We start from the raw sequence: 219,730 nt of genomic DNA, 5'->3' as shown, positions 1-219,730 counted from the left end.
CCATCCTTTGTAACCAGATGTCCTTCCTCATTCTTTATGGGGTCAATATGGTCTGTCCTCCCTTTTTTACTGTTTATGTACTTAAAGAATTTCTTGGGATTTGTTTTGCTCTCCTCCGCTATGTGTCTTTCATGTTCTATCTTAGCCGTTCTAATTGCACCCTTACATTTCTTGTTGCATTCTTTATAAAGTCTGAATGCTGAGGATGATCCCTCAACCTTGTATTTTTTGAAGGCCTTCTCCTTTGCTTTTATATGCATTTTTACATTGGAGTTACGCCATCCAGGATTTTTGTTCGCTCTTTTAAATTTATTACCCAATGGGATACATTGGCTTATGCCCTTATTTAATATGCTCTTAAAGCAAACCCATCTCTCCTCCGTATTCTTTGTTCCTAATATTTTATCCTAATTTATGCCTTTTAGCAAGGTTTGTAGTTTAGGGAAGTTGGCTCTTTTGAAATTCAGTGTCTTTGTATTCCCTTTATGTTTCCAATTTGTGTGATTTATACTGAAACTAATTGACCTGTGATCGCTGTTACCTAAATTGCCCCGTATTTCTACATCCGTGATCAGGTCTGTATTGTTGGTAATCAGTAGATCCAGTAATGTTTTATTTCTAGTTGGTGCGTCTACCATCTGACCCATAAAATTATCCTGCAAGACATTAAGGAACTGGCGAGCCTTAAATGAATGCACGGTTCCCTCCGCCCAGTCTATGTCTGGATAATTAAAATCCCCCATTATGATAACACTTTCCATCCTTGCTGCTAATCCAATTTGTGATAGGAGATCCGTCTCCACTTCCTCCCTCAGGTTAGGGGGCCTATAGCATACTCACAGTATTATTTTCCCCTTAGCTTTATCCCTTTGGAGCTCTACCCATAAGGATTCCACCTCCTCTCTAGCTCCCTCAGTGATGTCATCTCTCACATTCACTTGTACATTATTCTTGATATATAGGCATACCCCTCCCCCTTTTTTACCCTCTCTATCCATGCGGTATAGGGTATACCCTTGAATGTTTGCCAGCCAATCATGAGAGCTGTTGAATTAGGTCTCTGAAATTCCCACAAAATCCAAATCCTCCTCGTACAACAGTATCTCTAGTTCACCCATCTTTTCCGTCATGCTCCTGGCATTGGTGAACATGTCACATAGTTTAGACCGGTCGCATATTGTCCTCGTATTGGGTGTTTCGAGATTGCAACTAGGACTTGCTATTATACTCACCTTGTGTTTTTGTGCTTTGGTTAACCTACCACTAATGCCCCTAATACTACCCTCTGGAATATCTTCCGCGCTGGCTATCTCCGTCTCTGGACCCTCCCCCCCATCGCCTAGTTTAAAAACCCCTCTAACTTTTTGGCCATCTTCATTCCCAGCAGATCTGCACAATCCTCATTTAGGTGCAGTCTGTCCCTTCTATAGTACCGGTTACCGACAGAGAAGTCGGCCCAGTCCTCCAGGAACCCAAACCCCTCCTTACTACACCAGCTCTTCATCCACTTGTTTACTTCCCTAATCTCCCTCTGCCTTTCTGGTGTGGCTCGATGTACCGGTAGTATTCCTGAGACGTCTTTTTCCTCAATTTAGCTCCTAAGTCCCTAAAATCATTCTTTAGGACACTCCATCTGCTTCTGACTTTGTCATTGGTGCCAACGTGCACCATGACAGCCGGGTCTTCCCCAGCCCCTCCCAGTAATCTGTCCACAAGATCCGTGATGTGCCGAACCCGAGCGCCCGGTAGACAACATACTGTTCGGCGCTTCAGGTCTTGGTTACAGATTGCCCTCTCTGTCCTTCTAAGAATTGAGTCCCTTACCACCAGAATCTGTCTTTCCTTTCCCTTTGCTGCCTCCCCACTCTCACTGGAGGAGTTCTTCCCCCAGCAGCTAGGAAAGTCCCTCAGCTCCAGCAGTGCTGATTCCTGACTGGTTTCACCAATGTCACTCAATGGAGCGTACTTATTGGGATGCTCCAGTCCTGGATCGGCCTCCCTGGCACTTCCCCCTCTACCCCTCCTGACTGTCACCCATCTACTCTTTGCTAGTGCCTGCACCTCTTTGTCTCCACCCGCCTCTGTGCTGGCCCCTGCCGGCACCTGCCGTGTACGTTCCTGGCTCTCCTTTAGTATGGAGGGACTTCTCAGTGCTGACAGTTGCTTCCCCAAATTCAGAACCTGGGCTTCCAGGGAAACAATGTGCTTACATTTTGCACAGCAGTATTCGCCCTCGATCGGATGATCAAGGAACGCATACATGCGGCAAGATGTACAAAGAGTCGCCTCTCCACACCCGCCGGGCATCGTACCTATTAAATTTAGTGAGGATTTGGGGATTTTACCCTGTCTAAATTACCTAACAGCTAGCTTCCTGGCACTAATACTCAAGACAATACACAGGTACACAACAAGACAATCCACAGGTACTCACAGACCTACGTGCAATCGCAGAACAGTCACAGACCTACATGCACTCGCAATACTCAAGTATACAGTACACAATACACAAGTACTAATGATCCACACACACTACTCAGAAAACACTCAGGTACTCACACTACACAGGTACTATGACCCCTGTTATAACCTCCTGTTTTAAACTCTGGTTTTTAACTCACCACTTAGACCAGTTCCACTTGGACTAAGTTCCACAGCCTTACACTGAGCAAGCTCAGGATGAGTCCTACACACAGTTATATAGGCACCTGTGAGCAATTAACCACCCCCCTTAATTGATAGCCTGAAGGAACCAGATAAAAAAAAAAAAAAAAAAGCTATTTAAAAAGTGACAGAAAAAGGTGATTGAAAAACTTAAGCAGTGTGACTCTTCAACACATGTGCTGCCGGTTCTTTTTTGGCGTGAAAAAATGACTAAGTATGAAAATTGGCGAAAAAAAGACTAAGTCCCCACCGTCTGTTCGTGAAATACCTTCTAAGTACGAAAATCTTCAAAAAAAAGACTAAGTCCCCACTTTTTTGGGGTGAAAAAATGACTAAGTCCCCACTTTTCCCCCCAAGCTGGCCAACGACTATTAAGCTGGGGGGACTTGCTGCGGGGGGGTGTCTCAGGGTCGGGGGAGACTGTGAAAAAAATTTGGGGGGTGGGGGAGGGGGGGTAGGGGGGTGGGGGGCCCCGCCAGGGAAGGGTTTCTGGTCAGCTTGGCGCGATGAGGGGCCTACTTTGAGCACCTGTATCCGGGGACCCTTACGGTGAAAGCCCCCCAAACTTGGCACAGTTGTGCGGAAGACTGATGGCTACAGGTGGAAGAAATTTCGGGTCCAGGGAACCTAAGGCCGCCCGGTACCGACTCCCCAAAGTGGGCCCCTCGTGTCGGTTTGGCGCCTGGGGAAAAGGGCGCATATAGTGGGGCAACTTTGGCCTCCGGTATCCGGGGATCCACCAAGTCAAATCCCCCCAAACTCGGCACACTTGTAGGGGAGCTCCACGGCTACACGTGGAAGAAATTTCGGGTCAAGGGACCCGAAGGACGGCTGGTACCGGTTCCCCAAAGTAGCCCGCTCGCTTAACATGGAAGTCTATGGGGAAATGAGGCGATTTTGGGGCTCTTTTCACTTATCGCTTAACCATTCGAAGACCGAATGGGCTAGGGGCACCAAACTTGCACCCCTTCTTCCCAGATAGCACAGCTACACCTCCAAAAAATTTGGAGGTTCGGGGGTGCTGTACCGGGGACTTACCGGGGCCACAATGTTGACCGTCTTCCCGGTACCGGTGCTCCCGGACCCTAGGTCACAAAATTACCAAACTTGGGGGTGTTGTAGATTCACTCTCTGGGTACCCCCACACCGATTTGGGGCCCGGTACCCCCACCGGAACCTTCCGGTAACCGGAAAATGCCACTTTGAAACGGTATAGCTCGGGCCCGGTTCACCGGGGAAAGCCCCAGTAGGGTTCAAAAGAATATTTCATCGCTTTCCAGTAGAATGAGACCCCCCTCGACTTTCGGGGGTCAATAACCGCTTCACACACTACCGGCAAAGACGTGCGCGTTGCTCTCCGGAGGTTTGGGGGTGTTTTACCGGGGACTTACCGGGGCCACAATGTTGACCGTCTTCCCGGTACCGGTGCTCCCGGACCCTAGGTCACAAAAAAAAAACACTTCAGGTACTCACTGGCCAAGTTTGGGGTCCAGGGAACCGATAGCGGCCCGCTGGCACCCCGAAAAGTGGAACCGAGAGAAACCGCGATTTAACATTGGAGTCTATGGGAAAGTCACTCAATTTTGGGGTGTTCTGAATCAGCGGCTGTTGGGGTTAGGAACACCAAACTTGGCACACCTGTAGGGGAAGCGATGATCTACATGTGGTCCAAATTTGGGGTTCCTAACCCTTAAGGTTGCCCCGTAACTGTCTTCCAAAGATGGCACCCCTAGCGTCGGTTTGGCGCCTGGGGAAAAGGGCGGATATATTGGGGCAACTTTGGCCTCCGGTTTCCGGGGATCCACCGAGTCAAATCCCCCCAAACTCGGCACACTTGTAGGGGAGCTCCACGGCTACACGTGGAAGAAATTTCGGGTCAAGGGACCCGAAGGACGGCCGGTACCGGTTCCCCAAAGTAGCCCATTCGCTTAACATGGAAGTCTATGGGGAAATGAGGCGATTTTGGGGCTCTTTTCACTTATCGCTTAACCATTCGAAGACCGAATGGGCTAGGGGCACCAAACTTGCACCCCTTCTTCCCAGATAGCACAGCTACACCTCCAAAAAATTTGGAGGTTCGGGGGTGTTTTACCGGGGACTTACCGGGGCCACAATGTTGACCGTCTTCCCGGTACCGGTGCTCCCGGACCCTAGGTCACAAAAAAAAAAACACTTCAGGTACTCACTGGCCAAGTTTGGGGTCCAGGGAACCGATAGCGGCCCGCTGGCACCCCAAAAAGTGGAACCGAGAGAAACCGCGATTTAACATTGGAGTCTATGGGAAAGTCACTCAACTTTGGGGCCTCCTATTTCTTCGGCCGTTGGGGTTGGAAATGCCAAACTGGGCACACTTATAGGGGAGATGGTGCACTACATGTGGTCAAAATTTGGGGTTCCTAGACCCTACGGTTGGGCCGTAACCGTCTTCCAAAGACGGCACCCCTAGGGCGGAAAAACCGGTTCTGCTACCCGAGAATTTCGGACTTAGGCTCTGGCGGGTCCCGGTCGGAGCACTTTGAGGGCTCGTATCTCCGGCCCCCTTGGGTCTACGAACCCCAAATTTGGGGTGCACACTCATGGGATCTAGGTCTATAACATATCCACCCCTAGCTCAAACGGTTCGGAAGTTTACTTTCTTGGAGCCAAAAAATCACTTGAGATTGAAAGTTAGGTTGACACAAAGGCTACAAGGTGATTTCCAGAAAAGTGATTTCGGCCGCCTTTGGTTCCAGCGACCCCAAATTTGGCCTGCACCTAGGGGGGCTCTAGAAACCCCCAAGTACCAAGTTTGAAGTTCCTGTGACCTACGGTCCCGGAGATATTGACCGGTAAACCGAAAAATTCAGGCCGGCCATGGGGCACCAAGGGACCGTTTCCGATCTAGCGGTCACTCGCTACCCCCTCGGCCGCGGTGGCCACCATGGGTCGGTCAACTTTGGAGGACCCTATCTCCCCCATACTTTGAGCTAGAGACCCCAAATTTGGCAGGTCGCTACCGGTGGATTTTAGACACCAGATCCGGGTGGACCGACCCTCCTGCGAGCCACCGTGTGGAAGTTTCTCTCCGATTGAACCCGGAATACCACCCCGGGAAAGAGGGGACTCATCTAAGGTCACTGGGCCCATAACCTGTCGGTAGTGGTTCGGACGAAAATTCGCCTAAGTCCCGCTGGTAACCGCAGCTTAAGTGCTGTGAGTCACCCTAAAAGGAAAAGCCCCAAAAATGCAACCCAGCAAACAAAAAGCAAGACTTGTTCACTCTAACTCTGGTTTTTAACTCACCACTTAGACCAGTTCCACTTGGACTAAGTTCCGCAGCCTCACACTGAGCAGGCTCAGGATGAGTCCTACACACAGTTATATATCCCAATTAATTTTCAGACCTGAAAATTCTCCAAATTGTTCTATCGCGAAGAGTGCATTGCATAGTGAAGGGCCTGAATCTGCTAGATATAATAATGTGTCATCCGCATACATGCTAATCTTTTCAGTCAGAGTGCCCATTTCTAGTCCCTTAATCTCTGGATTTGCTCGAATGGATATTGCCAGGGGTCCTGCCGCCAGGGCATATAACAATGGGGATAGGGGGCAGCCCTGTCTTGTGCCTCTACTGAGGTGAAATAATTGAGATGCCCATCCATTAGCTACTACTTTGGCCCTAGGTGCCTGGTATAATAGCTGGACCCATTTGATGAATTTTGGGCCAAATCCATAACCCTCCAAGCATCTCCATAGGTACCTCCACTCTACCGAGTCGAAGGCTTTCGCTGTATCTAAGGTCACTACAACCCGTGTACCAACTTCCTCATGTGTAGCTTGTAGATTAATGTAGAGTTTCCGTAAGTTGAACGAGGTGTTACGTCCGGGCATAAACCCAGCTTGATCTGCGTGGATCAATGATAATATTACCTGATTGAGCCTGATAGATAGTGCTTTGGCTAATATTTTAATATCAACTTGTAGGAGTGATATTGGACGATAGGATTCTGGTAATCCCAAGTCTTTTCCAGGTTTAGGGATGAGGACTATGGTGGCCTCTGTCATAGATGGGGGCAAAGTTCCAATTTCAAATAGATGATTATATAGCTGTAATAATTTAGGAGCTAATACTTCATTAAATTGGGAATAGAATTCAATTGGGAGTCCATCTGAGCCGGGAGATTTGGATCTAGCAAAGCTAGCTATAGCAGTTAATATTTCGTCTACAGTAAGTGGTGCTTCTAGTAGTTCTATCTGTTCTTTTGTTAGCTGTGGGAAAGTCTCCTTTTCAAGAAAGAGAGACATGAGCGTGTCTCATTGGGGGCTGTCGTTGTATATAAGTCAGCGAAGAAATCCCTAAACATTGATGTTACTGTGGGAGGGTCTGTAATCTCTTGTCCTCCTGGGCCATGTAGTTTAATAACCACCGGGGGTCTATCCTCGCTATGTACTAAATATGCCAACAATTTGCCCGCCTTTTCCCCATGTTCAAACATTTTCTGTTTGGAGAAGAACATCTTTTGTCTGGCTTTTTGGTATTGTAACTGTTTAACCACTCTAGTTTGTAATTTAAGTTGATCTGCATTTACTGATGTCGGGGTGTTGGTGTATGTTTTTTCAGTAGAGGACAAGTCCTCCAGCGCCTTACCGAGGGCACCGGAAGAGTCCATCTTAATTTTATTAATGGCGGTTATCAATGTATGTCTAGCGAATAGCTTAAAAGAATCCCATACTGCAGCTGGAGATGCTGACTCATCATTTTCTACAAAATATGTTTTCCATTTATCCATAAGCTCGTTATCTTCTGGTAGAAGAGAGAGCCAGAATGGGTTTAAACGCCAAGTACGTGGTGGTTTTGCTACTGGAATATTTAACGTAATCCAGTAAGGGCTATGGTCCGATAGTACTCTAGGGCAAAACATTACCTCCGATAGCCTTGGGGCCAATCTGCGTGAGATAAGTATAAAATCTATACGGGACATGGACCCATGAGAGGACGAGAAGCATGAGTATGACCTATCTTGTGGGAACCTGTGCCGCCAAGTATCTATTAAATGGAAGGTGGAGACAAGTTTAGAGAATCTAGTTTAAGTGGGAACATTATGGACATTTGAGGCTTGTTGTAATTTGTCTAAAGACGGGTTTAGAGTGACATTAAAGTCTCCCAACCATATCGCTGCTACATTCGGATGGCGGGTCATAAATGATATACCTTCCTGGACTGTGGAGACATTAAATGGAGGTGGTATATAAAAGGCCATTATGAGCAAAGGTTCACCATATACTTTAGCATGAATAAAGACATAACGGCCTTGTGGATCAGTGTTTAACTCATACAGTTCAAAATGTACCGATTTGGCTATTAATACAGAGACTCCTCTGGAATGGGACGTGTGGGTAGAGTGATACCACCCGACCCATGGCCTACGGAGCGCCATCTGAACACTACCCTCTATATGGGTTTCCACCAGTGCCACTATATCCGCACGCTGCTTCTTTAGGAATGTGAAGACCGCCGCACGCTTAAACTTCTCACGGAGGCCCCTCACATTCCATGTAAGAAATTTCAAAGATGCCATTGGCAAAACTTTTTAATCATTAATAAAGTATTTATATAAAGTAGTTTGCTCTCCATATATAATGTACATGAGTTTCTAACTTTCAAACCCATCCGCCTCAGTCGTTTAACACATATCACATAAGTACATTTCCATAGATCTAACACATGTGATGTTACCTGCTTTCTATCACAAATATGCACAACAGAGTGTAACCTAACCCTAAACCTACGAACTCCCACCCCCCTCCCTGCCCTACACTGACCCAAACTTGTGTGGGCATAATCCCTTAACTGGTTGTGAACTGGGAAACATTCTAACTTCTTATTAAACAATAGAATGTAGAGCAGTTGGTTGAGTCCCTGGAAGCTAAATAGCATGAGTAGTATTAACCATATCACTCGCATTAGGCGTAGTATGATTTTTCGATCTTCTTGCTTCCCTTTGGCTGCGACAACTATGTTCCGAAGAGTGTTCCAACGCTCATGGTGCTGCTTCCCAGAACTATGTGGGGTAGAGTCTCGCTGCACGGTGCATGTTAACTGTAGGACTTTGTCTTCCCCGGAGCCCCGGAAGGTACTTTGACTCTTGCACTGTGGGTATTCAGGATTTATGCTGTGAACTTGAGCCGGCTAGAAACAGTTCCTGGTCACGGCTATATCAAAAGTGAGGTTTAATCAATCAGCTTGTTGAGGATTAGCTCGTCTTTCCAACCAAGAGATCACCTCCTCTGGATCCTCAAAGAAGACCGCACGACCGTCATGCTCCACCCTGAGACGAGCTGGGAAGATCATTGAATACTTGTATTGGAGGTTTCTTAGCTTACGCTTGGCTTCTGTGAAACTCTGGCGACGACGTTGCACCTCTGCGGAGAAATCCGGGAAGATGGCCACTTTCACGTTCCCCACTGGGATATTACCTTTCTCCCTTGCCATTCGTAAAGCAGTGTCCCGATCTTTATAGTTAAGGAGTTTAGCTATAAACGTGCGAGGGGGAGCGCCCAAGTTTTGCTGCCGCTGCTTTTTGTGCTTTAGTTGGTGACATACTGTGAATATCCTGGAAGACTCTCGGATAACTCCCAGCTCAAGATAGCAGACTGACGTGCTTGGTGATCAGAGAGGGTGCAGTCTTAGTTTTAATAAGCACCTGGGTGCCCAGGGACAGGAGCTGATCTGGCTGAGTTGATGTGTGAGGTGTCACCCCTCCCTTCTCAGAGATACTGGCAGTCTGGAGCTGTGCCCTGTAAGATACAGGGGACCGAGTATGTACTTTTTAGAGGGGAATAACAGAGCCACAGACTGTATTCGCAGCACAGGCAGAGGAGGTAGGTGTGCCAAGATGGCCGCCGATCACTACATATAGGCCCAGGCCGCAATCTAGGCCGGTTATGGGCGTCAGTCTCCCTGGGTCTCTGGTGGGTAAATAGGCCAGTAATCAGGGGGATAAGTGCAGTCCAGCCCTCCCAGGAGGTTATCAAGCAGCTGGGTACCTGTGTAGTGCAGCAGGCTTCAGGCAGGGCCGTAGATGAGGAGGACCAAGATGGCCGCGACCTCCGGTGGTATGCCGAAGCCGCGGTCTAAATTTGTTTTTGCCGCCGAGCGGAAGATCGCCGCTCCGCTCGGGCCGCCACGCGTTCCTCCGCCACAGGAACCAGATATTTCTGTCCTAGGTGTCCCAGGGAGACAATCCAGCCAGTTGCTCAGTGCAAATAGTCCAGGATTAATTGTAAAACAGGAGTAATGGACGGAGCTCTGTGTCCACACGTCCTACTCCATGCTGTGTCAGGCCACGCCCCGTTCATTCATATTTTTAAACCTTTTACATATATTTACATGTATCACACTGAAAAAAGCGCAAAATTGAAAAAAAAAAAAACAACTTTACTTTATTTGTATATAACTTTGCAATGCTTTTTAGCAAAATCATAATTTTAGTGTAGTTTTTTTTTTTTGTAATCTTTATTTTTATTTTATATAATAAAAAAAGGAACATACATACATACATTCTATGGTCATTCTTACCACATTACATGGCATTTCTTCCAGTGCAAACCGATATGTTGATACAAATACAAAATGTATAACAAATTATAAAACGTAGGAGTAAGGGAGGGAGGGGAAAGGGGATGAGGGATTAAATCATCTCCAAACTGTATTGCACTGTTGAACAGTCATACTGAGTCCCAAAAGGGGGTCCCGCCGTACCAGCTTAGCCGGACCCATCCCTCTTAGCCCTCCATTTTAGTACCAGAGGGAGGGGCCCCGTTTTTGATTCAAGGCCCCCAGATGCCCACTGGGCGGATTCCCCGGAAGGGGGGCCACAGGCCTCCAACTAACCTTCACCTAGGGGAAGCGCCCCCTGGGCATCCCATTGGGCCAGTGCGGTCACCCAGGTGCCTATGTCACCAGGCGGAGCCCCTGACCAATACGTCTAAACAAATAACATCTCTAATATCTAATAAAGGAGATACAAAACTTGTTTGTAGTCACTAGCAACGCATAGCGTCTCATATGAGCCTTAAACTATAGACCTTGTGAACCATGCATTTAGGAAAGAAAAAGTTTGCACCTTGTGCAATCAATAGGTCGTTGAGACATTCCATTCAGGCACGCACGTCACCACGAACAGGCCTCCTTAGCTTCAAGGAGGGCTCTGCCAACTCCAACAGCGCGACATCCAGGCTAGAGGACACCGGATTAGTGTCGATGGTGAATCTCCTCCACTGAGCCCAAATACCATCAAAGCGCTCACTCCTATCTTTGCACCTCGCCACCCACTCCTCCGCCTCCCTGATATTGTCCACCTTCTGTAGCCATTCTTTTAAGGTAGGAACCTGTGGACGCTTCCAATAGAGAGGTACAAGCCTTTTAGCAGCATTTAATAGATGAGGAAGGGCGCTTTTTTTGTAATGGCTTAGAGGGAGGGTGGGGAGGTGCAAGAGGAAATGTTCAGGGGAGAACGGGATCTCAATCTGCAGGGCATTTTTAATGGTAGTCTGTACTTCCATCCAGAAAGGCCTAATTACTGGGCATTCCCACCATACATGAAGAAGGGTGCCTTTCTGACCACAACCTCGCCAGCAGCGGTCAGAAACCGAGGGGTAGATACGTGCTATGACAGCTGGTACACGGTACCAGCGGGTTAGAAGCTTGTAGTTAGTTTCCTGCGTTCTAGACTCTATGGAGCTAGAGTGTGTTAGTTTATATATGTGTAGACGTTCTGGCGTGAACTCCACCCCTAGGTCTCGTTCCCATTCCCTTATGAAAGCTTACTAGCGGTGGAAACCGAGCCCAGTAGCCTGTATAGCTCAGAAATCAAATGGGGAGTTGGCTCTTCTTCTATGAAAAGACTTTCTAGTGTGGTGATAGTGTCTAGCCCTCTCATCGGGGTCCCCTCTGTTGCAATAAAGTGTTGGAGTTGCTGGTGCCTCCACCAGTCCATAGGGAATCTGCCGTGGCTATTCCGCAAGGCGTCTAGGGGTATCAGCTTGCCCTTATCCACGAATTTGCCGTAACTGTAATTGCCGTCTGTAACCCAAGTACCGAAAAAGGTCCTCTGCTCCCCAGGAGGGAACCACCTATATCCCCCCAGAGGTGCCAATGGGGAGCCCGGGGGCACCAAAGCATACAGGGCATTTGTGCGATCCCAGACCCACAGAATGTGAGTGGTTAGCGGTGAAGACGTCTGTGAGAGTCCTCTGTGTTCACGAGGTAGCCAGGGTGCGTATGACAAGTCCCGGCCTGCTAAGCTCTTCTCCAAGGAGACCCACATTTTTGAACCCCCGTGATGACGCCAGTTAAGAATATGTTGGATCGCAATGGCTCTATAGTATCGTCGTATATCCGGGAGGCCCAAGCCTCCCATTTCCTTGGCCTTCTGTAGTAAAGACACCGCCAGTCTTGGCTTTTTACCATGCCAAATGAAATTAATCATTAGGCTTTGAAGCTGAGCAAAGAAGCTCCTGGGGAGGGTAATTGGCAGCATCTGTAAATAAAAGAGCACCCTAGGAAGGATGTTCATCTTGAGTATGCTAAGTTTGCCTAGCCATGTGAAGGAGGTCTTGGTCCAGTTCTGTAAGTCTCTACGCACCATGCTCAAAAGGGTGGGGAAATTAGCCGAGTAAATAGTATCAAATCGATTTGTAAGTTGGATACCCAAGTACTTAATAGACGTTTTAGCCCAGCTAAATGGGAAGGCTTGTTGTAAGTCAGTAGCCATCTTTATAGGGATGGTAATGGGCAGAATTTCGGATTTCGAAAAGTTTATTTTAAAGTTTGACACATGACCAAAAATTTTTAGTTCCCTCATAAGGTTTGGCAGTGACACTAAGGGCTGGGTCAAGTGAAAGAGCACATCGTTGGCATAGGCCGACAGTTTGTGTTCCGTAGACCCTACCGTTATCCCTCTGATATCAGCGTTTGCCCGTATTGTTCGAAGCAGAGGCTCCATAGCCAGAGCGAACAGTAGGGGGGAGAGGGGACACCCCTGCCTCGTGTCATTCCGTATGGGGAATCCCAGGGATAGATGGCCGTTCACTTTGACCTTCGCGCTGGGGGTCGAGTAAAGCGCCATGATCCATCTAAGCATATGAGGGCCTAGTCCCCAAGCCTCCAGAACCGCCTTAAGGTATGACCAATCTATCCTGTCAAAAGCCTTTTCGGCATCCGTGGACAGAATAAGGTAAGGGGTGGAATTCTTATGGGAACATGCCCATTGTATGAGCTGCATGGCCCGGATGGAATTGTCCCTAGCTTCTCTACCTGAAATAAATCCCGTTTGATCGGGGTGGATAAAGGAGGGCAAGACGTGTTTAAGTCGATTTGCCATAATCTTAGCAAAAATTTTTATATCGACGTTAAGTAGTGATATCGGTCGATAGCTTTGTGGGATAGTGGGGTCCTTGCCCTCCTTCGGCAGCACAGTGATGTGGGCAAGTAAAGCCTCAGGGGGAATCTGGTGGTTTGTGGCTAAAGAGTTGAAATACCTGCACATATGATTTTGTAGCAGGGGAAGAAACTTTGCGTAATACGCTTTGGAGTATCCATCCGGGCCAGGGCTCCTCCCATTAGGTAGGGCCTTCACTGTTGAAATAATCTCCTGAGGGGAGACGGGGGAATCAAGGTCTAGCTGCTGCTCTGGCGTCAAGGAGGGGAGTCCAGCTGCGGCGAGATAGTCGCCAATCGCTTTTAGTTTTGCTGACCGTCCTGTGTGTGAGATATCTTTATCTAGGTGATATAAGTCTGCATAATAATCTCTAAAGATTGAGGCAATCCCGGAGGAGTGTAATGTAGCCGTACCGTCAGGGGACCGGAGCGAGTGTACGTGGGCTGTCAGTCTTCTCTTCCGAAGCGCTCTAGCTAGCATTCTGCCACATTTGTTTCCCTGTTCGTAGTATTTATGTGAAAGGTGGCGTAGTTGTCTGCGCGCGCGACGGTCAAGGAGGCGAGAAAACAACTCCCTCAGTTCAGTCAGCCGTTCGCGGGCGTTAGCATCCCCCTGGCGTTTGTGTTTAAGTTCCTCTTCCTGCAAAGCTGTCAGTACCCTCTTAAAGTCTATCTGTCTTTCCCTTTTGAGTTTGGAACCCAGGGAGATCAATTCACCCCTGAGTACCGCCTTATGGCTTTCCCACACCACTCCGTCTGCCATATCCTCGGACACATTCTCCGCAAAATAATGTGTAATGGTCTCAGAGACCTTAGCTACCACCGAGGCGTCATCCAGGAGGTTTTCGTTGAGCCTCCAAGACCAGGCCCTCCGTGTTTCGTCTGGGACCCGTAACACGGCCCATACTGGCGCATGATCTGAAATAGTGATGTTGCCTATTTCAGCTGACTGCAGCAATTCAAGGGTGTCATGATCCACGCACATAAGGTCTATGCGTGTATAAACGTCATGAACCCCCGAGTAGTAGCTGTAGTCCCTCTCCGATGCATGAAGAGCTCTCCACGTATCTATAAGGAAGCTATTCTGCAGTGACTTGCGAAAATGCTTGAGGAAGGCTTGGGAGTGAGTGGGGCGGCCATGGGATGTGTCAACGAGCGGATCTGGGCTCGCGTTAAAATCCCCTCCAAGAATTAGGTGTCCCTCCCTGAATTCGTTCAACTTATCTAGCACAGAATCAATAAAGGAGAGTTGCTGGGCATTGGGTGCGTAGAGAGTCGCAAATGTAAATTTTTTGTTGGTCAAGACCCCCTTCACAAAGACGTATCTGCCCTGTGAGTCAACCTGACTCTCCGAAAGTTGGAATGGGCATGACTTATGGAATGCAATGGCTGTACCTCGTGATTTGGCCACCGGGGAGTTGCTAAAAAACCATTGGGTGTATAGATGCGTGGGTCTCTTTGGAAGGGACTGTTCCCTGAAGTGAGTCTCCTGCAGGAAAACTACCTGGGCCCCCAGTCTCTTTAGCTCCAGCCATAGCCTGTTGCACTTATGTGGAGAGCAGAGCCCCCTGACATTGTAGGACAGTACCTTTAGTGACGGCGTACCTGACATGGATGATAGCTGATCGTTCACACCTCCTCTGGTTCCCCTGTGCATGGTTCAGTCGGTCAAAAGGCAACCTGAAGATCAAAGCAATAAACGGTTAGCTTTAGAAAGTGATCTAAGACACAAAATAATATCAAGGGGGGAAGTGGGAAGAAGGGGGAGGAGAGGCTAGGGAGGGGTGGGAGGGGGAGGGAAGGGGGGCTTGAGGGGGTTAGGTGGAGAAGTGGAAGGGGTAGGGAGGAAAAAGGCGGGACCGGGATAAGGATAAGAAAAGGAAAACAAAACAACAATAGACTATAGAGCTCGCCCGGGAGGGGGGTATCAACCCAGAAACCACCCGGGTGAAGACTCGGAGTCCCTCAAGGGACTGTCACCCAGTAAGGTGAGGCCTAGGTGGGGTACGTGGGTGACCACCAAGGGGACGATTAGCCCATCCTTCCTTTCAGTCCATTCCAACACATAAACAGGGTGGAAAAAAGATGTGCAAAAAAGAGGGGATAAACAGTGCATCTCAACAAAAGGAAGAAGGAGATTGTGGAACCCGGACTCCCCAAAAGTGCAAAAACAAAAAAGAAGAGGGGAGGACAAGGCGGCCAGGCGAGGAGCTGGACCGCGGACCCCCTAATCCATCATGGTGCCTAATGGTTCTTGTAGTTGAGAAGTAGTGCCCACTGTGAGATGCCTCGCAGGAGGTGGTAGAATGTGACAGCAATGCGTCCGTTAGGCCCAGAGCCCTGGTTGAAATACCAATGATGGAAAGGGGATTCCATCCAAAAAATTAGGAAAAGCGATGAGGGTGGCAGTAGCTTGTTCAGTCACTGGTTGTGGACGTGCCCGGACGTGGGCCCTCCGTATGCCTGTTACGGCCACGGGACCGCCTGTTTCCTGCCGCCTGAATCCATGGTTGAGGTAGCTGGGGTATTGGGATGTCCGGGGTGGTGCGCCAATCCGGGAAATCTACAGGGTTAAGCTCCAAGGTATGTAAGAAGCGGGGGAGGTCATCCTTTGTGCGTAGTATAGCCCAACGGCCATTTTTGGAGGCCTGGAGGCTGAATGGGAAGCCCCAGCGGTATGTGAGGCCTGCCGCTTGGATTTCCGTTAGAAGTGGGCGAAGGGCCCGTCGCTGCATTAGGGTACGCCGTGAGAGGTCCTGGTAAAAGGACAGTTGAGCTCCATCAAAGTCAAAGACTGGTCTGTTACGCATCTTTTGCATTATGCGATCCTTCAATGTAAATTTGTGTAGCTTGCAGATCACATCTCTGGGGTTATCAGGGTCCTCTGATGGGGGCCGAAGTGCCCTGTGAGCTCTGTCTATCTCAATCGGCACCGACGGAGGCAAACTCAGGATTTCACGGAACACTCCCTGCAAGGTGGGAACAATGTCCTTAGGTGCAGTGGCTTCTGGGAGGCCTCGTATGCGAATATTCGCCCGCCTGCTGCGGTTCTCCATGTCGTCTAACTGGCACAATAGAGCCTCAATTTGGTGACTGTGTGTGATGGTCTGTTCTCTGAGCTGGGAGATGGCGGGTATAGAATCATCAAATTTCTGCTCCAAAGTCTCTACCCTGTGACCCAGCTCAGTGGTATCAGTTTGCAGTTGTTCAATATCTTGCCTGAAGGCCCTCTCAATCCTGCTTGTAAAGCGCTCTAGATCTTCTTTAGTAGGGAGAGACCATAAGTGCTGCCTGATGTCTCTGTCCTCAGTCAAATCTGCCAAATGTGTGTCCCTGTCCTGTGATGATGTAGAGTGAGGGGATGCAGGGGGGATGGAGTCGCTTACCAGCCTGGGAGAAGAGATAGGAGACAGAGCTGGAGGCGCTGGCTGAATCTCCTGTTGCTGCAGTGTGGCCGTTCGTTCCGGTGCCATCTTGGATTTCCCCCTCTGGTGACGGGGGGTGTCTAGAAGGAAGGAATCCAGCGATCCCTGACCGTTAGGGTGGGCTTTTTTCGGCTGGGAAGAAGCCCGCCGCCGCTGTGACATACCCTGTGCGGAAATCGGGGGGTGATCACCCCTGTAGCTGCTGATTATGCTGCGGACTGGACGGAGCTCAGGCTCAGCACGTCCTCACTCCTCCATAGCCAGGCCACGCCCCCATTTTTAGTGTAGTTTTAAAAAGGAAAACTTACAGAATAAAATGCACACTTTATGTGCAGGAATGCTATTCATTTTTAACCATATCTTGCCCAGCCTATAGCAGAATGATAGTTCCATTTTTTTCTGACTGGGCGTCATATGATGTCCTTCATGATAAGCCACTCGGGCGCGCCCCACATGGGCACACAGCATGGCGATCAGTAGTGCGCTGTGTCACCCTGACACACCGAATCTCCGATCTCGATAAAGAGCCTATGATGTAGGCTCTTTACCATGTAAACAGCTGTGTCCAATCAAAGCTGATCACATCGTAACCAGGAAGTGACAGTTATCGGCTTTGTTCTATGCGCGCTTGCAGGGCACGTGTAGAGGAGAGCCGATAAGCGGCTCTCCTGACAGGGAGGGGGGGATCTGCGCTGATAATCAGTGCATTGATTATCAGTGCAGACCCATCAATGGCAGACCCATCAATGGTGCCCGCCAGGATGCCAACAAGTGGTTACTTGGAATGCCAATCCATGCCCACCTAGAATGCCAATCAGTTCCCATCAGGGATTCCAATCAGTGGCCATCAGGGATGCCAATCAATGCCCATTAGTAATGCCTGTCATTTCCTCCTCATCAGTGCTGCCTATCGGTGGCATCTATCAGTGCCCATCAGTGCTGCCCATCAGTGCCACCCATCAGTGCCCATCATTGCCGCCTATCAGTCCTCATCATTGCCGCCTATCAGTGCTGCCTATCAGTGCCCGTCAGTGCTGCCTACCAGTTCAGCCTATTAGTGCCACCTATCAGTGCTGCATAACCTTGCGCCTATCATTGTTCATTTCCGCCTATCAGTGCCCATCAATGCCACCTACCAGTGCCCATCTGTGCTGCATATCAGTGCCACTTATCAATGCCCATCAGTGCCGCCTATCAGTGCCCATCAATGCTGCAGATCAGTGCCCATCAGTGCTGCCTCATCAGCATCCATCAGTGAAGGAGAAAACTTACTTATTTACAAAATTTTATAACAGAAATGAAGAAAAAATTTTTTTTTTTTTTAAATTGACAGTCTTTTTTTTTATTTGTTTAGCAAAAAATACCCAGTGGTGGTCAAATACCACCAAAAAAAAAGCTCTATCTGTGGGGAGGGTACAGTGTTGCACGGCCGCGCAATTGTTATTCAAAGTGTGAGAGCGCTGAAAGCTGAAAATTGGCCTGGGCAGGAAGGGGGTGAAAGTGCCCTGTATTGGAGGGGTTAGACTAAATCTGCCCCAAAAAAGAAAAAGCGCCTTTTTTTTTTGTTTTATTACATTTAATTAAATTTAATTAAGTATTAGGGAAAAAAACTCATTGTTCACAAAAAGAAAGCCTTGCTTGTCCTTAAAAAAAACAGAATATGTGTGACATTGCTATCTTATGGAATGACAAAATTATTGCTGAATAAACAGGCTCATAGCAGAAATTTGAAAATGACTCTCGTCCATAAGGGCGTGAGAGCTGAAGTGGATAATAATAATAATAATAATAATAAAATATATTAATAAATATGAATTATTAATAAATAATATATTATAATAAATTCTGCTCAGTGTGTGGCTGTCCTCTCTCAACAAAAGTTGACTGTTTGATTCTGTCTAAAGGACATCATGGAAAACTTTTGTCAATCAGCAGCTGCAACCACCAATCAGTCACCTTGTTTGTGTGGAAGGAGAAAACTGAGCAAAATAACTAACAGTGTACGCTCAGCTTTACACTTGTTCTGCTCTCTGTGTACAAAGAGGAAGTTGGATGCAACTAATGGTGAATTGTGTAAGATGTGCCGTGTTTCCAGGTTTTTATCTTCCAGAATCTTCTGTGATTGGACTCTTCACCTTTCTAGAACTATTTTCAGGTCTCTTCATTGTCGGGTAGAACAAACAATCTGATTGGAGGATGTATGGGCAGATCTAACAAGGTGAGGCCCCACCAATCATTCTACTGACTGCTCTAAACAAAGTGGAGTTCCATATTCTGAGAGCCGGCAGGAAATGGGAACTCCGCTCATTGCTCACAGCACTCTAATTCCACATTGACCTGAAGTCTGTATATTGTATAGGTTCCATATAGATAATGTATAAATGGATGATGTATACTGTATATAGAGAGGAGGAGATTCTATCATTCTATATATCCCTGTGTATAACATCCCTCCACTGATACCATAGATCAGAAGTCTGTATATTGTGTAGTCTCCATAAAGATAATGTATAAATGGATGATGTATACTGTATATAGAGAGGAGAAGAGTGCTGTTTCCGGTGCCCAAGCTGCATGTCTGGATGTGGTTGGATGGAGGGGCTACTGGTAAATTTAGCTGTGCTAGGTGGTAACCAACCTGGCTGATTTATAGTCTTTGTGATCATTTGGGTTTTCTCCTAAGCCTGGTTTAGCTGTGGTTCCTTCCTTCTGTCAATAGGTGGCACTGTTGCCTTTTAGTATGATGAGCTGCAGTGAGACTAAGTGTCTCGGGCCACTGAGGAAGCTGGGAGAGGGTAGTCAGGTGATCGGGGTCCTCCCACCCAGACCTTGGTCTGGTGTAGATGTGTGAGGAACAGCTGCGTTGGGTGAAGCCTGGAGTCTGAGGCCTGGTCATGTGCTCAAGACTCTGTAAGAGAAACCTGTCCGCTGCCTGGGGGCATGGGAGACGTTCTGCCAGAGAGAGAGCTTCTTGTTGCCTTGGGGCATGGGAGACGTTCTTCCAGAGAGAGCTTCTTGTTGCCTGGGGGCATGGGAGATGTTCTTCCAGAGAGAGCTTTGTTGCCTGGGGGTTTGCAGAGAAGGATGGAGTTCTGAAATGAAGTACCAGAGGTTACTCTTCATGAGCTGGGGACTGTGAAGAGGCTGGGAAAGCATCAAGGGGAGCTCATCCAAGGAAACCCGGCACAGTGCTGTGAGTTTTTGTTTGATATAGGAGACAGCTATTGCTAGGTAAGTACAGAACATTGGGTGCAGGCCTATGGCCCTTGTTCTGTATTGTTCTCTACCTGCGCTATTTTGTTTTTGGAGTTACACAGTTAGGTTGAAGAAAGACACAAGTCCATCTAGTTCAAACATAAAAATAAATAGAATAAAAAAAAATCATACAATCCCATATACCCAATTCTATACCCACAGTTGATCCAGAGGAAGGCGAAAAATCCCAGCAGAGCATAATCCCCAGCATGGAGTCTGCTGATCTGTCTGCATATTGTCCTAGGGTGTCCCGTGCCCTAACCCTCTCTCCCTCATTTTTCCTGTTCTGAGCCATAAACTCACTTTTGTTCATCCTAAACGTGACTGGCGCCCATCTTTTTCTGCACTCATCATGCCTAAGAGGTGCCCTGAGGTTAAATGTCAGCCTTCCCTGATGCCGGGGGTCAGGGGGGCACTACAAGTGTATTTGTGTTCCTCTCCTACAGTCCCTGTTTCCCCCTGTTCACTCCACTGTACAGAGCTACTTCTAAGGAAATTTTATCGCCCCAGCCTGGCCCCATAATGTGGCTTCTCAAGCTGCCTTATGGTGGCACCTGCTATGCAAGTTGGTGAAGGAGGAAAGGCAGAGGTCTGACCCGCGTTGGTCTCAGTGCCAACTTTTAATCTTTGCTGTGAAGCGTGTTTCTGGGCAGAATTTAGGCCACGTAGTGCTGACTTCTAATAGAGCAGCATGTCTCCCAGCACACACCGCCGCTGTCACTTGTCAGACACAAAGAAAGATAGAAAAGGGTTTACCACACTTCCTTCTTCTCGCTCACACAACTCCCTAGCTCTGCTGTTTCCTTGCAAAACCACAAGGCAGTTTCATACACAAGTTAGTAGAACATAAAGTGACAATCATATCAGAGTCAGACTACCGGCATCCCTTCAATTTGGTTTAAAATGGTCGTCATCATCAGCCTGAAACCAGATCTGCATTCCCCGGGCAGAGAAAACCTTCAGAAATAAATATTAGTGGGAAAAAAACTTTACTCTCGTTTTTGTCCCCATCAGAGAATTCTCCAACTTGCTTCTGAATTTCTGCAATCCGGGTCAAAGGCGCCAAAAATGTAAAGGGAGTTGTGGATTTTCTCAGAAAATCCCAGAATCAGGATGCAGATGGTCTTCCATCAGAGAAGGCATTATTGTGCACACAGAAGATAAGACGTGGGGAGGTCAAGGAATGAGATCCATCTCCATCCTCTAGGCTTTACACAGCACTTTATATTTTTTTATAATTCAATTTTTATTACATTTTTTTACATTTAGGACAAATCATACAATACTGTACAAAAAGATATGTAAAAACAAAGAAAAAAAAATTAAAGAGTAGACTGTATATATACACTTTTATCTTTGCTCTTCTACCTTAAATCACGTTTCTCAATTATATTGTTTATCTAATAAACCCTTCTATACAGTATTTAGAACCCACCATCCCCACCTCTTCCAAAAAAAAAAACAAACAAACCCCCCCACCCCCAAAAAAAAAAGGAGGAGGAGATGGGAGAGGGAAGGGGATGAAGTGGAGGCAAAAGAGGGGCACAATCTAAAAAAAAAAAACTAAAAACAAATGTATTAAAAAAAATGTGCATGGAACCTACCAACAATGACGGGGGAAGAAAAACAAACCAAAAAAAAACAAAAAACATTTTAAGACCCCTGTAAAAGAGGATGTAATCCCTTCCTAAGTTAGGAGCAATTGTGTAATGCCAATTGTGGCATTACATACCAAAAATGTGCATGAAGCCTACCATCAATGACGGGGTCACAGCCCTTTATATATGGTAGGTACATCCAGATAGGGGATTAGACTGAAATTATCATTGGTCAATTCATCTCCGCATTCTGCCATAAATTATCCAATCACATGACAACTACATATACATTACCCCCTTCACTCTCAGGAGGTTTCCCCCCCCCCCTTCATGATCCAGGCATTCTTTGCTATTCAGCACTGCGCTACTTTACCTTGTAATTGCACGGTCATGTGACACTGTACACAAATCACATTTATATCATTTTTTCACACACATAAAGCTTTCTTTTGATGGTATTTGATCACCTCTGGATTTTTTATTTTTTGCGCTATAAACGAAAAATACCAAAACATTTTGAAAAAAAATGTTTTACTTTCTGTTCTAAAACATATTCAAAAAAAATATTTATAAATTGAGGCCAAAATGTATTCTGCTACATGTCTTTGGTAAAAAAAAATCCCAATAAGTGTATATTGATTGGTTTGTGTGAAAGTTATGTCTACAAATGATGGTATATATAATGGAATTTGTTTTATTTTTTATATTAGTAATGGTGGTAATCAGCGACTTATAATGGGACTGATAGTGCAGTGTGCAATCTGACACTAACTGACACTGGGTGGGAACTGACTAACTGACACTGACATCACCAGTGACAGTAAGGGCTCATTCACACCATACGTGCCTGAAAACTGATGGGAAAACTGCAGATTTCACTTGCAGAGACATCAGTTTACCTCAGTTTTCATGAGAGTTGACATCAGCTTTCATGTCAGTTGACATGTCAGCATTATTCCGTCCCCCTCATCACTGTCCACCATTCTGTTCCCACCATCACTGTCCACCATTCTGTTCGCACCATCACTTCTTACATTCCGTCCCCCTCATCACTTCTGCCATTCCGCTCCCCTCATCACTTCCGCCATTCCGTCCCCCTCATCACTGTCCACCATTCTGTTCCCACCATCACTTCCGCCATTCCGTCCCCTTCATCACTTCCACCATTCCATCCCCCTCATCACTGTCCACCATTCTGTTCCCACCATCACTTCTGCTATTCCGTCCCCCTCATCACTTCCGCCATTCCGTCCCCCTCATCGCTTCCGCCGTTCCGTCCCCCTCATCACGTCCGCAATTCCGTCCCCCTCATCACTGTCCACCATTCTGTTCCCCTCATCACTGTCCACCATTCTGTTCCCACCATCACTGTCCACCATTCTGTTCCCACCATCACTGTCCACCATTCTGTTCCCACCATCACTGTCCACCATTCTGTTCCCACCATCACTGTCCACCATTCTGTTCCCACCATCACTGTCCACCATTCTGTTGCCACCATCACTTCCGCCATTCCGTCCCCCTCATCACTTCCACCATTCCGTCCCCCTCATCACTGTCCACTATTCTGTTCCCATCATCACTGTCCACCATTCTGTTTCCACCATCACTGTCCACCATTCTGTTCCCACCATCACTGTCCACCATTCTGTTCACACCATCACTGTCCACCATTCTGTTGCCACCATCACTTCCGCCATTTCGTCCCTCTCATCACTTCCGCCGTTCTGTCCCCCTCATCACTTCCGCCGTTCCGTCCCCCTCATCACTTCCGCCGTTCCGTCCCCCTCATCACGTCCGCAATTCCGTCCCCCTCATCACTGTCCACCATTCTATTCCCCTCATCACTGTCCACCATTCTGTTCCCCTCATCACTGTCCACCATTCTGTTCCCACCATCACTGTCCACCATTCTGTTCCCACCATCACTGTCCACCATTCTGTTCCCACCATCACTGTCCACCATTCTGTTCCCACCATCACTGTCCACCATTCTGTTCCCACCATCACTGTCCACCATTCTGTTGCCACCATCACTTCCGCCATTCCGTCCCCCTCATCACTTCCACCATTCCGTCCCCCTCATCACTGTCCACTATTCTGTTCCCATCATCACTGTCCACCATTCTGTTTCCACCATCACTGTCCACCATTCTGTTCCCACCATCACTGTCCACCATTCTGTTCACACCATCACTGTCCACCATTCTGTTGCCACCATCACTTCCGCCATTTCGTCCCTCTCATCACTTCCGCCGTTCTGTCCCCCTCATCACTTCCGCCGTTCCGTCCCCCTCATCACTTCCGCCGTTCCGTCCCCCTCATCACGTCCGCAATTCCGTCCCCCTCATCACTGTCCACCATTCTGTTCCCCTCATCACTGTCCACCATTCTGTTCCCCTCATCACTGTCCACCATTCTGTTCCCACCATCACTGTCCACCATTCTGTTGCCACCATCACTTCCGCCATTCCGTCCCCCTCATCACTTCCGCCATTCCATCCCCCTCATCACTGTCCACTATTCTGTTCCCACCATCACTGTCACAGACCTAGCCGGGACAGAGGCTGTTGGAGAGGACTGTATGCAAGCCTGTTGCCTTTTGATTATGGGCCCTGGATTTTCAATGGATTCATTCTGTTGGGACACATCCTGTGAGGAGATGCTGGTGTCATCAACCTGTGTTTATGTTAATTGAATGAGCTAATTATCTAATCCTTTATACAGCCTAGGTGACTGAGACATGACCTTTCGCCCAGACTTGTGGTCACCGAGCTTCATACAGTTAATTAACACAATAGCAGTCGTCCCGTCTCCTACATTGTATAGAGGACAATGTCATTAGCTCAATCAATTAACGTAAACACAGGTTGATGACACCAGCATCTCTTCACAGGATGTGTCCCAACAGAATGAATCCATTGAAAATCCAGGGCCCATAATCAAAAGGCAACAGGCTTGCATACAGTCCTCTCCAACAGCCTCTGTCCCGGCTAGGTCTGTGACATTTCTCCCCTTTCGGCAGGAGACTAACACAGGAGGAGACCCCAGACGGGTTGACTCCGAAGTTAGTCCATAGTTCCAGTCCTCTACTGCCTGTACCCACACAGTACCCCAAATAAATTGTTCCAAACAGAGTATTACTCACCCAGCCAACCTCTGCCTCTCTCAGAGAACATATTTGCCGCTGGGGAGAGGCCTGGACTGGCCCTTCTCCCTGGAATACTTTCGGCCTTCTTGAGAGAAGAGGTAGTCGGCCTTTCCCCCACAACACTGACAGGGACATGTGATTTTCTGCCAGCAGCATCTATGGAGTTAAAACAAACTTCTCCAGCTGAAGATCTGGTAACTGAACAGAGGGTCCAAGACCTCTGTCCCACACTTTTACCAATTCCAGAGACTGGGGATTTAATAGACGTTTCTGTAGAGGAGGAACCACCTGGCAAACCCCCAGCAGAAGTGCTGGCAACCGGACAGAGGGTCCAAAACCTCTGCCCCACACCTGCAGCAATTGTGGAGGCTCAGGCTGAGAAGATGGCAATCACTTCCCAGCAGCAGATACAGGGGGAGAAGGGAGAGGAGGTGTGTGTTGTCCCTCCCCAACAGTTGGCCAGGGTGGAGGAAGTGGGCTTTCCTCCCCAGCAAAGATCCGTGTACCTGGGAGACAGTACCATCGACATGTCGTCCCAGCAGCAAGATGAGGGAATGGAAAAGGAAGCAGCCGGCTCACCTCCCCAATGGCAGCTACACAGTTTGGGAGTGGAGGAAGCCAGCCTCCTGCCCCAACAGTTAGCCGGAGCAGAGGATGCGGAGTCCCCAGCAGAAGTGCTGGCAACAGGGCAGAGTGCTACCAACCTCTGCCCAGCACCGGCAACAACTACAGAGTTCCAGGGAGGCGGGGCAGTCGGCCTCCCTCTCCAACAGTTAGCCGGAACAGATGGTGTGGGGTTTCCAGCAGAAGGGCTGGCAACAGGGCCGAGGACTGCTGGACTCTGCCCTCAACTAACAGAGGATGGATTTCCTGTGAAGGTGGATGGGACTTCAGTCTCCACCTGTATACCCCAGGGATGCTGGGCAGTGGGCCCCGATCCCCAACAGCATGACAGAGTGAGCCCAGACACCCTGTCTTCTCTCCAGCGGCAGAAAGGATTCCAGGGAGAAGGGCCAGTCCAGGCCTCTCCCCAGCGGCAGATATGTTCTCTGAGAGAGGCAGAGGTTGTCTGGGTGAGTAATACTCTGTTTGGAATAATTTATTTGGGGTACTGTGTGGGTACAGGCAGTAGAGGACTGGAACTATGGACTAACTTCGGAGTCAACCCGTCTGGGGTCTCCTCCTGTGTTAGTCTCCTGCCGAAAGGGGAGAAATGTCACAGACCTAGCCGGGACAGAGGCTGTTGGAGAGGACTGTATGCAAGCCTGTTGCCTTTTGATTATGGGCCCTGGATTTTCAATGGATTCATTCTGTTGGAACACATCCTGTGAGGAGATGCTGGTGTCATCAACCTGTGTTTATGTTAATTGAATGAGCTAATGACATTGTCCTCTATACAATGTAGGAGACGGGACGACTGCTATTGTGTTAATTAACTGTATGAAGCTCGGTGCCCACAAGTCCGGGCGAAAGGTCATGTCTCAGTCACCTAGGCTGTATAAAGGATTAGATAATTAGCTCATGTTAATTAAGTTACAGTTGTATTGTTAGAGGAGGTTCCAACGGCATATAAAGTCTTGTAACTTTGATTCATAATAAAAACAGTCCATGTTAGCAGTGAAGCAAGTGTCGCCTTGTTTTCTGCTCAGAGAGGTTGGAATACCTGATATCTGTATACAGACTGGCAGGAAGTGGTATATGACGGAAGCACTCAAGCGGAGTGTGGGACGTTCCGTGACAATCACTGTCCACCATTCTGTTTCCACCATCACTGTCCACCATTCTGTTCCCACCATCACTGTCCACCATTCTGTTCACACCATCACTGTCCACCATTCTATTGCCACCATCACTTCCGCCATTTCGTCCCTCTCATCACTTCCGCCGTTCCGTCCCCCTCATCACTTCGCCGTTCCGTCCCCCTCATCACGTCTGCAATTCCGTCCCCCTCATCACTGTCCACCATTCTGTTCCCCTCATCACTGTCCACCATTCTGTTCCCACCATTACTGTCCACCATTCTGTTCCCACCATCACTGTCCACCATTCTGTTCCCACCATCACTGTCCACCACCATTCTGTTGCCACCATCATTTCCGCCATTCCGTCCCCCTCATCACTTCCGCCATTCCGTCCCCCTCATCACTGTCCACCATTCTGTTCCCACCATCACTGTCCACCATTCTGTTCCCACCATCACTGTCCACCATTCTGTTCCCACCATCACTGTCCACCATTCTGTTGCCACCATCACTTCCGCCATTCCGTCCCCCTCATCACTTCCGCCATTCCGTCCCCCTCATCACTGTCCACCATTCTGTTCCCACCATCACTTCCACCATTCCGTCCCCCTCATCACTGTCCACCATTCTGTTCCCACCATCACTTCCGCCATTCCGTCCCCCTCATCACTTCCGCCATTCCGTCCCCCTCATCACTTCCGCCATTCCGTCCCCCTCATCACTGTCCACCATTCTGTTCCCCTCATCACTGTCCACCATTCTGTTCCCACCATCACTGTCCACCATTCTGTTCCCACCATCACTGTCCACCATTTTGTTCCCACCATCACTGTTCACCATTCTGTTGCCACCATCACTTCCGTCATTCCGTCCCCCTCATCACTTCCGCCATTCCGTCCCCCTCATCACTGTCCACCATTCTGTTCCCACCATCACTGTCCACCATTCTGTTCCCACCATCACTGTCCACCATTCTGTTCCCACCATCACTGTCCACCATTCTGTTCCCACCATCACTGTCCACCATTCTGTTGCCACCATCACTTCCGCCATTCCGTCCCCCTCATCACTTCCGCCATTCCGTCCCCCTCATCACTGTCCACCATTCTGTTCCCACCATCACTTCCACCATTCCGTCCCCCTCATCACTGTCCACCATTCTGTTCCCACCATCACTTCTGCCATTCCGTCCCCCTCATCACTTCCGCCATTCCGTCCCCCTCATCACTTCCGCCATTCCGTCCCCCTCATCACTTCCGCCATTCTGTCCCCCTCATCACTTCCGTCATTCCGTCCCCCTCATCACTGTCCACCATTCTGTTCCCACCATCACTGTCCACCATTCTGTTGCCAACATCACTTCCGCCATTCCGTCCCCCTCATCACTTCCGTCATTCCGTCCCCCTCATCACTGTCCACCATTCTGTTCCCACCATCACTGTCCACCATTCTGTTGCCAACATCACTTCCGCCATTCCGTCCCCCTCATCACTTCCGCCGTTCCGTCCCCCTCATCACTTCTACCATTCTGTCCCCCTCATCACTGTCCACCATTCTGTTCCCACCATCACTGTCCACCATTCCGTCCCCCTCATCACTTCCGCCTTCCGGTAGTAAACTTTGCTAACATTACTACTTTTTAGAGACCCTGAGGTAGGTTATACCATAATGTACAAGTATGCACAGCATATTAGCACATTAGGGTACACTCACCTGTCAGACTGAGCCCTCCAGCGCTGTGCTGTAAACAATCCGGTGGGTCCTTCTGGGTTATGTGGCTTTGGTCACTTGCCTTGGCCGGGATGTTGCTGTCACTCCCGTGCATGCTCATGCACATCCACTCTCTCTCTCTCTCTCTCATCCTCTCTCCCTCTATTTAATTTAATTTTTTATAACAAAAAAATTGTTTGCATTTTTATTTACTTATTTATTTATTTTTATAAAAAGCCCCACCAAAATCCTCAGCACCAGGCCCATGATGTTCTTAATCCGTCCCTGCACAGAGTGACTGGGAAAATGTGCCTTGGATTACTTAAAATGGGACAGTAATAAAACAAGTCTGGCTAAGCCGATCAGCAGGTCCCGGTCATAAATCATTGGCCGGGACCTGCTTATCGACTTGTGCCCTACCTGGAAATGTAAATCACATACATGTACAATGGTTTAGCGCAAATCGGCCACTCTGTCGCTACATGGGGTGGTCTGCAAGTGGATACTTCATCCCTTATGATACATGTGGGATGGTCAGATGTAACAAGACAAGATAAGGAAAAGTCCTTGATGGCTCTAATTGTCCCTATACTAATATTGATGGCACCTGGCAAGGTTCCAACAGGACTGTCCAGTCCACTTTAACCAGTAAAGACAGAAAACCCATCCAGGCATATCCCTACCGATATATCTGTATATGCATACAGAACATCAGACCAGGTTATACATGTATACAGAACATCAGACCAGGTTATATATGTATACAGAACATCAGACCAAGTTATATATGTATACAGAACACCAGATCGGGTTATATATGTATACAGAACACCAGATCGGGTTATATATGTATACAGAACACCAGATCGGGTTATATATGTATACAGAACACCAGACCAGGTTATATATGTATACAGAACATCAGATCAGGTTATATATGTATACAGAACACCAGACCAGGTTATATATGTATACAGAACATCAGACTAAGTTATATATGTATACAGAACACCAGACCAGGTTATATATGTATACAGAACATCAGATCAGGTTATATATGTATACAGAACATTAGACCAGGTTATATATGTATACAGAACACCAGACCAGGTTATATATGTATACAGAACACCAGACTAGGTTATATATGTATACAGAACATTAGACCAGGTTATATATGTATACAGAACACCAGACTACATTATATATGTATACAGAACACCAGACTACATTATACAGAACACCAGACCAGGTTATATATGTATACAGAACACCAGACTACATTATATATTATACAGAACACCAGACCAGGTTATATATGTATACAGAACACCAGACTAGGTTATATATGTATACAGAACATTAGACCAGGTTATATATGTATACAGAACACCAGACTACATTATATATGTATACAGAACACCAGACTACATTATACAGAACACCAGACCAGGTTATATATGTATACAGAACACCAGTCCAGGTTATATATGTATACAGAACACCAGACCAGGTTATATATGTATACAGAACACCAGACCAGGTTATATATGTATACAGAACACCAGACCAGGTTATATGTTAGAAGGCCAGTGTGCTGGCCTGAATTTATGGGAGGAGCCCGGAGGGTATTTAAGCTGACCACTTCCCCTTCCTCTTTGTCAGTTTCAGTGAACGATACTACATGTCACTGTGCTGACTCTTCCCAGCTTACCTTGTGTTCATAAGTCTGTGCGTTCGATTACAAGTGGGTTGCGGCGTCTTCGTCGGCGGTTCTCGCTTGCTGTTGCAGGTAGGGTTCAAACCTTTTTGTTCATATGCAATGTTACCATTGGATATGTTTCCTATACCTGCAAACTTGGATTTGCAGGCTCGCTCTGCCTTGCTTGTCATCCTATCCACAAACATACGATTCGTTCGTAGATCCAAGGCTCTGAGCCAATGTCGGTTGTTCTCTGATATCACTCGATACAGGCTTCATTTTCTCATAGGATTCACTGTCTATGGGGTTGCCATCTCATCCATTTGGAGATCAGCATGTATTATTTGCATGGGTTTTGTGTCTGATTGAGGTGGTAATTAGACCCACATGGGGCCTTGTCTGCACTTTGATTAGCCTGGGGGGCTGGGTGGTTGGAATGTGTTCGATTTTAGAAGTAAGGTGTGGTATACACGCTGCAACCGATTTGTATTGGATTCACTTCATACATCTTACAACCGATTTGTATCAGTGCCATCTCTTTACAACCGATTCATATTGCATACCTGCTACAATCCGATTCGAATCTAGTCGCATCGGCAGCACAACGGTTCGCATCGGATGCATCCCGCTCACTAATTCTAATTAGTCCCTGTTGTACCCCACAAATGGTTCGTTGTTTATGTAATTTTCTACTGACTGTTTCGTATTGCTTTCATGTCATACGAATCAGTCGGATTCAAGCCTAGTCGCCTCGGCGGCACAACAGTTTGCATCGGTCTTATCCTGCACACCAATTTGTAGTGGTTCTTACCATACCCTACGATTCATTATTTATTTTTTGTCCGATTCACATCACCTCAGCAGTTACATGCATCACAGTCCACTCCGAACCTAGTCGCACAAGCGGCACAACGGTTCGCGTCACGAGTATCCCACACACCAATACGTAGCAGTCCCTATAACAAATCTACGATTCGTTACGTATGCCACTTCGCAGTTCCTTCCTACATATACAATTTCTGCTATCCTTTACTTTTTCGCCTACCAGTAGGTGACCTTTCTTGTAATCGCTGCAAGCTACGCATCTCATCATAACTCCTTGCAATCACTGCAAGAACACGCATCTCAACATTTACCCATTTGCAATCGCTGCAACATGCATCTCAGTATAAACTCCTTGCAATCGCTGCAAGAACACGCATCTCAACATTTACCCATTTGCTATCGCTGCAAAAACATGCATCTCAGTATAATCTCCTTGCAATCATTGCAAGATCACGCATCTCAACATTTACCCATTTGCTATCGCTGCAAAAAACATGCATCTCAGTATAATCTCCTTGCAATCATTGCAAGATCACGCATCTCAACATTTACCCATTTTTGCAATTACTGCAACATGCATCTCAGTATAAACTCCTTGCAATCGCTGCAAGATACGCATCTCATGATAACTCCTTGCAATCGCTGCAAAAAACACGCATCTCAGCATATACCCATTTTGCAATCTCTGCAAAACATGCATCTCAGTACAAACTCCTTGCAGTTGCTGCAAATACACGCATCTCAGCATATACCCATTTTGCAATCACTGCAAGAACACGCATCTCATCATAGCTCCTTGCAATCGCTGCAAGACACGCATCCCATCATAGCTCCTTGCAATCAATGCAAGATACGCATCCCATCATAGCTCCTTGCAATTGCTGCAAGATACGCATCTCATCATAGCTCCTTGCAATCGCTGCAAGACACGCATCTCATCATAACTCCTTGCAATCGCTGCAAGACACGCATCTCATCATAACTCCTTGCAATCGCTGCAAGACACGCATCTCATCATAACTCCTTGCAATCGCTGCAAGACACGCATCTCATCATAACTCCTTGCAATCGCTGCAAGACACGCATCTCATCATAACTCCTTGCATTTGCTGCAAAAAACATGCATCTCGGCATATACCCATTTTGCAATCTCTGTAAAATTATGCATCTCAGTACAAACTCCTTGCAATTGCTACAAATACACGCATCTTACCATTTACCCGTATACAATCACTGCAAAACATGCATCTCAGTATAAACTCCTTGCAATTGCTGCAAATACACGCATCTTAGTGTTTACCCACTTGCAATTGCTGCAAAACATGCATCTCAGCATTTACCCATTTTTGCAATCACTGCAAAACACGCATCTAAGTATAAACTCCTTGCAATCGCTACAAAACACGCAGTTCAGCATTTACCCTTTTTTTTTTTTGCAATCACTGCAAAACACGCATCTCAGCATATACCCATTTGCAATCGCTGCAAACATGCATCTCAACATATACTCCTTGCAATCCCTGCAAGCACACTCAGTGGTGCTCATACAGCCCACTTCATTCTTTAGTGGCACTTAATCGGTCACTCGTCTCCAGTGGCATTCATACGAGCCACTCATTGTTTTCGTCTATCTTTTCTCCCTCAGGTCAGTCGAGTTCAGGTTCCATCCTGTACCAGGTTGGAAGTTATTTCCCAGGTAAAAAAAAAAAAAAACAAAACAAAACAAAAACAAACAAAAAAAAAAAAACGCTATGTTTGCATCTTCACCAGGGCCAGTCGCATACAAGGGGGACACATAAAAAAAAAGAGAGAAAAAAAAAGTAAAGAAATCTTGTTGCACTCATGTCACCCCTACTGCAGGTGTTCCGAGTTTCGATCATAACCAGGACCTCGCTACTAGAGCGTCAGTCAGGGTCTAGTTCATGGGCTTTTCTATCACATCATTCTGCAGCACCCTTTCACTATACCGTTACTTCACATACATCATTGGACGTGATCTCCAGGCGTTAGTTCTGTCACATATGTCTATACATGACACTCTGTTTTCGAAGGGCGACCCTTCACCTCGCAGACAAGGTCTCTTAACAGTAGACTTGCTGGCAGGGCAAGTGTTAGCAGGCCAAGCACACGTCACCCCCTACAGACCGCAACATTCCTACGTAGGCCGTACCAGACTTCTACTTCTCGCCCCAGTACGCCCTGGGCTTCTGGTCTTCAGGTTTGTGCTTGCCACAGACAGGCACCCGAGCTATCGGTTATCTGGCCAGTCACCTCCTGGCCCACCTAGGTCGCCACGCACTCTTCTGAGTTTTCTAAATTTCCACTCAACATAAGTTCTGCACAACAGAACTCTGTCAGCTCCTGTCTATGCCTATTATTCCTTTTTCTGTACTTCTTCCTTTTTCCTCCTCTCTGAGTTTTCTCTTTACCACTCCGCTCTCTATCCTATGGCTATGACTCCTCTTAAATATGAGCACCCAGCCCCCTTTTTGTCTTCTGGCAGCGAGGACTTCACACCCGCCCCTCTGTTACCACCCCAAACGGCTCAGAGCGCGGCTGCCTGCAGTCCCTCAGGGGACGGAACATCCCCAAACTCATAGCTGAGTCGCAGGGATATTCCCTTTCCTGCTAATGGCCAGGAAGGCAAAGCTTTTCAGGCTCCTCTTCCTGCCTCCAGCTGCAGCTGGGCCCAACAGGCATCCCTACAATCCATCCACGGGGCCCAGCTGCACTCTTTGGTCTCCCCCTTAGCCGCAACAGTTCGGACCTCCAGACCAGAGTCACACCTTTGAAAGTTCGCCCATCCATGGCCCTCCCGGACCTGGTCATGGTCCCGATGACAGCTTCTCCTTCTGCAGGTACACCAGGCTCTGCACCTATCATCCTCCCCGTTCATCTTGTCCCGACCAGCATCAGGGAGGATATATTGGAGGGAAAAGATGTCATTTGGCATCCCTGCTCATCTCAGTCCATGACTTGGCGGACAACAAATCATACGCCTGGGGGGATGTCTCAGTGGTTGTCAAGTCGAGAGACCCCAGCCTCAGTCGTAAGCTGTCAGCCACTGAGTTCTCCCTGGCCTTCGGGATGTTCAGAGATGTACTTTGTTCAGCCACCCTCAGCAGGAGGGAGGAGCGGGACTTATACCTTCATGCAGTGACAGATCTTGCTTACAAATATGGAGGTTTTGCCGTCTACGACCATCGGCCATTTTTCAGCCAAAGCAGCAGCGAGACTTGCCCAGTTCCAGATAAGCTCTGACTGGAGCCTCACAGACACGGAACTCTTTTGTCGCCACTTTGCTCACAAAGCTGACGGTTTCACCCAATCCCTCACTTGAACCTGTCACACCAGTCCCAATGTCACAGGGTTATCCATAATCCGGACGATTTTCTGCTTATCGAACACCTAGACATACCCCCCCCCCGGTAGATCTAGACAAGCTAAGAGGTCTTCAACAATCTCAATGGACACATAGTGGAAGGCCCAACACATTTCATAAGTTTCTCAGGCATCGTCCTGGATACGCATGCCATGCAGCCTAGCCTACCTTCTGACAAATTAGCTTGTGTTAGGTTGGTCATTCAAGAGTTTACCCGGTCACAGGAATGTACTAAAAGACAGCTGCAGTCCTTGATAGGGATGCTCAATTTCGCTATGAGAACAATTCCTCAGGGGCGGTCGTTCATCTCAAGGCTCTTAGTCTTTCTTGCCCGAGTGCAGGACCCGACCAAGTCCTCAGACTAGACCCAGCAGCAATAGCAGACTTGGCTTTGTGGGACGAGTTCCTCTTCAACTGGAATGACCTATCAATGTTTTTCCCTCAGTATCAGCTCAGTCGCCCCAGGTAGTCACAGATGCTGCAGCGTCCACTGGCTTTGCTGCAATTTTTGGCCATCACTGGTTTTCCAGACCTTGGCCCCCGGAAATCTGCCTGATTCCTGGCTTCCCTCGATCTTTGTCATTGTTCGAGCTGTACCCCATCGTGGCAGCAGCCCAAGTCTGGGGCCACACGTGGACAGATCAGACAGAGCTCTTCACCAGACAACCAGGTTACAGCTGACATCATTAATAAGGGTAGATCCAAGTCGCTCCCCGTCATGTCCTTCCTGCGCAGTCTGCTGCAATTGTCACTACATCACCAAATTTAACAGTTACTGTAAGCATATCCCTGGCAAGTGCAATACCGCAGCCGATGCACTGTCCCGCTCCAATTTTGTCTCATTCTTCCAGCAGGAACCCGGAGCCGACCCATCATCCACTCCTATCCCACCTTGGTCTCAACTAACAATGGATTGATGCCACACCTTGCCAATGCAACCCGGCTCATCAACCACTCACTGTCTAGCAACACACTAAAGGCTTATCTCACGGCCTGGTACACCTACCGTAGGTTCCTTGCCACTTGTCCCGGAACCACAGTAGATGACGTCACTCATGTCCTAGCCTTTATATCTTATTGCCACACACAGCTGGCTCTCCCTCATACCCCTATCAGGCTGTACCTGGCCGGTATCCAAGCCACTATGTCCTTTATCTTACGGAAAACGCAACAAACCGGACCCGGAGTGGATATAAACTTCTTTCGAACCAGCAACGCCTGGTGCCCAGCAACGATCTTTTGACCGTCTGCTCTTTCACCTACCCAGCCAGTCTCCAGCCCGTTACTGCTTTTTCAGGTCAACCCCCTGAGTGGAAATCAGTTTATTAAACATGTTTGGGTCCTACTGGTCGACTTAGGCCTAGACCCCGGGCGGTATTCTGGATATTCCTTTGGATCGGCGCAGCCTCAGCCACATCTCAGCAAGGAGTACCAGACCATGTGACCAAGAAGCTAGGCAGGTGAAAGTCTGCCTGCTTTACCAGATATATATTCCCTCAAGATGGCCCTTTCTCCAAGCTCACTCAATGAGGTTAGAGGCAATAAAGATACTTCCCTACCTGGTTATTTTTGGCCCCTTTTCTTGCCATACCTACCAGACGACCAAAAGCCACACCTCAGGTCTATTTATGTTGTGAGTCTTGTCGCGTGTTTATGTGATCCACATTTGTCTCGGTCTTAGGGCCACGACCATAAGTTAGAAGGCCAGTGTGCTGGCCTGAATTTATGGGAGGAGCCCGGAGGGTATTTAAGCTGACCACTTCCCCTTCCTCTTTGTCAGTTTCAGTGAACGATACCCTCCCTCCCATTCCCCTTTTTACAGCACTTCTCAGCAAATTCTCCTCCACAATCATCCATTACTTATCTTAGGTATGGCCCCTTTTCTTGCCATACCTACCAGACGACCAAAAGCCACACCTCAGGTCTATTTATGTTGTGAGTCTTGTCGCGTGTTTATGTGATCCACATTTGTCTCGGTCTTAGGGCCACGACCATAAATATATATACAGAACATCAGACCAGGTTATATAGGTATACAGAACATCAGATCAGATTATATATGTGTACAGAACAACATTAGACCAGGTTATACATGTATACAGAACACCAGACTAGGTTATATATGTATACAGAACACCAGACTAGGTTATATATGTATACAGAACATCAGACCAGGTTATATATGTATACAGAACATCAGATCAGGTTATATATGTATACAGAACATCAGATCAGATTATATATGTGTACAAACCAACATTAGACCAGGTTATACATGTATACAGAACACCAGACTAGGTTATATATGTATACAGAACACCAGACTAGGTTATATATGTATACAAAACACCAGACCAGGTTATATATGTATACAGAACATCAGACCAGGTTATATATGTATACAGAACATCAGACCAGGTTATATAGGTATACAGAACATCAGATCAGATTATATATGTGTACAGAACAATATTAGACCAGGTTATACATGTATACAGAACATCGGATCAGGTTATATATGTATACAGAACATCAGATCAGGTTATATATGTACACTGTCGTGGAAAAACCCACCATATTCTTTTGCGCTAATAAGCGCCCATTTAGTCTAATGGTATAATCCATCTTACCTAAGCTAATACGCGCCCTTTCAGTATAATGCATCTGAGATCTTAATCCATGTCTCTCACATTTCTTCAGTAGACATAATCACCATCTTAGCTCCATCTCTCCTTCATCTGCCCCTCCTGGGCAGAGGCTCTTGGCTTTTATTCACACACACAAAGGAAGTCACAAACAGGAAGTCCTGGCCCCAACAGCCAATCGCTTCCTACACAGGATATGACCTCGCAGGATATGAATGGCAACACAGGAAATCCTTCCAACAGTATTGGTTATACAACAACCAATGAATAATGACTAGGGGAGTCTTATGGGCGTGTCTGGGCAGGGACAGTGTGTATGTTTTACCTGTAAGCCATGCTGTTCAACTAAACAAAGGAAGTGGCTAACAAACATGAACGCTGTTCCAGACCATAACAGCTCAAAAGCTACCGTTTTTCGTGAATCCTTATTCTGCGTTGTTCAGAGAACAACGCATACCCAGACTATACTACCGTTCCTGTTGATGGGAGATTATCTGCAGGTGTACGCCATGGCACCCCAAATATGTTGATCAGGCATACAGGGGTGACACGAGCGCACATCCCCTAAACCAATAATGTCTTTGCAGAGCGAACACATCCCCCCTAGATTAACGTCTGTGCATCGCTGGCGGACATATCTTCACTCTGCAAACACTTCTCTACAACCACAGGAAGTTTACCACTATCAAACGGATCTCAACCAGTGTCAGTCTGCCCCAGTCAGCTCTATAGAGCGGGCTGCGGGAGTACTAACACTGGGAGACACTATGACAATACATATTAAATACATCTTCATAAAATCTCCACAACAATACAGCACACCAGACCATGTTATTTATGTATACAGAACATCAGAACAGGTTATATATGTATACAGAACACCAGACTAGGTTATATATATGTATGCAGAACATCAGACCAGGTTATATATGTATACAGAACACCAGACTAGGTTATATATATGTATGCAGAACATCAGACCAGGTTATATATGTATACAGAACACCAGACTAGGTTATATATATGTATGCAGAACATCAGACCAGGTTATATATGTATACAGAACACCAGACTAGGTTATATATATGTATGCAGAACATCAGACCAGGTTATATATGTATACAGAATACCAGACCAGGTTATATTAGGGGTGCACTGAATGTTTTTTTTTTTTGGTGCTGAAACCGATGCCAAAAATGAAAAATACACTAGGCCGAAAAACCGAAAATGGCCGATACCAAAACTTAAAAAAAAAAAAAAATGTATACAGGAGATGGTCAGAGACTGCAGACATACTACAGGAGATGGTCAGAGACTGCAGACATACTACAGGAGATGGTCAGAGACTGGGGACATGGTACAGGAGATGGTCAGAGATTGCAGACATGATACAGGAGATGGTCAGAGACTGCGGACATGGTACAGGAGATGGCCAGAGACTGCAGACATGATACAGGAGATGGTCAGAGACTGCAGACATGATACAGGAGATGGTCAGAGACTGCGGACATGGTACAGGAGATGGTCAGAGACTGGGGACATGGTACAGGAGATGGTCAGAGACTGGGGACATGGTACAGGAGATGGTCAGAGACTGGGGACATGGTACAGGAGATGGTCAGAGACTGCGGACATGGTACAGGAGATGGTCAGAGACTGCGGACATGGTACAGGAGATGGTCAGAGACTGCGGACATGGTACAGGAGATGATCAGAGACTGCGGACATGGTACAGGAGATGGTCAGAGACTGGGGACATGGCACAGGAGATGGTGAGAGACTGCAGACATGATACAAGAGATCAATGCGTGTCCCCAGTGCAGCCAGCCTGTGTGTCCCCAGTGCAGCCAGCCTGTGTGTCCCCAGTGCAGCCAGCCTGTGTGTCCCCAGTGCAGCCAGCCTGTGTGTTCCCAATGCAGCCTACCTATGTGTCCCCATGCAGCCAGCCTGTGTGTTCCTAGTGCTGCCAGCCTGTGTGTCCCCAGTGCAGCCAGCCTGTGTCCCCAGTGCAGCCAGCCTGTGTGTCCCCAGTGCAGCCAGCCTGTGTCCCCAGTGCAGCCTACCTATGTGTCCACAGTGCAGCCAGCCTGTGTGTCCCCAGTGCAGCCTACCTGTGCAGGGGAAGAGAGGGAAGGGAAGAGAGAGGAGAGCCTCCGCCGCTGCCAGTTTGATTAGAGCCCCTTGTCCGGGGAACTTTGATAGACAGATCACCTGTCCCAGGGTTGGATGGGTGATCTGTCTATCAAAGTGCCTGGACAAAGAGGAGGGACTGTATGTGACGGCGCGCGGCGGGGAACACAGAGCTATTGAAATGAAAGCTGTGATGTTCCCAGCGCTCTAATCAACCTGGCGGTGGTGGCTCTCCTCTCTCTTCTGCGCTATACGACAGCCCTGTAATGGGCGGCACCAGGGGCGGAGGGCAAAGCCCCGCACAGGCCCCGCCTAATTTTCGGCTCCATTATCGGCCTTTTTTTCTCTTTCGGCAAATTGCCGAAAAGGCCATTTTCGGCCGATATGTTTTGGCGGCCGAAATTTCGGTGCATCCCTAGGTTATGTATGTATACATAATACCAGACCAGGTTATATATGTATACTGAACATCAGACTAGGTTATATATGTATACAGAACATCAGACTAGGTTATATATGTATACAGAACATCAGACTAGGTTATATATGTATACAGAACACCAGACTAGGTTATATCTCCCCTGTGCTCCACTGAATGTAATACAGATCACACTGCATTATATATTTTTTCCCACCCTTGTTTGCTGGGTAAACTGTCACCAGGGACCCGGAAGTGATGTCATACATGTCTCTTCCGGGTCAGGAACAAGAAGGGGAGGAGAGCGGATGTGTGTCCTCTCTCCTCCCTCCCCTCTACCCATCATCACCCGCTATGCTGGTCCCGGGTCCACAGATGGGTAAGAGGAGCCCGGGATACATAGCGGGTGTCTGTTGGGGTGGGGGCACTTTACCGGGGGGGGGTGTGGAAACATTCACTCAGCAACCTGAATGCTTCCATCCAACAAGTAAACCTGCTCCTTACTTGCCCACAGCAGGGCTAAATGTTAAAAAATCTACCTGTCCGCCCCTCAGAACTGCATGTCCCGGGTGTCAGGCGATAGGAATTGTACATCCCTGAGTTCATAAGGAGATCAGAGATCACCAAAGACATGGATGAAGTGTTGTACCGTGTTGTCCATTGAGAGAAATAGAATTACCTTTCATTGTCTGAGTACATTTTGCATACCTCCCAACATTTTGAGATGGGAATGAGGGACACCTACTAACAAACTTATGTAGGCATAGGACATGGCCCCTGCCACACCCCCTTAACCAATTACCGTCCACCGGACGTCATATGACGTCCTTGACTTTGTGCGGGTATATCTGAATGATGGGTGCAGCTACAGGCATCATTCAGATATTGTCTTTTTCATCCGGTGATTCCATACACCATAAGAAAGATTATAGCGGCTGGTCAGCCTCTTGATCATTCTTACGTCTGCTCTCGCTGCCCTCCGGTGCTTCTACCGACTCACCACTACCATCGGTGAGTCGGAATTTTAAGTACAGAAGTTTGGCGCCATTTCATGAGCGTGTGCATTTTTAAAGCGTGACATGTTAGGTATCTATTTACTCACATTAGGCAAAAAAATTGGGCTAACTTGGGCAAATACTGTGCGAGATAAAAAGTTGCAACGGCCGCCATTGTATTCTCTAGGGTCTCTGCTAAAAAAACATATATAATGTTTGGGGGTTGGAGGATGTAGGAGAGAAATGTAAGAATTGGCCTGGTTGGCAAGTGGTTAAGAGAATTTCAAAAAATAGTTAATTACTGTAAATCCACAAAAATAGAGGAATTATTAAGTCCTGTCCTTTACGGGGGGTTCTATTTTTGTGCTCTTGGGATGTGGCGACAAAACACCTGGTTCTGTGGATGGTAGGGTGACCACATTTCCAAACTGCCATTCAGGGACACCACCCTCCCCGGCACCTCCGCATCCATGCCCCCCAAAAAAATCAACGGGGCAGTGCTGCTATACCGCCGGCAAAATGCCCCTGCGGCGGTGTTTTGCAGGCAAATTTAACCCCTTTTCGGGCGCTAGTGGGGGGTTAAAACCGCGCTGCTAGCGACCGAATAGCGCCGCTAAAATGACGGTAAAGCACCGCTTTACCGCTGACACCTGGGGTGGCACAGTGTGAAATGGGTCTAATACCAAGGTGGTCACCCTATTTGGAATAGATAGCCAGACTTTCCGCCACACAGAAATACATATGTGAAAAAAAAAAAAAGAAAAAAAAAAAGGAAGTTTTATTGTTACGAACATACAGTATTAGATTCTAGAAGGAACATTGTTAAAAGCAATATATGATTCATTGCAAGCATGCATGTTCTCATAGAATAGTATTAGTATGTGAGTAGTGTGCAAACCTGGAAGTTTGGCTGGCGGCTCGGGTCGCGGCCCTCATGGGCGGGAGGAGGCTCAGGAGGAGAGAAGTTGGGCTGCTGGCTGCTGGCCTGGCAATGAGCTGCAGGCAGCGGGAGTAGTCGGCCCCGGGACTGGCACTGGGCACAAGCTGCCGTGGTGGATCTGGCTTACCAACAGTGCCAGTGGGATGGACAGGGGGGGCAGTGGGATGGACAGGGGGGGCAGTGGGATGGACAGGGGGGCAGTGGGGTGGACAGGGGGACCGTGGGATGGACAGGGGGACCATGGGGTGGACAGGGGGACCGTGGGATGGACAGGGGGATGGACAGGGGGACAGTGGGATGGACAGTGGGATGGACAGGGGGACAGTGGGATGGACAGTGGGATGGATAGGGGGATGGACAGGGGGACAGTGGGATGGACAGGGGGACCGTGGGATGGACAGGGGGACCGTGGGATGGACAGTGGGATGGACAGGGGGACAGTGGGATGGGACAGGGGGACAGTGGAATGGACAGGGGGACAGGGGGACAGTGGGATGGACAGGGGGACAGTGGGATGGACAGGGGGACAGTGGGATGGACAGTGGGATGGACAGGGGGACAGTGGGATGGACAGGGGGACAGGGGGACAGTGGGATGGACAGGGGGACAGTGGGACAGTGGGATGGACAGGGGGACCGTGGGATGGACAGGGGGACAGTGGGATGGACAGTGGGATGGACAGGGGGACAGTGGGATGGACAGGGGGATAGTGGGATGGACAGGGGGATGGACAGGGGGACCGTGGGATGGCCAGGGGGACAGTGGGATGGACAGAGGGAGGAACAGGGGGACCGTGGGATGGACAGGGGGACAGTGAGATGGACAGGGGGACTGTGGGATGGACAGGGAGACAGTGAGATGGACAGGGAGACAGTGAGATGGACAGGGAGACAGTGAGATGGACAGGGGGACAGTGAGATGGACAGGGGGACAGTGAGATGGACAGGGTGACCATGGGATGGACAAGGGGACAGTGGAATGGACAGGGGTACCGTGGGATGGACAGGACAGTGGGATGGACAGGGGGACTGTGGGATGGACAGGGGGACAGTGAGATGGACAGGGGGACCGTGGGATGGCCAGGGGGACAGTGGGATGGACAGAGGGAGGAACAGGGGGACCGTGGGATGGACAGGGGGACAGTGAGATGGACAGGGGGACTGTGGGATGGACAGGGAGACAGTGAGATGGACAGGGAGACAGTGAGATGGACAGGGAGACAGTGAGATGGACAGGGGGACAGTGAGATGGACAGGGGGACTGTGGGATGGACAGGGAGACAGTGAGATGGACAGGGGGACAGTGGGATGGACAGAGGGACAGTAATGGACTGTACATACCTCTCTCCTGCTGTCCCGTTCTGTAAGCTGTGGGTTGCACTTGCTCCCTGTACACTGGCTGCTCCTTCTGCTGGGCTCCTGCAAGAGCGCTGCATTGACAGGGGCGAGGGGGTCAGGGCGGCCGCTGCTTTGCTCTGCATGCAGAGAGGGACTGAGGGAGCTGGAATTAGGGGGTGGAGCTGAGGTGGATCGAGGATCGGCAAAAGCGTAGTAGACTCGGAGGCGTGCTGCTCAATGCAGGGCAGCACTGGGTAAGCCTCGCTCAGCCGACGTCACTGGTTGCTAGATGCGAGGCGGAGCGGCCCTGGCAACCAGTTAGTTCGGCCGAGCGAGGCAATGTTTATCAGGGTGGCGGACTGCCGGTATGTTTTTTTTTTTAATTCCGGGACACTGTATTGTCCTGGAATGAAGGTGCCCGGGACACTAGTATGTATTAAGGGACAATCCCGGGCAATCGGGGACACGTGGGCACCCTAGTGGATGGTGATATCTTTTTCTAAATAAATCCACAAGGGCTTTTTTTTTTTTACCACTACTATTTCTTTATATTGGCTTTTAAAATGTACAAATGCAGCAATTTAGAATATGGATGAAAGGTTTAGCACTGGGAAACACTTTTTGAAAAATAAAAAGTGCATTTTTTACACAACTATATAGATCAGACCAAAAAGAGGGACAAATGAGGAGGAATGAGGGACAGAGGGACATTGCTCCAAATCAGGGACAGTGCCTCCAAATCAGGGACAGTTGGGAGCTATGCATTTTGTGGTGGAACCTTTCACAAACATTTAGAGGTCTATTAAAAAAAAATAGTTGAACGATTGTGACTGCCATTCACCCAGCTGTGATGAATATTGGCCGTATTTGATTTCATACAGTGATTTCCTTGGCTCCATCTAGTGACCATAATGCGGTATTGTGATATGTTTACTAATGGAGGTATGTCAGGAAAAATACCCCATTATGGTCACTAGATGGAGCTGACAATCATAGGAAATCATTTTGCTATATTATAGCTAGAATTTGTAGTGGCTGGATGAATGTTTGTCACATTCGTACCATGAATTTTCTATAAGTAGACCCCTTAGTTTCCTTCATCAGACATGTCTTCATACTAATACCTGAGATCATGCTCATACACTTAAAATTGCCAAAACAGCACAAAGACACCCCCCCCCCCCCCCCCGAGGTGTATATGCAATGCATATCTCACCCCATGCCTTGTGTCAATGCAGTCTTGATTAAGAGAGAAGATTTCTGTGGATATGGTGATATATGGGGCTCGTCCATCAGTGGTTATTTGTGTCCACATGGATGAGTTGTACCCGTATTACATATCTGAGAGATCATTTCATAGGGCAGGAGACAGACAGCCCATATCTTCAGTAAGACAATTATTTACTGGCATACTTTATCTTTTTCTGTTCACCTCATTTCATGTGGCCAATAGATGGGAGGAGAGACAGATATACCCCCATCTTTTGATACCAGGTGGTGTTGGTGAGTAGACCTTGAATTTACATGTCCTCTATACAGCCTGGAGCCTTATATTAAATTTAGGAGGAGATTATAACCCTCATATTGTCTATATGTATATATCAAGAGAAGTTTCACTATTTAAACTTGGTAGATGTTAATATTACCACATAGAGATAAAACATTGATTCATATATGATGGCATTGACCTCATCCTATAGGTATACCTGATATGGTCATTTACATACCTTTTATGATTTACAATAAAGGTTAAGTTTTATTTAAGTGGCCTTTTGGTGAGCAGGGAAACGCACCCTCATCTAGTTCTAGACCATTATTATTTACAGAAATTGTTTATTGCTCAAGGAACCCCTAGAAACCTTTGGAGGAACCCTGGCTGAGAAAGGCTGGACTAGGCAGTAATATATCTCTATCCCCCTTGGTGGGAGTGGAGATGACCCCATCTATAAGGATATACAGTACATACACACACAGCACAAGGCCGTGTTCACACTATGAGATGTTTTACGGGGCTGCAGTTCCTCTGAGCTCCACAAGGTGGTGATCTCACCTCTACCCAGACAGGAAGTCTCTATGGAATACAGACAGGAAGTCTCTATGGAAGACAGGAAGTGAGTTCAGGAACAGGCAGGAAGTGATGTCAGGTACAGACAAGAAGTTCCGGGCGAAGGGTCAGTCAGGAGGAAGTAGAGAGGAGACATTGCTGGAAGAGAGGAGACGTTAGTGGAAGTGGCAGCAGAGGAGGTAATAAGATCTTATTTTCTATTTACACCCAGTAACCCCCCGTCATGTCCGTCCTCTTCCTCCATAGTCACTGTGATGTCTTTTATCTCCAGCAGATGATGATACACACATATATAGTGTGGAAAACTAGATTTACCCCTTCAGGGTCAGAACATTTCCCCTTATTTTGGAGATGTGTCACCTTTCCCACCAATCACCTTCTCACCTCATCAGTCTATACTAACGGGTTATATGACTTTTATTAGTGATGGGGGGGTATTTAGGGAGGATTGGAATATGTATATTTTTATTTTATAAGATTCGAATAGGAAGAAAGAGGGAAAAAAATTATTTGTAGTAAATGTCCTGAAATAGTCTCTCCATAATGATCCCAGTCTCAGATATTCATCCTAAAATGTGATCAGTAAAGTCTCCGGAGTACACGGAGATCACAGGAATATGATGTGTCCTGGCAAAGCCTAAAGACAACATTTATCTTTTATTTAGGAGAAGTGTGACGCACCCGGGAGAAATTATTCTGTTTACAGATACCTCCCAGAGCGCCCCTCACAGCTCCTTCTACCTATGTCCCTCCAATCCAAGTCAGAGAATCCTATGACATCACACTGACCTCACACCTCCTCCTCCCAATGTCCCTCTCAAAAGCAAGATTGTTGGTCCCAGAATTCCTTGCAACAACCTTTTCACCTACAGAGTGGGGGCCCTGTCTGGGTAAATTATATCCCAGGGGGGTTTTGATAAAAATAGAGTCCTGATTGGTGAGGAGAGGAGGATTCTGGGAATGTCATTTGATTTTACTATATGTGTTCAAATCTAGAGTTTTCCTCCTGTGTAGTCTGGAGATCTTATGATAATCAAATTGCCTCCACCTCCCTCCCTTTCTAAAAGAATAGATAAATAAGAAGATTCTAGAAATCACCAGAGAGATCATCGAGCTGCTGACAGGAGGCGTGAGCGGTGCTGGGAAGGACATCATGATGGACAATCAGCCGCCCCTCACATCACCGGGTAAGAGGAGACTTTATTGTAAAGGAGAGAGCAGTACGGAGGGTCCACCTAGATCCCCCATCATCTGATAAACACATAGAAACAATGTATTCAGTCAGTGTGTGTGTTTCCTACAGATGGATCCAGTAATAGGAACCCACCAGAGAGATGTCCCCGTCCTCTGTATTCCCGGGATTCCACACAGGAAGATCACACCATCCCTCACCATCATCAGGTAGATGAGGAACAATCACTGATAGTATCATTAGGATCTGTACATTATCTGCATTGTTACCATTGATGTCATTTTTATTATATATTCAGAGTGGAAACCTGAGAGATTCTAAAGCTGAGGTTAAAGAAGAGATAAAAGAGGAGGATGATGAGGATGGGGTGATGGAGGAGTCATATTTTCCAAAAGTGCATAAAGATCTGTACCAGGATACCATGGTGGAGTCATCCAGCTACAGAAACCCACCAGAGAGATGTCCCCATCCTCTGTATTCCCGGGATTCCACACAGGAAGGTCACACCATCCCTCACCATCATCAGGTAGATGATTGACAATTATTGGTAGATATGATTTATACTCAACATGTTTGTTACAATGAATTTTTTATTATATATTCAGTGTGCAAACCTCGGGGATTATAATATTGATGTCAAAGAGTATAAAGAGGAGGATGAGGAGTATGGAGTGATGGAGGAGTTATCAGAAGGACACAAGGATATGATGGAGCCACCAAATACCAGGAACCCACCAGAGAGATGTCCCCATCCTCTGTATTCCCGGGATTCCACACAGGAAGATCACACCATCCCTCACTGTTACAAGGTTGGTGGGACGGAGCTTATAAAACACAGATTTATAGAGACAATGTGTGGATTTTTTATGTGATGTCACAATAATAAAGCTTATATTTTACAGATGATATTCTCTCTCTTTTTCTTGATTTAGAGTGGAGATCCAATCGATATAGAATTTGAGGTTAAATCAGAAGAAGAAGAGAGGTATGTGAGGGATGATCAGCAGTCTATGGAGGAGGATGGAATAACGGGGACATTTATAGAGGAGGACACTCCTACAGAGATCAGCACAGGTGGGTCATTAACTCTAAATACATTCCTCCACCCATACTGCTCACTGATTGGTCCAGAGTAGGGAAAGGACTGGGTGATATCAACCTGTAATCCCCTGGTCACTTTCCTGAGCTGTGTTCCCAGTCCTGTATTCCTGTATTTCTCTTGGATAATCTTCCTTCTCTGTGCTGCAGACACAATTTATGTATCTAGACTGGATTTATGGAGATTATGGGGAATCTACTGGCTGTGCCGGGTGGAGGGATATGTCTGTATAGTCACAGACCCAAGTCACTGAGTGCAGTCTCAGATAGGAGGCAGCGGTGTGGGACCTCTGAAACCTGTCTCATGTAAAACATTAATCTACCACTGAATACCAATATTATGAGTCATGATCCTTACACTATATATTCTATATTCTACATTACATACTCCTGACCCCTGCACTATATATACTCTATGTTGTACATTACATCATTCTGATACTATATAGTACTATCTGTGGTATCTTATACAATATGTTGTATATTACATAGTCCTGAATTCTGCTCTTTCCCCTCTACCCACTGCTATATATACACATAATATGTATTGTGTGTTACACCCATTTTCTCCCAGCTGGACATTTTATATCTGATGATTTGATTGGAGCACAGACTTTTACATGTTGATAATAATGTGATAACATCCTCAAATTTTGGAACCTTAAACAGAAAGTGATAATGAGGGAGGAGTCAATAACCCAATGATGGTGGTCTTCAGGATCAGTCCAGTCTTCATCTTGGTTGTTCTCCCCCCATCCTCGCTCTCTGACCTCTGGTGGGGCTCAGCCCCGCTGTTATTCATGACTAAATCATGGACTAAATAAGGAAGTGCAGGACTTCTTGTGTTGGGAAGATGGCAATGAGTGATAGAGGGGGTGGGGACACTCGTCCTATAATCCCCTCATCACTGTCACTCCTATAAAAGACAGTTCTTGTTGTTTCCTCACTCTCTGACTAAGGTCCATGAATAAAGAAATGAACTGGTAGGAGATCAGAGGACCCATTTTTTTATATATAATTCTTTATTCAATATCTCACCTATCATTCTCTTATTTAAAGCAACTGAAGGCAAAAAAAAAAAAAAGCAAATTAATGCAGAATTAAACCTTCTTAAACTGGTAGATGTATGGCGCCTACAACATCCCAATGTTAAAGATTATACTTTTTTTTTTCCCCAGTTTATTCAACATATTCAAGAATCGATTATTTTTTTATCACTCAGAAAGATTTGGACAGAGTTCGAGTCGCCATGATTGAACCAATTATGCTTGCCGATCATGGATCGGTTCAAATGGACATAGATTTAAACATAGTAGCTACAAGGACCTGGTCTTGGAGGCTCAACGACACATTGTTAAAGGACCCTATCACTATGAGTGGGGCCCTTCAGGGTTTAGAAGAATATTTCAGCCAGAACGATCAACCTAACACGTCCCCGACAGTACTGTGGGAGGCGCACAAATGTTTTATAAGAGATATATTTCTTAAACATGGAGCGAGGATAAAGAAATCGAGGTGGTCGGAAATTGCGTTGCTCTTTTTGAAGATCCGCAAACTTGAGGCTATACATAAAAAAAACACTTGCTCTACAGACACAGAAAGAATTACTTACCTTATGTCAGCAGTACAATCAAATCGTAAATACAGAAGTAAAGGAAAAATTATGCCGACATAAACAGTCTATCTATGAATATGGAAATAAACCAGGGGTTCTCCTAGCTTAGGGCATTGAAAGGGACAGAAACAAAACCGCATATTACTCAAATTATATCTGAATCTGGCACCAAGTTGTCAGACCCAGAGTCTATAGCCCAGGAATTCAAAAAATTCTATTGGAAGCTTTATAATCTCCCTAACGCCCAAACCCAGCAAGGTCTATCTCGGGCAGATTTGATATCTACTTTTTTGACATCTTCAGGTATGCCCTCCCTCTCATCAGAGGTAATTGAGGGGGTGGAAGCCCCTACAACAGATAAAGAACTGGCCATGGCAATAGAATCTTCTAAATTAGGGAAGGCCCCTGGCCCAGATGGGCTAAATCTTGCTTACTATAAAACTTTTCAGGATGTTCTCTCTCCATATTTTTTACAAACTTATAACTCTATTTCCACCAACAGTAAGCTAACAGAGGACACTTTGAGGGCTCATATTATGGTCATTCCTAAGCAGGACAAAGACCACACTCAATGTGGGAATTATCGCCCCATCGCACTCTTAAATGCCGATTTAAAACTATTTTCTAAAATCCTAGCGAATAGGCTATTGCCATATATATTCCCCATCTTGTTCACGCAGGCCAGGCAGTCTTTATTCCTCAAAGAGAGGCCAGGGACAATACTGTAAGGGCAATAGATCTGATCCACTCCACCCGATCAGAGGCCCGACCATTTTTGCTCAACAGATGCCAAAAAAGGCCTTCGATCGGGTGGACTGGCAGTTCTTAAGTTTTACCCTTAGACATATTGGCTTGGGGTCACGAATGCAGTCCTGGATTCAGGCATTATACACTGGCCCCACAGCCACTGTGCTGGTGAACGGGGCCCGGTCAAAGTATTTCTCTTTGTCCAATGGGACGAGACAGGGCTGCCCTCTTTCTCCATTAATCTTTGTGTTAACCTTAGAACCCTTTCTCTGGACAGAAGAAGGGAAAATGGGGTTAAAGAACCCCGGGACTTTGAAGGTGCTTATATTCTAGGGTAGGTAGCATAGATAGACATGTACAACTTATCCATAAAAAAGATTTTTATTGCAATTGGTACAAATTACACAACATGATTAAAAAAATGTATCTCAGTATCCACATCCAATATTAGGCAGACAGTGGAAGAAATACCACTTAATAGATACCACTCAACATGTTTCACTCATTTGGAGCTTCCTCAGGAGTTTTGGTATAGACCAGGGATATGCAATTAGCGGACCTTCAGTTGTTGCAGAACTATAAGTCCCATGAGGCATAGCAAGACTCTAACAGCCACAAGCATGACACCCAGAGGCAGAGGCATGATGGGACTTGTAGTTTTGCAACAGCTGGAGGTCCACTAATTGCCTATCCCTGGTATAGATTATGGTATACTAGAAATGATAAGAGAAACACGGATAAGATATCGTATTACATCATAAAATCTACAATCTAGAATATATAAGTGTATATATGGATAACATGTCATATAATACTATGAACAGCTGAAAAAATCAGAAAAAAATCAAACAATAATCAAAAAATCAATCCATCAAAATTAGTAATCTTACCAGGCTGCCAGAGATTAAATACGAATTAGATTGTTAAAGGAGTATTACCGATGAATAGCATCAGAGACTTAAGACATCAAATAGGTCTCTCAAACAAAAGTTCCCGTCCATTATGGCCACAGAAGGACAAAGAATGAATATATCCTTAATGGAAATCTACTATCATACCACCTGTGAAACATTGGTTTACCAGAATAGATGAAATTAGGACAATGGAAAACATGACAACATCATTCCATGGTAGAGAGGAGGAATGTAGGGAAACCTGGCGGCCATGGATGACCTTTACTTGTACACCTCAGTATGTTGATTGCTGTGCTGATTAGTCACCAAGTATTGAGATTTATATGGGTGGGTCTGACTGGGCGGGGTGGCCTGGGGGGGGGGGGTGTTCAAGGCCGAGAAATTATATTTATTTATTTATTTTTCTCTTTTTTTTTTTTTTTTTTGTTGTTTTCTCCAGGGGATGGGGTCGGGGGGGAGGTTTCTTTTATTCTAAAGTAGAGAAGGGAAGGTATAATAAAGGAAGAATTTAAGTAGTGATATGGAAGGAATGTAATCCAGGTTAATAATTGTAGTAATATTAACAGCAATAATTGTAGTAATATTTATTACTAGGCATATTGGGTAGTTTTATAATCCTAATTGTATGAATTTAATAGGTGATACCGCTGGTTTATTTGTTATTATTCTGAGGTCGGATGGTTAGATTTGTTCTCTACTTTAATACAGGTTTATTTATGATTTTTTCTTTTTTTTTTTGTCTGTTATTGTTTTATATTGTTCATATGTTTTGTTATAACTGGATCAGAGGACCCATTTGCTAGTTACATTGAGGGTGGAATTGTAAGATCCTCAGAGACAAAGCTGCCTGATGTGGGCGGAGTCCTGGTTTAGGGGAACCAATCTGCTCATGTCTAGTAATAATCTTTTTATTTCTATTTTAGTACATGGACGGGAGATTAGGAAAACCTCAGAGGATTGTCTCACTTTGTCTCCAGACTGTAAAGTAGAAGATGAGGACATCACACAGTATAGTCCAGGAGAAAACCCGACTACCTCAAATGTCCATCCGGCACCACACAGTGTAGATGGATCATCGTATTCCTCTTATCCTGAGGAACCTCAGATTGTGAGGGACGGTGCCGTCCTTCCAACAGATAAGAGACTTTCCTGTACTGAGTGCGGGAAATGCTTTATACGAAAATCAGCCCTTGTCATACATCAGAGATCTCACACTGGGGAAAAGCCGTATTTCTGTCCTGAGTGCGGGAAATGTTTTTCAGTGAAGTCCCATCTTTACACACATCAGAGAACTCACACGGGTGAGAAGCTGTATTCCTGTCCTGAGTGCGGGAAATGTTTTTCACAGAAGCCCAATCTTTCCACACATCAGAGATCGCACACGGGGGAGAAGCCATATTCCTGTCCTAAGTGCGGAAAATGTTTTTCACAGAAGTCCAGTCTTTCCAAACATCAGAGATCTCATACGGGGGAGAAGCCGTATTCCTGTCCTGAGTGCGGGAAATGCTTTATACAAAAATCAGCCCTTGTCACACATCAGAGATCTCACACGGGGGAAAAGCCGTATTTCTGTCCTGAGTGCGGGAAATGTTTTTCAGTGAAGTCCAGTCTTTACACACATCAGAGATCTCACACAGGGGAGAAGTCATATTCCTGTCCTGAGTGCAGGAAATGTTTTTCCCGTAAATCCAGTCTTTGCAGACATCAGAGATCTCACACTGGGGAAAAGCCGTATTTCTGTGCTGAGTGCGGGAAATGTTTTTCAGTGAAGTCCAATCTTCATACACATCAGAGATCTCACACAGGAGAGAAGTCGTATTCCTGTCCTAAATGCGGGAAATGTTTTTCCCGCAAGTCCAGTCTTTCCAGACATCAGAGCTCTCACACAGGGGAGAAGCCATATTCCTGTCCTGAGTGAGGGAATTGTTCCTCACTGAAGTCCTGTCTTCCTGTACATCAGGAATCCCACACAACCCTCGAGGTGTATTAGTGCCTTGAGTGTGGGAAATGTCTTCTATATGAATGTTGCTGGACATCACAGCTCTCATGTGGGGAAGAAGCACACCCTGATATACACCTCAGATATACTCCATGGCTGATCTTCATCATGTAAGAAACAGTTCATAAGGAGATCAGAGATCACCAAAGACATGGATGAAGTGTTGTACTGTGTTGGCCATTGATAGCAGTAGAAAAATAAAAATGGAGTCATTACCTTTCATTGGCTGAGTACATTCTGTGGTGTAACCTTTCACAAACACTTAAAGGTCTGTTTAAAAAAGTATTTGCCTATCTGTGAGGCATGTTGGTTGTCTTAATTTCATATAGTGATTTCCTATGAATGTTGCATGCATTCCTCCAGCTGTGAGAAATATTGGTCATTTTTTTTGTATTTCCACTAATATTTTATTAGAAAAGAGGTGAAGTTAGATGACCCAAAGGCCTAGGAATACACAAAGGGGCAGTGAATACAATCATCAGTGAAATGATTATAATAAATTCATTATCAGGACTCCATTTTGTTCAGAGCACAGCCATCTTAAAAATGATCTGCCTGGTATAAACTCTGTAAATTTTCTTGTATATCTGTGTTAGGAATGTTTGTATAATAACAAGATGGTCAAGATGTCCTGTTTACCTTTGGCAAGACTTAGGCCCCTTTCACACGATCGGACCGTTCAGGTCCGCCTGTCAGTTTTGACGGTGGACCTGAACGGGCGATCCATGTTAGCCTATGGAGCGTCGGATGTCAGCGGAGACATGTCCGCTGACATCCGACCCCGTCCGCTCCGCTAAAAGCAGATGGATGGCTCTACGTCCAGGTCCGTCACTATCAGATCGGGTGAGATCTGACGAAAACGGACGCGCTGTCCGTTTTCGTCCGATCCCTCCATAGGCGGCAGCGGCGCCTGACAAGCCCCTCCCCGCTCAGTGAGCAGAGAGGGACCTGTCATCCGCCGGCTCAGCGGAGATCAACGGACAGATCTCCCGCTGAGCCGGCGGACCGAGGCGGGCTCCGTAGAAACGGAGTCCGCCTCGTGTGAAAGGGGCCGTAATGACCAGGTGCTCATCTAATTGATTGTAGATAACAAACTTGTTTTGTCCCTAGCTCATGGAGCTTAAACAGCCCCTCCCTTATCTTTTGTCCTGTAGTCCATATATACTGTATTCTTCTCAGTAAAAGCAGACATCATGCGAATGCATAACCTGCCTCTCGTGTCTCGTTAATATGATGTCTCCAGATCATCTGTAAGAGCGCTGTTGGGAGACTTATAAGAAGGATGGTTCGTCCAGAATAACTAATATTTCCTTTCAGATGGGGGCTCATTTGAGATAAGATAATCATCCATGGTAGGTAGACCTTTGTCTATTGACAAATTCTTCCTTACCCTGGTTCTGATAAAGTCTTAGCCTTTTAAATTAAAAGAGAATGGAAGGAAGGACCACGCCTTAATAGACACACTCACGGGAGTATAACATTGTAGGGTCTGTGGGAGACCTGAGTCTTTAACCACTTGACAACTGGGCACTTAAACCCCCCTCGTGACCAGACCCATTTTCAGCTTTCAGTGCTCTCACACTTTGAATGACAATTACTCAGTCATGTAATACTGTACCCAAATGAATTTTTGTCTTTTTTTCATACAAATAGAGCTTTCTTTTGGTGGTATTTGATCACCTCTGGGTTTTTTATTTTTTGCGCTATAAATGAAAAAAAGACTGAAAATTTTGAAAAAAAACGCATTTTTCTTAGTTTCTGTGATAAATTTTTGCAAAATATTAATTTTTCTTCATACATTTTGGCCACAATTTATACTGCTACATATCTTTGGTAAAAATAACCTGAATTAGTGGATATTATTTGGTCTTTGGTGAATGTTATAGATTCTACAAGTTGTGGTGCAAATCATAAAAAATTGATCACATCTGATGTACTGACGGTCTAATTTCTTGCGACCCGAACAAGCCAGGAAAGTACAAATACCCCCCAAATGACCCCTTTTTTGAAAGTAGACATTCCAAGGTATTTAGTAAGATTCATGGTGGGGTTTTTGATGTTGTCATTTTTTTCCCACAATTCTTTGCAAAATGAAGATTCCCCCCCCCCCCCACAAAATTGTCATTGTAATAGCCTATTTCTCTCACATGGCATGTGTATACCACAAATGACACCCCAAAATACATTCTGCTACTCCCCCTGAGTATTACAATACCACATGTGTGGGACTTTTTCACAGCCTGGCCACATAGAGAGGCCCAACATGCAGGGAGCACCATCACGTGTTCTAGGAGCATAAATTACACATCTAACTTGTTAACTACCTATTACACATTTGAAGGCCCTGGAGCACCAGGACAATGACACGTGGCACTGATGACAGATGGCACTGATACGTGACACAGATGGCACGTGACACTGATGTGGCACTGATGAGAGATGGCACTAATACGTGGCACTGATGACACGTGACACTGATGAGAGATGGCACTAATATGTGGCACTGATGACACGTGGCACTGACAGATGGCACTAATATGTGACACTAATATGTGGCACTGATGACAGATGGTACTAATGCGTGGCACTGATGACACTGATGACAGATGGCACCAATACGTGACACTGATGACAGCACTGATACATGGCACAGATGGCATGTGACACTGACAGGTGGCACTGATGACACTGATACGTGGCACTGATGACAGATGGCACTAACATGTGGCACTGATGACACGTGACACTAATACGTGGCACTGATGACAGATGGCACTAATACGTGGCACTGATGACAGATGGCACTAATACGTGGCACTGGGGACAGACGGCACTGACAGGTACTGTGGGCACTTTATTTTCGCTTTTTTTTTTTTCTTTTACTCACGCTGCAGCCGTTCGCTCTCCCTCCTCACACGCGCTCTCTGTGTGAGGAGGGAGAGCTGGCAATGAGAGATGATCTCATATGTTTACATATGAGATCATCTCTCATTGAACACTCAGATTGAGTGCTAAATGGCCGCTGTGATTGGCCATTTAGCACGATCTGTGATTGGCTGTGTCCAAGGGACATGGCCAACACAGAATTTCCCCCATGTGCGCCCGCGGCGGCGCGCAGAGGGGAAATAAACAGGAGGACGTCCAGGGACACCCTCCCGGCAATTGGATTCCGCGCTGTAGCCGTTGCTAAAGTGGGCAGGTGAGAGGGACAGAGTAGGGTACTCATCTGTGTGTGGTGCTAAGAAGATTGAATCATGGATTTAGACAAGGACAAGTTATATTTGAGTGATTCCTCCATTCCTAATCATATATTGTTTAGCACAATACAAAGAGGTACATATCCGTTTGCATAAATCTGCTATTCTGCTTCAAGTGAAAAAGGGGATCAAACCGCTGACCATACCTTCGCCACCGCTTTTGTGCAAAGCATACTGCTATGTATGCATTCCATATTCCGCGAGTCAGAGAGACTTGCTGAGGTGGAGAGTGAATGTTAAAGAAGGATTTAATTTCTAAAGGTTATCTATATAGATTAAAAATACATGTTTATTGTTAAAATGTTGCAACTATTGTCAGTCTATTTATGAAATGTGTTGGGCACATATTAAGCCCATGCCCAATACATAGTTAATTGGAAACATTAAAAGGGGAATGTGACACGTCCCTAATAAATGACATGTATGCACCGGTACCAAATGTTTTTTTTTTTTTTTTTTTTGAGGAATCTGATCAGATACAAATTTTTAAGAGTAGCATTTCAATTTATACATGGGGTATTTTGATTATTTCAGTTAGAATCTGACTTTAAGGACTGTTTTAATTGTGTCATTACCTATCCTTACTTAACTGAAGTTAAAAAGTTTTTTATTTTCAATATCAACAAATGTGCCATAGTTCGGATTGATATAATTCCCCTGGGCTCCGAGGTGTTCAGTAAATGGCATTATAGTTTTGTTGATGCTGAGAGAAAAGAAAATGGGAACTTTGCATTGTATAAGGACATTGCCTGTTACAAAACAAGGGAGTGGTTATTTGTGAAAATAGTTTAATTGTGTTTAGGCTGTGTTGACAATGATTGGGGATTTTAAAATGTTTGATTTTATCTTTTGTTGGTTAAACAAGTTTAGGGCTGGGTTCACACATGTACAGCGTTTCATGTCAGTTTTTGATCAGGATCAGGTAAGGATTTTTATACTGTTCACAAGTGAATGACATGTGTGATTCAGAAGCGTTCCCATAGAAGTCAATGGGCCTGAATTCGCACCTAAGCCGGACCGTACTGCCTAGAAAACTCACACTTTTTTGGGGCAATGAGTGTGAACAAGCCTCTTTCAAATGAATGTATTTTGGAGTGTCCTGCAAATAGGATGCGGTGTAAGCCACATCCGATCCGCATAGGTGTGACCCCAAGAATAAGGAAGTTATGTATTCCAGGCACTACGCCAGAGGAATTGTGGCTGGTAAAGAAAAAGGAAGCAACTTAAGGTTGTCTAATCCTATGCACCAAGGGAAAAAAATATGAGATATGAAAATAAAAAAATGGGTAAAGGTGTTCGAGGGGAAAATATGGAAAACATTTCTAAATGAGGAATGAATGGAATGGCCAAATGAATGTGAATAAAAGGAAAAAGTGGTTGTATTGTATTTAATGAATGCACAGGATATTATTTGATTAGTAAAGTGTTTTAAGTGTTTAAAATGTACACAAAGAGTTGTCTCATATTGTGTTTTCTTGTTCTAGGAGTAGAGGTTATTAGCCCCATGTGCCTGATAATATATATTTCCCTAAAAAAAAAATTGATAATGGGATTTTGATAAAAAAGGGTGAAACTAAAAAGAAAATGTTTGAAGAGTTACTGAAATTAAGTAACCAGGATCTAAATAAATTGCTGCATGTATTGAGTCCATGAAATACTAAAATATTGAGGGGGAAGTATGTTTGAATAACAGTCAGTGACTATTCTGGATATATTTACCTTTTGAATTATGATCAGATATATCTGCAAAGTTGGGAGGCTGACTGGCAGATCCACTTGGGTCCCGGGGATAGAAGAAACTAAAGGTGTTTGTTTTGTTGAAGTCCTGCTGTAATACTGGATTTGAAAAAAATGCTTAGTTAAATATTTGCTGAGAAACATTTTTATTTCTGCATGCTTTACTTATGTTTGAGTTAATGAGGAATATTGTTTTTAAAACCTCCAATGGTTAAGGCCTGAATTGATCAGGTAGATTTTGTATTTATTTATGTTGGATGAGGCCCCAGGCAGCCTGTATTCATCCCTAGCCCCATGCACATGAAGAAATGCCCACCACACTCATACCCTACACCCCATTCATACTCTACCATATACCCTATCCAGGTGAAGAGATGACTACAGCTTTTACATGGAAATCTTTGTTGTTCAAATGCCATGGGAGGTGCTGAGCTGAGTAAAATACTCCTGCTGGAAAATGTTCCTGGGAATGACACCTTGAGGGTTAGCCAAATGACGCACACCCAAGAGAGAGATCCAGATACGCCAGCCCGAAGACCCAAGTCTAGCCCAATGCATCAGTTCCAGTCTGTTTATTGTTCTCTATTTTTACATGCTTACAATAATGATACATTTACGGGAAAGTAGTCAGGTGAATGTCGGGGGCTTCAGGGTTTGTGATTGTCACGTTTGTTACAAAAGAGGGGATTGTAATAGAATGTATAAATAACTGACTCTGTTTTCTTTAAGTAGAAATGAACTTTTGAATGTGTGTGTTTTGACATAACTGAACTGACAGTTTGCAACTTTGCATAAAAACACACCCTGTGAGTCATTGTGGTTAAGCTGATTCACGGAGCAGCCTGTTGTGTCAGCAAAGTCATCAGCTAGTTCTTGTTAACTAAAGTCAGCAGTTTAAATCATGAAAATAAAGTACTGAGGTTGTATAACTTTTGGAAACGTGCACGAAAACGCAGCCCCTCACTTCTTTCTTCTGCATATAAGCCACTGTAGTATTCAGTAAAAGTCAGAGATCTTATGAACACACTCAAATCTGTTCCCCCGTGTCTCTCACGGTTCCGGGGGTCATTGAAGCTCTACCTACATTACCTGGGTGGTTGTATTACCTGTTCCTCTTCACTTGGGAGGAGAGAACTTCCACATAACGGTGACCAGACCATCCACTGGGATTTTACTTTAAGGCCCATTTAAGTTTGAATTAAGGTGAAAGTTCTGGGAGCCCCGAGGTGATCAGCAGAGGGGGAGGGGCACAGTATATTTTTACATTATCCACAGCGGATTGAAGTGTATCACAGAAGTGGAAGATATTTCTAATCACATTCTGACATTTATTTATCACCAGTATATACACAATATATATATACACACAATATTGATGTGGTTTGATGTTCACTTTATTACTGAGATAAGAGTGATGTCATGTGACCTCCCAGAATCCTCCTCACTAGGGATGAGCTTCGAGTTCGAGTCAAACTCATGTTCGACTCGAGCATCGGCTGTTCAGTTCGCCGAACAGCGAACAATTTAAAAAACAAAATTTAAAAAAAAAATAGCATGGGGGTACCCCTAAATTCCACACCAGGCCCTTCTGGTCCAGTATGGATATTAAGGGGAACCCCGCGCCAAAATTTTTAAAAAAATGGCGTGGGGGTCCCCTTCAAAATCCATACCAGACCCTTCAGGTCTGGTATGGATTTTAAGGTGAACCCACGCCAAAATGTAAAAAAAAATGGCGTGGGCTCCCCCCAAAAATCCATACCAGACCCTTATCTGAGCACACAACCTGGCAGGCTGCAGGAAAAGAGGGGGGATGAGAGAGCACCCCCCCTCCTGAACCGTACCAGGCCACATGCCGTCAACATTGGGAGGGTGCTTTGGGGTCCCCCCCAAAGCACCTTGTCCCCATGTTGATGGGGACAAGGGCCTCATCCCCACAACCCTTGCCCGGTGGTTGTGGGGGTCTGCGGGCAGGGGGCTTATTGGAATCTGGAAGCCCCCTTTAACAAGGGGACCTACAGATCCCGGCCCCCCCTGTGAAATGGTAAGGGGGTAAATAAAGGAATTGTCAAAAACTGTCTCTTGTCATTTTTAACATTTTTGACACTTTTTTGTGAAATGGTAGGCTTACCATTTCACATGGGGGGGGCCAGGATCTGGGGGTCCCCTTGTTAAAGGGGGTTTCCAGATTCCGATAAGCCCCCTGCCTGCAGACCCCCACAACCACCGGGCAAGGGTTGTGGGGATGAGGCCCTTGTCCCCATCAACATGGGGACAAGGTGCTTTTGGGGGGACCCCAAAGCACCCTCCCAATGTTGACGGCATGTGGACTGGTACGGTTCAGGAGGGGGGGCGCTCTCTCATCCCCTCTTTTCCTGCGGCCTGCCAGGTTGCGTGCTCGGATAAGGGTCTGGTATGGATTTTTGGGGGGACCCCACACCATTTTTCTTAAAATTTTGGCGCGGGGTTCCCCTGTGGGGAAATCCCATGCCATTTTATCAATTAACTTTTATGTGTATTGTCGGACCGACAATTCATTAATAGCCGCGAGTAGTTTTAAATGTCTTTTTTTCCTTTGAAATGTCATTTTGCTGTCAGACTGTTCTAAACACGGGAAACATGCGCCCCTTTACAGGCATACTATAGACACCCCCCAGGTACGAAACTTAAAGGAATATTACACTTTTATTGTTTAGGACTGTTTAGTGTTTGCTACAATTTGGGGGTTTTGGGACCCTCTTGGCCTGTCGGATCAGAAATTTCCTTTTCTCTGTTGGGTTTGTTTGGTTTCTGAACTGGTTTTGAATAATTTTCTGCAGACAAGGAATGAGAACTATGATCCTTCCTTTGACTTGTTTGCTCTGAGGCAGTGCTGTGAGGTCGATGTAGGGTCATCATGATGTCCAGGAAGGTGAAATTGCTGACTTTTGGCTGGAGTTGCCGGCTAATGAGGATAAATGCCAGAACTTTGGCTGCACGGCTCCAATCTCTGGCAGCCTGCAGACTGACAGGAGTGATGTCACTGTCAATCTCTGCAGTGAGAGAAGAGATTGGATTGGATAGCAGGAGGATGCCGCTGGTGGAGTACAGAACTGTGGGGGAGAAGTGTGTTCTCTTCCCTCCAATGGCAGGCCAGTTTGGATAGGAGGGGTTTGTTCTCTTAGTCTTTGTTTATTTGGCATCCTGCATCATTTTTCTTGATCAGTGAGATGGTAAAATGAAGGCTTGCTTCACTTGCTGGCAGGAGTTTTTTGAGAAGGTCAGAAAATAAGTGCAGGTGGGGTGGGAGGACCATTAGAAACAAAGAGTCTCTATGAGCCCTAAAGCCCCCTCTTACCTCAGAGCCTTGCAACCTGACTACCCCCTCAGAGGCCTCCACAGCCCTTCAGCCCCAATAACCTCTGAGTTGTTCAGCCCTATTACTTCCTAAGAGGCACCCAAAGTCCTTCAGCTACACTTCCTCCTCAGGGGTCCCAGAGTCCTTCAGATGCAGTGAACCCTCACAGGCTCTGAGTCCTTTAGTCCCACTACCTCCTCAGAGACCCCTGAGCTCCTCTACTCCCCTCAGAACCCTCAGTATTTTCCTCCCTCTGACACCAACGATGGAACATTTTTTTCATGGCAGACTGGGGAATGTTTTCTTCCTCCTGACCAGCAATGTAAGGGGCTCTATGCTCCATACTCCTGACCCCTGCACTCCATCATTGTGTTGGCTGCATATTGTAATGATTGTCTATTTTCTGCCTGAGTAGTGTAATAATTGCCCTTTGTAGGCCATGTATGGTCAGGATGGTCATTGTCTTGTCTGTTTATTGTCAGTGCTGTTTGTTTTGAGGACCATATTACTAGAATTTATCTCCAAAATGGAGAGAATGTTCCGGCCCCATAAATGAGGAAATGCTCTGACCCTGAAAGGGTTAATATACAAATAATAAATGTTTAGGCAGCGCTTGCACTATGTTCAAAATATCTGAATCCACAACACGATAGTTCCAATAAAACGTTCTGATATCAGTGTCAGACAACTCCCTGGGGTAACCTGGCAGAACTTACTCAGAAAATCCCGGCTGTAGATGTCTAGGTGTGCTGGGCCCTGTAGTCCCACAGAGTTTGTGGTGCCTGTGAATCAATAGACGTCTCTATAGCGGTAAATGGGAAATACTGGCATAAGGAGCAGAAGAGCCAATCCACTGCCAAAGTCCCAGCTGCAGATAATCCAGTGGATGGCGGGCTGGATATCGCTTAGATGTAACCAGAGAGGGTGCCTCTCCTAATCTGGTCCAGAAGGACTATTGGCAGGTGAGGAGTGTAGTGATATATTATAGTGGGTAGATAATGAATTAAGTAATCTTCCGCAGCAACCCAATTCTTCCAGAGAGATGCACTTTATTGACTTCCAACACAGAACAAAGTCTTGCAACAGATGATAAAATCCAACAGAGTAAATATGACAACGCTAGTAAATATACTAGCCTTCAGAGTCCCATGTTTCCTAGACCTGTGCCTTCATAATCGCAGAGAGAGTGAATAGACTGAACACCATGTTATATTCAACATAGCCCAGAGTCACTATCTGTCCACTTTGATATGTGGAGTATATTTTGTTTGGCCACTTCCCCTTTGATCATCAAGTCCCCTTTGATATGTGTAATTAGATTAACAGATACCACCCTAACACCCATTTGATGTGTAGAATGGACTTGTCCTGGAATGCCTACATCCCTAATCTGTATTCTTGCATATTAACATCAACAAGTCCCCTTTGATATGTTAAAATTAAGTTGGCTTCAGTTGACAACTAAACCATTGTCAACTGAAATCTGGCCTGGTCAATCTTGTACTGTATGTGTGTGTATATATATATATATATATATATATATATATATATATATTAATAATATAAAATCCCACATAAATCCACCTACATATTACAATGTAGTGATATATTATAGTGTGTAGATAATTAATTAGTAGTTATAATCTTCCGCAGCAACCCAATTCTTCCAGAGAGATGCACTTTATTGACTTCCAACACAGAAAAAGTCTTGCAACAGATGATAAAATCCAACGGAGTAAATATGACAACGCTCGTAAATATACTAGCCCTCAGAGTCCCATGTTTCCTAGACCTGTGCCTTCATAATTACAGAGAGAGTGAATAGACTGAATGGCTGAGCAATTTGATTGGCCGTTTCCATTTAAGCCTTTGATCTGCTTCTGTCTTTCAGAGTGACAGACAATGACCCCTAGCCGTAAACAGCTGTAGTCATAAACTGCCCTAATTTGCATATTAATATTATTAATATTAACATAGCCCAGAGTCACTATCTATCCCCTTTGATATGTGGAGTAAATTTTGTTTGGCCACTTCCCCTTTGATCAACAAGTCCCCTTTGATATGGGTAATTGGATTAACAGATACCAACATGGCCTTCACCACCTTAACACCCTTTTGATGTGTAGAATGGACTTGTCCTGGAATTATCAACTGAAATCTGGCCTGGTCAATCTTGTACTGTATGTGTACATTATATATATATATATATATATATATATATATATATATATATATATAAAATCCCACATAAATCTACCAAGGAGGTCTTGAAAAGCGCTCCTTCCCCACCCAGATTCCTTAAAGTGATAGGAAGGCTTCATTTTTAATTTTTTTGAAATAACAAACATATCATACTTACCTCTACTGTACAGTTCATTTTGCACAGACTGGCCCCGATCCTCGACTTCTGAAGTCCCCTGGCAGAGCTGGTAGCTCCTCCCCGCATCGTATAACCCCCTAGAAGAATCGCTCTCCCAGGGGGTTACCTTGCGGGCGTGCTCCCGAGTCCAACATGCCGAATGTAGGACTCGGCCCCGGCGCCCTTGTCATTGGATTTTATTGACAGCATCGGGAGCCAATGGCTGCGCTGCTCTCAATCTATCCAATCAAGAGCTGAGAACCCCAGGTAGAGAGGAAGATTGCGTGTCTATGGGGGGAATACAGGAGTTTTTTAGTGTCAGTGAGTGACAGAAGTTTTTTCACCTTAATGCATGGGATGCATTAAAGTGAAAAAACATGAGGGTTTATAACCCCTTTAAGGCGGAGTTCCACCCAACAGTGGAAGTTCCACTTTAACCAGTTAAGTACCAGCCACCGTTATACTTTTTAGTTATACTGTGGCAGGTTGGCTCCCCTGGATGAACCATCATAGCTGTACGTCACCAGATGGTACAATACTCCCGTAAAATTGCAAAAGATTTATCCTTCCTCTTCGGATTGTTGCTGGAGATGCCAAGAAGACAGGGGAACAATTCTCCATGTCTTCTGGTTATGTCCAAAATTAGAACAGTTCTGGAAGACGATCCAACAAGTAGCTCAAAACTCTACAGAACGTCTTTATCCCGAAAGACCCGGCTATCTTTTTGCTCCATGCATCTAACATTCCAAGCAAAAACCTATAAAAAAATCAATCCTTCGCCATCTTTTCGATACAGCCAAGGCGTGTATTCCTCCATCTATAGGCCTGTGGTTCAAAAAACTAGAGGAAATTTAAAAAATGGAGGATCTTATCCTCACAAAACGCCATCAAAAGGAACGATATACCAAGACATGGACACTTTGGAATATGTTTATCTTTTCTGACGAGGGACGGATCCTGTTTGAAAATGACACGGTAGGTTAATTTAAATGTAACTCCATAGGGTCACATGGCGGACTGCTGTGGAGACACATACTGTAGGTGTGCCCTTCCCTGTGGTGTGAGTCCCGCTCCTCTTTTTGGAAGACATTCAATGCCTGCAAACAAAGAGTACTTGGGTGTAATTAAAACACCTCAGAAGGGAGACCCTTTAATAGGGCTCACCAAGCCCCTATGTAACAATCCTGCTAAGCACATTTAGCCTGCCAAGCAACACGTGACCTGGGTAAGGAAAAATGAACCACTGCAAGTGTTTGTTCAGAGCCTGCTCTGTGTCCCACAGCTGCCTTCTCGAAGCACCACATACTTGGCCTGCACAGCTTAAATAAGTTGGGTGTGCGCCGGAATTTTCCATGCATGCGTGTGCACGCATGTGCGTGGTCCCGGCAAGTGGGTGTGACTGTATTTGCGGACAACGCAAATTTAGCTAGCTTGACTGATTGTTACAATCACTGGGACAACCCACAATAATAAAATAAAGGGGTTTCACTTACCCGTCCAGTCGCAGGGCCACTTAGAAACTAAGGACCCAATCTTCACCCTTCACGGTGGGTTCCTGTCACTTGGACCTTCAAGGACTGGGTACCCTTTCATGTTTAGGGTCCACTCCCTTGGACCTGTACAGCACCCTGCAGGAAATGCCTTAGTGCTGTAGTGTCCAGGATTTCCACTCCGCAAGTTCCAGCGCCCGGATGACGTTACAGGCAAAACCTTGCAGGATCTTGAGTCTTCTTTGCGAGGCTCGGGTATCATTTATCTAAGCATAAAAGCCTGTGTCAAACGGATCTGATCGGTCAATCCCTTGATTCATTTTTGGAACCATTTGTGGGACTAGAGACCTGGAGCTCAAGCAAACCCTGCCATCCACCTTGCAGACACTGGCAAAAAAATAAAGTACTTCCTGTATGGGAGGGGTTATATAGGGGATCACTATCTGTCTGAAGACCTTGGTCTACCAGTGTCCATTCACCTAATGATAAAGTATAACCCAGCAGGTAATGTATATTAGCCTGACTCTGTGTCCCATGATGTATGAAAAAGGAATAATATTGTTTTAATATTTCAGTATAAACATTCTGACAACTGATCACTGTATTGGTGTCACTGGTGATGTCAGTGTCCGTTCCCAGCCGGTGTCATTAGTACAGTGACAGTGTATAGTATTATCACTGATCCCTGTATTGGTGTCACTGGTGATTAAGGATGAGCCAAACACCCCCCCCCCCCCCCCCGGTTCAGTTCGCACCAGAACATCCGAACAGGCCAAAAATTTCGGCAAGAACACACGAACACCGTTAAAGTCTATGGGACATGAACATGAAAAATCAAAAGTGCTCATTTTAAAGGCTTATGTGCAAGTTATTGTCATAAAAAGTGTTTGTGGACCCGGGTCCTGCCCCAGGAGACATGTATCAATGCAAAAAAAAGTTTTAAAAATTGCCCTTTTTTCGGGAGCAGTGATTTTTTCAATGCTTAAAGTGAATCAATAAAAATTAAACATTCCTTTAAATATTGTGCCTTAGTATGCCTGTAAAGTGGCGCAGTTTTCCTGTGCTTAGAAGAGTACCACAGCAAAATGACATTTCTAAAGGAAAAAGTCATTTAAAACTGATCGCGGCTGTAATGAATTGTCGGGTCTCGGCAATATAAATAAAACTCATTGAAAAAAACGCCATGGGGTCCCCCCCCAGTCCATTACCAGGCCCTTTGGGTCTGGTATGAATTTTAAGGGGTTTTATTTTTTAACCCTTTCATGACTAAGCCTATTTCTGACATTTGGTGTTTACAAGTTAAGTTAGTTTACAGTTAGTTTGGTGTTTACAAGTATTTTTTGCTAGAAAATTACTTATAGCCCCCAAACATTATATATATTTTTTTAGCAGAGAATCTAGAGAATAAAATGGCGATTGTTGCAATATTTTATGTCACTGTTTTTGTGTAGCGGTGTTTTAAACGCAACTTCTGGGAAAAGGGACACTTTCATGAATTTAAAAAAAAACGAAACAGTAAAGTTAGCCCAATATTTTGTATAATGTGAAAGATGATGTTACGCCGAGTAAATAAGATACTAAACATGTCATGCTTTATAATTGCACGCACTCGTGGAATAGAGACAAACTACAAAAATCTCCATAGGCGACGCTTTAAATTTTTTTTACGGTTACCAGTTTAGAGTTACAGAGGAGGTCTAGTGCTAGAATTATTGCTCTCGCGTGCGGTGATACCTCACATGTGTGATTTGAACACCGTTCACATATGCGGGCGCGAATTCCGTATGCGTTTTCTTTGCTGCGCGAGCTCGCGGGCGCTTTAAAAAAAAAAAACTCATATTTATTTAACTTGTGTTTAAAAAAAATCAATTTGATCACTTTTGTTGCTGTCACAAGGAATGTAAACATCCCTTGTGACAGAAATAGGAGGTGACAGGTACTCTTTATGGAGGGATCAGGGGTCTAAAAGACCCCAAATGCCTCCTTTGCACTTGAAAGTATTCAGATCACCGTTTTCGGCGATTCTGAATACTGTATATTTTTTTAAAACCAGCGCCATTGGCAGCCAAGTAAACAAGAAGTGACGTTGTGATGTCGCTTCCGTGTTTACAATCAGGAGACTGGTACAAAGCCGTTTCCGGTGTCCCTACCCACCGGAAGTGGCAGATCGTGGATCGGGTCTCCTGGTGGGATGGGAGGCCCGGTCAGAGCAGCGGGAGGGGGGACGTCCCCTCCTGCTCCTCCGGGATAACAATCGAGCGGCTTTTAGCCGCATCGGTTGTTATCCCTGGAAAGCCGATCGACCGCTCTAAGCTGCAGCTGCGGGCATCATCCCGGTATAACCCCCAAAACCCGAGGTCGCATATCTGCGTACGCTCGGCAGGAAGGGGTTAATAAAGGACTTGTCCCAAACTGTGTCTCTTGTCTTTTTTGACACTTTTTTTGTGAAATGGTAGGGACACATTGTACCCCGTTACAAATTCACATGGGGGGCTGGGATCTGGGGGTCCCCTGGTTAAAGGGGTCTTCCAGATTCCAATAAGCCCCCCACCCGCATACCCCCACAACCAACGGGCAAGGGTTGTGGGGATGAGGCCCTTGTCCCCATCAACATGGGGACAAGGTGCTTTGGGGTCAGACCACAAAGCACCCTCCCCATGTTGAGGGCATGTGGCCTGGTACGGTTCAGGAGGGGGGGCGCTCTCTCGTCCACCCCTCTTTTCCTGCAGCCTGCCAGGTTGCGTGCTCAGATAAGGGTCTGGTATGGATTTTGGGACACCATTTTTTTTTAAATTTTGGCGCAGGGTTCCCCTTAAAATCCATATCAAACCTGAAGGGCCTGGTATGGATTTTGGGGGGACCCCCACACAATTTTTTTTTTATATTTTTGTTTTGGGGTTCCCCTTAATATTCATACCAGACCCAAAGGGCCTGGTAATGGACTGGGGGGGACCCCATGCCATTTTTTTCAATGAGCTTTATCTATATTGCCGAGACCCGTCAATACATTACAGCCGCGATCAGTTTTAAATGACTTTTTTCCTTTAGAAATGTCATTTTGCTGTGGTATTGTTCTAAACATGGGAAAACTGCTACTTTACAGGCATACTATAGACACCCCCCAGGCACAATATTTCAATGAATATTTAATTTTTATTGTTTCACTTTAAGCATTAAAAAAATCACTGCTCCAGAAAAAACTGCAGTTTTTTAAAAAAATTTTGCATTGATACATGTTCCCTGTCCACCCAGGTCCTCAAACACTTTTTATGACAATAACTTGCATATAAGCCTTTAAAATTAGCTCTTTTGATATTGTTCACTGTTCGCCCGAACAACCAAAGTTCGGCCCGAACTGTTCGCCCATCCCTACTGGTGATGTCAGTTTCCAGCCGGTGTCATTAGTACAGTGACAGTGTATAGTATTATCACTGATCCCTGTATTGGTGACACTGGTGATGTCAAGTTCCCAGCCGGTGTCATTGGTACAGTGACATTGTATAGTATTATCACTGTATTGGTGTCACTGGTGATGTCAGTGTCAGTTCCTAGCCATGTCATTAGTACAGTGACAGTGTATAGTATTATCACTGATCTCAGATTGCCCAACACACTATTGCAGTCTCATTAGAAGTCGCTGATCACCACCATTAGTAGTATATAAAAATAAAATAAATACAAATTGCAATATATTCCATAGTTTTTAGAAATTATAACTTTCACACAAACCAGTCAATATACACTTATTGGGATTTTTTTTACCAAAGACATGAAGCAGAATACATTTTGGCCAAAATGTATGAAGAAATCTGATTTTTCAATTTTTCTGTTGGATTTTTTTTAGTGGAAAGTATAAAATTATTTTTTTTTGAAGATTTTCGTTTTTTTTGTTTATATAATAAAAAATGCAGAGGTGATCAAAAAACACTAAAAGAAAGCTTTATTTGTGTGGAAACATAATATAAATGTAATTTTTGTACATTGTCACATGACTGAGCAATTACCAGGTAAAGTGGCGCAGTGCTGAATAGCAAACAATGGCCTGGTCATGAAGGGGGAGGGGGTAAAACCTTCCCAACGCTGAACTGGGTAAAAAATATATAAGTCCAACATTACCTCTTCCTGATATGTGGCTGCTGTACCATGTACTGGTATGAAGAGGTCTCCTGTTCTCTTTGTAGTGCTTCCTTTGTGTGACATCCCTGGTGATCCTGCCAGTCCCTCTACTTTATGGTTAAGAACTGACCGCACGAGGCAGGAGAGCACAACATGGTCAGTTTGCTGGCTGTGCTGAGCTTGGACATCAACTTAATCTCCTCCAATCATTAGACTTGTGCTTACAACATCCCCCCCTGCACAGCCATTTACTGGGAAGACCGGTGTGTTGCTGTTTCTCCTATCCCAACTCTTATGCAGCTGAGAACAGAGGGAAATAAAAAAGGGGACAAAAGTACTTATAGTATATTTTATACCTATACACAAATGTTTTGCCTTTCATTTCTATTTTAAACTGAATTAGTTGTATTACAAGGTGAAGCTTACATACACTTTACCTTATATCCCCCAATATCTATCTGCTGTACTGATAAGTGTATGAGTATGATCTCAGGTGTTAGTATGAAATCATGTCTGACAAAGAAAACTAAGGAGTCTACTTATAGAAAATTCATTCAGCTGTTACACATATTGCTATAATTTAACACAGTGATTTCCTATGATTGTCAGCTCCATCTAGTGGCCATAAAACGGTACATTTCATTAAATGCCTCAATCAGTAAAAATATAACAATACTGCTTTATGGCCACTAGATGGAGTCAAGGAAATCAGTGTATGAAATAAAATACATCCAATATTCATCACAGCTGGGTGATTGCTGGTCACATTCATTCAACTATTTTTTTTTTTTTTTTAACAAGATCTCTAACTGTTTGTGAAAGGTTACATCACAAATTGTGCTCAGCCAATGAAAGGTAATGACTCCATTTTTATTTTTCTCCTGCTATCAATGGCCAACACGGTACAACACTTCATCCATGTCTTTGGTGATCTCTGATCTCCTTATGAACTGTTTCTTACATGATGAAGATCAGCCATGGAGTATATCTGAGGTGTATATCAGGGTGTGCTTCTTCCCCACATGAGAGCTGTGATGTCCAGCAACATTCATATAGAAGACATTTCCCACACTCAAGGCACTAATACACCTCAAGGTTTGTGTGGGATCCCTGATGTACAGGAAGATAGGACTTCAGTGAGGAACAATTCCCTCATTTAGGACAGGAAAGTGGCTTCTCCCCTGTGTGCAATCTCTGATGTATGGAAAGACTGGACTTCTGTGAAAAACATTTCCCACACTCAGGACAGGAGTACGGCTTTGTTCCTGTGTGAGACCTCTGATGTTTGACAAGAGCTGATTTTTCTACAAAACATTTCCCACACTCAGAACAGAAATATGGCTTCTCCCCTGTGTGAGATCTCTGATGCATGGAAAGACTGGACTTTTGTGAAAAACATTTCCCGCACTCAGGACAGGAATGTGGCTTTTCCCCAGTGTGAAATCTCTGATGTGTGTAAAGTTGGGACTTCAGTGAAAAACATTTTCCGCACTCAGGACAGGAATGCGGCCTCTCCCCGGTGTGAGATCTCTGATGTGTTTTAAGAGTGGACTTCTGTGAAAAACATTTCCCGCACTCAGGACAGGAATATGGCTTCTCCCCGTGTGAGATCTCTGATGTGTGTAAAGACTGGACTTATCTGAAAAACATTTCCCACACTCAGTACAGGAGTAAGGCTTGTCCCCCATGTGAGATTTCTGATGTGTGTAAAGATAGGACTTTACTGAAAAACATTTCTCGCACTCAGGACAGGAATACGGCTTCTCCCCTGTGTGAGATCTCTGATGTGTGTAAAGATGGCACCTCTGTGAAAAACATTTCCCGCACTCAGTACAGGAATATGGCTTCTCCCCTGTGTGAGATCTCTGATGTATGTCAAGATTGGACTTTACTGAAAAACATTTCCCGCACTCAGTACAGGAATATGGCTTCTCCCCTGTGTGAGATCTCTGATGTGTGTAAAGACAGAACTTCACTGAAAAACATTTCCCACACACAGGACAGGAATATGGCTTCTCCCCCGTGTGAGATCTCTGATGTTTGTAAAGATTGGACTTCTGTGAAAAACATTTCCCGCACTCAGGACAGGAATACGGCTTCTCTCCTGTGTGAGTTCTTTTATGCACAGTAAGATCAGATTTAAAAGTGAAACCCTTCCCGCACTCAGGACAGGAATATGGTTTTTCCCCTGTGTGAGTTCTTTTATGCACATTAAGATAGGATTTAGAACAGAAACACTTCCCGCACTCAGTACAGGAAAAGCTCTTCTCTGTTGGAAGGACAGCACCGTCCCTCACAGTCTGAGGTTCCTCAGGATAAGAGGAATATGATGGTCCATCTACACTGTGTGGTGCCGGATGGACATTTGAGGTAGCCGGGTTTTCTCCTGGACTATACTGTGTGATGTCCTCATCTTCTACTTTACAGTCTGGAGACAAAGTGAGACAATCCTCTGAGGTTTTCCTCATCTCCCGTCCATCTACTAAAATAGAAATAAAAAGATTATTACTAGACATGAGCAGATTGGTTCCCCTAAACCAGGACTCCACCCACATCAGACAGCTTTGTTTCTGGGGATCTTACAATTCCCCCCTCAAGGTAACTAGTAAATGGGTCCTCTGATCCAGTTATAACAAAACATATGAACAATATAAAACAATAACAAAAAAAAAAGAAAAAATCATAAATAAACCTGTAATAAAGTAGAGAACAAATCTAACCATCCGACCAAATAAACCAGCAGTATCACCTATTAGATTCATACAATTAGGAGTATAAACCTACCCAATATGCCTAGTAATAAATATTACTACAATTATTGCTGTTAATATTACTATAATTATTAACCTGGATTACATTCCTTCCATATCACTACTTAAATTCTTCCTTTATTATACCTTTCCTTCTCTACTTTAGAATAAAAGAAATCTCCCCCCTGACCCCATCCCCTGGAGGTCACGAGAGAGACTGTCTATCCCTGTATATTGCGGTCATTCAGGTGCTTATCTAATTTTTTTAGTTTTTTAAAACTATCGATGCTTCCCGCTGAGACCACCGCCTGTGGAAGGGAATTCCACATCCTTGCTGCTCTTACAGTAAAGAACCCTCTACTTAGCCCTCTTTCCTTCTAATTTTAATGAGTGGCCACGTGTCTTGTTAAACTTCATTGCATGAAAAACTTTTATCCCTATTGTGGGGTCACCAGTACGGTATTTCTAAATTGAAATCATATCCCCTCTCAAGCGTCTCTTCTCCAGAGAAAATAACTTCAGTGCTTGCAACCTTTCCCCATAACCAATATCCTCCAGACCCTTTATTAGTTTTGTTGCCCTTCTTTGTACTCGCTAAATTTCCAGTACATCTTTCCTGAGGACTGGTGCCCAGAACTTGGCAGCATACTCCAGGTGCGGCCGGACCAGAGTCTTGTAGAGTAGGAGATTTATCGTTTTATCGCTGGAGGTAATCCCCCTTTTTAATGCATGCCAATATTCTGTTTGCTTTGTTAGCAGCAGCTTGGCATTGCATGCTATTGTTGAGCTTGTCATCTACTAGGACCCCCAGGTTCTTTTCCATCCTAGATTCCCCCAGAGGTTCTCCCCCCAGTGTATAGATTGCATTCATATTTTTGCCACCCACATGCATTATTTTACATTCTTCTACATTGAACTTTATTTGCCATGTAGTTGCCCACCCCATTAATTTGTTCAGATCTTTTTGCAAGGTTTCCACATCCTGCGGAGAAGTTATTGCCCTGCTTAGCTTAGTATCGTCCGCAAATACAGAGATTGAACTGTTTACCCCATCCTCCAGGACATTTATGAACAAATTAAACAGGATTGGTCCAAGTACAGAACTCTGGGGGACCCCACTACCCACCCCTGACCATTCTGAGTACTCCCCATTTATCACCACCCTCTGAACTCGCCCTTGTTGCCAGTTTTCAATCCATGTACTCACCCTATGGTCCATGCCAATAAACCTTATTTTGTACATTAGACATTTATTGGAAACTGTGTCAAATGCTTTTGCAAAATCCAGATACACCACGTCTATGTCTAAGGTTAATAGATTGGTTTGGCAAGAACGATTCTTCATGAATCAATGCTGATTACTGCTAATGATACAATTGTCATTACTAAAATCTTGTATAAAGTCCCTTATCATCCCCTCCAGGAGCGTGCATACTATTGATGTTAGACTAACTGGTCTGTAATTCCCAGGGATGTATTTCGGGCCCTTTTTATATTTTGGTGCTACATTGGCTTTTCTCCAATCAGCTGGTACCATTCCAGTCAGCAGACTGTCATTAAAAATAGGAACAATGGTCTGGCAATTACTTGACTGAGTTCCCTAAGTACCCTCGGGTGCAAGCCATCTGGTCCCGGTGATTTATTAATGTTAAGTTTCCCAAGTCTAATTCTATTCTCTGTTAACCATGGAGGTGCTTCCTGTGTTGTGTCATGAGGATAAACACTGCAGTTTTGGTTACTGAAGCCCCCCGATTTCCTCGTGAAGACTGAGGAGAAGAATAAATTCAATACCTGCGCCATCTCCCCATCCTTTGTAACCAGATGTCCTTCCTCATTCTTTATGGGGCCAATATGGTCTGTCCTCCCTTTTTTACTGTTTATGTACTTAAAGAATTTCTTGGGATTTTTTTTGCTCTCCTCCGCTATGTGTCTTTCGGTTTCTAGCTTAGCCGCCCTAATTGCACCCTTACATTTCTTGTTGCATTCCTTATAAAGTCTGAATGCTGATGATGATCCCTCAACCTTTTATTTTTTGAAGGCCTTCTCCTTTGTTTTTTATGCATTTTTACATTGGAGTTAAGCCATCCAGGACTTTGTTCGCTCTTTTAAATGTATCACCCAATGGAAAACACTGGCTAATGCCCTTATTTAATATGCTCTTAAAGCAAACCCATCTCTCCTCCGTGTTCTTTGTGCCTAAGATTTTATCCCAATTTATATCTTCTAGCAAAGTTTGTAGTTTCGGGAAGTTGGCTCTTTTGAAATTCAGTGTCTTTGTATTCCCCTTATGTTTCCTATTTCTGTGATTTATACTGAAGCCAATTGACCTGTGATCGCTGTTTCCTAAATTGCCCCATATTTCCACATTTGTGATCAGGTCTGTATTGTTGGTAATCAGTAGATCCAGTAACGCTTTATTTTTAGTTGGTGCATCTACCATCTGACCCATAAAATTGTCCTGCAAGACATTTAGGAACTGGCGAGCCTTAGACAAATGCGTGGTTCCCTCCGCCCAGTCTATGTCTGGATAATTAAAATCCCCCATTATGATAACACTTCCCATCCTTACTGTTAATCCAAGTTGTGATAGGAGGTCTGTCTCCCCCGCCTCCCTCAGGTTAGGGGGCCTATATCATACTCCCACTATTTTCCCCTTAGCTTCATCCCTTTGGAGCTCTACCCATAAGGATTCCACTTCATCCCTAGCTCCCTTAGTGATGTCATCTCTAACATTCACGTGTACATTATTCTTAATATATAGGCATACCCCCCTTTTTATACCCTCCCTAACCCTGCGATAGTAATGAGGAGATCATAAGACGAGTATCCCCACCCCCACTATCACTCATTGCCATCTTCCCAACACAACAAGTCCTGCAAATCATCAGATATAAAATGTCCAGCTGGTAGGAAATGGGTGTAAGAAAAGACAATACATATTATGTGTGTATATATATATATATATATATATATATATATATATATATATATATATATATATATATATATATATATATATATATATATATATATATATATATATATAGCAATGGGTAAATAGCAGAAGTCAGGACTATGTAATGTACAACATATTATATAGGATACAACAGATATGACTATATAGTATCAGAATGATGTACTGTACAACATAGAATATATAGTGCAGGGGTCAGGAGTATATAATGTACAATATAGTATAGTGCAGTGGTCAGGAGTATGTAATGTACAACATAGAATATATAGTAGCAGGGGTCAGGATTATGTAATGTACAACATAGAATATATAATGCAAGGGTCAGGAGCAGGGCCGGCGCCAGCATAAGGCAGCCAAGGCAGCTGCCTAAGGGTGCCAGGAGAGGGGGCGCCAAAGTCAGGTGCTAATGCTGGCGCTGGCCCTCCTCTCATCCTTACCCGGCTCAGTAAGCTGACACACGCCAGCAGAACAGCCTCAGGCGCTGTTAACTTCAGGCTACACTGACTCCATGGCTGGAGCTCCTCTCGAGTCCCGGCCCCGCCTACACCTCTCCCCCTCCTCCTCCTCTCTGACACGTGCAGGATAGGAAGAGCAACACAGTCTTCCTCAGAGACCAGAGAGCCCTCGGGGGTCACTATGGCAGCAAAAAGAAATGCCCTCCTCCTCCCTGGGCGGTGGTAGAAAGACACAAACACCTCCAGTCCAGCAACACACTGAGACAATCGCCGCTGAACTGGAGGCCGTGTGAGGCGAGGTGAGAGGGGAGGCTTGGAAGGAGCCGGGTGAGACATGGGGGAGGGTCCAGGGCCCAGCAGTAGGCACAGGAGGAGTGCGAATGTCACAGGACAGATGAAAGGACCTTTGCACCAGAGTCAGCCATCAGATTCTTCAGCGTTTCCCTTTGCATCAGATTCCACAGAGTTCCCTTTTACATCAGATTCCTCAGCGTTCTCCTTTACATCAGATTCCTTAGCGTTCTCCTTTACATCAGATTCCACAGAGTTCCCTTCTACATCAGATTCCTCAGCATTCTTTACATCAGATTTCTCAGCAGTCCCCTTTCCATCAGGGTCCACAGAGTTCTCCTTTACATCAGGGTCCACAGAGTCCCCCCTTACACTGTAAAGGAGAACCCTGTGTTGGGTTATATTAACTTGGCCTTCATGTAAATGGAGAAATATGTTTTTTGCCTTTTCCTATAACTTAACCACTTGCCGACCAGCCACAGTACATATACATCAGATTCCTCAGAGTTCTCCTTTACATCAGATTCCTCAGAGTTCTCCTTTGCATCCGGGTCCACAGAGTTCTCCTTTACATCAGATTCCACAGAGTTCTCCTTTACATCAGATTTCTCAGTGTTCTCCTTTACATCAGATTCCTCAGAGTTCTCCTTTACATCAGATTCCTCAGAGTTCTCCTTTACATCCGGGTCCGCAGAGTCCCCCCTTACACTGTAAAGGAGAACCCTGTGTTAGGTTATATTAACCTGACCTTCATGCACAGTAAATGAAGGAATATGTTTTTTGCCTTTTGTTATAACGTAACCACTTGCCGACCAGCCAAAGTACATATACATCAGATTCCTCAGCGTTCTCCTTTCCATCCGGGTCCACAGATTCCCCCCTTACACTGTAAAGGAGAACCCTGTGTTGTGTTATATTAATTTGGCCTTCATGTAAATGGAGAAATATGTTTTTTGCCTTTTGTTATAACTTAACCACTTGCTGACCAGCCGCAGTACATATACATCAGAATTCTCAGCGTTCTCCTTTACATCAGATTCCACAGAGTTCTCCTTTCCATCAGGGTCCACAGAGTTATCTTTTACATCAGGGTCCACAGAGTTCTCCTTTACATCAGATTTCTCAGTGTTCTCCTTTACATCAGATTCCTCAGAGTTCTCCTTTACATCAGATTCCTCAGAGTTCTCCTTTACATCCGGGTCCATAGAGTCCCCCCTTACACTGTAAAGGAGAACCCTGTGTTGGATTATATTAACCTGACCTTCAAGTAAATGGAGAAATATGTTTTTTGCCTTTTGTTATAACTGAACTACTTGCTGGCCGACATATTGCGGCAGGTTGGCTCTATTGCGTGAAACAACATACCTGTACATTATTCTGTGCAATTTCCAGTAGGGGCACTTGCTCTGATTGGCCACAGGGGGAGCAAGTCAGTGTGTCTGGCAGATGTGATGTCCACCGGCCACCCGGGATCGTTCCCCAGAGAGACAGAATGGCGGTCTGCCAATGTAAACAAGGCAGATTACCATTCTGTCAGGTATGAACAACGTGATCTAGTGTTTCTGCTATGCAGGAACACATATCTCTGTGTTCTACCAGTCAGTCCATCCCCCCACAGTTAGCAAGCACCTCCAAGGGACACGTTTAACCCTTTTGCTCGTTCCTGTTAACCTCCTCCCTGCCAGTTTTATTAGTACAGTGACATATTTAGCACTGATCACTGTATTGGTGTCACTGGTCCCCAAAAAAAGTGTCAGGTGTCTGATTTGTCCGCCGCAATGTCACAGTCCCACTAAAAATCGATGATCGCCCCCTGCTATGTATCCCGGGCTCTGCTTGCCCATAGTGGGTGCTGCCGAGGGAGAAGAACAGACACAGGTCCGCTCTCCTTCCCTTCTTGTTTCTGACCTGGAAGGGACTTTGACAGTTTCCCCAGCCATGAAGGCCGGGAAAGAATGTAATGCAATGCGATGTAAACTGCATTATATTCATGAATGAATGCAAGGCAACATTGATGATGTAACGTCAGGCAAATAAAGTGTATGCCATATGGGAGTGGGGGTTTGCAATGTGGAGGAGAGGGAGGTAGCAGGAGGATGGTGGGGGCACCAAAATGCACCTTCGCCTAAGTAGACAAAAATCCCTGCACCGGCCCTGGTCAGGAGTATATAAGGTACAACATAGATTATATAGTATAAGGGTCAGGAGTATGTAATGTACAACACAGAGTATATAGTGTACTGGTCAGGACTCATAATATTGGCATTCAATAATCAGTGGAAGAATAAATGTTTACATGAAGAGATATATGAGAAGTTGCAGAGATTCCACACCGCTGCCTCCCATCTCCTGAGACTGCACTCAGTGACTTGGGTCTGAGACGATACAGACATATCCCTCCACCCGGCACAGCCAGCAGACAACAGAGCAAGTAACCCTGGGAGAACTGTTCTGTCAGACATCACTCTAGACCTGGGCATGAGACAGAAGACCCAAAGCACATGCCCAAGGTGCCTAGGTCTAGTAACGCCTATGGTAAAAATGAACATTTTGCTGCCAGCTGAACCCCAGAATCTCCATAAATCCAGTCTAGATACATACAGTCAGGTCCATAAATATTGGGACATCGACACAATTCTAATCTTTTTGGCTCTATACACCACCACAATGGATTTGAAATGAAACAAACAAGATGTGCTTTAACTGCAGACTTTCAGCTTTAATTTGAGGGTATTTACATCCAAATCAGGTGAACGGTGTAGGAATTACAACAGTTTTTATACGTGCCTCCCACTTTTTAAGGGAGCAAAAGTAATTGGACAATTGGCTGCCCAGCTGTTCCATGGCCAGGTGTGTGTTATTCCCTCATTATCCCATTTACAAGGCGCAGATAAAAAGGTCCAGAGTTCATTTCAAGTGTGCTATTTGCATTTGGAATCTGTTGCTGTCAACTCTCAATAGGAGATCCAAAGAGCTGTCACTATCAGTGAAGCAAGCCATCATTAGGCTGAAAAAACAAAACAACCCCATCAGAGAGATAGCAAAAACATTAGGTGTGGCCAAATCAACGGTTTGGAACACCCTTAAAAAGAAAGAACGCACCAAGCTCAGCAACACCAAAAGACCCGGAAGACCACGGAAAACAACTGTGGTGGATGACCGAAGAATTCTTTCCCTGGTGAAGAAAACACCCTTCACAACAGTTGGCAGGTCAAGAACACTCTCTAGGAGGTAGGTGTATGTCTATCAAAGTCAACAATCAAGAGAAGACTTCACCAGAGTGAATACAGAGGGTTCACCACAAGATGTAGACCATTGGTGAGCCTCAAAAAACAAGAAGGCCAGATTAGAGTTTGCCAAACAACATCTAAAAAAGCCTTCACAGTTCTGGAACAACATCCTATGGACAGATGAGACCAAGATCAACTTGTACCAGAGTGATGGGAAGAGAAGAGTATGGAGAAGGAAAGGAACTGCTCATGATCCAAAGCATACCACCTCATCAGTGAAGCATGGTGGTGGTAGTGTCATGGCGTGGGCATGTATGGCTGCCAATGGAACTGGTTCTCTTGTATTTATTGATGATGTGACTGCTGACAAAAGCAGCAGGATGAATTCTGAAGTGTTTCGGACAATATTATCTGCTCATATTCAGCAAAATGCTTCAGAACTCATTGGACGGCGCTTCACAGTGCAGATGGACAATGACCCGAAGCATACTGCGAAAGCAATCAAAGAGTTTTTTAAGGGAAAGAAGTGGAATGTTATGCAATGGCCAAGTCAATCACCTGACCTGAATCTGATTGAGCATAAATTTCACTTGCTGAAGACAAAACTGAAGGGAAAATGCCCCAAGAACAAGCAGGAACTGAAGACAGTTGCAGTAGAGGCCTGGCAGAGCATCACCAGGGATGAAACCCAGCGTCTGGTGATGTCTATGCGTTCCAGACTTCAGGCTGTAATTGACTGCAAAGGATTTGCAACCAAGTATTAAAAAGTGAAAGTTTGATGGTGTCCCATTACTTTTGGTCCCTTAAAAAGTGGGAGGCACATATACAAACTGTTGTAATTCCTACACCGTTCACCTGATTTGGATGTAAATACCCTCAAGTTGAAAGTCTGCAGTTAAAGTACATCTTGTTCGTTTCATTTCAAATCCATTGTGGTGGTGTATAGAGCCAAAAAGATTAGAATTGTGTTGATGTCCCAATATTTATGGACCTGACTGTAGATTGTGTCTGAAGCACAGAGAAGGAAGATTATCTCTCAGAAAAACAGGAATACAGGATGGGGAACACAGCTCAGGAAAGTGACCAGGGGATTACAGGCTGATATCACCCAGTCCTTGCCCTACTCTGGACCAATCAGTGAGCAGTATGGGTGGAGGAATGTATTTAGTGTTAATGACCCACCTGTGCTGATCTCTGTAGGAGTGTCCTCCTCTATAAATGTCCCCGTTATTCCATCCTCCTCCATAAACTGCTGATCATCCCTCACATACCTCTCTTCTTCTTCTGCTTTAACCTCAAATTCTATATCGATTGGATCTCCACTCTAAATCAAGAAAATTAGAGAGAATATCATCTGTAAAATATAAGCTTTATTATTGTGACATCACATAAAAAATCTACTATCTAATCTACTAAAGGCAAATCCACTACGCACTACAAGTGCACTTGGAAGTGCAGTTGCTGTAGATCTGAGGGGAAGATCTAAAATGAGGGGAAGCTCTGCTGATTTATATCATCCAATCATGTGCAAGCAAAAATGCTGTTTTTTTTTTTTTCCCTCTATGTTCCCCTCAGAACTACAGCGACTGCACTTCCAAGAGCACAGTCGATTTGCCTTCAGTAAATAAACCCCCCTGTCTCCTCGAGTTCATGTTCTAGATGATCCATCCTACCAACCTTGTAACAGTGAGGGATGGTGTGACCTTCCTGTGTGGAATCCCGGGAATACAGAGGACGGGGACATCTCTCTGGTGGGTTCCTGGTATTAGGTGGCTCCATCATATCCTTGTGTCCTTCGGAAAACTTCTCCTCTTTATACTCTTCTTTAACATCAATATTATCATCCCCGAGGTTTCCACTCTGAATATATAATAAAACATTCATTGTAACAAACATGCTGTGTATAAATCAGAACTACCAATAATTGTCAATCATCTACCTGATGATGATGAGGGATGGTGTGATCTTCCTGTGTGGAATCCCGGGAATACAGAGGACGGGGACATCTCTCTGGTGGGTTTCTGTAGCTGGATGACTCCACCATGGTGTCCTGGTACAGATCTTTGTGTTCTTTTAGAAACTCTGACTCCTCCATCACCCCATCCTCATCATCCTCCTCTTTTATCTCAACTTTAGAATCTCTCAGGTTTCCACTCTGAATATATAATAAAAATGACATCATCTGTAACAATGCAGATAATGTACAGATCCTAATGATACTATCAGTGATTGTTCCTCATCTACCTGATGATGGTGAGGGATGGTGTGACCTTCCTGTGTGGAATCCCGGGAATACAGAGGACGGGGACATCTCTCTGGTGGGTTCCCATTACTGGATCCATCTGTAGGAAACACACACACTGACTGAATACATTGTTTCTATGTGTTTATCAGATGATGGGGGATCTAGGTGGACCCTCCGTACTGCTCTCTCCTTTACAATAAAGTCTCTTCTTACCCGGTGATGTGAGGGGCGGCTGATTGTCCATCATGACGTCCTTGTAGAGATCCTTGTGTCCTTCTAAATAATCCCACTCCTCCATGGAGAAATAGACAGTGACATCCTGACACCTTATAGGAACCTGACACACACAATGATACAGTCACCATCCAGACACATCCCTTGTCTGTTACTGGATAATGTCCCAGAATTCCCAGCACCGCTCACCTCTCCTGTCAGCAGCTCCATCATCTTCTTGGTGATTTCTAGAATCTTCTCCATGTTGTGTCTCTCAGGTTTTAGGGGGTCACATGGAGGCACTGTGATGTTCACAGGAAATCTCTGTATTGAGGAACCAATAGGAATATCATGTTAGAATCCCAGAATCCTCCTCACCTCTCCGGTCAGGTCTGGGTATTATTATCAGAGATAAGAGTGAGGTCATGTGACCTCCCAGAATCCTCCTCAACTCTCTGTGTTTTAATAAAAGAGAAGTATGGTTTTTTTTTAATGAGATTCATACTTACCTAGGTGGATGCTGCACCTGTCCCTTGCCGCCTCTGCACTGAGAACCGAGTGATCGAACATCACCGATGGCTCGGTTCTCACTGCTCCCAGAGCGGAGAGCTGCTGCCTGTCAGTCAGCAGCTCTCCTCCTCCACACTCACTGGAGTGCTGAGCTGTGGAGGAGCGGGGAGCGCCCGCCTCAGCGGTTCGCTGTGAGGCTGAGACTGCCATCAGTCCAGGCACCTAAGTTGGGACAATCCAGTGAATGGACTGATCTTGGTGACGTCAGCAGAGAGTGGACTTCAGCTCTCTGCTGAAAACGGGTCACAGGAGTGCAAAACAAATTGCACTCCTGTGAGCCGTAGGAGAAGCTCAGCCAAACAAGGCTGGACTTCTCCTTTAATAGAGATAAGAGTGATGTCATGTGACCTCCAAGAATCCTCCTCACCTCTCCGGTCAGGTCTGTGTTTTATTAATAGAGATAAGAGTGATGTCATGTGACCTCCCAGAATCCTCCTCACCTCTCCGGTCAGCAGGTAGATGATCTCCAGGGTGAGGTTTAATATCTTCTCAGTCATGTGACTCCGGTCCTCCTCCATCCTCATTGGTGCCGTCATTTGATCTGTACAGATTTCCTTGTAGACAGATAACTTTGGGAAATGAAAGTAAAAATTATTTGGATAGTATTGGTCACACAAAAATAGGATGTGGATGTGAGGGGGGTAATAGGAGAGTTGCTGTACATTTAAGAGCATCTGCCCCCCATGGGAACACATTTATTCTGGACAGTTTATTGGTTTACTACAATTTTGAGGTCCCTGGACCCTCTTGGCCTGCCGGATCAGAAATTCTGTAGGGTTTGTTTGGTTTCTGAACTGGATTTGATTTGTTTTAGATCTGCAGACAAGGAATGATAAATACGATCCTCCCTTTCCTCCCAGTGCTGTGAGGTCAATGATGTCCAGAAAGGGGAACTTGCTGATGTTTGGCTGGAGTTGTCGGCTAATCAGGATAATTACCAGAACTCCGGCTGCAAGGCTCCAATCTCCAGCAGCCTGCTGACTGACAGGAGTGATGTCACTGTCACTCTCTGCAGTAAGAGAAGGGAGTGGATTGGATAGAAGGCGGATGCAGCTGGTGGTGTACAGAACTGTGGGGGAGGAGTCTGTTCTGTACTCTCCTATAGCAATTCAATTGCTTAGTCTATTTTGTGTTCTGGAACATTTTTCTTGACCAGTGAGATGGTGGGGTGAAGGCGTCCTTCATTTGCTGGCAGGAATTCTTTAAGACGGTCAGAAAATTAAGTGCAGGTGGTGTGGGTGGACCAACAGCCCCTATGAGCCCTAAAACCCCCTCTTACCTCAGAGCCCTGCAGCCTGACTACCCCCTCAGAGGCCCCCACAGCCCTTCAGCCCCACTAACCTCTCAGAGTTGTTCAGTCCTATTACTTCCTAGGAGGCCCCCCAAAGTCCTTCATCTACACTTCCTCCTCAGGGTCCCAGAGCCCTTCAGATAAGGTAAACTCTCAGAGGCTCCCAGAATCCTTTAGTCACACTACCACCTCAGAGACCCCTCAGCTCCTCTAGTTTACTCAGAACCAGTGACAGAACTATTATGGTCGCAAAGGTCACACCTACAACACTGGCATTCCGCCAATGTGGGGGGGGGGGCACTAAGACAGCAGGAAAGGGCCTTGCTGCCGGAGTAAATGGTCCGAGGATCAGAGGAGGCCCTCCTGGTGATGGCCAATTAGGATTGCTGAGAACAGAGTGTGCAGCACATTCAGCCTGTGCAGAGCCCCCTTGCTGTGTCTGATCTGCTCCCAACACGGGCACAGCGCCCTCCAACATCAGCCAACTCCTCTCCCTGCTCCTCCTCCCCCAGACACAAGCTACAAGTTCTCCATACTGGGCGGACTCTGCACCCTGTGCTTGCTCTGAAGGACCCATCACTGATGCCAGCTGCAGCACCCGGTGCCTGGCGAGTGCCTGTATGTGGGGTGGGGGTCCTCGGTGTGTGGGGCCCTTGAGATGTGGGGGGGGGGGATCAACTCTCTGCACATCTCTAACTCCTTTTCTACTGCCAGCTGCTCTCTAGAGTTTCTGCCCAGCCTGATGCCCCTTAACACCTATGTGCCCCTTCCAGGGCTGCCATATTTTTGCCCCTTCGTCTGTCCCACCCATTCCTATCCATCCTCCTCATCTCATACCTCTGCCCCCCTGCTAGGGGTGGCAGGGGTATGAGTCTGGGCAGTCCGGGTTTTCAATCATGAGTCCAGGTTTTCAATCATGAGTCCAGGTTTTGAATCATGTGTCCAGGTTTCAGTCCACCTGAACCCCAGACACAATATTCAGACAGGAATGTGGCTCAGGACAGAACTTGACAGGAGGGTGAGGGGGCACTATGTGCGCCGCATTAATATTCTCTTTTTTATTTTCATTACTATTCTCCAAAGGTGTCCCAGGTCTGTTACAATCCTATACTAAAAAAAAATACTGTGCACCTCTAAATCGTTCGGGTTTGGCTTGAAGAAAAAGTGGCAACCCTAACCCCTACCCCCTGCCCATAACCCCCTCTGACTGGCACCCCAGTTCAGACCCCCCCCCCCCCCCATTCATGCACCTCATCTCAGCCTTTGTTATCACTTGGGAATCTCAGTGGCTGTAATGTGCCATGTTTGGGGTCACCGAGAACAAAGTGCCTCGCTGGGCGCTGCTGGAAACGATCATTTGAGGTAAGCTCTGTGGGTGTAAATAGAAAATAAGATCTTATTACCTCCTCTGCTGTTACTTCCAGCAATGTCTTCTCTTTCCTGCCACATGGAACATCTTGTCTTTATTCCAGATTACTTCCTGTCTGTAACTGATATCACTTCCTGTCTGTAACTGATATCACTTCCTGTCTGTATCTGATATCACTTCCTGTCTGCATTCCATAGAAAATTCCTGCCTGGATATAAGTGAGAGCACCACCTTGTGGAGTTCAGAGGTACTGCAGCCCCAAGAAATGTCTCATAGCATCCATTCCTGTAAAATATCTTACAGAGCTACCACAGATGTTAAAATATAACACAAAAAAGTAAGAAAAAATAGATATAGTACTTTTGTAACCAATTGTTTAACAAAGATATTTTATTACATAGAGAAAAGACTTAAAGACACAGAACACAAGGTAACAACAACTGTGTAGCTAATAAAACAGATACCCCCCAAAACTGATCCTTTTGGTGAAGGAAATGCAAAAATATATCCAAAAGCATAAATATATATATATATCAATCCACTCATAATGAAGATGTTAAACATAAATTGCAAGTATGTAATGTTCGCATAGGAATAGTGGTGGAGATCTCTCTAAGTAAGAACACTTCATTGAATGTATAAGAGTCCAGGGCTTACTTCGCATGCACCAATGGCGCGTTGCCGCAAGAGGTAATCCGTGGCAACTGTGCATGCACCAAAGACCCCTCAGGGTGCAAACCCAAACTTGCGCAGAAGCCTTGATGGAAAAAGGGCAGGAAAATGCCCAGGACGCGCACAGGAAATTACATCAACCTGATGCAAAAAGTTAGGAAACTTCCTCAAACTTCCCTATGTAAACCCAGCCCAGACACTGCCAAATTACTGGATTATATTCAGTCCCCCCTTATTCCTGTGCTAGTGTGTGATCTGTCTGAACCTGTTGTGACCTGGAAACCTATTTGACTACTCTTGATTGCTGCTTGCCATTGACATTTGATTTGTACCTTAACCGTTCTACTTCTTTGCCCCTTTTGTACTCAGCTACCAGATTGGAACCCCGGCTTAGATCTCGACCATCCTTCTTCGAATTAGCCCTTTTATGCTTCGTTGCCCAACTGGACTTGACATCGGCTCGGATCTCGGACTAAGGCTTGCATGGTGCTCCGCACCCCTGCCGCCCCTGCCACTCGGTGTCCACCAAGTCTCTGTCTCCATCTCCAGAGGCTTTAAGGACCTGAGGTGCAATGAGCCTCCCCACTACTTCGGTCTCACATCAGGTACGTGGCCCTCGTGACAGAATAATCCAGCCGTGTCTGAGACTGAGGGGAGTGCTTCCGCCTTCGAGGCCCTGTGCCAACAAGTGGCCTCTGTGTCTCAGGCCCTGACGTCCATACAAGGGGGGTACTTTCAACTGGAAGGTCGGCTGACTGCAATGGCCAATACCTCAGTTCTGAGCCCTGCAGAACCACCTGTTATGGCTATGGAGTAGCCCATCTCTACTCCAGCTCCTGAACCTTGGGTTCCTATGCTGGAACGCTTCCCAGGGGTTCGCCACAAGTTCTGGGCTTTCAGGAACACCTGTCGGCTATACTTTACCTTACAGCCTAGGACCTTCTCTTCAGAGGATACACAGGTCGGGTTCGTAGTAGCCTTACTTACAGAAGAACATCAAGCATGGGCTCATCAGCTATTGGAAAGGGAGAGTCCTATACTGCACTCACTTTCTTCTATTTTCGCTGCCATGGAAATCCTCTATAATGACCCACAACGAACCACAACGGCTGAAACAGTGTTGACCTCTCTACAACAGGGAAACGCCCTGTTGAGGACTACGTAACAGAATCCCACAAGTGGGCTGCAGACACTGCATGGAACGACGCTACCCTGCGCCATCAGTTTCGCTTGGGCCTGTCCGAGCCCCTCAAAGACGAATTAGCAAGAGTAGGGCTCCCTGATACATTCAAACCTACAATTCAGTTGACTATCCAACTTGATCGCAGACTCAGAGAATGTCACAGGGAACAATCTGGTATGGCCCGTCCCACATGGATGCTCCCATAAGTACCTATGGCTCCACACCTGAGAACCCCCCAAACCCACGCATCAACCCCAATTCATGAGGCAGAACTGATGCAACTCGGCTTAGTTCATGCACCCCTCACACCCAAAGCGCGACAACGCCGTCGCTTGAACAATCTATGCCTGTATTGTGGTGGAGCGGGTCACTTTCTTCCGGAATGTCCCATTAGGCCGAATAAGTGGATCAAACCCCCATCTGCTTCACCGTATGCTGTTAAATCTTCACATCTCACTCTCTGCCTCTCTTTGCAGATACCGGGAAGGATAATCCGAGTAGCAGCCATTATTTACTCTGGAGCTTGCAGCTGCTTTATTGACATCCACTTCTCCAAAAAGTATGGAATCTCACTATGCAAGAAGCCCCAGCCATTTACCGTTCATCTGGTAGATGGCTCCACACCAACCTTGGGTCCCTTAACCCATGAAACCACCCTCATATTGGCCACCACCGAAGCAGACCATCGGGAATATCTTCGGCTGGATGTGATTTCTTTCCCCCATTTTTCTGGTTATTTTGGGGTTACCGTGGCTTCGACAGCACCAGCCACAGATTGGTCCACTGAAGTTGTGTCTTTCAGCTCACCCTATTGCTTACACCACTGTTTCCCACAATGAGCCTGTGTGATGGTTCAACCTCTTTCCACAGAAGACAACACTCTTCTCCCCCAGGTTTACAGAGCCTTCCTGGACGTCTTCGACAAGAAGGGAGCTGAATCCCTGCCGCCTCACCGGCCATATGATTGCCCCATTGAGCATCTTCCTGGTTCTGCAATACCATTTGGGAGGATCTTCCCACTCTCTGAGCCTGAATTAGAAGTCCTCCGAAAATACATTGATAACAATCTTAGGAACGGGTTCATCCGGCGCTCTACCTCTCCTGCTGGCACTGGACTCTTCTTTGTGGAAAACAAGGACCATTCTTTAAGACCATATACTGACTACAGAGAATTAAACAGTATCACAATCAAGAATCGATACCCGTTGCCTCTAGTCCCTGAGCTCATTCAGAGGTTCCGCACCGCTAAGGTCTTCTCAAAATTGGACCTACGGGGGGCCTACAATTTAATATGGATTATGCCCCGTACACACGGTCGGACTTTGTTCGGACATTCCGACAACAAAATCCTAGGATTTTTTCCGACGGATGTTGGCTCAAACTTGTTTTGCCTACACACGGTCGCACAAAGTTGTCGGAATTTCCGATTGACAACCACGCGGTCACGTACACCACGTACGACGAGACTAGAAAAGGCCGGTTCAGAACCAAGCGCGGCACCCTTTGGGCTCCTTTTGCTAATCTCGTGTTAGTAAAAGTTTGGTGAGAGACGATTCGCGCTTTTTCAGACTCGTGGCTTTCAGATCGTTTTCTGACGTTCAGTTTGTGCTTGTGGGTTTGTATCTGCTCTTCAGTGCGTGCAGTCAGTTCGTATCGGAGTTTTCTGTGTGATCTTGCCTGCTCGTTGCTGTTTTTCAGGTCGCTCTTCACAGCCCTTGCTGTTCTTCAGTGCGTTCTGTTACTTCGTTCTGAGCAGCCGATCGTTTTCTAGCCATGTTTCGTATGCGTACTCCTCGTAGAGTTCGTGCTGTGTGGGGGCTTGGTGTTGGGGTCCTGACCTTGACACAAGTCCAGTCCATGAACAGGGTGGGGAGGAGTTCATGGACCAAGAATTGGTTGCTTCAGCGTGACCAGTTCTGTCATATGCCTTTGCTCCGTGAGATCCGTGAGAATAATCCTGGTGATTTCCGGAACTTTCTCAGGATGACGGACCCCGTGTTTCACCGTTTGTTGGCTTCGCTGACCCCCTATATCAGCAGGCAGGATACCTGCATGAGGCAAGCCATCACTCCGGAGCAGAGGTTGGTCGCTACCTTGCGGTATTTGGCCATAGGGAGAAGCCTGCAGGACCTCAAGTTCTCGACAGGCATCTCCCCCCAGGCTCTTCTTTGTGGACATTTACTACTTGTGTTTGTTTGAGCTGACCCTGACAGAAATGTGTGGAGTCCAGAAAATGTCGTGATTGTGTAACCTTATACAAAGCACTGTTGGCTGTTATTTACTAAATGCAAAGACACTTTTCACTACAAGTGCACTTGCAACTGCACTGAAACTGCACTTGTAGTGCAAAGTGGATTTGCCCTTAGGAAATAACCCCCATTTTCTCATAAAACAACAATTACATCACCCCAAAAGTGTTGTAGCGTTGAGACAATAATCCACACATTCTTGATGAACAATCTTTTTAATACCTGCACAATCACATGTGCATTTCCCAAAGGTTTTTCTGACAAACCGACATGTTTGTTGTATAACAATTTTTGTGGTGTCATTATCCAAAATCAAAATGTGCATTTTATAGAAAACAGGCCTGTGTAAAACCCACAAGAAAGACACAAATCTTGATCTTACAAAGTTCACATTTGGTAGAACTGGAAGGCAATATCAGACATGAGTATTTAGGAACTGTGTTTGATATTGCGTTCAGATGGGGGGAAATCACCCCTGGAAAAGCCAAATTTGGAAGATGCACACCAATTTCCCAATGTCAACATGTGCTATCTGCCATCACGGGGGATCAAGGGACGTGTTTTGGGGAGAAAGCCCTTCCTCACCGCTACTTTATTATTGAGGAAGGGGTTGCACCCCCAAAACGCGTCCATTGATCTCCCGTGATGGCAGATAGCACATGTTGGCACATTGTGTGCATCCTCCAAATTTGGCTTTGGGAAAAATCACAAAAACATTTCGCACATTGTAGAACACAAAAGAAGAAAGTGATTTGGAGGGGTTTTAAACTCGCCCCAAAACATCAATGATGTTTTTATATTTTGGAATAACATCATTGATGTTTTGCTTGATGTTTTCCAATTGTAAATTACACCCCATGATCTCCCCGATCAGGATCTGGGCACTTTCGGATGTGAAAGGATCTGGATCCACAACCTCATGATCACCTAAAAAGAGAGGAACCCCAAAATAAATTAGGTCTAAAAAAAATGCCGCCATCCATCTCTAATCTGAGCCTGTGGTCGCAGACACTCACCTGTTGTGGTGACTAGTTCCACCACGTCTTCTTCCTCCTGCTCATCTTGTGTTGGGGGGATTTCCCCTTCTTCCAGAGGGGGGGGCTCTGGTCTCCTCGGATGAGGGGTGTCCTCCGAGTCTTTTCTCCCCTATGTAAAACAAAAATGGTATAATTAGCACACAGATATTTAATGTCAGAACTATAAAGATGAAACATTGCTTGGAAGTGGGGTACAATGATCTATTTTAGCCGAGTTCCAAGATGTAGCTTTTTTAGTGTCCTTTGTCAACATGCAATACTTTACCTGTTTGGTACAAGCTTCACAGATGTAGCCCCCCCTATAGTATAGACTGGAGCACCTGTGTGGCCCCCCTAATAAAAATGGTGTTCTGGGGTCCCACACTAGTGCTCCAGTGTCCAGATGTGAAAACAGCTGCTCAGTGTCCTCTCCTTACACACAATCTAGTTTGCATTTCATTCTAGTAACAAAGCCATCTACACAACCAAATTCTTTGAAGACAAGTATAGGGCCTCAAAATGGTGGCCAAATGCATATGGGCTAAACAATGGTATTTTATAGTCCGAAATAAAAATGTGTGATCCGAACGAATAATGTGCCCATGAACATGAAAGTTGCCATTTTAAACTGTACAACAGTTCCTAAAAGCACATGGAGCAGCACGAACGTAATAAACACAAAAAGAATAGGAACACAGCACAACTACTTACTTTTTTGCAGCACTCTCCGGATCTTTCTGTACTGCTCATGTTCTCGTAATTTCAGGTCCGACCACCGCTTCCTGAGCTGATCTTTCGATCGTCGTACCCCGAAATTCCGGTGCAGACTCCTGACCACTTTCGCCATGATCTTGGCCTTTCGGACATTGGGTTGGGGTAAGGCCCATACTTTCCATCATAGTCGGCCTTCTTCAGGATGTCCACCATCTCCAACATCTCCCCAAAGGACATATTTGAGTCCTTAAATCTCCTTCTGGATTGGGACGTTTCAGGCTCCGGCCTTTCCTCCCCCTCCTCCTCGTTGCTGTAATTAGCACGATCCTGCTGTCTATCCGCCATGTGCTCTTCCTCCACTGCGCCGAACGAAAAGGGGCGGGGAATAGAATAGAAAGAACGTCAGGGGCGGGCGGAGTTATACGCATGCGCAGTGTGTATAAATCGTAACGCGCGCGTCTTACGTACGATCTGTGAGCGGAGGAAGGAGCATCGGAGACGCCGATCGTGCTAATGAAGGTAGGATCTAAACTTGGGCCTATACTGCTTCGAAATTGAAGCCTATATTGTAACAAGATTAGGGGAGTTTGGCCTGACATTAGGGTTTGTCTTGTGTTGTGTCTTGCAGAGAAAATGGATGGGTTCAACGACCACAATTTCCTGCCCCTGTTTATTGACAAGTACAGGGAGCTGCCCTGTCTGTGGCAAGTGAGACACCCCCACTATAATCACAAACAAAAGAGGCAGGCAGCGCTGGAGAAACTGCTGGAGTTGGTGAAGCCGGTGGTCTCCACAGCAACCATCCCTTATTTAAAAGCAAAAATGGGTGGCCTGAGGAGCACGTATCTGAGGGAGCGCAAGAAGGTCACAGATTCCCAGAGATCCGGAGCTGCAGCAGATGACATTTATGTCCCCAGGCTGTGGTACTATGAGAGACTGCGATTTCTGTCAGACCACACTGAAGTCAGGGAATCCCTCTCTACTCTTCCTTCCATGCTTCCTTCCACCCCAGCTGAGGCTTCTGATGTCCAACCTGGGCCTTCCAGCCAGGAAGAAGTGGAGGAGCCCAGCTGGAGTCAGGTATAGCATTCTTCTACAGATTTCTGGTCAATAAATAAATGATGTTTATTAGATGTTATTATTGATCATTAATTGCTGATTAAAAAAAGTGTTTTACATATCAATACACAGTAGTGGGCACCCAAAATTGGGACAAGAATGCAAAATGCTGGGCTCAGAATGATAGTCTGTTATATTTGTTAACATTCAATTTGCAGCAGTCAGGAGGTGAAAATTGTGTGTGATTGATGAATAAAAAACTAAAACTATGTCCCTTTTTCATACACAGGAAGACCTCAGCCAGGAGGAGGCTGTGGAATGTGGCAGTCAGGAGGAGGCGGGGATTATTAGTGTCAGCCAGGAGGAGGCGGGGATTAGTGGCAGCCAGGAGGAGGCGGGGCTAAGTGTCAGCCAGGAGAAGCCTGGGACAAGTCGCAGCCTGACTGAGTCTCAGGTTCCTCCCCTCCACCTGCCATACAAAAGGGCCAGGAAGGCCACTCCCAGTCCTGTGCAGGATTCAGCATACAGGCTGATCCAGGAGGCTTCGGCGTCCCTCAGAGCCTTCCCCAGTCCTGAAGAGGCCTTTGCCTGCATGGCTGCCACCAAATTGCAGGGCATGCAGGAGGGCCAACGCAAGATCTCTGAGGACCTGATTTATAAAGTCCTACGTAAGGGGGAGAGTGGGGAACTGACACACAAGACAGATGTCATTGAGAGGGACGATCCTCCTCCTGCTCCTGCTGCCACAACTAGACCACCACAGCCAAAGCCTGTAAGGAAGCTTGGAAGGAAGACCAAAGAGTGATGACCCTGGGTTCAGTCTGGTCTGACAGAAGATGCAGTCTCTCGTATGACCACAGCCTGGGGACACAGATGTCATCTGCTGCTTTCCGGATCTCTGGGACTTCTGGACCAGACTGCCCTCCCTTAGATATGGACTCCTCAGGCCACCAATTTTGCTTTTAAATAATTGATGTCTGCCCTGGGGGTCCAAGGCTTCGCCCACTTCTGCAGTTTCTCCAGCGTTGCCTCCCTCTTTGTTGATAGTTGTGACCCCTTAATAAAATATTTTTAGGTAAATTCTACTCTCCTGTGTGTGTTTTCATCCAAAAAGGACAGTTTGTTGGTGACGATTCAGGTACATTTCTAACATAAAATGTGAAATTAACAAGGGACAACAACACCAAACAATCTCCTACAGATTAAATGGAACAACATATTAGTGGTGTTGTGGGAACTTGTCACAAAAAACACACAAACATTTTCGGGAGTACAAATCAAAATCACCAAAAAAAAAAAAATATGTTGTCAGATGTGAGAAATCAAAATATATTGAGGGAATCCCGATAAATAGTAACAAAATAAGTTTGTGAGAAGTGTGTGTGAATATGAGCAGCAAAACGACTTAATTCTTCTCACATTATAAAGAAGAAGAGAGTGCGCTGTATTAAACCATTTTGAACATTGCAGCGTGACGAAAGTGCTGTATCCATTACGAACGCTAAGTTTACCAGAACGAACTGTCCCGTGTCGGAATTTCTTCGGAGCATGCGTGGCACTTTGTGCGTCGGAACAGGCCACACACGGTCGGAATTGACGCGATCGGATTTTTTTGTCGGAAAATTTTATCTCCTGCTGTCCAACTTTGTGTGTCGGAAAATCCGATGGAAAATGTCCGATGGAGCCTACACACGGTTGGAATTTCCGACAACATTGTCCATCGGAAAATCCGACCGTGTGTACGGGGCATTAGAAAGGGCGATGAATGGAAATCGGCCTTTCGTACTAGGTTTGGCCATTTTGAGTATTTGGTCATGCCATTTGTGCTGTGTAATGCCCCAGCAACTTTCAAACACTTGGTGAATGATATCTTTCGGGATTTTCTTGACCTCTTTATGATAGTGTACTTAGATGACATCCTTGTTTTTTCACCTTCCCTCGAGGCACATCACATCCACATGCGAAAAGTCCTTTTTCACCTCCGAGCCCATAAACTCTACGCCAAGCTTGAAAAATGTGAGTTTGAGAAAGATATCATACAATTCCTTGGCATCATTATTTCGATTTCTGGCATCTCCATGGACCCCCAGAAGGTAACTGCAGTTCTTGAATGGCCAGTACCTTCGGACCGTAAGAGCGTCCAGAGGTTCGTGGTATTTGCCAATTTTTATAGAAGATTCATCAAAGGCTCCTCCTCAATAATTTCACCCATCACACAACTCACCAAGCAAAACTGCCATTTTCTGTGGTCACCCTCAGCACAAACTCGACAAACCCAAGAAGCAATTCACCTCTGCCCCGGTCCTTCGTCATCATGACCCAGCCCTGCCATACATTTTGCAGGTCAATGCTTCAGAGATTGTGGTTGGGGCAGTCCTTTCTCAGCCCGGGTTCACACTATAATGCGCTGCGGATCGCACAGGAGCGCTGTGTGTCCCTGTTCCCCGTTTCAGGGACGAATCAGGGCCGATTCTATGCCTGAATTTGGCGCTGAAACTGAGCCAAAGACGCACAGCGTTTTTGTGCCGTGCGCTCCGCAGCCGCCCCAGAGATATGTGAACTGGCTCCATAGGGAGCCAGTCACATTCTCCTGCTATGCGAATTAGATGTGCGGAAATGCACATCTAATTCGCATAGGTGTGAACCCGGGCTCAGCGCCACTAAACCACAGCCATCTTGCATCCTGTTGCCTTCTTTTCCAGAAAGTTGTCCCCAGCTGAAAGGAACTATGATGTAGGGGACTGGGAACTCCTTGCTATTAAACTGGCCCTGGAAGAATGGCGATATCTTTTGGAAGGAGCCTCGCACCCTATACTTGTCTACACTGATCATAGGAATTTGGAATACCTCCGTATAGCTAAACGTCTCAGACCTAGACAAGCCAGATGGGCTCTCTTCTTCACCTGATTTCAAATGCATATCACGTACCGTCCAGGATCCAAGAATTGTAAACATGATGCTCTATCCCACATGTATCCCACATCAGATAACTCCCCAACAACGGACGCGATATTCCCTGCCTATAATTTCTTCCTACTTATGGATGACCTCTTGTCCAGGATAAAACTGGCCTCCTCTCTAGACCAACTGCCCTCAGGAGAACATCTGCAAGAAAAGGACGGACTTTTCTTCCACGACCATGCTGTGTTTGTGCCCCTTCAACTGAGAGTTTCTGTGCTCAAACTCTGCCATGACAACAAGTTAGCAGAGCATTTCGGGGTGACCAAAACCACCGATCTGCTTTTGCGAACCTTTTGGTGGCCTACCCTCAAGGCAGATTGCCACGCTTACGTCAATTCCAGCACGGTATGCAATCACAACAAAATGGAAAAGAATAAATCATGAGGTCTCCTACACCCCTTGCCTGTTCCCTCCAGACCCCGGAAACAGATCAGCATAGATTACATAGTGGAGCTACCACCCTCTGATGGGTTTACATCCATATATGTTGTTGTGGACCGCCTTACAAAAATGGCTCATTTTATTCCTATGATTGGCACTCCTTTCGCCCCAGAAACAGCTCAGGCTTTTATCAAGGAGATCATATGCCATGGGGTCCCCAGCAATATTGTATCAGATCATGGGGTCCAATTCACCTCTAAATTCTGGAAGGAGCTCTGTCTTGCTCTAGACATCGAGAACCACTACTCTTCGGGCCTACCACCCTCAGACCAATGGACAAACGGAACTAACGAACCAAATTCTTGAACAGTACCTTCGTTGCTTCTCCACCTTTGTCCAAGACAACTGGGCATCCCTACTTCCCTGTGCAGAATTCGCATACAACAACGCAATACATTCTACCACCGTTCTACGCCAACCTGAGGTACCACCCTTCTTTTTCTCCTGTCCTACCCCCTTCTGCTTCGGTCTTGGCTGTCTGCAACAGTGTGGAGTTTCTATACTTAGACAGCTTAGAGCTCCTAAAGGATACCATGGCCAAGGCACAGCTGAATTACAAGACCATCTATGACCAAAAGGCGGCGGGGGGACCTGGATCTTCAAACGGGAGACGAGATTTGGCTGTCTGCCATTTAAAGTTGGCCTGTCCCTCCAAGAAATTGGGCCCTAAGTTCATTGGGCCCTTCCCTGTCCTGTCTCGATTCAACCCTGTTGTCTACAACTGCCCTCAACTTATCAGATCCACACTGTCTTCCATGCCTCCCTTCTGAAGCCCGTGGCCCCGAACCCCTTCGGGGAACGTGGGGCCCATCCTCCGCCTCCCTCTATGATTAAAGGGATTGAGGAGTATGAGGTGGAGGCCATCCTGGACTGCTGTAAAAAGGGCAACGGACGCAAATTTCTGTTACTCTGGAGGGGTTACGGCCCTGAAGAGAATTCCTGGGAACCAAAGTCGCATATCCAAGCTCCCGATCTTCTCCAGCAGTTCTTTCAGAAAGCTTTATCACGGACGGGTGTCCGGAGGCCACCCCTTCGGGGGGGCTCTGTAAGAGTCCAGAGCTTACTACGCATGCACCAATGGCGCGTTGCCGCAATAGGAAATCTGTGCCAACTGAGCATGCGCCAAAGAAGCCTCAGGGTGCCCACCCTGCGCAGAATACTTGATGGAAAGGGGCAGGAAAATGCCCAGGACCTGCACAGGAAGTGACCTCAACCTGACGGAAAAAGGCAGGAAAATACCCAGGAGGAGCATAGGTAGTGACATCAACCTGATGGAAAAAGGTGGGAAAATCCCCAGGAGGCGCACAGGAAGTGACTTCAAACTTCCCCATATGAGCTCAGCCCAGACACTGCCAAATTGCTGGATTATCTTAAGTCCCCCTTTGTTCCTGTGCTAGTGTGTGATCTGTCTGAACCTGTTGTGACCTGGAAACCTGTTTGACTACTCTTGATTGCTGCTTGCCTTTGACATCGGATTTGTACCTTAACCATTCTACTTCTTTGCCCTTTTTGTACTCAGCTGCCAGATTGGAACTGACCCCGGCTTGGATCTCGACCATTCTTCTTCTGATTAACCCTTTTATGCTTCATTGCCCAACTGGGCTTGACCTCAGTTCGGATCCCGGACTAAGGCTTGCACAGTGCTCCGCACCCTTGGCACCCCTGCCACTCGGTATCCCCACCAAGTCTCTGTCTCCATCTACAGAGGCATTAAGGACCCAAGGTGCAAGGGAGGCCTCCCCACTACTTCGGTCTCACATCAGGTACGTGGCCCTCGTGACATAGTGTTTGCTGTTTGTTGGCTTCCATGTTCCGGTTTGTCACTTTGGGTGCCCCCCCCCAGGTTTAGTCTGCCTTATGGACCGGTAATTCTCCCTTTTAGCCACTCAGGGTAGTATGTGAGGTGGCGTTGTACTCTGTCCATCGTGACATCACCTACGCATGTGCGTCATGATTTTGTACATTCTAATTTTCTGTGTGTTGTGGTGCTTCCGATCTGCAGATGCAATGATGTCACACAGCTGATGTGCCTTTGGCTTTCTTTTCCCAGTGGGGGTGATAGGGTTAAACAATGGAATACCCTGTTATTCCGAGAAAAGGGGCAGGAAGGCTATTTGCCATCTTTTTCTACCTGGTCTGGAATTTAAGGGTGGTGTATACTACTGTGGGCAGGGCAGTCTCTGAGGAAGTTTGGATAGCCATAAAACTGTTCAGATGCCAGTCTTTCTCCCATCTGATGCTATGGTGGGCTCTCTATATTTCTTCATTGGATAGACTTTTGTTCTTACACCTGGAATGAAGGTCCCTTGATCTGAAGTTCCATGACAGTGAGTGGACTTTTATGTGCTCATAGTAATATGTGTGACATCCAAGCCATGCATAGATGGTATCGGTGGTTCCTGTAGAAATTATTATATGGACATTTGTTACATAGTTACATAGTAGGCAAGGTTGAAAAAAGACACAAGTCCATCAAGTCCAACCTATGTGTGTGATTATATGTCAGTATTACATTGTATATCCCTGTATGTTGCGGTCGTTCAGGTGCTTATCTAATAGTCGTTTGAAGTTATCGATGCTCCCCGCTGAAACCACTACCTGTGGGTGGGAATTCCACATCCTAACCACTCTTACAGTAAAGAACCCTTTACACAGTTTAACCACTTACCGCCCGCCCTATTACCAAATGACGGTGGCAAAGTGGTTTGATATTCCTGACCGGACGTCATATGACGTGATCAGGATATCGAGCCGCTGCGTTCCCCCCCGGGGGCGCGCATCGCGGCGATCGTTGTTGCGGGGTGTCAGTCTGACACCCTGCAACACAGATCTAGGTAAAGAGTCTCTGACGGAGACTCTTTACCACGTGATCAGCCATGTCCAATCACGGCTGATCATGATGTAAATAGGAAGAGCCGGTGATCGGCTTTTCCTCACTCGCGTCTGACAGACGCGAGTAGAGGAGAGCTGATCAGCTGCTCTCCTGACAGGGGGGGTCTGTGCTGATTGTTTATCAGCACAGCCCCCCTCCGATCCCGCCCAGGACCACCAGGGAAGCCGCCCAGGACCACCAGGGAAGCGATCCACACTGGACCACCAGGTATGCCCCCCCTAGACCCCCAGGGAAATACCACTATGTGCCCAGGCAGCTGCCAATCTGTGCCCAGGCAGCTGCCAATCAGTGCCCACTTCAATGCCTACCACTGCCAGTCCCACCAGGGATGCCTATCAGTGCCTCATATCAGTGCCGCGTATCAGTGCCCATCAGTGCCACGTATCAGTGCCCATCAGTGCCAAGCAGTGTCGCCTATCAGTGCCCATCAGTGCTGCCTATCAGTGCCCCCCTATCAGTGCCCAGCAGTGCCCAGCAGTGCCGCCTTTCAGTACTCAGTGTCGCCTATCAGTGCCCATCAGTGCCACCCAGTGCCACCCATGAGTGCCCATCAGTCCCGCCTATCAATGCCCATCAGTGCTGCATATCAGTGCCACCCATCAGTGCTGCCTACCAGTGCCCATCAGTGCCGCATATCAGTGCCCATCGTCAGTGCCCGTCAGTGCCCGCTCATTGGTGCCACCTCATTGGTGCCGCCATATCAGTGCCTGTCAGTGCCCATCAGTGAAAGAGAAAACATACTTATTTACACATTTTTTTAACAGAAACAAAAGCAAAACTTTTATTTTTTTCAAAATTTTCGGTCTTTTTTTATTTGTTTAGCAAAATATAAAAAACGCAGAGGTGATCAAATGCCACCAAAAGAAAGCTCTATTTGTGGGAACAAAATGATAAAAATTTAGTTTGGGTACAGTGTTGGATGATCGCTGAATTGTCATTCAAACTGCGACAGCGCTGAAAGCTGAAAATTGGTCTTGGCAGGAAGGTGTCTAAGTGCCCTGTATTGAAGTGGTTAAGGTTAAACCGCTTTTCTTCTAATTTTAGTGAATGGCCACGTGTTTTATTAAATTCCCTTACGTGGAAAAGTTTTATCCCCATTGTGGGGTCACCAGTACGATATTTGTACATTGAAATCATATCCCCCATATCCCTTCTCAAGCGTCTCTTCTCCAGAGAGAATAAGTTCAGTGCTCGCAACCTTTCCTCATAACTAAGATCCTCCAGACCCTTTATTAGCTTTGTTGCCCTTCTTTGTACTCGCTCCATTTCCAGTACATCCTTCCTTAAGGAATGGTGCCCAGAACTGAACAGCATACTCTAGGTGCGGCCGGACCAGAGTCTTGTAGAGCAGAAGAAGTATAGTTTTATCTCTGGAGTTAATCCCATTTTTAATGCATGCCAATATTCTATTTGCTTTGTTAGCAGCAGCTTGGCATTGCATGCCATTGTTGAGCCTATCATCTACTAGGACCCCCAGGTCCTTTTCCATCCTTGATTCCCCCAGAGGTTCTCCCCCCAGTGTATAGATTGCATTCATATTTTTGCCACCCAAATGCATTATTTTACATATTTCGACATTAAACCTCATTTGCCATGTAGTTGCCCACCCCATTAATTTGTTCAGATCTTTTTGCAAGGTTTCCACATCCTGCGGAGAAGTTATTGCCCTGCTTAGCTTAGTATTGTCCGCAAATACAGAGATTGAACTGTTTATCCCATCCTCCAGGTCGTTTATGAACAAATTAAACAGGATTGGTCCCAGGACAGAACCCTTGGGGACCCCACTTTCCACCCCTGCCCATTCTGAGTACTCCCCATTTATCACCACCCTCTGAACTCGCCCTTGTAGCCAGTTTTCAATCCATGTACTCACCCTATGGTCCATGCTACGGACCTTATTTTGTAAAGTAAACGTTTATGGGGAACTGTGTCAAACGCTTTTGCAAAATCCAGATACACCACATCTACGAGCCTGCCTTTATCTAGATGGCAACTCACCTCCTCATAGCAAGCCATCTGGACCCAGTGACATATTAATGTTACATTTTCAAGTCTATTTCTAATTCTGCCCTTTGTTAGCCATCAGGGTGCTTCCTGTGATCTGTCATGAGGATAAACACTGCAGTTTTGGCTACTGAAGTCCCCTGATTGCCTAGTGAAGACTGAGGAGAAGAATAAATTCAATGCTAGCGCCATCTCTCCATCCTTAGTAACCAGATTCCCTTCATCATTCATTATGGGACCAATATGATCTGACTTCCCTTTTTTACTATTTATGTACCTAAAGAATTTCTTGGACTTTTTCTTACTATACTTCGCTATGTGCCTTTCGTGTTGTATCTTAGCCGCCCTGATTACACCCTTACATTTCTTGTTGCATTCTTTGTAAAGTTGGAATGCTAATGATGATCCCTCAACCTTGTATTTGGTGAAGGCCTTCTCCTTTGCGTTTATATGCATTTTTACGTTAGAGTTAAGCCACCCAGGACTTTTATTAGCTCTTTAAATGTATTACCCAATGGGATGCACTGGCTAATGCCCTTATTTAATATGCTCTCGTACTCACAGCACACGTGCACTCACAGTCCACGTGCACTCACAGCTCTCGTGGACTCACCGCCCATGTGCACTCACAGTCCACATGCACTCACAATACTCCAGTACTAACAACACACACACACACACTACACAGGTACTCACGATACACAGGTACTCACAATACACAGGTACTCATGATACACGCACAATACTCAGATACTCACAATACACACACAATACTCAGGTACTCAGAATACTCACACAATACTCAGGTACTCATAATACTCATTGTGTACTCACAATACACAGGTACCCACAATATTCAGGTACTCACAATACTCAGACACTCACAATACACAGGTACTCACAATACACAAGTTCTCACAATACTCAGGCACACACAATACTCAGATACTCACAATACACACACAATACTCAGGTATTCAGAATACTCACACAATACTCAAGTACTCACAATACACAGGTACTCACAATACACAGGTACTCACAATACTCAGATACTCAGGTACACACAATACACACACAATACTCAGGTACTCACAATACACAGGTACTCACAATACTTGGGTATTCACAATACTCAGGTACTCACATACACTGTCAGTCAGGTTTTGTAGTTTGTGTCTCTGTGTCACTCTGCACAGCCATCCCTTGTAATCTGACACTAGCAGTCAGTCAGTCAGTAACCTTCAGTGCCGCCACGTCTCCAATCAGTCTCTCACACACTCTACCTCCGGTCTGCACTTCACTTACCCGCCGCCACTCCCTGTCAGCCTTCCACCTCCCGGTCCCGCTGGATGTCATCTCGCCTCCTCTGTCCGCGTGGGGTGATACTGTCCTCAGTACACCCACTCCCGCACCACAATGTCCCATTCTGCCGCCGCTGTAGGTCCCTGGGTCACCCTCTGCCACTCTCGGCCGTAAGGGGTCTGGTCCAGTCATGGTGGGGGTCCGGTCTGGTCATAGGGGAAGCTGGTCCATCGCGCTGCTGCTCTTGGGGGTTGGGGGGTTTGGGGGTCCGGTCCCAGCACTGACTTCTGTGCCTAAAAGCTCTGCAACAGCACCACCTAGCTGTTGTGTAGTGGCAGTTAGCAGCATTAATAATTACAGGCTAAATCTGCCTGGAGACCTGGGGACAATGTATAAATTATAAATGTAGTTTTGTGGTCCTCGTGGAAGTCCATGTGCAGACACTTTTAACTATCATTATTATTATAAATTTACTGGATTTAAATAGTGCCAACAGTTTGTGCAGTGCTTTACATTCTAAAGGGAGACAGTACAGTTACAATACAAGAGCATTAAGAGGTCCCTGCAAATAAGAGCTTACAATCTAATGGTATGGGGCAGGTGGTAGAAAATTTGAGTTCTTGGATAACATCTACACAGTGTTTACAGATTGACTTTATCACCCCAACGAGCTCACTCCAGTTCATGGATGTAATCATTATGTTTGGATGATCTCAACAGTCAGACTTTCCTGTCATCCTACATGATCCCTTCTGAGGAAAAAGAAGAAAATCAAATGGCACTCACTCTTAGACCCTCCTACCACTGGAAAGTTGAGCAAGGTGATATGGGGATATTTGGGTATAGAGAGACCTGTAATCAGTGCCGGGACAAGGTCATCTGGTGCCCAGGGCGAAGATGAAAAACTGCGCCCCCCCCCCGTGAAAAGCTACAGTGCCTACAGACAATGGGATCTGTACTAATGCATCAGTGACAGTGCATTAACCCCCTTCCTGCTGCATATTACCAATACCATTGCTAATTAAGCAAACTCCCTCAGAGACTGCAGACATGATACAAGAGATCAATGCAGTCTCACCAGTGCCCATCAAATGCAGCCTACTGCTGTGCCCATCAATGCCGCCTCACTATGCCCATAATTGCAGCCTCACTTTGCCCATAATCGCAGCCTCTGTGACCATAATCGCAGCCTCTCTGTGCCCATAGTTTCAGCCTCTCTCTTTGTGCCCATAATCGCAGCCTCTGTGCCCATAATCGCAGCCTCTCTGTGCCCATAGTTTCAGCCTCTCTCTTTGTGCCCATAATCGCAACCTCTGTGACCATATTTGCAGCCTCTCTGTGCCCATAGTTTCAGCCTCTCTCTTTGTGCCCATTGTCGCAGCCTCTGTGCCCATAATCGCAGCCTCTCTGTGCCCATAGTTTCAGACTCTCTCTCTCTGTGCCCATAATCGCAGCCTCTGTGCCCATAATTGCAGCCTCCCTGTGACCATAATCGCAGCCTCTGTGCCCATAATCGCAGCCTCTGTGACCATAATTGCAGCCTCTCTGTGACCATAATCGCAGCCTCTCTTGTGACCATAATTGCAGCCTCTCTGTGACCATAATCGCAACCTCTCTGTGCCCATAGTTTCAGCCTCTCTGTTTGTGCCCATAATCGCAGCCTCTGTGCCCATAATTGCAGCCTCTCTGTGCCCATAGTTTCAGCCTCTCTCTCTGTGCCCATAATCGCAGCCTCTGTGCCCATAATCACAGCCTCCCTGTGACCATAATCGCAGCCTCTGTGACCATAATTGCAGCCTCTCTGTGACCATAATCGCAGCCTCTCTGTGACCATAATTGCAGCCTCTCTGTGATCATAATCGCAGCCTCTGTGCCCATAATTGCAGCCTCTCTGTGACCATAATTGCAGCCTCTCTGTGACCATAATCGCAGCCTCTGTGCCCATAATCGCAGCCTCTCTGTGACCATAGTTTCAGCCTCTCTCTTTGTGCCCATAATCACAACCTCTGTGACCATAATCGCAGCCTCTCTGTGCCCATAGTTTCAGCCCCTCTTTGTGCCCATAATCGCAGCCTCTGTGCCCATAATCGCAGCCTCTCTGTGCCCATAGTTTCAGCCTCTCTCTCTGTGCCCATAATTGCAGCCTCTGTGCCCATAATTGCAGCCTCTCTGTGAACATAATCGCAGCCTCTGTGACCATAATCGCAGCCTGTGTGACCATAATTGCAGCCTCTGTGCCCATAATTGCAGCCTCTCTGTGCCCATAATCGGAGCCTCTCTGTGCCCATAATCGCAGCCTCTGTGCCCATAATTGCAGCCTCTCTGTGATCATAATCGCAGCCTCTGTGACCATAATCGCAGCCTGTGTGACCATAATTGCAGCCTCTCTGTGACCATAATCACAGCCTCTGTGACCATAATCGCAGCCTGTGTGGATATAATTGCAGCCTCTCTCTCTGTGACCATAATCGCAGCCTCTGTGCCCATAATTGCAGCCTCCCTGTGACCATAATCGCAGCCTCTGTGCCCATAATCGCAGCCTCTGTGACCATAATTGCAGCCTCTCTGTGACCATAATTGTAGCCTCTCTGTGACCATAATCGCAGCCTCTCTGTGACCATAATCGCAGCCTGTGTGCCCATAATTGCAGCCTGTGTGACCATAATCGCAGCCTCTGTGACCATAATCGCAGCCTCTCTCTCTGTGACCATATTTTCAGCCTCACTTTGCCTATGAATGCAGACTCACCATAGCCTGCCCTGGATGGATCACACAGCCGACATCTCCTGCAGCGCTGTGTGTCACACAGCTGGGTCTATGTGTGTGTTCTGCGGCGTAACAAGGTCCCGCCCCCCTAGACTGGCTCGTGTGATAGGTGGAACACTGGTTCAATCTGCTACCACATGAGCCAGTCTAGGGGGGTGGGTCCTTTTTACGGCACCGCCGAACACACACACAGACCCAGCTGTGTGACACACAGCGCTCCCGGCACTGTGTGTCAAACAAGAGGAGGAGGTGGGAGGGGAGCGCTGCAGCCACAGATCAAAGTGGTCTTTAGCGTGGCCTCTACTGCGCCCCCCTTCCTCCAGTAAATGGTCCCGCTCAGGGCATCCGCCCCTTCTACCCACCCCTTGTACCGGCCCTGCCTGTAATCTTACATATCAAATAAAAAATCTTATTCCAGTAACCTCAAATTTTAGGGCAGTCCCACCATGTGTGTAACATTGAGCCCATGTGTTCACAACCTCTGAAACAGAGGGGAATACTGATATGTAAGGTTTAGCTCATTTGGGCAGGACTAGGTACCATCACATCAGTACCTTCAGACTCGCCTCCACCATGGTAAAGTGAGGCCCGGAATGAAACTGACTAGAAGGAGGGGTAGTGGAGGGCCGGGCATGACAGTGTGTCTAATGGAGACACTGAAAGGGTTAAAAGTGCAGGAAAAGGTTTATGGGAGAAAGGGGAGGCCCAAAAGTTAAGTTGGTAGCAAAAGGGGGAGTGGTGATATTTAAGGGGGGGGGAGGAGTAGAGAGGTCAGTGTGAGAGAAAAAGTTTAACAGAGGAGGCAGTTTTTCCCACCCTCCCTCCCTTTTTAATTGACAGGAAGTAATGTACTGTGTTGTGTGTAGTGTTGTTTGTATTTTCTCGTTTCAGGAATGAACAGGTCGTCATGACAGCTGAGGTGACTACGTTGGAATGGGGGGCGGTAGTTTTCTTCTGGTGGTCTTTGACGGGGGCGGTAAAACTGATGGATTTAAAGGGGTGGGGGGATCATCATTAGCATGTTCCCCTCCGGTGTATTCCTGAACGTTGGAGGGAATACTGGTTTTTGGTGGAGCTGCGGGAAAACGGTTGTCTCCGAGCGGCTACAGCTGGAGGCCTATTAGTTGGAAAAGTCCCGCAGTGCGTGGTTTATACATGGTTGTTTATACATGGTTATACATGGTTATATATATAGTTATATATATATATATATATATGGTGGAAAGGGGGGTCACCGTCAGAGACCATCAGACTGGGGTTAACTGTTTACGTTATTAATATGTCATTGTTTGTGTTATTGGTTATTTATCGGTTATTTATTGGAGTGATTTATTTTGGAGTTGTTTTATAATAAAAGGGCTGTTGTGGCCATGTTACTCCAAAATAAAATGTGTGGTCTCATCATTTTAAGGTGGGGTTTTGGTTAAGAGGTGGAGTATAAAAGGGGATTATGGTAAGGTAAGGAAGGTAACATTTGGACTACACTAGTCATGTTTAACAAGCCTTGGCTTGTGAGAAAAGGCCCCATGCCATTCCTCCATGTCCCATTCCTGTGAGAGGTCTCTCTCCCATTCCACCATGTAGAGGGGCTTAGTGAGATTAGCGAATAGTGACTTGTAAATCACAGATATCCCCCCCTCAGCTCCACGGTCTGGCCACACCATTGTTCGTAGGCTGTGATTTTTGGAGGTTTGGGTTTAGTCACAAATATAGAGTGTAAATATGGGAGATTTGGAGAAATCTGAACTTCTCTGTCAGGGGCATATCCAGTCTACTTATACAAAAGCTAAGAGAGATAGGATTTGAAGACTTGAAAACGTGACCAATCCTATACAACCCTTTGTTCATCCACCATTTAAAAGCTTTGATGTCCATGCCTGGAGGAAATTGAGGGTTATGAAACAGATGGGCTAATGGGTGACTATCAGAGACCAACTCTGGGTGACCTCTAAGTCCACCCCATAGGGTTACTGAATGAGAGAAAGTTGGAGCCAAGATAGAGGGACAAGGATAACACCACATTAGGTAGTCTAGAATGAACTGGGGTACCATCTGTCATTCCATATGCACCCAGTTGGGTATAGTGACTTGGGAACATATGATTGAGATCTGGGCTAGTTGAGCGGCTTGATAGCACCATAATAGGTGTGGCAGACCAAGACCGCCTTTATTACGAGCGTGAAATAGACCCTCTTAGCCACTCAATGCCCTTTCGAACTCCAGATGAAGTCAGTAATGTTGGCCTGAAAATGCTGTAGATGGTTTTTTTAATGATAGGGAAGGGTAGAGGGCAGAAGAAGTATAGTACACGGGGGAACAAAGTGATCTTGATGGAATAACCCCGGCCTAGCCAGGAGAGGTGGAGTTGTGCCCATTGTTTTAGATCTGCTTCTAATTTCTTGTATATCGGAGGAGGTTGGCTGCATACAGCTGGCTAAAGGCCAGGTTCACTGTATATCGGGGGGGGGGGGGGGGGGGGGGGGAGTTGGCTGCATACAGTTAGTCTACGCTGGTATCTAGATTCACCTCCAGGTACGGAATGACTGAATCACTCCAAGTGAAGTCAAAGCATGCAGCTAGTGTGCACGGGTCCGTGATATTTAATGCCTGCCATGTGGACATGTTGGTGTACAGCCCAGAGAGCGTTCCGTAATCCAAACTGTGTCAGCTGTAGTGTAGCCACGGCCTTCTTCCACCTCTTACACACGTGACTGTGAGGGCGCCCCCTTAGTGTTGCTTTTTATTGATTTGTGGATTGTTTTTTCTTTTTTTTTTTTTTTTTTTTTTAGCAAAATCAGTTTTTTGATGTAGATGCAAAATGAAAGTAGTGAACTTGCAGAGAACACTATATTGAACACAAAATATTGTATGTTCACATGAATTTGCACAGATTTTTAGTTTATTTAATACAGCAGCAAATGTCATAAGACCCCATACACACTATTAGATTTTCTACAGATTATTGTCTTCAGATTTACGAAAACCATATAATATGAGGTCAAACCTTAAGAGTTTCAATTTGTATGCAATCAGGCAGGCCCTTGCACTACATGGTTTTGGTAAATCTGATGACAAAAATCTGCAGAAAATCTAATAGTGTGTATGGGGCCTGAGATTAAAGAAGTAGGTGCAAAGTGGAAGCAGTGGATCTGCAGGGAACAGCATTTTGTGCACAAAGCTCTTTATGTTGTATATAAATTTGCACATGGATCAGTTTACTTAATTTATTGGCAAACATCACAAGATCAATGCAGTAGATCTGCAGAGAATTTTATTTTGAGAACCTAGCACTTCATATATGAATGTATCCACATATTTTAGTGTATCTGTAAAAATATATGTGCACACACAATAGGACAGTGCCATGACACATTAGGGTCCGGTAAAGCAGCAGCAGCAGTCCGGTATAAGTTATTTTTGTAGGTATTTGAGTTGTTACACATAGCGCGGGTTTTATTCTATTTATATTGGTGACATAATTGCCCAAATCTGGGGATCAGGAGCCATTTCCACCCTTTACTCTCGGCTGGGGTTCTTTGTATCCATATAACAGATGTTCTACATGACTAAATCTGCCATCAATTTTACTGCAAAATCAAAGGGGCCAAAATGTCTCCCCCCCGAGCAGTAATAATAGGATTTTTTATAACAGCTTACCTGTAAAATCCTTTTCTTTTGATGTACATCACGAGCCTCAGGAATTACTGATGGGTTATAGGGTATCACTAGGTGATTGGACACTGGTCACACCCTAGACAGGAAGTTCAACCCCCTATATAACCCCTCCCCTTCCTGGGGATACCTCAGTTTTGTAGCAAAGCAATATAAGTGTATTAGAAGGGGCGGGACCTCTGTGTCCCGTGATGTACATCAAAAGAAAAGGATTTTACAGGTAAGCTGTTATAAAAAAATCCTATTTTCTTTCTCGTACATCACGGGACACAGAGCCTCAGTAATTACTGATGGGACGTCCCAGAGCAATGCTATTTGAGGGGAGGGGACCACACAAGTAGGGTGTAATCAGACCTGAGGACCTCGTACTGCTGCCTGCAGCACACTACGCCCAAAGGCAATATCCTCATGCCTTCTCACATCCACCTGATAAAATCTGGTGAATGTATGGACTGAAGACCAGGTTGCAGCCTTGCAGATTTGAGCCATAGAGGTCTGGTGATGCAACACCCAAGAAACACTAATAGTCCTTGTAGAGAGTGCCCTGATTTGAAAAGGTGGAATTTTCTGTTTCAAACCGTAAGCTTAAATAATCATTTGTCGAATTCATTTTGAAATGGTAGACTTTGACGCTGCCTGTCCTCTATTGGGACCTTCTGGCAGTACAAACAAAACATCCGTTTTGCGAATTTGAGCAATTGCTTCCAGATAGGCCTTGACTGCTCCTACTACATCCAAAGAATGTAGTGACCTTCTTCTGTAGAACAGGGATGTGGAAAAAAGGAAGGTAGAACAATATCTTGGTTTAGATGAAAATCTGAAACCACTTTCGGTAGAAAGCTGGGATGAGGGCGCAATACCACTCTATCCTTGTGTATGATTAAATAAGGCTCTTTACAGGCAAGAGTTGCTCTAGTAGAAAAAATGGCTACCAGAAAAAATTACTTTCTTGTCAACAAGACCAAGGGAATTTGACGTATTGGTTCAAAAGGCTGTTTCTGTAAAACTGACAGAACCAAATTCAAGTCCCAGGGGTTTAGGGGCGCCCTAACCGGAAGATTAAGACGCGTTACCCCCTGTATAAAGCTTCGGACTAAAGAATGCGAAGCAAGCGGCCATTGAAATAATACTGACAAGGCCGAGACCTGGCCCTTGATGATACTCAAGGCCAGCTTCATTTCTAATTCCATTTGTAGAAAGTCAAGAATTCTACTTATGACATATTTTCTGGGATGCCAAGCCCTGGATACACACTAAGAGATCTAAGCTTTCCAGACTCTTATGATAAATCATTCTGGAAGCTGGCTTTCTTGCATTGATTAAGATACAAATCACAGGAATTGAAAGCCCACGATTCTACAGAACGTGGGTTTCAATAGCCAGACCTTCAAATTTAGCGTTTGTAAGGCAGGATGGAACACTGGACCTTGGGATAGCAGGTCTGGACGTGACGGTAGGGTCCACGGGGGACCTACTGCCATCTTACTATTTCTGCATACCAAGTTCTTCTGGGCCACCAGAAGTACCGACTTCCTTTCCTGCCTGATCCTGCGAAGAAGTCGTGGCAGTAGCAGAATAGGAGGAAATGTATAAATCTGGGAGAAATGATACCATGGAGTCACCAACGCATCTGTTCCGCATGCAAGAGGATCCCTTATTCTTGACACAAAGTTATCAATCTTGTAGTTGAACCTGGATGCAAAGAGGTCTACATCCAGAACCCCCTATCTCTGGCATATGGCCAAGAAGACGTCGGGGTGAAGAGACCCTTCCTCTGGGAATAACTGCCGGCGACTTCAAGTAGTCCGCCTGCCAGTCCTCTACTTCCGGAATAAAGATTGCCGATATGCATGGCACATGCTTCTGCCCAGATTAAGATCTGTTTACTTCTCCTTGGGCTGCACGACTCCTGGTGCCTCCCTGGTGATTGATATAAGCCACTGTTGTGGCATTTGGACTGGATCCTGACAGGGCAACCCTGAGTGTCCAGGCCCTTAGGGCTAGATACGCCACACGGATCTCTAAAATGTTGATGGGTAAGGTCTTTTTTGTCTTGGACCATCTCCCCTGGACAGTTGACTGTTCCAGGACTTTTCCCCAACCCGAAAGACTGGCATTTGTTGTTACCACTGTCCAGGCAACTGGAAAAAAGGATTTTCCCTTTTGCAGATTTTCGGGTATCAACCACCAACTGAGGCTCTGATGCACTGTAGTAGACAGACGCATCAGGAATCCAATGCCTGAACCTCCTTGTTCCAGGCAGACAGGATACTGTTTTGCAGCAGTCTCGAACATAGGGAACTGCTTCGAATGAAGTCACCATGTTCCCCAGTAGCCTCATACAAAGGCGAATAGGAGGATCTTTCTTTGCTCTGACTACCTGAATCAGTTCCTTTATGGTACTGATCTTTGCCTGGGGTAAAATACCCTCTTCTGGGCTGTATCTATGACCAGGCCGAATTACTCTAGTCTTCTCACTGGTTTCAAAGAAGACTTCTCTGAGTTAAGGAGCCAACCTAGGTATTGCAGATAGTTGACTGTGGTGACCAAGCTTTGGTCCAAGCGGGCTACCAAGCGATCCTTTGGACACGAGGCTCGGGTACCATCCAATTTGGCCTAGAATGGACACCTTTAAATGGATCCGGTTCGCATGGCTTGCCCCAGTATAGAATATAGGATATCCCCTTTGGAGCTCAGCACAGCACATCTTTACACGTGACCAACACCTAAGACACTGGCGAAAAAACTGAGGTATCCCCAGGAAGGGGAGGGGTTATAAAGGGGGTTGAACTTCCTGTCTAGGGTGTGACCAGTGTCCAATCTCCTAGTGATATCCTATAACCCATCAGTAATTACTGAGGCTCTGTGTCCCTTGATGTACGAGAAAGAAATATTTCTATCCCCCTTGGTAGGAGTAGAGATGACTCATCTATAAGGATATACAGTACATACACACACAGCACAAGGCTGTGTTCACACTACCAGATGTTTCTCAGGACTGCAGTTCCTCTGATCTCCACAGGATGGTGATCTCACTTCTACCCAGACAGGAAGTCTCTATGGAATACAAACAGGTAGTCTCTATGTAATACAGACAGGAAGTGATGTCAGAATCAGACAAGACGAAGCATGAGGTACAAAGTAGACATTTCTGGAAGTAGCAGCAGAGGAAGTAATAAGATCTTATTTTCTATTTACATCCAGTAACCTCCCCCCCGTCATGTCCGTCCTCTTCCTCCATAGTCACTGTGATGTCTTTTATCCCCAGCAGATGGTAATATACGTAGATTAGCCCCTTCAGGGGATCAGTTGATGATTAATATATCTTCCTTCCAAAGCTGGTCATACATGGTTCAGTTTTATCGTTCAGCCAGCGGGATAAGAGGAAAAAGCTGAAGTGATTCCCCCATCCACACATTGGAGGGGGATGGGAGAATCTTCCCTGCTGCACTATTGTATTCTGACAATGGGGGGCGCTCCTCCGTTCTCAGAATACCCAGATCAGTGATGAAGATATTGGCTGCAGCCGCTGATCGAGTGACTTTTATCCGGCAGTGACCACACATGGATGGAAATGTGACCGATCCCTGCTGAACCAGCTGAATTTCCATGTATCTATGGTCACCTTAAAGTGGAGTTCCACCCAAAAATGGAACTTCCGCTTCAAGGGAAGGTGACCCCCTGACATGCCACATTTGGCATGTCATTTTTTTTTGGGGGGGAGCAGATACCCTCTTTTTAAAGGGTTCCATCTCCCACTTCCTCCCAGCGCACCGCGGCACAGGAAGGGAGATCACCTCTCCCCCCTGCCTATCGGCAATCATCTGGGACATGTCACTGGTCCCAGATAATCGCCCGGCCAGTCATGTGAAGCCACAGCCGGGCGCCCACAGTGACTATGCCGGCAACGCAGAGAGGAGGGGGAGAGGAGCGGGGCTTCATTCCCCCGCATTGCTGGGCCCTGGGATAGGTAAGGTAAATTATTAAAAGTCAGCAGCTGCAGTATTTGTAGCTGCTGACTGGGGATGAGCCTAACACCCCCCTGTTCGGTTCACACCGGAACTTGCGAACAGGCAAAAAATTCGCTCGAACACGCGAACACCGTTAAAGTCTATGGGACACGAACATGAATAATCAAAAGTGCTCATTTTAAAGGCTTATATGCAAGTTATTGTCATAAAAAGTGTTTGGGGACCTGGGTCCTGCCCCAGGGGACATGGATCAATGCAAAAAAAAGTTTTAAAAATGGCCGTTTTTTCGGGAGAAGTGATTTGAATAATGCTTAAAGTGAAACAATAAAAGTATAATATTCCTTTAAATTTCGTACCTGGGGGGTGTATATAGTATGCCTGTAAAGGGGCACATGTTTCCCGTGTTTAGAACAGTCTGACAGCAAAATTACATTTCAAAGGAAAAAAAGTCATTTAAAACTCGGGGCTATTAATGAATTGCCGGTCCGACAATACACATAGAAGTTCATTGATAAAAACTGCATGGGATTTCCCCACAGGGGAACCCCGAACCAAAATTTAAAAAAAAATGACGTGGGGGGTCCCCCTAAACAGTGCTGGTTGTGGACACGGTGCATCCTCAGCACGTGGCTGTGGGGCATGCTTGTCCTTTTTTCCTGCAGCTAGCCGTGTTATTGAGCCACAACATGCAGAAGAGTTGGTGGAATGGATAACAAAGCCGTCCTTATCCTCCTCATCCTCTGTCACCCAGGCTCAGAGTAGTTTGCCTGCCAGTGCAGCTGCCAAAGCAGCCTATTCCATCGGCTCCATGTCAACAGTCACTCCTTCCCTAGCCCCACCATCATGCACGGAGGAGTCCCCCAAACTATTCGACCACAGTGTCGGGTACATGCTGCAGGAGGAAGCGCAGCAATTTGAAGGCTCCGATGATGGTACCCAGGTTGAGGAAAGGAGTAACATCAGCCTAGAGAGAGGGGGTGCCCAAGAAGGTCAAGAAACTGACAGTCATGTTCCCCCCGATGCAGCATACTGCCAAATTTGCTCCAGTGACGAGGAGGGAGGGGATGATGAGGTCACTGACTCAACATGGGTGCCTGATAGAAGAGAGGAGGAGGCACATCTCCAATGAGGTAGGATGCCCTCCAGGGGGCAGCTTAAGGGCAGCCACCCTATTGCATCACATAGCAGAGCTAAGCAGGTGCAGGGCGCTGCTGACTCCCCGCATATTTTGAAAAGTTCTTTGGTGTGGGCCTTTTTTGACACGTGTGCAGCAGATCGCACCGTTGCTGTTTGCAACATATGTCTGAAGCGTATCAAGCGTGGCCAAAACAGCAGCCGCTTGGGCACCACATGCTTGACCAGACATATGATGACCTCCCATGCAGTCCGTTGGCAACAGCACTTAAAATACCCACATCAAAGAACAAGGCGGACCTCTCCTTGCTCCTCATCAGCTGGGACCTTCAACTCCACTATACCTCCAGTCCTCTCAGAAACCTGCACTGAGAGGAATGAAGGTATAGAACTAGGTGTCCAAAGTACTTGCCAAGTACAATCTGCTAGCGGTACACCAACATCCGATTTTAGCAGGCAAATTTTCCTACCCCAGTTGCTAAAGAAATTCCGTCCCAGCCAGCCACATGCTCAGCGTCTGAATGCTAACTTGGCCAAATTGCTAGCACTGCAACTGCTGCCTTTTCAGCTGGTAGACTGCCCCCTTTCGTGAATTTGTGGAATGTACGGTACCTCAGTGGCAGGTTCCCAAACGCCATTTCTTTTCACGGAAGGCCATTCCGGCTCTCTACCAGCATGCGTAAGGCAATGTCTTGGCCTCGTTGGACAGGGCGGTCAGCAGTAAGGTGCATATTACTGCTGACTCATGGTCCAGCAGGCATAGACAGGGATGTTACCTTTCTTTCATGACGCACTGGGTAACTCTGCTGGCAGCTGGGAAGGATGCAGGACAGGGTTCAGTATTGTTGGAGCTTGTTCCTCCACCACGCCTCCAAAATGCTAGTGGTGATTCTGCCACAGCTCTCTCCTCCACCCCCTCCTCTTCTTCTTCCTCTATGGCCTCTTCCTCTGCAGATTTCTCCTCTGAACCAGCGGTGCTCCGTAGGCGTTCAAGGGGCTACACAAACACTCAGGCAAAAAGATGCCATGCGGTGCTTGAGTTGGTCTGCTTAGTGGACAGGAGCCACACTGGGGCAGAGATTCTGTCAGCTCTGCAGGGGCAGGCTCAGAGGTGGTTGACACCATGCCAGCTTCAGCCAGGAGTGGTTGTATGCGACAATGGCACCAACCTTCTCTCCATCCTCCGACAGGGACACTTGACCCATGTTCCTTGTTTGACTCACGTCCTGAATTTGGTGGTGCAGCGGTTCTTGAGACGGTACCCGGGCTTACAGGATCTCCTGAGGCAGGCCAGGAAAGTCTGTGGTCATTACTGCCGGTCATATAATGCTAGTGCTCGGCTGGCTGACATGCTAAGAGAATGCAACCTGCCCAAGAACCGCCTCATTTGTGGCATGCCCACCAGGTGGAACTCAACGTTGGCAATGCTGCAGAGGCTACACACACAGCAGAGGGCCAACAATGAGTACCTGTGTGAGTATGGCACAAGGACAGGGTCAGGGGAGCTTGGCTTTTTTTTGCCACGCAAGTGGCTACTGATCAAGGATGCATGCACTGCCCTGCCACCATTTGAGGAGGCCACGAGTATGGTGAGCAGTGACAATGCATGCATCGGTGATACAGTCCCTCTTGTCTTCCTGTTGGAGCACACGCTTCATGGAATAATGGACAGGGCACTTGAGGCAGAACAGCGGGAGGAAGAGGAGGACTTCCTTACCTCTCAAGGCCACCTTTATCCAGATACTAGTATTCCTGCAGGCCCGCCGATCACTCAGGAAGAAGAAGAGCAGGAGGAGGATTGTGTCAGCATGGAGGTGGAGGATAACATTCAGCAGCAGTCTTCAAGGGATCGTTTGCAGTCCCCAGAAACCCATGCAGTTGTACGTGGCTGGGAGGAGGTGGTTGAGGATCATGTGATCCTTAGTGACCCAGAGGACTCAGGATCGAATGTCTCTGCAAACCTACGCTGCATGGTATCAAGGAGAGGGATCATTACTGGCTGGCAACCCTTCTCGATCCACGTTACAAGGATAAGGTTGCAGAATTTATCCAACCTTTGCAGAGGGAGCAGAGGATGAAACATCTTTGGGAGGCCTTGCAAAAAGGTTTGTGCAATGCATTTCCAAAGCCTCAGAGGTTACAATTTACTGGTGCTGGACAACGTGTTACTGAGGCTTTGTTCAGTCACAGAAAGAGCGGTGGAGAAGGTGGCGGCTGACCGATGCCTTCAGGCAATTCTTCAGTCCTCAGCGCCCAGGTCTGATTGGTTCCGGCAACCATCGCCAGCGTCTGAATTACATGGTGCAGAAATATCTAGGGGCAAGAGCAGACTTGGAGACCTTTCCACCAGAACATCCACTGGGTTACTGGGTCTTGAGGATGGACCACTGGCCAGAGCTTGCTCAATATGCAATTGAGCTACTGGCCTGTCCTGCATCCAGCATTCTTTCTGAACGCACATTCAGTGCTGCTGGAGGCTTTGTAACCGATCACAGAGTGCGCCTGTCCACAGACTCTGTTGATCGACTCACATTCATAAAAATGAATCAGTCTTGGATCACCAGCTACCCAGCACCTGATGCTGATGTAACCGAATGATTTTTCTATGGATGTGGAAGACTGCATATGCTGAGTGACTATCCTATTCCTCCTCAATTTTCATGATGATAACTTCTAAGAATATTTTCGGTTCAGGGCACCACCATCACTACCTAAGCCCCCATTTTTCTGCCCCTGTTTAACAGGGCGTGTAATTATAATTTTTGATCAAATATTTAAAGCGGAGTTCCACACAAAAATGGAACTTCTGCTTTTCGGAACCCTCCGGTGTCACATTTGGCACCTTTCAGGGGAGAGGGGGTGCAGATACCTGTCTAAGACATTTATTTGCACCCACTTCCGGCATAGACTCCCACGGGAGTCTATGCCTGTTCCTGTCCCTCCGCGCTGTCTCCTGGGAAACGCACAGGTCCCAGGAGATAGCGGGGACCAGTTACGACGCACAGCGCGACTCGCGCATGCGCAGTAGGGAACCGGAAAGTGAAGCCGCAACGCTTCACTTCCTGATTCCCTCACCTAGGATGGCGGCAGCAGCTGCCGAGAGTCGAGCGAGTGATCGGCGTCGGCTGCCGACATGGCTGGACCCTGGGATAGGCAAGTGGCCATTTATTAAAAGTCAGCAGCTGCAGTATTTGTAGCTGCTGGCTTTTAATATTTTTTTTTAGGTGGACTCCCTCTTTAACAACAGGGCTTGTTCCTACGTTCAACAAGAGTATCTGTGAGGGGTTGCAGTGTTGTGGCTCCACTACCTAAGGCCCAATTTTTCTGCCACTGTTTAACAGGGGCGTGTAATTACAATTTTTGATCAAATATTTAACAACCTCTTGTGATATAATATTGTGATATTTTTCTAATGGAGGTTTGTCAGGATAAATACCCCATTATGGTCACTAGATGGAGCTCAAAATCATAGGAAATCACTGTTTTACATTATGGCCAGAATATGTAATGGCTGGATGAATGTTTGTTCATTCCAAACCCCTTAGTTTCCGCCACTAATACCTGGGATCATACTCATACACTTAAAATTGCCAAAACAGCACACAGACCCCCCGAGGTTCTTCTATGTATTTGGGGGACCTTTGGAGGGTCTGTGTGCTGTTTTAAAAAAAAAAGAAGCCGTCAATGAAATGTAATTTTCTGTCAATTTAAACTGATTCAGTTTTTCTTTGTAAATGTCACTTTTTCTGTATCCCATCCTACAGCAAGAATGGAAAATTGTGTGTAACCATGCTTTGCTCATATAGGCATTACAGTTGTGAGGGTTACAAGTGAGTTTGGCTCCCTCTAGTGTCCTCTTAATGCTATTAAAACGTTTTGTTTAGTTCCTGTGAAGCAGCATTACAAGGCATTGTGGGAGATGTGGTTTAATGAGGAAATGACTCATGTGTTAACTTAGTTTTTGGAACTACTAAACCCACAAGGCCAAGTTACTGCACAGCATGCTGGGAGCAGGAATAAAAGGAACAGCGCGACCATTTTCCCGGCCTCTTGGGACGCCATTCAATACCTGCCTGCAGTGAGGTCTTTGTGTGTGTGACCGGGAGACTGTGGCCTGTAAGACGCGGAGCGGAATCGATCAGCCTCTGAGTTGTTCCAGAGCGCAGTCAGCTGGACCAGCGTGCGGAGGGACCAGTGGACCCAAGATTTCCGGAGGTTTCCTGCATTCCAGTCATCAGCCATCTGAAGGAGCGGTGCGGTGTGACGGCGCCAGCTTGGATCAGACTGAAATATCAGGAAAGGAGTTCGGAAGGAGTCTTACAGTAACTGGGCCTGTTTTGGTGAGCAGGAACTTGCCCAGATCAATAGAGTGCACTGTTTGCTGTGCGAACTGGTTGCAGATTGCTGGTGAGACTTGTAGTTCCACGGAGGTGGTTCTACTTATTCATAGGCTGTGCACAGCGGAACTCTGGGTTTGTTATTACCCATGCTGTAAAGTTGGCACTGCATTACCTTTCCACTTAAGAAGGAAGAGTTACAGGAGTGTTGTCTTTTCATCACCACCAAAGAAATAGTCCTCAGCTCATGCATCACTACAATTTGTTTCTTTATGTTTATCACTTGGATTACAAATAACTGCAGTTCAAATCACCAGGCTAGCTGAAGAATAACTGAAGATAATGAACAGGGGTACGAGAAAACATTTTGGGACTTTATATGAGGATAGTGGGGCCGTTCAACACCCCTCCTCCATCCCGGTTCAGTAATTCTTTTCTCTATTTTCCTATTCCTCCTTCTATTCTTTCTTTTTTCTTCCTTCTCCTTTTTTCCTCCTCTTCCTTCTTTCTCCACCTACTCCCCATCCTACACTTTTCTTTCCAACGCTCTACACTCAGCCTTTTTCATATACCTACCTTCTTTACACTTGTTGCTTTTTTAGGTTGGAATTAGAGCTGCACAATTAATCGTTAAAAAATCGTGATCTCGATTCACCTCCCCTGACGATCTCTCCTGCTGAGTTTGACGATTCTTTCATATAAACAAGTGGAGAGATTATCTGCTCACTCAGCTGTCAAAAGAAAACATCCAGGCATTCTGCCAAGTTTAGAACTTGAAACATTGTATCTAACTTCCTTCTTAGATCAAAGGGATAGAACTTCTCTGTGTAAACAAATAACCTGGGCAATCTGCCAAGCTTTAAACAACGTGTAAATGCAGGAAGTTTAACCACTTAAAGTCTAAATCTTTTTCTGACACTTCTTTCTTAAGTTAAAATCAATATTTTTTGCTAAAAAAAATTACTTGGAACCCCCAAACATTAGAGATAATATATATATATATATATATATATATATATATATATATATATATATATATATATATATATATATATATATATTTATTTATTATAATATTTTATAATATGGAATAAAATGGCAATTGCTGCAATATTTTATGTCGCACTGTATTTGCCCAGCAGTCTTTCAAATGGAATTTTTTGGGAAAACATACACTTCAATAAATAAAAAAAAAAGAAACAGTAAAGTTAGCGCAATTTTTTTTTTGTTTTAATGTGAAAGATGATGTTACGCTGCGAGAATCGTGAGAGAATCGTGATCTGTCCTCTAAGCAAAAAAATCGTGATTCTCATTTTAGCCAGAATCGTGCAGCTCTAGTTGGAATCCATCTCACTTTCCCTCCCTCTCAAGAGGTCACATTCATCACCCCTCCACTCTGTTCCCACACATTGACCTGGTCTGGGGGGCTCTCTGTACTGGTGGTGCCGCCGGGACATGCCCCCTCAGCTTCGGACCTTGGCACACTGGCTTGGCACTCGGGGCTGCGCTGCTTCTGCGCATACATGTTGTAAGTCCATTTTTCTAATGCTAGAATATGAGATTTATGTCCTACCTATACCCACTTGTTTTTCCTATGATTCAATACTGCTATTTCCCCTATTCATAGGTGGTCATTACGGTTATGCTCCTGATGAGTGGCTATAAGGTCCTGAAACGGCGTAGAGCTTACAACTACCGTTATGTGTACACAATTATCCATTATATGCGTATGATCGTTCCAAATTTACTGTATGTATATGTTTATAAGAGATATCCTTGTCGGAATGCATTTGTTTGATGACTACAGATTCATTATAGAGCTATGTGCCAACATATGTAGAGCTATGTGCCTAAATATGTAAATATATGAATTTTTGTATAATTGTTGTATCATTTTATTTATAAATCGCATTCTTACTCAATTTATACTTCTGCTCCCATGTGCCTCATTTAAAGTCCCGCACTTGCTCTCTCCTAATTTTATTATTGAAGATAATGAACGTTTGTCACCATCTGTAAAGCATCAGGGTTTCACTTTACATTTTGAACATTGAATTGCAGCCTAGGGGGAGCTCTAGAGTATAGGATACATTTATACATTGCATTGTTCTGTATTGATGTGAATGTAAAGTATTGCGGTTTGGTGTGTGCATTGAGGTTTCAGGGGGGAGGTGTTTAATACAAGTTCCTGGTGATATTAAGCGCTTATCCCACTGTGCACCTGTCTGCAGACATTTCCTGCTGTGATTATTTGATCCTACAATCTTCAAGTTTACATTGAATGTTATCAATTCTTATTGTTTATGCTTAATCACATTGTTTTATGTTCCACGTCTTTTACAGTAAATTACTTAAGTGGTTCAGTAACATTGTGTGTGGTTCTCATTGTTAACATCCCATTGCAATATGGAACCCTAGGTGCCAGAGGTAAGAGAGGATCTTCAGAGCCGGAGTGGCCAGTGGGGTAAAGAGTCAATCAGAAGCCCCTATGGGGGTACCGCTACATGTATAGAGCCCACCAAAGACAGACCAGACCCTTTAAGATGGATATTAATGGGAGACCTCACACAAAAAAAGTGTGTGCCCCCCAGAAAATACATACCAGACTCTTAATCCAAGCATGCAGCCTGGCTGAGCAGGAAAGGGGGAGGGCCGAGTGTGTGGCTCCACCCCTTCTCCTGAACCATACCAGGCCATGTGCCCTCAACATGGGGGGGGGCTTGTCACACTCCTCCCATGGAAAAGCACCTTGTCCCCAAGTTGATAAGGACAAGGGCCTCATCCTCACAACCCTGGCCTGGTGATTGTGGGGGTCTGTCGGCAGGGGGGATTATCAGAATTTGGAACCCCTCTATAATATTAGGGGTCCCACAGATACCAGCTCCCCTACATGAATGAGTTTGGGGTACATAGTACATAGCAGCCCTACTCATTCACCATAAAAAAGAAATAAATTAATAAAAACTCTCAATGTATTTTATTAAAATAAAATCCGCCAAAAATTCTCTGTAAATCCATCACCAATCCTGATGCCAACCCCCCACTGACTCCCCAATAACCCCCGATGATCTGCCACACAGGAGCGATCGCCAGCGGTGACACTCACTGACTGATAGCGTCCTGAGCTGTTATCAGCTATATAAAGGAAGGGGCGGGGATAGTGGTGACATTATTGCCCAGATATGATCATATTCAGACAATGATGTCATGATCTAGGCCCCATCCATTTGCCTACGTGGCCATGTAAGGTAATGGTTGGGGTGAAGTCGGTGGTTGCTAAGGACGCAGCTGTTGCATCCCTAGAAACCAGTGACAGTCAGAAGCCATCACATTAGTCTGCGCCATAAACGTTGGATGTTCAGAAGAATGTGGGAGGAGCCAATGTTCATCCAATCTTCTGTTCAGACACAGAGCTCCTCCCTAATGCAGATTATTGTCAGTGTGTGGAAGTGATTGTATCTGGCAGACAGGGATCTGTATGTGTGTATGTATCACTGCCCGGCACACCACTCACATCACACACTTCAGCCAATCTGCCCTAAATCATATGTGCGGTGGTGGTGGGGGGGGGGGCAGTGGAAGAAGTCATCACACCAGGATTCTAGATTGAAGGATCACTTGGGGGATCCTCTGAAGTGTGTGGGGATCACTTGTCTGCTCCACACTCCTTAGATTGTATCAGATTAAATGAACGATTTGTATCTGCCTGTGTGTGTCCAGCCAGATAAATGTGGGAGAGCCCCCCCCCCGTGATGGTCAGCAGTATTGCAGGTTGTGAGAACATCATAGCTGGTTTTATCTTCACAAATAAACCAACCCCCTCATTCCTCCTCCACCAATCAAGGATCTCACTCCAGTTAGCAAGTCGCAGTGGGCATGATTTCCCTGACATCCATTGTTGGTGTCAATGGAAAAAAAGAAGTCCTATCAATGGTGTCAGTGAGATAAGATAAGTTCCATAGTTGGTGCCAGGGGGGGGGGGGGGGGGGGGGGATAAGCTCCATTACTGGTGTCAGTGAGAGAAAATAAGTCCCATCATTGTTGTCACTGAGATAAAAAATATATAACATTCTCCACAATGCAGAGCAATTCCATTCAATAATGTGACACTCCTTCATTCAAAACAATATAATGGTCCTTCAATGTCAAACATATCTATGTTTCATAGTTACATAGTTACATAGTAGGTGAGGTTGAAAAAAGACACAAGTCCATCAAGTCCAACCTATGTGTGTGATTATGTGTCAGTATTACCTTACATATCCCTGTATGTTGTGGTCATTCAGGTGATTATCTAATAGTTTCTTGAAGCTATCAGAGCTCCCCGCTGAGACCACCGCCTGTGGAAGGGAATTCCACATCCTTGCCGCTCTTACAGTAAAGAACCCTCTATGTAGTTTAAGGTTAAACCTCTTTCCTTCTAATTGTAATGAGTGGCCACGAGTCTTATTAAACTCTCTTCTGCGAAAGTTTTATCCCTATTGTGGGGTCACCAGTACAGTACAGTATTTGTAAATTGAAATCATATCCCCTCTCAAGCGTCTCTTCTCCAGAGAGAATAAGATCAGTGCTCGCAACCTTTCCTCATAACTAAGATCCTCCAGACCCTTTATTAGCTTTGTTGCCCTTCTTTGTACTCGCTCCATTTCCAGTACGTCCCTCCTGAGGACTGGTGCCCAGAACTGGACAGCATACTCCAGGTGCGGCCGGACCAGAGTCTTGTAGAGCGGGAGAATTATCGTTTTATCTCTGCAGTTGATCCCCCTTTTAATGCATGCTAATATTCTGTTTGCTTTATTAGCAGCAGCTCGGCATTGCATGCCATTGCTGAGCCTATCATCCACTAGGACCCCCAGGTCCTTTTCCATCCTAGATTCCCCCAGAGGCTCTCCCCCCAGTGTATAGATTGCATTCATATTTTTGCCACCCAAATGCATTATTTTACATTTTTCTACATTGAACCTCATTTGCCATGTAGTCGCCCACCCCATTAATTTGTTCAGGTCTTTTTGCAAGATTTCCACATCCTGCGGAGAAGTTATTGCCCTGCTTAGCTTAGTATCGTCTGCAAATACCGAGATTGAACTGTTTATCCCATCCTCCAGGTCGTTTATGAACAAATTAAATAGGATTGGTCCCAGCACAGAACCCTGGGGAACCCCACTACCCACCCCTGACCATTCCGAGTACTCCCCATTTATCACCACCCTCTGAACACGCCCTTGTAGCCAGTTTTCAATCCATGTACTCACCCTATGGTCCATGCCAACGCACCTTATTTTGTACAGTAAACGTTTATGGGGAACTGTGTCAAATGCTTTCGCAAAATCCAGATACACCACGTCTACGGGCCTTCCTTTATCTAGATGGCAACTCACCTCCTCATAGAAGGTTAATAGATTGGTTTGGCAAGAACGATTCTTCATGAATCCATGCTGATTACTGCTAATGATATCATTCTTATTACTAAAATCTTGTATATAGTCCCTTATCATCCCCTCCAAGAGTTTACATACTATTGATGTTAGGCTAACTCGTCTGTAATTCCCAGGGATGTTTTTTGGGCCCTTTTTAAATATTGGTGCTACATTGGCTTTTCTCCAATCAGCTGGTACCATTCCAGTCAATAGACTGTCTGTAAAAATTAGGAACAACGGTCTGGCAATCACCTGACTGAGTTCCCTAAGTACCCTCGGATGCAAGCCATCTGGTCCCGGTGATTTATTAATGTTAAGTTTCTCAAGTCTAATTTTAATTCCGTCCTCTGTTAACCATGTAGGTGCTTCCTGTGTTGTGTAATGAGGATAAACACTGCAGTTTTGGTTACTGAAGCCCCCCGATTCACTCGTGAAGACTGAGGAGAAGAATAAATTCAATACCTTTGCCATCTCCCCATCCTTTGTAACCAGATGTCCTTCCTCATTCTTTATGGGGCCAATATGGTCTGTCCTCCCTTTTTTACTGTTTACATACTTAAAGAATTTCTTGGGATTTTTTTTGCTCTCCTCCGCTATGTGTCTTTCATGTTCTATCTTAGCCATCCTAATTGCACCCTTACATTTCTTATTGCATTCTTTATAAATTCTGAATGCTGAGGATGATCCCTCAACCTTGTATTTTTTGAAGGCCTTCTCCTTTGCTTTTATATGCATTTTTACATTGGAGTTAAGCCATCCAGGATGTTTGTTCGCTCTTTTAAATTTATTACCCAATGGGATACATTGGCTAATGCCCTTATTTAATATGCTCTTAAAGCAAACCCATCTCTCCTCCGTATTCTTTGTTCCTAATATTTTATCCCAATTTATGTCTTTTAGCAAGGTTTGTAGTTTAGGGAAGTTGGCTCTTTTGAAATTCAGTGTCTTTGTGTTCCCTTCATGTCTCCTATTTGTGTGATTTATACTGAAACTAATTGACCTGTGATCGCTGTTACCTAAATTGCCCCGTATTTCCACATCTGTTATCAGGTCTGTATTGTTGGTAATCAGTAGATCTAGTAATGTTTTATTTCTAGTTGGTGCATCTACCATCTGACCCATAAAATTGTCCTGCAAGACACTAAGGAACTGGCGAGCCTTAAATGAATGCGCGGTTCCCTCCGCCCAGTCTATGTCTGGATAATTAAAATCCCCCATTATGATAACACTTCCCATCCTTGCTGCTAATCCAATTTGTGATAGGAGATCCGTCTCCACTTCCTCCCTCAGGTTAGGGGGCCTATAGCATACTCCCAGTATTATTTTCCCCTTAGCTTCATCCCTTTGAAGCTCTACCCATAAAGATTCCACCTCCTCCCTAGCCCCCTCAGTGATGTCATCTCTCACATTCACTTGTACATTATTCTTGATATATAGGCATACCCCTCCCCCCTTTTTACCCTCTCTATCCTTGCGGTATAGGGTATACCCTTGAATGTTTGCCAGCCAATCATGAGAGCTGTTGAACCAGGTCTCTGAAATTCCCACAAAATCCAAATCCTCCTTGTACAACAGTATCTCTAGTTCACCCATCTTGTCCGCCATGCTCCTGGCATTGGTGAACATGCCACATAGTTTAGACCGGTCGCATATTGTCCTCGTATTGGGTGTTTCAAGATTGCAACTAGGACTTGCTACTATACTCACCTTGTGTTTTTGTGCTTTGGTTAACCTACCACTAATGCCCCCAATACTACCCTGTGGAATATCTTCCGCGCTGGCTATCACTGTCTCTGGACCCTCCCCCCCCATCACCTAGTTTAAAAACCCCTCTAACTTTTTGGCCATCTTCATTCCCAGCAGATCTTCACCCTCCTCAATTAGGTGCAGTCCGTCCCTTCTATAGTACCGGTTACCGACTGAGAAGTCGGCCCAGTCGTCCAGGAACCCAAACCCCTCCTTACTACACCAGCTCTTCAGCCACTTGTTTACTTCCCTAATCTCCCTCTGCCTTTCTGGTGTGGCTCGATGTACCGGTAGTATTCCTGAGAACACTACCTTGGAGGTCCTTTTCCTCAATTTAGCTCCTAAGTCCCTAAAATCGTTCTTTAGGACACTCCATCTGCCTCTGACTTTGTCATTGGTACCAACGTGCACCATGACAGCCGGGTCTTCCCCAGCCCCTCCCAGTAATCTGTCCACAAGATCCGTGATGTGCCGAACCCGAGCGCCCAGTAGACAACATACTGTTCGGCGCTTCAGGTCTTGGTTACAGATTGCCCTCTCTGTCCTTCTAAGAATTGAGTCCCCTACCACCAGAATCTGTCCTTCCTTTCCCTTTGCTGCACCCCCACTCTCACTGGAGGAGTTCTTCCCCTGGCAGCTAGGAGAGTCCCTCATCTCCAGCAGTGCTGGTCCCTGACTGGTTACACCAATGTCACTCAATGGAGCGTACTTATTGGGATGCTCCAGTCCTGGATCGGCCTCTCTGGCACTTCCCCCTCTACCCCTCCTGACTGTCACCCATCTACTCTTTGCTAGTGCCTGCACCTCTTTGTCTCCACCCGCCTCTGTGCTGGCCCCTGCCGGCACCTGCCGTGTACGTTCCTGGCTCACTTTTAGTATGGAGGGACTTCTCAGTGCTGACAGTTGCTTCCCCAGATTCAGAACCTGGGCTTTCAGGGAAACAATGTGCTTAGTTTCCTCCACTATGATGTGATTTATCTGTTCCTTCCTCTTCTATCAGACTCGGTGACACATGCACACGCCCAGTGATAATATGTGATCACCTTGTGCATGGACCTCAATACAGATAAAGGTCAGAACCCACCTGAGGCCTCCTGAGGAAGTTCTGGTACAGGAGGGTAATGCGCACAGGATTTGGAGTCGCTCTGTAGGTATGAGATCACTGGCTGTATTAATCACTATGACCCATGTTTATTCATGCTGAGATACACGGATACACTATCTTACCAAAATTATTGGTACGCCTGCCTTTACACAAACATGAACGTTAATGGCATCCCAGTCTTAGTCTGTAGGGTTCAATATTGAGTTGGCCCACCCTTTGCAGCTATAACAGCTTCAACTCTTCTGGGAAGGCTGTCCACAAGGTTTAAGAGTGTGTCTATGGGAAGGTTTGACCATTCTTCCAGAAGCGCATTTGTGAGGTCAGGCACTGATGTTGGATGAGAAGGCCTGGCTCGCAGTCTCTGCTCTAATTCATCCCAAAGGTGTTCTATCAGGTTGTGGTCAGGACTCACTCATCCATGTCTTTATGGACCTTGCTTTGTACACTGGTGCGCAGTCATGTTGGAACAGGAAGGGGCCATCCCCAAACTGTTCCCACAAAGTTGGGAGCCTGAAATTGTCCAAAATGTCTTGGTATTCTGAGGTATTTGGTATTTGTGAGGTCAGACACTGATGTTGGACGAGAAGGCCTGGCTCGCAGTCTCTGCTCTAATTCATCCCAAAGGTGTTCTATCAGGTTGTGGTCAGGACACTGTGCAGGCCAGTCAAGTTCCTCCACCCCAAACTCACTCATCCATGTCTTTATGGACCTTGCTTTGTGCACTGGTGTGCAATTATGTTGGAACAGGAAGGGGCCATCCCCAAACTGTTTCCACAAAGTTGGGAGCCTGAAATTGTCCAAAATGTCTTGGTATGCTGACGCCTTAAGAGTTCCCTTCACTGGAACTAAGGGGCCAAGCCCAACCCCTGAAAAACAACCCCCACACCATAATCCCTGCTCCACCAAATGATTTGGATCAGTGCACAAAGCAAGGTCCATAAAGATGTGGATGAGTGAGATTGGGGTGGAGGAACCTGACTGATCTATACAGAGTCCTGACCTCAACCCGATAGAACTCCTTTGGGATGAATTAGAGTAATGACGAGCCAGGCCTTCTCGTCCAACATCAGTGCCTGACCTCACAAATGCCCTTCTGGAAGAATGGTCAAACGTTCCCATAGACACACTCCTAAACCTGAGGAAATATAGGGGTGGAGGCGTGGAGGCAGTTGCTGCCGCCTATCCGCGAGTACACACCTACGAATTGGAAGTTGGGACTATCTCGGCACTTGTTAGTGACTCGCAATTGAGAGGAAATATATAAAAAAAGTTTAAGCTTTATTAATTACAAAACACATTTACAAAATCGTACATACATACAATACTACAACAAATTAAATACACCACACTAAACACAAACATTAACGGTTGAAACCGTAAAGTTTCTTGTAGAGAGGGGTATCTAAGATTTTTTCCTCAACCGGTTTCGCGGTTAAAACCACTTCTTCCGGAGGGATAGGTCTATAAAATATTTAATAAACTTTAATTTAGACAAAAATGAAGAAAATACAGCAAAAAGAAGTAATAAGCATAATACAAAAATAGTAACAAAATAGAAGACTGGCTCACCAACTCAGACGGATTCAATGGGATAGTAGGACCCCACACAAATCCCCCCCATGGCGGAAACGGGGGATTGTGGACAAGTTCTAGTTAAATAAATGATAACCATAAACATGTGGAAACTGGAAAGTTAGGGGGGTGCTCGCCCAGGTGAAATAAATGGAAGTCTAGGCGGGGAAGATAGGGTGATAGGGAAGAATAATAAAGGGGGAACAGGGAGGTGGAGGTGAGGCAGGGAAGAGAAAATATGTAGGAGAGAAGAAAGAAGGGGGGGTGAAGAGGGGGGGAGGGAGGGAGGAAGGGTAGGAGAGGAAAGGGGGAGAGGGGGGGGGGGAAGGAGGGGGAAGAAGGGTAGGAGAAAGAAGGGGGCAGAGGGGGGGGTAAAGGAAATAGGGGGGAATGGGGCAGGAAGGGGGAGGGAAGGAAAGGAAAAGAAGGGAGCGGGATACGGCTAGAAGGGGAAGGGAGGGGTGGGCAAGGAGGGGGGAGAGAAAAGGAAAGCAAGAAGGAGGAGGGGGGGAGGAGGGAGACGGAGGGGGGAGGGAGGAAAAGAAAGGAAAGAATACCCCAAAATCACCCAAGACATCCGGTGGTCAAAAACATGCAACATTAGAACAAGTAAATAGAGAAATGAACACTCACCAAGTAATTGGCTAATCAGTAGTAATGCATGGGCTGCCTGTATCAGGGTATCATGTATAGTATTGGTAAGAAATTAAAAGTGGTCCCAAAAACGACAGATGAACAATCAGGTTTAGGGATGCAGTAAAGCTAGACCAGGTACAATGAGTAGGACCCCCAAGTAACAACCAAGTCTGTAATATAAAAAGGGATATGAAATCAAACTTCTGAAGGTCAGCGGACAAAAAGGGGTGGATAGAGGAGAAAGGCAGAGAAAAAAACCATTAGGAGGAGATGGCCAGGAGGTAAAGAAAGACAGGCCCCCCTAAGCTAACAGGGACATGTGAACACCAGAGGGAGGAACAGCGCATAGATATATAAGTATGTATTTTGTCATTATTAAAGCTTAAACTTTTTTATATATATTTCCTTTCAATTGCGAGTCACTAACAAGTGCCGAGATAGTCCCAACTTCCAATTCGTAGGTGTGTACGCGCGGATAGGCGGCAGCAACTGCCTCCACCCCTATATTTCCTCAAGTCTGTCTAACCGGGATGATGGCACTGATTTTTGAATGGTATTATTATCTATTTAATTGAGGATATGCTCATTTTTCATGACACTCCTAAACCTTGTGGACAGCTTTCCCAGAAGAGTTGAAGCTGTTATAGCTGAAAAGGGTAATATAGTGTATGTCGGATCTCACAGCTTCTAGCTCTGTAACTCGCTATATCATTATCAGTAAATGTCACACAGACAAGACAGACATTCTGAAGGCTCTACTTACTTCTTTACACCCCAAAATGTACTCAGCCAATGAAAAGCCAAAACCGCACAACACTTCATCCATGTCTTTGGAGATTTTTTTTAATTAATTTTATTGAAATTTAACATTGCATAACAATTACCAAAGCTGTCATTAAACAGAAAAATTAAAAATAAAATTAAGAAAACAAAACACAAAAAGAACAGTACCAAACAGTACAAAAGTAGCCTCATCAACGTATGACGAAGTGAGGTCACCTCTAAGGTGAGAGACCGGTGACCAGTGAAGTACGGGCACCCCACACAACAAATGTACACTGTTATATCAACATTCATACCCCCCCTATCACATTAAGGAACATACAGTAATTTTGCATGACAAAACAATTAGAGATGATATCAACCCTCCAGAAAAGGGGGAATATATGAGTCTACAGCAATGAACTTGGGTTCACATATTCATCAATCGGAAACAGTATCAACAGAGGAGAGCCACCCACCCCACACTTTGTCAAACTTAGTAAAAGCCCCCCTACTCCAATATGTAGCTTTATACAGAGGGACCGCTTTATTTACCAATGATTTCCATGCCTGTAAAAGGGACCAATGGCTGGACAATCCCAAAAGGCATGAAGGAAATCTACAGCGGGTGTGGAACAGAACCAACAAAGGGAGGACTGATTGCTAAACAGCTTGGCTGGTCTAGCTGGTGTAAAATATACCCTATGCAAAAATGTAAAGTGTATTAAGGCGTCTCTGGCGGAGACTAATCTAGTGATTGGGGCCTCCCAGACGTGTTCCCACTTCTCCTGATCAAATCCTGGAGCCAATGTTTCAAACCATTCCAAAGCCAAACCATTCTACAGGGTTGTTGCAACAAAGCAGCTTCTGGAAAGTGGTCTCTGTAAATAGTGGACAGTGGATTGACTACTGAATCAACCCTCAGCAATAACTCAATGTTGCTAGCTTCTAGGGTTATGTGACCAGTGCAAAATTGGGGCTGAAAGGAGTGACATAGTTGTAAAAACCTGAAGAAGTGGGTGTTGGGTAGGCGATAAAGCACCATTAAATCATTAAAGGACCTCAGGGAGCCATTGACTACAATATGCTGCAAGGTCTTGACACCCTATTTTGCCCAGACTATTGGATCAGGGTATGAGTAAAAATGGGGCAAGTTTGGGATTCTTCCACAGCGGTAAATGGGGGGAAACTTAGAGGGATTTTCCGATGTACTGCCAGAGACCACACCCCATGCCTTTAAAACAAAACGCATAGAACTAGTGAGATCATGGGGAGATCTGGAACCCCTGTATAGTAAATGTGTCAAAGCTTCATAGGATCCCAAGCAAGCCGCTTTTTGGGACACGGCGGCGTCATCAAAAGGGGTAGTTAACCAGCAATACACAAAAAACAATTGACCTGCCAGGAAGTACGTAAAAAAGTTTGGAACTGCCAAACCTCCCTCCCTCCACAGCTGCTGTAGCATTGCCGTCAATGCTGCTTGCAGTGATGGACCTGTGTCCCCTAAAAAAGGACTATGTCATCTGAATATAAGGCTGTGGTTTCAGTAAGACTGCCTATCTGAATTCCCTGAATGTGAGGGGAAGAGCATAGGGCTATTGCCAATGGCTCCATCAGGAGTGCAAACAGCCCCAGGGAGAAGGGGCATCCCTACCTGGTGCCCCTTGACACTGGAAAGGCCCCAGAGACCTGGCCATTAATTCTGAGAGCTGCCACCAGATGGTCATAAATATGGAAATCCATTTAAAAATACTGGACCAAACCCCATGCAGACATGGAGTATATATGAGGTGTATATCAGGGTGTGCTGTCCAGCAATAATTAATATAAAAGAGATTTCCTGCACTCAAGTCACTAATACACCTCGAGGATTGTGTGGGATCCCTGATGTACAGGAAGACAGGACTTCAGTGAGGAACAATTCTCTCACTCAGGACAGCAAAGGGGTTTCTCCCCCGTATGAGATCTCTGATGTCTGTAAAGATCGGGCATCCGTGAAAAACATTTCCCGCACTCAGAACAGGAATACGGTTTCTCACCTGTGTGAGATTTCTGATGTGTGTAAAGACTGGACATCTGTGAAAAACATTTCCCACACTTTGAACAGAAATACGGCTTCTCCCCCGTGTGCAGTCGCTGATGGGTGTAAAGACTGGATTTCAGTGAAAAACATTTCCCACACTCAGGACAGCAATACGGCTTCTCCCCTGTGTGAGATCTCTGATGTGTGTAAAGACTGGACTTCTGTGAAAAACATTTCCTGCACTCAGGACAGGAATATGGCTTCTCCCCTGTGTGAGATCTCTGATGTTTGTGTAGATTGGATTTATCTGCAAAACATTTCCCACACTCAGGACAGGAATACGGCTTCTCCCCCGTGTGAGATCTCTGATGTTTGACAAGACCCGATTTTGTTAGAAAACATTTTCCACACACAGGACAGGAATACGGCTTCTCCCCCGTGTGAAATCTCTGATGTGTGTATAGATTGGATTTATCTGAAAAAGATTTCCCGCACTCGGGACAGAAATACGGTTTCTCCCCTGTGTGAGATCTTTTATGCACAATAAGACTTGATTTAGAATGGAAACACTTCCCGCACTCAGTACAGGAAAGTTTCTTGTCTGTTGGAATGACGGCACCATCCCTCACAGTCTGAGGTTCCTCAGGATAAGAGGAATACGATGGTCCATCTACACTGTGTGGTGCCGGATGGACATTTGAGGTAGTCGGGTTTTCTCCTGGACTATACTGTGTGATGTCCTCATCTTCTACTTTACAGTCTGGAGACAAAGTGAGACAATCCTCTGAGGTTTTCCTCATCTCCCGTCCATCTACTAAAATAGACATAAAAAGATTATTACTAGACATGAGCATATTGGTTCCCCTAAACCAGGACTCCTCCCACATCAGGCAGCTTTGTCTCTGAGGATCTTACAATTCCACCCTCAAGGTAACTAGTAAATGGGTCCTCTGATCTCCTACCAGTTCATTTCTTTATTCATGGACCTTAGTCAGAGAGTGAGGAAACAACGAGAACTGTCTATTATAGGAGTGACAGTGATGAGGGGATTGTAGAACGAGTGTCCCCACCCCCTCTATCACTCATTGCCATCTTCCCAACACAAGAAGTCCTGCACTTCCTTATTTAGTCCATGATTTAGTCATGAATAACAGCGGGGCTGAGCCCCACCAGAGGTCAGAGAGTGAGGATGGGGAAGAACAACCAAGATGAAGACTGGACTAATCCTGAAGACCACCATCATTGGGTTATTGACTCCTCACTCATTATCACTTTCTGTTTAAGGTTCCAAAGTTTGAGGATGTTATCACATTATTATCAACATGAAAAAGTCTGTGCTCCAATCAGATCATCAGATATAAAACATACAGCTGGTAGGAAACAGGTGTAACAAAAGATAATACATACAGCGCCTTGAAAAAGTATTCATACCCGTTGAAATTGTCCACATTTTGTCATGTTACAACCAAAAACATAAATATATTTTATTGGGATTTTATGTGATAGACCAACACAAAGTGGCACATAATTATGAAGTGGAAGGAAAATGGTAAATGGTTTTCCAATTTTTTTTACAGATAAATTTGTGAAAAGTGTGGGGGGCATTTGTATTCAGCCCCCTTTACTCTGATACCCCTAACTACAATCTAGTGGAACCAATTGCCTTCAGAAGTCACCTAATTGGTAAATAGAGTCCACCTGTGTGTCATTTAATCTCAGTATAAATACAGCTGTTCTGTGAAGCCCTCAGAGGTTTGTTAGAGAACCTTAGTGAACAAACCGCATCACAAAGGCCTGTTGTGGAGAAGTATAAAGCAGGGTTAGGTTATAAAAAAATTCCCAAGCTTTGAACATCTCATGGAGCTCTGTTCAATCCACCATCGGAAAATGGAAAGAGTATGGCACAACTGCAAACCTACCAAGACATGGCCGTCCACCTAAACTGACAGGCCGGGCAAGGAGAGCATTCATCAGAGAAGCAGCCAAGAAGTCCATGGTAATTCTGGAGGAGCTGCAGAGATCCACAGCTCAGGTGGGAGAATCTGTCCACAGGACAACTATTAGTCGTGTTCTCCACAAATCTGGCCTTTATGGAAGAGTGGCAAGAAGAAAGCCATTGTTGAAAGAAAGTCATAAGAAGTCTACTTTTCAGTTTGTGAGAAGCCATGTGGGGTACACAGCAAACATGTGGAAGAAGGTGCTCTGGTCAGATGAGACCAGAATTGAACTTTTTGGCCTTAAAGCAAAACGCTATGTGTGGCGGAAAACTAACACTGCACATCACCCTGAACACACCATCCCCACCGTGAAACATGGCGGTGGCAGCATCATGTTGTGGGGATGCTTTTTTTCAGCAGGGATAGGGAAGCTGGTCAAAGATGATGGAAAGATGGATGGAGCCAAATACAGGGCAATCTTAGAAGAAAACCTGTTAGTCTGCAAAAGACTTGAGACTGGGGCGGAGGTTCACCTTCCAGAAACAATGACCCTAAACATACAGCCAGAGCTACAATGGAATGGTTTGGATCAAAGCATATTTATGTGTTAGAATGGCCCAGTCACAGTCCAAACCTAAATCCTATTGAGAATCTGTGGCAAGACTTGAAAATTACTGTTCACAGACTCTCTCCATCCAATCGGACAGAGCTTGAGCTATTTTGAAAAGAAGAATGGGCAAAAATGTCCCTCTCTAGATGTGCAAAGCTGGTAGAGACAACCCCAAAAAGACTTGCAGCTGTAATTGCAGTGAAATGTGGTTCTACAAAGTATTGACTCAGGGGGGCTGAATACAAATGCACCCCACACTTTTCACACACACACACGCGCACGCACACACACACACACACACACACACACACACACACATATATATTTGTATCATTTATGATTTTCCTTCCACTTCACAATTATATGCCACTTTTTGTTGGTCTATCACATACAATCCCAATAAAATATATTTACGTTTTTGGTTGTAACATGACAAAATGTGGGAAATTTCAAGGGGTATGCATACTTTTTCAAGGCTCTGTATTATGTGTGTATATATAGCAGTGGGTAGAGGGGAGGGAGCAAAAGTCAGGACTATGTAATGTACAACATATTGTATATGATACAGCAGATAGAACTATATAGTATCAGAATGATGTAATGTACAATAGAGTATATAGTGCAGGGGTCAGGAGTATGTGATGTACAATATAAATTATATAGTGTAAGGGTCAGGACTCATAATATTGGTATTCAGCAATCAGTGGAAGCTTAAATGTTTACATGAGACAAGTTGCAGAGATCCCACACCGCTGCCTCCCATCTCCTGAGACTGCACTCAGTGACTTGGGTCTGAGACTATACAGATATATCCCTCCACCCGGCACAGCCAGCAGATAACAGAGCAAGTAACTCTGGGAGAATTGTTCTGAGATCTTACTAGACTCATGTATAGGGAAGGAGGCCCAAGATACATGTCTCAGGTGCCTAGGTCTAGTAATGTCTATGATGACAATCAACATTTTGCTGCCAGCTGAACCCCAGAATCTCCATAAATCCAGTCTAGATACATAAATTGTGTCTATAGAACAGAGATAGAAAATTATCCGAGAGAAATATAGGAATACAGGACGGGGAACACAGTTTAGGAAAGTGGACAGGGGATTACAGGCTGATATCACCCAGTCCCCGCCCTACTCTGGACCAATCAGTGAGCAGTATGGGTGGAGGAATGTATTTATTGTTAATGACCCACCTGTACTGATCTCTGTAGGAGTGTCCTCCTCTTTAAATGTCCCCGTTATTCCATCCTCCTGCTGATCATCTCTCACATACATCTCTTCTTCTTCTTCTTCTTCTTCTTCTTCTTCTTCTTCTGCTTTAACCTCAACTTTTATATCTATCAGATCTTCACCCTAATCCAAGAAAAATAAATAAAATTTCATTGGTAAAATATAAGCTCAGAATCCACACATCATCTTCACGAGTCCATGTTCTAGATGCTCTTTCCCACCGACCTTATAACAGTGAGGGATGGTGTGATCTTCCTGTGTGGAATCCCAGGAATACAGAGGACTGGGACATCTCTCTGGTGGGTTCCTGGTATTAGGTGGCTCCATCAAATCCTTGTGTCCTTCTGAAAACTCCCCCATCACTCCATACTCCTCATCCTCCTCTTTATACTCTTCTTTAACAACAATAATATAATCCCCGAGATTTTCACTCTGAAAGATATAAAAAAAAATACATCAAATGTAGCAATGCAGATAATGTACAGATCCTAATGATACTATCAGTGATTGTTCCTCATCTACCTGATGATGGTGAGGGATGGTGTGACCTTCCTGTGTGGAATCCCGGGAATACAGAGGACGGGGGCATCTCTCTGGTGGGTTCTCATTACTGGATCCATCTGTAGGAAACACACACACTGACTGAATACATTGTTTCTATGTGTTTATCAGATGATGGGGGATCTAAGTGGAGCCTCCGTACTGCTCTCTCCTTTACAATAAAGTCTCCTCTTACCCGGTGATGTGAGGGGCGGCTGATTGTCCATTATGACGTCCTTGTAGAGATCCTTGTGTCCTTCTAAATACTCCCACTCCTCCATGGAGAAATAGACAGTGACATCCTGACACCTTATAGGAACCTGACACACACAATGATACAGTCACCATCCAGACACATCCCTTGTCTGTTACTGGATAATGTCCCAGAATTCCCAGCACCGCTCACCTCTCCTCCATGATCTCTCTGGTGACTTCTAGAATCTTCTTTGTATTTCTCTATTCACTCAGGAAGGGAGGTGGAGGCAATGTGATGGTCATATGATCTCCAGTAAATGTGTATATAGACAGTGCTGCCAAAAATGAAAATCAAGATTATTAAACAGTTTGTCACGTGTAAAAATGTAAAAAATAGAGAAATGAATGACACCAGAAAATATAACCAATGTCCAATGTATCAAAAAGTCCCATTCAAATATTAGTTGCTTGAAAAACAAGAGGTAGGTGAACAGGTGCTGGTGCCATTAGTAACAGATAAACACAATGACCCCACATGGATGTACACTCACCACTCATCCATGGATGGATCTTCTATTACTAGATAAGTCTCACTGCACTTTTTTGGTTGGACCCACTATGTATCTTGTCACCAACTTGACCATTCACATGTACCTGGATGTGATATCTTCCAATGCCATACACTGCCACTCCCCCTACAAATAAAAGTGGTATAATCCATTTAGTATACGCCTGCGGTCTCCAAACTGTGGCCCGGGTACTGTATGCAGCCCTTTGCTTGCCTTTATCTGGCCCTTGGGGCACTATTACATCTACTGACACTAACAATGGAGTACTATTTATCCCACTGATACCAACGATAGGGCATCATTCCTTCTATTCATATCAACAATGGGGCACTATTCATTTCATTGATATGAACGATGGGGCACAGTTCCTTCCACTGACACCAACAATGGGACACTATTCCTCCCACCGACATCAGTGATGGGGCACAGTTCCTCCTACTGACACCAACGATGGGGCATTGTTTACTTCTACTGGACATTTTCTACTCCAACTGGCCCCCCTAAAGTCTGAACTGGCCCTTTGTTTAGAAAGTTTGGAGACCCCTGATATAGACTGATGAGGTGAGAAGGTGATTGGTGGGAAAGGTGATACATCTCCAAAATGGAAGTAAGTGGGGAAATGTTCTGACCCTGAAGGGGTTAATCTAGTTTTCCACACTATATATGTGTGTATCATCATCTGCTGGAGATAAAAGACATCACAGTGACTATGGAGGAAGAGGACGGACATGACGGGGGGTTACTGGGTGTAAATAGAAAATAAGATCTTATTACCTCCTCTACTGCCCCTTCCAGCAATGTCTTCTCTCTACTTCCTCCAGACTCACCTCTCACCCGGAACTTCCTGTGTGTACCTGACATCACTTCCTGTCTGTCTTTGTAGAGATCTCCTGTCTGGATAGAAGTGGAGCTCAGAGGAACTGCAGTCCTGAGAAACATCTCGAAGTGTGAACACGGCCTTGTGCTGTGTGTTTATGTACAGTATATACTTATAGATGGGGTCATCTCCACTCCCACCAAGGGGGATAGGAATATATTACTGCCTAGTCCAGCCTTTATCATTTATCAACCAGGGTTCCTCCAAAGAATTCTAGGGGTTCTCTCAGAATGATAATGTAAACATGTCCTTCTTTCACTGATCACTGATGTAGCGCTGGTAGATTTACAATCTACCGCAGATTAGGTAAATTTAGTAAATTGTGTGTTAGGAAGGTTAAAAGTTCGCCTCTGTTCCAGCTTGGCTAACGTTGTGTGTACTTCCGTGCTGACCGGTGGGTGTCGCTGTTACCATTAGTAAGTGTTGGAAGGGCAACGTGTCGAAGTGTATAGATGCTCCTCTGTCTCGGAGACAAGCTCGGTGGAGGTGGTCCTCCGAGTTGCATTCTGGGAAGAGGGTATTTGTGGGAGAGACGCCATGTTCTAGGGTCGTTTTACAGCCACCTGCTGGCCCTCCTGGCTGACAGGTATGCGTTAAGGAGCTACCTCATGGTCCTCCGATCGGGAGGCCCACGATGCTGTGACGCAGGGGTGGGTCCAGAGGCTTGTCTGGGGCCTACCACCGCGGCCGAGGAATGGTCCTGAGCTGTCGGTCCTGTGTGACGAAGCTGGACAACCGAGGAGATCCCAGGGGAGGACCCGTCTTGGAGAGATCACGCGGCGTGCTGGTCTATAGAGGGGCCTGGTGACTCGGTTGCAGGACGTATCCAAAAGAAGTAATTATACAGCATAGTGTCGCCGGTTTGGCCTAAAGGTTCAGGCACTGTGACTGACTGTTTACTGCAGAAGATTTGATACATCCTGTGGCAGAGGATTGTGCAGATTTACCCCCCCAAGTAAGTCTGTGGCAGAGACTTTAGATTCGTGCTGCGTACTGGCTGCTAGACCGGTGAGAGAGGCCTATCCAGATGAGCAAAAGAGTGCGTCCCATGAGGGGAACGCATTCCACATAATTATCTGAATTCTACCGGGACATTTGTCACTAAGATTTTGTAAGAAGATACTTGAGTTTCTCCTGAAGGTTTCCTTTTCCGTCTCTTTCCTGCTACTTCCTAAAGTTTGACTGTTTAATAAAGCATTGGAAACGTACTCCAGTGTTGGTGCGTGTGTCGTCCAGCAGTAAACTCAATGGAACCCCTAGACCCGGTGCCAGTGAAACTGAGGGAAGCAAAGTGAAGGTAACAGACCCACTTAAACCAGCAGCTTCACCGTGAGTTAGTGCTACACTGATATAAGGGAATCCTTCTCCCATTGGTCACTAATAAGAGCAGTAACCCAGTGGATGCTCTGTTGGAAAGGTCTCCAAGTCTGCTCTTGCCCCTAGATATTGCTGCAGCATATAATGCAGATGCTGGCTATGGTTGCTGGAACCTATCAGACCTTGGTGCTGAGAACTGAAAAATTGTTTAAAAGCATCGGTCAGCTGGCCACCTTCTCCACTGCTCTTCCTCTGATCGAGCGAAGCCTCAGAAACACATTGCCCAGCACCAGGAAATGGTAACCTCCCAGGGTCTGGAAACTTTTCTTCAAGGCCTCCTGAAGATGTTTCATCCTCTGTGAAGGCAGGATGAGTTCTGAAACCTTACCCTTGTAATGTGGATCAAGAAGGGTTGCCAGCCAGTAATTATCCCTCTCCTTAATACCACAAATACTAGGGTCCTTTTGCAGACTTTGCAGAATCAAGGAGGCCATGCAGCATAAATTTGCAGAGGCATTCGATTCTGAGTCCTCCAGGTCATCAAGGATCACATTATCCATAACTACCTCCTCCCAGCCACGTACAACTCCTTGGGTTTCTGGGGACTAAAAACCATCCCTTGAAGACTGCTGGATATTATCCTCGACATCCATACTAGCACAATTCTCCTCCTCCTCCTCCTGTTCTTCCTGTGTGTTTGGCGGACCCGCAGGAATGCTATCTGGATAAAGGGGGCCTTGAGAGGAAAGGAAGTCCTCCTCTGCCTCAAGTGCACTGTCCATGATTCCAGGAAGCGTGTGCTCCAACAGGAAGACTAGAGGGACAGTGTCACTGATGCATGCATTGTTGCTGTTTACTAGGGATGAGCTTCGAGTTCGAGTCAAACTCATGTTCGACTTGAACATCGGCTGTTCGCGGCAAATTCGAAAGCCGCGGAACACCCTTTAAAAGTCTATGGGAGAAATCAAAAGTGCTAATTTTAAAGGCTTATATGTATGGTATTGTCATAAAAAGTGTTTGGGGACCTGGGTCCTGCCCCAGGGGACATGTATCAATGCAAAAAAAAGTTTTAAAAATGTCCCTTTTTTCGGAAGCAGTGATTTTAATAATGCTTAAAGTGAAACAATAAAAGTGTAATATTCCTTTAAATTTCATACCTGGGGGGTGTCTATAGTATGCCCGTAAAGGGGCGCATGTTTCCTGTGTTTAGAACAGTCTGACAGCAAAATGACATTTCAAAGGCAAAAAAGTCATTTAAAACTGCTCGAGGCTATAATGAATTATCGGTCCGACAATACACATAAAAGTTCATTGATAAAAATGGCATGGGATTTACCCTACAGGGGAACCTCGAACCAAAATTGAAAAAAAAAAAGGCGTGGGGGGGTCCCCCTAAATTCCATACCAGGCCCTTCAGGTCTGGTATGGATATTAAGGGGAACCCCGTGCCAAAATTTTAAAAAAATGGCGTGGGGGTCCCCCTCAAAATCCATACCAGACCCTTCAGGTCTGGTATGGATTTTAAGGGGAACCCTGCTCCAAAATTTTTTAAAAATGGCGTGGGGTCCCCCCAAAAATTAATACCAGACCCTTATCTGAGCACGCAACCTGGCAGGCCACAGGAGAAGAGGGGGGGACGAGAGAGCACCCCCCTCCCTCCTGAACTGTACCAGGCCACATGCCCTCAACATTGGGAGGGTGCTTTGGGGTAGCGGCCCCCCAAAGCACCTTGTCCCCATATTGATGAGGACAAGGGCCTCATCCCCACAACCCTTGGCCGGTGGTTGTGGAGGTCTGCGGTCAGGGGGCTTATCGGAATCTGGAAGCCCCCTTTAACAAGGGGACCCCCGGATCCCGGCCCCCCCCATGTGAAATGGTAATGGGGTACAACAGTACCCCTACCATTTCACAAAAAAAGTGTCAAAAATGTTAAAAATTACAAGAGACAGTTTTTGACAATTCCTTTATTTAAAGTCTTCTTCTTTCCATCTTCTTCGGGTCTTCTTCCTTCCTTCTTCCTTTGGTTTCTTTTTTCATCTTCTTCTTCCTCTGGTTCTTCCTCCGATCCTCTGCTTCATACTCCGGTGTTCTCGTCTGGCATCTTCCTCAGCGGCGTCTTCTACGCTTCGTTCTTGGCTCCACATCCATGGGAGGCTCCCGCTGTGTAACGCTTCTCTTCTTCTGACACTTCCTAAATAACGGAGGGCGGGGCCACCTGGTGACCCTGCCCCCTCTGACGCACGGGGACTTCCCTATGGGTTTCCCCGTGATGTCAGAGGGGCGGGGTCACCCAGTTAGGTAACGGGTGACTCCGCCCCCCAGACCAGACCCTTCAGGTCTGGTATGGATTTTGAGGGGGACCCCCACGCCATTTTTTTTCAATTTTGGCACGGGTTACCTTAATATCCATACCAGACCTGAAGGGCCTGGTATGGAATTTAGGGGGACCCCCACGCCATTTTTTTTTTAAATTTTGGTTCGGGGTTCCCCTGTGGGGAAATCCCATGCCGTTTTTATCAATTAACTTTTATGTGTATTGTCGGACCAACAATTTATTAATAGCCGCAATGTCATTTTGCGTTCAGACTGTTCTAAACACGGGAAACATGCGCCCCTTTAAAGACATACTATAGACACCCCCCAGGTACGAAATTTAAAGGAATATTACACTTTTATTGTTTCACTGTAAGCATTATTAAAATCACTGCTCCTGAAAAAATGGCCATTTTTAAAACTTTTTTTGCATTGATCCATCTCCCCTGGGGCAGGACCCAGGTCCCCAAACACTTTTTATGACAATAACTTGCATATAAGCCTTTAAAATTAACACTTTTGATTATTTATGTTCGAGTCCCATAGACTTTAACGGTGTTCGCGTGTTCGAACTAATTTTTTTGCCTGTTCGCATGTTCTGGCGCGAACCGAACAGGGGGGTGTTCGGCTCATCCCTACTGCTCACCATTCTTGTGGCCTCTTCAAATGGTGACAGGACAGTGCATGCATCCTTAATCAGTAGCCATTGGCATGGTGAAAAGAAACCAAGCTCCCCTGACCCTGTACTGGTGCCATATTAGCACAGGTACTTATTGATGACCTTCTGCTGTGTGTGCAGGCACTGCAGCATTGCCAACATTGAGTTCCACATGGTGGGCATGTCACAAATGAGGCAGTTGATGGGCAGGTTGCATTCCCTTTGAATGTCAGCCAGCCGAGCACTGGCATTGTATGAATGGCGGAAATGACCACAGACTTTTCTGGCCTTCCTCAGGAGATCTTGTAAGCCTGGATACCTGGTCAAGAAATGCTGCACCACCAAATTCAGGATGTGTGCCAAACATGGGTCAAGTGTCCCTGTTGGAGGGCAGAGAGAAAGTTGGTGCCATTGTCGCATACAACCATTCCTGGCTGATGTGGTGTCAACCACCTCTGGGCCTGCCCCTGCAGAGCTGACAGAATCTCTGCCCCAGTGTGGCTCCTGTCCCCTAGGCAGACCAACTCAAGCACTGCATGACATCTTTTTGTATGACTGCTTGCGTAGCCCCTTGAGCATTTAGGGAGCACTGCTGGTTCAGAGGACATTTCTGCAGAAGAGGCCATAGAGGAAGAAAAAGAGGAGGGAGGGGAGCATACAGATGTTGTGGCAGAATCACCACTAGCTTTTTGGAGGTGTGGTGGCGGAACAAGCTCCAACACTGAACCCTGTCCTGCATCTTTCCCAGCTGCCAGCAGAGTTACCCAGTGCGTCGTGAAGGAAAGGTAACGTCCATGCCCATGCCTGCTGGACCATGAGTCAGCGGTAATATGAACCTTACTGCTGACCGCCCTGTCCAACGAGGCCAAAACATTGCCTATCACATGGCAGTGGAGAATCGGAATGACCTTAGGTGAAAAAAAAAAAAATATATATATATATATATATATATATATAAATATATCTCAAATGCACTGCCTGTACTGACTAAATATAGAGTTTACACTGTATATATAGGCTGAATGCAGAGTATATATATATATATATATATATATATATATATATATATATATATATATATATATATATATATTAGGGCTGGGGAAATTAAAGATTAATTCCTCGATTAATTTTTATGATCGATCAAAATTCTTTTGATCGGTACTCACCTCTCCGCCGGCCTCCTGATCTTCAGGGAGTTCCGTCGGAGATCCGGTGACGTCGCGGACATCGATGTCACCGGACTCCTCCCCCCTTCCCCAAGTGCCTCCGTCTGCTAACGAAGGGAAGGGGGGAGGAGTCTGGTGATGTCGATGTCCGTGACATCACCGGACAGCCTGGACAGTGATGGTAAATATGGATGTGGTTAACTGGGATCATTCAGTGAGCTAAGTGTAGGCAAATTCGATAACCTCCTTTTTTAACATTGTTGCCCTTAGAGGCTGATAAGCTGTGATATTTTTGCCGTGTGGATCGGCTTCTGCTGTTGCCATGACGGCGGCGCTTGCTACAGTTTGAATTTAAAACGTATTTGTGTGAACTGTGAAGTTAAGTCATGGATTGTGCAAACTGACTAATGTAGAGTTGCAATGCAAGGAGATCAGCTAAAAGTAGTTCTGTATGTGCGTTATAATTAATCAAAATTAGTCGATTAATCGAACACGAAAATTTTAATCAGTAACAGCCCTAATATATATATATATATATATACACCGTATATATACACACACACACACACTAGTCTGACTGTATATATACAGTATATATATCAAATACACTGCCACTAACTAACCTGCCTGCCTAATCTAGCTCAATCTCTCTATGTCCGTCTACTATAACACACTATACGGCACTGTGTAAGCAGCCTTATATAGTGTGAAGCGTGGATTTAGTCCCCCTGAGCCATGATTGGCCAATTATGGCTCTCCCAGAGGAGCGCGCTGTGATTGGCCAAAGCATGCTATGCTTTGGCCAATCATCATGCAGCAATGCACTGCAGTCTTGCAGTGCATTATAGGGCGCTCAAATTTGACAGGAACGCCCCATAAAACCTGATGAACTTACAGTTGACTTGAACTTGAAGCTCATCCCTAGTTACCAACATTTCAGAAACATTTCCAGGGACAGGGAGGACACCTTTTTTGCTGTGCATCCAGAAAGCCATTGAAGGCAGAGAATGTACTTTAATTAGGGGTGAGGCATTCATTTATAGTGGGAGTGGTTCTGCAAGAGACATATCATTAAGTTAATTTCATAATTTAAAGGGGAAGTGTAGGAATGAAGAGATGGAGCCTAGAGAGGATGAAGAGATGGAGCCTAGAGAGGATGAAGAGGGAAAGGAGCCAAGATAGAATGGGGAGGGGGAGGAGCCTAGAGAGGATGGGTGTAACAAAACGTCCCACACTCCGCTTGAGTGCTTTCGTCATATATCGCTTCCTCCCAGTCTGAATATAGATATCAGATATTCCAACCTCTAACAACCACAACCAGGACAATACTCGTTTGGTTGCTGAACATGGACTGAGCTGATTTATTTGAGATGGCACACAAATATATATAGCAGGCTGACAATTCAAACTATAACCAGAAACCTAATTAACATGAGCTAGTTTCTAAACATTTACCCAGACTTGGTGACTCAGAGCTATGACCTTTCAGGGTAGACTTGCCGTCTCCTCACTCAACTTACAATACACATAATTAGAAACACATCCCCCAATAGTTTGCTAGGAGATAAAGATGTGTTAATGAGCACAATAAACTATTGGGTGAAAGACCCGGGCTTTCCAGATCTCATTAATCAGCATTCCTTTCACATACATCTGTCCCCTGAGTCCCAAGCTGGCAGAGACCATCATGGCCTCCTTAATAATGTCCTTTTGCATTACATAACAAAATATCTTCCTAAATGCTTGTAGCTCCTCAAATGCCAGAGCCCATAGTCGATATGCAAGAGGCTAGCATTCAGTCCCCTCCAAAAGCCTCTGTCCCGGGTGAGTCTGTCACAATGGGTATGAGAAGGAGCCTAGAGAGAATGGGAGGAGAAGAAGCTGAGAGAGAATGGGAAGGAGTCCAGAGAGAATGGGGAAGGGAAGGAGCCTAGAAAGGATGGGAAGGGAAAGGAGCCTAGAGAGAATGGGGGGAGCCTAGAAAGAATGGGGAGGAGAAGGAGCCTAGAGAGGATGGAGAGGAGAAGGAGCCTAGAGAGAATGGGGGGAGGAGCCTAGAGAGGATGGGGAGGAGAAGGAGCCTAGAGAGGATAGGGAGGAGAAGGAGCCTAGAGAGGCTGGGGAGGAGAAGCAGCCTAGAGCAAATGGGGAGGGGGAGGAGCCTAGAGAGGATTGGGTGGAAAGGAGCCTAGAAAAGATGGAAAGGAGAAGGAGCCTAGAGAGAATGGGGAGGAGAAGGAGCCGAGAAAGAGAATGGGGAGGGGGAGGAGCCTAGAGAGGATGGGAAGGAGCCTAGAGAGAATTGGGAGGGGGAGGAGCCTAGAGAGGATGGGGAGGAGAAGGAGCCTAGAGAGAATGGGGAGGGGAAGGATCCTAGAGACAATGGGGAGGGGAAAAAGTCTAGAGAGGATGGGGATGCAAAGGAGCCTAGAGAGAATGGGGAGGGAAAGGAGTCTAGAGAGGATGGGGAGGGGAAGGATTCTAGAGATGATGTGGAGGGGAAGGAGTCTAGAGCGGAAGGGGATGAGAAGGAGCCTAGAGAGAATAGGGAGGGGAAGGAGCCTAGAGAGGATGGGGAGGAGAAGGAGTCTAGAGAGGATGGGAAGGAGAAGGAGCCTAGAGAGGCTGGGGAGGAGAAGCAGCCTAGCGCAAATGGGGAGGGGGAGGAGCCTAGAAAGGATGGGGAGGAAAGGAGCCTAGAAAAGATGGAAAGGAGAAGGAACATAGAGAGAATGGGAAGGGGAAGGAGCCTAGAGAGGATGGGGAGGAGAAGGAGTCGACAGAGAGAATTGGGAGGGGGAGGAGCCTAGAGAGGAGGAGAAGGAGCCTAGAGAGAATTGGGAGGGGGAGGAGCCTAGAGAGGATGGGGATGAGAAGGAGCCTAGAGAGAATGGGGAGGGAAAGGAGTCTAGAGAGGATGGGTAGGGCAAGGATCCTAGAGAGGATATGGAGGGGAAGGAGTCTAGAGTGGAAGGGGATGCGTAGGAGCCTAGAGAGAATGGGGAAGGAAAGGAGTCTAGAGAGGATAGTGAGGGGAAGGAGTCTAGAGTGGAAGGGGATGCGTAGGAGCCTAGAGAGAATGGGGAAGGAAAGGAGTCTAGAGAGGATAGTGAGGGGAAGGAGTCTAGAGTGGAAGGGGATGCGTAGGAGCCTAGAGAGAATGGGGAAGGAAAGGAGTCTAGAGAGGATAGTGAGGGGAAGGATCCTAGAGAGGATGTGGAGGGGAAGGAGTCTAGAGCAGAAGGGGATGAGAAGGAGCCTAGAGAGGATGGGAGAGAAGGAGCCTAGAGCGGATGGGAAGGTGAAGGGGCCTATAGGGGATGGGGAGAGAAAAAGCAGAGACAATAGGGAGAAGAAGGAGCAGGGAGGATTGGGAGGGGAAGGAGCAGAGAGAGAGAGGATGGGGAGGGAGCCTAGAGAGTAAGGGGATGGAATTAGGAGACTGGGGAGGGGAAGGAGTCTAGAGAGGAAGGGGATGGGAAGGAGCAGAGAGAGGATGGGGAGGGGAGGGAGCCTAGAGAGGATGGGGAGGGAGCCTAGAGAGGATGGGGAGGGAAGGGGACCTTGAGAGGATGGGGAGGGAAAGAGCCTAAAGAGTATGGGGAGGGGAAGGAGACTAGAGAGGATGGGGGAGAAGCCTAGAGAGGATGGGGGAAGGAGAATGAGGAGAAGGAGCCTAGAGAGGATAGGTAGGGTAAGGAGCCTAGAGAGGATGGGGATTGGAAGGAACCTAGAGAGGGTGGGGGAAGGATCTTAGGGAGATTGGGGAGGAGAAGGAGCCTAAAGAGGCTAGGGATGTGCAGAAGCCTAGAGAGGATGGGGAGGGGAAGGAGTGTAGAGAGGATGTGGAGGGGAAGGAGCCTAAAGAGAATGGGAGTAGAAGGATGGGGAGGGGAAGGAGCAGAGATAGAGGATGGGGAGGGGAGGGAGCTTAAAGAGGATGGGAGTAGGAGACTAGAAAGGGTGGGGAGGGGAAGGAGCCTAGAGAAGTTTGGGAGGGGAAGGAGCATAGGGGGATGGGAAGGGGAAAGAGAGAGAGAGGATGGGAAGGGAAGAAGCCTAGAGAGGATCGGGAGGGTAAAAGCCTGGAGGGGATGGGAAGGGGAAGGAGCAGAGAGGATGGGGAGGGAGCCTAAATATGATGGGAGTAGAAGGAGACTAGAGAGAATGGGAGGGGAAGGAGTCTAGAGAGGATGAGGAGGGTAAGGAGTCTACAGAGGATGGTGAGGAGAGGGATTCTAGAGAGGATGGGGAGGGGAAGGAGCCTAGAAAGAAAGGGGAGGGGACGAAGCCTTGAGAGGAGGAGGGCAAGTAGCCAAGAGGATGGAGATAAGAAGGAGCCTAGAGGAGATGGGAGAGAAGGAGCCAAGAGAATATGGGGAGGGTAAGGAGACTAAAGAGCATGGTGAGGGGAAGGAGCCTAAAGAGCATGGGGAGGGGAAGGAGCCTAGAGAGGATAAGGAGGGAAGAAGCAGAGAGAAGATGGGGAGGCAAGGAGCCTAAGGAGAATGGGGAGGGAAGTAGCAGAGAGAGAATGGGGAGGGGAAGGAGCCTAAAGAGGATGGGGAGGGGAAGGGGCCTAAAGAGGACAGGGAGGGGAAGGAGCAGAGAGAGAGGATGGGGAGGGGAGGGAGCCTAAAGAGGATGATAGTAGGGGACTAGAGAGAATGGAAAGGGGATTGAGTCTACAAAGGATGGGGATGGGAACGAGCAGAGAGAGAATGGGGAGGGGAGGGAGCCTTGAGAGGATGGGGAGGGAGAGCCTAGAGAAGATTGGGGGATAAAAGGAAACCTAGTAAGGATCGGGAGGGGAAGGAGCCAAGAAAGAAAGAGAAGAGGAAGGAGCCTAGAGAGGAAGAGGGGAAAGAGCCATGAGGATAGGGAGGGGAGGGAGCCTAGAGAGGATGGGGAGGGGAAGGGGACCTTGAGAGGATGGGGAGGGGATTGAGCCTTGAGAGGATGGGGAGGGAAAGAGCCTAAAGAGTATGGGGAGGGGAAGGAGACTAGAGAGGATGGGGGAGAAGCCTAGAGAGGATGGGGGAAGGAGAATGAGGAGAAGGAGCCTAGAGAGGATAGGTAGGGTAAGGAGCCTAGAGAGGATGGGGATTGGAAGGAACCTAGAGAGGGTGGGGGAAGGATCTTAGGGAGATTGGGGAGGAGAAGGAGCCTAAAGAGGCTAGGGATGTGCAGAAGCCTAGAGAGGATGGGGAGGGGAAGGAGTGTAGAGAGGATGTGGAGGGGAAGGAGCCTAAAGAGAATGGGAGTAGAAGGATGGGGAGGGGAAGGAGCAGAGATAGAGGATGGGGAGGGGAGGGAGCTTAAAGAGGATGGGAGTAGGAGACTAGAAAGGGTGGGGAGGGGAAGGAGCCTAGAGAAGTTTGGGAGGGGAAGGAGCATAGGGGGATGGGAAGAGGAAAGAGAGAGAGAGGATGGGAAGGGAAGAAGCCTAGAGAGGATCGGGAGGGAAAAAGCCTGGAGGGGATGGGAAGGGGAAGGAGCAGAGAGGATGGGGAGGGAGCCTAAATATGATGGGAGTAGAAGGAGACTAGAGAGAATGGGAGGGGAAGGAGTCTAGAGAGGATGAGGAGGGTAAGGAGTCTACAGAGGATGGTGAGGAGAGGGATTCTAGAGAGGATGGGGAGGGGAAGGAGCCTAGAAAGAAAGGGGAGGGGACGAAGCCTTGAGAGGAGGAGGGCAAGTAGCCAAGAGGATGGAGATAAGAAGGAGCCTAGAGGAGATGGGAGAGAAGGAGCCAAGAGAATATGGGGAGGGTAAGGAGACTAAAGAGCATGGTGAGGGGAAGGAGCCTAAAGAGCATGGGGAGGGGAAGGAGCCTAGAGAGGATAAGGAGGGAAGAAGCAGAGAGAAGATAGGGAGGCAAGGAGCCTAAGGAGAATGGGGAGGGAAGTAGCAGAGAGAGAATGGGGAGGGGAAGGAGCCTAAAGAGGATGGGGAGGGGAAGGGGCCTAAAGAGGACAGGGAGGGGAAGGAGCAGAGAGAGAGGATGGGGAGGGGAGGGAGCCTAAAGAGGATGATAGTAGGGGACTAGAGAGAATGGGAAGGGGATTGAGTCTACAAAGGATGGGGATGGGAACGAGAAGAGAGAATGGGGAGGGGAGGGAGCCTTGAGAGGATGGGGAGGGAGAGCCTAGAGAAGATTGGGGGATAAAAGGAAACCTAGTAAGGATCGGGAGGGGAAGGAGCCAAGAAAGAAAGAGAAGAGGAAGGAGCCTAGAGAGGAAGAGGGGAAAGAGCCATGAGGATAGGGAGGGGAGGGAGCCTAGAGCGGATGGGGAGGGGAAGGGGACCTTGAGAGGATGGGGAGGGGATTGAGCCTTGAGAGGATGGGGAGGGAAAGAGCCTAAAGAGTATGGGGAGGGGAAGGAGACTAGAGAGGATGGGGGAGAAGCCTAGAGAGGATGGGGGAAGGAGAATGAGGAGAAGGAGCCTAGAGAGGATAGGTAGGGTAAGGAGCCTAGAGAGGATGGGGATTGGAAGGAACCTAGAGAGGGTGGGGGAAGGATCTTAGGGAGATTGGGGAGGAGAAGGAGCCTAAAGAGGCTAGGGATGTGCAGAAGCCTAGAGAGGATGGGGAGGGGAAGGAGTGTAGAGAGGATGTGGAGGGGAAGGAGCCTAAAGAGAATGGGAGTAGAAGGATGGGGAGGGGAAGGAGCAGAGATAGAGGATGGGGAGGGGAGGGAGCTTAAAGAGGATGGGAGTAGGAGACTAGAAAGGGTGGGGAGGGGAAGGAGCCTAGAGAAGTTTGGGAGGGGAAGGACCTAGAGAGGATGGGAAGGGGACGGAGCATAGGGGGATGGGAAGGGGAAGGAGAGAGAGAGGATGGGAAGGGAAGAAGCCTAGAGAGGATCGGGAGGGAAAAAGCCTGGAGGGGATGGGAAGGGGAAGGAGCAGAGAGGATGGGGAGGGAGCCTAAATATGATGGGAGTAGAAGGAGACTAGAGAGAATGGGAGGGGAAGGAGTCTAGAGAGGATGAGGAGGGTAAGGAGTCTACAGAGGATGGTGAGGAGAGGGATTCTAGAGAGGATGGGGAGGGGAAGGAGCCTAGAAAGAAAGGGGAGGGGACGGAGCCTTGAGAGGAGGAGGGCAAGTAGCCAAGAGGATGGAGATAAGAAGGAGCCTAGAGGAGATGGGAGAGAAGGAGCCAAGAGAATATGGGGAGGGTAAGGAGACTAAAGAGCATGGTGAGGGGAAGGAGCCTAAAGAGCATGGGGAGGGGAAGGAGCCTAGAGAGGATAAGGAGGGAAGAAGCAGAGAGAAGATGGGGAGGCAAGGAGCCTAAGGAGAATGGGGAGGGAAGTAGCAGAGAGAGAATGGGGAGGGGAAGGAGCCTAAAGAGGATGGGGAGGGGAAGGGGCCTAAAGAGGACAGGGAGGGGAAGGAGCAGAGAGAGAGGATGGGGAGGGGAGGGAGCCTAAAGAGGATGATAGTAGGGGACTAGAGAGAATGGGAAGGGGATTGAGTCTACAAAGGATGGGGATGGGAACGAGCAGAGAGAGAATGGGGAGGGAGCCTTGAGAGGATGGGGAGGGAGAGCCTAGAGAAGATTGGGGGATAAAAGGAAACCTAGTAAGGATCGGGAGGGGAAGGAGCCAAGAAAGAAAGAGAAGAGGAAGGAGCCTAGAGAGGAAGAGGGGAAAGAGCCATGAGGATAGGGAGGGGAGGGAGCCTAGAGAGGATGGGGAGGGGAAGGAGTGTAAAGAGTGTAGTAAGGTCCCAGGCCTCCTTTGGTCTAATGAGAACCTCCAGGGCCATATATAGCTGACATCCTCCTGTATTTAGTGGGTTGTAAGGCATAGTGGGTACAAAGATGATAAAAGTCATTGGGCGCCAGACACTTCTTCAATGCAAAAGAGATTTAATTTCTCTTATCAAACTTTTGGGGGAAAGAGGGTTAGGACAACCTTAGGTATGTAGCAAGTTCAATTGGCAGACTCCGAGACTTCAATAGAAGGACAGCCATGCAGGGAAAGGCATTCAGTGAGACGCCATATCTACACATGTAGGAATGCTATCCCCTATGGCAACAGTCTTTAACAGTTCCTAACACAAGTTCAACAGTTCCTTTTACTTCCAGTACAACTTCTCTTTGCAGTTCTTCATCCCACTGAGCTCCCGGTCTCTCACTAGACCTGCTGATTCACTGACTCTGAATCCCTTGAGCTCTTCCAATCTTCACTGTGGTATCTTCCTCAAGCATCACCTACGTTTCTCTGCTGGGTCCCTAGCTTGGCACTCAAGCTACCTCTCAAGCTTCACCCCACTGGCTGGGTCCCTGGCTTGATACCCACTGAAGTTTCCCCATTCTTCACCGTTCCCGATTGGTGAGAATACTGCTCTGGTCCTTGGTTCAGTTACTCACTGTGGTCCCTGGTAATAAGGTGTTTGGCCCTCTAGTGGCAACAAATTCCGTTCTACCTCCAACCACAACAGGTTCTCTAGCCGGCAAATCCGTCACTTCTGGTTGATTTGCCAGCCGCAATCTCAGCCCTGCGCTGCTCTCCTGCTTCTGGACAGGTCCTTTAGACAGCCTAGCAGCCAGATGTGCCCGGGATAGGCCCAAGCTCCGGCCTAGCAACCAAAGCAGTACAACACAGCCGTCCAGGTGGCACAGAACACAGATCACCTGACTCCACCCAAATATATAGGCTCTCCCAGCAGGCCAAGGGATTGAAGAAAACCCCTGCCCATTGGCTGAGATACCCCATATACCCATAATCTGACCTTGCGTTGCCCTTCTCATAGCTAGTACCACTAAGTACCTGGCCATTTAGTGGTAGAAGAGAAAAGTGCAACAAGGCCAAACTTAGGGAGAATCAATAGATCTCTAACAATCAACCAGAATAGTTATTCATGGCATGTAAATTTGTTAGGAGCAACCCTTCCTAAACCCCATGGTGCTACAAGAGGATGGGGAGAAGAAGGAGCCTAGAGAAGATGGGGAGGGGAAGGAGCTGGGAGAGCACGGGGAGTGGAAGGAGCCTAAAGAGAATGGGAGAGAAGGAGCCTAGAGAGAATGGGAGAGAAGGAGCCTAGAGAGGATGGGAGAGAAGGAGCCTAGAGAAGATGGGGAGGTGAAAGAGCCTAAAGAGGTTGGGGAGGAGAAGGAGCCTAGAGTGGATGGGTAGGAGAAGGAGCCTAGAGAGGATGACTATGGTAAAGAACCTAAAGAGGATGGGAAGTGAAGCAGCCTAGAGAGGCTGGGAAGGAGAAGTATCATAGAGGAAATGGGAGAGATGAAGCCTAGAAAAGATGGGGAGTGGAAGGAACCTAGAAAGGATGAGGAGGGGAAGGAGACTAGAGAGGAGGGGATATATCCTAGAGGAGTTTGGAAGGGGAAGGAGCCTACAGAGGATGGGGAGGGGAAGAAGCCTAGAAAGGATGGGAAGTGAGATGCCTAGAGAAGATAGGGGAAAAAGCTTAGGGAGGGGATGCACTGGGGAAAGAGCCTAGAAAGGATGGGGAGGGGAAGGAGCCTAGAGAAGATGGGGGCGATGGAGAAGATGGCAGATTAGGAGCCTAGAGAGGATGAGGAGAGAAGGAACCTAGAAAAGATGTGGAGTGGAAGGAGCCTAGAAAGGATGAGGAGGGGAAGAAGCCTAGAGAGGAGGAGGGGATTGATCCTAGAGGGGTTTGGAAGGGGAGGGTTCGGAGCCTAGAGAGGATGAGGAGGGGTAGGATCCTAGAGAGGATGGGGGAAATGGAGCCCAGGAGGATTGGGGATATGGAACCCATGGGGACGATGGAGCCTAGAGAGGTTGGGGAGAGGAAGGAGCCTGAAGACCATGAGCAGGGGAAGGAGCCTAGAAAGGATGTGGGGGTGAAGGACCCTAGAGAGGATGGGAGGGGAATACATTTGAGTAGGTTTCTGTCACTTCAGAGTCCATACGATCACCTCTGGCATTCAGCACTTGCCATTGTCCTCACTGTGTTCATTTTCTACAAACACCAACCATAAGTGCCTCCCTCCCAGGAGGATAATTACAGTTTTGGACTCATTTAGTATGCGGTACATGAAAGTATTATGCACTAAACCTTCTGCCAAAGACAAAACTACTTTTCATACTCCCCTCTCTTTACTGAGTTGTTTTAAAGTAGAACTAAAAGCATTTGATTTTCCGGGGAGTGGAGAAGTATTGGACCCCCTGTCAGGCTTTTATTGCTGTCTGGGCCTCCATTAGGGAGATTTACCTTCTCTATCCTGTTTAAAATTATCACCACAAGTGAAAAAAATCTTGAGATTTGGGGTGTCCTCAGAACAGGAACAGGAAAAGAGGGCTCCCTATTACACCACTGTATGTAGGGGTGCACTGCAACTAGATTTTTACACCATTGTTTATAGAGGATGGTTTCCAAATATATTATAACACACTGTATGTAGGGAGTGCTCTCTAATTTTATTTTACATGATTGTATGTAGGGGGCGCTCTTCAAACAGATTATAATGCCTTTGTATGTAGGGGCCCTCTTCAAATAGATTATTACACCATTGTATGTAAGAGATGCTTTCAAACTAGAATATTACACCATTGTATGCAAGGGGAATTCTCCAACTCAATAGTTACTCTATTAAAATAAAATATATAAAGAGTTACCTCACGTAATAAACACTCTAGTCACCATTGGACATTTTCTCCTGGACTTCATTATTTACATTAAACCCCCCCCCCCCAGGACACCATCTATATGTACAGCTGGAGTTCATCTTTACAGAATCATTCCACTAATGCAACACACACCTTCAGATTAATATGACACGTGTACTGGTGGTCCAATCAGAACACTCTGGGCCCCAGCAGTGCACACCCCAAAATTAATAAGACACGTGCACTAGTGGTCCAATCAGAACCCTCTGGGCCCCAGCAGTGTACACCCCCAGGATAATATGACATGTGTACTGGTGGTCCAATCAGAACACTCCAGGCCCCACTAGTACACACCCCCAGATTAATATGACACCTGTACTGGTGGTCCAATCAGAACACTCCAGGCCCCAGCAGTGCACACCCCCAGATTAATAGGACACGTGTACTGGGGGTCCAATCAGAACACTCCAGGCCCCAGCAGTGCACACCCCCAGATTAATATGATATGTGTACTGGTGGTCCAATCAGAACACTCCAGGCCCCAGCAGTGCACGTCCCCAGATTATTATGACATGTGTACTGGTGGTCCAATCAGAACATTCGGGGCCCCAGCAGTGCACACCAGCCCTGAATTCTCTTCAATGGAACTCTCAAGTGAAATCTCCACTCATCAATTACTAGCCGGATTCTCTATATTACCTCCTGTATGTACAAAACTACCCCAAACCCCTCCCCCCTCCTCACCATCCAATAGAAATAGGAGGAATTGTTTCTTCTTCCTGAAATCCAGACCTAGTGAGTAATAGAAAAACTAACAAACACCACAAAGTCTTGTTTTTAGAGATTTTTTACATCCAATTCAAAACTATTTTACATGTATTTATTCCATGGAATATGAAGAGATTTTTTTATCAATAATCCATCAAATCTCCATTTTTATTGGACTTTATTCCCATCAATAATCAACCAGGAATCCATGCCACCAATCATCAGATCAATGGGAATTTCACAATATCCAGTAATCACGGTTTGATCCTCCAACATAACCAATGCACAGAATTATAAATCTATAAAATGAAATGGATCTTATTGATTGGTTGAGGTCATTTATTGATCTATTGATTCCCTTATATGATAGAATAGATTGATTTCTCCATGTATTGATCATCCTCTCCATATATCTCTTCACCTTGTCTAACATAATACAAATCCTAAATGTTATAAATTTCAGTCATGTCCATGAATTGTATCTGACTTGGGTCTTTATAATACGATATACTGGACTTTTACTTCATTCCCTATTTTTATATCATCTTCTTACACCAGTCCTGATGAAGTCACACTTTGAAGCCATGAAACAACCTTTTGAAGAAAACATTTCAGAGTTTCCTCTGCTGTGAAGGTGGGGGGGGGGGGGGGTCGATGCTGCAGGAGGGAACATTAGTTCTGTAGATCAGTATGACATCCATGACAGTCGGAAGGATTAAAGTGTCACCAATGGGATGTTTTTGAGTACCAAAGTTTTTCATCATTTCAATGAAACACACAATTATAAGGCTGGACATGTTGGGTATCTATTTACTCAGCACAACCTCATCTTTTATATTTTGCCAAAACAATTGAGTAAAATATTGCATCTGTGTGCTCTAAAATTACATGTGTAGTGTATTTTTCACTGAAATGTACCCTTTATATCAGGGATATGCAATTAGCGGACCTCCAGCTGTTGCAGAACTACAAGTCCCATGAGGCATAGCAAGACTCTGACAGACACAAGCATGACACCCAGAGGCAGAGGCATGATAGGACTTGTAGTTTTGCAACAGCTGGAGGTCCAATAATTGCATATCCCTGCTTTATATCCTTCAATGACTACTATGATCAAAAGTGTATGAGTATAACCTCAGATATTAGTATGAAACCTGCCTGATGAAGGAAACTAAGAGGTCTTCTTGTAGAAAATCCATGGGATGAATGTGGCAAGCGTTTATTCAGCCAATGGAAAATTAGCACTGTATTTTAATAACACAGTGATTTCCTATGATGGTGAGGTCCATCTAGTGGCTACAATATGGTATTTTTCCTGAAATACTTCTATCAGTAAAAATAGTGCAATAATACTTTAAAGCCACTAGATTAATCCAATGATCATATGAAATAAAACATGGCCAGAACTTGTCACAGCTGGGAAAATGCAAGTCACATTCATTCAACAAAGTTTTAAAAAACAGACCTGTAAGTGTTTGTGAAATCTTACACCACAAAATGTACTCAGCAAAGGAAAGGTAATGACTCCATTTTTATTTTTGTACTGCTATCAATGGCCAACACGGTACAACAATTCATCCCTGTCTTTGGTGATCTCTGAACTCCGTATGAACTGTTTTTTACATGATGAAGATCAGCCATGGAGTATATCTGAGGTGTATATCAGGGTGTGCTTCTTCCCCACATGAGAGCTGTGATGTCCAGCAACATTCATATAGAAGACATTTCCCGCACTCAAGGCACTAATACACCTCAAAGACAGGAAGACAGGATTTCAGAGATCTTTGATGCTTGACAAGATCTTCTTTTGCTACAAAACATTTCCTCTCAGAACAGGAAAATTACTTCCCCCCCGTGTGAGATCTCTGATGTTTGTAAAGATTGGACTTTCCTGAAAAACATTTCCTACACTCAGAACAACAATATGGCTTCTCTCCCGTGTGAGATCTTTGATGTAAAATAAGACTGGACTTTTCTGAAAAACCTTTCCCACACTCAGAACAGGAATATGGCTTTTCCCCTGTGTGAGATCTCTGATGTCTGTTAAGATGATACTTTCTTGGAAAACATTTTCCACACTCAGGACAGGAATACGGCTTCTCCCCTGTATGCAATCTCTGATGTCTGTAAAGACTGGACTTCACTGAAAAATATTTACCGCACTCAGGACAGGCATACAGCTTCTCCCCCGTGTGAAAGCTTTGATGTGCGTAAAGACTGGACTTCACTGAAAAACATTTCCCACACTCAGGACAGGAATACGGCTTCTCCCCTGTGTGCGATCTCTGATGTATATAAAGTTTGTACTTCTCTGAAAAATGTTTCCCACACTCAGGACAGGAATGTGGCCTTTCCCCTGTGTGATATCTCTGATGTGTGTAAAGACTGGACTTCTCTGAAAAACATTTCCCACACTCAGGACAGGAATGTGGCTTTTCCCCTGTGTGAGATCTTTGATGTCTAACAAGGTCTGATTTTTTAAAACAACATTTCCCACATTCAGAACAGGAATACGGCTTATTCCCTGTGTGCAATCTCTGATGTCTAGAAAGACTGGACTTTACTGAAAACAATTTCCCACACTCAGCACAGGAATACGGCTTTTCTCCTGTGTGAGATCTTTGATGTGTTACAAGTTCAGATTTTTTTACAAAACACTCCCCGCACTCAATACAGCAAAATATCTTATCTGTTGGAAGGACGGCACCGTCCCTCACAGTCTGAGGTTCCTCAGGATAAGAGGAATACGATGGTCCATCTACACTGTGTGGTGCCGGATGGACATTTGAGGTAGTCGGGTTTTCTCCTGGAATATACTGCGTGATGTCCTCATCTTCTACTTTACAGTCTGGAGACAAAGTTAGACAATCCTCTGAGGTTTTCTTCATCTCCCATCCATCTACTAAAATAGGAATAAAAAGGATTATCAGACATGAGAGGATTGGTTCCCCTAAACCAGGACTCTGCCCACATCAGGCAGCTTTGTCTCTGAGGATCTTACAATTCCACCCTCAAGGTAACTAGTAAATGGGTCCTCTGATCTCCTACCAGTTAATTTCTTTATTCATTGGGGGGGGGATTATAGGATGTGTCCCCGCCCCCTCTATCACTCATTGCCATCTTCCCAACACAAGAAGTACGGCACTTCCTTATTTAGTCCACGATTTAGTCATGAATAACAGTGGGGGTGAGCCCCACCAGAGGTCAAGGAGTGAGGATGGGAAGAGAACAACCAAGATGAAGACTAGACTGATCGTGAAGAGCACCATCATTTGTTTTTTCTTTTTAGGAATACATGTTTAGTGAATTTTACAAGACATACAAGTTAATCCGCTGTGAGCGAACACATATGGAAGGTTGCTCTCAGCATATTTAACAAGAAAATAGCAACACGACTAACAAATCTTGTACAACTGTTGGAACACTAGCAATCTAATCATCATGTACTTCTTGTCACAAACAACATAATATAGGTAAAGGTAGAGCAAATAGATACTCACAAAGGTAATGTAATTTATTGACCCAGATGGACCAGGGTTCCCACAAGGAGTCGAAGGCTGATGCCTGACCAAGCAACAATGCAAGAGCATGTTTCATAAGAATGATGAAGCTTGACAAATATAACTATCTCAGAGGGATTGGGGACTTCCTGGGCTTTCCAGTGTTGGGCTATCATGAGCAACCAGGATATGCATGACAACTTCTCGAAGAAGAGCAGGGTACAGTTGTCAATTCCAAGGCCCAAGACAGCCAAAGCCAGGTTGGGAGAGGTCACCATACCCATCACATCTGAGATTATTGTGAAGATTTTGTTCCAGAAGCTTGCAATGTTCTTGTAGGACCAAAAGACATGGAGACGATTGCAGATTTGGCCACATCCTCACTAAAATAATTGCAAGTGGGAGGGATAGATCTAAGCTAGTTGATAGGGAGTGAGATACCAACAGAGTGAGATCTTTTGTGTCAACTCCCAATGCTGGACAGAATGCAAGGCTTTGAAGACTGACCTGATGGCATTAATTCATTGGGAGATGGTGAATGAAGATTTTAAATCTTCTTACCATAGAAGGAAATGTTTGATCTAAGAAATGTTAGCTTTTCCTGCAGTATGTTATATATTAGGGAGATGCCTCTGTTCCTGGCAAGTGTTGACAAATAGAACTACAATAATTGTTTGGGGAGATGCACCTCAGGAGGAGGGGATGACACCAGAAGGTGCTGTATTCTGAAATATTGAACCATCATGTCATCTAGGACTGTAATTTCTTTCGATATCGAAGAGTGGAGGCTTATGTGCGGTACAAGTGTTTTCTTCCCTGCCATATAAATCATTTGAGTGAAGAGTTTAAAGGGGTTGTAAACCTTTGTCTTTTTTCACCTTAATGCATCCTAAAAAGCACATACCCCAGGTGCCTAGGTCGAGTAATGGCTATTGTCAAAATGAACATTGAACCCCAGAACCTCCATAAATCCAGTCTAGATACATACATTGTGTCTGCAGCACAGAAAAGGAAGATTATCCAAGAGGAATACAGGACCGGGAACACAGCTCAGGAAAGTGACCAGGGTATTACAGGCTGATATCACTCAGTCCTTGCCCTACTCTGGACCAATCAGTGATCAGTATGGGTGGAGGAATGTATTTAGTGTTAATGACCCACCTGTGCTGATCTCTGTAGGAGTGTACTCCTCTATAAATGTCCCCGTTATTCCATCCTCCTCCATAGACTGCTGATCATCCCTCACATACCTCTCTTCTTCTTCTACTTTCACCTCAAATTCTATATCGATTGGATCTCCACTCTAAATCAAGAAAATGAGAGAAAATATCATATGTAAAATATAAGCTTTATTATTGTGGCATTACATAAAAAATCCACACATTGTTTCCACAAGTCCATGTTGTAGATGCTCTGTCCCACCAACCTTGCAACAGTGAGGGATGGTGTGATCTTCCTGTGTGGAATCCTGGGAATACAGAGGATGGGGACATCTCTCTGGTGGGTTCCTGGTATTTGGTGGCTCCTTCACTCCATACTCCTCTATATACTCTTCTTTAACATCAATATTATCATCCCTACTCTGAATATATAATAAAACATTCATTGTAACAAACATGCTGTGTATAAATCATAGCTACCAATAATTGCTAATCGTCTACCTGATGATGGTGAGGGATGATGTGACCTTCCTGTGTGGAATCCCGGGAATACAGAGGACGGGGACATCTCTCTGGTGGGTTTCTGTAGCTTGATGACTCCACCATGGTGTCCTGGTACAGATCTTTGTGTTCTTTTAGAAACTCTGGCTGGTCCATCACTCCATCCTCATCATCCTCCTCTTTTATCTCTTCTTTAACTTCAACTTTAGAATTTCTTAGGTTTCCACTCTGAATATATAATAAAAATGACATCAATGGTGACAATGCAGATAATGTACAGATCCTAATACCATCAGTGATTGTTCTTCATCTACCTGATGATGGTGAGGGATGCTGTGACCTTTCTGTGTGTAATCTGTGGAATCCCGGGAATACAGAGGACGGGGACATCTCTCTGGTGGGTTCCTGGTATTAGGTGGCTCCATCATATCCTTGTGTTCTTCTGAAAACTCCTCCATCACTCCATACTCCTCATCCTCCTCTTTATACTCTTCTTTAACAACAATATTATCACCCCCGATGTTTCCACTCTGAATATATTATGAAACACACACTGTAACAAACATGATTGTTTAAAAATAATCACAAGGGATTGTTCCTCATCTACCTGATGATGGTGAGGGATGGTGTGACCTTCCTGTGTAGAATCCCGGAAATACAGAGGACGGGGACATCTCTCTGGTGGGTTCCCATTACTGGATCCATCTGTAGGAAACACACACACTGACTGAATACATTGTTTCTATGTGTTTATCAGATGATGGGGGATCTAGGTGGACCCTCCGTACTGCTCTCTCCTTTACAGTAAAGTCTCCTCTTACCCGGTGATGTGAGAGGTTGCTGATTGTCCATCATGACGTCCTTGTAGAGATCCTTGTGTCCTTTGTAACCTGGGGGGACAGGTAGCAGGTACAAAAGCTTCCTGGGATAAGCAGGCTTTCAGGCACAGATACCAGAACAAGTTACATAGTTACATAGTAGGTGAGGTTGAAAAAAGACACAAGTCCATCAAGTCCAACCTATGTGTGTGATTATGTGTCAGTATTACCTTACATAACCCTGTATATTGCGGTCATTCAGGTGATTATCTAATAGTTTCTTGAAGCTATCAATGCTCCCCGCTGAGACCACCGCCTGTGGAAGGGAATTCCACATCCTTGCCGCTCTTACAGTAAAGAACCCTCTACGTAGTTTAAGGTTAAACCTCTTTTCTTCTAATTGTAATGAGTGGCCACGAGTCTTATTAAACTCTCTTCTGCTAAAAAGTTTTATCCCTATTGTGGGGTCACCAGTACAGTATTTGTAAATTGAAATCATATCCCCTCTCAAGCGTCTCTTCTCCAGAGAGAATAAGTTCAGTGCTCGCTACCTTTCCTCATAACTAAGATCCTCCAGACCCTTTATTAGCTTTGTTGCCCTTCTTTGTACTCGCTCCATTTCCAGTACGTCCCTCCTGAGGACTGGTGCCCAGAACTGGACAGCATACTCCAGGTGCGGGCGGACCAGAGTCTTGTAGAGCGGGAGAATTATCGTTTTATCTCTGCAGTTGATCCCCCTTTTAATGCATGCCAATATTCTGTTTGCTTTATTAGCAGCAGCTTGGCATTGCATGCCATTGCTGAGCCTATCATCCACTAGGACCCCCAGGTCCTTTTCCATCCTAGATTCCCCCAGAGGTTCTCCCCCCAGTGTATAGATTGCATTCATATTTTTGACACACAAATGCATTATTTTACATTTTTCTACATTGAACCTCATTTGCCATGTAGTCGCCCACCCCATTAATTTGTTCAGGTCTTTTTGCAAGATTTCCACATCCTGCGGAGAAGTTATTGCCCTGCTTAGCTTAGTATCGTCTGCAAATACTGAGATTGAACTGTTTATCCCATCCTCCAGGTCGGTTATGAACAAATTAAATAGGATTGGTCCCAGCACAGAACCCTGGGGAACCCCACTACCCACCCCTGACCATTCTGAGTACTCCCCATTTATCACCACCCTCTGAACACGCCCTTGTAGCCAGTTTTCAATCCATGTACTCACCCTATGGTCCATGCCAACGCACCTTATTTTGTACAGTAAACGTTTATGGGGAACTGTGTCAAATGCTTTTGCAAAATCCAGATACACCACGTCTACGGGCCTTCCTTTATCTAGATGGCAACTCACCTCCTCATAGAAGGTTAATAGATTGGTTTGGCAAGAACGATTCTTCATGAATCCATGCTGATTACTGCTAATGATATCATTCTTATTACTAAAATCTTGTATATAGTCCCTTATCATCCCCTCCAAGAGTTTACATACTATTGATGTTAGGCTAACTGGTCTAATTCCCAGGGATGTTTTTTGGGCCCTTTTTAAATATTGGTGCTACATTGGCTTTTCTCCAATCAGCTGGTACCATTCCAGTCAATAGACTGTCTGTAAAAATTAGGAACAACGGTCTGGCAATCACCTGACTGAGTTCCCTAAGTACCCTTGGATGCAAGCCATCTGGTCCCGGTGATTTATTAATGTTAAGTTTCTCAAGTCTAATTTTAATTCCGTCCTCTGTTAACCATGTAGGTGCTTCCTGTGTTGTGTCATGAGGATAAACACTGCAGTTTTGGTTACTGAAGCCCCCCGATTCACTCGTGAAGACTGAGGAGAAGAATAAATTCAATACCTTTGCCATCTCCCCATCCTTTGTAACCAGATGTCCTTCCTCATTCTTTATTTGGCCAATATGGTCTGTCCTCCCTTTTTTACTGTTTACATACTTAAAGAATTTCTTGGGATTTTTTTTGCTCTCCTCCGCTATGTGTCTTTCATGTTCTATCTTAGCCATCCTAATTGCACCCTGACATTTCTTATTGCATTCTTTATAAATTCTGAATGCTGTGGATGATCCCTCAACCTTGTATTTTTTGAAGGCCTTCTCCTTTGCTTTTATATGCATTTTTACATTGGAGTTAAGCCATCCAGGATGTTTGTTCGCTCTTTTAAATTTATTACCCAATGGGATACATTGGCTAATGCCCTTATTTAATATGCTCTTAAAGCAAACCCATCTCTCCTCCGTATTCTTTGTTCCTAATATTTTATCCCAATTTATGCCTTTTAGCAAGGTTTGTAGTTTAGGGAAGTTGGCTCTTTTGAAATTCAGTGTCTTTGTGTTCCCTTCATGTCTCCTATTTGTGTGATTTATACTGAAACTAATTGACCTGTGATCGCTGTTACCTAAATTGTCCCATATTTCAACATCTGTTATCAGGTCTGTATTGTTGGTAATCAGTAGATCTAGTAATGTTTTATTTCTAGTTGGTGCGTCTACCATCTGACCCATAAAATTGTCAGGAACTGGCGAGCCTTAAATGAATGCGCGGTTCCCTCCGCCCAGTCTATGTCTGGATAATTAAAATCCCCCATTATGATAACACTTCCCATCCTTGCTGCTGATCCAATTTGTGATAGGAGATCCGTCTCCACTTCCTCCCTCAGGTTAGGGGGCCTATAGCATACTCCCAGTATTATTTTCCCCTTAGCTTCATCCCTTTGGAGCTCTACCCATAAAGATTCCACCTCCTCCCTAGCCCCCTCAGTGATGTCATCTCTCACATTCACTTGTACATTATTCTTGATATATAGGCATACCCCTCCCCCTTTTTTACCCTCTCTGTCCTTGCGGTATAGGGTATACCCTTGAATGTTTGCCAGCCAATCATGAGAGCTGTTGAACCAGGTCTCTGAAATTCCCACAAAATCCAAATCCTCCTTGTACAACAGTATCTCTAGTTCACCCATCTTGTCCGCCAGGCTCCTGGCATTGGTGAACATGCCACATAGTTTAGACCGGTCGCATATTGTCCTCGTATTGGGTGTTTCAAGACTGCAACTTGGACTTGCTACTATACTCACCTTGTGTTTTTGTGCTTTGGTTAACCTACCACTAATGCCCCCAATACTACCCTGTGGAATATCTTCCGCGCTGGCTATCACTGTCTCTGGACCCTCCCCCCCATCGCCTAGTTTAAAAACCCCTCTAACTTTTTGGCCATCTTCATTCCCAGCAGATCTGCACCCTCCTCATTTAGGTGCAGTCCGTCCCTTCTATAGTACCGGTTACCGACTGAGAAGTCGGCCCAGTCCTCCAGGAAATGAAGTAGTGACAAACAGTGAAGTGTTTAATGGTGATATTTACAAGTCTTTAGAGGTGCCGTACAGTGTTCAGATAAAAACAAACAGAACAAAATAGCCAAACAAAACCCTAGCCGCGTCTTGGCTCTAACTATACACTATGCAGGCTCTAACTACCAGGCTGAGCAAGCCTACCGCTTGTCAGTTTCCACATAAACTGCTTAACAGCTTTTTACCAACCTTTTTGCTCTCACAGATCAGCGTTGTCTGTGTTTCCCAAGCAGAGAGCAAAGGCTGTCTGCTCAGGTGAGCTTAAATTAGCCTGGGGAAGAGGACCAAGACCCGAACTGGATCATGGATGAGAGATTCCTAAGTGTGTACGAGAGGAGCCTGGGAGACGTATAAACCCCGAACAGGATTTTTCCTGGCTCTCTCTGGGACGCTCTGCTACACCTTCTAAATACTCCCACTCCTCCATGGAGAAATAGACAGTGACATCCTGACACCTTATAGGAACCTGACACACACAATGATACAGTCACCATCCAGACACATCCCTTGTCTGTTACTGGATAATGTCCCAGAATTCCCAGCACCGCTCACCTCTCCTCGATGATCTCTCTGGTGACTTCTAGAATCTTCTTTGTATTTCTCTATTCTATCAGGGAGGGAGGTGGAGGCAATGTGATGGTCATATGATCTCCAGACTTCACAGGAGGAAAACTCTAGATCTGAACACAAAGAGCAAAATCAATCAATATTCCCAGAGTCTTCCTCACCTCTCTGGTCAGGTCTCAATTTATTAAAACCTCACTTCAGACTGATTAGTGATTTAATTTATCCACACAGGACCCCCACACTATGTAGGTTGAAAACTTTTGCAGGCATTCTGACATCATTACATACAATGCAGGACCAACAGTCCCACTTTGCTAGTGAGGATGCCAAGGTTCCGCCCACATCCTAAGAGCATTAGAAAAAAAGAGCCAGATAGAGGGACATTGGTAGGGGGAGCTGTGAGGTCAGTGTGATGTCATAGGACATATAGACTCTGGATGGAGGGACATTTGGATGGGGAGATTTGAGGGGTCCTCTATATGAGGCTCCTGTGCAAACCAAATCATTGTTCCTGGGTGTGTCCTACCTCTCCTAAACTGAAGAGTGAACTTTGACCTTTACCATACAGAAATCTGGCAGGGATCTGTGAAAGTAAGCTCTCATGTGATCAGGTGACGTGCGGAGGAACGGAGTGTAAATAGCAGACAATTTTCTCCAGAGCTCCTAATGGTGGGGATGGATTTTGCTGAGTGCCGGTGCCAAGTTTCCACCCCCCAGGGTCACTGCAAGTGTGGAGAAAAGCTGTGTAAGAGGATATGGAGGAGAGATGAGGAGGAGATCCAGGAATCAGGATAAAGGTCAGGACAAGCAACAGACGAGCGCATCCAAGAGATGAAGCCGGGGTCACTACACAGAAAATCAATCCAAGGAAACAACAGGCAGGACAAGGAATAGCAAGAAGGAGCTCAGAGACAAATGAGAATATTGCTCAGCCAATGGGAGATTATCTCAGCATGACTTACATAATGAAGGAGATGAGGGGGAGGGGAGGAAGTCACTTATGGTGACCATAGAGACATGGAAATTCAGCTGGTTCAGCAGGGATCGGTCACATTTCCATCCATGTGTGGTCACTGCCGGATAAAAGTCACTCCATCAGCGGCTGCAGCCAATAGCTTCATCACTGATCTGTGTATTCTGAGAGCGGAGGAGCGCCCCCCATTGTCAGAATACAATAGTGCAGCAGGGAGGATTCCCCCATCCCCCTCCAATGTGTGGATGGGGGAATCACTTCAGTTTTTTTCCTGTCATCCCGCTGGCTGAACGATAAAACTGAACCATGTATGGCCAGATTTGGAAGCAAAATATATTAATCATCAACTGATCCCCCTGAAGGGGTTAATCTACATATTACCTCCTCTGCCGCCAGATCCTGCATTGTCATCTCTACGTCCTTCCAAATGGAACTTCCTGTCTGTATCTGACATCACTTCCTGTCTGCATTCCATAGAGACTTCCTGTCTGGGTAGAAGTGAGATCACCACCTTGTGGAGCTCAGAGGAACTGCAGCCCCAAGAAACATCTCGTAGTGTGAACACGGCCTTGTGCTGTGTGTGTATGTACTGTATATCCTTCCCCTTTCTCTCCTCCCTGAGTGTGTATGAAGAGGCGGAGCTCTGAGTGTGTATGAAGAGGCGGAGCTCTGAGTGTGTATGAAGAGGCGGAGCTCTGAGTGTGTATGAAGAGGCGGAGCTCTGAGTGTGTATGAAGAGGCGGAGCTCTGAGTGTGTATGAAGAGGCGGAGCCCTGAGTGTGTATGAAGAGGCGGAGCCCTGAGTGGGTATGAAGAGGCGGAGCTCTGTGTATATGAAGAGGCGGAGCTCTGAGTGTGTATGAAGAGGCGGAGCTCTGTGTGTGTATGAAGAGGAGAAGCTCTGAGTGTGTATGAAGAGGCGGAGCCCTGAGTGTGTATGAAGAGGCGGAGCCCTGAGTGTGTATGAAGAGGCGGAGCTCTGAGTGTGTATGAAGAGGTGGAGCTCTGAGTGTGTATGAAGAGGCGGAGCTCTGAATGTGTATGAAGAGGCGGAGCTCTGAGTGTGTATGAAGAGGCGGAGCTCTGAGTGTGTATGAAGAGGCGGAGCTCTGAGTGTGTATGAAGAGGCGGAGCCCTGAGTGGGTATGAAGAGGCGGAGCTCTGTGTGTGTATGAAGAGGCGGAGCTCTGAGTGTGTATGAAGAGGCGGAGCTCTGAGTGTGTATAAAGAGGCGGAGCTCCTGCTGGAACAGCGGTCGGAGGAGGAGTCTAGGAGGGAGATGACAGAAAGCACAGCAGACTCTCAGGAGTGAGCGAGGAGGATCCAGTTCCTTTGCCATCGGAGGTGAGGAGAGTGTGAAGGATGTTGGTGACTCTGGTAGATGAAAAGCTGGGAGTCATATTGCTCTGGTGAGTGGGGAAGCACTACTAAGGGGGCGCCCTCACCATCACGTGTGTAAGAGGTGGAAGAAGGCGTGGCTACACTACAGCTGGCACAGTTTGGAGCACCGAGAACTTTACACCTTATCAACTTTTCATTGATTGGTGGATTTTGTTTGAGAAGTAGGTGCAAAGTGGAAGCAGTGGATCTGCAGGAAACGGCATCTTGAACACAAAGCACTTTATGTTGTATATAAATTTGCACATGGATCAGTTTACTTAATTTATTGATAAACACCATAAGATCAGTGAAGTAGGTGTAAAGTGGAAGCAGTAGATCTGCAGAGAATATTATTTGAGCCCCTAGCACTTTATATATGAATGTCTCCACATATTTTAGTGTATTTGTGATGATTTATGTGCACACACAATAGGACAGCGCTGTGACACATAATGATCTTCTAGTTGATAAAGGGAATACTTACCTTTGTTACAGCAGCAGTCCGGTATAAGTTATTTTTGTAGGTATTTGAGTTGTTACACATAGCGCGGGTTTTATTCTATTTATATTGGTGACATAATTGCCCAAATCTGGGGATCAGGAGCCATTTCCACCCTTTACTCTCGGCTGGGGTTCTTTGTATCCATATAACAGATGTTCTACATGACTAAATCTGCAATCAATTTTACTGCAAAATCAAAGGGGCCAAAATGTCTCCCCCCCGAGCAGTAATATATTTCTACCCCCCTTGGTGGGAGTGGAGTTGACCCATCTATAAGTGTTCTGATCATCATACAGTATAGATTGACATATGTTACTGTTGCTTTAAGCTGACATCCATTACTGGCAAGAAATTATAGTGTATTACTCTCACTTCCTGTCCAGCAGACATTTTGCTTAAACCTCAGTGAAGGAAGCCTGGCATTAGAGCTCCATTGTTTCTTAAAACTGGCCTTGGAAGCATAAGTCTGTAAGTAGGCTGTCATCAGCATTTAACTCCTTCATATGCGGCCTCGGCTTTAAGGGGTTATACCGGGATGATGCCAGCTGCCAGCCTCATCCCTGTACTGTTTTTTTTAGAGCGGGCGGTCGGCTGTTCAGGGATAACAACCGATGTGGCTAAAAGCTGCTCGGCTGCTATACCGGAGGAGCGAGAGGGGACGTCCCCCCCTCCCAACGCCTTCTGCCGCTATTCCCGGGCCTCCCATCCGGCACTTTCGCCAGCTAGAGTAAGACTGGAAGGAAGCTTGAAACGGCTTCCTTCCAGTCTTCTTTCTGAAAAAAATTTGGCGATCTGAATACTTTGAAGTGCATAGAAGGCATCTGGGGTCTTTTAGACCCCTGATCCCTCCATAAAGAGTACTTGTCACCAGGGATGTTTACATTCGTTGTGACAGCAAGTAACAATGTAAAAAAATATAAATAAATAAAATAAATAAGAAAAAAAAAAGTTTAACCACTTATCTACCAGGCACTTTCACCCCCTTCCTGCCCAGGTCATTTTTCAGCTTTCAGCGCTGTCACATTTTGAATGACAATTGCGCGGTCATCCAACACTGTAACCATGTGAAATTTTTATCATTTTCTTTACACAAACAGAGCTTTCTTTTGGTGGTATTTATTAATCACTACTGGGATTTTTATTTTTTTCCTACAAAAAAAAAAAAAGACCGAAAATCTTAAAAAAAAAACGTTTTTTAGTTTCTGTCAGTAAATTTTGTAAATAAGTAATTTTTCTCCTTCACTGATGTGCGCTGATGAGGCGGCACTGATGGGCACTAATTAGGTGGCACTGATGAGGGGGCACTAATATTCTGCACTTATTGGCACTGATAGGTGGCACTGATGAGTGGCATTGGTGGGCATTGATAGGTGGCACTGACGGGCCCTGATAGCCGGAACTGGTGGGCACTGATAGGCGGCAAGGATAAGTGGCACTGAGGGGTGGCACTAATGGGCTTTACTGATGGGCATCACTGATAGGCAGCACTGAAAGCCAGCACTGACTGGCATCACTAATGGGCACTCATTCCTGGCTGTGGTGGGCACTGATTGTTGGCACTGGTGGGCATTGATTGCTAGCACTGGTTGGCACTGGTTGCTGGCACTGGTTAGCATGGGTTTCTAGCACTGGTGGAGCTCTAATGTAATCGAGGCACTGATCATCAGTGCCCTGATTACATCTCTCACTGTCCCCTGTGAGGAAATGCCGCTGATTGGCTCTCCTCACCACACACTCTATCAGTGTGAGGCGAGGAGAGCTGATTACCGGCACTCCCTTTACATGTGACCGGCTGTGATTGGACACAGCCGATCACATGATTAAAAAGCGGTGTTACTGGCTCTTACAGAGATCGGGGTCGCGCAGTGTCCTAGCAACACGGCGTGACCGCGATCGCCGTGATGCGCGCCCCCGCGCAGGAGCGGCCGCTTGGGTACGCCGTCATATGACGTCCACCCAGAACGAGAGCCGCACCATCCCGCCATCATTTGTCGGTGGGTGGGCAGCAAGTGGTTAAAGTGCCCCTGTCCCCGCGAGCTCGCGTAGCAAAGAAAACGCACATGTAAGTTGCGCCCGCATATGTAATTGGTGTTCAAATCACACATGTGAGGTATCGCCACGATGGTCAAGAGCGAGAGCAATAATTCTAGCACTAGACCTCCTCTGTAATTCTAACCCGGTAACCGTTTTTTTTTTTTTTAAAGCTCCGCCTATGGAGTTTTTTTTAGGTACCGTAGTTTGTCGCCATTCCATGAGTGTGCGAAATTTCAAAACATGACATGTTGGGTTTCTATTTACTCGGTGTAACATCATCTTTCACATTATACAAAAAATTGGGCTAACTTTTTTTTTTTAAACTTTATTTCTTTATAAAAAAAGATTAAAAAAAATTTTTTTTTTACATACATACAGTGTCAAGTAATAAAAGAAAAAACTTTCCCTCCCAAGGCCCGCCCCTTCCCACTTCTACTTTTCTCCTCCTAGGGAGAAGCATTGTGCGATATACAAAATATAAGTGTTACCTAGGTGGGGATTGGCTGCTCAAAGAAGGCCTATCCATAATTCCGTTTGGGACTAGTTACCGTATATACTTGAGTATAAGTCGATCCGAGTATAAGTCGAGGCCCCTAATTTACCACAAAAAACGGTGAAAAACTTATTGACCCGAATATAAGACGAGGGTGAGAAATGCAGAGGGTCAACAATGCCCATCTACAGCTGCATGCCTCCCAGGCATGTACTGGCCATTGGGACTACAGGGAGTTTCCCGGTGGGCCGATGGCTCAGTGGGCCGATTTCAGTGACAGTGGACCGCTGCCTCCCTCCAGTCCTCTGTCCCCCCCGCAGTGCTCACCTCCTCTCCCTGGCTAGTTATGCAGCGCGCCTGAATACAGACATGATGCTCAGGAGTCAACACTTAGAAGCTCATCATACGATCTGGAAGGAGGGCGGCCTCACTTTCCTGCCTAATCTTGTTCCATTGGGGGGGTGGGCACCAAACTGATTCTTTGCCCCAGGTGAAATAATGTCTAGCTTCCCCACTGGTACTGCCTATAAGAGAAATAATGTAGAACGGCTAATAGCTAGTGGGGGGGGGGGCTTGGGTGTTAAGCCGGCATGGGAGAGACCTGTCAAAGTGGGCCAGTCTGGGTGAAGTCCAGGGCCAAATTTTTGTCCCAGTCCAGCCCTGATGCCTCCCTGTGTCCTGTGCAGCCTACCTGTATCCTGTGCATGTGTCCTGTACATGTGTATGTGTCCTGTGCATGTGTATGTGTCCTGTGCATATGTATGTGTCCTGTGCATGTGTCCTGTACATGTGTATGTGTCCTGTACATGTGTATGTGTCCTGTGCATGTGTATGTGTCCTGTGCATATGTATGTGTCCTGTGCATGTGTCCTGTACATGTGTATGTGTCCTGTACATGTGTCCTGTACATGTGTATGTGTCCCTGTGTCCTGTACATGTGTATGGGTCCTGTACATGTGTATGGGTCCTGTGTATGTGTCCTGTACATGTGTCCTGTACATGTGTCTGTGTCCCTGTGTCCTGTACATGTGTCTGTGTCCCTGTGTCCTGTACATGTGTCCTGTGTCCCTGTGTCCTGTACATGTGTCTGTGTCCCTGTGTCCTGTACATGTGTCCTGTGTCCTGTACATGTGTCTGTGTCCCTGTGTCCTGTACATGTGTCCTGTGTCCCTGTGTCCTGTACATGTGTATGTGTCCTGTGTGCATGTGTCCTGTGTCCCTGTGACCTGTACATGTGTCCTGTACATGTGTCCTGTGTCCCTGTGACCTGTACATGTGTCCTGTACATGTGTCCTGTGTCCCTGTGTCCTGTACATGTGTCTGTGTCCCTGTGTCCTGTACATGTGTCCTGTACATGTGTATGTGTCCTGTGTGCATGTGTCCTGTGTGCATGTGCAGAATATCTGTGGCGATCTCCATCCTCCGATCAGCGTGTGATAATACACTTCGGCGGCCATTCCATTGTTCAAAAGCCGCGCCTCCTCCTCGTCTGTGATAGGCAGAACACTCAGCAGTCAGCCTATCACGGACATTCTCTCATTCTCATACCACAGACGAGGATGAGAGAATGTCTGTGATAGGCTGAACAGCTGTCAGTGTACAGCCTATCACAGACAAGCAGGAGGTGCGGCTTTTGAAAGCTGGAATAGCCTCCGAACTAATTATCACACGCCGGCCGCCGGCAGCCTGCATGACACACTGATCATGCAGACAGACGGCAGTGACTCGAGTACAAGTCGAGGGGGGAACTTTCAGCCCAAAAAAAAGGGCCGAAAAATTCGACTTATACTCGAGTATATACGGTACTCACCCAACTGCTACACCCATCCAGCTCAACCAAGCATACATACCCCCTCAAACATTCAACCCTCAAACTCTCATAATCAGTTATCTTTTGGGTCACTATCCAACCTATTAGTGTTTTTTTGCATCAATTAGGATTACATAACCAACCCTCTTGCCTCCCACCAAGGTTTCCAAAGCATTTCGTATTTCCTCAATGCCCCTTGCTTTAAATATACCGCTTTTTCTTTAAAAATTACCACATTCATACTGTTCAGCCATTCTTTTCTGGTCGGAGGCAATGCTGACTGCCATCTCTGGGCAATTAAATTCCTTGCCTGAAACAGACATCTCAAAACTGCTACCTGCCGGCTTCTTGGAGTTCCCACTCCCTTCACCAGCCCCAGCAGGCAGCATTTTGCTTCTAACTCAGTAGAGGTATCAAACGTTTTGTCAATAATTCCCATCACCCCCGTCCAGTAACGAAACAGCTTCGGGCATCTCCAAAACATGTGGAGTATATCCGCATCTGGATCCCCACATCTAGGACATCTTGCGTCTGGCCGACGCCCAAACTGAAAAAGTCTACGAGGGGTGTAGTAAATTCTATAAAGCAAAAACAAATCTGACAGTTTCTGAGAGGGGGACAACGAAACCAGTGGAGCCAGTTCCAAGATTCTGGTCCACTGTGTTTCTGAGATGTCTCCCACATCTTCTATCCATTTCCTCCTATACTGAGGGGGCTCCATCCCTCCCATTCTCCCTTTATTAATATGTGAGTATATTTCGGAGATTAGACCCTTTCTAGTCTCTGAGTTGATCACCTTTTGAAGTTCAGAAATTCCACTCCATTCTAAAGTCCTTCCCCTAAACTGCTCTTTCAGAGCACGTCTAATCTGTAAATATCTAAAAAAAGATTTATTCGAGAGAGAGTATTGGGCTCTCAGATCTTGAAAAGGTTTCAGGGATCCTTCTGCGTATAACTGTGAAATGGAATTTATTTCACAGCTCTTCCATTCCCGAACTACCCCGATCTTCTGTAATTCTCCCAGTTTATTGTTATCCCACAAAAGGGTATATTCTGTAAGGCCACCATAATTCAGTATTAATTTCACTGTATCCCATACTCTCATCATAAGGTTCAGAGTAGGTAGTCCTGGAGGGAAGGAGCCTGCCTCCAGAGCTTCAACTATTGAATCATGTGGGGTATTTTGTAGGAGCCTCTTTCTACCTGCTTCTTGACCTACTAAATTACAACCCCCAATATGCTGGATTTGTGATGCCAGAAAATAGCTAAATGAATGTGGAAGTGCTACTCCACCTTCCTGTTTCTGAAGCTGCAGGGTACTTAACCGAATTCTTGCAGGGCCACCTTTCCAAATCATTTCCCTGAACAGCGTGTCTATCTTTAGAAACCACTTTTTATGCAGCAATAATGGGGAGTTATGCAATACGTAGAGGAGCTGTGGCATCCAGATCATTTTAATTAAATAACAGCGACCGGCCACAGATAATGACAGGCATTTCCACACTTTTATTTTGTTCCTAAATTTTACCAATAGAGGGACGATGTTGTCTGAGATATAGGATTGAGGGTCCCTAGAAATGTTGATACCCAAGTAGAGCTGCACGATTCTGGCTAAAATGAGAATCACGTTTTTTTTGCTTAGAGGATAGATCACGATTCTCTCACGATTCTCGGGGCGTAACATCATCTTTCACATTAAAACATAAAAAATTGTGCTAACTTTACTGTTTCGTTTTTTTATATTTATTGAAGTGTATTTTTTCCCAAAAAATTGCATTTGAAAGCTGGGAAAATACAGTGTGACATAAAATATTGCAGCAATTGCCATTTTATTCCCTAGGGTCGAAAGAAAAAAAAAAATTATATTTTATATTTATATATATATATATATATATATATATATATATATATATATATATATATATATATATATATATATATATATATATATATATATATAATATTTGGGGGTTCCAAGTAATTTTTTTTTTAGCAAAAAATATTGATTTTAACTTGAGAAAGAAGTGTCAGAAAAAGATTTAGACTTTAAGTGTTAAACTTCCTGCATTTACACTTTGTTTAAAACTTGGCAGATTGCCCAGGTTATTTGTTTACACAGAGAAGTTCTATCCCTTTGATCTAAGAAGGAAGTTAGTTACAATGTTTCAAGTTCTAAACTTGGCAGACTGCCTGATGTTTTCTTTTGACAGCTGAGTGAGCAGCTAATCTCTCCACTTGTTTATATGAAAGAATCGTCAAACTCAGCAGGAGAGATCGTCAGAGGAGGTGAATCGAGATCACGATTTTTTAACGATTAATTGTGCAGCTCTATACCCAAGTATTTAAATTTGTTCACCACTGGAATCTGGGCCACCTCTTCAGGCAAAGGGTCCCTCAATGGATCCACAGGCAGTAAACAAGATTTTACCCAATTTATCTTTAACCCAGAGATTTGACCAAAGGTATTAATAATATTCATAGCTTTCCGTGGGGACTCCTGTGTGTCTCCCAGAAACAGCAGCAGGTCGTCTGCATATAGTGCAAGTTTTTCCAATTGAGCCAAGGGCTCAATTGGCAAAAAGGAGGGGTGACAGGGGGCAGCCCTGTCTCGTCCCCCTCCCCAATCCGAATTTATCGGACTGTTCCTTATTTAACCTTTACTCTGGCCACTGGATTTTTATAGAGCATTTTAACCCAATTAATGAACCCTGGTCCAAGCTGAGCTGCCTCCTTAGTCTTCCAAAGATACTGCCATTCTAGGGTATCAAAGGCCTTGGTGGCGTCCAGAGAAAGAATAGCCCTCCCCCCACCCCCATCCATAGGGAGCTGTAAATTCAAGTATAACCGTCTTATATTAGTGCTAGTTGATCTTCCGGGTATAAAAGCCGTCTGATCTGGGTGGATACATTTCAAGATAACTTTGTTCAATCTATCCGCCAAGGCCTTTGCAAGAATTTTCATGTCTGTGTTTAATAGGGCAATGGGTCTATAAGAGGCAACATCAAGAGGGTCTTTACCCTCCTTATATATGGTGATTATGGTGGACTCCATCATCGATGGGGGAAGAGCGCCCTTTATCATTGAGCAATTCAAAACCCTCATCAACTCAGGAAGCAGCACCTTCCCATAATTCCGGTATATTTTGGCTGGGAGGCTGTCTGGACCCGGAGATTTCTGATTCGTCATCTCATTAATGGTCTGCTGCAGCTCTTCTAGTGTGAAGGGGTGATCTAGCTCATCCCTGTCCATCTCACTGAGGGAGGGAAGGTTCAAGTCATGAAAAAAACTATCCAGACCAACCCTCATCTCACTCTGGCGAGATCTATACAAGTCCTCATACTATCCTTTTAATTTGTCCACAATCTCTGGGCTAACTTTACTGTTACCGTATATACTCGAGTATAAGTTGAGATTTTCAGCCCTTTTTTTGGGCTGAAAGTGCCCCCCTTATACTCGAGTCACCGCCGTCTGCCTACATGATCAGCGTGTCATGCAGGCAGACGGCGGCAAGCGTGTGCTATTACTATTCGGCGGCCATTCACTGTTCAAAAGCCGCGCCTCCTCCTCGTCTGTGATAGGCAGAAAACTCCATTTCCCAGCAGTCAGTGTACAGCCTATCACGGACATTCTCTCATCCTCGTCCGGTTTATGAGGATGAGAGAATGTCCGTAATAGGCTGACCGCTGACTGCTGGGAAATGGAGTGTTCTGCCTATCACGGACGAGGAGGCGCGGCTTTTGAACAGTGAATGGCCGCCGAATAGTAATAGCACACGCTGATCGGTGCAGAGCGGCACACGGAGGCATGCACAGGACACAGGTAGGATTCACACATACACAGGACACAGAGACATGCACACATACACAGGACAAATACACAGGGACACATGCACATATACACAGGACACATGCACATATACACAGGACACAGAGACATGCACACATACACAGGACAAATACACAGGGACACATACACAGGGACACATGCACATATACACAGGACACATGCACATATACACAGGACACATGCACATATACACAGGACACAGACACATGCACACATACACAGGACAAATACACAGGGACACATACACAGGGACACATGCACATATACACAGGACACATGACACATGCACATATACACAGGACACATGACCTTTGTGGTACTTCGCAGGTGCAGCGCTTGCGCAGTACGGAGGACAAAGGAGACGCCGAAAGTCTCTGAAGAAGAACAGCTGATCACGAGGTATATCGGGAGCGTGTGACAGAATGTAGTAATAAGTGCGCAGGCGCCGTGTAGAGCTCAGGTGTTTATGTTTGGATACTTTCGGCGTCTCCTATGTCCTCCGTTCTGCGCCTGCGCAGTACAGGGCGGACACTATCCGATGGGGGGACCTTTCTCATCAGAACACCGTCCGTGATAGGCTGAACACTGACGGTGCTTGGTTACACTGCATGGCCGCCGATTAGACTGAATGTATCACAGCGCCGGGGGATTAGGCTGCAGAGGAGGACTCGAGTATAAGCCGAGGGGGGCAATATAATCAGACTCAGAGATCAATTTTTTTTTTTATTTATAAAAAACAAACAATGTCTTCCTTCAGAAAAAAAAAATGTCATTTTAAGAACGTTCGTTTGATTTTCTAATCATTAGTGGGGTAAAATCGACGTTCATTTTCAACCACAGTGACGGGGAAATTTGGAAATAGAAAACTTCTTGGTGAAAGGAATTTTCAGACAGCGTATGTGGTTTTCGTTCAGAAATTACATTCATTTTAATAACAGCATGTTAAAAAACAAGTGAAATTTTCAAACAACATTCTTTCATTCAGCGAATGTACAAAGATTTTTCGTCTGAATATTTTGTCTGAAATTTGATTGGTGTGGCCAGCATAAGGCTCGCTACACACCTATGCAGTTCGCTTTTGATCTGTTTCTGCAGTACTTTTTGCTGTGTGTTTTGATTTTTGCGCATGTGATTTTGCTGCGATTTGCGTTTAAGCGTTTTTTTTTTTTTTTGGACAATTTGTTGTTGAGCAGATAAAAAAAAAAAAAAAAAACACAAATTGCTGCAAAAACGCATTACATGCTCTGCAGCTTCTCCGTTGAAGTGTATTTAACCAAAAAAGCACCATTTTGCGTTAAAAAAAAGACCCTTTCCAAATACACAGCGGCTGAAAAAAAAAGCCTTGATGTGAACGTGTCTCATAGGAAACCATGTAAATGAACTGTAGTCCGTTTCTGCAAAAATGGATGTGAACCAGGTCTAAGACGTTTAGTAACATGATGGGGTTAAAAAAAACTTAAAATTAGCCCTTTATAATACAAAAAAAAGCAAATAATCACTACTGTAAGGGGTTCATTTTTTTTTTTTTACTGTAGAACTGTGAAAGTAATATTTACAGTAACAATTTGCTCTTTTTGTATTATAAAGGGCTCATTTTATTTATTTTTTTTTAACCCCATTATATTACTGGCCGATTTAATAGATTATGAAAATAGTAATCGATTAATTTCATAATCGATTAGTTGTCGATTAATCGATTAGTTGTTTCAGCCCTATATTTGATAATACTTTTCTGCTAGGGAGTTCCTTTCAGCTAGGCCACATTTATGTTAGCTAGGGCCCAGGGGCGGACTGACCATTGAGCGACTCGGGCACTGCCCGAGGGCCCTGGGCCACTAGGGGGCCCCATCAGGGTTGCCAGCCTTAGTAAAACCAGGGACAGTATGTATAAATCTGTGTTTTTTTTACATCTGTCTGTGTATACTGTGTGTACATGTATGTGTATACTGTGTGATTGTATACTGTGTGTGTGTATACTGTGTGGCCCCATAATCTCTGATTGCCTGGGGGCCCCATAATCTCCTATTGCCCGGGGGCCCCATAATCTCCTATTGCCCGGGGGCCCCATGAGTTATCAGTCCGCCCCTGCTAGGGCCTTACAATTATGTGACATGCCTGACTATACTTGGATTTTGTAATGTAATGTTCAATGCTAATGTATACTTTATATTTGTGTTTTGCAATTTTACAACTAAAACTAAGATTTAAACTCAAACTTAAATCGAATTCTCAGTAAAGATTACAACCGTTAACCCTTCGGCCTCGGTCTTTATTGGGAAGTTGTTAGCTGTCTTGTACTACAAACACATTGTGAGGGCAGAACACATACACAATCCAATCCTCCCTAAATAACCCCCCATCACTAATAAAAGTCATATAACCCTTTAGTATAGACCGATGAGGTGAGAAGGTGATTGGTGGGAAAGGTGACACATCTCCAAAATGAGGAGAATGTTCCCGCCCCATAAGTGGGGAAATGTTCTGCCCCTGAAGGGGTTAATCTAGGTTTCCACACTATATATGTGTGTATCATCATCTGCTGGAGATAAAAGACATCACAGTGACTATGGAAGAAGAGGACGGACATGACGGGGGGGTTACTGGGTGTAAATAGAAAATAAGATCTTATTACCTCCTCTGCTACAACTTCCAGTCACGTCTCCTCTCTTTCAGCAAGGTCTCCGCTCTACTTCCTCCTGACTGACCCCTCGCCCGTAACTTCCTGTCTGTACCTGACATCACTTCCTGCCTGTTCCTGAACTTACTTCCCGCCTTCCGTAGAGACTTCCTGTGTATAAGTGAGATATCCACCTTGTGGCACTCAGAGGAACTGCAGCCCTGGGAAACGTCTCGTAGTGTGAACACGGCCGTGTGCTGTGTGTGTATGTACTGTATATCCTTATAGATGGGTCATCTCCACTCCCACCAAGGGGGATAGAAATATATTACTGACTAGTCCAGCCTTTCTCAGTCAGGATTTCTCCACAGGTTTCTAGGGGTTCCCTGAGCAATAAACAATGTCTGTAAATAATAATGGTTTAGATCTGCGCACCAAAAGGCCACTTAACTAAAACGTAACCTTTATTGTAAATCATAAAAGGTATGTAAATGACCATATCAGGTGTACCTATAGGATGAGGTCAATGCCATTATATATGAATCAATGTTTTATCTCTATGTGGTAATATTAATCACTTCCCACCCGCCACATAACAGAATTACGTGCGCAAAGTGGTTAAGTGCCCGGTATTGAAGTGGTTAACAACTACCAAGTTTAAATAGTGAAACTCCTCTTGATATATACATATAGACAATATGAGGGTTATAATCTCCTCCTACATTCAATATAAGGCTCCAGGCTGTATAGAGGATATGTAAATTCAAGGTCTACTCACCAACACCAACTGGTATCAAGAGATGGGGGTATATCTGTCTCTCCTCCCATCTATTGGCCACATATAAAAATGAGATGAACAGAAAAAGATAAAGTATGCCAGTAAATAATGTCTTACTGAAGATATGGGCTGTCTGTCTCCTGCCCTATGAAATGATCTCTCAGATATGTAATACGGGTACAACTCATCCATGTGGACACAAATAACCACTGATGGAGGAGCCCCATATATCACCATATCCACAGAAAAGCGTGGATATGGTGATATATGGGGCTCCCGGGCGAAATTCCCGGGAAGCCATCATATGACGGGCTCCCCTTTCCTCGCTCCTCGGGCGCGCTCACAAGCACGCATCGGGGAAATTCTGTGTTGGCCGTGTCCCTTGGACACAGCCAATCACAGATCGCTGTAAATGGCCAATTACAGCGGCCATTTACAGCGCCATCGCCATGGCCAATGAGCGATGATCTCAAATGTAAACATATGAGATCATCTCTCATTGCCGGCTCTCCCTCCTCACACAGAAACCGCGTGTGAGGAGAGAGAGAATCTGACAGCGATCTGTGAGTGTTACAAAACATATACAGTGCCAACAGTGCCCAAACAGTGCCCCATCAGTACAGTGCCCCATCAGTACAGTGCCCACCTGTGCAAATTGGTGCCCACCTGTGCCACTTGGTGCCCACTTGTACCCACCTGTCTGCCATTGGTAATCAGTGTCCATCTGCACATCTTCACAATCAGTGCACATCTGTACCACCTCATCAGTGCCTACCTGTGCCACCTCATCAGTGCCCACCTGTGCCAATCAGTGCACATCTGTGCTGCCTCATCAGTGCCCATCTGTGCCACCCATCTGTGCCGCCCCATCTGTGCCACCTCAACAGTGCCCAGCTGTGCCACCTCATTAGTGCACATCTGTGCCACCTCATCAGTGCACGTCTGTGCCACCTCATCAGTGCCCACCTGTGCCAATCAGTGCCCATCTGTGCCGCCTCATCAGTGCACATCTGTTCCACCTCATCAGTGCCCACCTGTGCCACCTCATCAGTGCCAACCTGTGCCACCTCGTCAGTGCCCACTTGTGCCAATCAGTGCCCATCTGTGCCGCCTCATCAGTGCACATCTGTTCCACCTCATCAGTGCCCCTCTGTGCCACCTCATTAGTGCCCCTCTGTGCCACCTCAGTGCCCATCTGTGCTCATCAGTGCCGCCTCATCAGTGCCCATCAGTGCAGGCCTAGCAAACACCTGTGTAGTCGCATCACCACCAGCAACCATGTCCAAAAGATGCTTTTCCGCCGAGGAGGTGTACCAAATACTTTCCCAGGCTGACGAGAGCAACGGGGAGCTCTCTTTTTCGGATTCCCTTTCAGACTCCGATTCTGAGTGGGACATAAATTATGAGCCAGATATTCAGCCCTCCTCTGCTGAGGAGGCAGTGGCATCCACCAGCACCGCAGTGCCATCCACCAGCACCACAGTACCTCAGCAAGAAAGGCCAAAGACCCATGCCAGCCTTCCCTATGCCCTGCAGAACCCCTCGCGGCTTCCTCCTAATTCAGGAGAAGCCAACATTCCCCCCTTCACTGCCCAGCCAGGAGTCCAGGTGGACATAGAGAATTTTTCCCCAATACATTTTTTTGACTTAATTTTTACCGAGGACATGCTATCGACAATTGTGGCCCAGTGCAACCTTTATGCACAGCAATTTATTTTAAATAATCCAACGTCCTACTATGCCCATCCCTACGAGTGGAGAAACCTAACGGTGGAGGAGTTGAAGGTTTTTTAGGCCTCACATTTAATATGGGACTCACCAAAAAAAACACTTTGATGTCCTATTGGTCAACCCACCCCCTCCACCACATGCCAATCTTCTCCAAGATAATGCCCAGAAACAGATACCTCATGATAATGAGGTTCCTTCATTTCAATGACAATACCCAGTGCCCTCCCCGAAATGACCCAACTGATGACAGGCTTTTCAAAATTTGTCCACTTCTAAATTATTTTTCTGAAGTATTCCCCCAGCTGTTTACCCCGGACCAACACATTTGTGTGGATGAGTCCCTTGTTAAATTTAGTGACAGGCTTAAAATCAAAAAGCTTGTTCCCAGCAAAAGGGTCCGCTATGGGGTGAAGGTATACAAATTATGTGACCGAGTCACAGGGTACATATACAGTGGGGACAGAAAGTATTCAGACCCCCTTAAATTTTTCACTCTTTGTTATATTGCAGCCATTTGCTAAAATCATTTATGTTCATTTTTTTCCTCATTAATGTACACACAGCACCCCATATTGACAGAAAAACACAGAATTGTTGACATTTTTGCAGATTTATTAAAAAAGAAAAACTGAAATATCACATGGTCCTAAGTATTCAGACCCTGTGCTGTGACACTCATATATTTAACTCAGGTGCTGTCCATTTCTTCTGATCATCCTTGAGATGGTTCTACACCTTCATTTGAGTCCAGCTGTGTTTGATTATACTGATTGGACTTGATTAGGAAAGCCACACACCTGTCTATATAAGACCTTACAGCTCACAGTGCATGTCAGAGCACATGAGAATCATGAGGTCAAAGGAACTGCCTGAAGAGCTCAGAGACAGAATTGTGGCAAGGCACAGATCTGGCCAAGGTTACAAAAAAATTTTGCTGCACTTAAGGTTCCTAAGAGCACAGTGGCCTTCATAATCCTTAAATGGAAGACGTTTGGGATGACCAGAACCCTTCCTAGAGCTGGCCGTTTGGCCAAACTGAGCTATCGGGGGAGAAGAGCCTTGGTGAGAGAGGTAAAGAAGAACCCAAAGATGACTGTGGCTGAGCTCCAGAGATGCAGTTGGGAGATGGGAGAAAGTTTGGGCATTATGGCAGAGTGGCCCAACAGAAGCTTCTCCTCAAGGCAAGACACATGAAAGCCCGCATGGAGTTTGCTAAAAAACACCTGAAGGACTCCAAGATGGTGAGAAATAAGATTCTCTGGTCTGAGGAGACCAAGATATAACTTTTTGGCCTTAATTCTAAGCGGTATGTGTGGAGAAAACCAGGCACTGCTCATCACCTGTCCAATACAGTCCCAACAGTGAAGCATGGTGGTGGCAGCATCATGCTGTGGGGGTGTTTTTCAACTGCAGGGACAGGACAACTGGTTGCAATCGAGGGAAAGATGAATTTCGGCTAAGTACAGGGATATCCTGGACGAAAACCTTCTCCAGAGTGCTCAGGACCTCAGACTGGGCCGAAGGTTTACCTTCCAACAAGACAATGACTCTAAGCACACAGCTAAAATAACGAAGGAGTGGCTTCACAACAACTCCGTGACTGTTCTTGAATGGCCCAGCCACAGCCCTGACTTAAACCCAATTGAGCATCTCTGGAGAGACCTAAAAATGGCTGTCCACCAACGTTTACCATCCAACCTGACAGAACTGGAGAGGATCTGCAAGGAGGATTTGGCAGAGGATCCCCAAATCCAGGTGTGAAAAACTTGTTGCATCTTTCCCAAAAAGTCTCATGGCTGTATTAGATCAAAAGGGGGCTTCTACTAAATACTGAGCAAAGGGTCTGAATACTTAGGACCATGTGATATTTCAGTTTTTCTTTTTTAATAAATCTGCAAAAATGTCAACAATTCTGTGTTTTTCTGTCAATATGGGGTGCTGTGTGTACATTAATGAGGAAAAAAATGAACTTAAATGATTTTAGCAAATGGCTGCAATATAACAAAGAGTGAAAAATTTAAGGGGGTCTGAATACTTTCCATCCCCACTGTATGCGTTCAAAGTGTACGAAGGGAAGGACACCCAGCTGCAACCCCCTAATTGCCCAGACTACTTGGGATCAAGCGGGAAAATTGTTTGGGACCTCATATACCCCCTACTGGAGAAACGCTACAATTTATACATAGACAACTTCTACACATCTCTGCCCCTGTTCCACAACCTTCACAGGAAGAAGATTCCAGCATGTGGCACCATAAAAAAGAACCGGAAGGGTTTCCTCAAAGTCTTGTCAATAAGAAATTGAGAAAAGGAGAAACGGCAAGTCTGTGAAACAAGGAGATTTTGGCAGTGAAGTGGAGGGACAAAAGGGATGTCTACATGTTGTCTTCAATCCACAATGATACCTTCGTGGAAATCTCCAGAAGGAATGGCCCCATACAAAAACCTAAATGCATCTATGATTACAATTTGTTCATGGGGGGAGTCGACTTCAATGACCAAATGCTGGAACCATACCTTGCCACAAGATGGACATACCATTGGTATAAAAAAGTCGCAATTTATTTTTTTCAGTTGGCCATATACAATTCATATGTAATTTATCGCAACTCCACCCAAACCCCCAAACGCTTCCTTGGCTACCAGGAGGACGTTTTCACTGCCCTTATGTTCCCGAATGGCACACCAGAAAATATCCGATCAGATGTTCTTAGTTGACTATCCGAACGCCACTTTCCCGATAAAATACCTCCCAAACCAACAGGCCAACGACGTCAAAAAAATGTAAGGTGTGTACCAGAGCAGGATTCAGAAGAGACACATCTTTTTATTGTGCACAATGTCCTTCCCAACCAAACTCTGCATAGGTGAATGTTTTCGCCGTTACCATACGTCAAAAAATTATTAGTGAAGTATGTAAACGTAATCCTCAGTTCCTGCCTTCACACACCTTCACACCCCTTATGCCACTGCCTGCTCTGTAACTGACCCTGGCTTGTTATTCGACCATGCTTCTGTCTGCCAATTCTGTACATACCTCTGCCTGATGTGGAGCTGACCCTGGACTGTTATTCGACCATGCTTCTGCCTAACGATTCTGTACATACCTCTGCCTGATCTGGAACTGACCCTGGACTGTTATTCGACCACGCTTCTGCCTAACGATTCTGTACATACCTCTGCCTGATCTGGAACTGACCCTGGACTGTTATTCGACCATGCTTCTGCCTAACGATTCTGTACATACCTCTGCCTGATCTGGAACTGACCCTGGACTGTTATTCGACCACACTTCTGCCTAATGATTCTGTACATACCTCTGCCTGATCTGGAACTGACCCTGGACTGTTATTCGACCACGCTTCTGCCTAATGATTCTGTACATACATCTGCCTGATCTGGAACTGACCTTGGACTGTTTGACCATGTTTTTTGCCTGCCTCATGGACTGTTCTTGTACCCTGCTACTGGACTAGTGGGATTCAACACAGGGGTCTCACATATGTGAGGGGTCTCCAGAATTGTTTTTCTGGATGAAGAAAACATTTTTTTTTGTTTTCTCAATCCTAGATTAGGGTCTGGAGACTCGGAGGCGTCAAAGATAGCCTCTGGCTCTAATCATGTGCTACAAAACCCCCTCCCTATTGAAATCCATGTATCCGGTGTCCTGCATGGGGGCCGGACGCACGGATGGGGGGTGGTGGCCGTGGGCCCTTAATTGACAGCACAACCCCTGCTAGTATTGTTAATATTTGTGTATCTTTTACATGCTTTAAATATCAATTCTTTCAGCTTTTAATAGAAATTTCTGTTGCTTTTTTTTTCCTTAATTTATTAAACATTTATTTTGAACAAAGTGTATCAAAATTCTGTGACACAGACGTTTGTAATGTGTGCAGTGCAATATGTACGTAGGTGGGGCTTTTCATGGGTGTGGGTGGGGGCACAGGGGGCCCCATTATCTGCTCTTGCTCAGGGGCCCCATGAGTTGTCAGTCCGCCCCTGGTAATGGTACACTAAGATACCAACCATCAACCTGGAGAATGGTCAGAAGATCCTCTTTGGTATGAGTGAGGAAGCTTACGAGAAGGGTATCAATAATAAAAAGACCATGACTTTTTTTTTTAAGTCTTAAATCCACAGATACCAGTTTTTTAAAGGCCTCCAAAAAGTCTATAATTTGGTGGTTGACCCCCCCGGGAGACCTATTATCTCAGGGAGGGGGTCCCTCACTGAAAAAGTCAATCAGAATATTGATAAATTGCTATAACCTTTTATGGTGGCTTTGTCCTCCTATGTGAGGGACACTTTGCACCTCCTGAATGTTTCAAATGATCTATCAGTACCTGATGATGTCATCTTGGTTACATTAGATGTAGAGGCATTATATTTCTCTATCCCTCTTAAGAAGGATTTAGATGTTATAGAAAAACACTCAACTGCAGACCTAGAACCCTGTTTGCACATACAAGTTTTGTTGTTGGTTTACCTAAGTTTCTGTTGGAAAATAATAAATTCATGACCCAGTTTATATATTATTTATTACTTTACAGCTTTTGTCACTCTAGGATTAATTATTTTATTTATATAAGCATTCAAGGAAGTGTTCTTACTTTGAGAGATCTCCACCACCATTCCTATTTGAACATTGCATCCTTGCAATTTATGTTTAACATGTTCATTATGAGTGGAGTGATATATATTTGTATGCTTTATGATATATTTTTGCATTTTCTTTACCAAAAAGTTAAATTCCAGGCGTTATCTGTTTTCTTAGGTATACCTCTGCTTTTAACTTAGCCCTGTAAAATCAATGTAATACAGGAATGGTTATTATGAGATGTTTCTCAGGGCTGCAGTTCCTCTGAACTCCACAAGATGGTGATCTCACGTTTACCCAGACAGGAAGTCTCTATGAAATACAGACAGGAAGTGAGGTCAGTAACAGACAGGAAGTGATCTGAAAAAAGACAGGAAGTTCTACGTAGTATGAAATTTCAAGGAGACGTTACTGGAAGTGGCAGTAGAGGAGGTAATAAGATTTTATTTTCTATTTACACCCAGTAACCCCCCGTCATGTCCTTCCTCTTTCTCCATAGTCACTGTGATGTCTTTTATCTCCAGCAGATGATGATACACACATATATAGTGTGGAAATGTAGAATAACCCCTTCAGGGTCTGAACATTTCCCCACTTACAAGGCCGGAACATTCTCTTCATTTTGGAGATGAATTCTAGTAATATGGTCCTCTAAGCAAACAGCACTGACAATAAATAGACAAGACAATGACCGTCCTGACTAAGCATGAGCTCCGGCATGTTCGCACACTCCACGTGCAGAGCCCGCCAGGAAGTCGGCACAGCGCTGTGCTAATCACAGGCAATGAGACATTTCCTGATCTCTGCAGCCGCACATCGGGAAAATGTCTCAATGCCTGTGATTAGCACAGCGCCGTGCCGACTTCCTGGCTGGCTCTGCACGTGGAGTGTGCGAACACGCCCGAGCCCATCCTTAGTCCTGACCACACGTGGACTACAAAGGGCAATTATTACACTACACAGGCAGCCAATGAGAAATCATTACAATATGCAGCCAACACAATGATGGAGTGCAGGGGTCAGGAGTATGGAGCATAGAGACTCTTACGTTGCTGGTCAGGAGGATGGAAACATTCCCCAGCCTGCCATGAAGAATATATATAGTTAGTCAGGTTGAAAAAAGACACAAGTCCATCCAGTTCAACATATGTTCAATCATTGGTGTCAGAGGGAGGAAAATACTGAGAGTTCTGAGGGAAGTAGAGGAGCTGAGGGGTCTCTGAGGAGGTAGTGGGACTAAAGGACTTTGGGGACCTCTTAGGAAGTAATAAGGGTGAACAACTCTGAGAGGTTAGTAGGGCTGAAGGGCTGTGGGGGCCTCTGAGGGGGTAGTCATGTTGCAAGGCTCTGAGGTAAGAGGGGGCTGTAGGGCTTATAAGGGCTCTTGGTCTCTGATGGTCCCCCCCCCACCCCACCTGCACTTACTTTTCTGACCTTCTTAAAGAACTCCTGCAAGTGAAGATAGCCTTCATCTCACCATTTTACTGGTCGAGACATATGTTGCAGGACAAAAAATAGAACAAAGAAGGACACTTTTTCTTTGAGGAGGTTTGTTTGCACCTCATCACTTACTGGTTGGCCAGTCCAATACCTTCCTATGACAGAGGCTCTGACAGTTCCCGGAGCTGGAATTCAGAGCCCCAAGAACCCACTGCCACTCTTTAAAATGTCCTGGATACTACAGAATACTTGGCAACCAAGAGAACAAACCCCTTCCCCAGCTGTCATCCTCCTACCCACACTGGGCTGCCATTGGAGGGAAGAGAATAGACCCCCCTCCCCCCACAGCTCTCTACTCCACCAGCAGCATCCTCCTGCTATCCAATCCACTCTCTTCTCTTACTGCAGAGAGTGACAGTGACATCACTTCTGTCAACAGGCTGCCGGAGATTTGAGCCTTGTAGCCGGAGTCCTGGCAATGATCTTGGTTAGCCGGCAACTGCAGCCAAAAGTCAGCAAGTTCCCCTTCCTGGACATCATAATGACCCGACATTGACCTCACAGCACTGCCTCAGACCAAACACGTCAAAGGAAGGATCGTATTTATCATTCCTTGTCTGCAGATCTAAAACTAATCAAAACCAGTTCAGGAACCAAACAAACCCAACAAAGAAAAGGGAATTTCTGATCTGGCAGATCAAGAGGGTCCCAGGACCTTGAAAATGTAGTAAACACTAAACAATCCAAACTAAATGTGTTCCCATGGGAGCAGTCGTTCTTAAATGTCCAGCAACCCTCCTATTAACCCCCCTCACATCCACATCCTATTATTGTGTGACTAATATCATCCAAATAATTCTTACTTTCATTTCCCAAAGTTATCCGTCTACAAGAAGACCTGTATAGATCAAATGACGGTACCAATGAGGATGGAGGAGGACCGGAGTCACATGACTGAGAAGATACTAAACCTCACCCTGGAGATCATCTACCTGCTGACCGGAGAGGTGAGGAGGATTCTGGGAGGTCACATGACATCACTCTTATCTCTATTAATAAAACACAGACCTGACCGGAGAGGTGAGGAGGATTCTGGGATTCTAACATGATATTCCTATTGGTTCCTCAATATAGAGATTTCCTCTTGTGAAGTCAGGTGATCATATGACCATCACAGTGCCTCCATGTGACTCCCTAAAACCTGAGAGACACAACATGCAGAATATTCTAGAAGTCACCAAGAAGATGATGGAGCTGCTGACAGGAGAGGTGAGCGGTGCTGGGAATTCTGGGACATTATCCAGTAACAGACAAGGGATGTGTCTGGATGGTGACTGTGTCATTGTGTGTGTCAGGTTCCTATAAGGTGTCAGGATGTCACTGTCTATTTCTCCATGGAGGAGTGGGAGTATTTAGAAGGACACAAGAATCTCTACAAGGACGTCATGATGGACAATCAGCCGCCCCTCACATCACCGGGTAAGAGGAGACTTTATTGTAAAGGAGAGAGCAGTATGGAGGTGTAACATAAATGTAAACGTTGGGTAGGTTTGACAATAGCTGAGTGGTGATTTGATCTGTAGAAGTGTAATTGTATATATTTTAATTACGTTTATATTGGAATTAAAGATACTGTATTCCCTTAACCAGTCATCCATCACTGACATTTGTTCCTCAATCAGAATATGAAAAGGACGGAACAAGCTTCTAGAACAGGAGTGACACCTCGATGTCAATAAAAGTATCCCATCCTTGTAGGTTAAAAATTGTCACCTTCCTGAACCTCGAAAGAAAACTCCTAGTCATTTCATCTACAAGACCAGCAGGGTGCAGTGACAAGGCCCTGAACCAACTGCCACCATTGATTTGTGTCAAAACGTTTAAAGGAATCAATTTTTTCTCTCATAAATCTAAAATATTAGTAGCAGAGAGATGAAAATAATTCCTTCTGATGGTACACATGGTGGTCTATGTGTACATGGAAATCTGTATTTGTAGTGCATTTGGAATCCAGGAGAAATCCCCAAAACAGTTATATGGTGCCTGATCAGGACAGCCAAGCAGTGATTGGTCTTGTTGCGATCAGACTGACGTGCTGGTGTCCGACCCAACCATCAGAGCCATTCATGGCTTATCCAACCCCATTTACATCAGGATACAGGACCGTCCTGTGGGCAGGGACCCACCCGGGTTGATTGGCCAAGAGTCCAGCTTACATCCATATTTCAATAAATTGAGGAGCAGGAGATATGGATGGGTGATTCACATGGAGCCAATCTAACTGGTGAATCCTGGACGTTCTGACAAACCCTGTGTATCCTTTTTGGCTTTTTTTTCTGTAATTCTTTTTGTAAATATTTTATACACTGCCCACTTTTGGGATACAGTATTAAATTATAAAATCAATAAGTGACTTCTGTGTACTAAGCTAGGACTCGTATCCCTGGAGAGATTGTTGTATTTTAGTGTCTCAGTCTAAGTTTGTTGCCAATCTGTATGTAATTGCACTGTGTGTTGGCAGATTGCCTGCAGACCACAAACTAGCAAATATGCCAGACAAAGATCTGTGTGTGTGTGTGTGGTGACCTAGCAGATCAGTCAGCAGACAAACTGCTAGGTGGTGGCAAGCTATCATTTGTGTGTGTCTGATGTGTGGCTGTATGGACAGTGGGAAGAGTGATTAATACCGGAGTTCTCGCTCATAGGATAGCTGGAGAAATCCTAGAAGTGTGTACTAATTACTAGACTGCTCCCCAACCCTTAGAGTGCACCAGATTATAGGTAAGATTTGTATATGCCTGGGTGTGGTCAGCCAACTGGATTGGAGTGGAGTCTCCCTCTAGTAGTGGCCAGAGGTAGTGCAGGCTGTGAAAGTATAACGAACGGTCAGTCTTACTGACTCAAACTAAGCTCCCCCTCATTCCCTCATACCTCAGTCAAGTCAGTCTCTTCTCGGTTATCTAGTCACAATAGGCCTACTTTCCTGACAGATCCCCAATCTCCTAATAAATACATAGAAACAATGTATTCAGTCAGTGTGTGTGCATCCTACAGATGGATCCAGTAATGGGAACCCACCAGAGAGATGTCCCTGTCCTCTGTATTCCCGGGATTCCACACAGGAAGATCACATCATCCCTCACCATCATCAGGTAGATGAGGAACAATCACTGATAGTATCATTAGGATCTGTACATTATTTACTAGTTACCTTGAGGGTGGAATTGTAAGATCTTCAGAGACAAAGCTGCCTGATGTGGGCGGAGTCCTGGTTTAGGGGAACCAATCTGCTCATGTCTAGTAATAATCTTTTTATTTCTATTTTAGTAGATGGACGGGAGATGAGGAAAACCTCAGAGGATTGTCTCACTTTGTCTCCAGACTGTAAAGTAGAAGATGAGGACATCACACAGTATAGTCCAGGAGAAAACCCGACTACCTCAAATGTCCATCCGGCATCACACAGTGTAGATGGACCATCGTATTCCTCTTATCCTGAGGAACCTCAGACTGTGAGGGACGGTGCCGTCCTTCCAACAGATAAGAGGTTTTCCTGTACTGAGTGCGGGAAGTGTTTCCATTCTAAATCTGAACTTAATGTCCATAAAAGATCTCACACGGGGGAGAAGCTGTATTCCTGTCCTGAGTGCGGGAAATGTTTTTCACATCGGACCACTCTTTACAGACATCAGAGATCTCACATGGGGGAGAAGCCGTATTCCTGTTCTGAGTGCAGAAAAAGTTTTATACTGAAATCAGAACTTGTCATACATCAGAGATCTCACACTGGAGAGAAGCCATATTCCTGTCCTGAGTGCGGGAAATGTTTTTCACAGAAGCCCAATCTTGACAGACATCAGAGATTTCACACAGGGGAGAAGCCGTTTTCCTGTCCTGAGTGCGGGAAATGTTTTTCAGATAAGTCCAATCTTTCCAGACATCAGAGATCTCATGTGAGGGAGAAGCCACTTTCCTGTCCTGAGTGAGGGAATTGTTCCTCACTGAAGTCCAGTCTTCCTGTACATCAGGGATCCCACACAACCCTCGAGGTGTATTAGTGCCTTGAGTGTGGGAAATGTCTTCTATATGAATGTTGCTGGACATCACAGCTCTCATATGGAGAAGAAGCACACCCTGATATACACCTCAGATATACTCCATGGCTGATCTTCATCATGTAAGAAACAGTTCATAAGGAGATCAGAGATCACCAAAGACATGGATGAAGTGTTGTACCGTGGTGGACATTGATAGCAGTAGAAAAATAAAAATGGAGTCATTACCTTTCATTGGCTGAGTACATTCTGTGGTGTAAGTTTTTACAAACACTTAGAGGTCTTAGAGGGTTTAACCACTTCAGCCCCGGAAGGATTTGCCCCCTTCCTGACCAAGCCCTTTTTTGCGATTTGGCACTGTGTCGCTTTAACTGACAATTGCATGGTCGTGCAATGCTGTACCCAAACAAAATTGACATCCTTTTTTCTCCCACAAATAGAGCTTTCTTTTGGTGGTATTTGATCACCTCTGCGTTTTTTTGTTTTTTTTTTTAGATATAAATAAAAAGAGTGACAATTTTGAAAAAAAAGCAATATTTTTTACTTTTTGCTATAATAAATATTCCCAAAGAATATATAAAAAAACAAATTTCTTCCACAGTTTAGGCCGATATGTATTCTTCTACATAATTTTGGTTAAAAAAAAATCGCAATAAGCGTATATGGATTCGTTTTGCGCAGAAGTTATTGCGTCTACAAACTGTGGGAAAAAATTTTGGACTTTTATATTTTTTTTATTGTTTTTACTAGTAATGGTGGTGATCTGCAATTTTTAGAGGGACTGCGACATTGTGGCAGACAAATATGACCCCAAATGACACTTTTTGGGGACCAGTGACATTATTACATAGATCAGTGCTAAAAAAAAAAAAATGCACTAATCAATGTATAAATGACACTGGCAGGGAAGGGGTTAACACTAGGGGGCGATCAAGGGGTTAACTGTGTTCCCTCATGTGTGTTCTAACTGTAGGGGGGATGGGCTGCCATGGACATGACAGAGATCACTGTTCCCGATGACTGGGAACAGTAGATCTCTGTGTACTTCCCTGTCAGAACGGGGATCGGCCTTGTTTACACCGAGATCGATGGTCGCCAGCGGATATCGAATCAGCTGGCCAGATCAGTATGACATAAAGAAAGAGAGAAATGGCGCAAGGTATCAACCAAACATGAGGAAAAAAGATGATATCAAAATAATGTCCCAAATGTTCAAAATGTCCCAGAAGACAATGTATGGGTACAATAAGGCGTAGAGGTATTGGCAGTACAATGCACATATACGCTCTAGCTAGGAAGTTCCAAATGTAGCAGAGAAATAACAAAAAGTTCAAGTGAGGGCGATACTATGCACCAGCGGCTGCTCTCTTGGGAGTAGAAGCAAAACTCTGGAAGGCAATGTGGAGATAAAGACAAGATGCGCCAATCTAAGTGCAGTATCAAAACGTAACTTTAATATAGATAGAAAAAACGAACGGTCAAATGGCTACTCACAAGGGTAAGGCACATAAAAACATGTAGATAGCCCAGGGACAAGGCGTTGGGAAGAGGATGGAAAGGCTGTCCGCAGTGTGTCAATCTCCGCTGGTGGGTCCTGGCTGTGGGGAAGACGGTAAGACCCAGGTGTCCGCAGCGTGGGCCGGCATCTAGTTGGACACCGGAAGCCAGGACAGAAAGCAGGAGGCAGGAACCGGATGAGAACCAGCGTGAAGCGCACCTTACACTGAGCACAGGGCAGCGGAAATGTCATATGGACATGTCAGATGACGCGTTTCAATGCATCCGCATTTTCTTCAGATCTAACAGGCTAATGGAGTAGGCATCCTTTTTATAGAGGGGCTGGAGCCTGTCGCTAACAGGAAGCAGGAAGTACTAGCAATGTATAAGGGAATAGTTTAAAGAACAAGTGATGATACAGATAATTAAAAGGAACTATAAGCAGATGGAATTCACACCTTAAACAAGAGAAAGATGGAATGTGTGCAAGTAAAAATGAAAGATAGAGAAAGAAAATAAAAGAAATCAATATTAAGATGAAAATGGAAAAATTTGAGGAATTTGAAAGTCTGAAATGTTTATTTTCTTTAGAAGATAGGAGATTAATGGGCAAGAGCTGTAAAATACACCATCAACGTGTTTCATGACTTCAAAATGTGACCTCATCAGGACAGGTGTAAGAAGACAATATAAAAATAGGGAATGAAGTAAAAGTCCCATATATGGTATTATAAAGACATGACTGAGATTTATAACATTTAGGATTTGTATTATGTTAGACAAGGTGAAGACATATATGGAGAGGATGATCAATACATGGAGAAATCAATCTTATCTATCATATAAGGGAATGCATAGATCAATAAATTACATCAACCAATCAATAAGATCCATTTCATGTGATAGATTTATAATTCTGTGCACTGGTTATTAGACATGTGCACAGCCAAAAAATGTGTTCATTTTCGTTTTCGTTTCATTAGTTTATTTTTTTTTTTCGTTTTTCGGGTTATTCATTATGATCGCAATTCGTAAATTCGTTCATTCGTAAATGCGTTCGTTTGTACATTCGTAAATTCGAACATTCGTTCATTCGTACATTTTTACATTTGTTCATTTGTAAATTCGTACATTCGTAAATTCTTAAAATCGTACATTTGTAAATTAGAGAATTCGGAAATTTGTAAATTCGAAGTTTGAAAATCCAAAAACCCGAAAATTCAAAAATCTGAAATAGTAACTAACTATTAAATTATAGGTATTGTAATTTCCTTTCAAATTTGACTGTCAGTGAACGTAACAAATACGAATTTATCCGAAGTTACGAATTATCCAAAACGAATGCTGCATTTAAACAAATGGAACGGAACAAATTAATAATATATAATAATAATAATAAAACGTTGTTATTATTATTATTGTTATTTATTATTATTAATTCATTACGTTCCATTCCATTTTTTCGGATCATTCATAACTTCGGATAAATTTGTATGTGTTACGTTCACTAACAGCCAAATTTTAAAGGAAATTACAATACCTATAATTTAAAAGTTACTAGTAATTACTAATAGTTAAGTTATTATTAGTTAACTATTATTTCAGATTTCTGAATTTACAAATTTACGAATTCACTCATTTACTAATGTACGAATGTACGAATTTACGAATGTACAATTTTATCGAATTTACGAATATATCTGGAAAAAATTAGTTAAACAAGTTTTCGTTAATTCGGATATTCCCGAATTAACGAATTTGTCGAAATTCGTTAAAAAACGAATTCGGAACAAAGCGAATTGCACATGCCTACTGGTTATGTTGGAGGATCAAACCGTGATTACTGGGTATTGGAAACATTCCTATTGATCTGAGGATTGGTGGCATGGATTCCTGATTGATTATTGCTGGGAATAAAGTCCAATAAAAATGGAGATTTGATGGATTATTGATATAAAAATCTCTTCATATTCCATGGAATAAATATGTGTAAAATAGTTTTGGATTGGATGTAATAAATCTCTATAAAAAGACTTTGTGGTGTTTGTTAGATCTTTTCTATTCCTCTCTAGGTCTGGATTTCAGGAAGAAGAAACAATCCCTCCAATTTCTATTGGATGGTGAGGATGGGGAGGGGTTTGGGTAGTTTTGTACATATCGGAGGTAATATAGAGAATCCGGATATTAATATTTCATGATAAAAAAAAATTCCAGATATGCATACTGATAAAGTAATAATGTGCACCTTATCCATATGATGCATATGGTCCATATGATATAGGTTGCAGTTTGCATATTCCAGGTGTATTTTGCGTTTTTCAATACCCTTTTTTGATCCATTGAAGTCTATGGAACCAAAAACACAACCTGCTGGTCCCTGATGCTGACCCTTTCCATAAAACGCACAGATGTGAACGTGACCCATAGGAAACCATGTTATTTGGACCATAGCGTGTGTCTGCAAAACTGAAAATGCACTAAAAAAAATGCATAGGTGAACCAGGCCTTCTTCAAACTGGAGCATTCAGAATTTGGTACAGATGTGCATAGTAACCAATCCGCTTCTAACTTCAGCTTGATCAATTAACCACTTGCCGACCAGCCGCCGTCATTATACTGCGGCAGGTCAGCACATTCCCGCGAACTGTCGTAGCTGTACGTCAGCTCCTTTAAGCTGGATAGCAGGTGCGCGCTGCACTATGGGGGTGCCGATGCTCGTGACCGGAGGTCCCTAATGCTCGTGACCTAATAGCTAGGAACCACGATCTGTCATCTCCTATAGTCAGTCCCCTCTAGAACACACAGTCAGGGAACACACTTAACCCCTTGATCGCCCCCTAGGGTTAACCCCTTTCCTGCCAGTGACATTTATACAGTAATCAGTGCATTTTTATAGCACTGATCGCTGTATAATTGTCAATGGTCCCAAAAATGTGTCAAAAGTGTCCGATGTGTCCGCCATAATGTCGCAGTCACGATAAAAATCGCAGATCACCGTCATTACTAGTAAAAAAAATAAAATTAATAAAAATGCTATAAATCTATCCCCTATTTTGTAGACGCTATAACTTTTGCACAAACCAATAAATATACTCTTATTGTGATTTTTTTTTTACCAAAAATATGTAGAAGAATATATATCGGCCTAAACGGAGAAAAAAATGTAGCTTTTTTAAAAAAAAAATGGGGATATTTATTACAGCAAAAAATACAAAATATTGTATTTTTTTCAAAATTGTTGCTCTTTTTTTGTTTATATTGCAAAAAATAAAAACCGCAGAGATGATCAAATACCACCAAAAGAAAGCTCTATGTGTGGGAAAAAAAGGACGTCAATTTTGTTTGGGTGCAACGTCGCACGACCGCGCAATTGTCAGTTAAAGTGACACAGTGCACTCGGTGGAATTCTACAATAGAAATGCTTGAGAGAATACTTGAGCAACAAAAGGCAATTCACGCCATTTCCCATGAGCATTTTATAGGAATAGCTAGACCATTAAGCAGGGAGGAGTGGACAATAATTGGTCAGTTGATGGCAGTCCTTAGTCCCGGAAAGCTTGAGCCGAGAGAATGCAATTTTGTCTCAAGTTATCCCCCTATTCACACACCTTAACATTAGAGATGGGCTTTATGTTCGCGTCGAACATGAGTTCGACTTGAACATTGGCTGTTCGCCCGTTCGCAGAATAGCAAACAATTTGGGGTGTTTGCGGCAAATTTAAGCCGCGGAACACCCTTTAAAAGTCTATGGGAGAAATCAAAAGTGCTAATTTTAAAGGCTTATATGCAAGTTATTGTCATAAAAAGTGGTCCTGCCCCAGGGGACATGTATCAATGCAAAAAAAGTTTTAAAAAAAGTTTTTCTCGGGAGCAGTGATTTTAATAATGCTTAAAGTGAAACAATAAAAAGGAGTTATTCCTTTAAATTTCGTACCTGGGGGGTGTCTATAGTATGCCTGTAAAGTGGCGCATGTTTCCCGTGTTTACAACAGTCCGAGAGCAAAATGGCATTTCTAAAGGAAAAAAAATCATTCAAAATACTCGCGGCTATTAATGAATTGTCGGGTCTCTGCAATACACATAAAAGTCATTGAAAAAAATGGCATGGGATTCCCCCACAGTCCATTATTAATATTAAGGGGAACCCCGAACCAAAATTTAAAAAAATGCATGGGGGTCCCCCCAAATTCCATACCAGGCTCTTCAGGTCTGGTATGGATATCAAGGGGAACCCCACGCCAAAATTAAAGAAAAAATGGCTTGAGGGTCCCCCTTAAAATCCATACCAGACCCTGAAGAGTCTGGTATGGATTTTAAGGGCAACCCCAAGCCAAAATTTAAAAAAAAATGGTGTGGGGGTCCCCCTAAAAATCCATACCAGACCCTTATAAGCCTCACACAGCGGGAGACTCCCATTGAGGCGGATCGCCCGGAGGTCGAAGCGGGGAAGAAGCATGAGGAAGATGCCGGAGGAGAAGACCGGAGGAAGATGCCGGACGAGAAGATCGGAGGAAGAAGCAGAGGAAGATAGAGGAAGAAGCGGGGGAAGAACAAGATGGAGGAAGAAGAAGAAAACCAAAGGAAGACCAGAAGAAGATGGAAGAAGAAGACATTAATAAAGGAATTGTCAAAAACCGGCTATTGTCTTTTTTAACATTTTTGACACTTTTTTTGTGAAATGGTAGCTGTACATTTGTACCCCATTACCAATTCACACGGGGGGCCGGATCTGGGGGTCCCCTTGTTAAGGGGGGCTTTAATAATCCAATAAGCCCCCTGCCCGCAGACCCCCACAACCACTGGGCAAGGGTTGTGGGGATGAGGCCCTTGTCCCCAACAATATGGGGACATCCTCCCCATGTTGAGGGCATGTGGCCTGGTACGGTTCAGGAGGGGGGGCGCTCTCTTGTCCCCCCTCTTTTCCTGTGGCCTGCCAGGTTGCGTGCTTGGATAAGGTCTGGTATTGATTTTTAGGGGGACCGCCACGCCATTTCTTAAAAAATGTTGGCGCGGGGTTCTCCTTTATATCCATACCAGACCTGAAGGGCCTGGTATGGAATTTGGGGGACCCCCACGCATTTTTTAAAAAATTTTGGTTCGAGGTTCCTCTGTGGGGGAATCCCATGCCGTTTTTTTCAATGACTTTTATTTGTATTGCCCGGACCAATAATTTATTATAGCCGCAAGTAGTTTTAAATAACTTTTTTCCTTTAGAAATGTCATTTTGCTCTCGGACTGTTCTAAACACGGGAAACATGCGCCACTTTACAGGCATACTATAGACACCCCCAGCTATGAAATTTAAAGGAATATTACACTTTTATTGTTTCACTTTAAGCATTATTAAAATCACTGCTCCCGAAAAAAAATGACTTTTTAAAAACTTTTTTTTGCATTGATACATGTCCCCTGGGGCAGGACCCGGGTCCGCAAACATTTTTTATGACAATAACTTGCATATAAGCCTTTAAAATTCTAAGGAGGCTTAAGGGTCAACTAACTAGAAGGATTAACGACCTCATAGAAGCTTGCCCTGAGCTAATGTTTGCCTCAATGTGTGATCCTTGAATGAAGGGCAAAATGCCCCTCCGTGGCAATGTACTAACCACCTGGAAGGATAAATTAATTGAGAGGGTGTGTGTGACAGGCAAAGACAATTATTTATGCTGCTAGAGGTGAATGAAGATGAACTAGAGGAGCCTTCTGATGATACTGTGTCAACACATATCAATACCACTGCTGTGAACACAACCAGAGCAGATGGGATTTGGGCTGAGACATTAGATAGTTTGATTGGACCCACGAGACTGCCCCTCAGACAATGAAGTAGTGTTTCCAGATACAGTAAAGGCTCTATCTTTCCTAGCCACATTTGCCCGCTACTACTGAGCCTTTACAATATTGGCATGAAAAGAAGGGGATTTGGCCTGCTCTCTCCATTGTAGCCCAAGAGCCTATATATCCTGCCCCCAACCTCAGTCCAAATGCGGTTAATGAGCGTTTTGGAAGACGAGCAACTTTTTTTAAAAAATCTGACTTGGTTTGCTAGTGTTGTCTTGCAAAACGAGCAGAATTCAAGCTAATGTGGTGTGCCGTATCGCATTTGGCCAGAGGTACAGGGGCGCTGGTGACACCCGGGATGGTTCGGAGCCGTTCGGAGCCGTTTGGAAATACTCGGAATCACCCGGAAACACTTTAAAATTTTCCGTTCCCGAGTCTTTCCGAGCCTTTCCGAGTTCAGCCGAGCTCTCTGGCGTCCCCCACCTCTGGCCACATGCGGTATTGCATGCAATAGAAGTCAATGCGGAATGAATTATCTCTGTTTCCATTGACTTCTATGGGGAAACTCAATTTGATTTGCGAGTGCTTTGGATTACAAGCATTCTCCTGGAACAGATTATGCTCGTAATCCAAGGTTACACTGTACTGGAAATATTCTCTCCCCACAGCGATCACAACTGGCTCCACAGCTGATGGAGCAGATGGCATTTCTAAAAGTAAACCTAACAAAACTGGGATACCATGCCCTCAACTTTGATACTGATTAACTGTGCTACTTTGTCTTGAACTTCTACCTTTATTCTCTGTGCCATAAATCTAACTTTAATTCAATCTCTTCCATAATTAGATGCCAAATATAAAATACAACAAAACCAAATATAGTGCAGGACAGGTCATGGTATCTATCCAAAATAAAAGGAATATGTTTTAACATACGAAGGTTAAGTTATCACTCAGTCGCAAAGTCCTAGAGACTAAGAGAGCTTGGGAAGCCGGGATCAGCCTCACGGTATTATTGAATGGTCTCTTTTTTGGACTTTACATCATCACCTTTCTTTTATGTGGTTGGGTTTGGGAAATCATCCCAAGTAAAATCGTCAGGCAGTTGATTTTGGACCACTTGAGATGGATCCGTCTGCCACACAAAAAATGAAGATTGTAAACCCAAAAAGAGTGATAACTTTCATATTAAACATATTCCTTTCATTTTGGATAGATATCATGCTCTGCACTATATTTGGTTTTGTTGTATTTTTTTATTTGGCATCTATTCTACTCTTAGATGGGCTTGTGTCTTTTTTCAACCTCACCTACTATGTAACTATGTAACAGGTTGAAATCGAAGTAGAGCCATCCATTCCTATGAATAACCCAGGTAGTAATATATATGGCTGCTCTGTGTCCCGTGATGTACGAGAAAGAAAATTGATTTACTTCAGTGGTGTTTGGATTAACAGTCAGAATTTAGTAGCAGTTTGCATACCGCACAGAATTTTAAAATGGGTCCATTCAGCTAATTCTAACATGAGAGCTGGAGGTATATATGGGTTGTTTAAATCAGCCTCTCCACAGTATATGGAAGCACAGTGGCTTCATGTTTATGATAAAGAATCTGATGTCAACTTCTCCTTCCTGTCACAGAGACATCACAATAACCTTTAACCAGCAGTTCCCTTTCACTGAGAAATATTTATCTGTATAATAAAAACCTCACCCCTCCACAGACCAATCACATCTCCTGAATTACTATTTCCTCATATTTCAAATTCATTTATACTGATAAGAAGACCAAAGCTAGATTCTACAGATTGATAACACTGTTTACTGTTTGCAGCGCATTTATTCCACATTTCTCTGACATATACCGCAGTGCTTTACAGAGATCACTGAGCCAGTCACATCGGTCTGACCAAAGGAGGTTACACTCTAATGTCCCCTACCCCCACAGTCACACACTATTATTATTATACATTTATATAGCTCTGACATATACCACAGTGCTGTACAGAGAACACTGAGCCAGTCACATCAGTCTCTGCACCAGAGGAGCTTCTCAACCAGGTGGTGCTGTTTTGCAAGGTGCTGTTGGCTCACTCTGCTTTGCTATCAGTTGGAGGAAACATCAAGCCTGGGCCTGTCCTGCAGGCTTCTCCCCCAACCACCATGCAGTGGGTGGGGGGAGACAAAGGTGGAGGCTCTCCAGAGGCACTAAGGCCTACTCCATGTGCTCAAGCTGCAATGGATCCTGGGCCTGCCCCTATGCAAGAAGAGTCCTTACCAGTCTTCCAGGATAAAGTCGTGAACAGACTTTGCTGCATTGCTAAGAAAGGAACAGAAACTTGCTGTCATGAAAGAAGATCTCAAAAAAAAGAAATCCCTGCACAGTAAGTCTAGAAACAGTAAGAGGGAAGTCTCCAAGCTAAAGTCTCTGGAAGAGGCATTGAAAAAGCAGGAGAAGTTGGTTGTCCTTCTGAAGGAGAGCAGCATTGTTCAGAGAAAAGTGTAAAAATGAGGAGAGATTCCAACAGATGAAGGAAAGTGCCTGTGCCAGTACCAGCCAGAGGGTGGATGCCAGACCAATGGTGACAGTATGGATGGGGGTAAGGAAGTGGCTTCACATGGTGGCCCCAGTACTACCCCTGTCTCAGGATCTTTCATGTCTGAGTCAGTATCTGCCCCCCTCCCACCCCAGCAGCCTGGGTCATCTCAGGAGGTTGAGGAAAATGGCGGATTGCTGCAGGCCATTACAGAAATGGAATCTCCCTTGAGTGGCACCGACTCGTCAGATGAGGATCATGATAAAGGAGTGCTTACTGAAAATCTCTCTCAGAGTGTGGAGAACTTTTCTGGTATTGAACCTGCCAACAGATCCTTGCAATCAGCAGGGAATGCAGAATTAGCTGTGAGGAACCCCACATGAACACTAACAGTGCAGAGCAGGAATGTCGCGAAACTGCAGAGCAGGAGGGCCGTATGAACCCTGAAACAGCTGGTGTTTTTTCTAAACAGAAGACTTTACTTGATGACGGGACTGCTGGTATCTGTGGTACTTCTGGGACTATGGTGAGCGGGACTGTTGTGTTGGAAGGGAGGAGGGAGGATCAAGTGGTGGGTAATTTACCAAACCAGATTTCAGAGGTTCCTATGCAGCCAGTTAAGATTCCTATGCAACCAGTTAATGTGTCATCTGTCCCAGTTAGGAATTATGCTAAGGCTGTGTTGGGACAAAGTCATGCTGCTGGTGGTGGAAGGGAGCCAGTTGTGCGACTTTCACCTAACGCACCTTCTTTCATTAAATGCAGGAATGTGGTACAGCTCAGGTGGGAAGGAGGAGGTATTCCACCTATCAGGAGGGTGGTTGTGGATAAGATCCTAGCCATGGGATTTAAGGCAGAGGATATTTGTGCTCTTTTCAGTCCGGCTGGTTCCTTTGAATATGATTTGTCATTTGTGCGTCCAGAATTGCTGGATCTGTTTTGGGAGTGGTTTGAGCATGTGGGGGCCAGCCAGACTGGAAGTGGCTTGTCCCCAAAGTTGTCTCACAACAGCCCCTGATTAAGAATGTGATTATCCTGACTAGGAATGAGTCTATACCCCCTGAGGATTTATGGGTCTGGTTGAGGAGGTTTGGTGAAACGTTGTGTCCCCTAAAAAAGATTGTGGATGATAGAGCAATCAGGACGGGTGGGTGGTCAGTGTCAATGAGGTTGAGTGTGTGTGGGAATGTGGTCCAGCATTTTCCCTCCTCTGCCCTTATTGGTAGAGATAGGATTACTGTCTTTTACCCTAGTCAATCTAAGCTGTGCCATAAATGTGGAGTCAAGGGACATTTCTCCTCTAAATGTCCAGAACAGAAGTGCTCTTTGTGTCAGGAACTGGGGCATCTGGCAAGGATGTGTAACATCATTAAATGTAATCTATGTGATAAGGTTGGTCACCCTTATAGACGGTGCCCTGAGGCTTTGCACAATAAGCCAGAGCTGGTGGAGGAATTCTTCCGTCTGGATAGAGAAGAGTTTGATTTGGCAGAGGCTGTACCAGGGAATACTAGTGTCTCTGTCTTATTAGAATCTGTGTCTGAGAGGCTGTCTGTGGTGTCAGTGTTCCCCCAGTCTGTGGTCTCCCAGTCAGTGTCAGAAAGTGTGGTTCTCAAGTCTGTGTCTGCACCTATTGTTTCTCCTAGTGCAGTGAAGGCAGCAGAGGGTGCTGGACCAGAATGTATGGTGGTGCCAACCCCTCCTCCTCGCCGTGGCAGAAGTGCTGCTGGAGGTTGGCAGACACCGAGAGGTGAAGTGAGGGATGGATTTGATGGTGGTGGGGGGGAGGTGGGAAGGGAATGAGGATGGCTGTTGCAGAATGCAAGGTGAATGATGTGGAAATCGGGGTGAATGATGTGGGGGGAGGGGTTAATGGGGGGTTTTGGAATCGCATCCTGATGCCGATTAAATCTCAAAAGGTTTCTTAGCCTGGATTGTGTTTAAGTTGAGGTTCGGGGTTTGTAGTCTCTTTTTTGTTGTCATTAAAATAAAATATAAATAAAATATGTTATCTTGTCAGGAAATGGTTTTCTTTACTTGCTGATGTAAGCACGCTTGTTTTTGTTTAGTTGTTGTTTATTTTTGTGTAAATATGTTTTTATTAATAAGCTGTATGTTTGTATGATTTTTTAATAAAATAAATTTATACTCTAATGTCCCCTCCCCCCACAGTCACACACTATTATACATTTACACACACCGGCCACTTTTTCAGGTACACCTTGCTAGTACCGGGTTGGAACCCCTTTTGCCTTCAGAACATCTGAATTTGCGGGTAGCCTGGAAGGATGTTCACCCACCGTGCCCCCCACAATGCACTGCGTGCTTCACAGTGCATTCTAGGGCCCTAATTGGATAAAGCCTTGCACCTGACCAGAGCTTTGCCAATTAGCACTGTCAGAGCCATATTTGGACAAAGTTACATTCTCCAATCATGGCTCAGTGCTCATAGTCCCCTCCCACACTATAATAGGCTTCTTCAAATACCCAGTTCCTATGGTTTGTTGGAGTGGAGATGGATAGGGCAGGGCTCGAATTGTTACTAGCAAGTTAGTGTGTTCACTTATTGTGATTCTGAGTGTAGTTTATTGTTAGTACAGTGTGTGAGTATAGTGTGTCAGTGTAGTGTGTTAGTGTAGTGCAGTTTTAACACAGCATTACATAACATTTAGTGCTGTATACCCTTTTTTTTACATTTCTGTCAGTGGCAGTCCTCAACTTAAAGTGCACCAAACGCCACTTTTAATTGAATAAAATGCATCCATTTACACATTTCCCAGTATCTATAAAATTTGAGTAATAACCCCCCTTCATCATGTCTGGGAGGCCAACAAGGAGAGGCAGATGTTCCCATGCCATAATGAGGGTGCCAGCAGCATACGTATGTGTCCATGGGCAAAGGTGGATGTGGTACATCCTCAGGCAGGGCATAATTTCCTCTGATTAATGATGTTGCCCGTGCTATCCAGCCACTGCATGCCGAGGAGGTGATGGATTGGCTTAATAAACCATCCCCATCCTCACCCTCCTCATTCTCTATGTCCCAAGCAGGCACTAGTGCGCAGTCCACCGCAGCTGCCAATGTGGCTTATTCTGCCTCCTTGTCCACAGCTTCTCTTGTCATAGCCCCAGCCTCGTGCATGGAGGAGTCAGCTGAATTATTTAAACCCAGGTCAGCAACGTGCTATTTGAGTATGCACAGCCATTACTTGATTCTGATGTTGATTGTGAGCTAGAGGAAGGGAGTAACATGAGCCTAGAGAGACAGGAGAAGATTGATATGCAACAAATTGGCACTCATGGTCCCCCAGCCGCAGTGTATTGCAAAGTTGGCTCCAGTGATGATGAGGATAGAGGGGATGATGATGAGGTCACTGATGTGACCTGGGTGCCGGATAGAGGAGAGGTGGAAAGTAAGGGGGAGAAACAACCCCAATGAGGCAGGATGTCCTCCAGAGGCAGCCATCATGGAAAAGTAGAGAGCAGCCACCCTATTCCATCAGATTGTGGAGCTGTTATCTGCTGGTCCACTTGCAACAGCTCAGCTGTCTTGGCCTCTTTTAGCACATGTGCAGCCCATCGCACTGTTGCAATTTTCAATCTATGTCGCAAGCAGATCAAGCATGGAAAAACCGAAGTCATTTGAGTACAACATGCTTGACAAGGCATTTAACCTTCCACCACTCAGCCGGTTGGTAAGAGCACCTGAAAGCCTTACACAAGGGACATAATTCTTCTACTTTTCACTCCTCACACAGGGGAGAAGACGTATTCCTGTCCTGAGTGCGGGAAATGTTTTCTCATATCTCATGACCTCTCAGCAGCCTCCACTGACAGGGATGATGGTATAGCAAAGGGTGTCCCAGGTCCTTGCAACACGTCTGCCAGCAGCACACCACCAGCTGTAGAGTATAGCAGGAAAATTTCTCTGCCCCAGATGGTACAGGGCAAAAAAAAAATACACTCCCTGCCACCCACATGCCCAGCATCTAAATTCCAGCTTGTCCAAATTGCTGGCTTTAGTCCTGCCTTTCTGTCTGGTGGATTCTGCACCTTCAGTGAATTTTCAGAATGTGTTGTTCCACAATGGCAGGTTCCCAGTCACTATTTCTTTTCATGTAAGGCCATTCCATCTCTCTACCATCACATGGAAGGCAATGTTTTCGCATCGTTGGGCAAGGCAGTCAGCCGCAAGGCAGTCAGCCGCAAGGTCCACCTTACTGCTGACACGTGGTCCAGCAAGCATGGTCAGGGATGATATATTTTGTTCACAGCACAATGGTTAACTCTGCTTGCAACTCGGAAGGATGCAGGACAGGGCTCAGTGCTACAGCTTGTTGTGCCACCACGTCTCTATACAGCTAGTGGTGAAGATGTGAGATCTTTCAGCTCTACCACTTCCTCCTCCTCCATGCCCTCCTCTGCTAGATTGTCCTATGAACCATTAGTCCCCCCTAAGCCTTTAAGGGGCAATTCAGTGAGTCAGGCTAAAAGATGCCATGCAGTGTTTCAGCTGGTCTGTCTAGGGGACAAGAGCCACACCGGAGCAGAGATTCTTTCAGCTGTGCAGGGGCAGGCCCAGAGGTGGTTCAAGCTTGAGTCAGGAATGGTGGTGTGCGATAATGGCATGAACCTTCAGTCTGCCCTTCGACATGGAAAGTTGACACATGTGCCATGTGATGTGGAAATTTCGCTATACGTAATCAATCTCACCTGCGCTAATGCACACCTTTCAGCCTTTTGGTATAATGCATCTTACTATGTCTATGTTTCCCGTATCATCCCAAGTAACAGAGACATGACCACCATCTTACATCCTCAGCTCCATCGCTCGACCAACTGACTTGATCCTGGGAGCAATCTTTATTCATATAACAATAGAGCCTGATGGTTTCACAATTGACCAATCAAGCACAGGCATTCCTTCAAACAGGAGGGGTTATACAACAACCAATGAACAATGACAAGGGGAGTCTTATGGGCGTGTCTGGGCAGGGGCAGTGTGTTTGATTTCCCGCCCCCTGTCTCTGTAAGCTATCATCCTCAGCTAGACAAAGGAAGCCGCATGGCTTGAAATCATGAACGATGTCCCCGACCATAACTATTCAAAGACTCCCATTTTTACCGTTTGGCGTGAATCCTTATTCTGCGTTGTTCAGAGAACAAAGCATATCTGAATTATACTACTGTTCATGTGGATAGGAGATTATCTGCAGGTGCACGTCATGGCCCCCCCAAATGTGTTGATCAGGCACACAGGGGTGATACGAGCGTACATCCGCTTATAACTGATAATGTCTTTGCAGAGTGAACACATCCACCCCAGATGATCGTCTGTGCATCGCACAGGGGCCCTTCACTGGTGGACATATCCCCACTCTGCAAACATTTCTCTTCATCCCCAAGAAGCTTTTCACTACCAGACAGACCTCAACCGGCGTCAGTCTGCCCCAGTCAGCTCTTTAGAGTGGTCTGCGGGAGAACTAACACTGGGAGACACTATAACAATACATATTAAATACATCCTAATAAAATTTCCACAACACATGCCTGGCACATGTCCTCAATTTGGTGGTGCAGCATTTCTTAAAAAGGTACCTTGGTTTGCAAGATCTTCTAAAGCAGGCCAGAAGAGTCTGTAGCCATTTAGGAGGTCATACACAGCCAGTGTTCAATTGGCTTAAATTCAGTGGGAATTCCACTTGCCCATAAACCGCCTGATTTGTGACATGCCCATCTGGTGGAAATCAACTTTGTTAATGCTGCAGTGGCTGCACATGCAGTAGAGGGCTGTCAATGAGTACCTGTGTGAGTATGGCACAAGAACAGGCTCAGGGCACCTCTGCTTTTTTTCCCCACACCAATGGCTGCTGATAAAGGATGCATGCACTTTACTGTCACCATTTGAGGAGGCAACAAGGATGGGTGAGCCATGACAATGCATTCATCAGTGACACAATCCCTGTTGTGTTTCTGCTGGAGCATACTCTGTTTGGCATTATGGACAGGGCACTTGAGGCAGAGCAGCAGGAGGAGAGGTGGACTTCCTTTCATCTCAAGGCCCGTTTTATGCAAACACCATTCTTGCTATGCCACCAAAAGCACAAGAGGAGAGAGAGAAGGAGGATAGTTTTTGGAGGCATAAAATCAGAGGAAGACATACATCAAACCTTAAAAGATGGTTTTCTGTCCTCAGAAACCTTGGGAGTAGTACGTGACTGGGAGGAGGCAGTTCCAGATACTGTAATCCTCAGTGACCCTGAGGAGTCTCCTTCTCATGCCTCCGCAAATGTGCGGTGCATGGGCTCCCTTTTTCTTCAAAGCCTGCGGAAGGACCCGAGAATTTGTGGCATCAAGGAGAAGGATCTTATTGGTTGGCGACCATCGTTACAAGAGGAAAGTCTTGGAAATCATCCTGCCCTCGCAGAGGGAGCACTGGATAAAATCTCTTGAGGACACCTTTAAGAAGAGTTTATATAATGCCTTTCCAGACTGTGGTAGGTTACAGTTACATGGAAAAACTAGTCTTGAGGCTTCTGTTGGTCAAAGGAGAAGTGGTGAAGGGCACCGCCTCAGTGATGCCTTTTGAAAAATGTTTTAATCCTCGGCGCCCAGGGCTGTCAGCTTCCACATCCCATCAGCAGCATCTGCATCATATAGTGGAAGATTATCTAGGGGTATAAACAGACATGGAGAGCTTTATAGTCACTGGGTTTCTGGGTCATGAGAATTAACCACTGGCAGAACTTGCTCAGTATGCAATTGAGCTGCTGGGCTGCCCTGAATCCAGAGTGCTTTCTGCACAGGCATTCAGTGCTCCTGGAGGTTTTGTGACAGATACAAGAGTGCGTCTGTTCACAGGCTCCGTTGACCGGCTGACATTTGTCAAAATGAATCAGTCATGGATTAGAAGCAGCTATCAAGCCCTTGATACCAATGTCGGTGATTAAGTGTTATTGGGATCTCTGCAAGACCGTCTAAGCTGCCTAGCTTTGAGTGTGTTGATTTTATCTTGAAGTAACTTTTTGGTATAGGTTTCATGGGCATCATTAACACCCAAGGACCAATTTTTCTGCACCTGTTTGACAGGGGTGTCAAATTTACATTTTTTACATGAAGGCCAATTCTTGCTTTCATCAAAAGTACATCTATAGAGTTACGATGTGAAGGCACCACCAACACCAAAAGCCCAATTTTTTCACACCTGTTATTTCTATCCAAAATCTGCGAAAGAGACACCAGACTTTATCTAAAATACATTTTCAATCTTGGCCTGAGTGTACTATAATTTGACTACTTCCCATAAGGCTTGCACACTGTGGTGCAAAACTTTGTTATTTCCATTAAAAGTCTACCAAAGAGAAAATATGCAATAACTTACAAATAAGCCTTCAAAATGGGCAGTTTTGATTTTTCCTGTTCGGGTCCCATAGACTTCAATGTGGTTCTTCGTTCAGGTCCGAACTTTTGCAATGTTCAAAAATTATGTTCAAGAAACCAGTTTGAGATGATCTGAGCTTTGTGACATGGTGCACTATCCTGCTGGAATTAGCTGTAATCAGATGATGGGTACACTGTAGTCATAAAGGGATGGACGTGGTCAGCAACAATATTCAAGTAGGCTGTGGCATTTAAACAATTCTCAATTGATATCAAGGGGCTCAAAGTGTGCCAAGAAAATATCCCCCACACCATTATACCACCTCCACCAGCCTGAAGCATTGATACAAAGCAGGATGGATCCATGCTTTCATGTTGCTTACACCAAATTCTAACCCTACCATCTGAATGTCGCAGCTGAAATTGAGATTTATCAGACCAGGCAATGTTTTTCCAATCTTCTATTGTCCAATTTTGGTGAGCCTGTGGACCAATTTTGGTAGCCTCAGCTTCCTGTTCTTAGTTGACAGAAGTGGCACCCGGTGTGGTGTTCTGCTGCTGTAGCCCATCTGCTTCAAGGTTCAATGTGTTGTGCATTCATAGATGGTTTTCAACATACCTTGGGTGTAACGAGTGGTTATTTGATTTACTGTTGCCTTTCTATCATCTCAAACCAGTCTGTCAATTCTTCTTTGACCTATGACATCAACAAGGTATTTTCCTCCACACAACTGTTGCTCACTGGATATTTTCTTTTTTTCCCACCATTCTCTACAAACCCGAAAGATGGTTGTGTATGAAAATCCCAGTAGATCAGCAGTTTTTTAAATACTCAGACCAGCCTGTCTGCCACCAACAACCATGCCACGTTCAAAGTCGCTTAAATTCCCTTTCTTCCCCATTCTGATGCTCGGTTTGAACTTCAGCAAGTCGTCTTTACCACGTCTAGATGCCTAAATGCATTGAGTTGCTGCCACGTGATTGGCTAATTAGCAATTTGTCTTACCGAGCAATTGAACAGGTATACCTGATAAAGTGGCCATGAGTGCATCTACATAGCTCTGACATCTACTGCTGTATGTGGATTAATGTAGGACAGTGTGGATTCCACTTTGTGAGTCGGTGAACTTTGTCTTCCTGGACTTTGTACGGGTGTATCTGTAGGTTGTATCCTAACACTTTGGTGAAGTGACTTTGAGTCTCAGGAAGGATTCTGCATTCCCTGTTTAGAACTGTATCATTCCTTTGGTAAAGGACCACATTTATCACCCAGCTATTGCCACCAATAAAAGGTACGTAGCCACCATAGTTCTCAGGGTCACCATAGGTGTCATGCACTAATATACCATAAAGATTGCTGTTTTAATCCATGTGATGGTGGGGGGAGAGATAAGGATTGATATTATCTGTTCCATCTGTGCTCAGTGTACAGGGATCTCTATGGATTAGCTATGTAATGTGTATGTAGGGAATATAAGACACAGCCTGGGAGTAGGAAAAGCAAAAAAAACATCTTTGCACATAAACATTGAGATGAGTTGCAGGGAAAAGACTAGCATTGGTTACAGCGCATCCATAGTAAGCACCATCCCCTCAGAAGCAAGATAATTTTATTTGGAACTGAATGAACTGCAAAAACACTATGCACCTGCTCCCACTTCCTACAATATAAACTGTACTTATCAGCCTTCTGATACTTGGTAACACAGCGGAGGAGTGATTGACCAGGAGGAATACAGGTCCCAGCAAGAGATACATACGCATTGGACTCTTTACAGCAGTCCTCAAAATTTCCACTTGCCTGCTCGCATTTGGCAAGTGGAAATTAGGTGAGGGCGAGTGTGGAGCAGGGGTGGACTGGGCCGACAGTTTCCTGGCTGATCACTTCTGGCAGAAGTGGTTGCGGCTTTTTTACAGGGCACAAGAGTGGTCCTGGGGCAATTGCCTCCCTGCCTCCCGAGCTGTTCTGATGCCTTGTAAAAAAAAGGTTGCATCGCTTCTGCCAGAAGCGATTAGCCAGGAAACTGTCACGAGGAGAGGCAGTTGGATCACACAGAGTGGGAATCTCCCACTATGACACAGTTTGGATATGAAAAGCCGGCTGCTGTCAAACAAAGTCCCGCCTCCTGGACTGGCTCCTATGATAGACAGCTCATTGGTCCAATGCCAGGAGGCAGGACTTTGTTTGACAGTGGCCGGTGTATCTCCAAGCTGTGTTTTAATGCAGGAGATCCCCGTTCTATGTGATCTACCTGGCAATCCTCCCGATTCCTGCCTGTGATTCCTGGTGCATTGATGGGTACTGATGAGGCTACACTGATGGGCAATGATAGGCTGCATTGATGGGCACCGATGAGGCTGCACTTATGGACACTGATAAGCTGCACTGATGGTCCCTGATAGGCTGTATTGATGGGTACTGCGAGGCTGCATTGGTGGGCACTGAGGAGGCTGTACTAATGGGCACTGATAGGCTGCATTGATGGGCACTGATGAGGCGTCACTGATAAGCTGCACTGATAAGGCAGCACGAATATGCTACACTGATGGGTACTGATATGCTGCACTGATGGGCATGAATAGGCTGCACTTATAGGGCAGCACTGATATGCTTCACTGATGGGCACTGATGGGCATGAATAGGATGCACTGATGGGCACTAATAGGCTGCACTGATGGCCACTGATAGGCTGCACTGATGGCCACTGATGGGGAGACAATGATGAGGCTGCAATGTTAGCAGGATTAGGACAGTCCTTCCCAATAGCCATGGTTAGACAACTGGAAAATTCCCCCCTGCAGGTGCCTGCTGGCTTACTCTGATCACTATGGGCAACAGCAGATGTCTCCATGCACACTTTACTGTGGATAGCAGGACTTTGAAGCATAAAGTCACTGGGTCCAGCATTAACAGACCACTGGACATGATTGTAATCCATGGGCGCAATCGCCTGCCATGGTTGCCACAGGTGACAGCACATGGTAAAGTTCACTGAAAAAGCAGGAAGTTACAAGTGTCTGTCCCAGCCGTGGTTGGGGCAACTGGGTAATAAGGGTGGCAATAGCTCGGACAGCTGCTCCCCGCTGGTTGCTATGGTTTTTTTTTTAGTAACAGTCATAAACAGGCAGAGAACATTCCTTCCCTGGTTCAACCCCACCTGGTGGTGTTTGGAACAAGACACAGTTCCCTGGCTCGATGAAAAACTCTGGTTGCTAGGAGCTATGGCCGTCAGGTTAACCGTGGGCAGATATCCTGGATGAACCCCCAAATGTAGCGCTACCCCCACAGGAACTGCTGGTGAATGAAATACCCTGTTTCCCCGAAAATAAGACCTAGCATCATTGTCGGTGATGGCTGCAATATAAGCCCTACCCCCCAAATAAGCCCTACCTTGTTTCCCCAAAAATAAGCCCTACCCTGAAAATAAGACCTACAAGGACTTTAACTAGGGCTTATTTGGGGGGGTAGGGCTTATATTGCAGCCATCACCGACAATCACGCTAGGTCTTATTTTCGGGGAAACAGGGTATCTCCCACCCTGGGCAGGCACACAAATTTGTCCTACTCCTGCGGCTACTGATCCCAGTACCACCTCTTTAGGCGCTGCCAGCCCACTTGGCTGCAGCTGCCCCTTTCATTAGCCCTCCTAGCTACTTCTCCACAGTCCTCCCAGACACTGTGACACTGCATCCCTCCCAGACTGTTTCCACCCAGTCCTCTCAGGCATGCTTCTCAGTCTTCTGATTGTACACTCACCAGCCCTCCTGGCTGTATTCCTTCCTGGAAATTTCTCCTGCTGTCCTCAATCTTGCTCCCATGCCTCTTGGTCAGGACATCTGTGTGTCATAAAGAGGGACCCTTCCACACCCGTACTCCAGCCTGAGGTCACCCCCCCAGACTAGGGGGCATCTACAAGGGACACCAACAGCCTAACACGCCTTCTCCATCTTCCACCCGAACTCCACTGCCCCCAGCTGGGCCGACCCAGCGTATTTGAGGGGGCCTGCCCCCAGCCAACCCATGTGTTGGGGATTGGTCAGGGCCCTCATGAATACTTGAGCCAGCTCCACCTTACTTTCCCTCCCATTCTTCTGGAAGTTTCTAGTAAGTTCGATAAGTAGGGGGAGTTCTCGGTGGTGCTGCCTGTGAGTCACCCAGCTCTCCATTTATCTCTGCCCAACCCAGGAAAAACACATAGGCTTGGCTGCCAGCCAAGCCTGAACAAATTTACCTACACTAAACAAAAACCTATTTACCTTCTAGCACACTAGAGGGTGCTACAATTATATGGAATGGTGGGGGTTCATCACTATAAGGATGAGTATATGGAATGGTGGGAGGTTTATCACTGTGATGAATATATAGAATTGTGGGGGCTCATCACTATGATGTTGAGCATACAGAATGTTGGGGCTTATCATTTGAGTATATGGAAATGTGAAGGCTTGTCACTATAAGAAGTATGCAGAATGGTGGAGGTTTGATGCAGCTGTTGAGCTGGTGTCTGTGCACTGCAAGGTCTACTCTACACTGCTGGGTGCCTTGAGATTGTGTTCAGGATGCCCATTATTTTCTATCTTGCTGTTTAACTATGATGAGAAGGAGGAGGGTGATGGATAGATGCCAGACTTTCACATGGGGGAAACTAGGTGTAACCAGTATGCCACTACCAACCAAAGAATGAGGTATAATTAATTTATATATTCTTCAGCTGCACTTATTTCTCTGGAACCTGTGTATTACTTACTCCTAACCTGTTCTCTGCTCTCTCTGAGTTAATTACTCCTGATGCCTGCTCTCTGTGTTACCAAATTCTAACCCAGTGGCGGCTGGTGCTCAAATTTTTTGGGGGGCCAAATATGCCCCCAGTGTTGCTAATATTTTTATCAACAAATGGGAGGAGTAGGTAATATATGGTAACATCTGGCCTGACCTGAAAGTATAACGCAGGTACATAGATGATATCTTGTTGATATGGAGAGGAACCGAGGCCACATTAGATGAATTCATTAACCATATTAACAACAATGTTTATGGTATGAAATTCACGGTAAAGGCTCACAAACAAAATATTGACTTCCTGGACCTCCATATTTTCAAACATGATGGTATGCTGAACACGCAGACATACTTTAAAAACACAGACAGGAATGGTTACATTCCAGTCAGGAGTTGTCACCACCCTAGGTGGAAGATGGCTATTCCAAAAGGCCAGTTTATGCGTATTAAGAGAAATTGCACCATTCATCAAGACTATATGGAACAAACGGATGTTCTGGTACAAACGTTTAAAGACAAAGGTTACTCCCACGATTTATTACTAAAAGTGAGAGAACAAGTTGGAAACATGGACAGAAATGCACTTTTAGCAACAAAAAAGAAAGAAGAGAAAGACTATAATGTCAACTTTATCACTGGCTTTAATAAGCAATTTAAGTATTTGGAACAAAGTATAAAAAAATACTGGCCCATTTTACAAAAAAATCCTATTCTAAATAAAATACTGCCAAGCAAGCCTAAATTCATTTATCGGAGGGCCCCAGGCCTAAGAACTAAACTAGTAAAAAATATACCTGATACCCCCCCGTAAAAAACAAGCAGTCACTATGTTTAACTTAGAAGGTTTCTATAGATGTGGTAGATGTGGACCTTGTAGGAGCACACAAAGAGCCCCTAGGAAAAGGACACCTTTCACTTCTCACCAAACTAATAAACAGTACCCCATTAAACCATTCATAGCATGTGGAACTAGACAAATGACCTACGTCCTGGAATGTACCTGCGGATACCAGTACGTGGGTAGGACTTCCAGGACGTTGACAAAATGGAGTCAGGGAACACATAACTAATATTCGCAATGGATTCCCAAAACACAATGTGTCAAACCATTTTAGGTTGGCACATAATAAAGATCCAGCCGGACTGTCCTTTTATGCAATTGACACTATTAATAAACATTGGAGAGGTGCTAATATGATTAAAAAATATCACAGAACTAAACAAAATGGATATTTGAGCTCCAAACTTTGACACCACTAGGGTTAAATGTTGAACTAGACCTCAACTGCTTGATCACGGATTATTAATGATTTTAAATATATTTTTATTATATTTTCTTAATCTAGGACATTTTCAGACTATCCACTCCTGTCCTTTAGTCAATATTTAATTATGACCAACTATGTTCTTACAGGCATGTGCTATTAGAGTTAATATTCAATTAACTTATAATAATAAATGTTGTGATTTACATTATAGTATTAATATTTTAATTAAATAATTTTTCTAATTCAATTTTTTTTAATTAATTTTTTCATTTCTGTATGAATATATATCGTTTATATTGATTCAAACCACAGTTTTTATAATACTATATAAATAGTATAATTTGATATCACTTTGTTATCTACTTTATTTGTCTTATTGATTATATTTTATTAATCCACCTATTTACAAGTAATTGTAAACTTAATTTTTACCACTAGATGGCCACATATAAAAAACACTATTCTTCTGATGGTATTCGCTCTATGGCCACTAGAGGACCTGTTCACTATGTATTTCTTATCACTGATTCACTTACATATATATTTTTATAGGTGTTATGGTATTTAGCTAATATCTTAATTTGACTGCTCTAGAGGCTACTAAGTAGTAGCAATTTGATTGTAAGCTTCCCCGAAGTATCTAGCAGGTGATCCATGTAAACAATTAATAATATTTGAAGTAAGTGTCAGGGCTGGGCTCAGCCCTTCCTTCTCAAAGCTGGCCGCTCAGCTGTCAGCTAATTTCCAGCTCCTATCTCTCCACAGTGACTCACCTGTTGATCATATCCTGCTCGTTAGTCCTGCCTACTTAAGACATCCAGTCCAGATGATCTCTGCCTTCGCCTTGGTCACATCTCTAGAGACATTCTCCTGTGTTCCTGTTAAAGACTTGCTTGGCTGACATTCCTTCTGGCTCCAGATCCTGCTTTCTGTTCTACTACGCTCCTCTCTGGCTCCCTGACGTTTTGGCTTGTCTGACTATCCGTTCCTTTTCCTGAACTCTGGCTATGTTTTGACGACATTTACTCTATTTACCTTTTTTAATATGATTAAACAAGTGTGATTTAACTGTACTTCTGTCTCAGTCTGATTCATGGATTCTGACAGTAAGAGTATAAATACCCTCAACCAATATGGCGGAATTAGAACTTCCTGATGATGGCTCTGTGATTGGCCGAAACGCGTCAAGGTTTTACCGCGTCATCGCGACACACCTCTGCCCATATGATTAATCGGGAATCGTGCTGAACACCGAGAATGGTGTCATCTATGAGTGGGTCGATTACCTCATAATTCAATCACAGGGTGCCAGAATTTAGGCACATGTGAGTGGAAATGTGAGATCAAATGTGAGTGGAAATTTCATATTCACATAAATCATCTTTAACCACTTCCCGCCCGCCCTATAGCGGATTGACGTCCGGGAAGTGGTTCTGTTATCCTGACTGGACGTCATATGACGTCCAGCAGGATAACATGCCGCAGCGCGCCCCCGGGGGCGCGCATCGCGGCGATCGGTGGAGCGGTGTGTCAGTCTGACACACCGCTACACTGATCTTGGTAAAAAGCCTCCGGCGGAGGCTCTTTACCACGTGATCAGCCGTGTCCAATCACGGCTGATCACGCTGTCAATAGGAAGAGCCGTTGATCGGCTCTTCCTCACTCGCGTCTGACAGACGCAAGTAGAGGAGAGCCGATCGGCGGCTCTCCTGGCAGGGGGGGTCTGCGCTGATTGTTTATCAGCGCAGCCCCCCCGCAGATCACCACACTGGACCACCAGGGATCGCCACTAGGACCACCAGGGAAGGGGCAACATGTAGATGGCCAGGTATGTACCCCATGGCCATCCACATGTGCCCAGTGTGCCAAATCTGTGCCAATCAGTGCCCACAAATGGGCACTGATTGGCACAATTATGTTGCAGTGATGCCCAGCAATGCCACCCTTAGGGGCATCACTGCAAACAAGTAATGCCATCAGTGCCACCCATCAGTGTCCATTCATGCCACCTGTCAGTGCCCATCCGTGCCCATCCGTGCCCATCTATCAGTGCCCATCCGTGCCCATCTGTGCCAACTATCAGTGCCACCCATAAGTAACCATTAATGCCACCTACGAGTGCCCATCAATGCCACCTATGAGTGCCCATCAGTGCCGCCTATAAGTGCCCATCCGTGCCACCTATGAGTGCCCATCAGTGCCGCATACCAGTGCCACCTATCAGTGCCCATCAGTGCCACCTATCAGTGCCCATCAGTGCCGCCTATCAGTGCCCATCATCAGTGCCCGTCAGTGCCACCTCATCAGTGCCACCTCATCGGTGCCACCTCATCGGTGCCCATCAGTGCCGCCGTATCAGTGCCCGTCAGTGCAGCCATATCAGTGCCCGTCATTGAAGAAGAAAACGTACTTATTTACAAAAAGTTTTAACAGAAACAAAGAAAAACTTGTTTTTTTTCAAAATTTTCGGTCTTTTTTTATTTGTTGCGCAAAAAATAAAAACCGCAAAGGTGATCAAATACCGCCAAAAGAAAGCTCTATTTGTGGGAACAAAATGATAAAAAATTTGTTTGGGTACAGTGTAGCATGACCGCGCAATTGTCATTCAAATTGCGACAGCGCTGAAAGCTGAAAATTGGGCTGGCGGGAAGGTGTCTAAGTGCCCGGTATTGAAGTGGTTAACCATCTCAATACAGTGCCCTTTCACCCCCTTCCTGCCCAAGCCATTTTTTAGCTTTCAGCGCTATCACACTTTGAATGACAATTGCGCGGTCATGCAACACTGTACCCAAATGAAATTTTTATTATTTTTTCCCCACAAATAGAGCTTTCTTTTAGTGGTATTTGATCACCTCTGCGGTTTTTATTTTTTGCGCTATAAACAAAAGAAAAGTGACAAGTTTGAAAAAGACACAATATTTTTTACTTTTTGCTATAATAAATATCCAATTTTTTTTTTCTTTTTGAACAAATTTTTTCCACAGTTTAGGCCGATACGTATTCTTCTACATATTTTTGGTAAAAAAATCACAATAAGTGTATATTGATTGGTTTGCGCAAAACTTATAGCATCTACAAAATAGGGGATATATTTATAGCATTTTTATTATTTTTTTTTTTTACTAGTAATGGTGTCGATCTGCGATTTTTATCATGACTGCGATATTGAGGCGGACATATTGGACACTTTTGACACATTTTTCGGACCATTCACATTTATACAGCGATCCGTGCTATAAAAATACACTGATTACTGTATAAATTTGACTGGCAGGGAAGGGGTTAACACTAGGGGGTGATCGAGGGGTTAATTATGTTCCTAGGGAGTGTTTCTAACTGAAGGGGGAGGGGACTCACAAGGGGGAGGAGACCGATCGGTGTTGCTCTATACTGAGAACATACATCGGTCTCCTCTCCTCTCTGACAGGACGTGGATCTGTGTGTTTACACACACAGATCCACGGTACTGCCGTGTTACCGGGCATTTGCGAGTGCCCGGCGGACATCGTGGCCGCCAGGCACGTGCATCGGGTGCCCAGTGACACAGCGGGCGCGCGCGATTGCTGGCAGCAGCGTGCGCGTGCCCCCTGGGCGGCATGCGGTTAATGGCCTTGTGCAATGAGGATTTCTTTCTGTTATCTCCATCCATCTACATGAGGCTTTTTTCTGCATAAGACGTCAGCCAACAGACTTCTATGACCCCAAACACTTGCAAGACCATACTAGCGATAGGTGGTCAACTCCTGGGGGTGAGTGCACATCTATGTGGGGCACCCAGTCTGAGCACATCTGCACATGAATACATTACTAGGCACGAGCACTTTATATCATCACTTATTGGGACTGCATAAGATATTAATGCATGTATATTCATGTACCCACACTAAGCGCAGCAAATTGTTATTTATATTTTTAAATTTTCAAGTCTTGCCACAGATTCTCAATTGGACTTAGGTCTGGACTTTGACTGGGCCATTCTAACACATGAATATGCTTTGATCTAAACCATTCCATTGTAGCTCTGGCTGTATGTTTAGAGTTGTTGTCCTGCTAGAAAGTGAACCTCTGCCCCAGTCCCAAGTCTTTTGCAGACCGATTTTTGTCTAAGATTGCCCTGTATCTGGCTCCATCTTCCCATCAACTCTGACCAGCTTCCCTGTCCCTGCTGAAGAAAAGCATCCCCACCACATGATGCTGCCACCACCATGTTTCACGGTGGGGATGGTGTGTTCAGGGTGATGTGCAGTGTTAGTTTTCCGCCACACATAGCGTTTTGCTTTTTTGCCAAAAAGTTCAATTTTTGTCTCATCTGACCAGAGCACCTTCTTCCACATATATAACCCAATGTATGGTGCTAAATATAATTAAATTAAACATATGCAGGGTGGCATATATATATATAAACAATATACAAAAAATATTTGTAGCACTAACTCACGGTGGAGCTGCTGATTTAAATCGAGCCGTTACCGTCACCTTTTTACCTGTAGTTTCACCAATACCAGACTTAGAGTCCACATTGAGCTTATTATCTGACAATGTAGACACCAGTCACTTTAGTACTTTTTCAATGCTTTAATGGGAGATAACTGGAAGAAGTAGCAGGAAAGAGGTAGAAGAAAAGTTGCAGGGAAGTTCAAATACCTTTTCTTGGTGTAGCACTAAGAAATTGAATCCCAAAGACGAATGTATCTTCAGTCCAGGATTAAATCTTTGCCTGCCCGGATAGGTCTCTCTCACTAACCTAGCAGCCGGAGCGTAGCACGAACAAAAAGTCTCTGCCACAGACTAGAGTAGAACAAAACTGCACGATCCTCTGGCACAGGACGTAGTAGTATTTTTATGAACAGCAACACAGTAGCAGAACCTTTAAGCCGACCCGGCAGTACTTGTGCGGTAGATTAGATTAAGATGCGTCCTCCAATCGAGTCACCAGGCCCCTCTTAAGACCAGCCTTCCGCATAGTCCCTTCCAAGATGGGTCCTCCCCTGGATCTTCTCAATTGTCCGGCTTCTTCCCGCAGGACAGACAGCACAGGACAGGACCATCCCAGCAGTAGTAGGCCCCAGACAGGCTTCTGGGCCTACTTGCATGGCTGCAGCAACGCAACCCTCCAGCCTGGAGGGCCACGAGGTAGAATTCCCTAGCGCATCGCGTCTGTCCCATAAATACTCTCTCCCAGAATGCATCACAGAGGACCACCTCTGCCGAATTGTCTCCGAAAAAGAAGAGCACTCCATATACTTCAGCTTGTTGCTTTCCAACACCGACCTATGGTGACAACGACACCCACAGGCCACAATGTGGAACTGCACGCAACACAGCCAAAGCCGGAACAGAGGCTAATTTAACAATAGATTAAATCTGAACTATGTACAGAACAGATGACCCACTAAATTTACACAATAAGCGGTAGATTAAAAATCTACCAGCGCTACATATTATATAAAATATATAGTAGATCCCAAATATAGTGCAAGTGCTCAATTATGATATATATATATATATATATATATATATATATATATATATATGTATATATATTATCCAAAATAAAAGTGCAGGTGCTCAGTGTATTTGTACACAGTCCTCAATGATGTTTTCAAACAAACAATAATGATAGTCCATAATAATAACAAAGGGATAGGTGAAACAATGGTGTCTTCGTGCAATGTGCACTCTACCCTCACCTTAAGGGCTTTAAAAATGAGCCTGTAGTAAGTGGCAACAGCTTAGATGATCATCATTTGTTTTCCTCATCCATACAGTGGATGGTTAACTTTAAGCCTAGATCCCATATTCATTCCACTTCCTGGTAAAAACGCTGATCAACAAAGCCACAACTTCCTCCTGATCTTTCAGTAAACACCACATATGCACACAGGGAATAACAGAGGCGTGTGATAGTGTAATTCTGTTTAAAAATTAATTTAATATCAACTTAAGCTCATAACATTACACTCACATTTAATATAATTAAAAACCGCATTAAAAAATGTGCTATGTTGGGGGGTGAGATCGTCACCTGTATTCCGGACTGCAGCCCCGGTGTACGACGCTTCTCCTGTCCTGTATCTCCACAGCATTTCCTACACCTCCTGTGTCAGCCAGTCTGGTTAGTAAGGTTCTGTAATAAAACCTCTGAGGGCTTCTCAGAACAGCTGTATTTATACCAGACATCCCAACCTGCAAAAACTAATTTCAGGGAGGTGACAAGCTCATTTCAGGGAGGTCATGCTCCATGCCGACAACCCCCCCCCCCCATAGTAAAATACTATAATAAAACAATACTTTAAAAGATAATTAGTAATATAATGCCATAATAAGAGAATACTTTAAAAGATTAATGTTGTGTCACACTGTGCTTATCTGCAGCCTCACTGTGCCCATCAATGCAGCCTCACTGAGCCATCAATGCAGCCTCACTGTGCCCATCAATGCAGCCTCACTGTGCCCATCAATGCAACCTCACTGTGCCCATCAATGCAGCCCCACTGAGCCCATTTGCAGCCTCATCAGTGCCAACACTGCACCCTCATTGTGCCCATCTGCAGCTTCACTGTGCCAACAATGCAGCCTCATCAGTGCCCATCAATGCAGCCTCATCAGTGCCCATCAATGCAACCTCACTGCCACCACCACCAATCTCATTGCACACAATGTATTGCAGCACACAGTGTTGCACCATGCACACCACTACTCACCTCACATCCCCCACACTGCTGACCTCTGTACACCGTGTACACATTCACACCACCAGGACAATTGAAGAAATTCATCCAATGGCTGGGCACACTCTCACTAATCTAACAATTATGTAATGAATATATATATATATATATATATATATATATATATATATATATATATATAAATAATAGTGATCAATCCATGTATACACCCAGAGCCCACACAGGTGGGTACAAATATTCATTCACAGACACAGCTCCTGTGAATTAGGGAGTGGGGTAGCAGTGGAACTACAAGCACCAGAGCACACACACGCGTCACACATGAGTCATAAGTATAAATACATGACGTCACATGTCCCGCCCCCTGTACCTTTCTCCTCCACACCAACAACCCGAGAGCGGCTCAGCGACTGACAGCCACTTCTGGGTACAGGGGCAAAGCCAATGCCTCCCACTCACCTGCCCTCCAATCAGCGTTCAGGCCGCACCTCCGGTCTGACTTTAGGCCAATGCGGCGCTTTCTACTGCTTGGTTACCGTCGCTAAGAGGTTTCTGGCGGATGGAAGCCTGTTTGAGTCAATATTAGTTTTCTTGCTGAGCTGTGACATGGTGCACAGTCCTGTACGATGATAGGTAGCTGATATAGTCCATGTCCTGTGGTGCCCGGCCCTGCTCCAGTGGCAGTGGAGTGGCAGTGCCGGCTCAGCTGGGAGATTGTGCCGCACTCGCGGGTGTCCGTGAGCCCGCCGTCAAATGCAGGAGTATCCCGCGAGTCGCGGGAGACTTGAGATGTCTGTTATACTGAGATTAAATTACACACAGGTGGACTCTATTTACTAATTAGGTAACTTCTGAAGGCAATTGGTTTCACTAGATTTTAGTTAGGGGTATTAGAGTAAAGGGGGCCGAACACAAATGCCCCCCCCCACACTTTTCACATATTTATTTGTATCATTTATCAGTTTCCTGCCACTTCACAATTATGTGACACTTTGTGTTGGTCTATCAAATAAAATACCAATAAAATACATTTACATTTTTGGTTGTAACATGACAAAATGTGGAAAATTTCAAGGGGTATGAATACTTTTTCAAGGCACTGTATTTCAGGCGATACAGGGGGCCAAATTACACAGCACAAGCACTGTGCTGTATAACATGCTTTAAGGGGATAGGATCCAATTTTCTTTTCTTTAGTTTAACAAATGCTTTAATTAGCGCCACTGCTTGTAGCCAGTTATGATGATCAGTGTATTCTGATGGTGGAGAAATCTCCCTGCTGTCAGAATGCAATAGCTCACAGGAGGTTTCCCTCATCCACCTCTAATGTGTGGATGGGGAAATTGGGTATTTTTTTTTCCTTCAACCCGCTGTCCAAACAAGGAAACTCACTGCTCCAGTTGAGGTTTTGAAAGCCTGATGATCTGGACAGGTGCCCGCCTCGGTTCGCCTCCGAATATAATGAAATGGCCGCACTCTGTACTCGATCAAAATTCTTTTATTCAGAACATCCCAAAGTGTCGTCGGAAGAAGGCTGGTAGATGCATTTCACACACTCCA

The 219,730-nt window shown here is 45.4% G+C and overlaps 3 protein-coding genes across 3 annotated transcripts; 2 read left to right on the top strand and 1 right to left on the bottom strand.

Moving 5' to 3' along the window:
• The first annotated feature begins 50,743 nt into the window (after window positions 1-50,743).
• On the top strand, window positions 50,744-52,623 carry LOC141121885 (uncharacterized). The gene has a single exon (XM_073611641.1). It carries the CDS (start codon window positions 50,821-50,823, stop codon window positions 51,886-51,888), a length of 1,068 nt encoding a protein of 355 aa, XP_073467742.1. The 5' UTR covers window positions 50,744-50,820; the 3' UTR covers window positions 51,889-52,623.
• A 15,636-nt stretch (window positions 52,624-68,259) lies between these two features.
• On the bottom strand, window positions 68,260-163,550 carry LOC141121828 (uncharacterized). The gene is given in 16 exon segments (XM_073611543.1): window positions 68,260-69,866; window positions 69,869-70,524; window positions 129,295-130,102; window positions 133,031-133,190; window positions 133,293-133,499; window positions 133,590-133,687; window positions 133,804-133,921; window positions 153,830-154,980; window positions 156,740-156,881; window positions 157,005-157,160; window positions 157,240-157,467; window positions 157,554-157,769; window positions 157,847-157,944; window positions 158,061-158,175; window positions 161,962-162,089; window positions 163,331-163,550. Coding segments are annotated over 16 exon segments (4,827 nt in total). The 5' UTR covers window positions 163,425-163,550; the 3' UTR covers window positions 68,260-69,414.
• A 19,497-nt stretch (window positions 163,551-183,047) lies between these two features.
• Window positions 183,048-188,750, top strand: LOC141121887 (gastrula zinc finger protein XlCGF66.1-like). Its single transcript, XM_073611643.1, has 5 exons — window positions 183,048-183,172; window positions 185,059-185,187; window positions 185,315-185,449; window positions 185,536-185,659; window positions 187,508-188,750. The coding sequence occupies exons 2-5, from the start codon at window positions 185,092-185,094 to the stop codon at window positions 188,164-188,166; spliced, it is 1,014 nt and encodes a 337-aa protein (XP_073467744.1). The 5' UTR covers window positions 183,048-183,172; window positions 185,059-185,091; the 3' UTR covers window positions 188,167-188,750.
• The last annotated feature ends 30,980 nt before the right edge of the window (window positions 188,751-219,730 follow it).

Source organism: Aquarana catesbeiana, unplaced genomic scaffold, assembly GCF_042186555.1.
Source record: "Aquarana catesbeiana isolate 2022-GZ unplaced genomic scaffold, ASM4218655v1 unanchor233, whole genome shotgun sequence".
NCBI classification, from domain to species: Eukaryota; Metazoa; Chordata; class Amphibia; order Anura; family Ranidae; genus Aquarana; species Aquarana catesbeiana.
This window is presented reverse-complemented; position numbering and strand designations above follow the sequence as displayed.

Bases quoted from the DNA above. Each gene is read 5' to 3' on its own strand.
- LOC141121885 (XM_073611641.1), top strand. From the start codon at position 50,821: ATGTGGGCGGAGTCCTGGTTTAGGGGAACCAATCTGCTCATGTCTAGT.
- LOC141121887 (XM_073611643.1), top strand. From the start codon at position 185,092: ATGACGGTACCAATGAGGATGGAGGAGGACCGGAGTCACATGACTGAG. The intron at 185,450-185,535 runs GTGAGCGGTGCT...TGTGTGTGTCAG, and splicing joins TGGAGCTGCTGACAGGAGAG to GTTCCTATAAGGTGTCAGGA. The intron at 185,660-187,507 runs GTAAGAGGAGAC...TTTCTATTTTAG, and splicing joins GCCGCCCCTCACATCACCGG to TAGATGGACGGGAGATGAGG.